The sequence below is a fragment of the Callospermophilus lateralis genome, chromosome 3 (assembly GCF_048772815.1).
Source record: "Callospermophilus lateralis isolate mCalLat2 chromosome 3, mCalLat2.hap1, whole genome shotgun sequence".
Lineage (NCBI taxonomy): Eukaryota > Metazoa > Chordata > Mammalia > Rodentia > Sciuridae > Callospermophilus > Callospermophilus lateralis.
This window is the reverse complement of record NC_135307.1, coordinates 139,282,244-139,570,601: the sequence shown is the minus strand read 5'-3', so window position 1 is coordinate 139,570,601 and position 288,358 is coordinate 139,282,244. Positions and strand designations below refer to the sequence as shown.

Below are 288,358 nucleotides of genomic sequence, written 5' to 3'. Positions count from 1 at the left end.
CTATAAATTTACCTTAAATTGTTAAAAAAATATTAGTAGCACATAAATATGTTCACAATATACGTAGCATAAGCATGGCATGTTATAAACATAAATGTACAGTAGGATTTCATTCTTTCATATTCCTTAAAAACTGGAAGGATAAACAAGAAAATTTTAATATTATCTTTAGTACGGTTTAGGGATCAGTGGTATTGTTTATTTTTTGTTGCTCATATGTCTTTTAATCTTCCAAAATTTCTACAAAGAACATGAATTTTGGAACCTATGAAAAAATAAAAGTTACCTTTAAATCATCTTTGGGAGTGAAAAAAAATAGACAAGTGATGGAATTAGGATGATAGCTTCAGACATGTTACCAATTATAATCTTATTCATATAACTTATAAGGATAAAGAAGTTTTATTGTTTGGTTGTTGTTTCTTTCTTTTTTTTTTTAGTACAAATTCATAAAAGCTACTATAAGGCAGCTTTTATCTTACTATAAGATAGGATAAGAAATGTCTGGCACATAGAAAGCAAATGGGATCCCTAGATATTTAGGGAAAATCAATAATATGAAGGCTGAGGATTAAAATACAATTAGTAGGTAGGAAAAAAAAAAGATAAGAAATTTAATATATTGGAAGAATCTATCCAAGAAGTCTAATTTCTATTCCATGAGAGGAGAAAAGAAAGAAAATGGATAAAAGGGGGAAATCTCCAAGACCTAATAGAAGGGGGGAAATGCTCAATAAAAGTAAGAACATTCAGAGTAAAATAGCTCACTAAATACAGAGCAAAGCAAATAATTTTAAAATTTCACTCTTTCAGAGAGTCACTCAGCTAAATTAGTTACATATAGCATATATTTTATCTTCATGACAACCCCGTGAGTTCCTTAACTAGTTATTTTCCCCATGTTACATATGAGACAGCTGAACAGAGAAACCAAAATTACTTAACCAAGTCTACACAACTAGCCATGAATGGAGCCAAGTCCTTGATGAAATCTTAAGACACCTAAGAAACAAAATTTATAAGAATAGCTAAAAAGGTGTGGGGGGGAGCAGCTCCTTGTTAAAGAAATAAGAAATAGACATGAAATGTCTTTTCAACAACATTGGATTTTAGAAAACAAGTACACCAAAGTCATAGAGAAAATTATCTTGAATCTAGAATCCTGTTTGTAGCAACAAAATTATCTTGAATCTAGAATCCTATTTGCAGTTGGAAGAAGCAGGTCACTAGGGTCATGCTCTGGAAGGGTATATCTTGTCCCCAGTGCCTTCCTCTCTCTGTCTCTTTGCTTCCTGGCTGCCATCCTGTGAGCAGCCATCTCCACTGCATGTTCCCACCACCATGATGGGAAACACCACTCCAGGCTCAAAGCAATGGAGGCAGCTGACCTTGTACTGAAACCTCTGAAACAGTGAGCCAAAGTAAATATTTTCTCCTTTAATTTGATTTTCTCAGGTATTTTATCACAGCAATGGACAACTAACTAATACAAATAGCTGGCAATTAGAATAGGAAAGAGGGGGAAAGCGATGGCTTTTTAAAGTCAAAAAGAAAAACAGTAAGAAAACTGGAACATGTTTATAAACAAATGATATGAGAACATAACATATCAAAACTTGTGAGAGTACAGCTAAGGCAGTTCTTAGAGGAATATTCATGTGTGTATACATGTATGTGTATCTATGTCACTCATTCATATATACACACACAATAACAACTTATTAAGAAAGAGTGACATCAGGGGAGATAGTGGAGTAAGAGCTTCTGAAGTTTCTCCCTCTCATTAAAGAAATGAAAACACTGGAAGAAGTTGTATAATCAATTTTTTTTTTTTCAGAACTGTAGAAGTGAACCAAAGGCTTGTAACAAACTATGAAACATTTACTCAAGAAAAAAGGATCTCAATAAGAACATTTTTTGTTCTTATGGCATTTTGACTTGCCCTATTCCCAAACCCACCTCTCTAGATCTGCTACTAGCCTTGGAAATCCAGAGCCATGGAATCATGGGGAAACCAGCAGGCTAGCTGCCACCAGAAGGAATACAATGAGATCAGGGCTCCTCCTCCAAAGCCCCATTCCTACAGAATTACCCTAATCTGTATTATCTAGCATTGCTTTGGAAAATTCCATTCAGAGATTGTCTTTATGTCCCCTGACTCTAAACTTGCCCAATACAAACTGCATTTCCCCGAACTTTTGTCCAAAATAATCAGCAGCAGTTGTTCAACGAGGATTAGAACTACAACATATGAACACAAACTTTCAGTCCATAACAAAAAGTTCATAAATTATGAAAGTGATTTTATTATTATTAATTATAGTCGTCATACTGAATATTAGGTTTCCAGAATGTACCCATCAAATAGCTGAAAGTCTGCACCCTTTGACCAACCTCTCCCAATATCTCAAACCTGCTTGCCCCTGGGAACCAATTTTCACTGTATGCTTCTATGAATTCAACATTTTTAGATTTTACATACAAATGAATCACACAGTATTTGTCTTTGTCTTTCTGTGTCTGACTTATTTTGCTTAGCATAATATCTTCCACAAATTTTCTAAAATAGTAGATATTAAGTATTTTCATTTCATGCATACACACACAATAAAAGGTAATTATATGAGATGATGGATATGTTAGCTGGATTGTAATCAAGAAGGTAATCATGTAACAATGTGTATATCAAAATATCACATTGTAGATCTTAAATACATACAATTTTTGTCAATTATACCTTGATAAGGCTAAAAAATGATTATTATGTATAATGCTGGTGGGCACATAGTGTAGACATTTTGTGATAATAACAGCATAAAGAGAGGAGGAATAGAGATATCTGAAAGCAAAGTTTTTATACACTGTTGAGTTAGTATTAATCTGAGCTAGATTTTTATAAATTAAGTGTTAGTTAGGGCATGGTGTGCACACCTGTAATCCCAGCTACTCTGAAGGCTGGGGCAGGAGGATTGCCAAGTTCTTAGCCAGCTGAACAACCTAGTGAGACCCTATCTGAATTTAAAATTCAAAAAAAAAAAAAAATTGAAAGGGCTGGGGATGTAGCTCATTGGTAGAGCACCTCTGAGTTCAATCCACAGCACCAAAAAAGAAAAAGAAAAAAGGTTTCATTAAAATGATACACCAGGGGGACTGGGGTTGTGGCTCAGTGGTGGAGCACTCGCCTAACATGTGTAGGCCCTGGGTTCAATTCTCAGCACCGCATATAAATAAATTTTAAAAAAGATCCGTGGACAAAGAAAAAAAATATTTAAAAAATATATACCAAGATATGTCAACTTTACACATCAATAGAAAATTAACCAGTTATTAAAAATAATATTCAACAAATAAATATATGAGAAAATGATCAATCACACTACTAAATGGGGAAATGTTTTAGAAGGAGAGATAGTTTTATTCACCATATTAGTCCAAATTAAAGATCATTGCCAAAGTATGAGAAAATGAGGCCCATCCTATGCTAGACGTGGGAGTCAAAATTGGTGCAACTTTGAGCAAAGGATTTTGTCTGAGTCCACCAAAATTTAAAATATATAGGCATTCTTTGACCCAGCAGGTCCATTTTCAGAGTCATACCCGTACGTGTAAACTCAGGGGCAAGTGTGAGAACATGACTTTGAGCAGCTAGGTATAGTGTAGGGTGTTTTTTTGTCATAAAAAAATAATCTGGGAGCTGGATGAGATGACACATGCCTGTAATCCCTCAGGAGGCTGAGGCAGGAGGATCACAAGTTCAAAGCCAGCCTCAGCAAGAGCGAGGTGCTAAGCAACTCAGCAAGACCTTTCTCTAAAGAAAATACAAAATAGGGCTGGGGATGTGGCTCAGTGGTCAAGTGTCCCAGAGTTCAATCCCCAGTATCCCCTGTCCCTCGCCCGCACACACACACACACACACACACACTAAAGAGAGATCAGTATAAAGGAGGAAAGGGAGCAGGGGAGGGAGGAGGGGAGTGACATTGTGTCATGTTGTTATGTTGTGTACACGTACAAATATGAAACAACAAACCCCACCATATGTACAACTACAATGCACCAATAAAAGAGGAAGAAAAAAGGATGAATGTAAAAAGGCTTTATATATTCCTAAGCCTCACAAAAATTACACCAATAACAATGTGTCCTTTTTTGTCTTCTTGTCACAGCAGCTGGCAGAAGAATTTTGCAGAAAGAGACACACTTAGAGAAAACCGTGAAAATGTTTTGCTAAGACCTCTGAAGGGTAGGAGCTGAGCTTCTGGCACGTGCATGTGGGCAGAAGCCAATGTTACTCAGCACAGAGAGCAAAGAGGAAGAAAGGAAGGGGAGACCATGGAGGCTGTGGTTTTAGGATGCGTCTTTTCCAAGACTCTTCACCTCCTAGCCAAAAAACTTATCAACAACATTACTAAATTCATCTGCAACTATGGGTCCAACACATTTAATCCCCATGTCCCAAATCAGTCCTTGGATATGTCTAGGATATAAAACCTGGAAAGAAAAATTCAAGCCCAGGGAATAACAATGCAATGAATTTTTCATTGTCCCTTCGGAGAGCTTGGCACAGCTCTAAATGCCTCGTGTATCTAACCTCATTTAATCTTCACACTAATTCTCTGAGGTACAGACTCTTACTGTGTCCATTTCACAGATTGGTAAATGGAGGTATAGAGAAGTAACCTAGCCAAGATGCACTCAGAGCCAGAGCCTAATCCCTTCCCTCTAGCTTCAAAGTCCAGGCTCTTCACCAATCCACCGTCTTGCCTCTAAGAAAATAGAACATGGAGAAAATTCCCAATACTCTTTTAATTCTATTAAGAGATGGGCTGAGCCGCCAACAGAGCTTCTCTGTCCTGTGCCTACTCACTCATGGCTCTGACCTTACTTTACTGGAAGTCTCACCTCACTCCCACCACCTCCCACTAACTCTTTCCTGAGGGCAGAAACGCCCCTTTCATCTGTGAGTCAGGATTCGCCTGGGGGAAACTCTTGCCTGCATCCTACACCTGTCATTCATTAGGCATTGGCGCTGTCCTGGGATCCTGAGGTCTTTAGATCACCTATGCCACATTTCTAGGAGACTGCTATGCCTGGAATTGTCCTGTCGGTCTGATGGAACCCTCAGCTCTCCCAGCTGCTCTGCAGAGTCGCCTTTCAACAATGCAACACGCCCTGTAACTTCTTCCTTCTATAGGGTGGCTCCAGTTCACCCAGACCTGACTTCTCCATCAAAGCAATTTGCAACGAGTTCAAGCATCCTGTGATTTGTTACATTGATATGAGGCTTTTTGTGTCGATAAATTTACAAGATAAACAAGATCCTTTATTAGCTCACAGTTCTTTTCTTAACTACTTCTGTTAACAATCTTAAAGAAACCAAGTTTCCCCAGAAACCAGGACATCAGTAAAGAACATATACAGAGAGCAGGGGAGAGAGTAATGCAGAAAATGTTCTAAATCTTTTCAATTTTTAAATTAAGTGTTTTAATAGAAGAAGATGGATATGCTCACAGGCAACAAGAGGAGAAAAAAAAATCACCCTGTCTAGAAATAACTACCTTAGTGTTTCAATGTACGCCCCTCCGGACATTTTTCTTTACATATGTATTTGTGCAAAAGTGAGATTATATGTACTGCTTTTAACTTGCCTTTCCCCCTTCCAGTTTTTCCTGTTATAAACAATTCTCTAATTTTTCAACATTTTGGGGGAAAAAATGCCACTCATCTGAAAGAATGAAAGTCAAGAAATACAACTACCAGTCACATAGTCAGAAATCACGTGGAACCCTTTCTTTCTGGACTTCTTGTTTTTAAATCCTTCTTGCCTGTCACCAAACCATTTTGGTCATCCACCTAATCCCTCCCCTTGATCTTCCACTCCCTCACTGTCTGCCCATCTCAGTTTTCCCGAAACAGCTTCTTCTTTCCCTTTTATTCAGTCCACTTCTGCTATCTCCTCTCTTGCTTTCATCCATTGCCCGCCCCCATCCCTTGACTCAGACCGTCCTTTGAAGCCTACTGTACAAAAGACCCTTGCAAGGCCCTGCAGGGATCAGAGGGTGAATGCAGCACATCCTGGAGTCCTAAAGGAATTTGTAGTCTGATTGGAAATGCAAGATACATATACACAGTGGTGTGCTGGTAAATTGGCTCCCTGAGGGGGGGAAAAGTCCTTGATGTAAAGGTTTGCCAATTTCCATGCTATAAAATATTCCCACCATGGCCAAGCACCAATATGATGTAGCTGGGGCCAAGAGCTGGGAGGAGACACACACAAACTGGATCCAGGACACAAACATATGAAGGTGGAAAGCTAAAAGGTGTACGCATATGCATGTGTGTGTGTGTACACACATATAAACATAGAAGTGTACATTGCATGTACCTATGTATACATATATACCTATGAATATGTATTATTTTAGCTTTTTGTAAACATTCAGTCCTATATACAGATATTTAGGAAAACAAAGTCATGTCCTCTTCATCGTCAGTAATGATCATTTACCATTTACCATGTGCTCGGCATTGCGTCTCATGTTTTACATACATGGCTTTACAACACACTCCTAAGAGGTATCATTAGTGCCCTCCATTTCACACCTCCACCTTTGCAAAATCGGAGTCTGGAAGAGGAAGGTAATTGATGCTAAATGATGAAACCAGGATCGATTCAAGATCCATCTGACTCCAGAGTCCAGGATGAGCACCCTTTTCTATTGTTTTCTGCCAGGAAGCCAAGCCAGGACCCAAACTATGGATTCCAAGGGGCAGATTAGCCACCAAGTTCAAAGAAATAGACTGGCAGCCTAAGGAGCCATGTGACCAAACTGCTTCATCATACATCACTTTTTTTCTCCAATGCCTAAAGGCCAATTGTTAGCTTTCAAAGTTGCCCTTCAAGTTACCACAGAACTCTCCATTTCTCCTTTTTCCTGATAAAAGTCCCCCTGGGTCTTTTTTTGGGGGGCGGGGGGTACTGGAGATTGAACCTCCGCCTTTTTCTTTCTTTTTTTTTTTTTTCACTTCGAGACAGAGTCTCATTAAGTTGCTTAGGGCCTCACTAAGCTGCTGAGGCTACCCTTGAACTTGCGATCCTCCTGCCTCAGCCTCCCAAGTCACTGGAATTACAGGCGTGTGTAACCACGCCTGGCTGTTTTATTTTATTTTTAACCATGGCTTTCTTGACCTATTTGTTTATGGTTTGTCTCCTGAGTGTTTTATTTCTATTTCCTTGTTAATTGCCATTGATGACTCCTCTATGAAACTGGGAGACAGACGAAGAACTTGTATAACCAGAAGGAAGGCACCCACCTAGGGAGGGCAGGAGAAAGGTCCCCGGGGCTGGCCAGAGGTCGCAGTGTGGGCAGGATAAATTTGCCATTCTGAAGGCGCAACGTACTTAACGGGAGTGTAGGTGAAGGCATTTTGCAATTCTTCTCCCATTCCTTGGCTCTGAGGAATCTGAATCGAGTTCCACAACAAAAGGATTTGGAAAATGGAACAGAATTCATCAGAATACCACAAAAATGGTTAAAGAATTGAAAAATGAGACCAACTATGGAAAGTCAAACACACCACGACTGAGAGGGAAATGAAAAAAAATAGTGTTCATCAAAGGCAGGAAGGCGCCATTAATCCTTTTGAGCGCTTTCCATGTGCATGGCGCTGTATTGCATCTTCTGTCCCTTATCTTAAATAGCTCGAAGTAGCCCTTCTCAGGCTGCCCTACAGTCTCCTCACTTCCAAACAGCAGCCCGTGTCCACAGGGCGTTGGTAGCTTGTCGCATGACACAGAACTGACATGCGAGGGGTTGGAAAGCAAACCTTGTCTCATGGAGCTTGGAACCCACGCCTTTTCCACGGTTGAAACCGCCTCCCGGTGAGAAACGGGGTTCGCTACTGTGGCACCAGTGACACAGGTGACTCTTGGTTGTGGGCAGCTGTCCTGGCACCATAAGATATTTAAAAGCATCCTTGGCCTCTACCCTCTAAATGCCGGTCACATCCACAACAACATGCCAGCTGTGACATGGCCAAGTGTCCCCAGAGACAAAAATCCCCTCGGGTGGAGAACCACTGAAGCAGATCAGATGTTCATAGCAAATCTAGTGCCAAATTGTTCTCCATTTCTCCAAAGGGACTTTTTTAGGCAGTTGTTTTGGTCAAAAGTGAATTAAAATGCACTGACCACATGTGCTATTAACTTTGGCCCACGCGGCCGTGCCGTAGGCTCCCTGTACGTTGGAGAACAGACAAGACAATCTGTGAAGGTTTTTTTCTTACCTAAGACGATGAAACAAAAGCAAAAGCATTTATTGAGCCAGCAGTTCAGGTGGGTACTACTCTACATGCTTTCTGCATGTTAACTCATTTCGTCTTCACAGTGGTCTCCCAGGTGAGTACTATGATCATTCCCATTTTACAGATGAGGACACTAAGGCAGAAAGACGAAGGAAATCTCCCAAGGCTGCACTTCCAGGGAGTGGCAAGGTAGAGATCTTATGCTGGGCAGAGGGCCGTCTCTTCCTTGGGTCACTCCTGGCCAGAGCTTTGTCCCCAACACTGTCTGGGTTTACTGCAGCCCCTACCTTGAGGCCTTGCATCTGGCCCAGAAATACCACGACTGGGCCACTGGGCAGTTCTGAAAGGCCCCCCCCTGTTCTCTGAGCTCAGAAGCCTGGCTCTTGGGGTCCTGCTACACACACGGCAAACCCTCCCTCCTCTACCCGGTCCAGCCTGGCTCCTTCCAGAAAGTCATGCTTTTGTGCCTCTGTGTTTACCCTCGACCTGTGGCCCGGGCCTATTTTCTCTCCCTGAGCTGTGACCCTGCCACCCACATGCTGCCATGTGTCTGTTGATTTTTCTCCTTCCTGTCTTCTCATAATTTTCTGCCCCTTTGCCATCTGTAAAGGCCCTTCTTGGGCTCTGAGAGAGGTGCTGGACCACAGGTATGTTTTCTGTCTCTGCCGAGCTATGGCCTGTTCCTACCAGAGGCCTGAGGTGAGCCTGTCCCAGCAGGAGAGAGGATCCAGCCCCTGCGGTGTGGCCAGAGGGGAACTGTGGGCTCCTTCAAGGCCATGCGCCTGGGGTGAGAGCATGCTCTCCACGTCACTGGGTTCACTTGGGAAAGACAACCTCTGCTCTCTGGGGGCGCCTGTCCTGCTAGAGCAGCAAGGTAGTGAGGAACCAGAGAGTCCTGGGTTCAAATCCTGCAGGGATTCATTAGTTGCTCCTACCTTTTCTCCTTGGGAAGGGGGACACTGCCCGAGGGAGGGGAGAGAGTGCAGTACCTGCCCCAGCACAGTTGTTGTGGGGATGAGATGGCAGAGTTTATGGAAAGGTCTGGCGCCTGGTGGGCACTCCCCCACGCCTGACACCTCCCTGTTCCTCCCCACAAGCCCCAAATCTGCAGGCTGTGCTGGATCCACCAGGAGAAGCGCCAGGGACCCTGCCACTGGTGTTCGTGGACGGCTTGCTACTCCCAGAACTGACCTACGTCCCAGGGAAGCTGCTGGGGACAGGAAGCCCCATGTTGGCCCACATCAGACTTTTATGCCCTGAGTTTCTATCATTTGACACAATTACTGTCATATTTCAGGTAGAGAAAACAATGTCTTCTTCATTGCAAGAAATACATTATTTTTTAAGTGAAAGTGAAATTTTTACCCAGATTGTAAGAAATTTCTGCTGCTGAGATTAGAGTCTGCGGGATCCACAAAGCACCCAGCTGCTCCTGCTCTTGAGGAAAACGGGGCTAACTCCCTTCTGACGTCACCAGAAGGAGGACGTTTTTTACTACTGACATAAGATCAAGGTGGGAGTGGTATAAATATTTTGACCTCATACGCATTCCTCCCTCCCTCTCCCCTTGAACCCTTTCTTTCCCAACATCCCCCCACTCAGTGCCATCTCCCACTGTATTCCCTGATGGCTGCTGCCAAGGGGAAAGTACAAAGTCAAACACTTTATTTTTATTTATGTATGTATGTATTTATTTATTTATTTGATACTGAGGATTGAACCTAACGGTGCTCGACCACTGAGCTACGTCCCCAGCCCTGTTTGTTTGTTTGTTTTGAGACAGGGTCTTACTAAGTTAATGAGCCTGGCCTCAAACTTGCAATCCTCCTGACTTGGCCTCATGAGTTGTTGGAATTTCAGATGTATGCCACCACATCCGACAGCCAAACACATTTTTAAAAGCTTATGATCATTCCTGCACTGAGAGTAGTGACTGTGGATGATGGATCCTTTCCTCCATCTACCACCTGTGTCTTCTGTTCACTGGTTGATGATATTCTATGTATACTCTGCTTTCCATCCTGACTTTGGAGCCTAATGTTATATGCTCATGAGTACAAAAAAAAAATGGTATTAATATTTCCTAATTTTATTGATGAAGGTATTCTGGCTCCAAATAACTTGTCCTAGGTCATAGAGGTCAAGGTCATACCAAAGAGTCACTTGCATTACATTCACCTGCAGCTAATGGTTCACATTCACCTCTGAAAAACATCCGCAAGTAACAAACATAGAAATATTAATCCTTGACCTTCAAACCCTACTCTATTCTTTTGTGGTGGGGGGGTAATTTTTTATTTGTTTTAATTAGTTATACATGACAGTAGAATGCATTTATTCACTTTGATATATCATACATAGATGGGATATAATTTCTCATTTTTCTGAGTGTACCTGATACAGAATCATATTGATCATGTAGTCACGTATATACATACAGTAATAATGTCTGTTTCATTCTACCATCTTTCCTATTCCCACATCCCCTCCCCACCCATCCCATCACTTCCCTCTACCTAATCTAAGGTAACACTAATCTTCCCTAGTGCCCCTCCAGTTTATTGTGAATTAACATTGGTTTTTGTGGATTTAGCTTATTCCACTTAGCATCATATTCTCCAATTCTAACCATTTACTGACAAATGCCATAATTTCACTCCTCTTTAAAGCTGAGTAATATTCCATTGAATGAATGAATACACACACACACACACACACACACACACACACACACCACATTTCCAGATTTTCCATAATGGGCAACCTAAAATTTTCACGAAGCATTACCTTTAAAAGTTGAAAGTTTCACATCTGTAGCTTATCTCCCCATCTCTTGCTGCTTCCCCTGGGTAGCTGTCCCTAGAGCCAGCCTGGCAGCTCTGCCTTGAGCTTACTAGACAGGGGTATTCTTGGGAGAACCCAGAGGGCCATGCTGACCTTTTACCCAGTGCAGTGGGCTGGGATACCGTTGTCAATTAGGCCTGGGAAGGGACGACAGCTTTCATCCTCTCCCCTGGTGGAAGACCATTAAGCTGGAGCCTCTTGCAGGGGCTGCGATCATGGACACCACCCTTGGTGAGTTCCCACCCTGCACCACTAACTTCATCAGCAACATCTTTCAATGTTCCACCAACCTCATAGGGAAGATATGGCCACCAGCCCTATTGATGGTGCAGATGAATATCCCAAGGCTCAGAGAGGTTAAGTAACTTCCCTAAATCACACAGGCAGTTAGAAACTAAGCTAGATGTGAACCCCAGAGTTTTGACCTCTAAAGGGTTCGCTACTGTGGCACCAGTGACACAGGTGACTCTTGGTTGTGGGCAGCTGTCCTGGCACCATAAGATATTTAAAAGCATCCTTGGCCTCTACCCTCTAAATGCCGGTCACATCCACAACAACATGCCAGCTGTGACATGGCCAAGTGTCCCCAGAGACAAAAATCCCCTCGGGTGGAGAACCACTGAAGCAGATCAGATGTTCATAGCAAATCTAGTGCCAAATTGTTCTCCATTTCTCCAAAGGGACTTTTTTAGGCAGTTGTTTTGGTCAAAAGTGAATTAAAATGCACTGACCACATGTGCTATTAACTTTGGCCCACGCGGCCGTGCCGTAGGCTCCCTGTACGTTGGAGAACAGACAAGACAATCTGTGAAGGTTTTTTTCTTACCTAAGACGATGAAACAAAAGCAAAAGCATTTATTGAGCCAGCAGTTCAGGTGGGTACTACTCTACATGCTTTCTGCATGTTAACTCATTTCGTCTTCACAGTGGTCTCCCAGGTGAGTACTATGATCATTCCCATTTTACAGCTGAGTAATATTCCATTGAATGAATGAATACACACACACACACACACACACACCACATTTTCTTAAAACTGGGAATGGACCCACCATTTGACTCAGCTATCCCACTCCTTGGTTCACACCCAAAGGACTTAAAATCAGCATACAAAGTGACACAGCCACATCAATGTTTATAGCAGCTCAATTCACAATAGCTAGCACCAACCTTGGTGTCCTTGCTCTATCTTTGTGAATTGTTTTTATGATTGTATTTCTTGTCCTTGGAACACCCATGCAAAATAAGCAAGAAGGCTACCAATATCCCCATTTCACAAATGAGGCCACAAGTAATTAATGACGGGGCTAACATCACATAGATGAAAAGTGGCAGTAAAAGCAAAGGCGGGCTCCCGCCTCTGAGCTCCACCACCACCGTGTTGGGTGGCCCTGGTGTCCCTGGGCTGCCCAAGAGCTTCAGCAGGGTAAAGAAGGAGAGATGAAAGGAAGAGGGAGCAAACAGGAGCCGGGAGAACAGGGCTAAAGGAAAATCGAGAGCCAGGGCTGCAGAAGATGTCTTTCCCTGCAGCTCCTCCCCGGCAGCGCACCAGCATGAGGTCCCCAGCCCTGCATTCCCTACACGTCCTGAGCTACGTCCTGAGCTACGTGCATCCTGAATATAAGGCAGCTGAGTGCCTCACACCCCTCAGGCCAAATGTGCTGCTGAGCTGTTTCCCAGGTGATTCATTATGGGTCAGGACCCTAATCAATTCCAATTCAATTTAACTGTTGCTGACTTCAGGATGGTGCACTGAGCTTCCATTTAAATGCAGGGGGGAATAGAGTTTCAAAATAACAGTTTCCCATATGCTTTCCACCCATATCTAGGTGTAGCCAAAGTTCACATTGTGCACCTGAAATGAACGGTGGCTCCTTGTGGACACACCTGACTCTGGCCTGGAGCCAGGACCCTGCCAGAGGGGAGATGCATCCCACAGCAAGAAGGCAGCTCCCTCCTTCTCAGCTCACTCTCATATCTGAACATGCAGGGTCACCCAAAGGCCCAAGGGGCCCTGACACAACTAGACAGCAATGCAAACAGGGAACAGCGTCACCAGGCACGCACTCTCACTCTTTCTGTATCTCTTTCTGTCTCGGCTTCTCTCTCTCTCTCTCTCTCTCTCTCTCTCTCTCTCTCTCTCTGTCTCCCTCTCTCTCTCTCTCTTTCTCTGTCTCCATCTGTCTCTCGTATATTCTCAGATATTTATGCAATGTGAGTGTTTTCACCAAACTCTCAAGTCTGAATTATCATCTGGGATTTCTATCGGGCTCCATCTGCTTCCAGAACTGTGTGCAAACAGTAACATCCAAAGCTCAGAAAAGGAGGGGACAGAAAACATTTTTATTTGTTCTGACCAGAAAAGCCATATGATCCAGAATGTGTGGAAGAAAAATCAGAAAAAGAAAGTGGAAACAGATTGTCGGTCCTGGTCATAGTCCACAAAGAGCGTCTCAGATCCAAACAGCGTGGCCCAGTTGGACATAAAACAAGCCCCCTGCTCGTGCCTTACACCCAGCAATGCAGCTTCTGAACCCTCTTGCCTTCACAGACACGGGTTGACATCCTGGCTTTCCAGCTCTCCACTGTGTGAGCTTGAGGAAACTGTTGGACCTCTCTGAGCTTCAGTCCCCATCCCCACTTCCACTCTAAAACAGGACTGATCATTTCTACTATGGAAGCGTGTTGTAAGAATAAAATGCATTTAAAACGTTTAGCATGGCGCCCGCCATACAAATGTCCAGTAAACGGTAATGGTGGAGACCATGGTGGGGCTGGTGCTGGTAGAGGAGGATGCTGGAGGTGTTGACAGTAGAGGCAGTGGTAACGGTGGCGGAGGTGGTGGTGGTGTTACCTGTGCTGTTGTAGGTGGATGTGGTGGTCATGGTAGTGCTGGTGGTGGGGACAGTGGAAGGGGTGGTTAAGATGGTGCTGGTGGAAATGGTAGAGGTGTAGAGCGGGCAGCCTGTTCATTCCCGTACTTTCTACAATGTACTTGCACTTACCAGGGGTTTGGGGGGTTTTTGTTTTGTTTTGTTTTGTTTTTGCTCATAGTCCACAAAGAGCCACTCTTTGCAGGGCTGATTTTTACATGGAGATGAGCTCCGAAAAGATGAGCTTCTTTCATTCCTGTAATTCATTTGAACATCTTTCTAGAACAACCAAACTCTCATCCTTCAAGCTAGGCGATGGCTCCCAGCTGTCCCTGTGCATTGTCCATGAGCCTAGCTCAGTCAATATTCAAGCCCCTTCCTAAACACCCAAGTTACAATAAGGTCTGTGAAAAACCCTGGGAGGTCTGGGTAGGCCTGAATGCCAGTCTATGACTGGTGCCATCAACGGAAGCCCCTGATGCGTCAAGGTTGGGCCACAGCAAACCTTTTGCAGAGCAATTTGCATGTCTATGTCTCTTCCTGGGCTTATGAAACTTCTTGGGGGAACTTTCCAGCACGTTAGGGAATGGACTGATTTTTCTTAATCTACTCTGCCTGTTTCCAGTAATTCCATTCTTACCAGACTGGGTGTTTTTATAGGGCAGGACAAAGAAAGAAAAACTGTGAGATACCAAAAATCCCACCTGAGACTCAGTAGAGAAGACTGCTGTGACACACATTGGAGGATGATGCCTAGTGTGACATAACAATTCAAGAAGTATTGGGCGAGCTGATGGCTGGGATTGAGGCTGCACCTGCTCCTCCCGCTGCCTGCAATGCTTTCTACCTGTCTTCCTGCCTTGGCCAATTGTTTTCCTCCACTTCAAAATTCAACTCCATTTCCCTATTCTGTAAAGCCTTCTCCTGCCCCTATCTTCTACTTTCATCCCTCTACATGGTCCATGTCCCTAGACACCTCCTGCCCTGTTCTGGAACCATCAGTTGAGTCTGACCCTTCCACTGATCCATGAGCCACTTGGAATCAAAGACTGTGGTTTCTTATTGTATCTCCTCATCTCAAGTCCAAGGACATGGGAACGAACCTACTAATTGCCATCAAGAGCTCACTTAGGATCTATCCTCTCCGAGTTCTAGCATTGCATGACAATGGAGAAATAGCCCAAACTAAATATGGATGTTCTGTAATCCCGTGAAACAGTGGTGACAAGGATACAGGTCAGAAAAGGCCTTTTCCATTCACCCATGGCTTTAAACCCCAGTAACATCAAAAAGAATGACCACAGATCACCTGAGGATTGGGGCTTACCTAGGAGCCTCTTCAGAGGCCATGGCTTTGCCAGGAGCAGACTGGTTCTGCTGCTGTTGAGCCAACCTGGAGACACTTGGCTTCCTTCTTCAACTTACTAATGATCCCTGACCCAAGAGAGAGCTTCAGAGTCCTGAACAACACGGTGGGAACACTCGTCCCTCACCCTCATCCCTAGCTCATCACCTTTGAGAATGTTGGTATCATTTCATTTTTAACCATAGGACAGTAGCCTAAGTGGCTCATAGCCAGGTGGTGCTCCCAGGCAGACCCTGGGTCTGCCTCTGTCACTGTCAGAAGCTGAGTCTGACCATTGTAACTCCACATCATGCACAACCACGAGAATGGAAAGTTACACTCCATGACTGTAGAACATGTCAAAATAAATTCTACTGTCATGAATAACTAAAAAGAACAAATTTAAAAAATCTTCACTTACAAAAAATGGAAGAAAGAAAGAAATTCATAGGAGTTGGGCAGTGGCATACACTTGTTATCTCAGCAGTTTGGAAAGTTGAAGCAGGAGAATCTCGAGTTCAAAGCCACCTTCAGTAACTCAGCAAGACCCTGTTTCTAAATAAAATATTTTTTAAAAGGGGCTGGGGTTATGGATCAGTGGTTAAGTACCCCTGGGCTCTATCCCAGGGAAGAAGAAGAAGAAGGAGGAGGAGGAGGGGGAGGGGGAGGGGGAGGGGGAGGGGAGGGGATGGGGAGGGGGAGGGAGAGGGAGGGGAGGGGGAGGGGAGGGGAGGGGGAGGGGAGGGGAGGGGGAGGGGAGGAGGAGGGGAGGGGGAGGGAGGGGAGGGGGAGGGGAGGGGGAGGGAGAGGGAGGGGAGGGGAGGGGAGGGGGAGGGAGGAGGGAGGGGAGGGGGAGGGGAGGGGGAGGAGGAGGAGAAATTCACGTGATTCCCAAGCCAAAAGACCTGTTTTCAACGTCTCTTCCAGTATCTTTGGTGTGGTGTTTTCAAAAGCCAGGGCTTGGCTGCTTAGGCAAATGGAACTGTGCCTTTGTGCTAAGCAGCACCTCACCCACTGACTACAGGGGAAAGCTTTTAAAATCAGTGTATAGTAACAACACAGCACAATGACTAAGTTAGCCTTCAGAGTCTGTGATCAAGTGTCCCCTGAAACGTATCTGGGCTAGGTTTAATTCAGCACTGCAGAAAACTTCCAGCCACTTGACTGAGTACTTCTGAGTGCCAAATAAAGAATAAAAAGGTATCCCACTGAAATCATACAAAGGACTTGAAGAAGCCACTTGCAAAGGAAGAGATGCAAATGGCTTATGTGCTTATAAAATTAAGTCTTGTTGCACTGATCATTTTTAAAATGATGGTAAGGAGACATTTTATCCCCAGTCAAATCAATACTGATATTATAGAATTATTTCCACCAAGTGGAGGTACTGGGGAATGAAAGTAGCCAAATTATATTTTTATATTGCATGCACGAAAAAATATGTAGCAATAAAACTCTATGGTGTATGATTATAATGTACCATAAAATTCTTAAATAATAATAAATAAATATATCCATCAGTTTTGGGGAATGTAGAAATAAATAAACTCATTTATTTACAGTAGGTAAGAATATAAAATACTATCTTTCTGACAGATTACTAGAAAGACAGGCAAAACCTGCAAAATGTGCTGACCTTTAATCAAATGGTCCCACTTCTAGAAATTGATTCTAAGGAAATAATTATCTTGGGATATATATATGGAGATATTATATATATATATATATTGCTATATATATATTGCTACATTGTTTACACAGGAAACATCTGGAAACAATATAGAAGAACAATAAAGAACAAGATTATAATAACATGTACTTATGATTAAAATTTATAGAATATACTTACAGTTTTAAGAAAGCATTCTACATAATAGGGCTTAGCAAATATTTTCTATCAAGTGTCAGAGGGTAAATATTTTAGGCTTTGTGGACCAAGAGACAAAATCAAGGATATTATGTGGTATTTATCATAATGAAAGAAAACAAATTTCCACCAATATTTTGGATGAGCTTACTAAAATGTAAGAGCCATTGAGTATAATTTTTTTTAGTGCAGGTCACTAGGGAGAAGAATCTAATTCTTTTGGGAATAATAATGTTTGATAAACCGGGGTTCAAAGTCAATTTTTCTTATCTTCAAATTGATTTCAAATGTTCATCTGTTAAAAAAAAAAAAGCTTACAGGATCAAAGATAAGCAAATGACAGGCTGGTTAGACCTATAATCTGCTGATCCCTGCAATAAAGAAATGCTTGCTGACATGGAAGAACATACACCAAATACTGCTACGCAGATCCTGAAATAGAGTGAGTGGCATACACAGTGAGCCTTGATGCTCTTCACCAGGTATCTCCAGATCTCTGCCTTTTCCAGCTACAGAGCAGAACGGCACTTCCAAGCTTTTTCATGGTCGTATGTGATCCTGTCACTAGTCCTGGCCAATGGGACTCAAGTGGAAATAATGTCTGTCACTCCAAGGCCACAGATTGTGAGAAAATAATTGCAAATCACATATCTGACATCTATCCAGGGTATATTCTTTAACATTCTCAAAGCTCAGCAATAAGAAAACAACCCAGCCAGGCTCAGTGAAGCCCACCTGTATTCCCACTGGCTCAGAGTTCAAAGCCAGCCTCAGCAACTCAGTGAGACCCTGTCTCTAAATAAAATATGAAAAAAGATCTGGGGACATGGCTCAGTGGTAAAGCACTCCTGGGTTTAATCTCCAGTACCCAAAAAAAAAAAAAAAAAAAAAGGAAAGAAAAAGAAAACCCAATTTTTTTTTTTTTTTTTTTTTAATGGGCAAAAGACTCAGACACTTCACCAAAGATCTATGGATGGCAAACAAGCTCATGAAAAGAGCTCAACATCATTAGTCATTAGATATATGCAAATTAAAGTTACCAATTCACACCTATTAGAATAGCCTCAATTTAAGGAAAAACTGACAATACCAAGTTGTGGGACACTGTGTTAGTCAACTTCCCATCACTATAACAAATACTCTAGATAATCAGTCCATAAAGAAAAAAGGTTTATTCTGGCTCATAATGTTGGAGGTTTCAGTCCATGGTCTATTTGCCAGGGTGCAAAAGAGAGGAACATGGAGCTGGGGTTCTATCCTTTCCTCCAATGGCATGTTCCCAGTGACCTGAGGACCTCCACTTGGCCCTAACCTTAAAGGTTCCACAACCTCCCAAAGGCACTTCAACACCTTTAATACATGGGCTTTTGGGAGACACTTCAGATCCAATTGATAGCAGTGGAATGTGAAATGTTACAGCCATTTTGGAGAACTTTGGCAGATTCTTAGAAAACTAAATATGCCATATGGCCCAACAGTTCTGCTCTTATGTATTTACCTAATTAATATAAAAACTTTTCTTTTTATTGTCTTAGTCCATTTCCTACTGCTATAATAAAATCCCTGAGGCTGTGCAAGTTTAGAAGAACTGAGATTTCTTTGTTCACAGTTCTGGAGGCTAGGAAGTTCCAAAGCATCGTGCCCACATCTGCCCAGTACTTGGTGAGAGCCTTCTTGCTCTGTCTCCCGTGGCGGAAGTCACAAGGATAAGAGAGGATGAGAGCCAGAGAAGAAGGAACTTGCTTTTGTAACAAATCTACCCTCTTGGTAACTAATCCACTCCCACCTCCACAATATCTGTTCATGAGCCTCCATACCTAATCCCTTCTAAGCAGACCCTACCCCAACACTGCCACCTTAGGGATTAAGCTTCCAACTCAGAAACTTTGGCAGGGGGCGGGGAGAGGGGGAGACCACATTCAAACTAGAGCATCTGTGCTCACACAAAAGCCTAATGTGAATGTTTATGGCAGTTTCATTCATAATCATCAAAACCTGGAAACAACCCAAATGTTCTTTAACTGGGAATAGATAAACAAACTGTGCTATTTCCATATAAGAATACTACTCAGCAATGAAAAAGAGTGGAACTATTGATCTATAACAGCATTATGGATCAACCCCCAGTGCAATTTGTAAGTGAAAATGGTCAGACCCAAGTGGTTAGATAGCATATGATTCCAAACATATTACATGGCAGAAAGGGCAAAAATTATAGGGACAGAGAACAGATGGCTTCAGGCCCTGGGTATGAGGGTAGTGGTGACCACAAGGGCCCACATGATAAATGTTTCAGGGGAGTTGTACAGCTACTTTTTATCTTGATTATGGTGTAGTTCTGACTCTACACACTTGTCGAATCTCATAAAACTATATACCAAAAAAAAAAAAAATGAATTTCATTGACTGTAAATAAGCCAGGTGCAGTGGTGCATGCCTGCGATCCTAGTTACTCGGGAGGCTGAGGCTGGAGGCCAGCCTGGGCAACTTAGTGAGACCCTGCCTCAAAATTTTTAAAAAGTCTGGGGATGTAGCTCAGTGGTAGGCAGCCCCTGGGTCCAATTCCCAGGACCCCAGCAAAATGATGATGATGATGATGATAATTTTTCAAAGTATTTATGGACCTTATAGAAAAGAACAAAGAGAAAAAGAGAGTGATACAGGTTTGGGGTTGGAGAGGAAAGGAGGGAGGGAGGGAAGAAGGAAGGGGAAGTGGTGGTTCCAGGGGTGGGCAGCTCCACCCTGTCAGTGCAGAGAGCCATCGGGCTGCTGCCCACTCTGTGGTCCAGCATGGGCATCCATGGAGGCGGAGGCCGCAGTGGAAGCAGATGGAGAATCACCACCTCATGCGAGGCCCGTGGGCAGGGGGAGCCTGGAGTCACCCCAGGAACACTTTCAGGGAAGGCTTGAAGACCTCTTCGGGCACCTGACTCTGACTGCCCCTTGCACCAGGTCGAGCAGCCCCCTGGGTCTGTAGACAAAGGTTCCACTACACCCCTGTGCTGGCCCCTTAAACTCCTTCAGACCCAGTTCTCCTGAACAGAGCGAGTGGAAGATGGGAAGAGAAGTCGATGCTCAGGGCAGATCAGCAGCCTGAGCTGAGGTCTTGCTGAATCCAGGTGGAGTGTACAGAGGTGACCACCGGTACTCCCACCACCCTGTCCTTTCTCCCAGGGGTCTTCCTCCTAAGCCCCACGACCATCTGCATCAGTCTGAAGATCAAATGAGATGAAGCACCGTGTCTGCCACCAATGAGTCCCAGGCGAATGGCCGCAGACAGGTGGCTTTTGTTCTTCCCTGGGTCCTAAGGTCAGCATCCTGGCCTGGGAGCCCTGGTTGGAGGTGGAAGGTAAAACAATCAGTGGGAGTTTTATGAAGCCACCAGGTAGCCAATCACCCTGCCCCTCACATACACATCAGGATCCCAAGGCTGTGTGCCCCCAAGAACAAGCCTTCAGTGGAAGCTCGGGTCTGCAGAGAACCAGCCCCTCAGCTGCCTGAGGGAGGGTGTGCCCTCACTCCCCCAGGTTCCCAGGGAATGTGGCAGCAAGCACAGGTGTGGGTCACATCCATGAGGAATGAATGAACTTACGAATCAAGGTATGAATACATCTGATTGCACACATACCTGCTCAAACCAGGAGGGAACGAATAAAGCACAGAGCACACAGTGAGCACTAGGGAGAGCTCAGAGGCCAGGCTGAGGGTGGATGAGCCCAGATCAAATCCTGCCACATCATTGGCCAGCTGGGTGGGGCTGGACTTAATCTGGGTTTTTCACCAGGACCACAGGGGTGTTTGTAATACCACCCTCCCAGGGTTGCCGTGGGATTAAATGATGTGATTCATACAGAGCACTTAGGATAATGTCAGGAACAAAGCAAGTATCCACAAAAGATAGCCATGATTATCACTGTCATAATCGTTATCACTGTTCAGCTGTATCCAAGGAACAGAGTGAGATAGGTTGATGCAGCCAAGCGGGCCTGGAAGTGTCTGCCTGGAAGCCCCAAACTCTACCGACAGGCTTAATGAAAAGGACCAAATTAACAGTGTTTCCATTATTTATAAGAAGAAAGTTCCATGGATAGTCCATTATAATGCTCTCTTATTTCCTCAGGTGCCTCCCAGAATGGAAGACAGTTAACAATACCAAACAGCCCATACCGGCCAGGCCTCGCACAATGTCCCTGGCATCCTGTGGATGTCATTGCTCTCTGTGTTCTGTGTGCTTATTTCTCCATCACTCTCCTGGGCAAAATTGATCCCCTCATCAGCAGCTGGGAGACAACCAGATGTGACCTCAAGCCTTTGGAAGGTCAGCTCAAGAGGCAGCATCTTCCTAGCAACAGTTGCCAGGGAAGATTATGAGGGTGGACTCAACTCCCAGGGGAGATAAAGACCTGGAGGGCTAAATAATTGGCATTTGTTTGAATGGGGCAGGAGGTGGGGACTTGCCACTAGGAGGGACAGATGCAACCTCTTTGATTAGTGTGTTGCTCATTTTCTTTGTCAGAGTTCTGGCTGGCCTTTGTGCTTTATTTAATGTCATTTCATTTTCCTAAAATAAAGAGCTGAAAAATATTCAGTCTAAAGTTTCTTAGTTGCTAGGACTAACAGACCCAAGATTCCATTTTCAGAGGAAATATTTTGCAACCTCTCCTTTGCTATTTTCAAGTGAAACTATAGACATGCAACCTAAGTCCATAATTATATAACTAAATATGATATTCTATAGTACATTGAAACAAAGTAATTGTAGTAAAATAAGGTAAATTTCCAATATGTGAAGGCTTGTGAACAAATAAACACAGAAACATACTAAATAAGCCAGATGCTTGCACCTGTTTATGATATATTATCCACACTTGTCCTCTCTAGTTGACATTTTGAAATAAGGGCTAAATAAATACATTAGTGACTGTTGTAGAATCACCAAGAATGGAGGGTCTCTGAGGACAGAATAAGAGAATACCACATTGACACCTCAATCCCCAAGAATGGCAATGTCATCAGTGACATGTTTATGAAAAAGTAGTTCACTCCTGGTAAAACTAAAAGCAAAACAAAGTACACTCCCATTCCAGTTCCGTGGCACTTTCCTTCCCAGACAATTCAGTACACATTAAAAGCAGGAGGGAAACGTTAGCTCAGGATGCTTGTAGCTACAAGACACCAGGACTCTGTGGTCCCCGCTCACTGAATGCCAGCAGAACCCTGCCCCAATCCTGGGGACAATTAAAAATATCCCCCAAAGAATTCCAAAATGTTATTTAGGAATGTCAGCAATCTAGTCCAATCCCCCCATTATAAAGGTGCATAAATGGAGTTGAGGGGAGAAAAGTGACCTTGTCTAAGGGAAGCCAAAGTGCAAACCAAAGTCTTCCAACACCTGGATCAGGGATAAGAATAGGTCGCTGAAATTTTGTGAATCTCCCCACTTCCTGGATGCATAAGCCATGGCTTATTTATCGTCTCTTCTTTGGTCCATTTTCAGGATCAACCTTGCTCTCTGATTGTCAGTACTTTCTAGTCATGGACTAAGGCATGCTATTTTGAATCTCTACTGTTGGCAGAAAGATAGTACCCTACAGAGAAACCTGACATATCTCCACCTTTGTGCTTATTTCACTTGGAAGGACTTAATAATAGAGTCTATTGACACCTGGTCAACGGGGAGAGAGAGAACAAAAACACTGTGAAATGCTTTTAATTTCATTGTACTACATGCAAAGGAAAGGTTTTATGGATAAGAGTTTCATCATCTGGTTTCCTTTTTTAAAAAAAAATTAATATATTATCATTATTATAAAGATACATTAATTGATTGACACTTGTTCAAAGGTAGGATGTGAAGAAAATATACCCAAAGAGACACCCAGGGAGGATGAGACAGGAGACTCTGTGCAACTGGAGAGAGAGGTCTGTAATAAGAAAATGAGTTCAAAGAGGAGGCAATGAGACATCCCTGTGGAAAAGCCCAGCAGCCTTTGGCCAGGGAGTCTGAACTCTGCAATGAAGGGACTGGTCTAGAAGCCCAGATTTGGGCCTCATAAAAAAAAAGGGTGGACACCACAGGGTTAAGTCACCCCCAAAATGTGTAATAAGAAGGGGAGGAAAAAATAGGTTCAAGATAGAACTTTCTGGAAAACCCATGTCTGAGTGTCAGTCAGAGGCATAATCCATGAAAGGACAATGAGAAGCAATAGGAGGCAAAGTAAGAGAGCATTGTCAAAAAGCAGAATAGCCACTAAGGGTAAGGTGCTGTGCGAAGAGCTTCAGGACATTCACAATCTCCGTCAGTCCTCACAACCACGCTAATGGAGAGGTGTTTTTGTCAGCTTTTTGCCACGCTCATCAAAACACCTGACAAGAAAAATTGGGGAGGAGAAAACATTTATTTGGGGCTCACAGTTTCAGAGGTCTCAGTCCATAGACAGCCAGCTCCATTGCTCTGGACCCAAGATGAGGCAGAACATCATGGCGGAAAAGTGTGGTGGAGGAGAGCAGCTCAACAGGACACCAGGAAGCAGAGAACACTCCCCCTACCCCAGCAAAATATATACTGCAAAAGCACACCCCTCAGTGACCCACCTTCTCCAGCCACACTCTGTCTGCCTACCACTACCACCCAGTGGATTAACACACTGACTAGGTTAGAGCTCTCATAACCCAAACATCTCACCTCTACACTTTCTTGCATTTTTCTCGCACATGAGTTTTTCAATGGACACTTCATAACTAAACAATAACAAGAGGTCATATTATGATGCCCCAGTTTATACTTGGAGAAACCCCAGCAAAAAAAAAAAAAAAAATTAAAGTAACTTGTCCAAGAAAACAGCAAGGAAGAGGCATAACTAGAATTTATGACCACATAATCTGACAGTGCAGACGGCACTTTAACCTTCTGCAGAACCAAAGACAAATAAGGGCTGAAAAAATGTGCCTTGCATCTAACAGTCATAAGAGAATGCTAAGAAAAACCTCATGTTTCGGCTCATGCAGTCAAATTGGGGGCTGTGACTCCTGCCCTGGAGAGCCCTTCAAGCAAGGGGAAGTGATGACAGCCACCTCCCAGTCTCCCTCAGCCATCCTCACCCTCCTGCGGCACAAGCGTGAAGATGGAAAATTTCTCATTATGTATTACATTGTCTCTCAATGAAGTAAAAATTATGCCCCCAAATCAAGCTTTGCAGACAACAGAGCAAATGGGTGTGAACAAAGAAAACATGTGTCCAGTCTATTATATGGAGCAAATGAATTCAATGTTAATATGTGGAAAGGGAAAAGTTGATTATATCACTGATGTTGGTAATTTCTTGCTCTTATCCTTAGGAGTCTGGTTATTCACATGAAACAGCAATTCCAACAAGCTCAGGGAGAATGTTCTAGAAGGCAGTAAGAGATGAGCTCCAATTCTACCTCACAAAAGAAAAATCAAGCCTGGGCTAAGGGGTCCAAGCCATCCCACAAGAATGGTTTTCTACCATTATTGAAGGAAAAGTTTATTACAGAAAAGATGTGAAATGCGTTGTTTATCCTGGACTCTGTCTGAACACTTGTCTTTGCCAATCTCCGCCAGTGGAGAAAAAAAATGAGGTGATGCTTAAAACCAAACTAATAATCACAGGCCTGCTGGGCTTATGGAGAAAGCAGTTAAGAAAAGTGGCCAGCTATGGGAGGAAGGATTGGGACCTGGACTCCCAATCGCTCTGCTCTACCCTGTGGCACTTGCCTCACTCTGCAGCAAGCTGGGGAGAGGTGACAGAGAGCTGGCAGCAAGCCAGCCTCCACAGAGCTTGAGACAGCTGACTCCTAGGGACTCTTGCTCTGGAGGACACAGCCCTGCACTGCCCATAAGCAGAACTCTGCATCTAAGGTGCCAGGGAAGATTTGCCAGAAGTCTCTGTGGGTATGAGCATTAGGACAAAGGGACCGAACACTGGAAGGAAGGGAGCCGCCAACCCTGCTGGAGGGGAGGGGATGAAAAGGAAAAGCCCCGAGGTTGTGATACAGAGCTGAGCCCCAACAGATGGAAGTCCCCGACCTGATCAAGAGGACCAAGGGCACATCCAGGCAGAGGGAAGCTTCAGGAAAAGACAGGGCAAACGCTACGGAGTGGAGACTTGCCTAACTTAGCATGCAGCAAAGTCAGCCAGGGAACAAGATTATAATTTAAAAAGCTAATTCTCCAGTCCAACCAAGAAAAATTCCAATTCATAGAGGTGGGGAGGGCCCAGGAAATACACATGTTGAGCTATCATCCTAGATCATTTCTATGCCGGTGGTCCCCAGAAGGAACTGTGAAGAACACCAGTAAGTGGGCATGCTTGACTGACCCCCTAGCGAGGAAGGAGGAAGATACAGAAGATGGAGATGGGGAGAGATAAGGGGACAGATCACTTTGGGGAAAGACTACATTAAGCAATAGCTGCCACTCACACAGGGAAAGAAACCCCGGGGAGGGGGGAGGACTATTTTTACTGTCACTGTTTTGCTACCTGAGTGTATTAAGCACACAGTACTTCATGAATGAATGAGGAAGCAGATAGTGGCAGAATAGGGGAGGTGTTTGAAGGAGATTGGGACCTGGAAGTCTTTTCCCGTGATCTGAGCCTGGGATAAGGGCCAAATCTACAGCACACTACTCAGGGCTGTAAAGAAGTGCAGAACCTGTCGTCATCCTGGCATGTTCGAAGCCAGGGAGGCCTCACAGTGCTTCTTGGAGGCATTTCTTTATTTCTGTAGTACTCAGGAATGCCTTCAAAACTAAAAACTTCATGAGCTATAATCAGAATTGAAAGGCACTCCAAATCTCGTCCCCCACCTCACCCCAAGTCTGGGAAAAAGCATTCTTCCAGCACAGACAGCTGGACAGTGGGACAGGGATCCACACTCAAAACTCGTGCCAACCAGAGGTTTCTTTCTGGGCTTGGCAGTCGTTTTGGGGTTTTTGTGTCCTAGAGTCATTTAATTTTGTACTTAATTTAGGTTTAATAGGCAGCTATTATGTTAAATAGAGACCAGCTGAACTGATTATTTAAGACATAGTTATGGTGGTTTAACAACTATGTGGTTTGACTGCTACATCTCAATAAAGGTTTTCCAGTACCCAGCTATTATTACAATTTTGCATTTTGTAACTGTCCTTACCTACTGTCGCCCTCCCTAACTATTAGCCTGAGGGGCCAGGAGCTCCCAGCTGCGGCTCTTCTCTTGGTTCCTACTCTGATTTCTTTGTGGGTGACTGGGTATCCATGAGTATTCACAGGTATCACAGAGATCGGGAAAATAAAGCTGAGAAGGACTGCGTGTGGCCCGGCAGGAGGGCTGGCGCTGCAGACAAGGAACTGGCTCCTGGCTGCAGGCCAACCACCTGTCAGCAGGGTTCTGGATGAGTCTACCAATGGCAGAGTGGTTTCGCTGGGAAATTCAGAAGCCACAGCCGGGTCCAGGAAGTGACTAAGGCTTTGGGATTCCTATAGAAGAAAGTGTCTGCATGTAAGAGAATCCAGAAGAAAACCAAAGGGGTACTAATTTTCTAGAAGTGCTCTCTAACATACTATTACTTATGGTATGATTCCTGGACCCCTGCAAGTTTGCCACCTGTTCTAACTGGTTTGCAAATTGAGAATGAGCATCTAGGAGCTTATGGGTCCATGTGAAATTGCTACAGTATCCAAGCATGGAGATGGATAGACCTCTCTCATGGAACAGGATAGACCAATTAGGGCATCGTGGAACTCAAGAATGGAGGCACACCTGGCCGGAGTCATAGCCAGTCAAATGCTATAGGACCACTTAGGTCACCAAGGATTGCAAGCTTAAAAAAAAAAAAAAAAAAAGCTGGTCTTTCAGCTCACTTTGAGGACCACCACTTTAGTGCTTTTACTTCTCCTCTGTACGCATACTTTGTAGGACTTTTAAATTAAATCTTCCTTATGTATATTTAGAAATGATAAAAATGGTAGCTCTTATGTTATATATATTTTATCACAATTAAAAACATGAACATCTTCCACAAACTGACTCCTTCTGTCTCCAGGATCAAATGGGACTTATCTGTTGTTTTATCTAGAAATCATAAAAGGCTGAGTCTATACTAATAATCACTGAATTAGACATATTTAAGGGGTGAATTTTATGGTGTATGAATTATATTGCAATAAAGCTATATGTAAAAGATTGAATGGATGGATGAATAGATAGACAGATAGACCATAAATGTCCTCTGTCAAAACAAAACTCAGGAGGTTAGGAACGAATGTATTTTGCACCACCTGTGCTGGATCCTCTCCATTTGCCCCTCAGGACATTCTCCCCACAGCTCCGTTCTGCCCCAGGGGCAGTCCTCTGTAGCCCCCATCATTTTGAAGGATGCCCTAGAATAGAGATCAGAAGTCAGAGAGGGTCTGGCATTTACTCCCCAGCTCTCTCCTTGCTGGCCTACTGCATGGTCCAAAAATATTAAAAGGTCATGATTGGTTTTTCCCCAAAGCTCCATTAGTTCTGGCTGCTAATAGCTCCCTGCTGTCTCTAGCCCAGGGTGCTTCCCCACCTCCCCATGGTGCCCTCAACACTACTCACATTCAAATAGTCAGTAGACTACACCTTTCCCACTACTCTTCCTGCATATGCCACCTGTCCCCTGCTAGGACCCTAATTAATACACAACTGAATTTTTATCTCATGAATCTTCCCTATCTCCAAGTCAGACGTACTTTTTCCTGCCCTATTAGAAATAAAACCTGCTGTCAGTAAGACACAAAATTCTAGTTTACAGAACTACAGGCAGATATGAAACAGAAAATGTGAGCTGTTGTATTGTTAGATAGTTTATTCTGAGTCATACGTAAATTGAGATAGATGGCTTAAGTCTGCTTTTGTGCCACCTTACCAATGAAGGATGTGCCCTTACCCAAAAACTACCAAGCCTGGAACCTTAATACCATCCTGTTGGAAACTCCGTGAGAAAAAAGAATCAATCCTAGAAAGATTCCAAAAGCAAGTCTATCACATTCAACGCTGAGCTCATGATTCATCCTTTCCAAAATGCCCAACTAAACTTTTTTATCTTGATGTCCCCTGTGGAGTTGTGACTCAACTCCACAGACCCAAAGCTGAGGCAAGGAACTGGGATTCTCCGATTTCCAAGGGCAGTCGGTTGCCTGACTTTCCTGAATATCTTAAATTACATCAAAGCCAAGGATCAAGATTTCATTTAGGATTTGAGTATTCCATATATGCTTAAAAGTGGGCCACCAAAGAGAAGGTGGATTGGATGGAGATTTAAATATTTGACAATGTTTTGTCTTATGTCTTCACTACCAAATGTTTTCCTTTAAAATGTTATTTTCATTTGTTTTGTTTTAAAGCTTGATACTGTGTAACAAACCACGTTAACACCAGTCCCATCCTTAGCAATGCATTCAGTTATCGGCAATTAATCATGGTCCAAAAATATTAAAAGGAATATTCTAAAAATAAATTATTGATAAGTTTTAAATTGCATATTCTTCTGAGAAAAGTGATGAATCTCCCACTATTCACCACCATCCTTCCCTGGATGTGAGTCATCCTTTATCCTGCATAGACCTTCTGTTGACACTACCCACCTGTCAGTCACTTAGTAGCCATCTCAGTTATCAAATCAACTGTCACAGTATTGCAATGCTTATATTCAGATAACCCTTATTTTACTTAATAATGACCCCAAAGTATAAGTGCAGTGATGCTGGCAACTCAGATGTACCAAAGAAAAGTCAGAAAGTGCTTCCCTAAGTGGCATTCACATTGTCACAAAAAGGGTGAGGATAGTACAATTGAAACACCTTGAGAGAGAGAGAGACGGAGACCACATTCAAATATTTTTTATTATGCTTACTGTATATTGTGACAATTGCTTTATTTAATTATTAGTTATTATTGTTAATCTCATGTTTGCCTAGTTTAATTAAACTTTATCATAAGTATCTACGTATAGGAAAAAGCATAGTTGAGCTGGGGTTGTAGCTCAGCAGTAGAGCGCTGGCCTCGCATGTGGAAGGCACTGGGTTCATCCTTAGCACCACATAAAAATAAAATAAAGGTATTGAGTCCATCTACAACTAAAAAAATAAAAATTAAAAAAGCATAGTTTACACAGGGTTCAGTCCTATCAGAGGATTCAGGCATCCACTGAGGGTCTTGGAACATATCTCCTGGGGATAAAAGACTACTGCATCCTGGATCTCCCAAGTTTCTCTTTTATGTACTGCAGTGCATTTCCTTATTGGTTAAACTAGCTCTAAATGAACCTTCTTTACTTGCAGCCCAAAGCATTCTAGTTGATACAAGAGGTATCACTAAAAATATCCATAATTTGTCTTCTTGTCCCTGTTATCCTTTTTACCTCCTTTTCTTCAGTAAGTCATTGTTTCCCTTTCCAAATGAGTCTGAACACATAATCAGTCCTGTGGAGGAGTTGTGTGTATCTGTCCGGAACAATTGTTCTCCACAAGGAGAGACAGGGGTTATGCTAGAAATGTGGGAGTCAACACTGTCATAGTGATGGCAGTGGCCTTCAGTGGTCAGGAGACAAAGACGTCAGCTCTCTCAATGTACAGACGGTTCTGCACAATGAAGAGGTGTCCTGAGTCCCATATGACCTCCAAATGTACTTACAGACATCCTACAGGTGAAAATGCTGCTTCTCATATCTGAGTTGAAAACCTAAGATCAGTTATATAAAACCAAGGTAATCATCTTACATGACTGAGTTTTCCAGGACTGCACCTACTATAAAGAATCATTCTTTGTTTTGTTCAGAAATTTTTCAAGAGTCACTCACCATTTGGGAAAACCCTATCCCCACCAGTAATATCTCCCACAGGATCTCTGTTGCTTGTGAACACACCTGAATAGGTCCATATCTAAAGTGACTGCATTCCAAATAATCACTTGCTCATATTTCAAAGGGTCCTATATGGTTGAAGTTTGGAAATTATTCAATTGAATATTACCTTACCTCTTATGAATCCAAATCCATTCACCAAAACTTCATTATTAGGTGCAAAATATTTACTTATAAAATTACTTCCTGGTATGTCTTCTTTAGATGATGGCAAAAGCCATATTATTTTGTTGTTATTGTTTATTGACTTGCTTGTTTGCTTTTTTGTTTTGTTTTGAGATGGATCTCACTAGGCTTGCCCGGGCTGGTCTCAAACGCCTAGACTCATGGACCACCATGCCCAGCTCCTATTTTCATTCTATAGGTAGGTAGGTTCTGTGAACTCTGAATTTCATTTCAGGAGCATGGATGGAGAAGTTCAATATGATTCCATGGAAAGAGGAGGCGGACCTGGCAAGGTTGGTGCCACTGGCTGGGGTTACCAGCTGTCACTACCACCCTCACCTCATAGACATCCTCGACAGGACACAGATGGATCATTTCCTTTCTCCGTGTGTGTTTTACGGGAATATTATAAAAAGCCATGAGATGGCCAGTGAGTTGTTTAAAGGACTCACTGTACCCAGATTCTTGGAAACCATCTTCTTCTCCTATTAGGTCTTTTAACAAACGAGAGGACAGAGGTGCTGGGAAGCCAGACTGGAATGGCCGGCTCTGTTCCCCCTTTCCCTAAGAGCCTGGCCCAGATGCTGACAGCCAGCCCAGAACCTCCTAGTTTTGGATATGCCCCCAAGTGAGGTAGTCAGCATGGCAATGACCTTGTCCCCAAGGGCAGGGTTAGATCACTCAGTCAGTCAACAACCATCTGTGGACACCAACTACTCTCTGTTCACTGTCCCAGGCCCAAAACACAGACCCTGTCCTCGGCATCTAATGGTGACTCGGTGATGGCTTAGTAGACTGTCTGAACAAAGAGCACTGAGAAGGAAGTGACCATGTGTTTCTGTTCACTTTCAACTTTACATTTTAAAAAGGAATAAAGAAAAGTTGTTGTTGTTTTTTAATTTTTAAAAAGAATCCTACATTCTTGATGACAAAAATCTACCATCACAGCTGACACAGATACATTTTGTCACAGTTTTTTGGCTGCAGTATTCTGATCTCCAGTTTAACCACCTTCCTGATCTACCCACGACCCACAGATGGTCTGAAGTGCAGGGCTCCTTAGGCCAATAAGTGAACCGGAGGCTTTGGGCTCTGTGACTTTGACTACAACAAGCTCTGACATGCTGAAGCCTGAGACAAATTTGGAGGAGGAAGACCTCCCCTCAGCCTTCGCGGAGGCCAAGATACCAAGCATCAGAAACACATGTTTTAATCCCCACAAAGTAAAAAATGGGATCAGCAGAAATCTCAAAATCAGCAATAAGAGAGAGAGAGAGAGGAAAAACAAAATCCCAGGAGATCAGATGTAAAGATGATCACAGAGGATCTTTTCATTCAAGGAAAAAAAAAAAAAAAATCATGACCCAAACTTAAAATGATAGAATTGAGGACAAAAATAGTTAAAAAGAGAATCTTCTCCAGCAGCTTTTGGAATGAGGAAAATCAGACATTTTGGAGGTAAGTTCCAGGATAGTGTCTGTTTGGGGCCTTGAGTGGGTAAAGGCCTTTGGTGGGCACAACTTTCTGAATTCCCGGGAACAAATCGGAGGTCAACTTGGAATTATGCACGCTTAGCAGGGTGGGCGTAGCGTGAATGATTTAAAACTAAACCCCATGGGCCATCCATCTCCACCTCCACTAACCTCCTCCACAGCACATTTCTCACCAGAGCCATTTGCACGCCATTAAATGACTCTACTTATGTCGTATCCTCTATCAGGAAAACACTCTTTGCCCAAAACCCTTATTTAAATTTTGCCTCAAATATTCTACGTGGTGTTTTTTTTTTTTTTTTTTTTTTTAAAGTTCCCTTAAACAGAAGCAATTTGTAACTGAAGCCATGGTCTCTAATTTTTGCTAGAGAGTTATTGACTAATTTGTGAGTCAAAAAAGCTGGTTTGAGCCAGTTCCTGCCTAAGTGGAATGTGCTGTCCCCATCTTTCTGCAAATTACAAACACAAACTCCTGGCTCACGAAATCTAATTTTTCATCATAAATTCTGAGAGAAAAGCCTCGCCTGGGTGTCTCCATCGCCCCAGCCCGTGTTCCCAGACAACTCGCAAGCATCCCAGTCTCTGTATGTCTCCCCAAAGGCCAGCCCTGCAGACCTGCCAATGGCTCAAAGTTATAAATAGGACAGTTTGGGACAGTGGGGCCGGGTGGGGGAGGATCAAGAAGCAAAATCTACTAAGTATTCAGATGCAACGGCCAAGAAAACTCTTTGGAGGGATAAAAGAAGGAAAATACTGGTGGAGTATTTCTAAAACCAAAAGCAACCATCTACAGGAACTTCATCGATGAAGTTGCTTGGTCAGAGGGACTCTGCCCAGCCAAGGGAGACTGAGGGATATTTTTTTTAAAAAGCAGTGACATTTGCAAATGTTCCTTCCTTGATTAGGTTCTACACCTCCTATTGGGACTTTGAAACAACAAGCTCAGTCATCCAGATCAGCCAGCTGGTTTGTGGGGGGGCAGGCACCTGGGCTTTTGCCATTCTGTGCCACCCTGCCCAGCCTTGCATGTACTCTCTCCCTCCTGTCTCTTATTCATCAAGCTGCAAATGCACTTCCCTGTGTGTTTCAGGAAGCTGAAACAAAACTCCATCCACTGAGTAACTTCATTTGTTTTTAAGAAAAATGTCACTCTATTTTTTAAATTAGTTTCTTGTGGATGTACATGAGGGTGAGGTTCACTGTGGTGTATTCATATATGAACATAGAAAAGTTATGTTGGATGGATTCCACGGTCTTTCCTTTTCCTATCCCCTTCCCTTCCCTTCATTTCCCTTTATCTAATCCAATGAACTTCTATTCTCCCCACCCCCTTAATCGTGGGTTAGCTTCCACATATCAGAGAGTACATTCAACCTTTGATTTTTTTGGAATTGGCTTATTTCACTAGCATAATAATGTCCAGATCCATCCATTTACTAGCAAATGTCATAAAGTCATTCTTCTTTATGGCTAAGTGATATTCCATTGTGTATATACATACCACATTTTCTTTATCCATTCACCTGTTGAAGGGTGCTAAGTTGATTCCATAGTTCAGTTATTGTGCATCCAGCTGCTATAAACATTGATGTGACTACATCACTCCTTTAATCCAAAGGAGTTAAAAATCAGTATACTACAGTATATATATATATATATAAAACAAGGAGTGGAATAACTGGGTCAAATGGTTGTTCCATTCTTAGTTTTTTGAGGAATCAATGGAGTGGCTTATAAGCAACAGAAATATATCACTCACTGTCCTAGAAGCCGGAATCCAGAATCAGCATTCATGCAGACTGGGTGCCTGGTGAGAGCTTCCCTGTTCACAGGAGGTTGGTTTTTGCTGCGTCCTCATGTGTGGAAGGGGAACGGTGACTCTCTGGGGCATCCTTTACAATGGCACTGATCCCATTCATGGTGGCTTTGCCCTGCTCCACCCATGCAAAGTCCCCACCTCTCAATGCAATCCTTGGGGAGCTGGTTGAACATACGACTTTGGGGACAACACAAACATTCAAGCCACAGCACTGTCTGAAAAGCTCCTCACAGCCCGTTTACTCACTCACCACAGTGAACTTATCCCCAGCAGCTCCAATGTTGCCCGGTTGGCCGGGGTTTATGGAGGGATGACTTTTCTCCCTGGGGAAGACACAGTTTAAAGAAGCGCCACTCAGGAGGCTTCCCTATTCTGTACATTAGCAGTTTAAGGCTTCTTTGTTTATCCATGATGTCCTATATTCCTCCCTAGAAGCACCTTCAACTTGGGAATTATGAGTAAGCTCTTCCTTTATAAAACACTTGGCAAAGCTGGGCGGTCACAGAGGACAAACTGCAGAAGGGAAACAACTGTTCGTATTCACATCAAACTGGTTTTTAAGTTTTCTGACACATCAGGATCAGAAAGTTGTGGGTGAGTCTGGGCTTTCCTGCTCACAAGGACTGTCCACCACTATGTGTCTTTGGACCTCCATTCTTGCAACATTAGGATCCACCCTGAACACACAGGAACAACTGACCACAATTAGACTCCTTCTTGGAGCCAGGCTGCGAGCACCCACTCATCTCCTGTTTGCCCCAATGTGTGTCAGGTGCTACCATCCACGGCTCACTCTGTGTCCTTGGTCAACACAAAACATCCATAAAAATTGAAATAAACATCAGCCTGCTTACTCCTCTCCCCAGTCCTGAATAGTCTGCAGTGAGAGGCAGAGAGAAGGAGCAAGTCTGAATGCATCTGCCCCCAAACAGTGAGGATGAGCAGGCAGTGATGTCCCTCTGAGTTCTTCAAATGATATTTCAGAAATGAATTCATTTCTAGTCACAATCCAGTTTATACACATGCAGGCTTCCATTCCTGGTGATTCAACCAAACGTGAAGTTAGGTGTTGCTTTGAAGATATTATGGAGCTCTGATTAAAGTCTAGAATCTGTTGACTTGGAGCAAGGAAGGTTATCTTAGACACCTGGGTAGGCCTGGTTTAATCAATTGCAAGGTCTTAAGAGCAGAATTGGGGCTTTCCCGAAGAAGACATTCTCCTCAGGGATAGTAACATCAATGTGTGCTTGAAAGTTTCATCCATCCTTCCTGCAGCCTGCCCAACAGATTTCAGACTTGCTTCCCACCCCTCCACATCACATAAACCAACTCTTTGCAATAAATAAATGTGTCCTACTAGTTCTGTTTCTCTGGTGGAACCCTGACTCATACACATAGGCACATGCCTACGACTAGCAAAAAGATGCTCAGGACGATTCCTACTCTTTCTATTCACAAGAAACTTCCTTATACTCAGTGCTGGACAACCCTCTAAGTCGATTTGACGCTCTACCAAAAGGTCATAAACTACAGTTTGAAAACTAAACAATGACAGTCAAACTTCTCATTTGCATGCCACTGGGAGATTCCAGTATTAAAGAAGTCTTGTGGAGAATCTTCTAAGAGGAATTTGTGAAGGTAAACACCCCACAAACTGTACCCAGTGGTCCTGCCCATCTAGCACTGAGCAAGGCCTCAGGCCAGCCCCTGAAGCAATGTGAACACCTGTTCTCCATGCATGGGAGAGGAGGGTGCCAGCCAGTGACCCTGGGTCCCCTAAGAGTCACAGAGAGGAAGGTGGAGGTGTTGATGGACTCCCTGGAGAACAGAGCAAGGGAGGACAGGCTATTCCTTCCCAGGAGCTGAGAACTAGCCAAGAAAATCCTTGGCAGAAACCCAGCTGGAGACAGCAGTGCAGATCCATGGGACCAGATTTTGGCAGTGGGAACAATGTGATACTCCGTGGCAGGGCTTCCTGTGAAGACAGGACTTCACCTGCTGGGTTGATGGGAAACACACAGGTAACTTCAGGTGATGGCATGCACCCAGAAAGGATGGTGCCTGTCCTAAGTACATTTATGGAAAAGAAGGCTGAGGGCTCTTGCTTACCATGAGCTCAACTTGAATCATTTGTGTTTCAATAGACAGAGGTGCAGGCCTGTAATACCAGCAGTTGGGAGGCTGAGGCAGGAGGATCACAAGTTCAAAGCCAGCCTCAGCAATGGTGAAGTGCTAACCGAATCAGTGAGACCCTGTCTCTAAATAAAATATTTTTTTAAAAAAAGGGGGTGAGGATGGAATGTGGTTGAGCATTCCTGAGTTCAATCCCTGGTACCAAAAAAAAAAAAAAAGTGTGTGTGTGTGTGTGTGTGTGTGTGTGTGGTGGGTGAGGGGAGAATAAAAGCTCATTATAGTAGACAAAGGGGAATGAAGGAAAGGGAGGGGAGGGGGGATGGGAATAGGAAAGACAATAGATGAATCCAACATAATTATCCTATGTTCACATGTGACCAGTGAAACTCCACATCATGTACAACCACAGAATGGGAAGTTACACTCCATGTATGTATGATATGTCAAAATACTCTCTAGTATCATATATATTTAAAAAGAACAAATTTTAAAAGCCTATTGTATGAACCTATCGTATCCAGGCAGATGAAGTTAAAGTACCATGAAACATTCCACCTAGTTCACAAGGAAGGAATTAACACAAGGAATGGTGCCTCCGTGAAGCTGGAGGAGAAGGCTCAGAGCTGAGATGCCTCAAATGACAAGCTTCTGCCTTGGCCATGATGGAGAAGCCGGGTAATGAGGAGGCCGCTGTCTCAGCCGGGCCACCCTGCAGCCCGCTCTGATTCTCTTGCCTTCCCAAGAGTGAGTGGGTCCTCTGCTCTAACGGTTCCAGGAAAATCCAACACTGCCACAATCCTGCAGACCCAGTGGAAACAGAGCCCCGCCTCGCGCTGTTCATCTACTCATTCCCGATCCCATGGGGTGCATCTGCCTTGGGGGATCCAGGCCACAGGCCCTAGCTGAGCTGCAAGGCAGCATGAGAAACAGAGCCTGCAGCCTGGCAGCCTCCAAGGCTGATGTGGCAGATCCCCCGCAGAGCCCCTCTCATCCCACGTCACAGTGGTATGTCTAGGCCCATACGCAAAAAGCAAAGAACACACACACACACACACACACTCACACTCACACCAGAAACTCCTAGGATCACTGGAAGTTTAAGACTCAGAGCTGATCTGCTAAAATCTTGGGAGAAATATAGCAGATACGAACCCTACAGAGTGTACTCTGGGGACATGTCAGTGACTGGCAGAGGACTTTGTTCTGGATGTGGATTAAGGGAAGATAAGCACATGGGGGTAGGAAAGATAGTAGAATGAATCAGACATTATCAGCCTACGTGCATGATTCCCCCACCTGTGTGACTCTACATCACATACAACCAGACAAGGGAGAAGTTATACTCCACTTACGTCTGATGCGTCAAAATGCATTCTACTGTCATGTATAACTAATTAGAACAAGTAAATATATATATTAAAAAAGAGAGAGAAAATAAGGAGATGTTTCCTCCCTCTCTGGCTGCCCGCATCCAAACTCATAAACACAGGGTCTGAACATAGGGTGGCCATCTTGGGCTGTGGAGTATTGACTTTCAAAATGACCAAAATACTTTCTTTACCTGTGAACCTTCCTTCCACCCATCTGCAGATCATCAGCACAGACTGCCTAGCTTTTAATCCTGATCTCACCATTGACATCCTCTGAACTCTCATTGTCCCCAGCTTAGGCTGAGCTGGACCGCACGCCCACGGCAGGAGTCCCAGGAGAGAAGAATGCACGTCCGTGAAGTTCCACATCAGCTGTTGGGTCATGAGGCAGTTACAGGTATGCAACCATGTACTAGGGAAGCTCTTGCTCTGGAGAGGGGCAGTCCAAAAATTCAGAGACTGGCACCAGCCAGTTCAGCCACAGATGTAGCTCGGACCTGGCCAGCCGGTTCTCTGTGATGCTGATGAAGAGAAGCAGAGAGGAGACTTTATTCAGGCAGATCTCTCTGCTCTCAGTCCACCACCTGGCTTGTAGAGGTCATGAACTCCAAGTTCCTCCATCGGTTCCAACTGAAATGAGGATTTGTGTTTTTCATCGCATTTCACCATATCTGGGAGTGAAGTGTGAGAAAGGTCCCCTCCTTTTGTCAGATGGGGGTGGACACATTCCACACCGGGAGTGGTTTTCAGTTGACTTCCTGCCTGGGGCGACCCAGGACCATCATGTCAGGCCACGCGTACCCATAACTGGAAAGAGTCCTCAGTATATCCCCTCTGGCCCTTCACCACACCCCCAGGGACAGACTCCTTCACTTCCTTCCCATGGAGGTCTCTCTGTTCTTTGTCAATGAGCCAGAGAGTCGATCCTTACTCCAGAGTGATGACTTCCACGGGGATCAAGGTGCCACTGTTTGTCACCATAAGTGATCCTGAGGGCAAAGGAAGGGGCTGGACAACCTCCGAAGGCAAAGTCAAGGTCAAGTGTCCATCTGTCCAGGTATGTCCACTCAGCAATACGAGCCATCAGAGGACTCATGAATCTCCCTCATGGACTGCCACACCAGGCTCCCCAGAGCCAGAGATAGAAAGCAACAGAGTCCACCAGAGGAAAACAGAAAAGTGGCTGCTTTTCTCCCTGCACTGAAGGGGCTGCCTTGATTGGGAAGGGGAAGGTGAGGAGGGGGTAAGAGCCGGAGGCTCCCAGTCAAGCCTGAGTAGGGGAAGGCAAGTGGGTGCGGTTTGTTTGATTGGATTTGAGACTGAAGCGTTAAACTGGCTAGATTTTAATAGAGGACACTGAGCACTACAGAACCCGGCCCCTTCTCAAATTCAGCCCCTGTGGGGAGGCCAACAGAGTGTGGCTAACGTGAGTGCCCCATGAAGGGGGTGGGCTTTTCTTCTTTTAATTTTCTAATTTTCTACAAGTGTAGATGGCTTTCACAATGCGGGGGGATGGATTAAAATTGAAACCCCCAGTCTGGATTGTACAGAAAGGAAAAGGTTGCCGTTTAAGGAATGTTGAAAGCCGGCGATAGTTATCTCACCTAGAGAAGATTTACATGAGGTTTATCATCACACATCAGAAGGACTAGCCTTTGTATTTGCCAACTCCATAAACATGTGAACTATAAGCCATAATGCTAATAATGGAAGAAAGAATTGGCTTATTATGTGATCTTGCAGATGCTGGAACAAGGGTCATGATTACTGGTCCCACAGAGACAGATTTCTATTCTCACAGAATGGAAGAGAATCTGCCCACATCCACACAGCTGCATTCCTGACTTCTCAAGAGGGACTACAGTGGCCCATCTAACCCATGTTCTCGTGTTTCCTACCTGCCAGGGCTGGCCCAGCACTTGCTGTTTGGATTAGTCAGCTTTCCCCTGCTGTGACAAAATACCTGATAAAATCATCTAGTAAGGAGAAAGGGTGTTTGGGCTTATGATTTCAGAGGTCCTGGTGAGCCAGCTCCACTGCTTTGATGCTTGTGTGAAGTAGCACATGATGGCAGAGCAAATCTGTTCATTTCATGGAAGCTTGGGAGCAAAGAAAGAGAGAATGAAGGACCAGGATCCCACTATCCCCTTCAAGGGCATGACCAAATGACCTAACTTCCTCTCACTAGGCTCCACCTCTTAAAGGACCAACCTGTTAGCATGTGGGCCCTTAGGGGACATTTAAGATCCAAACCATAACACTGCTAGTCTAGGTACAGCCAAGAAGGAATTGCCCATAACTGATATTATCCTCAAATAGTAAAAATTTGAGGTTGTCTCAAATTCATATACACAAGTTCATGTATTCAAGATGGCTCACTATGGATATGCAGTGGAAAATGAGGGTCAGGACATTGAGATCTGGAAGCAACACTTTATTAAGCTACCTGTATTAGTCAGCTTTTCATTACTGTACCCAAAATACCTGATAAGAACAACTCAGAGAAAGAAATGTTTATTTTGGCTCACGATTTCAGAGGTCTCAGTCCATCGTTGGATAACTCCATTGCTCTGAGCCTGAGATGAGGCAAGAGGTCATGGTGGAAGGCCATGACAAAAGAAAGCTTCTCAGCTCCTAGCAGGCAGGAAGCAGACAGAAAGTGAGAACAGCCAAGGTTAAGATACAGTCCCCAAGGGCACACCCCAATGACCTTCTTTCTGTAGCCACACCCCAACTACCTACAATTACCACCCAGTAGTCCATTCAAATTATTGATCCATCAAATGGATTAATCCACTGATAAGCTTAGCCTTCTCATAATCCAATCACTGTATAAAAGCCCCACCTCTCAGTCTTGCATTAGGGACCATGTTTTCAACACAAGCTTTTGCAGAAAATTCCAGATACAAACTGTAACACTCTCCTAAAAGCTCAGGTGGGTTTGGGGTGGGGTGGGGATGAAGGATAGGAAGGAGACAGGGGAACCAGTCTTTAGAAAGGAAACTTTCCCTTCTCCCTGTGGAGGGACAGCAAAGCCAGTCGGTGTACCCACAACTGGAGGCAGCCCATGCCCAGTGGCCCTGGGAGCAACCCTCTCTCAATTAAGAGACTTCAGAGTGGCCGCTTGGCAGGGTCAGAAGCTCGGGTGGAAGAAGCCCAGGAATCTTTTTTTGTCAGCACTTAGGAGACAAGAACCCTGAGCCAAGCATCCAAGCCCTGGACAAAGAGCTCTTGGTCAAAGCCAAGCCACCCTCCAATGCAAGGGCAAGGGGCAGGTGGCCATAAGTACAGCTCAGTACCCAGCACCTCAGGTGTCTGGTCTCATAGGCCCCTCACCCGAGGCCACTCTGGCGCAAGTGACACTTGCAGAGGACACAGGAAGGCAATGGTACAATTTTTTTCTCCCTCTGTTCTTTATAATAAGATGATGAGATCCTTTGGGGAAGCCCTAGGGACTGGGAGGGAGTGGACTTTACCTTGGTCATAAAATGATGGATCTGTGTGAAGCAATTTCAGAGCCTGACATTGCTAGAAGCCTTTCTATGTGTTTCCACACAGAGAGTCACACGGACTGCCCTAAAGTCATGAAATATTATGTAAGTGTTAGGAGGAACAGAGTCACCAAATTCTCCACTGGATAGAGGAACTGCCCTACAAGGCAGTGGTTAGGATAGTATGCGGCTCCTGGACAGGTACAAGAAACCCTGGCACCCCAGCTCCTGCCACCCAGCCCACAACCATCCCTCTAGCACCCACATTCTAGTCCTCCAGCAAGCCTGTGGAGGCCCTCACCCTGCTCTTCACAGCACCCCCTCATCCTCCCAAATTTTCCTTCTTCCTCCAGATTATATTTTACAGGTCTCTTCTGTCTCTCTTCTAATGGCCTCCACATACCTCTCCCACAGCACCTGTAACACTCCGATGTCTTTGCCTGCCTGCCATTAGGCTGTGTGCACCTTGGGGTGGGACTTCTGTCTCTTGACTCTGAATCCCCAGCACCAGTCCAGCTCAAGCAGCTGGTCAGCAAGCACTGGCTGGACGATGGAATAAAGGGACCAAACCATGGCAAATATGTTCTCTTCTTTAATACAATTAATACACCACCGTCTGAAGCCAAACTGACCATGTTTGGACACTGCTTAAAATCCTGGTCTCTTCTAGTCCTTCTGTAACTCTCTAAACACTCTGCATCCCAGACATCCACCAGAGCAGACATGATTGTTGTGCACTTTAGTTAATTGCAAACCCGATCGGTTCCAATAAACAGCAGGTTATTTTACATAAAGTCAAAACAGGCCACAGTTTTAAAAGTGCACAAGATGCGTTTCCTGATGGGCAAAGGAACATCAGGGAAATATTTACTGCACTCACAGATGACATTCTAGCTATTGTCCATGTTCCTTTTTATGGGGTCATAAAGATTACGTTTTACGGTCAGGCTGGCTGACATCTTCATCCAATCCCCTCACGTGTGCATTCATTGTATAAATGAGTAACATTCAGCAACATGCAACAAAGGTTTATTGAGTGCCTGCTCTGGGCGCTGCACTGAGTAATGGGATTTGTCTCCAAAGCTTTCGAATTTGCTGAAAAAATATATTCTCAATTTCACAATCAAGACAATTTTTTTTTTTTTTTTTTTTTTGCTCCAGTCTCCCCTCCAGAGGCTATTGGGTGAAAATGTACCTAGAGCTGCCCAGGAAATAAAACCTTCCTTCATGGACTGTCCAGATCTCCTGAAAGGTTTGTCTCCAGCTGGCTCCAGAGGGCTTGCTCATTAAATTCAGTACACAAGCTCCGTCTCTAGGCAGCTCAGCTTTGGGGCACGCTGCAATCCATCACCCTAGGAACTTGCCCAAGCTGCGTTCCAGAGCCTGGAGAAAGCAGAGATGACCACTGAATCCTGATACTCTCTGAGCCCAAGTCCTAAGGAGCCTTCCAAACAGAGGGAACCCCACAATTCCTTAACCCCTCTGAGATCCAGTTTCTCATCTGCAAATGGAATAATACTGTCATACCACTCAGAAATGTTATAAAAATTAAAGATAATCTAGTTAAGCTGCCCAGATGCCAAGCATCTAGCAGATATCCAAGAAAGGCTCAGCTACTTACATTTTTTCTGGCCAAGCAATAGCCGGATAAGACATCTGGCTGCCATGCAGATGTGGGAGAAAAGATGAAGAAGAGGAGACCAACAGGTGAGGAGCATGCCGGGAGACTCAACCAGCCTCCACAGCAAGCCAGGGTGGTAAGCAACAAGGAAGGGTTGGTGATGGTGCCAAGGCTTCAAGCTCAGTGAGCACGTGGAGGTGATGCATGGGCGCAGCCAGACCTTTAAGAACACCCTGTTCCAACTCCTGCTATAACCTCTGCCTTCTCCATTCTCCAGACTGCTCCCTGCATAGCCCGTGTGTCCTCCTCCCGGAAGCCTTCCCTGATGAGTGGGGGGAACAGTTCCTCTCTCTTGTCATGTGTTTGTCACCTTTTTCCATAGTCCTGGGTTCCTTCTCTTAGGGAGGGGGGATGAGCCTGGGTACTGAGACCAGAGGGCAGAAGACCCATGGGGCTGAAAATACTGGGAAAGAACAAATCACACCCATCAACACCACCTGGGGAAACAGAACCCAGTTCAGGTGGTTGAAATGGGCACACTCTGATGAAGGGAACATTTCAGAAGTATGGGAAGGATTAAGGGAAAACACAAAGGAAATTGAGGCATCCAGAGACAGATCCCAGGGAGGGAGGGGATGGTCCACAAAGGAGCTGGGCGAGACACGTGCTGTCTCTGTCCATCAGAGTGCTCTGTCCATCAGAGGTGGGGAGGACGCCCTGACCTCTGCACCCTCTGGGCTCCAGCACCTGGCCACTGTTGTGGGCTAGACTGTGGACCTCCAGTTCATAAGTTAAAGTCCTAATCTCCAGCACCTCACAATAGGGCCCTTAAAGAGGTAATTAAGTTAAAATGGAGTCAGTAGGGTGGGTCTGATTCAGTTCTTATTATAAAAGGAGACAAGAACACAGACACACCGAGAATAAACCATGGGAGGACACCAGAAGATGTCCATCCTCAAATCAAGAGGAGCCCACCCTACTGGCTCCTTCATGTTAGACTTCATACCTCCAGAACTGTTGGAGCCATTCAATCTGTGGGACTTTGTTATAGCAGCTCCAGCAGACTAATACAGCCACCCACCAGAATCTAACAGAAAAAACAACCTGACCAGAGGAAGGCAGAATGTAGACAGGGCCTGGAGAGGAAAGAAAGGGAAAATACCCAGAACACATTAATCATTAGTTCAAAAATGGATGTTAAGTAGGGAGCTGAGAGTAGTCCATCTGTGCTCAGAATGTAGCATGTCCTAGGATAGTTGGAGCTGTGTCAGTGGAGTGCCTATATCATGTGAGCCCATGACCCCCAAGGAGAATGAAGACCATGGGATTCGACAGCATTGCTAGAAGAGAATCCAGAGATCATAATGAGTTACAAGTATTCATAGAATCAACACATAGGTGTGGTTTACCCTGAAAGCCCAGAATGGATATAATACAGTGGGTCACATTTGCAGGAACTTTAGTCTTGTACTTACAGAAACCATGCAAAATGGAAGCATCTTAGAATAGGCTTCTCACTGCAGAGCTCTCAGGAGACCCAGTCAGCATCTAGCCCTGCACTAAAATGAGAATCCAAGAGCCTGAGGAGAACTCAGGAGAGATGGAGGTGCTGATGCTGTTTAGTAACTTCTGGGCCATGAACCATGTTTCATGTTATGTTATCTTATCTCACAAGTCCATTTATACCCAGGTACTGAGTTTGTTCAGGTAAAGAAACTGAAGCTCCAAAAAAGATCTCAGACATGGCGGGAAAAAAAAAAAAACAACCTTGACCTTGTTCCATAGCACCGACCCCAAACTAGTAAACCTTACAGATCTCCTGAGGAGCATATTGAGAATGCAGATTCCTGGGCCCAGGACAGGAATCCTGAGCCAGTGGGTTAATGGTGGGGCCTGGTCATGTGCATTTTATATAAAAGCCCTGGGCTGCAGGCAGGCGGTCCCCCTGATTGCACTGCTGCAGGGAGGGTTGAAGCATCACAGGGCTAGAGCAATGCCCTGCCCCAACGGGGCTTGCTAGCAAGTCTATATCCCCAGCCATCATGTGGCCACAGGGTGGGTAAGGTCACAGCTGGTGAAGGTGACCAGAGCCCTGCCTGAGGAGAGTAGAAGAACAGTGACTGTGACAAAGCTGCATACCTAGATCAGCATCAACACACCTGGATGCTCTCCCCAAACATGGCCCAGAGGCAGTGCAGTGGCCTGGCACATGGTGACACAATTACCTCCTTGGCAGGCCCAGAAGAGGAGCACCTGTGGAGTGGGACCCGGGTGAGGAGTCTGCCACCTTTAGATGGCCTGTCAGGAGGCAGGTGGCTTCTATACTGAGGCCAGCAGAGGACCTGACTGGGAGACCATCCCAGAGGCCTCAGGATCCCCGGGGACCATCCAGGGACCATCTAGGCAGGAATGAGCAAGAAAAAATGAGGAGAATCCCTGAGGACACCTTTTAAAGAAGGGAAGGAGTCACCATAAGGTAACTCCACCATGGAATCATTTGTAAATTAATGGAACAATTTCTAGAAGTTGACAACAATGCAGTAGGTCTGTTTATGCTGATATGGAAAGGGCCAGGGGACGTCAGTGAAAAAGACAAACTACAGGACAAATATGTATAACATTTAGATATGACCCATATACAAATGATCCCTGACTTATGAATTCAATTTTGCAACTTTACAATGATGCCAAAGCAATATGCTTTTCAGTAGAAACCATACTTGGAATTTTGAAATTGACTTTTTCCTGACCTAGCAACATGCTGTACAGCACTTACCCATGATGCTGGCCGGAAGCAGCAAGCCGCAGTGCCCATCAACCACCCTATCAGGAAGGATGGCAGCCAGGACTCAGGGTGCGCCATACTGCTGAGCTATGGCACTCAGTAGGTTAGGTGTGTTCAACGCCTTTTCAACTTCAGATATTTTAACTGAACAATAAGTTTGTGAGGATGTTATCCCATCTTAAATCTGGGAGCATCTGTATGTTAAAAAAAATAATAGAGATTGGAGAGTTGCACCAATATAGATTCAGACACATGTGGAAAAGTCAAGATTTTTTTTTAAAAAATGAACAATATGCTGGGCATGGTGGCACACCCGTAATCTCAGCTACTTCAGAGGCAAAGGCAGGAGGATACCAAGTTTGAGGTCAGCCTGAACAACTTAACAACTCTGAGTCAAAATTAAAAAAATAAAAAGGGGTGGGGATATAGCTCAGTAGTAGAATACGCTGGGTTCAACCCCTGTACCAAAATTTAAAATTTTTATTTTTAATAACTTAGTAGTAAAATTATTAAAATTTGCTATTCTGTATTATAGGTAAAGCATTGTTGATATATGTATATTTGTGTATAAAATATCTATATACGCACACACTAAAACTAGGAGGAGGGCAAGTTAATTTTTGTCTAATTCTCTTCGTGGTGAAATGAACACCAAGTCATTAAGTCTCCTTTCTTCTCTAGAAGTAACTGTCCACAGAAAAAATAGATCTCTGCCTCTGCAGCTGTGATAGATGATATCATATTCCCTCCTTCCTGCCCTCACCCTTTGCCCTATGACTTTATGGGAACTCCCTCTAGACTGCCCACTTCCTGCAATGAACCGATCATGGGACCTGCTTTAGCAGGTGGTGTGTTGGCAGAGAGAAGATGAGAAGTTTCCACTTGATCTCAGCCAAAAGACTGAGAAGCAGTCAGATGAGCAGAAGTTTAAATGTGACTGAGTGATTTGGCTTGACCTAACATGGGCAGTCAGGACAACTTCTATCATTAGCTTTATTTCACATATGACAGTTAATTGTTAACATGTCAGCCTCCTGCTCTGGGCTGTGGACATTGAGACACAGACTATGCCAACTTTGTATGTATATGACCAAGCGTAGTACTTCATGATAAATATATTTTAAGTGGAAGGGTAGCTGGACAGATGAATCGGTATACAAAGAGATGGATTTTTCTTCATAATCACTTACATTATTTTCACAAGAAAATACAAATAAATAAAAGATAACAAAACAGTGATGATAATAAACCAACTACTGGATAAGTGTCCTCTGTGTCTTAGGGAGTCCCAATTCCCTACCTCCCTTCCCTTTCCAGCACAAAATCATGGCTATTGTCCAATTCCTCTAACTGGCAGGTCACCTAGGGAGTGTGCTTACATTCATTCATCCCTGGTAGCACAGCAAACACTGGCCCATGCACAAAACCACTCACCTCTCCTCCCTACCCCTAGGGAACACAGTCCCTGGCCCTTCTTTTTCTCCAATGATCACCCCTACAGGGGGTACCCCAGGGCTAGGCTTGTCATGGCAACAGCAGTAGAAATCCCAGGTGGTGCCTTAGATGCCACCATCTTCCCTGGAGGTGACTCACATTGTCCACTTGAGTAGGCCAAGATCTGCCTTCTAACGTGCAGAGCTCCCGTCACCCTTGTCCAGAGGGTGTTTTGAGGCTTTGAAGACAGCTAAATCCTTTCTTCAAATAGAAACTGATGGTGCAAAATAGATACAAGATGTAACTAGAGTTAAAACTGGGTTGAACTGCCCAGATGCCCCTGCTCAGTGGCCACCTCCATCCTGAGATTGCTCCACCAGGCCACATGACTCTGTGTCCAGTGGTCTAAAATCTACTACCCTTATCTCCAGCTTTGGAATTGGGCCTTGACACCCCCTACCCACTGGAAACGTTCAGACACCCTTCCTGTTATTTCCTACCCCTTCCAAAACAGAGACCTCACCTGGCCTAAGTAGATCACTGTCTTCATGACACTAGGGCCCTATTGTGAACAGAGAGATCACAACAGAATGACAATGCAACTTGAAGCCACCTGCACCAAGTCCTTCCCCACCTCATTGCGAGACCCCATAGTCTGGCTTTTGTAGATTTCACTCAGAACCCTGATATTCCTTGGGAGGACACCCTTCTCTTAACTTTATCCCATGTCATGGGTTGAGGTCGACCCCATCTCTCCCATCTCAGCAGGTTGATACCCAGCCTAAGCCAGGTCCCTCAGAGAGCCATCTCCATGACCATCGTGATGGACTCAGTGATGGACAGGGGGTCCAGCAAACACAAATGAGATTCAGTTCTAGGATTTTTGCTGGAACTTTCTTTCAAACTGCTGTTGCTAAGCTGAATGAAAGAAGCTACAGCTGCTGGTAGCCATTGCACCACTGTGTGGGGAAAGTCTGTCCTAAAAATGGATCCACAAAGAGGAAAGAGACGGAGAGAGACACATCCCGGTACATCTGAGCATCCATATCTGACCATGCTTAATATTGACCTACCCTGGGGCTTCTCAGTAATATGAGGCATAATATTATTGTCCTTTATTTGAACCAGTTTGAGTTGGGTTTAAATATAATCATTCCAGCAGTTGAGCTATTCCCGACCTTGCTTTGCACCTTAGAATGTACGTTGGACAAAACAGGTTAGAATATATGTTGCCCATCCCCTCTTAGGCAGCGTCAGCACTGGCTGCCTCCAGCACCCCACCTCCTGGGCCCATGCCTGTAGTGACATCCAGGTTCTCCTCTGTCCTTTCATCTTCCAGGGGCTACTGTCACATGGGTCTGAGACCCTCCTGTATTCACGCTCCTCTTACAATCAACAATGCCACTTCTTCCAGCTCTTATCCCTGTACTATTCACCTAGGATGACTTAAGAAAAAAATCAAACACTCCACTCAAATGCTAAGGCCAACATTCTTTCTGCTTATTTCTTTTCAGCCCAGGCCTGCCTGTAAGCACTATCTGAGCCAATGGTGGGAAAAAGTGATTGCTTATGGACGTGCTGCAGTCTCCCTGTTTTAAGATATCAGCAGCTCATCAATATCTCCTCCTGTGTGCTTAAATACCTGCCTCCTTCCCTGCTCCGGACAGAACAAGCATAGTTCCAGCCATGAGAAAGAAAGAGCTCAATTGTGGACACATGCAGCAGAATTTTACATAAATATACTTTTCTCAGGCATTTCTTTCTTTCAAATGATCTGAGTTCCAGTGGCCCACCACTTAGTCACCATGTTCTATCTTGGTATCCATTCGCCTCACAAATATTCACTAGGATTCTAAGTACACTAAATTCAAGCCCTTGCCCTCTACCAAGAAGCTATGTCCCTCCCTGCTTACACACAATGCTCAAAAGAAGATTCTCAGGCAGGTCCAGGGATTGACCCTTAGAGTAAAATGTGTCGGTTACAACAGATTCGGCTTCTTTCAACATGATCAGAGAGTTGAATGTGAGAACTTTTAATGCATACTATTGGCTAATCAGGAACAGTGTTCATTTATCTTCCTGGGAAATCCATCCACTTTGAAATCCATTTCTACTCTAAAGCTGATGTTTCCAAAGTCTGAATATTTGTCTGATGTGGCAATGTCTTTGAGCTCATCCCTGCCTCTTTAGGTCGTTCTCAGATGGCCTGTAGATACCTCCAAGTCATTATGTCCAAAACTGAACAAGGTATCTTCCCTCAAAACCTAATCACCTAACTCCATCCCCTGTTGGAGGTCTATTAACCACCCATGCACTCAAGCCTATCTATGACATTATTCTTAGGTTCCCCAATAATCTATTGATACTGTATGCATGATCTCTCTTTGCACCCCACCTGCTCCTCTCCATCCCCGAAACAGCTTTAGCTGGCCTAGAACAATAACCTTCTACCTTATTTCCCTCTTTCCCCACAATCCACCTTGTCACCCCATAGCCCTGATGTTTTCTACAATGCACATCGGATTTGCCCAGTGCTGAGCTTCTAGAGGTAACTCTGCTTCCAAATCCAATGCTCCAGTCAAATAGATCTGCATTTGCTTACCCAAGAAATTTCTGCTACCTCCAGGACTTTGTAGAGTTCATCTGCTCCCCACAAGGCCCACCTTACCTAACTCTTTTCTCTACCATCAGTGGTGATCATCCCATGTTCCATGTCCCCTATAACGTGAATATTCCTCTAGTAATGATAATAATATTAATACTGCAATCATCATTTGCCTTAGAGACCTTCAATTCTGGGTCAGTCTCACTTCTTCAGAGAAAGAGCTCCATGTTTTTACCCATCAGCTGAATCTCCACCAAGTAATCAGCATTCAGAAAATTCTTTAAAATTAAAGATCAGAAGCAAAAGAGTTTCTGTCTTGTCAATAATGCTTCCCTTATTCCTAGATGATTCTCAGGCTGATTGGTCTTGGTACACAGACCCCATGCACAAAAATCTATGGGGCCATTCTGATTCCTGAGCTAAAGGAGGTGCTACAAATGTTTGAGCAGGGAAGCCTGCCCTTTAAGGAGGAAGAGAGGGCAGTAAGCTCCCTCCCCACCCCAGCAAGCCCAGCATGCCCCCAGAATACTCCCTGTGCTCCTTTGCATTATCTGTGGTCACCTAGGAGCCCTGCTTGGTATTTATGAGTGTAGGGACTATTGCTATCAAGGCCATTTAACCTCCAAAGACAGCATTCTGCTTTTGAAGAGAGTGCCTTTTTTCTTCTTTTTCATTAGCCAGGACTATTTTATGGTTTAATGCTGGCTCTTCTTCTCAGATGCAGAAATGTTAGTGGCTCCTTACTGTGAAGGTCTTTCTTATTCCCAGAAAGTCTTTTCACCCGGAAGTAATCTACAGGATGATGCTTGAAGAGCCTCAGCTTGACCTCTGGAAAAAACACCAGGAGGTGGCTCTCAAACCCCAGGGTCCCCAGCTCAGATGACAGCTTTGCTTCCAGATGAAAGGACAGAAGGGGTAAAGGAGAAGAATCAACCCTTCTGACAAATTCCAATCCACAGTGTAATACTTTGTCATGAGGCTTCATGTTGCATTTACTATGTGTGATAATATCGATATTTTCAAATGAGTTCATTTATCACAAAATCTCTGCATTGCCATCAGTCTTCACTACTGCCCTGAAATCTATCGTTAGCACGTCCAGCCTGTCCAGAGTCAAACAGTCAGACATAACAGCAGAGAGGCTACAGCAAGAGAAGAACCACCAGCCAACCAACTCAATTAAACAAAAGTTCCTACTATGTGTCTGCTCCTACTGTGTGCCAGGAACTGCAGGCTCGATGGTGCACAAGAAAGGAGTACTCCTGCCCAAGACGCTTTTATTTCACAGTGAGGTGACACACAGTGGCAATGTGTGGAGTGCCTCAAAACAAAAGGTGTCTGGATTTGATTCTAGGAGCAATCGGAGGCCATTGAGGGCTTTTAAGTTAGAAAGCAACGTGGGCTCTTGGCTTAGGGGCAGGAAGACTTGTTCAGGGTGATTGTTGTAGCCCCTGAGGGGAAGCATTCCAGTGGGTGGTTCTGCAGATGCCAGGTTGAAATAAATTCCAGATGCACCTTGGGTACACCAGTGAATGCAATGTGAGAGGTGAGAGATGGAAAATCATCTGAGATTCTCCTCAATTCTTTACTTGAGCAGGTACCAGGACAGTGATGCTATGGATGAAATGGAAAAGGTTGAAAGCAGGAACAGCTGTTTTTAGGGAAGAGACAATCAGAGGTTTGTGCTGGACATTTTAGACTTGAAACATCATGTTCCAACACCCAGGAAGCATTTGAACACACAATTCTAAAGTTCAGGGTTGGGAACAAGGAGTCTGAGCTAGAACCAAAAAGAAACTTAAAAGACTACAGAACAAAAATATGCTGTTACATTCCAGGAGGGAACACAAAGAATGGGAGGGACCCAGAGTTTCCATTTAAAAGACAGGCTTGTTTCAGGGTAAAAATAAAAAAGAGGGCCTATGGGGAGGACGGCTCAGAGGTACAACTTTTGCCTAGAATGCCCATGGCCCTGGGTTCGCTCCTCAGCACCACAGATGATGATGATGATAATAATAATAATAATAATAATAATAATTTTTTAAAAATTTCAAAATGGTTCTGAAGGGAAGAAACCAGTTTCTGCAAAATATGCTATATTTCCTGTGCTTTCAGAGTGGTACAAACCATCCAGCAATGAAACCCAACCCTGCTTCAGCTTATGCCAACATTCTTCTCAAGTGCTGGTTTAAGCCTCAGGGTCCTCACCTATGAAATGTCTGTGTTGGACTTGGTGACATAACTGTGGTTTCTTTAGCCTTTACCTCAGATCCCATGTCACTTTTGAGGTCACATCCTTAGGTTGGTACAGAGTTAAGTATGGCGCAGGAGTGCTCGAGAGTCTTTAGAAGGTCCCCACATCAAGAAAGTCTTAGATAAAGAGTTGGAGAAGCCAGCCATGAGTGAGGGGTACCCATGAAGTCACATTGGATATGTCACAAATTATGCCTTCTGAGTGAGCTAGCCCCTTCCCAACCCTGCCTTGGAGAGCTGCAGACCTAGGTTGCCATGGTGATGGGCAAACTCTTCTCTTTGTGATGGGGCAGTTGAGAGCCTCTACTCACTGTCCCATGTGTTGTGGGCAAAGCCACCAGGGAGTTTACAAGGGAAAGAGATTAATACAATTGTCTGCTAGGTTCTGGTTCCTTAAGCTCTGAGCCTGGCAATAAGATTCAGACGGCTCAACAATGGCTCAACCCCAGAGCCAGGTGCCCACATTGCAGCATGAGGGAAAAGGGACAGAAGGAGAAAAGAGGCTGCTGCTGATAAATCTAATCATAAATGACTATCAATATTAAAATTACATGCACACAGGTTCTGGAACTAAATCCCAACTTAAGAAGTGCGGCATTACTGAAGAGAGAAAGAAGGGCTAGGATTCAATCATAACAAAGAATGAAATGCTCATACCTGTTATGGCAGATGAACCTTGAAAACATCATGAAAAAAACAGTTTGCAGAAGACCACATATTTTGTAATTCTATTCATATGAAATATATTTCATATCAAAAACAGGAAAATCCATAGAAACAGAAAGTAGATGCAGGATTGCCTAAAGCTGTAGGGGAGAGGGGAAATGGGAGGAGATGGCTAAAGGGTCCAGGGTTTCTTTATAGGGTAATGAAAACATTTTAAAATTAATTATATGAATGGTTGCACAATGCTGAAAAATCACTGAATTGTCTACTTTATCTAGGTGAATTATATAGTATGTGAATTATAGCTCATTATAGCTGATATATATATATATGTGTGTTTTATATGTGTGTTTTTTATATATTATATATATGTACACATAAGGTATATATACACATAAGATATATATCTTATATTTATATTACATATTACATATAATATATGATAGTATATTTATATATTATATTTATACATAAGATATATAACACATAATATAATAATATGATTACATATTATATTTTTATTTATATATATTATATATAATGTAATTATAAGATATATAGCTTATGTGTACATGATATATGTCTTGTGTGTACAAAAGTATTTGCTCTTATTGTGTATGTTGGGTAGGGGTGGATATAGATACTACTTTATTCTAAATGATGATAAATGAAATGCTGGCTGTTAATTCAATTATTGAACTAAGAGCCACTCCTCTGTCACAAGAGAACAGAGACTAATCAAAAAAATGTTGTCCTCAAAAACAAATTGCCAAATTTATTCTATTCCTAGATTTGTTTGGGGGTTGGAAGGAATGTCATAGTGGATGTTTAGAAGACACGATAAAATGAAATACATGTTTTATAATAAATGTCATTCCTGTCAATTCTGGCTGTTGCAATATGTGCAAAAACAGAACTCTCCCTATAGGGTGTGAAAGAGGGAGCTAAGTTTGCAAAAGCCATGGAGCAGAGCCAGAGCATGGAGCATGTCACAAGGAGAAAATACTGGAAGCCATGAGGATGTAACCCAGGCATGGGATCAAGAAGAGCATAATTTGCTACTCATAATTCTTATAGGCCACAGTAAAGCTGATTGTGTATTAGAATTGAAATCCACTTCTACTTCTTTTACTTTCAGTTATTTTCTTTACATTTGGTTCTGCCCTAATTCAATCCTCGTTCAAAACTTCAGTGTGCATCAGAATCACCTGGAAGGCTTGTTAACTCATGGCTTTCTCGGCCCACCCCAGAGTCTCCGATCCAGTAGGTATGAGAAGTTACATTTCTAACAAAGTTTAAATGATGCCAATGCTGAAGCTGATGCCAATGTTGAACCAGCCAGAACATGGACCACACTTTGAGTAGGAACCTACCACATGCATTCCGGCACTGGTTAATATTACACTGAGGACTCTTCAACAGGCATTTCTTCAGATCACTCTTGGGATGCCCCAGGGGCAGAAAGGGTTAAGGAAGGAAGGGTTGGTGTCTGCCCAGGAAGGCCTGCTGGGGCCCTCATGAGGTTTAGATTGGATTCTCAGCTTCTTGCTTATTGATTGCAATCAGTCAAGTTATCCCTGTAACAAATTGCTTTAAATTATTGAAATAGTAATAGGCGCAGCTGGGTAAATAATGCACAGAACAGTGCAAGTCTATATTCATTAAGAGGTTGCCCATACTGCACAGCTCCCACTGGGTCTGACTCAAAATGATTTGTTCCCACCAGTCTGATATTTCTCCGTGCCTGCCCATCTGCAAACGCTCCAGTTCGGGAGATTGAAAACCCTCGTGCATTTTGCTCAGGTCTCTGAACCTAGTCTTCAGGGTTTTGTTGCACATATCCATGAATTGGCCACACAGACATGAATCCTAAGTATCTTTAAGCAGCTTAACAGCATGTATGCTGAGTTTGTTTAATATCTCCTGATGATAATGAAACTCATGATGAGAAACAAGTTACTCTCAATTACAGGCTGCATTAGAGGCAAATTAATGAATCTGAACCCAAGAAGCCTTTGTTTTCAAAGTGCAATTTATTTTTTAAGTTGAGACTTTGAGGTTGTGATTTTTATCTTTGTGAAATGAGCATTAGGAAATATACTTTTTCTTAAGGAAACTTTCCCTGTAATGAGATATGGCAGAAACTAGCCATGGTACAGCTGAGGGGGATTAAGATAGGCTCCTTGGAAAGCATCATGAGACAGAACATGCAAATCACCATGGAAACCAAAGCATCTAGTTATTGCATAATAGGTTTGCTAATTATCCTAAAAGGTACGAAAGTCCACCGCTTAACAGGAGTTCAGGGTAGATATTAATGATTAATACAGCAAGAAAATGGAAGGATGGGACAGATTGGAATGGGCATCTCTCTGACCTGCCAGGTAGCTGTATTTGTAGGGCATCACAATAGTGAATCTTCTGTCTCTGTTGGAGGCAGGGACATGAAAGAGCAACTATGAGCTAATGCCCAGCTTCCTCAGCTCCTGAGGTCCCCTGGGGCCTGTGATCTTTCCAGTGCTCTTGAGGCCCCTCAGATTCTTGAGTTGTAGGGAATTGTGCAGCTTCTGTCACAACCTAGAAGTCAGCCTAACTCTCTTATATGTGTTCTCCAGTGAGGGCTGGACCCGGACCTGCAGAGAGGGGAAAGAGGGTAAAAACCCACCCTGAGCACCTGTACTAGGCAGGTCCTGTCCTAGGAACTTCCACCTACTAATGCTCATCCTGGCCTGATGGCCAGGACAAAACATTTCCTTTGCGGTCCAATATTGAGCCCTTTTCTTTTCAACTCTGACAATCTCAAGCCTGAAGGATCATGAGGTAAAGGATTTGAGAAACTCCAGGTAAACACAACTAGGCTTAACAGACATATAAATTGCCATACTTGGGGCTAGGGTTGTGGCTCTGTGATGGAGCACTTGCCTTGCATGTGTGAGTGAGGCACTAGGTTCCATTCTCAGCACAGCATATAAATAAATAAATAAATAAAGTCCATCAACAACTAAAAAAATTTTCAAAACAATGCCACATTAATTTCTGACTTTTCTATTTTTTAAGCATGAATTTTCTGATATAATTAAAGCAACTTCTGAAACCTTCATCTATAGTTGCATAAATCCTAACTTCTATGTGTTTATCTTCTTACCAAGTATTTATCATAAGCAGACAAATAATATTGTGTCCTAAATTTTACATAATTGATATACATTGTATAATATATATATATATATATATATATATATATATATATATATATATATTCTGCAACATAATATTTTCACTTGACATAAAGTATTCAAGAATTGTAGGTACTGCCACATATAGATCAATATGTAAATTCAGTACATTGTGAGTTTTACCCCATCAACAGAGGGCTGTTGCAAGAAATGGAGTCCAAATGATATATTCCCAAAGGACCTGAGACCTTAAGATCTACAATGTGACCAATTTTATGTAAATGTTCTATGTTGGCCCAAGAAGTATGCACATGTCACTGTTTATTGGGATATGTGTGCATATTATGATCATATGTATATTATATGCCATGAAGATATAGATAAAATAAAGTTTGGGAATGGCATATGTATACTAAATTGTGTCTGCTTGGTCTGGTTTCTAAAGAATTGTGTTAAATATTGTAGTTTTACAACATTACCTATATCAATTATTTTGATCATCACAACTTTTCAAAAACATGTGTGAGTCCTATGCATGAAGAAATATGAGGCTCAAAGCTAGGAAGAGACAGACAGACAGTCAGAAGTATGTACTTCCAAAGGCAGTCAATGCTCTTTCTCCTAGAAGTCTACGGTATTTGCACTAAAGGAATGATGTAGGCACAGGATAAATAGAAGCAATTTAGCTTGTGTTTAAATTCAGATCTGTGGGAATCTCTCTCTATATAAGGCTATAATATATAAGACTCTAAAATGAAAACTCAGCTCCTATCATACTAAATCTAACAACTAAAAATCTGCCCATTCTACCATAAAGCCAATCTGAAATGGTGGTACAGTGAGCAGCTCACGCTATATGAGGCCACCACATGACATTACCCAGTGGCATCCCAAAACCACTCCCCCACTTATTCCTGACCACCTTCCTCCTTTGTCAGATCTGATCCAGTTCTTGGGTCTCAGTGGCCTCTCTGAATTCCATCCTGCTATTCTGCACTTGGCATTTTAACTGGCCTGATCATGTCTGCTGACTTTTAAATGGTCCCACTGACTTTCCCAAATGTGTGCTAGCCCCCAAGGGACATCCCTTCACACATCAGGCCCTCCAGGTCTCAGACTCTGTTACCCTGTCCCTCCTGTTACTTCTCCCCCAGTCCTCTAATGACCAGCAATGGTAGGTTTACAAAGTACCCACCAAAGTCCAGCTGATGTCTTCCCTCTGTATGTTTGGCTTTTCTGCCTGTTAACTGTGGAGTCTGGAATGGCAGGTTCACCGTGACACTAGCATAGCTTAGGCTTCAGGGTTCCTCCCTCTCTTGTGAGGTCTCCCTCAAAGGCCCCATACTTTATTTTGTCTTTGTAATTTACTACCCAAAATCTAGGTCCACCCTTTGGGAATGATTTCTTTATCTTGGAAATGTCCTAGTCCAGTAGTGAGGGGCTGGGGGAATTCAGAGGTTGAGTCCTGGGGATGAGCTGTGAATCAGACACCCCCTTGCCTCTGCTATTCAGGCTTGGCACCCCTTCCCCTTGCACCTGGGGCTCACTGACCTTGGCCTGCCCTGCTCTACTGTGGCCTTCAGCTGGAGGGAGGGCCCCAGATCCCAGTTCAATGACCTGCCTGGGCCCCACCCTGCTCCAGCTGTGTCCACTGGGCTCTTGGGGAAGGGCCAGGCCTAAGCCAGATGATCTGACATGCTGGAACGGGAAATTCTCAGCATTCCTTCTCCAGAAGACATTTGCCAAATTCAGTGCAATGAGGAACAGCCTGGGTTTTCTTGAACAGCCAAATGCATCTTCCACCCTAACAGAGTCCAGTGGGGAAAAGGTCACCTCTAATTACACCCAGTTTTGCAGCAATGGGCATCTACTTTGGAGCAGGGGGCTGGTATAGGCGGAGAATATGAGGAAGCCAAGGGAGGATGTAAGACCAAGGTTTCAAATACTCTCTCAATGCACAGACTTCCAGTTTTGGAAAAAATATCTTCATATTCCCAGAAATGACCCAATAGAACAATCAGATTGCATGATTTTCTCCAGTCATCAATGCACAGCGATGGTTCCAGACGACAGGACCAAAACCCTGTTTTTAACACTATCTTGACTCACACAAACTGATGACTGGAAACCTTCTCATAAAGATCCTGTTACTCAGTTGCTCGTTTTCCTTTCTCACCATCAACAAAGGAGGTTTGCTGGGAAATCCTCAGCCTGCCAGTGTGAACTCCCCAAGCCAGCCTCACTGGCAGCCTCACTGGAGGGGTGTCCAGAAGGCTGACCAGGACTCTCTTCCCTCCGCCCATGAACAATCTATAGCACTGGAGTAGCTTCTAACAGACCCTCACAGAAGCCTGTGCATTTTAATCAGCCCTCTGGGGCTCGATTAAATATCTCTTATGGTTTTGTGACCTCTTGGTAAAACTAAATTAATCAAGTCTCAGCTTCTCAACTCCTCCCTGAAGCCCTGTCTGACCACCCCCCACCATGAGGCTGAACCAAGCACCTGCCACCCCCTCAGCACCTCTATATACAGCCAGCCCTCTGTATCCAGAAGTTCCAGATCCAAGAACTCAGCCAACCACAGATCAAAAAAACAGGACTCAGGGGGGAAAAAAAATGGAACTTGTACTAAACATGAACAGGCTTTTTTTCTTATCGTTATTTCTTTATCAATATCTGTTTTAGTCAGTTTTTTCATTGCTCTAACTAAAATATCTGACCAGAACAACTGTAGAGAAGGGAAGGTTTATTTAGGGGCTCATGGATTTAGGGGTCTCAGTCCATAAAAGGCTTACTCCATTCCTCGGGGCTCAAGGTGAGGCAGGACATCATGAAGGAAGAGTGTGATAGAGGGAAGCAGCTCACGTGAGGATCAGGAAGCAGAGAAGATACAAAATGTGTGCCCCATAGCCCCGCCCTCAAGGAACCACTTCCTCCAGCCACACCACCTGCCTCCAGTTACCACTCGGTTAATCCCATCAGGGATTAACTCACTGATTAGTTTAAGGCTATAACCCGATCATTTCTCCTCCAAACCTTCTTGCATTGTCTCACATGTGAGCTTTTGGGGGATACCTCACATCCAAACCATAACAATATAGTATAACAATTATTTACCTAACATTGGCGTTGCATTAGGAATTACAAATCATCTGGAGATGATTTAAAATATATGCAAGGATGTAGCATATGCTGTGCCATTTTCTATAAGGGACTTGAGCATGCTTGGATTTGGAGGACCTAGGAGGGTTCTATGGATGCTGAGAGACAACTATAATAGCACTTATGATTTCTGTATAATTGCTTTTTGTCAATTCTACCTTCTCAGAAGACTCTTGCTGGCCTGAAAGTGTAACACTTTCTCCCTCATCTCCTGTGGTCCCCTCCATCTCTACCACCCTTTCCAGCCCACAGAGACCTCTCCCTGATTGTTCACTCAATTGTTATAATAATGAGGTAGCATTTTACAAATAGGGAAACTGTGACTTGGAAAGATGAAGGGTTTGCCCAAGGTCTCAAGACATCCAGAAAACATCCAGATCTGATTTTGACTTTGGTGTTTCTTTGGCTGACCACTAGTAACCAGGCCTTAAGGATGTGAAGGTGTTATGGGGGAGGGGGACCAAAAATCTAAAGCATAGCTTCTCTGCTCCCCAACAAAAGACTAGATGATAGGAATCATGAACAGAGGTGCCGAAAATCTAACCTAGTCACAAACAAAAATGCCTGCAGAGATAAGGCAAAAACTGGATGGCCCAAGCAGCAGGATGGGGACAACGACCCAGTGAGAAGAGAGGCCCACCTTTATTCAGAGCCAGCAGACGGCTATCACACAGGAACCGAGAACTGGAAGTACTCCTTTTATTTTTGTAGCTGCAATCAGGACTTGAATGTATTATTTTCAATGTTTTACTGAAGGCAGGTGATCCACATGTCTAAGCTACCTTCAGAGCTGAAGAAATGTGACGGTCAAACACGACCTCTTGACTCCCAGTTTGCAAGTCCCAGAAATGGCATCCTCCTCCACCAGGCCATCTGCTAACTGCTTATTCATCCAGAGTACTTTTATCTTACAACTCACAGAATAAATTCATGATAATGATTGACCAACCTGCCATTCTATTCAGTCCACCCCCCCTTCTTTTGGGGGTGTTGGGGGAGGGGGTTGGTCCTGGGGATTGGACTTGGGGAAGCTTCACCACTGAGGTACATCCCCAGTCCTTTTGGTTTGGTTTGGTTCAAGACAGGGTCTGGCTAAGGTGCAGATCCCTGACCTCTCAAATTTGAAATCCTCCAGCCTCAGGCCACAAATCCTCACACAGTATTTGCACATAGTGAGCTAGGCTGTGATGGAATAACTCAGATATTGCATTGAGTTGGGTTCAAATCTCAGCTTTGCTACTCAGGTTTTTGGGTTTTTTCCCCTGGGTCTCAGGCTGCTCATATTGTTATGGTGTGAACTGATCAATAAAATCAATAAATCATAGACATAGGTTATAGATTATAGGAATAAGGTAAGATAACAAGGCTAAGCAACAGTAAGACATAAGTTCATAGATAAGTTCATCAGGAATAAACCTAAGTAATAGTAATAAAATCATGTAACTGTAAGATATAGGATTTAAGCCATAGGAAAAAAGACATGAAACAGTGAAAGGTGATAAGTCAGTATGGCAGTCTAGTTATACATAAATATAGGCTGATAGGTTAATATAGATATAGACAAGGTTAATCAATATAGTTGTGAACAATTATATTAGCTTGATCATGTAGACATAAAGCTTAGAGATATCAGTAGTAAAATGATGAGTAAATGAGATAAATGCAAGCATCAAATAAGTCACTAATACTGGGATAGCAGGAATGGAGTCACTGTGGCTATGCGAACAAAAAGTGTGGCCATAGGGACTCCACCTTAGCTGTTCTAGACTCTATCCTAGTTTTTCTGTGAAAAAGGAACTTCATAACCCATTTCTGAGAAACAGAAACGAAAGCTGTCTTCTTTGAAAAATTTTTGTTTTCTGTACTTTGTACCCCATAGAATGTACCCAACTCAGGACATAGTCGTGGTGTGCTACATCTTGGGTTTGAGTACATTTATGGGTCTACATGACTACATGACTGCTCACTGAAATTCAGGATACGGTTGTCTAACACTTGTTGGGACCCGAGATGCAATTAAGCTAACTGCTTTTTCTTAGCTTCTGTAACTTGCTTGCTTACATGACACTGAGAAAAGCCCCTGAGTTATGATTTTTTTGTCCTTAAATTCCCAAGACACAGGCTAGGAAATAGCTGTTCTCGCACAGAGCATCAGTCTCTATGGCTGAGAGACAATCTCTGGCCAGGTAAATAAAGTTCTCTTTGATTTGAATTCAGACTCCCCATAACAATATGTAACATGGGTCCAAGCCAGGAGCTGTCTTAGAGGGTGTTTTGCAGAATTGCTGAGAAATACTGCCTGGTAATGCAGGTGCTCAGTGATGGTAGGTGAAAGGCTTTAAAGCCTGGGTGTCCATACACTGCGTTGCCTCTGCTACTCCTGCCACTACTAAGCACCTGTCATGTGTCAGGCACTATTCCTCAGTGAATCCTCAAAACACTTCTCTAAGACAAGTCCTGGCTTGGCTTGTTTCCTTCCATATTATAGATGAACAGGCCAAGGCCCAAAAACAGAGGGGAAAAAAGCCCCAGTAGCAAAGCTGAGACTTGAACCCCAGGCAATACAGTTCTAGAGTCCACATCCAAGGATGCCAGCCGCCATTTTACATTCATTTTATAGGTAGAGGCTCAGAGAGATTAGAAAACTTCCTAAAAGTCACATACCCACTGTCAAAAAAATTTCACAATTATATCAGGTCAGCAATAGGCTCTGATCCAAGAAGCAGATCTAGATTCATTTCTAAATTTTAACATAGGCCTTGTTGAAATGAAAAAATTGATCCCAAGAACAAAGTTTAATGCTACCTTTGCTCTGCTCTCTGCCAATCATACTTTTAATTAAAACCTAAAACAGTGCAGAAATGCCTAGCATGTTGTAACTCCCATCCATCTGTGAGTCTGACTTCTCCTTGTTTACTGGTATAGCCTGGTCTCCCAGCCTCTCCATACCATGAATCAGCAGCAACAGCATCAGCTGTGAGTCACTCTAGAATCAGAGAGTGCATGCCTTCAAAATGGCTAAGAGATTGGTGTGCATAGGAAAGGTGAACAGGCACAAGGCCCCAAGAAATCTCAGCTACCAGCGATTTCAGGAACCATTCTCTTGGGCCTATCTAAAGACAACACTGACTAGTAAATGCTGGGGTTTTGTTTTGTTTTGTTTTGTTTTCTGTACAAAGACAGAGACACTGCCCTCCAGACAAGATCCACCTGGGTGACCCACAGGGCACTGTCTTAGGAACTTCATTTTCCAGGGGAATGAGCTAGCTCTTCAGCAGCCATCTTATACCTGAGCCCCCAGTTTCCACAGCACCCACCCTGGAGTGTTGCCCACCTCTTCACCCAATACACCCACCACCCTTCCTATAAGTGATCTGATCCTCTTATTCCCAGAGCTACAAGGAGGATATCATGGGTTTACCCAAAATTTTGAAAAAAAAAAAAAGAGGGGGGGAGTGGCTTTTTGAACTCCTGGTTAAATGACTAGAGAATAAAACTGATGTTTAGCCTCATGGAAAAACGTACCCAAAAAATGAGGCAATAGGGGAATAGTAATGAACCTCAGGGGCCGTCCATTAACCAAACCTAGGATGGGGTTGAAAATGTCCTTATAAAGCCATATTGGACATGCCACGGGCGATTCCTTGGTGGCCGAGCTGTGTGTGGTATGGAGCTGAGACTAGAACCGTGGAATCCTGGGTTACAGGAAGGTCACAGTGTTTTCCATCACCAGCCAAATCTGCAATTAGTCCTGGGGGGAGGCGCTCAGAATGGGACCCCTGGCTGAAAGAAGGACCCAAGCCAGAAAAAGGAGACAAATTCTCCAAAAGTGGGGCTCAGCTTCTCTCGGGGGCCTTCTGGAATTTTATTAGCTTGTTCACACTATACAGATGGGAATTTAATAATTAATTAGGGAGTAGCTTACCCCAGAGCCCATGCAGGGGGATTATGCAAATCAGCCAAGACTGTGACAGGGGGCTGAATATTTTATAGTGTGTTTAATTTGCAAATATTACCCACAGAGAAGGCTTAGGCAGGAAACTATCATAATAATTATTATTACTCATGCAAAACTACTTGAGTTACCCCAGCAAACCTCCTTTCTTTCAACTGCTTTCACCAAACACTTTCCCCAAGAAATGCAATTTTTTAAAATAAAAAAACAGTAAGTGAAATGCAAAAGCATATTAAGAATGAAATGAACATGTCTGAATAAAATAAGATCTAAGTTGCCCTCTACCTTTTGCCCAGCCTACAACTCTCTTAATGCTCAAATGTTTTGCATGCAGATAATTTTCTCTCACACACTCTGAGCACCAACTGAGCTAGGAAGCAGGACACCAAAAGAATGCAACGCGAGTCCTCCTGTGCTTTCACACACAACTTAATTCATTAATTAAGCCACCCATCGACTCTGTGAGCACCCCCATGTCCTTTCAGTAAATTCTCCTTTGCTTAAATAAACTGCACAGTTTTCTCTTTTCTCTGTGGTACTGGGGATTGAACCCAGGGTCTCACACATGCTAGGTAAGCACTCTACCACTTCATAAGATAAATGGTTTTCTATTGCTTCCCAAAGAGAACCATAATGGCGCTAATGTGTGTGGGTAATAGGGAATAGAGAATCACATACCACAGAGGCTTCTAGATAATTCCACACACTCCACTACCACCACAGGATGAAAACTTGATCATTCAGAACAGGGTTGGCAAACTTTGCTGTAATGGGCCAGACAGTAAATATTTTAGGTATTCTGGGCCATACAGTCTCTGCTGCAACTTCTCAGCTCTGCTGTTGTGGCACAAGAACAGCTCCAGTCAATATATCAACAAATGAACATGGCTGTGTTCCAATAAAGCTTTATTTACAAAAACAGGTGGTGGGCCAGATTTGGCTGCCAGCCAGACCTTCTGTCAGTTGATATTCTGTATTTTTTTAAGCTCTCATATAATTTTATTCTTTAAAAAAAAAAAAAACATTCTGATTTGGAGCATATGTATTTGAAGACTAGAATGTATTAGATTAAACTGGATGGGGGTCAATTTGGTAATGTTGGTAATGTCTGGAGACCTGGGCCTTCTCTGTGGATATATTCATTTTGCAGTCAAATGGGATTCTGAGCTGAGAAGAGCCCAAACCCCATATTTGATTTGCTGCTCTGCTGTTGCCATCTGAAATTCTTTTTTTATTTTTTTTTTTCCTCCTGCTATTCTAGTGCTGGGGATTGAACCCACAGCCTTGCTTATGATAGGCAAGCACTCTGCTCTACCACTGAGCTGTAGCCCCAGCCCTTGAAATTCTGAATAAATTTTTGTACGAACAGCCCTGCGTTTTTATTTTGCATTGGGGCCCACAAACTATGTTGCTAGACCTGCTGAAGACATAAACACATCAAAGACTGTCACAACTGAGCATGTGCTACTGGCATCTACACAGAGGCCAGGATGCTGCTAACCATCCTACCCAGGGGACGGTCCCACAACACAGCAAAGAATCACCAAGATGTCAATAGCACCTAGGTTGAGAGACCTTGGGTTAAACCAGGTAGAACTGCTAATAGTCTACTACTGTCCATCTATAAATATAGGACTTTCAAATGAAACAAAGTTACATTTTTTATCTTTATAAGACATATAAAAATATTTACACTCCAAGAAAATCTTCAACTGGGCAGAGTGGTGGACACCATGTAATTCCAGCGAGGCGGGAGGCTGAGGCAGGAGGATTGTAATTGGAGACCAGTCTGGGCAACTCAGGAAGACTTTGTCTCAAAATAAAATAAAAAGGGCAAGGAGTATAACTCAGTGGTAGAGCACTTGCCTACCTTCTGCAAGGCCCTGCATTCAATCCCTGGCACTGCAAAATAATAATAATAATAATAATAATAATAATAATAATAATAATAATAATAAACAAAAATAATAATAATCTTCTCTTGACATAAATATTCTAATTTTTGATCACCACAATAAACCTCTCTTTATCTTCCCCAACTTCTTACTCTTGGATTTATCTGCTTATCTGTTTATTGATTTTTTCTGATAACTAACATATGCCAATGGCTCAAGTTTCTAAGGTTTGGAGACATAGTAAAAGTGACTCTCCCACCTGTCCCATCCCCCATCGCTGGTCACCTTCTCAGCACAATTCCATTGATCATTTTCCCATTGGTCTTCCACAAATATTTTGCAAATGGGGGCACTCTATACCTTCCCTCCTGTTGACTTCAGTCCTTCTATTATCTGCCCACTTGAAATGCTCACGAAAGATAGATCCCCTGCACCTGGCCGCCTTTCTCTGCTTCACTTCCTTTTTCTCCTGGGGCCATCTACTTCCCTAACAAGGACCCTGATCAGTCCAGCGTCTTCTGCTTCAGCCTCCTGGAATTAACAGATGTCATCACTCCCCCTCTTGGCAGGTTCTGACTGATTTAAAAGCCCCATTCCACTTTCTATTTCCTAATTTTTTCTTTCTCAGTACTCTTTGTCACAAAATGTATTATTGTTCTATTTAAATTACATTGTTACATTGTCTTCATGTACCAATATGTAACAATGAATCCCACCATTTTTTACAATTATAATGTATCAATGAAAAATATGGAAAAAAATTCTATTGACACTGTCAAAATTATTGTACAAAATAAAAAGCTCTTGCACTTGATTTGGCCAAACCTCTATACACAGGCTTGCCACTCATTTCTGCTCCAAGAAGAGACAGTTGGTTATTGAAGACCATCAGTGCTGCACCGATGTTGAAGAGCAAAGGCCACCCCCACCCCACCCTGAGCCTGAGCATGGGTATATGTGGCCACATGTGTGCTCATACAGTATTAATATCATCTGCAAATGAAAACAAGAAATTAAGAAAAAGACAAGCAGAAGCAGGCAGAGAACACCAAGTCAAGAGAATGACTAATTATTCCGAGGCATTTAACCACTATCTTGATTCAAGGGCAGCATCTCCAGTTGGTAGTAGAAGCTTGCAGGAAAACATGGCTGAGAACCAGCTCACAGCAGATGGCGGCTGGGAGAGCAGCAGGTCCCTGAAGAGGTTTGCATTTCTTTTCCTTCTTGACCTTTCAACTCCACCATGGCCATGCTTGGTCTCCCAGGAGGAAATCTGCAGGCTCAGACAGCCCCTGACCTTCCAAGAAGATGAGAATGAGCTGCACCACGCAGGTTGCCCTGGCTACTTGATGTTGAGGTGGCAGCTCATGCTGGAGACAATCTGGGTCACTTTGCTGATGGGGAAGAATGGTCTCAACGACCCGAGTGGATGTGGCCATTACCTTCCCCAAGCACAGCTGTCATCACTCTCCAAGGTGACATGGATGGTGGAGAGTGTGGACAGGAAGGAGGAAGTTGAACTGTCCTGCCTCCTTGTGCTGCTACTATGAAGTTCTTTGGGGAATGTTGGGTCCTCCCCAGCTCTAGCCACACAGCTGTCTAAATGGGCACTTTGAGATGTTGGGTGCTGGGAGGCAGGCTGCAGGATAAGCATGCAGTAAAAGAACAGAAAATAGGCATTTGTAATAGAGGAATAATCTCAAGTCCAGGTTCCCAGACTCACTGTGTTACAATAGATGTTAAATTATATATTTATAATATATATATATATATATATATATATATATAAATTATATATTTATAATATATATATTTACATAGTAGCAAAATATGCATAGCATAAAATTGACCATTTAAACTTATGTAAATGTTTGTGACATTAAGTACTTCTACATTGTTGCACAACTATCACCACCATCCATCTTTAGAAGTTTCTCATCATCCCAAATTGAAACTCTATGCCTATTAAACAATAACTCTCCATTCCCTTTCCCCCTCCGCCCAGCCCCTGACAACCACTGTTCTGCTTTCTATCTCTATGTATTTGACAGCTCAATGTCCCTCATGTAAGTGGGATTATACAGTATTTGTTATTTTGTGACTTATTTTGCTTGCCATAATGTCTTCAAAATTCATCCATGTTGCAGCATGTCAGAATTTTCTTCCTTTTCATTGCTGAATAATTTTCCATGGCATGCATATACCACATTGTTTTTATCCATTCCTCAGTTGATGGACACTTAGGTTGCTTTCAAATTTTAGCCACTGTGAATAATGCTCCTATAAATATAGGAGTACTAAATTTACTTGAGTTATGTAACTTCTTTAAAAAATACACATTTCCAAGTCCTACTTTGGGAGATGCTATTCCAGCGCTCTGCAGTCAACCTGGGAACCTATATTTTTAACAAGACCATCAGCTGACTCTAAAACCAGATTAAGTACGATCAAGATTTCTGAACTATGTGTGCTTATCCCAGAAGCTGGTCATCTTCGCAGGCCTTTTGCAATCACATAATCATCAGTGTCATCTGGGCAAAGAGGGGTTGGGCTCAAGCCCCACTTCATTTACTCAATTCATCTTCCCCCAAACCCCACCCCTGATGATAAAAGTAAGAACCACTTCCATTTTGTAAATGTCAGCTCCATCAGTGTGAACTAGGCAAGTCTGATCTTCCTGTGTACGATAAGGAAACCAAGACTCACACTGCTCATGCGCCAGGATTAGAGAGCCTCTCTCCAAGCCCTAAGACTGCTGTGTCCCTCACGGAGTGTACTGCTCTGACTCTGCCCAGCCCATGACAGCTCTCCTGAATGGCTCTGGCACAATGGATATAAGATATGGCAAGAGACGAGAGTTGGGCTGTAACACATGGGGGCTGCTGGCAAAGGGGGGGCTCCAGAGTGGGAGATGCAGCCTCTCTCAGAGTGGGCCATTACTTCATTTCTGGAAAAGTACCATCCTTGGTTCAGGAACAGTCAGTGTGACTTTATGCATTGATTTTAAAATGGCAGGTCACTTTCTATGGTCTTTAAAGGAAGGACTGGTGCAAGAAAGACAAGGGGATGCTCTCCGAGACTTACTGCAGCCCACTAAGTGATCTCAACCAAGAGAATACCGTTCTTGTTATTTTCTAGGCAGGGATTTTCAACGTATTCTCCCAGCAACCCTTCAAGGAAAGATCCTCTCCACTTTACAGAGAAGAAATGTGAACTCAGCGAAGTTCAGTGACCTGTCCATGGTCATCAGACCAGAGACAAGTTTTACAACCAGATCTTCCAGATGTGGCAGAGCATGCTCTGCTGTCCTTATGGCTCTCATTCCCTCTCCTTTCCACCTTCTACCTCCAACGTAGTCCCAAGGCCTTTTCCTCCCATCACCACGTATCACAAGTTAAAAAGACTTAAAACCTACAGACTTCAAGATTTCTGCCACTGAGAACCCAGAAGAAGGTTGAATGTTTATGCTTGCTTTTTTTTTTTTTTTTTAACTAGGGCTCTAACCTAGGGGAACTTAATTGCTGAGCTACATCCTCAGATTTTTTTTTTTTTTTTTTTTTGAGACTAAAGTTCACTAAGTTGCTGAGGAACTTGCTAAAGTGGCTGAGGTTGGCCTCTAACTTGCAATCCTCCTGTCTCAGCCTCCAGAGTCACTGGGATTACAGGCATGCGCCACTGGGCCCGGGGCATTTTGCTCTCTTTCTTTCTCATCATGGTCTAACCATTGCAGTTTAGGCTCTGGAGTTCCCAGAAAAGGAGTCTCTGTGTACCAAAACTTCACAGCTCCTAAAACACTTACTACCTGGTGCTTACTAAGATCCTACTAGGCATTTCCAGGGAACCACAAGAGGAGTCCATCGTGTTTCCCATGATAGTTTACAGACCATGGCCGAGCTCCTTCCTGGTGCTATATTCATGTTAACCTCAGTAAGTGATGACTGACTCGGTGAAGCTCTTGAGAGGACCTGTTTGAATGCCGTGTTTATCAGGATTTTCCTGAGAAAATAACGTCTATGTAGTCCACTCCCTGTACCCATGGAGTCCACATCTGCAGATTCAACCAACCACAGATTAGAACTATTCAGAAAAACGTGTGTCTGCATTGAACATGTAAAGACGTTTTTCCTGTCATTATTTCCTTATCGATCCTCTAAAACAACTATTTACATAGCATTTACATCACATGAGTATTATAAGTCATCAAGAAATTATTTAAAGCATACAGGAGAATGTGCATAGCTATATGCAAATACTGTGCTCCTTCATGGGACAGACTTGAGCATCCTCAGGCTTGATATTCTCAGGAGCTCTAGAGCCAATCCCTCACCAATACTGAGGGATGACTGTGTATTTAAAGAACATGAAAATGGAAGGGAGATTAATAGAGTGGAGAAAAGGTGGGGGACGAGGAGAGAAAAAAAGGACATGATATGGGTCAAATTATATTGTTATATTGTTACACGGTGTGCATGTACAAAAAATATGGGAACAAAAAGAAATTGACTCAGAAGATGGTGGGGCTGGCAAGACCAAAGCTCGTTAGGCTGGAAACTCAGGCAGGGTTCCTTCCTCCTCTGGAACACTGAGTCTTTGAAAGGCCTTTGGTTGATTGGATGAGACGCATCCGTGTTATAAGGGGCTCCATGTTATCTGTTTAAAGTCAACGGATTATAAATGTCAATGACACCTGAAACATGCCTTTCCACTAGGGTTTAGCCACCCTGGGCACCATAGACTAGCCAAGTGGACCCATAAAATTAATCATCATCAGAACATAACTCCCAAATCTAGAGATTTATAAAAATACAAACCTATGGATACTTCCACAGAGGAGAAAAATTAAGATGTTAAAGACTGACAACTGTGAATCATGACTATGAACTTGTCAGCACAAGGTCCTAGAGTTCTGATTGTGTTACTATTTATATTCTGCTGGCTTACAAAAAATATTTGAAGAATCAAAGAGTCAAAAGCAAAAATTCAGAAATTACCAAGAGAACTACAATTATAGAGCTTCTCTGAATGCTCACTTTACTGGGCAATAAAAATTTAATGTTATTTTGTCTCTATTAAATCACAGAATTTGGGAACTATGAAGGATCTCAATTGGGAAGCCACTATTGTAAGCACAAGGAACCTAAGACCAGAGAGATACATTTGTTTACTTAAGGTTGAATCCTATAAAGCCATGTGTCTAGCCCTTCTTTCCAACCCAGTCAGGAACTTGAGTTAACTCCACTTTTATTGGATCCTGTTATGGTCTGGTTGTGAGGTGTCTCCCAAAAGCTCCCGTGTGAGACAGTGCAGGAAGTTCAGAGGAGAAATGATTGGATTGTGAGAGTCTTAACTTCATCAGTGAATTCATCCCTGATAGGACCAACTGAGTGGTGAATAAAGGCAGGTGGGTGTGGCTGGAGGAAGTGGTTCATTGGGGGCGTGGCTCTGTGGTGTATATTTTATACCTGGAGCTAGAGTCTCTCTCTCTCTGCTTCTTGAGCTGTTTCCCTCTGTCACACACTCTGCCATGATGTTCAGCCTCATCTCCAGCCCCAACACATGGAGCTGGCCTTCTATGACTAAGACCCCTGAAACTGTGAGCCCTCCGATAAACTATTCCTTCCCTATAGTTGTGCTGGTCAGAGCTTTTAGTCACAGCAGCAAAAAAAGCTAACTAAAACAGACACCTGCGATTTGGTAGTCTCCCTGTTTGTTGCTAGGGGTACTGTCAGTCATTCTCTAAGCATGGAAAATCACCTAATCCTTACCATGACACCATGGATTGTTACTATCCCTAGTCTACATAAGAAAATGTTGCGACACAGAGAGCATGAGTAATTTGCCTGAGATCACAAAGCTATGAGACCTGGTTGCTAGAATTCAAATCCCGTCTGCCAGGCTCTCAAATTTGTGTACTTTTTCAGCATACCAGACTCTTTCTGGGGAAGACAGAAGCAGGAACAAAGCATTTTGGTTTTTCTCTTTAATGTGTCAGGAGGGGTGGTGTTCATCCTAGAGCATGCAGCTAACACAAGTGAAGAGTAGAGCAGGGCATGTCTAGAATCAGGTTTTTGTAGGACCTGAGGCTAATACACTTTGAGGGCCCTTCATTAAAACACAACATTTTGTTATGAAAATGAATATTTATTTATAATAAAAACTCAATAAATTTCAAAGTTTTAAAGGGCCAGAAAAAATTATCTAATCTTTTTGTTAATTAACTGGCTGATCCTCCTCTACGATACTTTTATCCCCACATAATCACCCTGAGTACTTTTGATTGCCTCTTCTCATGACAAGGTAATATTTTCCACACAGAAACAGATAATTCAGTCCTTCCTCTGAGATAGTGGATAGATATTTCATTTAAGAAAAAACTAATTCTACTTTTCAACTAAGCTCATTTTTCAACTAATGTCATTTGAAACTTGGGATTATTGTCAAAACTGGAAAAACTTCCCAAAAATTTACAGGAGCTCTGAATTTTCAGGGGACTTCTAATTTTCTTATGCAGGGACTGACCTTAATAGTCTTTGAAATCTTTGAATCAATAATTAACTCTTGCGTATAATTTTAAATTATCTTTCTCCACTATTTAGAGGAAAATCAGAAAGATTTTTTCCCATCTTTTCCCAATGTGTTCATATGATTTACTCCTCTTAATTGAACTACCAAAATATACAAGTGCTTAGTCATTGCTTTTATTAGAAGTCAAATATTTTTCTCTTGAGGAATTTCTTTCTTTTAATAGATCTTTAAAATATGATTTACAATTTTTAGTGTCAACAACTTCTGTCGATTTCATTGTTTGTTTTCAGCGCATTTTATTTATAGTCCACCAAGTTTACCTGAACTTCCACAGCTCTTTCTCCCCCCACCTGCTGGAAGTTGCCCAGGCTGGGGTCAGACTGCTGGGTTCAAGTGATCCTCCTGCTTGTTTCCAGAGTAGCTGAGGGTATAGGTACAGATCCCCAGTCCTGCACTTAGTTTTTTCATAAACAAATTTAACCATAACAAAATAAGTTCACTTTCATCTACATCCAAATGAAACTCTGTAATTTCTCACATCTTTTATTGATATATTCCAAGACATATTTCCAAATTCCAAGAAAATGCATATTCAAGCTTCATCAACTTTTTGAATATGTTTTTCGCCTCTCATCTATGTTCAAGATTTCTCTTCCAAGTCTTTGAAAATAGCTTTCATAGTTCTTGACACATCGTCCCATGTCATAAGCCTTGAACAACTTCATGATAGGCCGACAGTCTCCCAACAAGTTCATTAAAGAAAAATCCAAGATTTGCAAACCCCAAAAGAAAATATGTCATGTAGACAAAGTATCAAAAATCAACAACTTTGGGCATCATGGAAAGAGCAGGAGAAAAAGGAGAGAAAACACCCTTGGTGACTCCTGATTGCAGTCAAAATATCTTATTTTCACAAAATCTAATGCCATATGAATGCTTCCAGGCCCTACATGTGAATCTGCAAGATGGAGAGAAGCTGGGTGACCAGATGAGGAAATAGCGTAAACATAGACCCAGAGTCTTTTTGGAGGGGGCAGGAGAATACCAGGTATTGAACTCAAGGGCACTCGACCACTGAGCCCCATATTGTATTTTATTTAGAGACAGGATCTCGTTGAGTTGCTAAGTGTCTTGCTAAGTTACTGAAGCTGGCTTTGAACTTGCAATCCTCCTACCTCAGCCTCCCAAGCTGCTAGAATTACAGGCATGAGCCACCATCCGCAACCGGCCAGACCCAGAGTCTTGATGAGACAAAGCCAGGTTCCCAGGAGTACCAACAGATAGACAATGCCAGAGCAAGGGCAGCTCAAGGGCACTGAGAAAGTTTCCCTCTGGGTAATGAGGAATTCAGGAGAGGTTTTGGTTTTGAGGAGTTTTCCAGATAAACAAAAATCCTGAAGGCAGCAGAGACTGGGAAGGTAATATTGAGTAGGTGCAAGTTTCAATTGTGGAAGACAGAAACATTCTAGAGATGGATGACAGTGACGGCACAACAATGGGAATGTACTTGATGCCACAGAACTATAGAATTCAAAATGGTTTTGATGGCAAATTTTATGTTATGTGTATTTTATCACAAGAAAACATTGCTTAATAAAATAACTTTTTAAATTAAATACATTGAAATAATTGTAGATTCACCTATAGTGGTAAGAAATAAGAGAAATTTCTTGCACATTATTTCCCTGTTTGATAATACTTTGCAATTATAACAATTGCTATACTAACACACATATAATTCCCCCTTGTCTTATTGGGACTGCCCAGTTTGATATGTGCTCCTTGGTGTTTGTATATTAAATCTATACGATTTAATTTCTTTTGTATGCTCATGCATCTGCAATGACATCAAGTCACTCAACAGCTCCAACCCAAGGATCGCTCCCATTGCCCAATTATAACCACATCAACTTCCCTCCCACCCTGCCCCCCATCCAAACCCCTAGAAACCAATATTCTGTCCTCCATTTGTAAGATGCTATCATTTTGACAGTGCTATATAAATACAATTGTGCATTCACACATACCTATGGATAATTTTTTTTGCTCAATTTTATTTCTAGGATATTCATCCACTTTGTTAATCATATCAATAATTCATTCCTAATATTGAGTAATAATCCAGGGAATATGTGTACCACAGTGTGCCTAGCCATTCACCTATGGGAGGACATCTGGGCTCTCAAAGAACAGTTTTTGGCTACTACAAATAAAGAATCTCTGAACATCTGTGTACAGGTTTTCATGAGAACTGAGCTTTTTTCCCATTGGGGTAAATGCTCAGGACTGAAACTTTAAGGGCTGGATGGTAAATGCATGTCAAAATGTTTACCAGAGTATCTCTACCATTTTTACATTTCCAACAGCAATGTATGAATAATCCCATATCCTCACCAGCATTTGGTATTGACACTATTTTTCATTTGAGCCATTCTGACAGGTGTGGAGTGGTATCTCTGCGATACTTATTTGCATCTCCCTAATGACTACTGAGGTGGTCAAGCATCCTTCATGGGAGCAGTGGAAACCACAGGAGTGGTGTGGCCAATGGGAACTTCCTAAAGGTTATTATGTGGAGGTGATTTAAATAGTCCCTAAAGATGGCCACTGAGGGCCTGAGCTAAGACATAAAAATGAAGGGACAGAGAGGGGTCGGGACTAGGGATTCCCAATTTGGGAAATTGGTCAAATGTGGTGACCTGTGAGATCTGAAAAGAGGCACTGCTAAGGAGGAGGGGGAAATCCAGAATAAATTCTATGCTTCTAATTGAGTCGGGAATAATTCTCTAAGAATGTTGAGTTTTGCCTATAAGACATCTGCATCGCCCATAGTCATCAGGACTTGCGTGTCCAAAACCTACACTGCATGTGGGCTGAAGATCTGGATTTGGAAGCTCGGCTCCATCCCTGCAAGTAGAGGGAGGGGTCTGATTTTTAAACCTCTAGCCCATGGCTTCAAACTTGGAGGCCACAGACTGGAGTCTGGGCACCTGCTAAGCCACAGGCACACTGGACCCACCAAGCATTTTCCATAGCACACGACATACGTCACATCCAAGCACCATTTTTCATTGTATTCAGTTATAATTTCACACATCTAATTTTTAAAATTTGAATTTTTGAATTTTAGTTATTTTCCATCATGACATTTCCAGTCAGATAATAAAGTAGCAAAACTAATGTGAAAGTGTGAAAATGTTTGATTCTTTAGAAGTGGCCTTGGCTTCCAACTGCAAGTTGTCTCCCCAGGATCAGGGGTCTTGGTGGCTTCGCAGTACAAGCTTTCCTGTCCCCTGTGTATTATTTAGTAGAAGGATACCTGCCTGCTCTCCTCTGGAGAAGTCCTTGCCCTCTTGGCCGTGCCCCCAAGGCCTCCCCACCAATTCCTCCTCCAGCATCAGGTGGCAGCAAGTCTTCCCTTTGAACTGCAAGATCCCCCTCCTCAGCCCCACACTCGCAGAGACCCACCGGTCTGGAGGACCGAATCCTGGGCACTACCTCTAGGTGTTCATGCCTTGAGTTCTGGCCCTCACGGGTCGGCATTGCTGGCTGTACATGAGCTGCCTGTCACCTCTGGACCCTGGTGCCTCCAGGCAATTATGGGGCTTTGTTTGCAAACTTTATTTTAAAATTACATTTCCCCAAACCTTCTGATCTCCAAGTGTGCAACACCTGCCCTGCGTTACCAGTTCCCAGGTCTGGCAGACTAGGTGGGGATCTGGGCAGACTTCAAGTTGCAAAACTCACAACTCTGCCTTGTAGCATGTAAGAAGGCCCATGGAGGAGTCTGACCCACAGCACACAGTAAATATGGATTCCAACATTGTCTGTGGTATTTCATAAGGCTGCTGCTTAAATGTAATTCCAAAGAAATTGAGGTTATCTTTTGGAGGGAGGAAGAATCGAGGGAGAGGCAGCAAAAGCCAGCTTGGTCTATTCTGTTACCTGAATTGCACCGCTGATCCTTTGTGACATAGAAGCTGTAGGTCAAATCCTAGATCTTACTGCAAATCAGGGGAATTTTCTCCCAGGAATATGAGACTGGCCTCTTATCTCCTAATAATACCTCTAAATTCTCCTGCACTGAGAATTAGCAAGAAGGATAACACAGAGAAGCGGTATGGGGATCCTCGCCTGCCGCTGCTCTGCATCTATTTAATTGTGTCTGTTTTTTCAGTCTGCATTTCGAAAACCCCAGGTTGTGTTTTGGGGCTTTGTTTTGTTTTTGTTTTTGTTTTCACAACAGGAAACATAGTGAAGGTTCTTTTTTACTTATGTTTATCTTTTTTATTTTGAGTTTTCTAAAATTAAATTTCCAATGTTCAGCCCCTGATTATTTAAAAACAAGCAAGTTAACTTCCGTTCAATAAACTGACTCCTTAAGGAATTTCCCTGGAGACCCCCATGATTCCTAAAATGAATCAGATCTGAAGAAGCTGGGAGGGAGAGGAGAAGTAGTAATTGAGGAAATACTTACAGTTCTGACTTTTCCTCCTGGGTTTTCCCTGGGGAATCTTCTGGGGTCCCTGGGTCTCAGTCCCTGCTCTGTGCTGGGGCTGCAGCTCCTATGGGCTAAGCAGTACTCATGGTCCAATGTCATGGCCATCCAGGGCTCACCTGAACTTGATGGCCTGACTCTTCACCAGGGTGACAGCAGAGGAGACCTGGTTTCCACTACAGCTAAGAAAAGGGCTCCCCACAGAAAGTAGCTTTGGGGGCTCTGTAGATGGGATTTCCCACTAAGACAGACTGTCACAGCAGACATTGAGAGCCTGTCATTTAAAGCAGTAGATCTAATGATTGGGGATTTCAGATAAGGGGAAAAAAACTAGCCAAATGTGTATTTGCCAGCTTTTTACTTTGACAAGAAAGATATTTTAAACACTGGCTTTCTCCTACTGCCATCATTTCTTTATGCTTTAACTCATGCACCTACATGCATATGGACAAAGACCCAATAAACAGAAAGGTGAGCTGCAAAGCAAAGCAGTGTAAGGAGCCCTGCTTTCATGCATCAGTCCTCCTTTTGCTGTGCTGGGCCCCAGCCTGCATCTACATCTTCTCTTAGAAAAGATCAGTAGAATCAGGCTTCAGTTTCCTGCTGTGAATCAGCTCCACGCAAAGGCATGTTTTCCCTAGAAAAGAAGAGCAGAAAAATAACAGACTAACAACAGAAAATGTTGTTTCCAGTATTTAACCATTGCAAAAGCATCTCTGTTTAAGTCTGAAATCTGTGATTCCGTCTCAGGGGTGTAAGAGAGTAAGCCCCAAGTTTGGGGGGCACTGTCTAATATACAAGAAAATATTTTGCTTATATCTTACCATAAGGCCTCAACCACTGCTGATACTTCTAGAAGGTCTCCAGGAAGGCATCTCTAGATGCCCACTAGTCTGCCAAGCTTTGGTGTTCCATGAATAGTCATATAATAGGTTGGCTTTCGTCAGCTTTGAACATATCTGCAGAAAGGAGAAATGGAACACTTCCATTCTGATAAAGATGCTCATTCCTCGGTTTTGTGCTGAGTGAAGGATTCCTCATTGTCATTCACAAACACTTTGCTAGGTTTGGAAGCCTTTGGTAGGGAATTTGCCCAGCTTGTGTAACACTCCACCTGAGTCACAGGTAGATGACTTTTCTTTTCAAGCAATCCCAGTCATTGGTACTAACAATTTGTATTCTAATAGCGAGGAAGAAGAAGACCTCTCGAAGCTTAGAGTACATAGCAAGAGTCAATTTCCTTCCTTTCTATATATGTGTACCCTCACCTGAATGTGGGAAACCCAAAGCCAAGAAAAAACACATGGAGATGAAGTGCTAATTTCAAAAAGAGGCCAAGGAGGTGAACAGATGATTCAAAAAGACAAAAGTAAGTAAAATAATAGAAGAAAGGTGTTCAACAACCCTGGTAATTTTTTCAAATATGAATCAACACAATGAGATAATATTTTTTTAGTGCATCAAAGAGGCAAAAGTTAAAATTGTAGTGGTCCTTTTCCTAGGACCTGAGGAGCTTGACATTCTGTTACTCCACAGGAATGAGTAAAAGCAATTTCAATTTCCTTAAAAGCCAGTTTTGCTTTTCACATCAAGCCCCCAAAATATGAATATCTTTTGACTTATTTTATGTGTAAATGTATTCTAGGAAGTAATAAAGAATGTGCAAAATGTTCCTATTTTAGAATTTCTCTAAATGTCCAACAGTAGAAAATTGTTTGAATTAGTTATGGTATATCTAAATCATGGAATAATGTAGACATATGTTAACTGTATATTTGTTAAAGTGGAAAGTTTCAAAATAAATGGTTAAATTTGAAAGGATTAGAAACAATAAACATGCATATGTTTTTAATATGCACAACTCATTCAAAAACTGTTCTGAGGCAAAGAGATATATCAAAGAACAAGATAGACAGTTCTCTGCTTTTATAAAGATTTTATTTACTGGGGTGATGAGATCTGAGACCTTGGTAACAATAAATAGGCAAATTAGTGAAAAAAACTATGACATTGTGATAACTCCTATGTAAAAAATTAGAGAAACAGAATAGAGAGAGGTCATTCTGAGATTTTATACTGAGGTGTGAATTACTGACAGGAGATCCTAAAAGTTCTCCAGGCAGGGAAATAACCAGTAGAAAGGCCTGGAGGCCAAAGCAAGCTATAGAAGGCATGTTTTGATTCAGTGGGGCCACGCAGCTAATGCAACTACCAGCTAATGTGAGATGGGGGCAGAGTGATAGATACAGGAAGAGAGGGAGGGATCACATCACATGGGGCTTGGTAAGCTTGAGTAAGGCTCTGGGATTTTATCCTATATGCTGTAGAAAGACATTAGAGGTCTCAAACATAAGACATGATCTTGTTCATGGAAACATGATCTTGTTAATATTTCTAAACTCCACTCTGGTTGCCTGTGAAAGAATGAATTGGAGAACACAGAAATGGAGGCAGAGAGAGGCCAGTCACAGGGCTGCTGTGGTCCAGGCAAGGCTCAAAGGTGGCTTGGACTAGAGTAGCAGGTAGAGATGGAGAGAAAGGGATGCAGTCAGGATTGATTTGGGACTTAGTACCAATAGTATTTGCTACGGATTGATGACCTCTAGCATTCTCTCCTCTTTCCTCCTGTTCCTCTCAAATGCTTCTTGCTCCAATTCCAGTCCTTCCCTGCGAAACTTCATCTGCATGTTCTGCCTTTGGGTCCTATAAGATGACTTAGCCCTCAAACTAAATCTCCCTTTCTCAAGCCAGTTCACGTTGGCTTCATTTCTTACAACTCTGACTGACATAATCAAGTACCTACATTGTTAAACCCCTCCCAGGGGCTATTAAAGGAAGACAGCAGTTGAAGCAAGCAAAGGCCAGAGAAATAGAACTGATTTCCCAGTTATGAGTGATAGAACAAAGACTCAAACCCAGGTCTTCATGGTACAGAGCCAGCACTTCCCCCTCTATGCCATGCTAGATCAATGACATGCACCCAGCTATTAATTGTCCAAAATCTAGCTTCCTTCATTCCATAGTAATAAAACAATGTCTGCCCAATTATATCAATTTCTGAAACTCTCTTGCAGCTAGATATGGACATCAGACTTCTCTCAAATGGAATATGAGAGGAATATGCTACAAAAAAGGTCATGCTTCCTCCACACTCCTTCCCCTTCTTATAGGCTATTAACTCAGGTTTGGCAGCAACCCAGCTTCAATTATGTATGTCACAATAGGAAGGGGGATAGTGAAATGATGACTTATAAGAAACCTGAATCTCTGAATGACCACATGGAGCAGAGACTCCCACCAACCCTAAAAGTTCACCCTAGACAATTATGTAAGAGTTACATAAATGTGATATTACCCCGTGTTATAGTAATCCAGCCCTACCCTAACAGATACATCATCTCAACACTCATTGACATGTTTTTAAATAATTAATATTGTCTTTTGCTAAAAATATAATTGAACCTCTCAAGCAACACCTTGAACAAAGAACAGTTTCTTGAACCTCCCCGCTGCTGTCCATGGTCAAATTTGTCTAATCTGTGGTCTATGTTCAATGCTTAGTGATCTCCTAGGAGAACTTTAAATACCAGTTGGGGATGGAAAACAAAATCAACACAAACTCCCTATATGAGGTTGTAGAATTTATTTATGTCACTCAATAAGATCCCTTCAAAAGGCCCCAAAATTTTGTAAGCAGCCTCAGATCCCCAGAAGTAAGTATGACTCAGTCACTTCCTGGGAGCCTCATCTGAATACTTAGGGGAATCTAGTGTCACACTGAGCCTCACCATGGTTTGCAAGACTTAATAGAGTACTTCAGAGCCCACCAGAAAAATATTGCATCAGCAGAGCTCATCCATGGACCCTGGGTGCATCTGACTGGAGGGGACAGCCCTGCATTCATACTCCACTAGCTTTAGCAGTGCTGCAGAAAGTGGGACAAACTCATGCTCCCCAAAGAATAGGGTATAGGGGCTTCTGGCTTAAGCCTAAACAGGAAGTGCAAGAAAATTGCATTAAGGGAAAGAGACCCCAAACTTAGTGAAAAACACATTGGTTTTGGACTCAGTTGGACTAAGATTCAAATCCTGACTCTACCACTCGCTCATCAACTTGATTAACTTTTGCACTTCAGTTTCCTTCGAAACACGACTCCTCACACCTGCCTCATGGAGTACTCCTGAGGACAGAGGCAGCAAGAACTTAGGAAACAACTGCAAAAACAAAGCCAAATGGATGCTGCATCCAGATGAAAAGCTGAGCAGGCCTTGCCCTCCCCTCACATGCAGGGAATGCAGTATGCCAGCTGGCCCCAAGGTCTCTAAACTGTCAAGCACAGGCTTCTGTGGGTGCCGCTGTGGGAGCAGAGGATGTGTTTGCTGACCACATCCCAGCTGTTCTCCTGCAGCTGTGGTTGCCAAACCCTGCAACTATTCTCATGTCTAAACCAGCCAGCAAATCACACAGTCGAAGCTTCACGGTAAAACCCTCACTCCAGTCACCCTGTTCTATTATCCAAAATAATGAAACAAGAAGGAAGAAACGTGCTGTTTGCATTCTATTGCTGTGGCTAATTGTTGACTTATTTAACAAACAAAAAATACAAAACCAAAAGCATCTTTTTGTCTTGATTATGGTCCTCACCATGAGAAGCAAATGAGCGGCCTGTGGGAAAGAAGACTAAAAAGAAACATAATGAGTTAATCAGGTCTTCCTTTCTTCTCACAGACTTAAATACGTGCACATACTGTCAACTATGGACAATAATTTTCGCAGTAAGATTTTTAAGATTCCTTTCTGTGCTGAGTCCACGGTAGTTGTCCATTTGATGGTTGATCTGAACACCATTCACCCTCTCCCCCTCCAAGCTTTTCCTCCTGATTTTACAGTCTCTGTAACAAAAACTTAGCACTTCTAACACTTTGATACTCCTCTACCTCCCACTTCTGCAAAACTTTTAGGTCTTCCAACAGCCCTGTATTTCCCAATGTGGTCTTAGCAACCTGAGTCATGCTCTCAGTAACATTGTGCCAAGATTAATAGAATCATCTATCTGGTCTCCTATCTCTCCAAACCATTTCCATTAAAAGTGGAGCTCCAACTTTGAATTGTGCAGAGAGGAGAGAGAAGTGAGGAGTGGGTGTGGGGATGGAAAGGATGGTAGAATGAGATGGACATTATTACCCTATATACATGTATGATTATATTACCAGTGCGACTCTGCACCATGTACAGCCAGTGGGAGGAGAAGTTGTGCTCCATTTGTGTACTTGGTGTCCAAATGCATTCTACTGTCATGTATAACTAACTAGAACAAATTAAAAAAGAAAATACAGTGGAACTCCACGTACATTATTCCTTTAGTCAATAACCTCCAATGACTCCCTCTTGCTTGCTCCGCAGCCAAGGTGCTCCACAGTATAGTCCTAAGTCACAAAGTCATTGCATGTAGTTGGTGCCTCTGGCTTTCATTTTTAGACCTGACATAAATTGTTGAAAATCCAGTTATACCCAACCACCTTGGGCCTACTTAAAACTTCCCCTCCCCGTGTGGTTTTTGCCATTTGGACTACATGTTCCTCATTCCACTGACCCCAAACCCAACATATCCATAGCTGCTGGCCAAAGTAAAATCTAATGTCAGATCTGAGTAAATAATCTCGCCCCCCCCATGCACACATATTTATTTCTTTAAACTAGCCAATTCACAACCCCCCAAAAACTAAGGGATAATGCTATAGTCCCATTCATTCTCTATTTCTCTCCCCCCTCCCCACCCTACCATTTGTCTGTCTCTCTCCACATCACCATCCTCTGGCTGAGCTTTACCACCTCCAGACTTCCCTTTGGCCTCTCTCCTATCTTCTCTCTCTCTCTCTCTCTCTCTCTCTCTCTCTCTCTCTCTCTCTCTCTCTTTTTTAAATATATATATATATATTGCTGGTGGACTTTTATTTTATTCATTTATTTATATGTGGTGCTGAGAATCGAACCCAGTGCCTCACACATACTAGGCGAGCATTCTACCACTGAGCCACAATTCCAGCCCCTTAATTTCTCTTGGAACAAATTTCTTCTGCTTCATGCATTTTGAATTTACTCCTCATTGTGTCCCACCTGAATGGCATACTTGAACCTGACTTTCCCCATCAGGGCTCTCCAAGAGTGACTGTCTTGGTTTATGGCCACTCTTGACAGGGAGACCAGATTAGAAAAAACACATAACAATCACAATCATGATGACGGCTAACCTCCCTTCTCCACCACTTATCTCCTCTCCAGTGTACACACTTCAGCGAGATTTACTCCTCACTGGACTTGCCCACCTTTGCCAGCTCCAAGCCTTTACACAAGTGACTCCCTGCCTGGGTATTTTCCCTGATTCCCTCTCATCTACACACAAAATTAAATCTATCCTCTGAGACCATGAAGAGGTGGCACCTCTCCCATAAAGACTTTCTTAATCCTTCTGACTAGAAATAAACCTCCCCATCTCCTCAAGCCCCTGACACCGGAATCCTTCTGTTTCTTATTCCCTTCTACTTTGCATCTCTACTATGTCTATAGGGGCCTCGGAGCAGCAATCCAATCAGAAGGGAAGACCAAGAGATGGCCTTAAATCAGGATTTGCACAAGTGCTATATTTAACTAGAATGACATGGGAAGAGGAGTGATGCAGAGGGACAATGGAGCTCCTAAGGCACATGCCACCCCCAGCCACTGAGACCAATTTACTCTTTTCCAACTAGACTGCAGGTGCCTAAAGACAGATGCTATTTTGCAAACAGCACCCCACACAGGATGCAACCCAGGCCCTGACATGAAATAAGTGCTTGATGCAAAAATCTGAGAAGCATCCATCCTGGAGAGAAGCAGCTCCCTCCAAGCTGTGCCAAGCACAGAAACCCCAACACCTGTGGCCTCCCCTTGTCCCACTGGAGCCAAGGGTGGGACAGTCAGCCTCTACTTCATCCGCAGAGTCCTATAAGAGGTCCTGACCTGCAGCTCCATGCATTTTGAATTCACTCCTTGAGGTTGCCTTTTTACTTGTGAACATGAATTTACCCAGAAAAATATAAAGGGCAGGGCACCCAATCCAAAGGGACAGCCCCTGGCTCCATCAGCAGGGAAGAAATCCTTAATACTTCACCTTGAATCCACATCCCAAGGGTGCATTCTCACAGCACCATGTTCCTCTGAGCCACTGCTCATGGGAACAGCATATTACTCCACATTCCAATAGCACTAGGATGTTGGAGGCGGGGGGCACTGAGTGTGGTGCATCCCAGAAGAGACTCCTAACTCCAGCTTGAAGTTCAGTAAGAACCATCAAAGCAGCAGCCTGCTCTGCAGCACTGTGCTTTTCCCACAAACTAACAGTTTTCAGAAGTGGCATCCAGGGGGATCAGGCAGCTGGGCAGTGAGCACCCATCCTTCTCACAACAGGGAGGGAGAGGAAAGAGTTGCCAAGAAGAGGTAGAAATCTCTTTTCCTATTTCCTATTAAACCTATTTTCCTCTGTAAACATGGGATCTGATTTTTAACTTCTCCTTCTCTGCCCATCAAACAAGAGAGAAACGTATGTAGATATTATCCTTATGCTGCCTTAGACATTCACCTCCTTACCCTTGATTCTTAATGGCCTTATTTAGAAAAAAATAAAATCCTCCTCAACCCAGGTTGTCTATTTCCCATTCATCTTTTAAAGTAATGTAGGCTCTGTGCAGTTACGAAAGACACCGATCCCCTGAAGTTTTTATTAGAAATGTTTCCAGATTGTTGGTTGAAGGCACATACAGTGGTTAATTTGCACCCTAAACACACCCCATGGCCTCATTTAAATCTGAGTGCTCATGTGTGTATTCCAACTGCCTATGCATAGTTCCAACTTAATCAAGTACTTAATGAGTAGCATTAATATTCGGTGTCTTCTCCACAGGCATCTACACTGATCAAGGTAAATAGCTGTTGGACCCCTCCAAAGCCTCACAAATGAGCTAAGAATAGTCTGCACTCATCCAGAAAGAGAACTGTTGGTCCTGTAGGAGGAAAAAAAAAAAACCTGCAGGGTACTTTCCAAAATCTTCATTTGAAAAAAGAGATGTTTCCACTTATAGATCTTTTGAAAATACCAGGCAATTTGGTAGAACTGTAAGAAATCTATTATCTGAGCGATAGTCATTTTTGTAGAGTACCTAACACAGGCCAGGCAATGGACTAAAATACTAGGGATGCAAGGATGACCCCAGGGAGTCCTGGTTCCTATCTTCTGAAGAGGATAGTATGGTAGGAGAGGCAGACAGGGAAGGGTCATCCTAATAACTGGATAACTGCAGATTGAGATCACTGTTGGAAAAGCAAGGAGTGAGATTTAAGATTCCATATTGAGAGACTTCTCAACAGAGGACATGTTGGCTGAAGGTCCATACTTGATGAAGAAGGGGAAAAACTAGTTTTTCACCCAATGTTAGAACTGGAAGACACACACACACACACACACACACACACACACACACTCATTCAATGTCTGGTACTCTATTTATAAACAAGGAAACTGAGGCCCAGCAGAGCTAAAAGACTTGTCCAAGGTCAGAGCTAATCATAGAAACCAGCCATGGCAATACTCAATCCCTTCCTGCTGAATCACATGGATTTTATTTATATCTCAGCTATAGATTATCCACATACACTTGGCCAATAAAACATAGAATATTGGATTATAACCACATCCCTCAAGACCACAAGCATAAAAAAAAAATGATCCTGCTTTAATGTGGAGGGTACCTTTTCCTTTTTAAGCAAATCCAAAGAGTTCTCATAGGAGCAACATTCAAGACAGTTTGTTCAGTAAGAACGGGAAGGTCATAACCCTGTCTAAAATGTACTGGCAACTCTGCGCACTGCTAATTTGGGCGTGAGCTGTGTATGAGCTGACTTCACACCCCAGCTGAGGTTTCAAATCCACGAAGGGCGACTCTTTGCTGTTTCACAGCAAGGGTCCTTCACTGAGCCCCAGGAACCCTTGGGGAATTGCGGACCTGGCCCCTCATGCACCTGTGTGCATACGCTGCATAATGAAACATACTTTTTAAAAGCCCCTGAGATTCCATTTGCAATCTGTGTGTGTGCATGAAAAGCGCGACGACTGGAAAGAAGCAGAAGTTACCTCTGGGGATGGGCTGCAATGGGGAGGGCGTAGGATATGGCCTTTTTACTCTAAATACTCCTGATTTGTGTAAAATTGCCACCAAGAATGTATTTGTGCATCGCGCATGTAATATATATGCATTCTTGTGTGTGTGTGTGTGTGTGTTTAAGAAGATTCTTATATCTCAACAGAACACAAAGGTGCATCTCTGCAGAGCACAGCAGCATTTTTCTTGGATGTAACTGTCTTTTCCAGAAACCTCAGAATAACTTTCCCTTGACCACCATGGGCCTGAAGGTGGAAAATGTACACTCCACGGCAACCCTGAAGGGGATTCGAAAGTTGGAGGTGCGGGTTGGGGATCTGCACTTGCAGCTCACACCGCCCTCCCCCCATCCCGAGAGCCCAAGGAAAGTCTTGACTTTCCGGCAGGAGCACCCGATCCCACCCTACTCACCCACCCACCCCACTGGTGCTGATACGGAAGGGTGGGGCCGCGGCGGGGCGGGGCGGGGCATTCGGAGCCCGCGCCCCACCTCCTGGCCAGCCCCGCCCGCACTCGCCCCCCGCCAGCTCCCGGGGAGCCGGCCCGCCCCCTCCCCTCCGCGCGCAAACGATCCTCGCTACGCCGCGCTCGGCGGCGGCAGCGGGCGGGGGCCGGGTGAGGGAGGGGGCTGGCCCGGGCCGCTCCACTCTGCAGTTGCCTCCGAAGCGCGGGCTGTGCTGCCCGAGCCGCTGGGCCGGGGAAGCACTGGCCGTAGGCTTCCGGGCCGGCTTCTGCAGGCGCTCGCAGGCATGCAGCCCGGGAGCAGGCGGCGCGCCCCGGGCCGCTTCTGAGCCGGCAGGGGCTGCGGGACCAGCGCCAGCCGCGCCCCTCCCATCTTGCCCTTGGGCCGACGAGCGAAGTCCCGGCACCCGCTCTTAGCCCGCAGCCCCGCCAGCGCCACCCCCCGCGGGCTGCAGGGGCTCATGCAGCCGCCAAGGTAAGCGCGGGCCAGCAGCCGGGCAGGCTGGTTCTGACATCCCCAAGGCGCCGCCGACACTTGCTGGGGCCACCGCACTGATTTGGTCCTCCCCAACCCCGCGTCTCATCTTGCCCAGATTTGGAGCTTTGCCTCGCCTGGATCGCCTTAGCTCTTGGCAGCAGGAAAGTTTTTGTGGTTTGGTGTTGGTTCTCTTTTTTCCCCCTAAAATACTCTTCTCCGGGCGGCAGGCATTGCGCGTGGTTGGGCAGACCCGGAGCACGTCCAATCCGCCGTGTCCTGGATGGGGGAGTCTCTCTCTCCCGCGCGGTTATTTCTTTTTGGGACGGCCGCCCGGCCCGGCCCTGCCCACGGAGCCTAGGACGGAGCCTGCTACCCGGCTATCCCGACGTGAGCCCCCATTGGCCTGCGTCGCTAGGGCCCCCGCCTCCCGCTCAGTTCGAGGTTGAAGAGCCCCTAAACGGGGCGTCGGCGTTGTGTACCATCTGGGTTCAGGAATAAGCAGTCCCAGCACGGGAGCGTCCAAATACCCGAAGGTGCGGATCTTGGGTTGAGCTCTAAGAGGTGGGATTCCCGAGAGACTTCGGCGTTTCTAAGTGGAGTGTAGGACACGACGGCCAGGGCAACACGAGAACTCAGCGCCTGGCTTGAGCGGGGGCTTATCCCAGGTTATAAACTGGGGCAAGAGGACAGGTGTATTTAGGCGAAGAACCTATGTGAAGGACGCTCGGGTGCAACTCTTGATTGCATTTAAATGTAATTGCATTAGATTTGCTCGGAGGTAGAATCAATTTCCCTAGATCGGGATTTTAATGCGAGCTGGTGAGCTGCTATTATGTGGTGTGGTTTCAGAAGGCGTTGGATTGTATTTATTTTATAAATTGGGCACCTAGGGGACAGATGAGGGAGAAATAGCGCCACCTAGCGTAAATGGTGAACTGTGTCTTCCTTTTAGGCAGAAAAGTTGGGTGTTCTTAAAGTAGACTCCAGCACAGGTGGAGAGGCGGGAACTATCCGTTGCGTCCAGGAAAGATTTGTTCTTAGTGTTTCAACAGTCCTATGGAACGCAAGCGCCCCGACGCCCTGAGCTCAGCACACGTAGCTTAAGGGACAGAATTGTGGGTCGTACTGAGTGGCAGACTGTTACCTCAAGGACCTCAATCACCTTCTCCATCTGGTCTTAGGATCTTCCAGCAAAAACAAAAGGTAATATGTTACCTGTTTTAAGACGATGCCCCTTCCTCAGGCGTCTGTTGCAGATATCTAGAAAGCCAGTTCAGAGACCTTGCTCTTCTACCAGGCCATCATAGGTAATTTTTCAGATGGATCTTGAGCCATAGCCTCTAGAAAAGAGATTGGCTGTGGTCTGAAGGGCAGCAGGAGGAGAATTGGGAAAGGGCCTAATGCAAATTTAAACAGGAATGGTACAGTGTACCCCAAAATAGTATTTTTACATATATGAAAGGAGGTGGTCTTGCTGCTTCACTGTCATATCAGATGACAAGCAAGTCCCCTTTCCCTGAACCCGATCTCCAGTTAACAACTAGGGAAGACTAGGCTAGATGACAGAGAGGAGAGGACAAAGGCTCTGGGTGGGGCACCCACACATCCAGGCAGCCTGCATTCTCATGGCGGGTTTTTGCTGCCACCTTCCAGGGCAGATGATATTAGCAGTGAGCCGAGTTCTCCCTGTTCTGAAGGGAACAATGTGCTTTTCTGTTTATGGTGAAGACCCTCTGCCCTCCTGGGACCCTCTGAACTATGGTACTGGTGAGATATGATCCATGTTCCTTTTTCTAAGAACTCTGCTCCCATCCTTTCCCTCCAAGGTGATAAATTCCAAAGACACATGTGGGATGGCTGGTAGCTCATCTGCCCACCCCACCACAGTGTGCTGCCTCATACTGTCTCTCCATTTGCAGGTATTTGTTTAACAACAAGACTTGTGACAAAAGGGGTCCTATAGTAACTTGGAATCTTATTCAAAGAGGGCATCTCTGACTTTTGGCAAGAAACCTCTGTCTGCCTGTAAACCTCTTGCAGGGTACGACTGATGTCTGTCTAGTGTGTGTAATAACACAGAAGGAGGGTGCAGAAGCTCCTGTTTAATAAAGATCCCTTGGGTCTGCTCTTCAATAGTCACCCTCATGTGAAGACAAATGAAGGAATGGGGGTAGGTACTACAGAAGGAACCCAGGGCACTCCCCCACTGAGCTACACCCCCAACACTTTTTATTTTTTATTTTTGGGACAAGGTCTTGCTAAGTTGCCTAGGCTGTCCTGGAACTTGCTGTCCTGCTGCCTCAGCCTCGAGAGAACTGGGATTATAGGCATGTGCTACCTCGACCTGTCCAAATATAAAAATTCTTAAAAGAGTAAATGCAAAATGAAAGAAATAGGTACTGAAAGTCCCTAACATTGGGACAAGGAGTGTTCAAGCCACTCTTGTGATGATACTCACTGCTCCTCAGTAGCTGGCATTCACAGGTAGGGTCATTTCCATTTCTTGGAAAAAGAAACTGATGGCCATAGAGGTGAAGGGGCAGAACCAGAGTTCTTTGAGTCTAAAGTATTATTTTTTTCCTTGCTAAATGGATTAAGTTCAAGCACTTCTTTTACCAATATGGTTGCCAAATTTGGTCATGCCTTAAAGCATGCAGAGTAAGCAAGGAAGGAAGCATGGTCCCTATCCCTCAAGAAGTCTGCCACCCAGAAAAAGAGATGGGATGTTCCCAAGTGAGACTGAGCAGAAACAGACAAAGAAAATCAGAAAGCAATTCAGGCTAATTGTAATCTGTTAATTCAGTGAAATGAAATGGGCACTTCCCCTTAAAGGTAATTGTTTAAATAATTTTTGTCTGAGGTGTTCCTGGGGCTCTTTAGGAGAACAGCTTTGCTCTTCAAACTGCATTCATTGTTCAGTCATTCAACAAATATCTCTAAACATAAGTTTAGCCTAAGGGAGAGAGATTCCAGACTTTCCCCCTGTCTGATATCCAGCCCTAACCAAAGGAGAGCTCCTCTTTTACTTATTTTGACCAAATGACAGCTCAATTTCAACATCCTTTCTCTTAGCAACAAATATAAAGGAGCAGTGAATAGGAGTAATGGAAAAAAATCTAGGACTTGCCTCACCCAAGTGTGCTTGCAATGCCAGGCAGATGTCAAGTTTCCTTAGTGATGAATGAAGAAACATCTTTCAAAAGGAGACCCCATTTCTTAGTTAGGTCTTTTCTGTTGGTAAAAAATGCTATGTCATGTTACAACCCAGGGGTCAGAAAGCAAGAATGTAAAACTACAATTCTAAGGACAAGAAAAAGAAGAAGCTTTGAAATGTGGACAGAAAATGGTCAAATAAGTGCAAGTATCTTTTATGGTCACATTTAAAGCATGATTAAGTTATGGCTAATTGACGAACCCAAGTATGCACTATCTAAATACCCAGTTTATAAAATTACAATATCCAGATTGCAACAGTAAAGAATGGAAGTGGAACAATCAGTGAATTACTGATTGGATCTGTTTTTCCTTTTTAAGTTTTGTGTTTAAAGCAATGTTACCAGAACTTTCAGAAATCAAGATACTGGATTTTCCAGAGTCTGAAAATCAGCAAAAACTTGAAAGTGAAAGATTCTGTGAACTCTCTGGTAAAAAATAAGGCCAATTCCAATAGATTCTGTGCCCTCCATGGGCCAAAGCAGAGATAAGCAGATATGACTAAAAAAATGCCCCCCAAAATTTGTTGACTTCTACCTCATTAGCACATTTTAGTAGTTACCATCCATTGTGGTTTCTCATTATGTTTGTTCATCTTCATAGACTCTCAGACCTCAAGGTCTTTGCAGCAGCTTGCCCTTCCTAACAGCAACCATTTGTCCTATTACCTGATAATACACTACTCTTTGTATGTCCTTGCAAAAAGAGATATTCTGCCTAAGTCTTGAATGCAAGTGTCAGCATCATTACTTTGTTCTTAGCATGCTTGGACTCTTAAGGAGACATGCAAACCATTTTTCACCCTCTGTAGGCATTTTGAAGGATTTTTCTAGCTGATGAGGTCTTGAAACAAGATTAGGTGCACCCATACAAACTCACAGAGACTTACTACAAGGGCCTCCTAAACATATGTCATGGTATACCTGTCCTCAGCCATGATGCTATAGAATTCTGTTATAAAATTCACTTTGCAATTAGACCGATTGTGTAAAGTTTGATCCTATCAAAGTTTGATCCACTTGACTTTGTTGGTTAATTGCCCCTTGTATGGATACCATTTTATCTGTTTAAATGCAGGCTTTTGAAATCTGCTGGGTGAGTACTGAACTATCTTAGTGACTTAGAAATTGGCCTTTAGTGTGCATTTTTAGCTCCTGACAGTGCCACCCTGAGAACAGATACTCTTGCAAGAACATATCCACCCAATACTTGTGCCTTCCACCCATGGATTTTTCTGGTTGTCAGAAAAGCACACAGAAATGCATGTTGCATTCACAGATTCATAAAAATTACAGGGTTTCCTCAAAATAATTGCTACCTTGAAGAGAATAATAATATTTGCTTGGAAGTTTTGGTGGATAATATGCTTTCATTTGCATTTAATTCAGTGTCCTTTATGGGAGGAAGTTGAGTATAAATAATAAATAGATTTTTTAATGCAATTTCATTTTCTCAAATAGGCTTCCATTGATACAGGGAGGCAAAACAAAAAGAGATATGTTGCTTAGAGTCTGGCCCACCCATCAGTGTTACCAGATTCATGGTAATATCTGCTTATAGGTCCAGCTCTGCTAATAATCCTGTGCTGCTAAATTGGTACAGGTCATTTTTGTCTCAGAAAATGAGATTCATGAGATTGTAATTTATTTTGTTATACATCAGTCAGTACAGTTAAAATAATTTGTATTCAGATTTCAGAATAGTGATTTCAAAATGCTTCCCTTACTGCCCACCTCAAGATCATATGGCAATAAGCTAGATGCCACCCTCATCCGTTCTATTGCTTTTATTTTTCTCTGCTGGGAACATTTTGAGAAAGAAGCACCTTAAACTTCAGGTGTCTGATTTCTTCATAAGTAAGTGGATGCTATTGGCAAGGTCTACTGATTCAGGGTCTGATGGGTAACACATCCCCCAAACCCCAGCCTGAGTTAAGAATCCACGGGAACCGGGTGAGGTGGCACACACCTGTAATCCTAGCAGCATGGGAGGCTGAGGCAGGAAGATTGCATGCTCAAAGCCAGCCTCAGCAACTTAGTGAAGCGCTAAGCAACTTAGTGAGACCCTGTCTCTAAATAAAAAAAAATACAAAGTAGGAGCTGTAGCTTAGTGGTAGCGTACTTGACTGGCAAGTGTGAGACACTGGGTTTGATTCTCAACACCACATATAAATAAGTAAAATAAAGATCTACCAACAACTAAAAAAAATATTTAAAAAAAATACAAAATAGGGCTGGGGATGTGACTCAGTGGTTGAGTGCCCCTGAGTTCAATCCCCAGCACCACCCCCCCAAAAAAAAGAATCCACAAGAGCAAGGCAAACCCAAGCCAAGCTAGTACTCTGGCAATGCCTTATTGGGTCAATGACAAATGTCCAAGGGCAGAAGCCCTTCGGGCTTAAAATGAGATGTCTTCTGAATGCCTCATGGACTGAAAGGACTGAATGAACTGAAACTGTAGATAGATTTACTTAAACATTTTTCCACTGTGTAATATTTTGCTCTCATTCAGAGTGCTGCTAAGCCCAGGAAAGTACACGATGAATACTTTACCAAAAAAAAAAAAAAACACTTGCCATCTAAAAGACATACAAAGAATTCAATCATCTATCTTCACTTCCTAAGTTTTTTAGGGGGAATGGGGAAGATTGTTTTTTGTTAGTGTCTGGAAAATAGTATTTCTCTAAACACAGTCCCATTTCTAATGCGTGATCCATCATTATACATATGGGACATATTATTGGACTGACAGAAAAAGATAAACCTTGGGTGAAGATGAGAAACAGCTGTGGTTTGTCGAGAAAAACACTGAACTCGCCATCGCAAGGGCTGGATTTGAACCTCTGCCCTACCATTTATATTCATGGTAACCTTGGATAAGTCACTTAACTATTGTGAGTCTCAGGCTCATTTATGAACTGGAGATGGCTGTACCTGTTACCCAGTTAAGATGATTCTGCAGTTCCATGGGGGACTGTTTATCATAATGAGTACTCAGCAGGCCTTGAACATAACTGATAATGCACCTAGAACCCACCCAGAAGTCAAGGTTATCTAGAAGTCTTTGGGGAATTCTGCAGATTTCCACGCAGTTCCCACACATGCAAAAGCTCTGGAAGGTTCTGTGCATAATATTCTATTATAATCCAAACAATGGTTTTTAAGCATGCTATAAAGCAAATATTGGCAACTATGTTTCAACACTAACTCTGTGCCAGGCATGTATTCTAAGTGGGCTATTATTGGATGAACTCACCTAATCCTAACATCAACCTTCTAAGGAAGATGAAAGTAGTCTCTGCTGTATCAATGTCTTTGCTGAGGTCCAGGGAGCCTGTTCAGACTGCAGCATCCTGTATTACCTCTCTAATGTTCCTAAAGAAATTTTCTCCACCCCAGGCAAATGTAAGAAAGAAAACAGTGGTGTGGAAGAATGTTACATGGAGCAACACATTAGGTCTTCTTTCTGGGTTGGCCCCTTTCCCCACCTCCGGTCAGCTGGGGCTCTTCTCTATTTCAGCTCTGCATTAACCATTCTAAACAGTTTTGAATTTGATGAATAACTTGGTTATCTGTTCCTATTGCTGAAAGTCTATGGTATTTGTGCTTGGCACCAAACTGTTCATTAATCCAAATCCCCAAGTCTTCAGCTGGTTGAAGAAGACACAGATACACTGTCAGTTCACACAATTGCCATTTGGTGGGTAAATGGTTCCAAGACGGTTCTTCTCCCAAGAACTTACTGGAACAGGGAGAGGTAAACACTCTGTGGGCTATACTTCATTATAGGAACCTAGTGTGTTGTGGGTAGATACCAAAAGCTGCTTAGAAACAACAGAGGGCTACTAAATGTGTTTAAGGTATGGTTTCAGGTTCACCGTAGTATTGTTTCATGCTGATGCTAGAGCATAAAAATGTCACTCTTCAAATAAGATTTCCTGCTTGTTCAGTAACATTTTCACCTGGGGAATGCAGAAATGTTACAGATGAGGCCACAGAATGGATTTTCAGAGTCAGGCACAGGCAAGGCTAATTAGTTACAGAGCCAACAAGAGTTCAGTGAATCCCTAGATCTCAAGAGACCCAGGGGTAACCAGGCCATGATTGTGAAGGTGGAGAAGCTGAGAGGCCAGATATAGGACAGGACATAGTTGGACCACACACCTGGAAGTAGATCCATCCCAAATTCCAGATCTCTCTCTTTCCCTATATTTACTGCAATGGCTTGAAAGTTTCCATCTCAATACAGACAGTTAAGCAATTTGTAAATTCTTTTGCTTTCATACTAGGCTTTACAGAAAGGATTTGCAAGCTGTAGACCAGATGGTAGGTGTGATCTGTAGTCTAAGACAGAACTTCAAGAGGAAACTCTAATTCTAGTAAGAACTAACAGGAGAAATGTTGAAAAAAGAAACATGACTGATCCAGGAGTTTACTGAGAATCTTGAAAGTCAAGATGGACAGGTGCAGAAAGATGGAAGGAGAGGCCTAAATCCAAATACCCTGGAAACAGAGCCTCAGAAACTGCTAGCAGATCATCAGGAGGGAGCCTACCCAGTCTGGACTGAGGCTAGGGAACAGAGCAAAGGGAATACAAAGATAGTCCTGCTTCTGTTCAGAGTAAGAGTGAGAGCATGTACCATGGCTTAGGGTTAATAGAAGCAGAGCGATCACTGAGAAACTCCAGGCCTGGAAGCAACTGGTGAGCTCATCAGAGGTGGCATGGCAACCAGAGTCACCCAGACCTGCCAGAACCCTACTTGGTCACCAAGCCAGCTGGGTGACCTCAAGCAAGTTGCTTACATTATGCAATGTAAGTTTGGGTAAGTGTGAATTGTCTGATTTCTGAATGTGAAGAGAATAGGTGACTTCAAAGTGAGAATGGAAGTCCACAAAGAGGCGAGATGTAGCTGTTAGAAGACACTTTGCATCCCTCTTGTTGTCTATTTCGTATTTCATTCTGTCCGAGTAGACATGGGCACATAATGGTGGGTGAACTCAGTTCTTCTCTGATTGCTTAGTTCCTGGCACAATGAAAGGGTTTGTGGTACTGTTCAACCAAGAAAGAAATTAAAGTAGGAAACACTTACTGGAAAGGGAGCTTCCAAAATGTTGCTAATAGCTTTTGGCAAAATTATCAGTAGATTGCATTTGATTAGATTAGAGAGGCAGGCTGATAGGTAGATTTTATATGTGCACATAAAAGTATCTGGAAAGATGCACATGAAACTCTTGACAGTTATTACCTCTAGGGAGAGTCATTTAATAAGAAATTGATTTTTAACATGTACCTATATTACTTTTTCAATATTTTAAAATACATTTGATACTAGATTGAAAGAATCTGAATGCCCAAAAAATTTGTTCTCCTAGAATTTTCTTTCCTTAGAAATCTCTTTTTATCTATCTACCAAGCACATCCTTGCCTGTCAGCTGTGATGTGCTGGGGAGGTTCCAAGGAGAACACTCCATGAACTTGTCCCAGGCTGACTGAGCTGGACCTTCAGGCCCTGAAGGCTCCCAGATTCTGTTCCCAAAAGTAGACTGATGAGCATCAATGCTAATCCATGGAGCCGAGCCATCTGATCCAGATTGTCCAGGAGGTCAAATTTTGGTGGAAGTTGTTTCAGACAGTGTGAAGCTGGTACTAATAGAGAAAAGCACTGTGGGTAATGTAACAATCACCGAGCTGAACTCTGTATATCTGTGACTAGTGATGTCATGCTTTGCAATCAGTGACTGTGTTTGTTAAAAATATTCCCAACATCCATCTCCAAAAGCCTTGCCAACTTTACAAAGGCCTATGTTAATTTGCAATAATGGAGATGGGCTCTAAACGTGTACTTCTGGGACATAAATCCCTCAACGCACTTGCCACATTATGCTGAACCCATTGTTCCTCAAGTCTGGATCCTCCACTACATTGCCTGGAGAGGTCCAGCACTACTCCACTGTTCATCTCAAAATCCCCCAAACCCAGCTCAGAGCCTTCCCTGGAGCCTAGGACTCAATTCTTTTTAAATGAGTAAAACAGAGGGGGAAATATTACTGATTTGATAATACACACTTAAGACATGTTCAAGAGCAACTAAAATCTGCTAAGGTGTTTTAAATACATGTGAAAGAACTCAAATCAAGGATGAGATACTTCCTCAGTTTCTAAAGAGAGCTATCGGGAATATCAGGTTAATGAGTGTGTGTTTTAAACCATTCAAATGTTAAAATGAATTCTGTGTGTTTAATGAGTAGGGAGAAGGGTCTCTCCTAGTGAGTGAAGGAAATACCAAAGCAAACAAAATAATATGCACACAGAGAAAGAGAGCGCTTTCTTAGGGCAAAAGCTAAAAAAAAAAAAAAAAAAATAGGTGAAGAGGTTCTTAATTGTCTAAAGCAATGACAGTTAAAGTGACAGCAAGACTCACAAATGCTTTGGAAGCAGTAAAATAGGGAATAGAGAGAGGCCCTCTCCTAAATTGTCATGGAAACAAATATGGCCAGGAGGTTCAACAGCCATCTGTAGGGTCTCCTGCAGGTAAGAGGGTGGTGATCATGAAGGATGGTAATGACATCCTTCTGGCCAAACTATGTAATTGTCTTTCTATATGGTACATTGTGCCTCTTGTCCACAAAGGGAGCCTAACCACCTAAGGGTCATTTTTTCATGGCCATTTTGGTGGAATATATACTAAAAGAATAGTATTGGTCAGCATGCTTTAAAGTCCCAGTTAGCTGGGTGAACACAACACACTTTCTAACAAGAGGCTATGAAACTGGACTACTTGATAGAAATGGTAGACAGAGGTTTGGAGAGAGGACAGAGAAACCCAAGGATGAATTATGTTTAGACTTTGAAAGTTCCTGACAAAGTTCCACCCCCAAAGGTCACTTACAATAGTTAGTAGCTACAGAATGTGGGAGGGAAATGCCACAGATCAGAATTATCCTTAAAGACAGGAAACAAAAAATACAATAAACAGGTACTTTTCTGGGCATCCTGAGGATTGCTTGTGTATCCAGACTTAGTTTTAAATTTATTATATATTACATGAAGGAGAGAAAGCTCAAATAGTTCCAGTCCTACAGATGAAAAGTTCTGCAGAAATAGCCAGGACAAGCTTATGAATTAACAGGAAAACCCATATGAAACTTTTACAGGTGCAAGCCTAAATTAAATCATTTGCAAGACCATAATCCAAATTGCAAGAAAATGGGCTTTGTTCGGTCTGTGTTAATAGCCACAAAAGACAACTTTGGGGTCTTTGCAAAAATGTATGTTTGCTAGAGGTCACATAGGTCCAAGTGCTCAAAAAATGTTAAAATGCCATCAGAATTGGCATTGGAAACCAAGCCAAAAATAATGTTCTACGCAGGCTATATCCAGACCTGGCAGTTTTATTACATTTGCCTGCAGAAAAAAATATCTCAGAACTGTAGAAGGGTGAGCAATGTAATCAGCCAGAGAAAGTTTTTCATGAGAGCAGGGCGCTTTGTTCCTTGAGGGCTTTAGTGTGGAAAGATGAAGCCAGAAAGGTGATATGATCAGAGGCCATAAAATCTTGGAGGTTATGGAGAGCATGAACGGAGACTGGCTCATCAAATCTGAGATGACCAGACCCCAGGGTAGCTCTTGAAGTTTGAAAGAGAAACTTGAGAGATAAATTTAAAAAGATTGATTCCTGCTCAGAGTTGTACAGTGAAGCAACTCAGTTTCTCACAACATGGTGAAGGCAAATAGTTTTCAAAATGCTCAAGCAGTTTACCAAATGCATAGCCAAGAACTGGCTCTTAATGATGGATTGAGAGACATTAGCAGCACACCCATGTATTTCTGAGGTTGGCAAAAATACCAATATTGGACCATTAGCTTCCCCCATATTAGCCAGGGTTCTGTTACCATTAGTAAGAGAAATCTAAATCAAAACTGGTTTCAGCCAAACAAAGAACTTCAAGCCCCATAGCTGGAAAGGTACTGGGGGTAGCTCCAAACAGCCAAGGAAGACCTACAAGGAGTGTCACATACTGAAAAGTGGCTTAGGAAATACTGATGCAGGGCTGGAGATGCAGTTCAGTGGTAGAGTTCTAGCTTAGAACAGGCAAGGCCTTGGGTTCCATCTGCAACACCACACACACACACACACACACACACACACAAATGCTGATGCACAGGCTGTATCCCTGGAGACTCATATTTAGCTGCTTTGAAGTGGAGCCAAAACATCTGTGTTTTTAAATCCCCTACAGTGTCTCCCCAAAGAAGCAACCCTCCCTATTTCGAGGCCTTAGGTAAGGCCCCCAGTGCTTCTCCGTCTGCCACGTTTTGTTGCTCTCTCCTTCTCCAGCTTCACCTCTTTCTCCTACCCTCAGACCCCAGCCTTTGCAGATCCTCAAATGAGCCACGTTTTCATTCAAGTTGAATTTGTTCCTTCTACCCTGAATCCTTTCCCTGTTCCCCCTCCCTGCACCCTAGGCTGGGCTGGAGGCCTGGGCACCTATGTTCTGTGTCTCCTCTGTCGGTCTGCCTTGACTTTAAGCCCACTGCAGACACTATCGTTGAACAGAATGGCCCTTTCAGCACACCTAACGTGAGGGTTGAAGAACTCAGCTTTGCATTTATTAGTAATTCGGTGAGTACTTCAGCTCACTCAGCCTCAGTTTCCTAATCTGTACAGTGAGGATGATTGATCATCAAACATCCCTTAGCCAAAAGTGTCTAGAAATGGAAACCAGCACCTGACACAATGTGAGAGTGTATCCAAATGTTAGTCATTATTACTAAAAAACAAATCCTTTGAGACATCTAGAAATAGACCACCATCTTTTTGGTAAAGATTATTCAACTTCTCAACTCACCTTTTCTGGTCATCCTTGGTCTCTTATCTATTTCTACCAACTGCTCAAACATAGGAGCTATATTAGAATCAGCTTTCCATTACTATAACAAAAGACCTGAAATAATTAACTTATAAAAACAAAAGATTTATTGTGGCTCACAATTTTGAAGTTTCCAGTCCCAAACTGGGTGAACCCATGGCTTTGGCCCTCTGCTGGACATGCTGGATGGCACTTGCAGAGCCAACTATTCACCCTAGAGCCAGGAAGCAAATGAGGAAGAAGAAGGGGCCAGGGTCCTACAATCAACTTCAAGGGCATGTCCCCAGGAACCCTCAGAACTTCCAATAAGACACTGTCTCCTAAAGTTTCCACTCCCTCCCAATTGTGCCACCCTGGGAACCAGGCTTTTAATACATGAACCTGTAGCAGACACTTAACCTCACACTACAGTGGGGTATTTCTTCATCCCTCAGAGACTAGCATGCAGTAGGTCCTGAATGTAACTGATGGCTCAGGCCCTGGTTTTGGAAACACTCATACTTAGAATCAGGCAAAGCTGGAGTCCCTGTCCACCACCACCCCAGGGAGGGCTTCAGCCTCCTGTCAAACCCCACCCTTCTTTTAGAAGCCTGTTTCCCAAGTTGCCACCCCCAGGTGGGGAGTAAGAGGAGTGGGGGAGGGCTCAGCAGTGGAGCCTCCACAGCCAAGATTGGGGAAGGGGAACTGGAACCATGCATAAAAAGATCTCAGCCCGAGGCCTAGACCACAGCATAGACAGTCTCTGCCCATAAGTGGGCAAACTTGATGGGACTATTTGTTCAATGAGTTAAGTGAGTTTTAAAGGTACATGGAGTGCAGAGTTCCAAAATCCAATCCTTCAAGAATTTCTTATTTCTATATGGAGTTAGAGGAGTCATCAATAATTAGATAAATTACTGTACTGCCCCATTTGAGGCTAGATTTCTCTTGACAGTTTAAATTGTGTAATGGACAAATACCCATTTTGGGCATGTCCAAATTCATCCTTTTTTCCTCATGAGGAAAAAAGCCCTTTCCCAGTTTATTCACTCATGCCATAAGATTTAGGTCTCCTCCTCAAATGGCAGCCAGTTCCCTAGCAGGGATGCTGAGGAAGTCCCAAGTCCCCCGTGTTCCGTCCCAAGTTAAATTCAGTTACAGTCTTGAGGTGCCTAACCTTTTCAGATGAAGAAACTGAGGTAGAGATTAAAAGTTCTGCTGCCAAAGTCCACTCTTGGGCAAGGGCAGCACAACAGGGATCTGCTTCAGGATTTTCAGAAGGCTGTATCGCCTCTTAAGGACCCTAAGCCATGGTCTCTGACCTGAAGGTGCCACCCGAAGATGTCAAGGCAGTGATGGTGGTTCATTACTGTCTGGGCTCCTGGGAATGCTAATGGATCTCTTCTCTCATTCAAAGGCTAAGGCTGTAGAACTAGCTCAGGAAAGGCAGATTCCAGCAAATGGTGTTAATTGCTGGACCTCAGGGGTGGAAAGGTCACCCAATGCCTCTGGCTGTCTGGCTGTATGCCTGCCTCAGTGTGCAGGGTGTTGCTACTGGAATGTACTGGGTGCTGTGATTATGCACAATAAGCTGCTGGGTCTAGCCTCAAGGGCTGGCCATGATTGAAAGGAATACCATTTGAGACCTGGATTTTGAGATGATGAGCTCTCCCTGGACAAATTTATAACATTTTACAAACAACATTTTGTAAAGGGTCCCTAAAATTGAATCCTGGTTTGGAAAAATGATAATTAGATTCTGTTGGTCTAAGACTAAAATAGTTGGTCTAAGAATAAAATAGGGAAACTACAGGAGCATCCCAACTATCAGGGACCACAGTTGCCTCCATGAAGTTTTAGACCTGTGGATACTGCATCTTCCTGCTGCCCCATTGCAGAGTGGGCATATGTCTTCTTTCTTCCCTGTTTGGGGAAGCCAGATTCAATGCTGCTGGGGTTGTGTCTTTGAGGACACAGGTCCTCCTCCCCAGGATTCCCTCCTGGCAGCAGAGTGCTAAGTTGCAGACATAGCCCTGCAGCTTGTGTGGCCCACAGCAAGTGAGGGCTGTGATAGTGCTTAAGAGAAACATCTAAATTGGATAAAAACCCAGAATTTTTTTTTTCCCCCAAAGAACCAGATGGGCAGGCTTGGGAGTAAGGTAAGGGGGTTAGAGGGAGGAACTGGTTTGACTAAAAACACTTGTTCTGGCCTTTTTGTGTTTCATCCAAAAGATTTTCTCAGGGAAGTTGCAAGTCCCTTAAATATCACAACAGAAGAGTTGCAGGAGGAGACATTTTGCTCCCGGAAAAATAAGCAACCGAGTTAAAGGGAGGTCACCACCCTGAAGCCCTCCCAAGATCGGCCTTGGGAGCCTTTCTGTCACTGCCAGTCGTTCCTGCCCTGTGCTCTCCGGGGATGAGCGCATCCACATGTCCCCTGGGGTGGCAGCTGTGCCCTGGAAGGCACAGCAGGCCCGCAGGCCCCTGTTCCGGAGATGCAAGCAGGCCAAGTTCTCAGAAAGCAAGGAGGTGCTTGCAGGAGATGCTTGAGGGGACCCGAGCCCAGTCCAGATGGGTGGCCTGGGGCCCCAGCGGGCTGTATAGCCTCGAGGTGCGTCAGTGGCTGAGGTCCTGCCGACCGACCATCCCCACCTAGACCCGAACGACTGGGAAGCAGATTTTCCAGCCTGCTGCTCTGGGGACACATCAGAGAGAGCAATAAACCAAGGGGTGTCAGTGGCGTCTTTGGGATGGCAGTCTCCTTGGAAAGAAGGGCTGGGGCTTGTCTCTAAACTGTTTCTACTTGGACTGGATATTTATGTGAAGGTTTAAGGGGGCGCGCTGCCCTCCTTGTGTCCTACCGGGTCTGGTCGCCCCAGGAGGGGTGCTGGGCGTTTCCTGCTTGGGCAGCAGTGGGTATGGAAACCACGCAAAGGTCCCAGAGCTCCGCACGCCCTGAGCTCACCGACGCGAGTTTCCGAGGTTCCAGCCGCGAGCGCAGCCATCGGGCCGCCCCCGCCGCCTCCCCGGGCCTCTGGGCTCGCGCGGGCGGTACTGAAATTCGAGCGCGGGAGGGCGGAGCGGGCGGCGGCGGGGCGCGGGGCCGCGGCGGCATTGGAGGGGAACCGAGTGATGGATGGCGAGGGAGGGGCGCAGGGGAGCGGCGAAGGGGGGCGCCGGGCCCCGCGGGCCGAAGTGGACCGAGCCTCCCGGCTCGCTGCTCCCGCCGGCGGAGCGAGGCTGCCTTTTTTCCGCAGCGTGATTTATTTTCTTCTTTTCTTCTAAACTCTTCTTCCAGGGAGAGGCTAGTGGTAACAGGCCGAGCTGGATGGATGGGTATGGGGAGAGGGGCAGGACGCTCAGCCCTGGGATTCTGGCCGACCCTCGCCTTCCTTCTCTGCAGCTTCCCCGCAGGTAAGGCACTGCCCCCTGGCCGGAGAACCCGCTTCCCGGGCCTCCCCTCAACACAGGGCCACTTGTCCTACCGGGTTTGAGCGAGTCGGGGCTCAAGTTCGCCAGCCCTCCTTGGGCCCCCGCCTCCCATTTCCACGGGTCTTTGTTTCTCCCGTGCCCCACGAAGGGCACGGTGGATGCCAGTGGATATCGGGGGGGTCGCCGCCCGAGCTGCGAAGGCAAGAATCGGGCGAGGAGATCTCGGGGTGCCTGCGGGCCTCTCGCACACTCTCCTTCCGAGGAAGAGGGTGCCCGGGACGCGCCTCTTAGAGGCTCCAGAAGAGACGGAGAAGAGGGGGCACCAACAGGGCGTTATGGGCACTTTCTCCAGCTCCTCGTCTGCCAGTTTGCAAACCTGCCTGGTGCTCAGAGATGCAGCCCAGGGCGCCCCGGAGGTTGCACCCCAGTCCCCGACCGGCCCCTCCCCTGGGACCCCCGTCCAGCCCGCAAGTGCTTGCCCTCGCGGGGAAGCCCACCGACCCGGTTCAGATGAGCTCGTATTCCTGTTTGATAACATTCCGCGTCGCCCCCTGTTTGTTTTTATTGTGTCAGAAAGGGAGAGAATTTTAGAATTAAAGCTGAAAAAGCCCATCTGTTTCCAATGAATCCCCCATAGTTTTTCACAATGTTTTTGGCAGATCGTTGCTTTCAAATTCCTCGGAGCCCGGACCTCTTGTTTTTGTTGGGGGAAGGGAGACCAACTCCACAGAGAAGCATTTGTTCCTTCCCAAACGCTCCGGTTTCTTTACTTTTTTTTCCTTTTGTGGGGGGAGGGGGAAGGCACGAAACTTAAATCCCCGGTCTGTTTTCTTTGTAATGTTTCGTAAAACTTTATTTCATTTTTGCCATATGTTGCTCACAGCCTGGAAACGCCAGTTAAACCCTTCATACCCATTTTTCTCCTGCTAAAAATACAAATAAACACAGTGTCACGGGCCAAATGGTCCTTCTTGCAAGGCGGGATCTCCCCGTCATTTCCATTGTGTTGCGGGGGTTCAGAGGTGTCTTTTTGCAAAAAAATCCCATCCTGTTTCTCACCCCAGTCAGATGGAGATCTGCAGCCCCTGCGCACAGCTGAGATCTGCATGATCAGACTTGAGTTAGAGTATTGGGTTGTTTTGATTTGCTCCTCAGCCAGCTGGGTTTCAAGGAATGGACAGAACTGGGCAGTCTTGGCTTGGCCTGGCTGCGAGTTGGGGCTCCCGGTGGGCGGACCACGTAGGCAGCGAGTAGTACTGGTGGGGGCGATCAGTTTACCCTTGTGTCGCAGTCCTGCTACAAGGACCCCCAGCGCCTGCCCAGCCAAGTTGGCCCAAGTACTCAGCAGCTGTGAGTCCAGGAGCCTCCCAGGGATCCGGGACCTGCTCCAGAGCTTCGACCTGCTCCAGGGGACGTTCCTGGCCACGGACAAGATGAGGGAGGTGCCGGTGTACCCTAGACAGCTCTCAGCCCCATTGCACCCGCTGAATATCAAAACCTCCATTGAGGGTCATCCCCAGATCCCCATTCCTTGAAAATGCAGTTTCTCCATCCATTTAAAAGAATCCAATTGAAATGTTGATTTCCTTCCCAAGGATTAAAGAAATGAAGTGAAAATCACCCTCTTTTAAAAAAGAATACCCACACACACCCCTTCCTGAGGAGTTGGCAGTTTGTGTTCTTCTTGGTTTGGTCTAGATAAAGATTCAGTCCCCTGGAAGTTTTATCAGATGGGTTGATAAATGGCTTTTGTCCCTTGGCTGCCATGGGGGATGTGATCTCAGCTCAGTGCTGAAATTGAGAAGGGGGGCTCAAGGGCCCTTAAAACAACACCTTCCTGCTCTTAAAGCTGCAGCACTTTTTTAACTTCTTAGGAGAGAAGAAGAGTTAAGGAGGGACTGGCAGAAGATCTCGAGGTAGGAAAAGCAGCAAGGGCTGAGTAGTAGTGTTTATGTTGTTTCTCAATTCATTTCTTTGTCTTAAAAACTTTTATTTGAAAGTATTCCGGCATAGTCTGAGGAATGATGGTGGGTTATATAATTCACAGCCTGAATTCCATCACTTTTGTTTCCAAGAAACCCATTTCTTTCTGGCTTCAAAACTGGTAATCAAAACCCGTCAGATGGAACAGATAGCTGCTCTACTACCATGCCAACTGGCTAACCTTTCTTGACAGTTGCATGTGGTCAAGATTGCCCACCGTAATGAAAACTGAGCTTCCCATACCCCATAACTAAATCAACCGAAGGCTCCAGAACTTGTGTGTTCAAGAAACCTGGGTCTAAAGACAGTTTCCTAAGTAAGGGATGAAATGGGTACTTTCCACAACAAAGAGACGAACTGTCACATCCTTTGATAGGTTGGTCCAGGAAAGGGCTTTGGCATAATGTCAGAAAACCTGCACTTCTGGTGGAGAGTGGGGAGTTAAATAAATAAAAAGCCCTGGCAAGTGCAAGGGGAGGCCCAGAGACACATTCTGGGACCCTGTATGCCACGGTTTCTCCCACTGAAGACAGGTGGAAACTGGCTGAGCAGCCTTGTGAAAGCATAGGTTTGTTCAAAGCTGGCCAGCTTGAATGGCTGCCAGGAGTAAGCCCACAGGAGTGCAAATTAAATTGGACATAGTTCTGTGCAGAAAGATGCCTATGCTCTGCTAGACTGAGAGTGTTTGTTTTGAGTGTTTACATTTACTTACTCATGTGTATGGCCAGCCTCCTGTGGCCCTGCCTCAGTGACAGCCTCTGACCAAGGCCTTCAGGCAGACATAGCCTAGTGAAGATAAAGGGGCTCTGCCATGTCACACGAAATGGAAGACCATCAGCTTGGATGATGCTGTGGGACAGAGCAAAGTGGCCACATCTACCCAAGAGGGGGAGGCCAGAAAAAAATTCAGAAGAGCCTTCCACAAATAGCCTCTTCCAGACACGGTTAATAGATAGTTTTTAAGCTTTGAGGCCATCATGACTTATCAAGCAAGAGAAATCCATTCTTCTAAGAGAATCCACCCAAGGCATGTTTTGGACAAGTTTCTTGTTAACTACACGTGGATGCTGTACTCTAGCTGTGTTTTTCAAAGTATGGTCCCTGGACCAAAAGCATCCATCTCCCCTGGGAACCTGTTAGAAATGCAAGTTCAGGGCCCACCCAAACCTTCTGAAGCAGATACTCTGGGGTAAAGGACAACAATCTGCACTCCCAGGAAATATGGTACATATTCACGTTTAAAGACCACTGGTTCTAAGAATTATTGCATTGTAGCTTTTCTTTATTCCTTATTTTTTTTCCCTTACACTTTTATACAGCAGCTATTTTTAAAATGTTTAAATGTTAAATGTTATTCAGTGGGTAAACTGATTCTTGGGAGACCAAAGCCCTCTGTAATGTCCAAGCACATCTGTGTTGCTCTAGAGATGAGAATATTTCTGTTAAAACTGCAGTTTAAAATGTGCAAGCAAGGTAGCCTCCTGTGGCCCTGCCTAATTACCACATTATTACTCTCTCACAGTTGGACTTTGTGTAGCAAAAGGAGAGTGTCTTAGTCCAACTGAGCTGCTGTAACAAAATATCATTGACTAAGAGTCTTGTGACAACAGAAATTTATTGCTCACAGTTCAACAGACTGGAATGTTCAAAATTAAGGTGCCAAGTGTTGTCTGGTAAGAGCCCACCTCCTGACTCATAGATGCCTCCCTTCCCTCTGTTATCCCAGGGTGAAAGGGGTAGAAGACTCTCTAGGGTCCCTTTTATAAGACTACCAGTCCCATTTATGAGGGCTTTATTCCCATGACTTAATTACCTCTGAAACCCCCTTACTCCTAATACCAGTACATTTGGAGTTAGGTTTTAACATATGAATGGGGGGTACAATCACTTAGTCTATAGAGGAGAGAACAAGGGACATTCAGTTACAAAAGCCAGATGGCAGCAGAGCCAGCTCATAGCCATTATGTCAAGGGGTGGCCAGGGCAGTGCCTTGACTCCTAAGGAGAGGTAAATTTAAACTCCTATAGATGATTGGTCCTGTGGGCCCTGAGGGTGAGTTGGTGAGTAGAGGAAAGGATCTCTGGTCTTCTGGTTTGGAAAAGGGAGACCTTTCTGCAAGTTAGAGAAATTTCTGGTAGTTGCACCAGCACTCAAAGGAGGGGAGTGAAGGAGGGTTGGGAACACAAGATGGGGGGATCCAGGGGCACAGATAAGGTCTTTCTATGAGATGGGGAAAGGGGGGTTACAAGAATAAGTGGGTAGGCGTGGGGACCAGTTTACATGTTGCCAGGGGGACTATGATTCCTGCTAAGATCCTGTTCCTTGGTGAAATGTGTAAGGCCTCGTACTAGACAGAGTACCCTAGAATTGGGTTGAGTACCAATTAGGGGCCATGCAGTTTTGCTGCTGGCCTGAAATACACCCTGCATGACTTCAAAGATCTGTTTCTTCCTGAGTGACCAACTCATCCCAGTTTGCCCAAGACTTTCCTAGTTTTAACTGGAAGCTAAGAATCCTGAGATACATCCCCAGTCCATTATCCCCAGGTGAATCAGGATGGTTGGTCAACCTACTTTCCATCCCTCTTCCACTGTGTGTCAGTACACCACTGTGAAGTCCCCAGTATGCAGGGGCCACCATGCAGTCCAGTCACCTGGTGCTGGGGCTCTTCCTGCCTTTGCCCCTTGTCACCTTGCTGTAACTGCTGCCACCATCTCTCTCCACCTCATTTGGCCAGGTGAATTAGTTTGGAGAGGAATGCCCACTACCCTGCCCACAGATCAGTGCCTTGGGCTCCTGTCACCTTGGTTGTTGATGGCTCAGCTGCTCCTTGGCTTCATTGACTCATGGGTCTTGGGATTTTGTGTTCTTCTCAGTCATCAGTTCTGTTTATAAGGGCAAGAACCTCATTTTATGCTTCTCTCTATCACTCTCCTCCCCTCCCAGGCATACCCAGCACAGTCTTGGGAACTACAGAGCTCTTGGATTTTTCATGCTCAGGCTGATTTTATGTGATTGTTTATTTGTTTGTTTTTGCTCAAAGGACAAAGACAATAATATTATTGTTTTTCCAGAATACTCTCACTTTTAAATCTAAATACCAAAAAGCACAAATAAAAAAAAAATAACCCACAGTCCAACATCTTACAACCATCATTAATTAACATTTCACAAACTTTCTTTAAGACATAATACCTTTCACGTTGTTCTCTGCAAAGTATGATCATTTGAAGGAGAATACTAATTTTAAAAGCTCTTCTATTGAGTGTCACAATGTGCCAGGTACTCTGCTAGATGTTTTAAGCACATCCCCATAAAGATCATCATTCTCATTTTACGAATGAGGAAACAGAGGGTCAGAGAGTGCCTGATGTTACACACACAACTTGTTACCGAGCTGAGCCAGAAGTAGAATCTGTACTCCTGTTTTTTCCTCATATACCAGATTAAATTTTCTATCTAGTGTATTAGACTATACTGTGTAGCATATGGGGCTTTAAAAGTCAGGGGTGAGAAATAAACTTTGGGAATATAATTGAATAGTGGAATGAAAGGTGTCCACATTTCCCATGGACCAAGTGCTTTTGCCTCTTCCCAGAAGCCCTCTCTGCTTTCTGTCCATCTGGCTAAGCATTCCAAAGAAGAACATGGCAGCCAGTCATCAGGAAGACAAACTGGCAGGGCCATCATTGTGTGCATTTTCCCAAGTCAGATTTATGCCCACTGGGTTTTGCTTCTGAATTCATTTCATGCCACAGTTCAGCCGAGCAGTCAGGATACTCAGACACCTATTATGGCTGTCTGCTGAGGAATGTCCCACGAACAAAGGCTTACTAGCCCCGGCGTGTGTGCCAGCTGGTATTGGGCCCAGCCAAGTGCCTTTGCCCTTCCAGTGCATGAGGAAGGCTAAGGAGGAGGACCTCCCGGAGGATGGCAGGGAGAGGGGAGAGCCACTTTAAATGCATTTTGTCCTGTGGCTAAGCAAATGAACCCAGGGTTGCTGGAGGCAGGGCCGGGTTCATCATCTCTGGTACCAGCCCTAGAGGCAAGAAAAGGGGTTATGCCTCAAAATAGGAAGACCAAGTCACTCACCTGCAAGCTTTATTGACATTTGGGAAGTTACATTATTGCCTATAACTACCCTCCTTGTAGCACCTGGGGTAGCTTGAGCCTATGTTTTAAGGCAAGATGCTGCTGGCATGGATGCTGGCCCTGGCCCACCATGGGTCCCTCTTGCCCAGTGAAGTGCTCAGCCTCTTGACTGACAGACTGCCTGTGGCCTCGAGCCTGAGAGCAAGCAAAAAGACTTTGAAACCATTCTCCTGCTGACAAACTGGCCCATTTAGAAAACTGAGGTGTACCATTGCCCTTGGCATTTGGCATGGTTTCTCGTGGCATCTGGGTGTGTGTGGAGTCTGAGGCAGAGCCGCACTGGCTGGGGTGTCAAGGGGGCAGCACCTCCCGCCTGAGCTCCAAGAGCAGCCCTCAGCCATTTCTACCCAGAGTTGCCCCACAATGCATTAGCCCTGACCCCTGCCCTCCTTCCTTCCCTCCCTAGGTCAAGCTTCCTTCTCCGGAAGCTTTCTCTTGCCTCCACCTTTCTCCAGTAGGCCAGACCCTGGAGGTAACCCTTAGGAAATTCTCAGTGGATTGAAGGGGTGGGAGACACTGAGGTGGAGCTGCAGGCCAGGTCAGTTCCCTGCGGCCTTCTAAGGCAGGCCTGGGGGAGGAATGTCTTTGAGGTAAGAGGACCCTGTGGCTGTCATAGGTTAAGTAAGGTAGCTCTGCTGAACCTGGTGAAAAAATGCAGTCAGTCCTGGGCGTGTTCCTCTCGGTATCTGATGCCAAACACCTGGATGTTTACAGCAGCCGGGATGATGCCCCATCCAGGATGATGGAATGCGGTTCCTCCGGAGGGACACCAGCAGGCAGCCTCAGGCGGCCCTCAACTGAAGGAGACTCCAGAGCACAGCTCAGGCCAGAGTTCACCAGATGGTGACAGTAGGGCCTTTCCTGTCCCCCACCCAGATGCAGTGCTGTGGGACAAAGAAGGAGAGGGTGGAGAGTGATCACAGCATGGGGCTCAGGCTAGGTGTGGGCGAGTTGGCCTCTGGCTTCATGCTAGCTCCCTCACCCCCTTTCAGGATTTTGATATGACATGCTGCCAAGTGGGCAGCTGGGGTCCGCTGCCACTCCAAGTGGGCAGTGAGGCGAGGAGGTGGGAGGCCTCGAGGCCGGTGTCCCCACTGGCTGACAGTGACTTTCTGGGAAGTTGCTGCCCTCCCTTCATCTGCCTGCCTCTCTCCTAACTGAAGCCTTGGCCTCTTCAGTGACAAGACTTCCTCAAATTGTGCTGTGATCACACCGCATTCCCGCCTGCCACCAATTCACCAGGGGCTCCTTCTGATCATTGGCAAAGGCCAAAGTCCCTGGGCAGGCAGGTCCGTCAGGAAAAGAACCACCCCCCAGGGTTTCAGAGGGAAGCTAGGGCAGGAAATTGTTGGATGAGTCTGAAAAGCAAAGAGAGACCACTGAGGCACACGGAGTTGCAGGAAGCAGCTTCTACCTCTGGGGCCAGAGGGACCAAGAGAAGAGGAACTTGAAGGAGGGGCTGCCCGGCCTGTCTTGGTGCTTGGGGAGTGGCACATTGTGCAAAAATGCCAGAGGCTGATGGGGAGAAGGACCATTGCTAAAGGAGCAGGAACAGCCTTGGGCAGAAGTGCACTTCTCTCCACCTCCAGCTTTTCTTTCTCTGTCTTGGGCTGGGTACTAGGATCTAACAGGGAACTAGGTGACAAAAGAAAAGTGGGGTTTGCAGAGTCCCTGCCCCTCCAGCAGAGGAAGGCAGTTTGAGGCTGAGTGACATTTGCTTTATGTCTGACCCCTAAACCCCTGGCTGCACTCTGACCAAGCAGCATTCGCCTCTTGGCTATCTCAGTTATTCTGGAGGCTCCTGTTTCCAGAGTCCTCCTTTCCTGTATCACCTGTCACTGAAATGCTACTTCCCCCATACACAGCAACCTCCATTTTTAAATCATGAAGTCAGAGGAAACACGTTTGCTTTGCATTCCACAAGTTGGTATGGCTTAGTCTGCTTAAGCACAGAGACTAACAGGCTTGTTCCAGGAACAGCATTAATCACAGTTCCCAGCACATGGTACGGTCCAGAGCTTTCAGCTGGCAAATGAATTCAGACAGTTACTATGCAAGCCACAGAGTTGGATAAAGACAACTTGACCGTGGGACTATTTGAAATGAGCCTTACCGCTTTAAGAGAGAGCAGGTTTTCTTCCCTCCCGGCTTACCCCACCCCTCCTGCACTGCAACTGAAACCTGATCTAATCCCTTTGCACGCGGGTAATTTATTGGTCTATTGGGCTTTTCTTGGTGGCAAATTGCATTGTCTTTATTCCTGGGCTCAGGCTCTGGAGCGACTCACCACATTCCTAAGACTCCTTTCTCAGGGTTGATCCTTCACACCCCCTCCGTGAACAGCAAAATAAGTTTTATTGGGCTTCTTTGTTATGCAAACAGCGTGGTAATAATCAGGCTATTATTCTGAAAGATTGGGCTTGATTAACAGTTCAAAGGAGGACTCTGAAAGCAGCTAATGCCGCACTGGTGCATAAATATTTTCATCCTGCCTGGGTCTGTACAGCTGGTGTTCCAAGAGCCCTGCTCTGCCTTTCTGCTTCCCAGAGGCACTGGGCTGCTATTAAAAAGAAAAAAAAAAAAAAAATGAAATCCAACAAGCTGTGCGCTGTGAATTCTCTTTCTGCTGTGGCTCAGCCCACAAGGAAGGTGGTCTGGAGCCCAGCTCCCCAAAGTGTTACCTACGCACACTTACTTAGGTGGGCTGTGAGCAAGCCCGTGCTCCATCCCCTGACTCAGGGAACTAGTTGGGGAACAGAGTAAAAAGAGGCATCAAATCATCTCAGGGGTGCTTTTGAGTGTGCTGTGTGGGAGCCACCAGATGCCAGGACGAAGATGGGGGCCGCATTCTTGGGAGATTCCCAGGCAAATAGGGAGGATGCATCTTGGTGGCCAGAGGAAGCCCAGTTAGGTGTTGGGATGGCACAGATGGCCCAGTGAGGTCCATAGGAAGAGCAGCTGAAGGACTAGGCCTGAGAAGGTGATGCGGGCAAGCCCAGTGGCAGTCTGATAAATATTAAATAACAAATGTAGGACAATTATATTTTAGCCTTTTCTGTATGGCTCTAGAAAAGAATGGAGACCCTAGGGAAGTCCCCGAGAAGGAACTGGAGCTGTCCAGAGCAGGAGGGGCCCGCCTTTCCCTGGCAAGGGTGCTGTAGGTCGTGTCCTGCCTCTGGGACGGTGGCAACTGGTAAGCTCTGGCATCCTCCCCAGCTCCCAAGACGTAGATTTCTGTGGTGCACCTTAAAAACTGAACATTGCATTTGGTCCCATGATCCTTTGTGCTGTTGGTACATTAGATTACACAGAGGAGAAGCAGCTCTGGCTCCATTGCACAAGTCAAGAACTAATGGGTCATAGGATTGCCTGGGGTCCCAAGCTGAGCACTAAGGGTTCATTGCACCCTGCAAGGTCTGGGGGGAGCCCACCCTGTCCTCTAAGCATGCCTGGGCCTCACTCTGATCCACATCCCCTGCCTGGCAGGGCAGGGCAATGGATCAAATTCAAGGGCTTCCTGTTGGTGAGTCTGGGCAGGGCCAGACCACTGTCTCTGTGGGTCTCCCATCTAGGGTCTCAGGGCTCTCCTGTTTGTCCAACAGCTGGTCCTAAAAGTTCCAGATGTCCGAAGGCCTGGGTCAAATGAAAATATGCAAAGTGCACAATGCCTCACCGTGTGTTTTTGAAGGGCATAAGCTCTACGAGGCACTTTTGCCTTTTTCTGGGGTGTCTGTGAGGCACCGCTGCTGTCCAAGAACAAGTCAAGTAGAAATGAAAGCTTGGGAAAACTTCTAATCAGGTCCACTCCATGCATAGAGGCTATCTTGGATCCACCCAGAGGATACAGGACTAGAAGGGGCCACTCTCCCCTTTGCAGTGCCCAGGTGGGACTGGTCAGCTGCCACTCTCCAGGGCTGCAAGCTCCCTTCTGCCTTGCTGAAAGCACTGAGGGTGACTTGTGCTGAAAAGCTGGCTTCCTTGTGCTGCTTCCTGAGTTGCTGTAAGATCTGTTTCAAACTTACCCCCCCTCCCCTTTCCTTGGACACTTGCTTCAGAATTCCAAGGTTTACTGCTTGAAATTAAGGTCTTGTGCTTTTTTTTTTTTTTTTTAAGATACACATAAAAATCAGCCCCTCTGGAATCTCTTTGGCAGGTGACACCACAGCTTTTGCTTTTGATGCTGGACCAGATTACATTCAGGTCCCTGACCTCTGGCGGACTTGCAGTTGGTGATTTAGGACGCTGGACATGGGCCAGTGGGATAGCTCTGCGAGGGTCAAGGGCCTCTCAGCTCACCACCCACGGGGACAGTCCAGCCCTGGTAACCCCAAAGACCCTCTCTGAAGTTCCTGGGAAATGACATCCCAACATGTCTACTTTAGGCCAACAAGCCCCGGAGAGCAGTGTTACCACCTGAAGAGAAGGCACAGGGCAACAGGGACCCTCCGTTCTGGTACCAGCTTACCACCGTCAGTAGCAGCTCAGTAACCCCTTCCCCTTCCCATTGCTCTGAGCTCCAGTTTCCCCGTTTGGGATGGAAGCCCTTGGGTTTCCTCTGAAGCACCAAAGAAGGTTTGCAAGGCTGGCTCATGGTCCCCTGGACACTTTGGGCAGCCAGGGAGCCGCATGAGTCAGAGATGGGCCATTTCACAGCAGCATCTGCCCCTGGTGGGCTCCCTGCAGGCCTTTCTTCAGGAAGCACTCAGAATGGATTTGACACGTGGCTGCATCAGAACCAGGCTTGGGAAGAGAAGCCACGTTGTGCTTTTGGACCTTTGGGGAGCTGGGTCATTCTCCGCTGGTATCTCCGGGAGGGTCTCTTATGGCAATTGCACTTTGAAAAACATAGAAACCACTCAGCACCACAGCACTTGTGGCTGTGTGAACCTGGCTAGCTCCAGTCCCCAAGTCCTGTGCACTTACATCCATCAAATAAAAATAATAGAAATTCCCGTCCTCTGCTTAGGGTAAGTAGTGAAGATGCAATATGAAAGCCACTTGTCACTTGCACACAGCCAAGAGAGTTCAGGGCCTTATTGTCCTGATGGTTATTTCTTCTGAGGTGAGACCCAACCTGTGTGTCTGCCCCACTGCTGTATCACCCCACTTCAGTCCCAGGCTCTCTCCCAGTGGAGTCATGGGTGCATGGCCCCTTCCCCAGTAAGCCCTCTCAAGGGCAGGAAGCAGAACTTGGGTCTTTGTTCATCCTGTGGTCCCCTCAGGACCTGGTGCTGCTTGGAAAGGCTGGGAGGGAAAGCAACTTAGATCCTGAGAGCTGGATTGGCATCCACCCTCCATCCAGAAAGCTGGGAGAAGAGCTATTTAAAGCCCATAAGCCTCAGTGTACTTGTCTGCTGAATGGGGATACTAAGTCCCAGGGCTGCCATAGGGTTAAAAGAGACACATGTACAGCATCCTGCACATAGCACATGCTCAATACACATTATCTGTGATTTCTGTCAGCCTCCCCCATAAATTTAACAGAACAGAATTAACAACACAAAACCATCTTTTTTTGTGGAGCTTCTTTCCTGAGTTCTCCAGGCTCTGCTTTCATCAGTAACCCTAGTCCCCCTCAGTGCACCTGTGGAGAGATTCCAGTGCTTCTCCCTAGTTCAGAGAGGTCAGTAAGTTTGCCTGTAGTCATACAGCAATGGCATGGCAGAGCTGGATTGACCCTGGCTGTTTGCCCCACTGCTGCCTCCCCAAATAGGTCCCCACGTTGGTGAGATTCTCCTATTGGGCACTGCCTCATGACATAAATCTGTCCCCTCCTACTTGGTGACACTGAATTTCCTGAGTGCAAGAGTGACCTCTGTCACCACTGTGAGCAGTAGGTGGGCAGGTGGCCATGCTCACTTAGCCAGGACGCTGCTCCTAGGATGGTGGACTCTGGGAAGGGAGGGGAGCAGGCAAAGGGCTCGTGGATGAGCGCAGTGGCAGGGCCTCATTCTGTGGCCTCCAGTGGCTCTAAGTTGGTGATAAGGCGGCTGCACATGCTTCTGCTGTTTGCTTCTGGGGAGAGCTGACTCTTGATTCTTCACCACCCGCCCCTGTCCCACCCCAGAGGAAGTGTCCCTAATGGGACACACCCCAGACAAACCATTTCTAAATTGGCCCTTTGTGACTATTGCAAAAGATGCGCCCTTACTCTGAAGCCTGGCCAATCCAAAGTGACCCCAGGGACTGACTTGAGCCAAGTGCAGATCCCCATGATCTTACCTGCCTGGGCTCCTCTGCAGAGAGGGCTCCACCTAACTGCTGTTGGGCCAATCTACTTCTTCAACTTGAAGGAAAAGCTACAGCTTTCCCATCAAAATTATTTTCCTGGTGCTCATTTAAATAATTAATTTAAATAATTAATGGTGCTCATTTAAATAATTAAAAGAAAAAACATTCACCCAGATACCACCTGAAACAACCTTGTTTATCAACAATGATGCAAGCACAGATCCCATGACAAGGCCCAGGACAAGGAAGCACTGGCCTCGGGCTCCGGTGTGTGTTCTGGACAGGCGATTTCCACTTTGGAAGGGTGAGTGGGAGAAGCTCCAGGAGAGGGGTCAGCCAGGTAGAGGGTGGACACCTGGTGCAGACGGCATCACATGGGGCACCTCTGGGATGGCCGCATGCTCCTGGATTCTTTCATTAGCCTGCTCGTGAATATTTTTGTCCCTGCTTTTATGTCCAACTCAATTTTATAAGTAAATCCAGCATCAGAAAAGCAAACTGGTGTTTTCAAGGTCACAGACTAAGTTAGGGTCCCAACTTGGAAGGATGGGGGCAATGACTGAAGGCCACCCCACCCAGCACTGGGCTGTGACCTCAGAGACTGATCCACCAGCCCCTTTGTCACCTCAACTGATCCACCAGCCCCTTTGTCCTGGGACCTGTATGGAAGCCTCGAACCTACTGCAGGTCTGCCTGCCTGGCTACTTGTGGTCACTATGGACTGTGCAGAAGAACACAGAAGGCCAGAAAAGGGCAAGTTCTACAAATCCAGGTTCAAGATTCAGGTGTGTTAAAGTCTCAGTTCTTAGGCATGGTCATCTTGGCTAATCATTAATAAGGTCTCAAAGCTTGTGAGTCTCTCTCACACACACACGCACACACACAAATTAGGGCAGATCCAAGGTTACCACTCTCAGACTCCCAACTTGCAAGATGGAGATGGGAGCTACAGTAACCATGACAGAAGCCAGGTGCTAATGATCAGGCCTATTAGAATCATAGCAGCCAGTGGTCTTTGAGCTTGGCTATATATGCCAGTGGCATCCAAAGTCCTATGCATGAGACAAATCATTTAACACTCTCAATGACCTCACACTGTAAATCCTATTTCCCATTTTCTAGATGAATATAAAGAGGCACAGAGAAGTTAATTAATTTGCACAAGGTCAACAGTGGCAGAACTAGGGACACATTTAAGAGTGGAGCCTAAATTCCCGCCAAATTTCTCTTGCTTCATGCCAAAATTCTTGAGGCTAGCCATGAAAGTCTACACAAGTGTCAGAAGCCCAAGAATGGCCTGTTGGTTCCCACAGTCCTGCTGCATGGAATTGCTGACCACTCCTCTGCTATCTAAGCTGGGAGGTGCCCCACTGGCTCTTTCAACATGCAGGTCTGCATGTCTGGCCTTTCCAGCTCAGGACCGGCTGTGCAAGAGAATCCAGAAGGCCAGATAGGGCAGGTGCCACCTTTTACAAGCACCTGCGGAAAATTCTCACCATCTGCAAACATGCGGTATGGGTGTGTGTTCCCTGCATCCCGGCCACAGGGGAGAAGGGGCCTGGAGTCCCTGGGCCCTGCCCTGATGGTATGTCCGTTCCCTTCCACAGCCATCTCCCCGTGCAAGATCCTCAAGTGCAACTCTGAGTTCTGGAGCGCCACATCTGGCAGCCACAGCCCGGCCTCTGACGACGCTCCTGAGTTCTGTGCTGCCCTGCGCACCTACGCCCTGTGCACGCGGCGGACTGCCCGCACCTGCCGGGGTGACCTGGCCTACCACTCCGCAGTCCATGGCATAGAGGACCTCATGAGCCAGCACAACTGCTCCAAGGATGGCCCCACCTCGCAGCCTCGCCTGCGCACACTTCCGCCAGCCGGGGACAGCCAGGAGCGCTCGGACAGCCCCGAGATCTGCCACTACGAGAAGAGCTTCCACAAGCACTCAGCCGCCCCCAACTACACGCACTGTGGTCTGTTCGGGGACCCGCACCTCAGGACTTTCACAGACCGCTTCCAGACCTGCAAGGTGCAGGGCGCCTGGCCACTCATCGACAATAATTACCTGAACGTGCAGGTCACCAACACACCTGTGCTGCCTGGCTCCCCGGCCACTGCCACCAGCAAGGTAAGGAATGGGGAGGTAGCCCCGCTGGTACCAGGATCCAGACACTTGGCCCCCAGACCCTCCCGCACCACTGTGCTCTTACTGTCGGTGCATGGGAAGTGATTTAGAACTGTTCTAAAGATTCTTTGTCGTGAGGTAAATCAGCCTAGAACCATATCTGCATTTTGCCCAGAGTGTAGTATTTCTCAAACTTCTGGTCACTAGAGATTTGAGAAATCTGTATTTGGGGGTCATAAACCTGCATTCATATGTATATATAGTTTTGGGGTTGGTGAGGGCCTGTTTGGTTTTTTGTTGTTTTTTAGTTGGTTTTTCCAGCACTGGAGATTGAACCCCGCGACATTCTACCACTGAGCTACATCCCCATCCCTCATTTTATTTTTATTTTGAGACAGGGTCCAAGTGGCCCAGGCTGACCTCAGCTGGGAGCTAAAGGTGGGCCCAGGTTTTCTGAGTCCCACAGTCTCTTTCCTCCTCCTGGGGCTAGCGCCACTGGCTGCTAGAGCTCCATTTTACAGATCAGTAGCCTGAGGCTCTGGGAGACAGTGACCTCCGTACCTAAAACGCAGTTGGCAGGAACCACTGAGCTAGTCTTACTCATATGGCCACTGCCAGAGGCAGCCCTGGACATGGCCCGTGGCCCAGGTAAGGGGACAGACACCCCGTCTACCAGATTCCTTCTCTACCCACGTTTGTAGGGCCTCCAGTAACATCATATTCACACTTGTCAGGACGTGAGGTCTCCAGAGTGAGCCTGCAGAGTCCAGGTGGTGAGGGCACTGCTGCCCTCCTCAGTGCCCAGCTTCTGTGCACTCCTGGCCTGGTCCGCCAGAGCCCCCTGGGGCTTCCGGGTTGGCCACATGGCAGCGGGTCTGTTTTCCCAGGAAGAGTTTGTTGGAAGACAGCGTGTCAGGCAGCGCCAGCCTGGCCCACAAGGGCATTTCTGTTTCTTCCCACCCCGCCACACCCAGAAAAGGACAGTGAGGTGACCTGGCAGCCAGGGAAATGCTCCATCCCTGCCACTTCCCTCTGCTCTGGTGGCCCTGGCCTGCCTAGGGGAGGTCTCTCTCTGAGCCCTCCCACTGGGTAGGAAACAAGCAGTAGATGCCCAGAAAGGCCCTGGGCACCGGGTTGTAGGTGCCAGGCCAGCACACTCTCTCCTCGGCAAGCTCAGGGGTGCCCATGTCAAGGACCCATCCACCTTCCCAGTCGCCCCTTCACCTACCCACCACCCTCCCTCTCTAGAGCCAAGATAAATGAACACTGGGAGCCTGAAGCAGCAGCTTCTAAATCTAGCAACAAACATACTGTGGGAGGCAAGTTGGCCTCCCTGTTCCAACCTGCGGGCTCCTGAGGTCTGGTGGGGGCATCTGAGGAGGTTTGAGAGGGATGTGGACCCCCAAGCAGCTGTCCCTCCTGACCCAGGGTGGTGTGACCACCAAATGTGGCAGCAGAGCCAACCACAGAGCTGGGAGCGGCTGTGGTGTGTGATCGGGGAGGCTGGGGGTGACAAGGTGGAGCAGGAGACTTGGCTGAGTACTGCTGGGGCATGTGCCTTGGCTCAGAAAACCTAGGCCCACCTTTAGCGCTCAGCTGCGGTGCTGTCCATGAACCAAATGGATTGCTCATTGGTTCCTTCGCTCATTCTTGTGTATCACTTATTTTCTTAACCCACGTGTCTCAAATGCCTGTTCTAATCCAGGCTTCTGCCGAGCACTGTAGAACTACCCAAGCAGGGATGGGAGAATCTCCCTCCTGGTGCCAGCCCCGAGGTTTCCAGAAGGGCCTGGAGCTGTGTGGCAGAGCTGGACAACCCTGCCCTTCTGCTATGCCTGGGTCACCTTTGATCTCAGCAAGCTGAGCACTCTGAGGCCCCATCATCCAGCCTCTGCTGGAGGCCACACAGTGACAGCGTCAGTGTCTGTGGCCAAGCCAGCCTCAGAACTCCGGCCAGACCCGGGGCCTGCGGTGCCCAGGCGAGAAACATCAGTGGCAGGCTTCCAGCGCGCTGGCCTGTCCCTGCCTGTTCTCCTAGGCCTCCCCCTCGCAGGTGTGTGTGTGCTTGCTCACTCATTGATTCAGGAAGCAGTCACCCTTCTCCTGGGCCAGCCCGTAAGCTCAGTGCTGTCCTCCCTCCCCACAGCCCCCAGGAGAGGTATGTGGGACAGTGGGAGGCTGAGGGCCTCAGAGCCCTAGGTAGAGCCCTGGAAAGACAGTCCACTGAACTGGCCCTGAAGGGCTAGCGAGCCTCCGGGCGAAGAGACTGAAGAGTCAGCGTTGAAGGCAGACAGGGTAACCTGGTACCTTGAAAAAAGGAATGGAGGCCAAGGTCTGTTGGCCTTTTGTGACCCACGGCCACCCAGAGTCCTGATCCTCAAGCTCAGAGAAACCTACTTCCCCCTCTGTCCCTCCCTCGGCCATTTGCCACCTGCCCACCCTGCATACCAGCGGCCCCTCCCCTGGCCTGTTCAGCCCCCTGCCTGGCCCTTACTCTGACCCCACAGCCTTGCAGTTGTGAACCCTTCCTTCTGTGCAAAAAGCCTGACCCCAAACACACTGTCCCTTGCCCAGGACTTTGTGCTCCTTTCCCATGATAACTGCCATTATCCACCTGGCCCCTCCCTCTGTTCTCATGGACAATCGAGATCTTGTGTTCTCCATCCCGGGAAGACATGTCAGCAGCTTCCCACCCTTCTGTGCCCAGCCCCTGACTCTGTGTCTCTCTTCCCAGCTGGGCTAGTCATGCCCATTTTACAGGTGGAGAAACTGAGGCTCAGGGAGGACCTTGGTTCCTCTGCCTCCCCCTTCTCCCCAGCACTTACCAATCTGCCACATGGCATAATTCCTCTCCTTGGTCAGTGACTTGCCCCCGCCCCCGGGGCAGGGGGTAGGGGGGCAGTCTTGAATGTTTTCGCTCCCTGGCTTCATGCATGGTGTTGATGAAGCCCAGGTTTTGCCCTGTGCAGCTCTGAGCAGCTCAGCAGAGAGCCCGGGGCCCCTCTGGGAAGGGGGCAGCCAAGGCAGAGCAGCAGTCGCGCCCGTGGCTGTGTTGGCAGCATGCCGCCAGCTTTCGACAGGCCCCCTTCATGCTGTTACTTGTGGTTGAGTCCCTGGCACGGGTGCCAAGGAGAGTCAGGCAGCCTGTCAGCCTTCCAGCAGACTGTCTCCGCCAGAGATGGTGGGGAGAGAGAAACCAGCCTTTCCTGTTCCAGGGAGACTGATGGCACTTGGAAAGCAGGGTGCCCCCCCACCGGTGTCTGTGTGGCCCTGCACACCGGGCAGGGACACCAGAGCCCCTTTCCCCCCCTAGTAGCAAGACCACCCACTGCCAGACCACCCTGCCGGCCCACTCCGCCCCTGAAGGCGGCCTCTGCACCACAGTGGGTGAGCTGCTGAGCTGGCTGGAGAGAGGGAAGAAGCAGGAGGTTGAACCATATGAAGTTGCCATCTTCACAGATCAGAGAGTGGAGAGTAGCAGCAGTTTCATGTAGTGCAAAGCTGAGACTCCACACAGCATGCAGAGAGGCTGTGTCCACCTGTGGCCTCCCACCCAGAGTAAATCAGAAGTGCACCGCTGCCTCAGGATCAGGCCGAGACCTCCAGAGAGGGAGATGGGGCAATGAGTCCCGTGGGTAAGGAGCTATGTAGTCAGGGTCTCTGGATGTAATGCTCTGGACTCCCTCAGGGACCCATGGAGAGCCTTTCAGTTCTTTTAAACTATGATCCAGCCCAAACTGATGAGTCTTTACATCATGCATTCAGAAAATGCCATTTTTAATATATTTTTACGGAGGAAGGGATCCAGGAAGGCCCAAGTGTCCGACATCCTAAAAGTCAACACTGTAGCCTGCAGCTTATAGAGCACCTCCTGCCCTGTCTTTTTAAGTAATAGGGGAGAATATAAGGTGGTCCTTCTGCAGACACCCTGGCCCAGGCTCTTCTGTGTCCTCCTCAAGACCCTGTGGCTGCCACCACTTCCTGCGTCATCCTTAACTTTACACCAGTGTGGGGGCATGCAAAGCACAGATGGCATAGAGCCAGGAATACCTCCAGAGGCTCTCACCACCTTGTGGGCTTCCTCAGCCTAGAACATTCTGCAGCAATAGGCACTCTCTGCAGGCCTCAGACCTCTGCCCCAGGCTGAGACCACTGTCTGCTTTCCCTTGGCCTCCAGGACCTTGGACAACAGGGCTCTTCCTGTTCATGCCTCAGGCCATCTAAAGTTGCAGCCAGAGGCTTCCTGGTCTGTGACTTTGCCCCAGGCCCTAGGAGGCCCCATCTGGCTTTGACTCTCCTGCCCAAGCTGAGGTCTTTCTGCTGGACACCCCAACTTCCCTCCCTGATTAGGGTTACTTTTGGTTTGCTCTGGTTTCCAGGTCCCTCTAGTCCCTCTGTTTCCAGGTCCTCAGCATATACCTGCTATTAGGCCAGAAACTCCCTTAGCACTTTTGAGCATTGCCCTCCACCCCGAGAGCCATCCTAGGCTGTCATCATGCCCCTTCAATGACCACTCCCTGCCCCAGAGTGTCCAGGTAGAGAGGCCAGCCACAGCCAGACCATATTTGCCATCAGCAACCTCTTTCCATTTGCCTGGGTCTCTTCTCCCTGCAAACCCTTTCCCAGTAGAAGGGTGAGGAATTGGGGCTTGGCATTGAGGGTGAGAGGATAGGTCTTGGGAGCCTTGAAAGGGCAGGATGCCACCTTGCCCTCCATACCCTACTGGCTCCAAGCTGGGATTCCGAGTTCCCACTCTCTTGGTTCAGGAGAGCAGTGCCTTTAGGGGCAGCCAGAGCTCCCCATGGCACAACAGCTGATCCCTGACAGCAGCCATGGGAAGAAAGGAGTTATTTCTCTCTCAGTTTCACTCATGTCTCCAATCCATATAGTCTACCTGTTCCTGGAAAGAGCAACTAGACACCTTACCAGGGGGTGACAGAAGGAAACCCACTCTCAGCAACCCCCTCCCCAGCTGCTTATCTTGGACCCTTCTCCCTGGCCTCATACTCTGTGTACAAAAGAGCCCAGAAGCTTCAAATCCAGAAACTAATTCCAGCTCTGCCTCTTGCTGACAGTGTGGCTTCCGGCAAGTCACTGTACCTCTCTGAGCCTGTTTCCTCATCTGTAATGGAAGGTAATGTCATTGCCCTTGCAGTGCCACAGGGGACTCACACACCAGACCCAGTGAGTGCACCTGTACAGGTGGTTCTCAAGTTACTAACAGGGTCACTGGACCATCCACCTCTGCTCCAGCAGCTCACCCCAGCTGTAGGCTCCACTGGAAATGGGTCTCCCTGCTCTGGCTGGCTGTGCCTGCAGCCTGAAGCCTTGGTCTCATTTTGTTGATCAATATCTTCCATCTTTGCCTCTTGTTTCTGCTCCCCTTCTCCAAGGCCCAGCTTGATGTGACCCCTTACAGCAGACTTGGGACAATGGCCTTTGTCCTCCTCTACTTGCTTCTGTGGATTTTGCCTACTCGTTCTTTCTCTGATCATCGGTTTCCTCCATCCATCTGCTGTTCAGCTTAGCCACTCTCAGTCTTTCAGGAATTGTGCTGCAAGTGCCACAGGTTCCATGCAAGATGATGTTTGTTTGTGGGCCATATCAGTTTCCTATTGCTAATATAACAAATTACCATACATTAAGTGACTTCAACCAACAGAAATTTATCCTTATAGTGCTGGAGGGCAGAAGTCCAAAATGAGCCTTACGAGGCTGAATCAAGCTGTCAGCAGGGCTGGTCCCTCTGGAGGCTCCAAGGGGAAATCCATTTACTGCATCTTGGCATTAGGGGTGAGAGGTCAGGGCCTGGGAGCCCTGAAAGGCCTGAGTACCACCTTGCATTCAGCACGGCCCTGCCTCTCTGGCTCCAGACTGGGATTCTAAGTTCCAGCTCCCTTGGTCCAGGAGGGCAGTGCCTTTAGAGGCAGCCAGAGCTCCCTGTGGCATAACAGCTGGGCCCCGAGAGCTGCTGTGGGAGAAGGTGGTTCTTTCTCTTCCAGTTTCATTCATGCCAGCAATCCTTGTAGTCTACTTGGTGGCTTCTGGCATTGCTTGGCTTATCTAACCTACATCATTCCGGTATCTTCTTCCAAGCTAACACATCCTTCCTGTCCTCCTTCCCCATCACCTCTGCTCACTTGTGTGTGAATGCTTGTGATTGCATTTAGGACTCAGCCAGATCATTCTCCATCTCTGTGTCCTTAACTGAATCACACCTGCCAAGTATCTCTTGCCGTAAAATGTAAGACTGGCAGGTTACAGGGAATAGGGGCCTACAGCTTTGGGGGCCACTTGTCAGCCTGCCACAGTGGACTCATGACTTCTTGTTTTGAGTGAGTTTTCTCTCAAATGAGCTTTTATACTTATTAGTTCACATCTCTATATGGTCAATGAGCTGATTTTCTGTCTAAGGCAGTGACCTACTTTTTTTTTTTTTTTAAGTGAAAAAAGGTCCGTTGTTTTAAAGAAAAGTATCACAGTGCCGGTGGAGCTGAGCTGTGGCCATCCTGGGAAAGGGAGGGTCAGTGAAACCCTGGGGCACTCGGGACCCTCCTCTCAGGCCAGAGCACCTTAAGCCAAGCCTTCCCCGGCCACGCCTGATGGCTCTCCTCTGCCTGCTTCCCCGCAGCTCACCATCATCTTCAAGAACTTCCAAGAGTGTGTGGACCAGAAGGTGTACCAGGCCGAGATGGATGAGCTCCCAGCAGCCTTCGCCGACGGTTCCAAGAACGGCGGGGACAGGCACGGGGCCAACAGCTTGAAGATCACCGAGAAGGTGTCGGGCCAGCACGTGGAGATCCAGGCCAAGTACATCGGCACCACCATCGTGGTGCGCCAGGTGGGCCGCTACCTGACCTTTGCGGTCCGCATGCCCGAGGAGGTGGTCAACGCCGTGGAGGACCGGGACAGCCAGGGCCTCTACCTCTGCCTGCGGGGCTGCCCGCTCAACCAGCAGATCGACTTCCAGGCCTTCCGGGCCAGCGCCGAGGGCCCCGACGCCCGCAGGCCAGTGGCCGCCAGCCCCGCCCCTGCGGCCCCTGAAACGTTCCCCTACGAGACGGCCGTGGCCAAGTGCAAGGAGAAGCTGCCCGTGGAGGACCTGTACTACCAGGCCTGCGTCTTCGACCTCCTCACCACAGGCGACGTGAACTTCACGCTGGCCGCCTACTACGCCCTGGAGGACGTCAAGATGCTCCACTCCAACAAGGACAAACTGCACCTGTATGAAAGGACTCGGGAGCTGCCAGGCGGGGTGGCCGCTGCGGGGCAGCCCCTGGCCCCCCGTCCTCTCCTCAGCACCCTGGCCCTCCTCGCCCTGCTGCCTGTATTGTGGTAGGTAGGCAGCTGTCATGAGGACGCGGAGGGATGCACAGACTCCACCCCCAGCCTTGGGGCTCCTACTCCTCAGTTCGAGGGCTGGGGACACCAACAGGGTGCAGACTGGCAGGCACACTGTCTGTGGGCCAGTGGGCTGGCAACTCTCAGGAGCAGAGGCAGCCGCTGGCCGGGTGACCCATGGGACGGTTTCCTCAGAGCTGTCTCTGGCAAGGGCTTGGGGGTGTGGGGCCCCGGCCCCTCTCTCTAGTGCACGTGACAAGATTGTGGTGATAGGTGCTGTGATGTTTGTGACAGTAGAGCTGTGTGAGAGGGAGAGCAGCTCCCCTCCTCCCCACCCCTGCAGTGTGAATGTGCAAAACCCAGCCCCTTAGGCTGAAGCCCCACCCCACCCCACCCCACCCCTCCAGAGAGACACTGGGAACAGAGTCGGCTCCTTCTGCCCCTTGCAATGCACTGAAACAGGCCCGGCTGACTGCTGCACGCTGATTCATGGGGCCACCTGCGCCCACCGCACGCGCACACACACACTCTTATATGAGCACACTCGCACACACTAAGCCTGCGGGGACACCCCAGCCAAGCTGCACAAGGCTCCTTCCCCAGACAGGGCCCCCTTAAGGTCAGGATACCCCCAGAGGGTGCTGTTCAACATCTTTAGCAAATTGACGTAACCTTGTGGCCAATAAGCTGTGCCCTCCTGGTGCCTTTCCATCTGTAGCCTCCCTGGGAGCTGGAGGGAGACCACTGTGTGCATTGGGCTGCCATGGGCATGGGTTCAGGCTCAGGTTCCCAGGCGCCTGCCCAGACAGCCGTGCAATTGAACCATCAATGCATGTCAGCACGTGGTCTGAGCAACGCCACTCACAGGCTCCAGTGCCCTTCTCTGGCTCTGCCCCTGGCCCTTTCGCTACTGTGCTTAGGAAATTGAAGTGCTTGGTTCTAAACGTCTACACAGAGGAGAGATCTCTTGACTTTGGTTCCTTCCCCTGCAGCAGATGCAAGAGCTCCTTGGCAGGGGAGTTCCAGCCCAGGGCATGGGCAGGAGACGCAGTGGATCGGGCCAGCTGGCCTGCCCCGTCCTCTGCTTTCTCCTCACCAGCCTCCTGGCTGCTGGTCAGAAGCCCTACTTTCCACCCTGCCCACCCATGTCTGGATTCTGAGGGGAGTAACAGAGTCTTAGAGGCCTCACAACCCTGAACTTCCCGGGCAGGGTCTCCTTCCCAAGCCCTGTGGCCACAGAAGAAACCTGCCACGGGGAACCCTGAGTCCCCCTTTGTTTCAACCCAGGGTAACCATCCACAAAAACCCAGAACAATTCCCACCTCTGCTGCTATTCCAGAGGCTTCCAGGGACCAGCAAAGGGCTGGCCTTCACTCCCAAAGGTGCAGCCAGCCCCAGTGGGCAGTCCTGCCAGTGGCCCTGCAGCCCTACTCCCCTCCCATCAGCATCTGCAGTAGCCCCTCTGCTGCTCCCCAGGGACCTCTCATACACTGGCCAGGAGGCTGCGAAACCTGCGTCTCCCCCCTTCCTCCGAGAGGTCCTCCTCCCTCTGCCAAAACCACATGGGCTGGTAGGAGGGGCTCACCCAGCCCCTTCCTCTCCCTGCTGGGTTTTCAGATGATCCCTATGTTGGAAGTCAAAAGTTGAAGCACTTTATTTTGGTTGTGTTTGATCACATTCTGCTTGGAAGTGGGGACCCCTCACTGCGTCCATGTGTCTGCGACCTGTGTGGAGTGTCACCGCATGTACATACTGTAAATTATTTATTAATGGCTAAATGCAAGTAAAGTTTGAGGTTTTTTTGTTTTGTTATTTTCTTTTAATTGGAGTTTGTTTCTGAACAGACTTTGGTTCCTTTTGGGGAGTGGAGGGTTGACTTGGTGGCAGATGTCCCCTTAACGGTTAATGTGTGAAATAGGAATGTGTATGTTCGAGTGTCATGACGACGTGTGGAAGATACAGAAACATAACAACCAGAGTCATCTGCCTCTCTTAAAATTACTTTTTTTCCTTATCACAAGTCATTTGGGGCACCTAGCAGGTCCAGATTCCCTTGCTCAGTGGACGCTGGAACATAATCCTGCAGACAGACAGCCAAATGGCGGAGGGACATAAAGTGCCTCCTAGGATAAGGTTGGAGGCTGGCCTCAGTTCCAGGATGACTCCTCAGACGGCAACATCATCTAGGAGACTGGAGACTATGGCTGCCACCCTCCCTCCAGTCCCCTGATCACATAGCACAGGAGCAGAGTGGTAGCCCTGCAGAGGGGACCACCATGTACATCTCTGGGGCCAGGTTTACTGCTTGCTGTGATCACATCTCCTCCCTAAAATCTACCCGGTGACTCTGGAATGAGTGTAGATCCACTTCATAGAAGAAACAGTTCCTGTGAGATGAATTGACTTGCCCAGGGTCCCTTGGTAAAGGTAGATGCAAGATGTTCAACTATAAGATTAGTTTTGCCCAAAGTTCCTGCTCTTAGCCCTAAATGCCATGAAGCAGAAGAGCAACGTAATTAAGCCAAGCTATACATCCTGCCGTCTCCACCTTCCCAGTTGTGTGACCTTGGGCAAATCATTTAATGTCTCTAAGCCCCAGTTCCCTCTGTCAAATACAGGGTGCCTATCACATAGGGTTTCTTGGAGATCACTGCAAAGTGCCTACCATGAGTGTTCACTGTGGGTAGTGATGTTACTCCAAAGCAAGAGAGATCGGATGGAGTGGGGCAGAGTGGGAGCAGGGCCACCCAAGCCCTGGGAGCCTGGTCTGGGGATTGAACTGAAAGGCTAGTATGAAGAGGAGTACAAAGAATGATCATTTATGCATATCCAGGCAGAAGAAGAAGTCCAGAAGTAGGAGAAAATTCTAGAGCCCTGTTCTTCCTTAGGCTCCCAGAGAAAACATGGCAATTGGGTTTGTAAAGAAGAAACCAGACTGGAAGTCAAAGCGTACCTGCACATTTTAGCCAGCACCCACTCTGGCTGCAGGACGGGTCTCCCACACTCAATGGTAAGCAAGAGGTAACACCCGGAGCAGCACGGAGAGAGCAGAGCCATTGGCAATGATGGGCACAGATCACGGGGAAGCCAGGGCACACAGAAGGTGGGGAAAAAAGATAAAAGTTTCTTGTTCAGCATCAGAAGAAAAGGCTGCATGGCACTTGCCAGAAAATATTCTTGGTTTGGAATATTTTCAGGACCCTAAATTTAATGGGCAGAAATTCTTTCCCAAGTACTGTGCTACTACCAGTTGTCCTTATGAACATGAAAATTTTCATTTCATTGTGAATATGGAACACAGTGTCTTGAGCTAAATGACTCCCGAGAAGGTCTTCCTCTTCCTCTGCAGGATGAGTTGAGCAGACTCCTCACCACCAGACAAATGGAGGCCAGTGAGCTTGGAGGTAAGTGCATTAGCACCGCGAGGTGGGACACCTCTCCCACTCCATCCAGACTTACTGATGTGGCAAGAATTCCTGGATGGATGCTGGGGCTACAGCTCAATGCAGCTCAGGGAGCATTTACCTAGCCTGCGTAAGGCCCTGGCCTTCAACCCCAGCGTGGCAAAACTAAGTAAATAAATAAAAGAACTCTTGGAGTTCTTGTTTGGTAAACCAGAATTTGTAAGGATAAACGACAGAAAGGGCCCTTAAAACAAATGAATGACAGTCATTTATAATGAGGGAGCAAACTATGGGGTGAAATAATTCCCAGAACACTTGGGCAGAGGCCCATCGGAGCCGGGCACCAGTCATGCCTGAGACTGGCGCAGAGCAGGGGGGGTGGCCCTCGGCGCAGGCTGACTTGGCATCAGAACTGGCTCTGTCTGTCACTGGCTGTGTGGTCTCTCTTGGATCTTTTTGAGCCTTGCATTTCTTATTTGTAAAATGGAATTACAAGCACCTGCCTCCCAAGATCCTTATGGAAACCCAGTGAGCTAATGCTCGTAAATTCCCTTGCACGTGGGCCCCGGTACAGTGAAAATGGAGGACCCGTCTCTTGGCAATGGTATGTACTCATTTGTCCATTTAACAACTTCTTGTATGTGCCCAGCATTGTGCTGGGGGGACACAGTAGGGACCCAAAATAGGCCACCTTGCATTCTCACTGGGGAGAAAGTCAATAAACAATAGTTAACCAGATCTAACATCCCGGATGAAAAGCACCCAGAAGAAAGGGAAGCAAGTTAGTTCTGAGAGGGGATGAGAAGTTCCTCGTTGGTGGGGCCAAAGGTACCTCGGAGTCACTCACCTGTGTGAATTTCCAGGGCAAGCTATACAAACAGCTAGAGAGAATGTTCTACTCAGGGAATAATGAGTACAGCAGACCTGGTGCACTCAGCTCAGAGGGAGAGTTTAAGGGGCAGCAGAAAGCCATGTGACTTCTTGGCAATGAGTAGACAGAGGTCGGTCCCCAGTGAGGCCACAGAGTGACAGGAGCCAGGGGAGGACTTGATGTTTATCCCAGTTGCCAGAGGAAGCCACTGAGACCTCTGCACAGGGCAACGGTGTGTCTGCCCTGGGTCTCAAAGGAGTCCAGATGCTACATAAAGGAGGCACTGTCAGGAGGAACGCGAGTGACAGGCTATCGTAGAAGTCCCAGGCGGATGCGGTGTGGGAGAAGATGCAAACTGATGGGCTTTGGGGTTAGTGTGAAGGTGGAGCTGACAGAGCCAGGGAGCTAGATGTTAGAGAATAGACCATCATGCCATCCCCAAGTGTGGGCTCTGAGTACCAGGGTGAAGGTGGTGCCCCTTACTCCAGCTAGGAAGATCTCAGGAGGTACAGGTTTGGGGCAGGTTAGAAAGCATAGGTAGCTGGGCACAGTGGCACATGCCTGTAATCCTAGGGAGGCGGAGGCAGGAGGATCACAGATTTGAGGCTAGCCTCAACAATTTAGCAAAACCCTGTCTCAAAAAATAAGAAGTACTGGGGTTGTAGCTCAGTAGTAGAGTGCTGGAGAAGGAGAGGGGAAAGGAGGGAAGGAAGGAGGAAGGAAGGGAGGGAGGGAGGGAAAGAGAAAGGGAGAGAGAAAAAAGCATGGGTACTTCAGTTTGAAGTTTTAAATTTAAATGATGTAAATTTCTTTCTAAGCAAGGCAGTGCTCACCTGATAAACTTTCCAGATAAAGGGAAGTTGGTTGCTCTCAGCTGTGGCTGACAGGAAGACTGGCAGGGCCATTCCTGACTGTGACAGGGGGTTAAAAACTATCGCAAGCCACCTTCTAGCACAGACTCTCGGGAACCCATGGCTTGGGCAGCTCAGACCCCGAGTTTGGAAAAGGATGGCTGGGTTCACTAGGGTTGGAATTTACAGCAAATGCTACATTTTTTATGGATCATGCCCCTCTCAGGTGTCCCTGGTGGTCTTTTACATTCAGAAAAGAAAGTTAAAAGACCATCAGGGACACCTGGTGGGGGCGGCCATGATTCAGTCCCTAGAATACTAGTGGAGTCTCTGTGGGCTACAAAGATCCCCGGCCTTGTCCATGTACTTGTGGGGGTGACTGGAACCTCAGTTTTCTTGCCTGCACAGTGAAGGAGGTGGTTGCCCTGCCAGGGTACTTGGAAGATGGATGTAGGAGATGATAAGAGAGCATGTGGGAAGGAAGCACCATGCAAACCTTAGATGGCCACCAAGTGCTGGCTCCTCCCCTTCTCGTGCATCCACATTGGTGGAGCCAACCTCCGTGTGGCAGCTCTCACCTGACCCCTGGCCCAGCTTACCCCCAGAATGACTGATGAGCATGGAGAGAGGACATCTTGAGGGTCCCCCTCGAGACTCACCTGCCTGTGTCTCCCACCAGACACACAGGGCGGGCGCCATGTCTTATCCATCTTTTCCAGTGCTCATCTCTTAGGTTTGATCCAGGGGCTACATCTCTTTGGTCTGATTAATTGTTGAACTCTTAAAACAGTGGGAAGAAGCCCGTGAGAAGACTCCCCCCATAATATAATCAGAAGTGTAAGGACCTCTAGCTTCACAGAGGTTCCAACAGTCTCCTGAATCTACGGAGTCAAGGCCTCTCCACCTGTTTCCTCAGTATCTTGGCCATTTGATTTTTTCCTGCTTCAGACATGATGTTAGTACCAGGACCCTGAAGGCAGGGGAACAGAGAGCAACACTCTTAAAAGTCCCGGCAGGATGGACTTACCAGATCTCTGCAGGCAGCCCAAGCCCTCAGGCCAAGGTGGGCATATGGCCCAGCATCATCCTGTCCTTGCCCAGGGTGACCCTGGGATGGCACATGGACTCTCTCCCCTGCAAGGATTGGAGCCCTTGCCAGGCCCTTGCCATAGCAAAAATGGACCAAACCAAACAGACCTGCCAGCGGAAGAACAAAGATGTGTTCAGAAACTGTCAGGGCATCCGTCTTGAGCTCACTCTATCTGTTCCTCCTCCTCAAGGACACAGTGCTAAAGCTTGGGCCATTAAACCAACCCCCAGTCCCCTGCCTGAGGCCAAGCAGTGGCCTGGGGAAGTGACCTTGTGTTTGGTGGCCTAAATGCCCAGGGATGCGCAGTGGCAGAGAAACCCCTGGCAGAGGGAAAAGCCCAGCTTGACCCAGGGTCCCAGTGCTGTCCCCTACTGGCTGCATGTCAGAGGGGGAGTTGTCATTGTTCTCAGCCTCCTGTCTCAGCCATTAAGGCACAGTGACCGCACCCCCCTCACAAGTCACCTGCACAGTGAATACCATGCGTGTGGCACACATGCTCTCGGGAATTACAGCCACTGCTGTCCTTCAGCAGCCCACGGACCTGGAGGTGCCTTCCTCTGGGATGGCCTTCCCTGCCCATCATTCACTGCCCAGGTCCACCTGGCCACAGGGCAAACTATGGTCACACACATTTTATGAGCTGCCACCTTCGCTGTCCTCCTGCAGCCACACCTACCTCCTTGAGAAATAGAAATGAGGCCCTACATTTGAATCTTGCCCTTGAGTCCACAACAATCCTAGAAGGCAGAAGATCTTGCCCTAGTGAGCAGGTGAGCAGGCGAGGTTTAAAAGAAGCCAAATGGCCTGCTTAAGAGTTCAGTGACATTCTGGGAGAAGAGTCAGCCCACCCTCCTGTCACTCCACCTGCACCCACCCAACCACCTGCTCTTGGCTTGAGGGCAGAGAGGGAGCCTCAGGAACCCCCAAATAACAATGGAGTCAGTCTAGATATGGTTCTGGGGAGAGCAGGGAGAGGAGGGAGACCCCCAGCTAGAGGCTCAGTGGACCCCAAACCTGGAGAAGAGAGAAAGTTGACAAAGAAGATCATGGCCAGGAAAATGTCCCCAAGATCTGAAGCCTAAGAGGCTCAGGGTCTGAGGGTAGCTCAGGGCACCAGGGGTCTTCAGCCAGGTCACCGTGGGGCACAGCCATGTGTTCAGCAAATAATTAATGAGGCCCAATGATCTTAGGTGCCAATGGTGGGGACACACACTGCTGTGAACGGGGCAGATGATGCCCCCCTCCTCATGGGGATGACCTCTAGTGGTGAGAGACAATAAGCAAGTCACAGATGTGCAGGAGCCCACCTGGTCCTCACAGAGCTCGGTTACGGGTTCTCTGATCTTGACCTTGAGTCACATCCTGAATCTGAGCCTAATTGTTCTCTGCAACAAATGAGGGGCAGCTGGGAGAGCTGTATGAGAGAACACCAATGAAAAACCAGCTGGGACCTCAGGAAATGGGCCATCGAATGAGATGGTGACAAGAAGTGGGCTGGAATCTAGGTTCCGACCAACATTCTCTGCTTGGCCAGATTTACTCATCCTCCCCTGACTTTTCAACTAGGCCTTGAAACTTGGGCTCCTGTGTTTGTCCAAGAATCCCACACATCTGATGGCCCTCCACATCCTGTCTCTACCACCTCCAGGTGATATCTGATCACCCTGGCCTGCCTTTAGCAAGAATCCTGGTAGATCGGCTTAGCCAGAATTCCATTCTTACCAGAAATTTCCTCTTAGAAACTTCCATCTACTGACCTCATTCAGCACCTTGGACAAATTCCCACTTGCTGTGTTTTGTGCAGAGTTGAACACAATCCCCTTCCCCCCTTTGCAAAATTCATTAGAGGGGTCCCTACACCTATGAGATGATCCCCACCTTAAATAAAGTTCCTTATCATCTTTATTACATGTCATGAATAACTTTTCTCTAACTGTCCTACCATTTCCTAGCTGTGTGATCTCAAACGAGTTATCTTACTAACCTCTCTGGGCCTCAAGAGCTTCAAGTGAAAATGGGGGATAAGTCCTACCTCATGGATTATCATGAGGACTAAATGAAAAAAATACAATAAAGCAACAGGCCCTGGGCCTAGCACCCAGTATCCCTTGGTAGATGGCAGCTTCTGCTCACATGTCCATCACATAAGCTGCTTTGTTTACTACAAGTGTAGGTCATTACCACCCGCTCAAGGTTCCCAAACAGCCGTAGTGTACAGACCATGCCTAGGCCAGTATTTCTTCAGGCCCTCCAGGGCTGATTTGTGTTAATTTTATTATTTATGAGTCTAGCTATAAACTATTGCTCCTTTCAACTATAAAAGCAAGACACATTTACTAATGAAGACTAAACAAAACCATAAAACTCAAATGAACAACATTTATTTAAAGTGATAGATGACGATGTTTTGAGGACATCAAGTAGGCCCTTCCACATGAGGAGGGTGCGAGTGCCAGGGCCCAGGCTCTGGAATTCTTGTCATAGATGCCAAGCAGTGACAGCGTTCCTGTCTGCTTTCCACTCTCAGATCCTCTGAAAACTGTCAGCGTGTCTCTCCCAGGTCACCCAGGATAGCTCTGACCTTTGACATCAACACAGCCCTAAAGTACTTGGGTCCTTCCCTCCCTTCCAAATTCTCTAGAATTTGCTTAGGTTGATCCCATTGACCCCAGTACTGGGATCAAACTAGTATACCATTGAACTACAACCCCGCCATTTTTATTTTTGAGGCAGGGGGGCCTGCTAAGTTGCTCAGACTGACCCTTGAACTTGCATTCTTTCTTAGCCTCCCAAATTATGACAGAAGTATGCCCCTGTACCTGGCTTACATTGATTTTTTAAAAGATGAGGATGTAGCTCAGTGATAAAGTCCCTGGTTTCTATCCCTAGCACCACACCAAAAAAAGGTCTCTTCCCATCAAACACCTGAAACCTTACATCTGGAAAGTACACATGGTAGAATCAGTTTACTTGGTTATTATCTGCACCCACCATCAGGATGGAGCCCAGGAGGAAGTGCAGGAAGCTTCAGCAATCTAGGTTAGGGGTCTGGATTAATACATACTGGAGTTTAAAGAAGGAGGCAAAGAAGTTGTGGCTTGGGGGCAGTGGAAGCCCAGAGCAATGGAGGGAGATCTTGCCCCAGTTGGAGCCAGGAGGTCAAAGAGTTTTTATATCTGGTGTCTCCAGGGCAGGGAGGGAAGAGATGTGGGCTGAACCTCAGAACAGGCCACTGGGTATCAGCTTGGCCTCCCTGAGGGCGGGAAGCCTCTAAGTGTCAATCATACAATGACCATTCACCCTATGTGGTATCAGGCATGTGCCAGGCTCTCTTCTCCCATCAGAGAGCTGACATCATCTCCCCGGGTTCTCAGGCATATACACCAACGACCTGGGAGGGTTATCATCTGAGTCAGGGCCAGGGGGTCAGAGATGCTGCCGAATTTCAAGGTAAGTGGTTTTCCTAGAGCCCAAACCATCAGCCCCACTGCTGCAAGGGCCCCAGATCCCTCTTTTGCAAGTTGGTTGAGCTTTCTACCCTGCTACCACCCCAGCTCTTTCTACTCCTTACCCACCAACCCCACATATACAGCCCTGCACCTGAGCGGGACAGCAAAGACCATGAGCCATGTGCCCAGCAGAGCTATCCCAGCCCAGCACAGCTGTCCCAGGTGCTGGAATACTGAGATAACACCAGAAGGGTTCACAAATTGCCTCTATTATAGGCCTACAGCAAGCTTGCCTCCCTAACATTCCCCTAGTCCTTCCCACAATCCAGCAGATAAAGGATTATCATCCAGCTCAGTGGGAGTTCTTAGGAAACTACTTTTCAGCCCCAGAACCAGCTACTAACAGCTTCAAATATCAAGACCTTGGGCTGGGGATGTGGCTCAAGCGGTAGCGCGCTCACCTGGCGTGCGTGCGGCCCGGGTTCGATCCTCAGCACCACATACAAAGATGTTGTGTCTGTCGAGAACTAAAAAATAAATATTAAAAAATTCTCTCTCCCTCTCTCTTTAAAAAAAAAAAAATATCAAGACCTCCCCCTTCTTAGTCTAGGAGGCTGAGTAGAGACCTGAGCTCTGGCCCAGCCCCCAGCCTGCTGAACCCCCAGAGAAGATAGCACTGTGCCCTCCATTTCAACATGCTCCCCTCTCTGGACACCACCCAAAAGAAGGCCCCATGCCCAGCAGCTGCCTACAAGGCCACTGTCAGCCAAGGACTAGGATACCCAAAGTTGGCAAGGAGCAAGCCTAGTGAACTGGTACTGCATTCACCTGCAAACACCTTCCCAGCATCCCACACCTGTGGAGCAGGAGTCAGAGATGCGTATGAGCTGGTCCATGGGGAAGCCCTCATCAGGTGAAGGCACCAGAGTGGGCCAGAGGCTCTGAAAAGACCAACAGGAATGGGCATGGGAACAGCAGAACCAGAGGAGGCTGATCAGAAGAAACCAGCAGGAACAGCAGAGTAGTGCCCTATGGCTCCGATGAGGATGTAGCTCAGTGATAAAGTCCCTCGTTTCTATTCCTAGCACCACATGGTCCCTCGGACTGCCACAGGGAGGAAGGAGTAGGGACAGGTTGGAGCACGGGGAGCAGGACCCTGTACAGACCTGAAAAATGGTAGGATTGAGAGTGTGAGGCAGAGCTATGCCAGGCAGCACTGCCTCTCAGGATTTTGTCCCAAGAGGTGGTGAGGCTCTCTTTCCCTGAGGCCTCAACACTCTTTCTCTTCTTGGTCCCCTCTGGCACTTCCTTCAGGGATAAGGTGACTATGTATCTTGGGCTCTGCAGCCAAGAACAGAATTACGGCCTGGCCTTCCCTGGGGCTGCCTTCAGGTGTCGGCTGACAGGCAGGCTGTTTGTGAACCTCTGCTGCCCTCTGAAGGACTGTTCTAGAATTGCATCTACTCAAGGGTTTCAGAAAAATACAGTGCATGCCCCAGCCAGGGATGGCAAGAGGTCTCTGAGCTCCAGCACCTCAAGATGCTCCAATATCCATCCCCCTCTGATAAATAATGACATGTGCCGAGCTCAGTTGGAACAGAGGCAGGTATTCCAGGTATTCCACCCACAGACCCACATCCCCCACCTAAATGGGTCCAAGTTCCCTCTGAACCCCTCTGCCAGAGCTCAGCCCCCAGGCACCCTGTCCCTTAACTTTGGCAATTCTCTCTGGTGCTTATGTGACATTTCATGTTCTTGCCATTTACTTGCCTCCCCCACACCTCACCACACTAGACTATCAGCTCCAAGAGGACAGGGGCCCCGCCCTCCTGATGCTCAGTAGAAGAGCTTATTGGACTACGATCTCCTCCAGATGAAGCAGCTCCTGCTGTACCCTCCTGCTGGGGTTGGTTCAGTCTCTTGCAGAACAAGCTGCAGCTTTGCAGGGGCCTCTCCCTCAGGTTGAGCTGGGCCTGCCCTCCAGGTCAATGAGTTCCCTCCTGGGTCTCCCCTGACCTTTTAAACTGTCCTCTGGCTCTCTAACATTACCACTTTTTCCTTTTCCACTGTGCATACATTCCTGTAAAAACCATATCAACCCAGGAAAATGCCTCCTTCATCTGCAAATGAAGATGCAAAGGCAATCTACTTCACTGTACCCAAGGAAGGACCAGATAGGGACAATGTCCTGGCCCCTTTATGACATCAGGGCCTTGAAGGCCTCCACTGTGACTGCACTTAGACAATTGCTTAATTGCATGAAAGCGGTTAAGATGAAAATAGCATGTTTAAAACTTCTATGGGGCAGCTGGCCCTGAGAAAGGGTATTATTCTGCACATCTTGAGGTAAGAAGCCTGCAGGCTTTAGACTCATCCATGTCACAAAAAAAAAAAAAAAAAACAGAGAGCAGTTTGGTCAGAGTGGAATCAGGTGGCCTGATCACACTTGTCATCTCCACATATCACATGGCCACAAAGCTAACTAGAAAATCCTAAAGACATGTACCCTGGGGGAAAGTCTTCCCAGCAACAGAGGACCGGGCTCCACCAGCACTGGGGGCTCTGCAATAAGGCCAGTTGCATCTCTGCCCCACTTCACAGAACAGAACAAGGCAAGCTGGGAGGTGTCATGGACCTCAACAGGGGTTCCCACCTGAAGAGGTGAAGGAAGGAGCTGGTGCAGAGGCTTTCCTGAGGGCACAATCTCCAGTGCAGAGCTGGTCCTGTTGCTTTAAGAGCCACAGGTTGGAATCTGGAGTCCAGACTGTCCTGGCAAACTGCAGGGCCTTAGGTTTCAATAAGTGACCTTTCTGTTGGAGCTAATTGAGGAGGGCTTGCCATGATACCAGACATGAGACGCCCGCCAGGGAGGAAAGAGGGAGGAAGGAGGGAGAAGGCGGGGCTCTATGCCTGCTGCTTCCAGTAAAAGGCAGGCGTTTTGGCAGTAGGCTTCAGTCTTGTTGCTATTGTAAATCATAATAAGCGGATTTTTGCAGCACTTGTTCTTAAAGTTTCCCCAAATTGTTCCAACTGAGTTGTGAATCGCAGCAGGATTATGGGTAGAGTTTATTTATAGGCAGGAAGAGCCCTCAGCTCTTTATCTTCCACTCAAAAGACTCCATGAACTGTAAACCCATCTCCCCTTCCTGCCCAGCCCAGGTTGAGCAAGGCCCCTGTACCCAAGTCCCCTGGGGCTGGCAGGGTGGAGTTGCAGCAGTTGACCCCTCAGCTGCTCACATGAGCTTATTTGGAATGAAAAATAAAGAGCTTCAAAAAGACTTGAGTTGGGTTTCCAAGTCAACTAAGTATTAGCAAAAACCTTTGGGTATGGGCAAAATTTCTCCAACTCTCCTTCCAACGGGGATCTCCACCCGCAGGCTGGGTCACCCTTCCTCTGTCTGGGCTGCACCAGGGCTGGGCCTTCCCCTGTGCCAAATTGCCAGAGTTGACATTTATGTCAGTGTTTCCATTATAAAATGCTTTTTTTCCTCCTTCAAGAATATATAATCCAACTGTTAAATTAACTCTCAAAGCTGCAGCTGGCAAAGTATTTTTATTTCCTTTCGGATAGAAGGTGCACCTGGCCAGGTCTCCCCAAGATCCTCCCTGGAAAGACTACCACTGGGAAAAATAAAGAGTTTCAGCAGCTCTAGGTCATCCTCATGAATGCAGGGCTATGGGCCATGGCCTGGGGTTGCTTGACCAGGGAACTGTTAAAACAACAGCTACTCAGGAATAGAAAATCTTAGAAACCTGTGGTGTCATGGCCTGGAACCAATAACAAAGGGCTCCACTGAGACTCCAAGCTTGCCAAAATCTGTACCTGACCCAGCACCCAACAAGGGAAGCACCCAGCACACAACTCACATCAAAATGCAATGCAACGTGTTAGCCCAGTTCTAAAAATCCTTATTAACGCCTTTTAATATACAAGAATCAAAAGTACAGCAGTTTTACAATGTAGGAAAATTTAATACATACTATATAAACAACATTATTTACATCAGAAATCACTAGGACAGTGGCATTTTTCACAAATATAAATTAATTACTGTTTAGTCAACAGATTTAAAAGTCCACAATTTTACAATAAAGAAAAAAACCACCTGTCCCCAGGCGGGTGGGGCACAGATGGACTAAAGCAGCCTGGACCCCTACCGTGGCTCTCCTTGCCCAACTTGGCTGCCCCTAGGTGAGCCAGAAGACTACTGGTGCTGGGCTAGGCCACTGCTCCTGCTGACAAGTGGATTTTGGTCTGTAGGATTTCAGTATTGACAAGTGAACTCCCAAATAAATTGCCTTTGCACCTCAGGCCTGATGCAATTTTTAGACTCAGGGCCAGAATGTCTGCAGCGTGTTGGGGGAAAGTGTGGGGTTCCCTTGGAAGGGCTTAGGGAATGCCTAATGTGAGAGCAAGCCTAGGACCATCAGGTTAGTCTCCCCAGAGGGCCTGGCTGTGTCCCTCCAGTCCCCCTGAGAGACTACAGTGAGCAGCACGGGAGCTCACCTTATCCTTTTCTAGGGCTATGGCACATCCTGTCCATCCCTGTTTACTTGAGATATTGATGATGCAGACTCCCTCCTTCCTCACCTCCTGCTATTCATTCAAAGCCAGGCTCCATGTAATACCATCCTCAGATTCCTGGGGCAGTTTCTCCCATTTCCAAAAGTGAGAGAATTTTTACCTGTGCAAACTTCTGTTGTGATTTAAACATATACTTGTACTGATTAAAATCAGTGAGGAAATGCCTCCTTTCTCCCAACCCACTTTTCAAATAAACTTCAACACCTAAAACAGATGTTTAATGGGGGATACTGTAATTTTAGAATCAATATAACACTGATCTGGCCCATATTGCCTTTTGCTACATCATATGGCACTAAAAGTCCTGAATGTGAACAAAAGGAAGTTCCTTTTTTTCCTCATGATGAGACATCTTTGGGAATAACTCACAACTCCTATCGACAACTTGAGAGAAAAACCTGGGTAAGTATGGATGGTGCCTCCAACCCTGCAGCTTCCCATGGGGGCTCATCCCCTTTTCACCCCCACATCCCAACATTCAAGGTCCAGCAAATCAACCCAATCTTCCTCTTTGGCTTGGGCAGAACACAGGATAGTGTTGATATTATCAGCAAGAAGCTCCATCTGTGGTTTCCTTTTCCATGTGTGGTCAAAGTGGAGATTTGATTTCCTGCCTTCACGGAGCAGTCATGGCAGGCCTCCCCGTGGGAGGATGGAGGCCAGATGCTCCGGGCTCTGTTGTAGGGTGTGCATGTACAAGGCCAGGGTGAGCCACCCCAAGTACAATAGAGGCTAAGAAGGTAGTGAGCCTTCCCAACACAACCTGCAGGAACCCTGACCTGGAAACTCAGCACCAGCCCTATAATGCTCTGTACAGCAGGAGAAATGGCTCACCATGGCTATATCTGTTTCCCTCAGGGGAGGCAATGCAGGCATGTTTTGGTAAAGCCAATAACGGTGCTGCCTAGGATATCAGCAAGTATGTGACAAATGATCTTACAGAGGTCCCCACAAGTTAGTTCAGGGAGTTCAACCCTGCACATACCCATTAGCTTAGAACCTGGATACTTGTATGTTCAAGTCAAGTTTTTCTGTCTCCATCTAGAAAAGCTTTGGATACAATACTGGCAAGCTATACTGAAATCAATAAAACAAAAGGCCTGAGCATCAGTACAGTGAAAGGAGCTTGCCTTATGATACAACCAACCTGTCCCCCAAACCTGCCTCCATTCAACTCCAGTACAACTCTTACCACTTACAACTCAGGCACCCTGGCTGTAGACAGTTTCTATTTGGGAAAAAAAATTAACTTAGGTTTATACTTTACAGATCTTATACTAAAGGAAACCAAGTACAATTCTACTGATCTCTAACAAGCAATGGAAACTTCTTCACCACAGGTTACTTATTTTCATCTGACCACCCCATGAATTCTGGGAGATCTGTGTAATCTACTTTGTCAAGCTGTGCAAAGGAAACTAAAATGTAGCTGCAGATGTTGACCTATTCCAATACTGAAAGCTCCCCCATTTGCTGGCACTACTAAAGCCCCCTTTCAAGAAACCTGCCAACCACCTACACAAGTGTTCCCACCTCTGTGCTTGCCCACTGGTCAGCAGGCCTGCCTCTGCTTCCTGTCCAGGACCTGTGGTTTTCCTCTCACCACAAGAATCAGAAATCCACCAGGGATTCTGTCCTGGTCACACTACACCCCTCCCTACCTCCATCCCAGACCCACTCAGCCCAATCCCCAATCAAGGAATAACCACGCTGACATCCATGTTGCCTAACTCACAGTACTTGAAAATCAGTCAGAAGGACACTACTTTCCCTGGCACAGGGAAGAGCAGGCCCACCCAGGAGACCAAACCCTTGAAATGTACAAAGACAGTGTGGGAAAAATTAGTGTTGGTAGGAAGGAGGACATGGTAGAAGTAATTTCCTCTCTTGTTGTCCTCTACCTACTCCCACCCTGTAGTTTTCACATAATGAAGCCAAGTGTATAATCTCTCCCAAGGACACGTTTGAGGAGTACACCTGCTCCCCTTTAAGTCCTATATATGAGATCCACCCACTCACCCCACTCCCCAACAGCAGCATCCATCATGTCATAGTGAACCAAATCCCACACTGTCCAGCAGGTCCTGGTAGCCTTCATGCACCAATTCCTTCCCCTGACCACTGCACCAAAGTCCAGGAACACTGAACCTGGCAGTTAAACATTCATGACTTTTTAAGATCCCAGATTCCTTTGCTGGGGAAACAGCCCAATAAAGCTGGTGCACAAAAAGTCACCTCTTCCTCCTAGCACCCATCAGGTGGGAGGCCAAAACCAGGCTGGAGTGGGATGGGGTGCCAAAGTGCAGGAGTGGTGACCCAAATCAAAGCCCGCCCGACGAAAGGCCTCCCACTCCTTCAAGTGCTCCTTCAGCCGGTGAGTTGATGGCAGCAGCATGTCCAGAAACTCCACTCACCGGTCTAGATACCTGGCCACTGTTGGACCAGACCAAAAACGTCCACATGATGACTCCTGCTCTCCCCTTTCTGAGCTGTCCTTTATGTTTTCCGAACATTCCAGTTATAATCTGGGTTGTTTTTCTGTTCTAGTGATCTCTCCAAAGGAGACCTGTGATCCAGGGGTGACTTGGAATCGTGAGGAGATTTCTGAGAAGGGGGTGAACGAGGATCTGAGACTGCAGGGTGCAATGGGGGCAGGGGCTGTTTATATTCCCCCAATTTGTCTGTGTGGAAAGACCGGTAATGGTCTGAGGGTCCCTGGCCATGGTAGCCCATAGGGGGGCGGTGATCAGACATTCGACGGAAATCCTGCTGGTGGTAATTTTGAGGCCTAAAATCATCAGATCTCCTCCTCTTGGAGTCATGATGGTGTCTGAAACAGAGATGTGAAGATTAGCTGAAAGACCAAAACCAGACTCCCGTCCACTGGGATTTTCTAATACACTCATACTCAATAGACTCGGGGACAAATGCTTACATTACCAGGAAGCAAAAACAAACAAACAAATAACAACAACCACAAAATTAAAGCAATTACAAAAGATCATTTTTCACTTATTGGCAAAATGCATCCTATAAAATGACACAGAACTTGCTGATACAGTATACATACACTTGAACAATCACTGATGGCTTTGTAAACCATACTCATCAGGAAAATATACCAACTATAAACATTTTCATGTATCTTGACCAAGTTCAGGAGGAAAAAACTCACTGAAATTTCTTTGTAAGTTATTAGTAACTCAGATATCAACCTAGATAGTCAAAAACATGTGAAAGGTTGATAAAATTATTTTTAAAATTGACTCTGTTAAGAGTACTGAAACTTTAGTTTGGGCCCTGACACACTATTCATTATATCATTAAAAGACTACTCAAAAGGTAAAACAACCCAATTTTAAAACAAAGAACTTGAATAGACATTTTTCCAAAGATAAACAAACCACCAATAAGCACAATGAAAAGATGCTCAATCTCAGTAATAGTAGGGAAGGGCATATCAAACCCACAATGAGACCATTTTACATACACTAGGATTGGCTATATTTTTTTAAAATATAGAAAAGTAATTAATGATGAAGATGCTGATAAATTACACTGTCAGACATTGCTGATAGAAATATAAAATGGTTCAGCCACTGTGGAAAACACTCTGGTGGTTCCTAAAACATTAAAAAATTATAATATGACTTAGTAATTCCACTCCTAGGTAAGTATACACACAAGAACTAAAAACAGGTATGTGAACAAATATCTATATACCAGTATTCACTGCAGCATTATTCACAGTAACCAAAAGATAGAAACAAACTCAATGGCCACCAACAGATGAATGAATAAACAAAATGTGACATTTATCCATATACTAAAGTACTATTCAGCCACATAATAATGATAAATACTACAATGTACACAAACTGCAAAAACATGTTAAGTCAAGAAGCCAAAAAAAAAGGTCTCATATTATATAAATCCCCCCTGCAAGAAATGTCCAGAATAGGTAAATACATAAAGAATGCAGACTGTCAGTTCCCAGCCTGGGCTGGGGAGAGGGAAGAATGGGAAATAATTGCTTAATGGTTATGACATTTTCTTTGCAAGTGTTTTGGAACTAGATGGAAGAGACTGCATAACACTGTAAACGTACTAATGTAACTGAACTCTTCACTTTAAAATGGTTCATTTATGCAGTGTGAAGTTCACCTCAATGAAAGGAGTATGGGGAGAATTAGATATTCAGGTTCAAAGAAAAAAAAGTACAGAACTATGGTTTTCAAGATACCACACGAACAACAGTGCTCCTCGAGGGATAAAAACTAATGAAATTAGTCTTCTAATTCCCGCTGCTCACTACTGTATCTCAGAGAAAGATATGACACAGGGAGAGGAAAACCCAGGAAGAGGCTTTCAGACTGCTGATGGACCAAGGCGGCAGAGTTCACATGACATGGCATAATCGAAGAGAATCCTGCATAAACAGAAGATCTGAAGATCTGCACAGGGTTCCTTCCCCTCTTCAAGTTCATAACACTGCTCGGGATATGAATGTGAGGAAAGGACCCATGGCTAGGGAAAAAACCACCTAGAAGGATTAGAGGTTATTACCTTGTATTCACACAAAGCCCAGCAGCGGATCTTGCCAGCCAGACCCACAACCTTACTAAATTTAAGGGGCATTATTGAGTACAGTGTAACAGGGATTCTTACCTAGGGGTGGGCAATAATTAGCCCCTGACCAGGCACTACTCCAGTTCTGCCTAATAAATCTTATCAGTAAGACCTGGAAGAATCAAACTATTTCCAAATAATCTGCATCTTATAATAAAACTTCAGAATATTTATAGAACTTATAAAAAGCACACAAAAAGGTAAATTTTACCTTGCATCAAATAAAAAATCATGAGGCAGTGAAACTAAGACCCATAATAAAGAAGTAAATCAATTGAAACTGACCCAAATGATATAACTAGCAGAGAAGGGCACTAAAATTACTCTGATAACCTATATTCCACTTCTGAGAGTTTAAACTGAGACATAGAATATGAAGGAAGGAAAAAAAACACCCACCCTAATACAATTTTTAGAGATAAAAACTACAAGGTATGAAAAGTATATTTTATATAATGAATAGGCCTCATGGGCAGATTAGACAATGAAAAATAAAATATTAATACACCTGAAAGACATAGAAATAGAAACTATCCATAATTAAAAAGAAAAAAAGAAAGTCCTTCAGGAGAAGAAAAATGGTACCAAATAGAAATATAGATCTATCTATATAAAGGAAGACAGAGAAGGCATCCACTGAAGCCAGATGAGAAAGGTACAGTGAGGGCTGAAGGCTCCTTCTACGGAGATGTCTGATACTAGGCTACCACTGCTCAGCTAACGTAGTCTGCCTTTCCAGATCTTTCACAACAGAAGACACTGAGGGATATGAACAAAATTTTCCCACTTTAAATTCAAGCTATAATCCAGAGCTAAGGTGTAGCTCTCAGTGGTACAGCACTTGGGTAGCACATATAAGGTCTTGGGTTCCATTTCTAGCACCACAGCTAGCAAACAAACAAAGCATCAGCAGCTGAGGAAAAAAACAAATGCTATGAAGCTAAATAAATATATAGCAAATTCCTAAATTCAGAAAATTTAGGGAAAACTTTGTCAGCATTCCCATACTTGCTAATTCTCATAATTTAAAAGTACTGGCTCATCATATCACTGGTAGTTTTATATAGCTATACAGCAGACACAATTTCAAAGCCCTTGACTCTTAAATTATGGAATTCTGGCAAACCAAGGACCATTGGCTTATTTCATCTCAGAATCCCTACTACCTAATGTGCCACTGAGACTATAACTAAGAGCTTAATAATTCTTTTTTTCTTCTTTTTTTGGAGGGTAGGGTGGGAGTGGGGGGTTGTAGAATTGAAAATTAAACCCAGGTCCTTAAGCATACTAAAATACTGGGCAAGCACTTTACCACTGAGTTTACCCCACCCTCACCCCACCAACCCTTTATTTTTAATTTTAAGGCAGGGTCTCACTAATTTGCAGAGGCTGACCTCAAACTTGCAATACTCCTTCTTCAGCCTGCCCAGTAGATGGAATTACAGGCATGTGTGGGATTACTATCATGCCCGACATAAAAATCCCTACTCTTAACCATTTCCTCGTATAAGTAGTTCTTGGTGAGGTCAGTGCCCGGTGTCTCAGAACTTTTTACATACCTGTCATAATAATCTCTGTGTCCCCGGTGGTCTCGGTCACTGCTGTACTGATCATATGGTCTTTTTCTGGACAGATTGTTGGGTCGATAACTTCCAGAACGGTGGGCATCCATATGTCGCCGGTCCCCATAGTGGTGGTCCTTGTACCAGTGCTGCTCATACTGATGATGCCGGTCACTGCCCCATGGTGGGTTATTGTTGCCACCACCATAGTTGAACTTTCTTTCCCTCTGCCAGTCTCCTCGATCTGCAGAAAAAGAATCTCATGACTATAAGAAATGACTGAATCTCAAAAGGTTTGAACTGAAAGGCTGACACATGTTACAAGCAAACATTAAATCTCCTGATGGTTAACGTATCAGTAATGAGTGTTAACATTCTCCCTTCCTCCTAAAATCTAAGAACTGCTACTTTTCATTTTCTAGATCTGTTTACCTTCAAATCTGTGACAGATGGTCAAAAAACCAAAACCAAACAGTAATTTGGAAAACAATACATTGAATTTCACAGCTGCAAGATAATACCATCCCCCCTCGATTTATACATCTAAAGTTTATTTCACCTAATACAGTTAGGCTGTGTCATTTCTGAAAATATCTTGATTATATTAACTGATTCTCCGATTCTTTTTCCCTAGCCCACAACTAGGCCTCTTCCTCTGACAAAAAGTAATTCTTCTAATTATGAACTTGGATCAGCACTCGAACTCTTAAAAGATAAGGCCAAACTAAGATCCATTTAACTTCTGTAGCTTTCCTTTTACCTAAGGGAAGAACTCATACTTACTTGGCTCAGAAAAGGTAGTGAAAACACAGAAGCCCAGGGATGGAGGCTGTTGTGATTTGAATTATAACCCCCCAAAATTTATGTCTACCCAGAACTTTTGAGTGTGACTACTTGAAAATTGGGTCTTGTAGATATAATTAAGTTAAGGATCTTGTATTTAGCTTAAATCCAATGACAGATATCATTTTAAAATGGAGGCAGAGGGAGGTATAAGACCCAAAAGCAACTCATGTAAAAATGCAGGCAGAGATCAGCATGATGCCACTACAGGTCAAGAACACCATGGAGTGTTGGTAGCAGGCAGAAGGCAAGGGAAAGGCATGGAACAGGTTCCCCCCTCAGAACCCCAGAAGGAACCAACCCTGCTGACACATTTAATTTCAGGCTCCTGGCCTTCAAAACTGTGAGAAGATACATTTCTGATGTTTTAAGCCACCTAATTTGTGGAACTTCATTACAGATAGCCCTAAGAAACTAATACAAAGGATTAACCAGAAGGAACTACAGAAACTCATCTTTAATCTACATCTGACAAAGACATGCCACCAAATAAGTGTCTCTCCAACTAAATGTCTCTCAATAAATTTTGCTGGCCTTCTAGCATTCTTCCACAGAGTCAAATAACATCATCATTAAGGAAGGTGTATAGCTTAGAAATATTACCATTATTGTAATAGTCAACCTGAAGCTTAATGTCATTGTTGATCCAGGTGGATCAGACCAGAGGTAAAACTTGACTATTCAACTAAAGAATTAACAAAAAGCAACAAAGATATCACATCATGAAAGGGTCATTTGAAGATGGATTCAAATCAAAGTATCAATATCTGTGGTATAGCAGAGATGCTTGGAACTCAAGCTAAGTCATTTATTTCCAGAATAAATCAGTACTTTTCTTGAACCCTCCATGATACAGATCACTAGTTAGGAAATATTGAGCTAGTAAGAAATCCAAGAATGTAGTTAGCTTAATACGAAATTCTTTAAAAGGATTCAGAATATAAGTGACACCATATGAATAACACGAAACCAACCTAATACCCAAAAGGTTCAGTATAAACAGGAGGGCACAGGACAGGGAAATACTGGGGAATGATATTGGCCAGGTTATATATTGTTATATTGTGTGCATGTACAAATATATAACAACAAATCCCACCAGTATGTACAACTATAATTCACCAATAAAAAATATGAAAAAAAGTCACACAACCTAAGAACATAGTAATATTTCTCAATTATCCTATATAGTCATTAACTTTCTTCTCTTCAATAAAATGATGATCCATTAATTTTGAACTTATTTATTTTGATTTTTAAGATTAGGAGGGGCTGGGGATGTGGCTCAAGCGGTAGCGCGCTCACCTGGCACGCGCGCAGTGCTGGGTTTGATCCTCAGCACCACATACAAATAAAATAAAGATGTTGTGTCCACCAAAAACTGAAAAATAAATATAAAAAAATTCTGTTTTTTTTAAAAAAAAAAAAAACAGAGGATGTGGAACTTCTGCTTTCAGTTAAAGTAGCTTGCAGCAGAACTATACTCTGACAAGGACAATGAGAAAGGCCAAATAAAAATAATTCTTTTAAAGGCATCAAAGAGCCACTAAAGCAATCAGGTCTAGATGTACTAAGATTCCAAGGAGCAGATAACCTCAAAAAGTTAAGAGCTGACTTCTGCAGCCACCTAAAAGTTTGTGGTTCTGAGAATAGGAAAGAGGCTGAAAAGGATCTAGAACCACTGCTGAGGAAAGGGGAAATTAGCACAGCTCTGAGCAGGGGCGTCTTTCTAGGTTACAGTGATACTGGAGATTTGAGGGACTTCAAACATATGCCCAGCTTTTCCAAGGGTATTTACTGAATCTACAAGAGCAGGAGGCTAAAAGGATTAGCTGAAAACCATCTGAAAAGCACTGCAGTTTGGGGGCAGTCTCATGATTCTAGAGAAACAAAAAGCAGAGTTGAAGGCCTTCTAGAGAAGACTTCACACAACTAGCTCTCAGCTGAGTACTAGGAAAAGCTAAGTCCCTGGAGAGAGGTGAGCCAGAAGGTGAAATACACTGAGATAAGCACCTCCCATTTTTGTGCTCACTGGAGAAGCTGAGTCTCCTTGGGAGGTAGATTACAGAATCTAGAGCTTCTACCAGTTTTAAAACACCATGTTCCCAATTCAAACAGAAGTAACTAGGCATCTCAAAAGAATTACCTACATGACTGAAAACCAAGGGGGGTGGGCACAGTAGGAAATAATTCAGGTATTCAAGGAATTTGGGGCAAAAATTTTCAAATAGCTATTTTTTAATACAAAAAGATAAGAAAATAAAACAGATATATATTATATATAATATATATAAATACTTATAATATAAACTAAAATTTTATCAGAAGACATGAGAAATTCTAGAAATTTAAAATGTACTCCATTTTGATTACTTTGAAATATTTAAATCTTTATAAAATAAATCTTATACTACACTTCTATACCTACTACATGCTTTTTAAATCTTATTCTATATTTTCCCTTTTCTTATTTTTAAAGTAAGGCCAGATGTGGTAAGTGCACACCTGTAATCCCAGTGACTCAGGAGCCTGAATCAAGGGGATTCTAAGTTCAAGGTCAGCCTCAGCCAAGTGAGATCCTGTCTCAAAATAAAAAAATTTAAAAACATTTTTAAAAGGGGTAGAGATGGAACTCAGTGATAAAGTATCCCTGAATCCAATGCCCAGTACTAAAAAAGGGGGGGGGGGGCGTTTCATGCTCATTGTAATCAGGAAACAATAGACAATGGATAAGACTTCTTTGAAATCTTATCCCCTCCATTCTTACCATGTCAACATAATTGTTATTAATGCCACAGAAATGCTTTCAAATCTTTCTCTATCCTTATACAATATGCTATTTGTATACTACAGAAAATAGTTTTGAGGTTTCCCATAGAAAGCAAAACAGAGAATTACCATTATGAACCAGCAATTCCACTCTGAGGTATATACCTAAAATAATTAAAAGTAGACACTCAGGGCTGGGGTTGTAGCTAAGTGGTACAGCGTATAGCACTTGTCAGCATGCATGAGACCCTGGTCAATCCCCAGACACCATCCCCCCCCAACACACACACACAAGTACTCAAATATCTGTTTATATTGGTGTTATTCCCAATAGCCAAAAGTAGTAACAAATCCAAATGTCCATCAATAAATGGATGGATAAACAAAATACTGTACATTTACTCAATGGAATATTCTCTTGCCATAAAATGAACTAAGCACTGACACATGCCACTATGTAGACGAAACTTGAAAACATGATGTAAAAGAAGCCAACCACAAGAAATCACAAGTTGTAATTATTCCTTTTATATATTAAATATTCAGAAGAGGTTAATCCAGAGAGACAGAATACAGACTGGCACTTGCAGGCGTGGAGAGAATAGGGAAATGGGGATTAACCCAGTGGGATTTCATTTGGGATGATAGTAGGAACTAGATAAAGATGACTGGCAACACTGTGAGTGAACTAAATACAACTAAATCATTCACTTAAACTTTTTTTTTTTTTTTGGTACCGGGGATTGAACCCAGGGGCACACGACCACCAAGCTACATCCCTAGCCCAATTCTGTATTTTTATTAGAGACAGGGTCTGAGCTACTTAGTGACTTGCTTTTGCTCAGGCTGGCTTTGACCTCGTGATCCTGCTGCCTCAGCCTCCCAAGCTACTGGGATTACATGCATGCACCACCAAGGCCCATTCACTTACAAACTTTTGAATTCACACTATGTGAATTCACCTTGATAAATTCAAAAGCATACACATAAACACATGTACACACATGGCTGCTGCTACTGCTTATTTTTTCTTTCAACTTTTTTGGTCATCTTTAAATATAAAAACCCAGCTTATTCTTTGAATAATTAATAATGGATACAAATGTTCCATTACTCATCTAATCCACTACTAATTATCTAATCATTTCACTAATTAGTGAACATTGAAGTTATTTCCAGTCTTTTATTTATTTATTTTTTAGTCATACATGACAACAGAATGAATTTTGACATATAATATATACATGGAATGTACATACATCAATCATATTATCAATTCTATTCTGCTGTCCTTCCTATCCTCCTTACTCCTCCCCTCCTCTCCCATCCTTTCTATCTAATCTAATGTGACACACTTTTTTTTTTCTTATTTCCAGTCTTTTGATATTGTAAGGCTGGAACAGAATCCTCATCAGCTATGAGTTTTCATTTCTACAGGACAAACTGCCAGAAAAGGGATTACAGCTGTCAAAAACCTATGTATTCAGATATTTCAAATTATTTTCTAAGTAGAATGGTAGCAATTCTCACTCTTACCAACTGGCATTTCTCCTTTTAATTTCTGTTGATCTGAATGGTTTAAATATATTGGTTAACTCACTGTGCATTTAATATACTTCCCAAATGCAAGATTGGTCATCTTCTTAGTTTGACTCTATCCTCATCCCTAATCACTGCCCAAGTTTTTTTCTTTTTAAACAACACATAAGCTGCTCTAGAAAGACTTTTTTTTGTTGTTTAATACTGAGGATTGAACCTGGAGCTTCACACATGCTGGGACACATTCTACCCCTGAGCTTTACCCACAGCCCCTATAAACTTTTATTTATTTTTGCTTTTTTTATAATCATATCCATAAAACTTTAATTTATATTCCTTTTATGAACTTTGTCTCAAGAATGCAATTTAAGAACTTTTTATTTAACAAAAATTATGTATATTTATCCCATATACGTTCAAAATATGTTAATTATGGAATGGCTAGACAAAGTTGATTAACATATACACTGCTTCACACACTTTTATCTTCTGGAGAGAACACTTAAAGTGATTTTTGCCGCAGTCTGGCTGGGCATAAAATCACGAGCCACTCACAGCCTTGTAGATTCAAACAGCAATTCTTTATTCCCGAACTCACACCAGCACTCTACAAACACGTTCTGGGCAAAATTCACACCTCCACTGGGCTCTGTATCCCAAAATACTCTCTGAATCCCGCGAGGGAACTCAGCGGGCACGCCTGAGGCAGCAGGATACCCCCTATTCCCAGCAGGGTACACCTTAAACCTGGAACCACCCTAAACCCAAGGAGCCGGATACTCCCTAATCCCAGCAGGATACACCCTAAACCTGGATCCGCCCTGGTCCTTGAGCAAGGTCACCTTTCATGCAATGTCACTGCAAATGACCTGGGTCATGCCATGCGTCATACCTACTTGGCAATGGCTCTCAGCAGATTTTGAACTCTTTGTCATTTTGAAGAATACAAGAACATTGTTATCTATGGTCACATTGTACAACTGACTCCTCCTATCCAACTGAAATTTTGTATTCTTTGACTAATATTTTCCTCAATTCCACTCCCAGCCCTCTAATCTCTGGTACCACTGTTTCACACTCTGCTTCTATAAATTCAAACATTTTCAGGCTCCACATATGAGATTATGCCATATTTGTCTTTCTGTGCCTGATTTATGTCACTTAAATGTCCTCCAGGTTCACCCATGTCATCACAAATGGCAAAATTTCATTTTCCTTGATGGCTGAATAGTATTCCATTAAGTATATGTGCATTTTCTTTACCCACTCATCTGCTGACGGACACTAAAGTTGATTCTATATCTTGGCTACTGTGGATAATGCTGCAATAAACATGGGGGTAAATATCTCTTCAATATACAGATTTCATTTTCCTTTGGATATATACTTACAGTAGTAGAATTGCTGGGTCATATCATGGTTCTACTTTGGTTAGTAACCTCCACATACTTCTATAATTGCTGTACTAATTTACATCCCCACTAATCCTGCACAAGGATTATTTCTTCTTGTCCTTGTCAACACATTATTATTTTTTGGAAGGAGGCGGGGTATTGGGGATTGAACTCAGGGGTACTCAGCCACTGAGCCACATCCCCAGCCCTATTTTGTATTTTATTTAGAGACAGGTTGCTTAGCACCTTGCCATTGCTGAGGCTGGCTTTGAACTCAAGATTCTCCTATCTCAAGTCACTGGCATTATTATAATACATTATTTTTTGTTGTTTTGATAAATGCCATTCTAACATGTGTGAGGTGATTTATCACTGTGATTTTAATTCATATTTTCTGATGATTAGTGATGAGCATTTTTAAATATACCTATTGACCATTTGTATGCCATTATTCAATCACACTTTTGAGACTAAAAGATCTCTGAAAAAAAAGTTTATTGAGCTATACAGATGCTAGTCAAAATTTCCCACTGGACCTAAAGGGCTTGGGTGTTTTATGATAAAATTTACGGAGAAGAAATGTAAATCATTGACATTGAACCTACATTAGTTACAGACAAGAAGGGCAGGACAATGCAAAGTGGGCAGAGTCCTGGGATAGGAGGATAGTCCATAAAGTGAACTTTTGCTACTTCTTGATTGGTTGGTTCCAAAAGCAGAATGTGACATAGCCTTGATGAGTAATCTTCAGCATACAGGAAAAGAATGTGGAGCAGCTCTTTTTCTAGTTGGTTTAGCTTGAAGCTGTGAGTTAAAATTACTTTCTCTTATCTTTTTCCTCCCTCCATTCTATGGCCTGTAACTTAATTTAGGACACCTCAGAATTCTTCTCTTATCACCCTCTTCTGAGAAATGTCTATTCAGGTCCTTCTGGCCACTTTTTAATCTGGGCATTTTCTTGCTATTGAGTTGAATTCTTTATATATATTGGATATTAACCTCTCATTGGATGTACAGTTTGGGAGTTATTTCCTCTCATTACGTAAGTTGTCTCTTCACTCTCTTAGACTGTCCTTTGCCCATTTCTCTATTTGGTTACTTTATTGTTACAATTGGCAAGGATCTTTTCTTTATTAGCAATCTTAGCCATTTATCTGTCACAGAGAATAGTAAATCTTTCCCCTAAGTCTGCTACTTGGCTTTTGTTTGTTTATTGTAGCTATGTTCTTCTTAATTTAAAGTTGGAATAATAGTCTTTTGGATCTTTATTTCATGCTTTATCTCACCAAGAAAAAAGAGGACAATAAAGTCTTGGAGAAGAATAAAGCACCAATGTCCGGATGCAGTCTTTGGAAAATGAAATTACTGAGGTTTTTGGCACATCTTTGAAAACTCCACTTAATGGCCTACCTGCATTACTAAAATGTCTCTTGTTGGGGTGATTGTAGTTATCTCTTGGGTGTCCATGCATCTGTGGGCCATGGGAAGCAGGCAAATGAGGCTTCTGAGGGTGAAGGTTGTGTGAGGTGTGGGACTGAGATATCAGAGAATCCCGGCTTGAGCCCGAGGCCTCTGGTCGAAATGGTTTCTTACCACCAATCATGTCATCTTTCTTCTTTTGCTCCTGTAGATTAAAAGGAAACCAAAATAGCTCAAGACCCTTAATTTCTCAGAGCAGAATAAAGATGATCACCTCTGAATATTTTCCCCTTGTCCTTCTTGATTTTCAACCTACCATTTACTGCTTTCTTATCAAAAATGCTCATAAATTCCAGAGATCCAACAGTATTGACAGGGATCTATCTGTTGAGTCTGACCTTGTAGGTCAGTACAAGAAAAAGAATCTCCACTAACAAGTGCCTGTGAGAACATATGCAGGAATACCTAGATGCCACTATGTATGTTCTGAAACAAATAACCAGGCTATCAACACTCAGAAGAGCATCCTGAATGATGCAAAACCAAGATTACCAAATTTCTAGAGCTAACTAGAACAAACAACCCACAACTGTTCAGTGTAATCTAGTTCCTACACTAAAATCATCAAGCTAAACATCTGAATGTTGAAGTAACATCGTTCTTTTACCTCGTAAGTAAAATGTTCAATATTAAAACATAAAAAATGAAAAAGAAATGTTATGAGCCCTAACATCTAACCAACAAGGGAGTAACTGTTAATAATTTGGTCCAAATCTTCCTGAACCTTTTTGTGTGTTTTTAAAGGTTATATATATATATATAAAAAAAATTCCTATTCTTTTTTAACTAAATGTTATGAAAATCTTTTTCAGTAAATGTTTACTTCTATAGTATTACGTTTAGTGGTTGAACAGTACACCCCAATTATCTGTAATCACGATCTATGTATTCTTATTGTTGGGACTTCAAAGTCATTTCCATTAACATGCTTAAATCCCTAATTATATTATCTCCTTAAGCTAAGTCCTTTAGAAGCAGAATGGTGTGGTCTAGTTTTTTGATAAATCCTGCTGCATTATCCTCTAGAAAAGCTGTGACAGTGTATACCTCCACTAGTAGGATATCCCTTTTTTTTTCTCAACATATATTAACTTCTAATAGTTAAATTAATGAAGCCCTTTACCACTGTGCCCATCTTCAGACCCTTATTTTAATTTTCACTCTAGCCTAAAGGCCTTTCCTAACTACTTTAATCCGTTTCATGGGACCTTTTACAAAGTCAGACTTTGTGTAAAATTTGGATTATCACTCAGCAATATTAGTATATGCAAATACATTAGTATACTACAGCTATATCATACTCTTCCATATAAAATTAAATACAAAGTAATTGAGGTTATTACTTTATAGGCCAATGGAGTGCTGGACAGAGTTCAACAAATAGTTCTGAATACCTACCCTGTGCCAGCCACAATTTCATGCACTGAGAGACATAACAGCGAATGAAAGAGAGAAAATAACTTCTGCTTTCACAGAGCTCACACATGAGTGGATGTATTTTAAATGTTCACAGACTGGAAGATTTGGGTAGGAGGGTCCACATGGCAAATCAGTAGATTTGCAAACAGGAATATCTATACAAGAAGTACTAACACTGCAGCAAGAACCAAAACACTTTTGCATCTGTCCTGCTACTCCATACAAAGGGAGGCAACTTTTGGGGCACGTTCTCACATCCATGTCTTGAAAGTGACCAGTTGGGATGTGTCTACATATAAAAGCTGGAAGGACACAACTACATAGTCCAGAAAAGAAAAAGAAAGTTATTTTCTGCTCACAATCTTGCTACCTATTAGAAGACAGCTTTACAAGCCACCATAAGTCATGTGCATGTGGAAGAAGAAAAGGCCTGGTGAATAAATTATTCCAGGATATGAAAACACAGGGTAAAGAATCCCTGTCACAATTTTAAAAGATGGTTTGGATTCAGTGCATTGGCTATTTTACCCAATAAACAGCAGTGTTACTGTTTGACTACTAGAGGAGTAAATTGAGAAACTAACCAGCTAATACAGTTAAAGAGCATACTGTTTGAAAAAGAAGGGGCTATAGGCTACACACTTTGTGACCTGTGGTAGATTTCCTCACCATCCTTGGACCTGTGCCTTCAAGTATAAAGCAAGGGCAAAAAAACTAACAATTTACAGGTACCACAACAATCCACAAGTCTATGACCACCCCCCAGGTAAAAACAATCATTAGGAATTTTTCTATGGAACTTATTTTTATTTGTTTGAATAAATTAGGATGAAATTTGCATTTTACCTCCTCCTCTTGAGATCTTTTCTTATGAGCCATCTTGTATAACTTGTGTAACTTTCGAGCATCAAATTCTGTAAACTTGGAAACAAAAATCCATAGATTCCTAAAAAAACAACAGTCCTGGTAAACTATAGAATTAAATAAATAGAATTTAAACTCATTAGAATACTCTGCAAATGTAAAAAAGTTACAAAAATATTCTCTCAGTCTTTGTATCAATAATGTATCTTTATATGCTTCTACCAAAAGATTTTGACTGAGGGATCCTAGACCAAGGAGTCTATCAATAGTTTATAAACCCTGTAATTTATATCCATGGCATCTATGACTGCAGCCCTTTAAGTTTTCCTCCATCTTCCCCACTTTCTGAACTCTGTCAATCATGCATCTTCACTACCATCGCCTATGAGGACCTACATTCAGTTGGTTGTCTCTGTGTTGCCTTTCTTTTCTCCTAATCATCATCACTAAGGCCTATCATTTCTTCCTTAAAACTATCAGTGACTCCTTCCCTCCAATCCCATTACACTCACCTTAGCATGGCGTTACTACACATGCTAAGGTAATATGATAAAATCTGTGTTTAGGAAGAGAGATACAGGTAATAACAGTGAATGGGGAAAAGACACAGGCTTTTAATCTTTGTAATGGGCAAAACACTCATAAAGGTTCCTAATTAGTAGACTTCCTGCATGGGGTAGAAAGCCATTCACCTTAATTTCTAAGGTCCCTTATAAAGAGTATCAGTCTTAACAAGTTACCTATAAACTCTATAAAACATCTCCCAGTCACCTCACTGCCCTACTTTCAAGCTTTTCCTGAAGCCAAAGAATTCTGTTCATTTAAACAATTCCATTTGGCTTGCATATTAGCAGCTCAAATGTATGTAACTACCTGTCTCTCAGAAGACCTCCCTACTCAACTTCCCACCTTCTTTAGGCACTTCCTTCTCATAACTTCTATACTTTAGTTTTTATCACTTTATGTTAAAGACTCTTAGAAGTCTTACCTTGTACTACTTTGAACTCTTTAACAAAAATGACTTTCCTATGAACTACAGCTAGCAAAGATCACAGTGTCTGAGATATTTAACACAGCAGATCCAAGTGCACAGTATGAAGCCTAACTTCAGGGATCCATGCACTAGGATAATTCTTGCTATTCTAGTTAGGTTTAAAAAAAAAAAAAAGTTACTAACAGTGTTAAGGGCATAGAAATAATAATTCAGATATCAAACATGCTGAGCATCCCTAATCTGAAAATCCCAAACTCTGAGTGCTGAGCTGATGTCACAAGTAGAAAATTCTTACATCGGACCTCATGTGATGGGTCATAGTCAAAACACAGGTGTACTAAAAATATTATATAAAATTACCTTCGGGCAATGTGCAAGGTATATATGAAACATAAATGAATTTTGTTTAGACTTGATTCCCATGCCCAAATCAAGTAATTATGTATGTAGGAATACTAAAAAATCTGAAACCTCTCTGGCTCCAAACATCTCAGATGAGACACTTCAACCTATTTGTAAAGCGCTAGATCAACTATATCAACCCAAGCTACTACTAGAGTTCTTTAATTATTAAAAAAAAGGAGTTAAGAACAGAGAATTGACATTTCTTGTGGTTTTAACCTTTGTTTTGTCTCATGTGTTAGCACAGAACCAGCCAATTAGTTGTAGTAGATATAATATTATCTGAATGTTTGAGTATCAACCTGAGATGAGTAGAACACTTACACTAGATGGTCTTTCTATCCCTTATAGGTTTTTGTACTATCGACTAAACTCAGGGGTGCTCTACCACTGAACCACATCCCCAACCCTTTTTATTTATTTATTTATTTATTTTATTTTGAGGCAGAATCTCACTAAACTGCTACAATCCTCCTGTCTCAGCCTCTCAGGTTGCTGGGATTACAGGCATGCTCCCACCACACTATATTTCCTTACAGGTTTAAAGAGAATCTTTATTATGAGACTAGGCCAGCAAATCTAATGTGATTGTTTTTTTCTTATAAATTACATTAACATCTTGCCCCTTTCTAAAGGTTGATCTTAGTGAAAAGGCCTATTTGATGAAAAAGAAGTTGTTGAAGTCTTAAGGCATGTTGCCAACAGATGAATTCTGTTAGGAAAACATTATTCAGAGTTGACATCCAACTCTATTAAACAAAAACAGAACCCCCACACACTCATCAAATCAAACTGGGCAGATGCCAAGGCAAGGTTGGTTACCTCCTCCACAGTTTGATGTGCTCCTGGTCTGAGTAGGCTTTAAGGCACTCGGCTATCCGGTCTCCAATTTTGAGCAGGCAATTTCGGGTGTGTTCTAACTGTTCTTGAACGTTGAGCCCCTTGTCCGGTTTGTCCAGCTGCTTCAGTGCCTTTTTCACTGGCCTCATCCTCTCTTTACACTGGAATAGGCCAGAAGAGTAGAAACATAAGCTATCTGAAAAAAGTCTTGCCCTTTGCTTACTGTGCCCTAACTTCCCACATCAGAGAAAACACAGCCCACCATCATGCCCTATAATCACTAAAGAAGGAGTAAATAACTATGTCAATAGAATGAAACAAGCATAAACATAGAGATGGAAACCCTGAGGTGCAAATGCCAGCACCATCACTTATGTGGTAACATTTTACACCCTGCTGTTTTCTTATCTGCAAAAGTGTCAGTATAATGCTTCACAAGACCATTATGAAAATCAAACGAGAATACTACAGACCTAACTTGGAAAATCTCCTACCACAAACTATCCAAAAAAGCAGGATAAAATATATATAAATCCTTTAGGTTTAAAATATAGTAATTAGATGGGCTTCCAGATAAAGATGATAAACTAAACACAAAAAATATTTTTTCTCCCTTTCTTATCTCACATAAAGATTTTAAGTTGTCTTAATTTAAAAGAGATAAGCACATAAAGAAAGGGGAAATAAGAAGGAAAACAATAGCAACAAAATAATGGCAGTATGGAAAATGATGTAATAGGCCTGAGAAAGTGAAATCCTAAGCTAGCAATGCAGTCAGTATAGAAACAACCTGCTCTGGACTGTAAAATTCCCCCCAAAGGCCAGTGTCTCTGGGGTAGTGATGAGGGATAAAATAAGGACTGGTTTAAAAAACTGCATATGAAATAACAAATACCCAGATCCATAATTAAAATCACCCAGCTCTTACTGCCTACTCAATATCAGACATAGAAGGATTATTTTCTAAAGAGAACAAAAGAAAGGCCTTTATGCTAGCTATGCAGGCATACTTGAGGAGCGAGGGCACCACAGTGACAACTGGATTAAATGAACACATGTATACGACAAGAGCCACCAGCCAGTATTCTGATTTTGGACCTTTCAGTCAGATCAGGATTTTTTTTAACTAAATTTAACTACCCCCAGGAAGTACCAGAAAATGCTGACTCTGGTTCACCGACGCTTCCCAGTGGAAACAGCCCAGCTGGATTACCCTACAGCAAAAGCTCTCAAAGTCCTACCCACAGATCCAGAGTTTCCAATCAGATGTTTAGTTCCCTACTCTTGCCAATACATTTGAAAAATGTTTCTACCATAAAGAATAAAAAACAAAGTATGAAAACATTCAGAGAACCATAAGAGGGGAAAAGATCTTGGAAATGAAATATGAAAAGATAAATGAGAAACTCAATAGAAAAAAGGAGAGATAAAGTTGAGAAAATATACCAAAAAAGTAAAAACCAGAAATAAAAAATTTAAAAGGACAAAATTAGACTTTAATCTCCAGAGTCTGATATCCCAAAAATAAGGATCTCAATAAATCTAAAACTAAAAACAGAGAGAAACCAAAGTTGTCACAAAACAATTGAAGAAAATTTCTCAGAATTGTAGGACGCTGAGTATCTAGCACAATGAACTAGGCACTATTATAAAATAGTTTCATAATGAGGAAAATCCTACAAATTTCCATCACTTTTCAAGATAGAGCAGGTTGTTTCAAAATAGAGCAGGTTGCTTTCCAGGTCATAAAACCAAGAAGTAGATAGGAAGCTTCTACAGCAAAGTGGGTCAACAAAAGTGGGGCGGTGGGGTCGGAGGCCGCTTTACTGGAGTTTAATATGGACCTTCAAAGCAGACTGGGAACTAAGAAAGTTAGATATAATAAAATAAGGAAGAAATCCCCAGTGCCACAGCTCATAAGATAGCCATAGGCACCACCAAGAGCAGTCCCCCCGACAAGCAAATTGGAGGGATAAGGGAATTAAAGGAACGTGTATTTTTAGAAGGCCTGTGGCATGTTTGGGTACCGAGAGTTTACAGATGAAACACACTGCCTCATGCTGCACAATATCCTTGTGTGAGAAAGAAAAGCCAAATTTCTCTCAACTGTGTGAGATGGACAGAGGAAGAAACCATTCTGCAGCCACTGGGTGGTGGGGCCAGCAGCTGAGAGAGCAGATTCCTGGCAAACCCAAGTTTGTGCCGAAATACAGGCCTCACAAACCCATACAGCAAGACATAGGGTATGCCTAAGTGACCAGGAAAAAAAATCAAACTTGGAGACAGGTTTATGCAGGGGACAACTGGTCATTTAAACTCACCCGGCATTTCCATTCCCCTCCAATCCAGCTGCTTGCAGGACCAGCTGGGACAGCCCCATCTGGCCCAGAATTAGAAAGGGCAGAGACGGAAGAGATTGGATTTGGAGATTGAACCCAGGAAACATGGTATTCCTAGAGTCCACAGGTAACCTAGTGGACTAAGAATTGGCTTCACTACCACGTGAGTGGAACCCAGGGGAGATCCCTGGGGTGCATTCTTCCAACATTGACTGTCAATTGCTGGGCCCAGGAGGTGCTCCAGATCAACTGGCCTGGAACCTGACTAAACCTAAACCCTACCTCTAGGAGTTCTGCCCATAGGATTACCTCTCACTCTCGAGCAACGAAACCCTGAGGGCGCAGCAAGCATCATACTGCAGATGACCCCACTTATCACTACTGAGAAGGGAAGCTAAAAATCTTTTTAATTCTAAAGGAAACAATTCTTAACTTTTCATTGAGATTTTTTTTCTTCTTATTTTCTTTCTCTGTCTATTGTGACCTTAATGGTTCACAGACATTTATACACATCCATATTTGTTTGTTTGATTTTTCTCATTTTTAGCATTTTTGAAGCCACTTATTTTCCATGGATCAGATTTTTTAGTACTAAGATGTTTGATTAGTATATTTCACAGTTTTGTATTCATTTATTTTTAAATTTTTAAATTTTTTACATTTATCTGTTTCCCTTTTTCTCTCTTTTCTTCTACTAATATCTAATCTGTTGTTCTTTCCCTCTTCCTTGATTTTTTACTTCTATCTTCTCTCCTCCTCCCTTATAATCATCACATCCTACATCACTTCTGTTCTCAACCCTATCCATCATCCAAAACTATAAACCCTTTTGTAAACTTAGTGTTTTTATTGTAGGCAATAACTAATCATATCATTTCCATTTGTTGTGATAATTAACACTGTAAATGTCATAGCAGGAACTACTTGGTTTAATGCTGTATATTGTTTGCATTGGTGGTTGTTATTATTTGTCTTCCCCTAACCAGTCACATACTGGAAACCTTCAGAGACACTATAAATCTACATGGTAGAAACTCTACTGCCTCAAATTAATACTGTTAGATGGGGAGACAACACAAACAACATGGAAACTCAAGGGAACAAATCACCCCAAACCAACCAAGACACTTCAACAGAATCTATTGATACCACAGTGAAAAAAATGTCAGAGAAGGGAGTGTAGGATGTTCACAGTAAACCTGATCTGTATGGTAAAGATTGACATAAGGAATGAAATCAGAGATAAAATACAGGAAGTGAAAGATACTTCAATAAAGCGATATTCTGAAAATAAAATCAAGCAGAAATCCTCAAAATGAACAAATCAATAAACCAAATTGAAAACGCTGGCAAGGATAGGGGGAAGAAGGTAGATTCATACATTGCTAGTGGGACTGCAAATTGGCACAATCACTATGGAAAGCAGTATGGAGATTCCTCAGAAAATTTGGAATGGAAATATCATTTTACCCAGTTATCCTACTCCTCTGCATATACCCAAAATCAACATACTGTAGTGACACGGCCACATCAATGTTTATAGCAGCTCAATTCACAATAGCTAAACTATGGAAACAACCTAGGTGCCCTTCAAAGATTAATGGGTAAAGAAAATGTGGTATATATACACAATGGAATATTACTCAGCATTAAAGAATGAAATCTTGGCAACTGCCAGTAAATGGATGTAACTGGAGAGTATCATGCTAAGTGAAATAAGCCAATACAGAAGAACAAAAGGCCCAATGTTCTTTCTGATATGTGGATACTAACACACAATAAGAGTGGGAGGAATAGAATTCATTGGATTAGACAAAAAGGAATTAAGGGAAGAGAGGGGGGATGGGAGTAGGAAAGATAGAATGAATTGGACATAACTTTCCTATGTTCATATATGAATAAATTCACAACCAGTGTAACTTCACATTACATACAATCACGAGAACAGGAAGTTATACTCCATGCATGTATAATATGTCAAAATATATGCTATTGTCATGTACAAACTAAGAGAATGAGAAAAAGTTTTAAATAAAATAGTTTGGGGGCCTAAGGAGTGTGTCTCAATGGTAAAGCACTTGCCTAGCATGTATGAGGCCCTGGATTTGATCCCCCAGCACCACAAAGAAAAAGAAAAGGTTAAAAAAAGGAAGAGAGGGGGAAGACACCAAAAACTGGGAGACACTTGTAAATAACTGCAATATTCAAGACTATATAAAGGATTCTCACAGAATAAAATCAGACAAATTACCCACAAGAGGCAAAGGATATAAACAGGCAATTCACACAAATGTGAATGCCAAATAAATATAAAAATATAAATATTAAAATACACCCCCAATCAATATTTCACAGCTCTCAGAATGGCAAAAATTATAATCAGAAATTGTCAACTATTTCTGAGAGCAGGGAAGCAATTGCAACTTAAATTCACCATAAGAAACCTCTACAATTGTTTTGAAGAATAATTCAATCATATTGAATAAAGTAGCAGACATACATGCCCAATGAGTGACCTAACATTTCTACTCCAGTCACACAGCCCAGAGAAGCTTCATATCTGTGTACAAAAAAATTTGTAATAATTTCACTGCAGCCTTGTTTGTGATAGTTAACATCTGGAAAAACCCCAATGTTCATCAACAGCAGAAGAAATGAACTTTGGAAGTCATAAAATACAGTAACATGAAGCACTTAAATCAAAACCATAATGATCAACATGGTTAAATCTCAAAAGTATGAGACAGTAAAAGCAAATTACATGATACAAAGTGCATCATAAGCTTTAAAACATGGAAAGCAATATTATATTTTGTTTAGTGGTATACAGGAGGCTGAATGGTACAGTTGTTAAGGACCCAAGCTCTCCTGCCAAACTGCCTGGGTCAAAACTCTATTTTCCTGTCTTGGCTGCATGGCATAGGATATATTACTCAACTCCATTCATCTAATTCTTTAATATGTAAAATGGAGATGGAACCTACCTTACAGACTTTTGTGGAAAATTTACAAATAAAGTACTCTAATAGTACCTGGCTGTTGATGTGTTACAGTCTTTACAGACATTAAGTTGTAAAATTCTAAAACCACACATAAACCTAATTATCAAATTCAAGAACCATGCACACTTCTAGGAGGGAGGAAAGGAAAAGCATGGGTTTCGAGTGAGGAATACCAAGGGATTCCACTTTGAGTCTTAAAATGTATCTGACAACACTTCACTGAAGCTATAACAATGTCTACACTCCTGAAATTTTTCAGTATTTTTTAAATATTTCATAATATAAAACCAAGATTAAATGAGACTATGTATAAGAACATTTTAAATTTCATTTATTTCTCCTTTAGAGATAGGATCTCGCTATGTTAACCAGGCTGATCTTGAACTCCTGGGCTAAAGCAAGTCATCTACCTCAGTCTGCCAGGTAGCTGGGACCATGGTTACATATTACTATGCCTGGCTTATAAAAACATTTTCGAAAATGGTACTATATAAGCATGATATTATTTTTATTTATAAACAATGGACTAAAGAAAAACTAGGAAACAGATCAGAGAGCTGGGTATATAATGAATTCATTAATTTACTTATTTTTAATTGATATACTTCTAGCATCTAAGTGGATTTTAAATAATACATATGCTTGCCCCCAGAGAGCTCAGAGGCAGAAAAGAGAATTAAGAAAACTGAGATAACTACAAAAATCATATGCACGTAGCAGGTAGGTTTTAGAGAATACAGAGAAGAGGTCAAAACACAGAGAAGACTACCTCACAGGATGGAGTCAACATTCCATTCTTTGCTGCTACAGAATTTGGAGTATTTCCAAATTCAGAAAAAGACTACCTTTTCTTTTAGCCTAAATAAGCTGTTAAGTGAACTGTGACTTGTGGAAGTTTGGACAGAGGAGACCACAGATGGGGAAGTGGTAACTGAGGATTTGCAGCAGGATGAAATCTACACATGCAACTCTACCAACAGTTGAAGGGCCCCTGAAGACACACTGATCTTATCCCAATCCCATGCCAGCCTGATCTGTGTACTCTCTGCCCATCACCTTCCTCACCTATTATGAGGAAATGGAGCCTGATTTCCTAGGTAATGTGTTAGCTCTTAGTACCACAACATGAAAACAAGTAAAGACAGCACATTCACCACTGCTTTAATATACTAAACAGGACCCTCCCTCCAGCATCAGCTGGACTTGCTCTTACAACTGTGGCTGCAGAGGCCTCTGTCACCCCCTCAATGCATCCTATGGAATCCTGCTACATGACCTTGAGCATGCCATTGCCTAGAATTGGCATGTCCTTCTTTCCCCTCCTCTCCAATCACACTTCTTTCAGAACCTAATTCGAACCTAACTTCCTTAAGCCTTCTGACATCTCTTGACTAGTTAAGTCTTCTTCTCACAGAATCTTCACATTATCTAATCTCTCTCATTCCGGGCCCCATTTCAGTAATGCTAGCATCATTCATGTAGTTATCTATTGCCCTGACTCAAATACAAAGTCTACAAGGACAGAAACAATTACCTATTCAATATTGTAACCTATAGTTGTTTCAGGAGAACATTCATTAAATGTTAAATTCATTAAATTCACTAGTTTAGTGAAAATTTCTATTTCCCAGATGCCTGAGGGTCCTCAAAGACTTTCCAACTGGGAGCACAAGACATGAAATCTTAGACTTATTCCTCAGTAGAGAACAAGAACAAGTTTAAAAAAAAAACAACTAATCTCTTCATACCAACCTGGTTCAGAACACACAGTCTTCAGACATCAAAAGCAATGTGTTTCCAAAATAACACATCAATGTTTATATCAACTGAAGCTCTGTGGCTGCGCCTATAAAAGGCAGAGCCACAGCAAGCACTGTGGTCACACACCAGCATCCCTCAATTTCAGCACTTACAATACTGAAGGTCTCCTGGTCCAGATCATCATCCTCATCCTCTCCAATGGGGACAGGTTCACTTCCTGCTGTAATATGAACAGGACCCTGAGATCGCTTTGATTTACTTGAAGATTTGGCTTCACCACCTTTAGGCTTAAAAAAAAAAAAAAAAAAGAGTTACAAGGAATCATTGTCATTTGTAGAATCCTGCCTTGCAATGTGGACTTCTTATCTGTAGTGGGTGACTACAACAGAGTCACTTTATACCAACTTATAAGATTAATAGCTCAATCACACATTATTTCCATGCCTGACTCTAAAAGCACTTAATTGTAACTTCAATTTCATCAATGCTATATTTGGTGCTCTATTCCCTCATCCAGAAAATGCACAAAAATGTCATCAAGAGATTAAGACTATAAACTGATAGAACTCTTCCTGAGTATCATATAGCAATTTTTATTAACAGCTTACCCTTTGATGTAGGAATGTGTATTCTGAAATCTACATGAATCAACATGGATAAATCTCAAAATTACATACAATAAAATATTACAGAAGGACATATATATTATATACCCCCACTTCAGAATAAAGATTATAAGGAAAATAGGAAAGGAAAAGTAAAACAATCAGGAGAAGCTATAAGGACAGCAGCTTTAGTAGTAAACTAATAAGTTCAGTAAGTGAACTAATGAATACAAAACATTAACCAAAAACAAAGCCACTTCAAATAAACATGAAAAAATTGTCAACAATAGTTATGAGAGCAGTAGACAATAGATGTTTGCTAAACTATTCTTGTATTTCTTTTTATTTAATATATATATTTTTCAGTTGTAGTTGGACATAATATCTTTATTTTATTTATTTTTATATGGTGCTGAGGATCAAACCCAGGCCCTCGAACATGCTAGGCGAACGCTCTACTGCTTAGCCACAATCCCAGCCCCCTGTTCTTGTATTTCTATTGTTGAAATATTTCATTTTTTATAAAAAAAGAATGACTTAGCCAGGCACCTGCCTTGTAATTTAGCAAGACCCTTAGGAACTTAGCGATACACTGTCTCAAAAAGGACTGGGATGTAGCTCATTCTGGAAATATACCTGGAATAAATCTCCAAAATAAATAAATTTTGGACTGGGATGTAGCTCATTCTGGAAATATACCTGGAATAAATCTCCAAAATAAATAAATTAGAATGTCTTTCTGTGGACAAATGCGGACATATTTGTCAGAGTATGATTTATACTGTTTAAATTGGAAAGCAGCCAGGCATGGAGAACAATGCCGGTAATCCCAGATACTTAGAAGGCTGAGATTGGAGTATCACAAATTCAAGGCCAGCCTGGACAAATTATAAAATAAAAAGGACTGGGGTCGTAGCTCAATGGTAAAGGTCCCCAGTTCAATTCCCAGTACTGCCAAAAGGAGGAAAAAAAAAAAGCAATTTCAACATGGGAGATTTGAATTGCTTCCAATAAGTTATAGCTAAACAAAATTCTCTCTACCTATTAAACATTCTTTTTAACATTGTTTATTCAATGAAAAGCTGTTTACTGCTAAGCAGAAAGAAAAGGCTACTCAAATGGTCTGAACTAATTTTTATTTTATTTTTGTACTTATGTGCATAAGAGAAAAGTTTCAAAGGTACCACTGGGTGGTAGAATAGAGGTGTTAATTTTGTGTTTTAGCAATGATAAGTGAGTAATTACAATTGTTCTTTAAGAAGTCAGCAAGCATACATCCAATACTGTACTAATCCTGTGGTTTGGAATGAACTTCAAAAAGGTCCCAACATAAAGATTCTATAGCAAAGCTTTATATCCATGTCTACTGCAAAAATTCTTGCTATTTGTTCTGAATCCTAAACTCTCCAAATTTCCAAATCCATTTGTGGACTGTGCTCTTCTAATATGAATCTAAGAACATGTTTCAAGCAGTTACCTGTTCATGCAAATTCTCTCACTTGTCCTATCTCACCTCAAACATCCCCCCCCAAAAAACATGTATAAAAGATCAAGTAAAGGCCTTGTATATTAAAGAATATCCTGAACTTGTGCATGTACACATGCACACACATACACGCACAAACACCCCTCTGCAAGGATTGGTGCAAGCATACCTCTGACAGCCCCATCTTTTTTCTTGAATATACTCATAAAAAGAGAGTCTAGTGCCCTCAAACTCCATTCCATTTCTAGATCTAAAAAGAAATTTCCAAGGCTCTGAGTATCTCCAATAAGCAGAATGGCATCATTACCTTCTCTTTCTTATCTTTTGACTTCTTCCTTTCTTTGTCCCCTTCTTTGTCTTTCCTAGAACTCATTTGCTTCTCCTTGTTCTCTTTGTTCTCTTTCTTCTTCTGTTTTTTCTTCATTGGACTTTTTTCTAAGCCATCATCCTAGGAAACAAATAGGGCTATGAACTTTTGCCTTCAACTTTATACCTACTTGTTTACTTCCTCGAGAAAGCAGCACTGCTCTCAGTGATTCATCAGTGTGCTTAAACCTAAAAGCTTGTTTTCAATCATAGAGCTTTAAAGCACTCATTTGCACAATTTCAATTCTCTAGTAATGACCAGTGCAGGCAGATCCTCTTTATTTAAATCATCTCATGTAATTCTCATAAAAACTCTTTGAATACGTATTATCAGCTGCAGGTGTAGCTCAGTGGTCAAGCATGTTCCTAGCACACATGAGGTGCTGAGTTCGAATCCCAGCAGTGTTTTGGAGTCATTATCATTCCCATTCCATAGACAGAAAAAAACTGAGAATTAAAGAAATTAAAGAGATTGTATACCTGTCTAGTCAGCTAGTAATTGATAAAGTTCTAATATCTGAATTCACATATGCAGACTCAAATCCATGCTAGTTCCTATAATCTCAAAGTATTACACTCTAAGAGCAACCAAATAAAATCCGATAAAGTTGTCACTCATGGAAATAATACTGAATAATTCTAATTTACTAACTGGCAGACTTTGGGCCAAACCAGACTCACAAGGTTTTGTCTGTACATACAATTGACTTTATAGTACATGCCCCTTTATATAAGCCTGGGCTTTCTTTCAATATTAGTATTGGAATATTGCCTAATTACTCAAATGAGGCTAAGTACCAATTGCCATTTATTTATTATTAAAATATTCATGATTCCACACATTAGTTCTATCAGTTATGAATTTGCAATTACATTCTTCTCCAATAAATTAAGCAAAATATATATACATAAATCTACATGTAAACGATTTTATACCAGTTGGCACAATATAGACCTAAAAGAATAATAATAACCCTCAAATAAAATCTACCCTTATACCTTTACTTCTCCTTCCTCTGATGGATTATCTGAGTGTCTAGGAGATGAAAACTCAAGTCCATGCTCATCTTTCAACCTCGGTGCTTTGTTTTCCTTTTTTACTCGAGGCTTCCGCTTTTTTAATTTGGCCTGGGGAAAAAAAAAGAAAATAATGATAAAATTACAAATCAAGTCCTTCAAATGCATGACAAATAACATTTGATCCTTTGAAGCAGTAGTAGCTACATAATTTAAACAAGAAAATGCAAAGTAGTCAAGAGTCCAACTAATTTTACCTCGAAACAAAATATAAAACCTTGTAGGGGGTATACATATCCCATACTATATAAAGACATCCATATTCCTTGAACCTATTGACTCAACTTTTTTGGAATTTGTCCTAAAGATAGAATTTTTGCCAAAAAGGGCAGGCAGTACCTTATATACAAAAATAGAAATAGGGTCAGGGATGGGGTTCAGTGCTACGACATTTGTCTAACATGTATAAGGCTCTGGGTTCAAACTCCAGTACCACTAATAATAATAATGATAATAATAAAAATAAAAATATTAAAGATAACAATATTAACAATAAAAATCCTAGAAACAAAGTACTTTATTAGCAGGGTGCAATGGTGCAAAATCGTAATCCCTGTGACCCAGGAGGCTGAGGCAAGAGAATCACAAATTCAAAGCCAGCCTCATCAACTTGGCAAGGCCTAAGTAACTTAACAAGACCCTGTCTCAAAAAATAAAAAGAGTTGAAGATGTAGATCAGAGGTAAATACCCATGGATTCAATCCCCAATCCCAAAATAATAACAACCAAAAAAAATACACTAAAGTATTTTATCTAAAAACAAGAAAAAGGTTAAAATATTTATCCACTCAAATATGATACAGAAATCTAAAACAGCTCTATCTAAAATCTAAAACATAATAATATTACACATTCACTATATTACATAGTATCTGAAGAATGATATGCTATATTATTATACTATTGCCTGAAAAGGGTAATTTTGGCGGGGATGAGGTGGTGCTAGGGACTGAACTCAGGGGCACTCAACCACTGAGCCACAACCCCAGCCCTATTTTGTTTTTTAATTAGAGACAAGGTCTCACTGAGTTGCTTAGTGCCTCGCTTTTGCTTAGGCTAGCTTTGAACTCACAATCCTCCTGCCTCACCTCCCAAGCTGCTGGGATTACAGGCATGCACCACCATGCCCAGCAAGAACAAGGTATAATTTTTTCTACAATTTGTTTTATTTATAATACAAGGAAACTAATACAAGTGGCAAATCTATAAAAGAGCACTTAAGAAACATGCACACACACAGACTGTAGTAGAGGATGTAACTTATATAATCTCATAACTGTGATTCCCCATCTTTCTAGGCCTGAACTGAAATGGTAAACTGGGAAAATAAAGGAAGATAAAGTTCAGATAAATTCATTAGCAGCTCAATTGGTATTTTTCAATTAGCTAGTAAGATACTCATAACTGAAGTTCAGTTTTTTATATTAACTGTGGATTCCAACTGTCCATTTTACTCCTGGGATCCATTATTACAAGTAGCCCAATTAGATACAATAAACAATCCTTATGTTCCCAAACTGAGGAAGCAGAAAAAGGGAATAGTTAACAGTACATCTGAACTAGTGGCACTGAGGACTGTGAGGATTTATGATTCAGTATTTGAAGAGAATGGGTTTGTAAGAAAATTGCCAAGATGTTACAGTCAATTATTAAATGCATATTTCTATTATTACCAACCAAACCATAATCATGGAACCTCAAAAGCAGTATTTGATCATGGAAAGGTAATGTTCTGTGCAGGGCCCGGAAAGGATATTTCTTTTCCTACCTAAATCTGTGGGGTTGGAGCCTTGGAACCCTGAAAAACACCCAGCTGACAATGCACTCACTCACCTCTTCCCCGCCTGTCACAGCCCCCTTCTTCTCCAGACCCTTCCTGAGCAGCTTCAGCAAGTAATCCGCTCGAGTCTGTAGCTGCTTCCCCTGAGGCTTTTTATCTGTCTCCACAGGCAGAATCTTCAACAGGAAAGGAAGAGAAGCACCCGCCACCACCCATAACCGGTTAGTAAATGAGGATAAACAGGTAACAAAGAACTCAGCACAGTTCTTTCCCTCCCCAACCACCCAAAACATAGATAAAGCCTCAGATCCTATCTCATGTCCATGGCTCCCAGTCACTGAAAATCCCTTATGAGCCGTTCTCATTTTACAAAATGGGATGGAGAAATCCAGCTCTCCCACTGGCTCCTACCTGTGCTGTTAACAGGGTAGAACAACTCAGGTAGGAGGGGCTTGTGGCTTCATCTGCTAGAGCATCCCAGCCGTCGTGGATTTCCTCCTTCCAGGAGCAGGGAATCCCTGGAGCTAGGTTAAAGCTTTGTTTTAGATTGAAAATGCTTCTTAGAGCATTGCCGGAGAGCATTGAGCTATGCCAGGACATGATCTGCTCCCTGCTACCACAGTTGGACCTCTCAGGCCAGACTGGATTTGGTCTCAGTGCTTATGACAGGGTGCTGTCACCCTCCTAAAACCCAGATGGGATGAGCATTGTTTGATGTGCCAGGAAAAGCCCTGCTAGGAGCATCACCTGGAGCAAATCCTACAAAAATTTAAGCCAGTTTTCCTTGTGTTCAACTCTAACTATGGCCTTTTTACTTGCAACAGACAGGGTGGGAGGCTCAATTTTGTGGGAGAAATACTGTCAAAATTTAATTCCACTACAAGAAATACCAAGGCGACACTCATTCTTTGTGTAAAGAAATATGGTTGTTTCAAACATACTCTGAAAGAAAGGGCCAACAACGAGGGCCTAGAAGTGCTTTTATTATTAATAAACTTACCCTGGTATTTGTTGTAATGAGATCTGACCTCTAGTAAATATCAATATTTTAAGATTTCTCCTAAAATTTCATTTGGCTATTTTTTATCTTTCCCTTTATCATTATCTGTGAGAAAGAGCCACAGTCCATTAAAGATGGCAACATTTCCAAGGATAAAGAAATCCCAGGAAATTACTATTCTGTTAGCATTCAATTTGATCTCCCCTTCTTGAAAATAGATAAAAATAAGTAATCAATAGAAAAAAGTATACAATAAATGTAGCAATCTCTAGCATCACAGAGTTACTTACTTTATCTGTCAGTTTCAACTCTGGGTCCGTCTTAATTAACTCCCAGTTTCCATAGCCATGTTCATAAATTCCTAGCAGCAAGCGAGAGTCATCTTCCACTCCCCACTCTACATCAAAGTGTGCAGCTTTCACCCGACAGGTTAAGCAGTATCTAAATGGGGTTTAAAAACAGGAGGACATTACAAAAGAGAATTTTCTGAAATATTAAAGAAGAGAGAATGAACAAACTACATAACTACGTGTAACTAATATCAAACCTATGTTCAACAATCCCACATGTACCACAAAATATACTCACTTTTTTTTTTCTTCAGGGTCCACAGGGATGGATTTATGCAGCATCTCAAACTCTTCTTCATGTTGGATAATGGATTTCACATTAACCTGAACTCCAGATATCTTGATTGTTGGACCTCTCCTTTTCCCTGGCCCTTTCCCTAATAAACACAAATTTTACAATTCTTAAATGAGAACTATTAAAGTTTCAGACACAACATTATCACCATTTATCACTAAGAGTCCTGAACTCTTAGTCCCTTCTCTTCTCTATAATCCCTGGTTTATCATTAATTCAAAGATACAACTATAAAACAAACTTTTTTTTTCAATTAATATTTATATTCAATTAATATTTACAAAACAGAATTGTGCAAAACACTTAAGAGTTTCTTTAATATACTGATGCTTGCAATTGTAATTTAACTCTCCTATTTTTATATGACTTTATTCAAAAACTAACATAAGAAGATTCTGAAGGTATCATATTATGAAGTTTCTTCCTTGTTTTCCTACCAATCCAATTAGCAGATTTTTTACAAATTCAAATGTTTTAAAGATGATTCATACTTGACCTTCATAATATTGAAACTGAAAAAGTATAGGATCACAGTAACATCTAAACCATTTGAAATGATAAAGATGAAAAGGTTGCCCTAATCTATATGATTATAATGATCCACGTCAGGTGCAGCAGTGCACATCTACAATTCCAGCCTCATGGGAAGCTGAGGCAGGAGGACATTAACTTGGAGATCGGCCTCAACAACTTATGGAGACCTGTCACAAAATGAAAAAATTTTAAAGGGGCTAGGGATATAGCTTAGTGGTAAAGAGTCCCTGGGTGAAAGGAAGGAAGGAACGGATGAACAAAAGAATGAAGAAACGAAGAAATGAATTTCAATGATCCAAGAAGTAAAAATAAAACCCAGTTACTCTAACCAAAGAGACCAAGTTGAAATCTGCAAGATAATGCCACTTGTTAAGTGAGAATAAAGACAGTTCTCGATTGAAAATGAGCTAAATATATGAAGAACCAGTTTATGAACAATAAAATGTTAGTACTCTTGGAGGAGATGTACAGCCTTGCTCACTACAAAAAAAAAAAAAAAATGAAATGCATTTCTCATTTATGAGCAAAATATCCAAGCAATTAAAATATATTCTGTTTGTGAGGCTTGTTAATAGGTATTAACAAATATTTCTGTTGGTAATGTAAAAGGCACTAGATTTATAAAGGAGGATATGCAATCTCAAAGCAAAGCATCCTCCAGGCTCCAGCAGGACCCACTTCTAGAAATCTATCCCAAAGACGTACTGGCTAAGATATATATATTTTAAAAAAAAAATTTCATTAGACCATATTTATTCTTTGTGAATTTATTTGTAACAGCAAAAGAGGAAAAGAAACCCATCAATAGGGAACAAAAAAGATGAGTTGTCACACATCTACATGGAAGAATTCTGGGAAATTGTAAAAGAAAGGAAGAAGATCTCTACATAACATGGAGTGCTTTCAGATATGAAGCTAAATTAAATGTACAGCAGAGCATGTATTATGTTTTCATCTGTAGAACTAAACTACACAGAAGCTTAGATTCTTTTAAAAAAAATAGAATAACAAACTCAAAACCTTAGATTAGGTAGAGGGAAGTGATGGGAGGGAAGCAGAGGGAATGTGGGAAAGACAGTGGAATGAAACAGACATTATTACTGTATGTATATACGTGACTATATGACCAATATGATTCTGCATCAAATACACTCAGAAAAATGAGAAATTATATCCCATCTATTATGATACATCAAAGTGCATAAATGTATTCTACTGTCACGTACAACTAATTAAAACAAATTTTAAAATTATTAGGGATGGTAACCAAAGAATTAGAGGAGAACAGGAATGGAAAATAGGGATGAAAGTAAGACTCTCCAAATATACCTTATTTTACTCTCTTGACTTTGGACCATGTTAAGTGTTTTAGCAATTAAAAAAAAAAAAAAGTTAAATCAGAATAATGCTTCCTAAAAATTAAAAATAAATATAAACAAGAGTCTATAAATTAAGTTGATGGTATAACCATATACAGAAAAGAACAATTTCAAATAGTTTTTAAATACTGTACATTGTTAGTGGGAATATACTAAGAACATAAAAACATACCAAAAAAAATCAAACTTTGTGTGAGAGTCTTATTATAACAGGAAGATTAGCATTGACATTTGGAAATGTATGTATATAATTGCAAGATAAATAAAATACCTAATTATGTTAATATTTTCAGAAACAATATCAATAATCTTACATTGAAAATGGAAATGTCAACCTGGACTAAAAATATGTTAAATACAAGTGTATAGGAAATACAGGTTTAGGGGAATCAAATTATACAATGCCAAGAAGAAGCAATTAACCAGATCCAGAATGTAAACATGCAGAAAAAGAGGGATATGCAAGAATAAAATTACAGCATTTGCCAATAAATATACAGAATGCAGAGCATCAGGCTAAGTGAAATAAGCTAGATTCAGAAAATCAAGGATCTATTTTCTCTCATGTGCAGAAGCTAGAGCAAACTGAAGGAAAAAGAGGGGCTGTGGATAGGACACCATAAGGATAGAGGAAAGATCAGTAGAATACAAGAAGAAAACTGAGGAAGAGGCAGGAGAAAAGAAAAGGAAACAGGCAATGGATTTAATAAAATTATACTATTTGCATATATAAATACACCACAGTATATTATCTATAAAGTACCAACTAAAAATAAATATATAAATAAATAGAAAGAACAACAGTATAGTACAGGTAGGGAAATGGAGGGAGGAGGGGAAGAAAAGGAGAGACTCTGGGGACAAAAGTGGAGCAAATTCCATACATGCATGATTTATGTCAAAATAAGCCCAACTTGCTGAGCATGGAGGCGCATGCCTGTCAGCCTAGTAACTCAGGAGACTGAGGCAGAAGGATCACAAGTTCGAAGCCAGCCTCAGCCACTTAGTAAGACCCTGTTTCAAAATAAAAAATAAAAAAGTCTGGAAATGTGGCTCAGAGGTTAAACGCTCCTGGGTTCATTACCTCCCCTCCCCCACACACACAAAAAAAAAACCCTATTATTTATAACTATAATGTACTGACGAAAGAAAAAATTTTTAAAAAGGGATGTGGAGAGGAAGGAACTATTAGACGGAAATATCTCCAAAATATACTGAGATGAGCTGAGCACAATGATGCACGCCTATAGTTCCAGTGGCTCAGAAGGCTAAGATTTGCAATATCAAAGCAAAGCATGTATATATCCCCCTCAGCAACTTTAGCAAGGTCCTGAGCAACTTGACAAGACACTGTCTCAAAATATGTGCCTCAGTGGTTAAGTGCCCTTGGGTTCAATCGCTGGTATCAAAAAAAAAAAAAACTGAGATGGAAAAAAATCAATGAATAGAGCAGTATGCATACCACACTACCTTTAATTTGTGTTTAAGAGGGAAAACACACAATCTATATAAAACACACACACACACGTTTTTCTTAATTTCTTAAAAAGAGACAAACACTGGGGCTATGTGTTTTTCATTTTTGAGCCATGTTTATTAATTTGAAGTAATTACAAAGAAAAACACATAATAAACCTAAAGTTACTTTTGGATGTATTTTAAATGCTGTAAAAACACATTCAAAATCTCAGGCTTTTATTTGTTTTTTGAAAACAAATTTACTTGAAACAATGGCCCCAGGAATGTTAAGCAAAAGCTATCCTTCTGAGTTACACCCCCATCCCTAAAAGTACATATTCAGATTATTATCCAAATCACTCAAGCTATTTTCTTTTACCAAAAAATATTTTTAATATATATCTAAATTATTTTTAATTTCTTTTCATTAAAGTATAGCAAAGTTTATTAAAAGGGAAAGGAGGAGGAAAGCACCCTCAAGGAAGACAGTGGATCCTCTCAGAGAGAAGAGCAATCAAATTCTACTAATTTCAAAAAGAAGCCCTAAAAATGGAGGAAGGATAGCATCTTCAACAAATGGTGCTGGGAAAACTGGAAATCCATATGCAACAAAATGAAACTGAATCCCTTTCTCTCGCCATGCACAAAAGTTAACTCAAAATGGATCAAAGAGCTTGATATCAAATCAGAGACTCTGCGCCTGACAGAAGAAAAAGTTGGGTCCGATCTACATACTGTGGGGTCGGGCTCCAAATTCCTTAATAGGATGCCCATAGCACAAGAGTTAATAATTACAATCAACAAATGGGACTTACTCAAACTAAAAAGTTTTTTCTCAGCAAGAGAAACAATAAGAGAGGAAACAGGGAGCCTACATCCTGGGAACAAATTTATACTCCTCACACTTCAGATAGAGCCCTAATATCCAGAGTATTGGATATATTTGTTAACTTATTGTCAAAAAATTAGACAATAAGTTAACAAATAACCCAATCAACAAATGGGCCAAGGACCTGAACAGACACTTCTCAGAGGAGGACATACAATCAATCAACAAGTACATGAAAAAATGCTCACCATCTCTAGCAGTCAGAGAAATGCAAATCAAAACCACCCTAAGATACCATCTCACTCCAGTAAGATTGGCAGCCATTATGAAGTCAAACAACAAGAAGTGCTGGCGAGGATGTGGGGAAAAGGGTACTCTTGTACATTGCTGGTGGGACTGCAAATTGGTGCGGCCAATTTGGAAAGCAGTATGGAGATTCCTGGGAAAGCTGGGAATGGAACCACCATTTGACCCAACTATTGCCCTTCTCGGACTATTCCCTTAAGACCTTAAAAGAGCGTACTACAGGGATACTGCCACATCAATGTTCATAGCAGCACAATTCACAATAGCTAGACTGTGGAACCAACCCAGATGCCCTTCAATAGATGAATGGATAAAAAAAAATGTGGCATTTATACACAATGGAGTATTACACCACACTAAAAAATGACAAAATCATGGAATTTGCAGGGAAATGGATGGCATTAGAGCAGATTATGCTAAGTGAAGCTAGCCAAGCCCTAAAAAACAAATGCCAAATGTCTTCTTTGAAATAATGAGAGCAACTAAGAACAGAGTAGGGAGGAAGAGCATGAGGAAAAGATTACATTAAACAGAGACATGAGGTGGGAGGGAAAGGGAGAGAGAAGGGAAATTGCATGGAAATGGAAGGAGACCCTCATTGTTATACAAAATTACATAAGAGGTTGTGAGGGGAAAGGGAAAAAAAAGGGAGAGAATTAAATTACAGCAGATGGGGTAGAGAGAGAAGATGGGAGGGGAGGGGAGGGGGGATAGTAGAGGATAGGAAAGGTAGCAGAATACAACAGTTACTAATATGGCATTATGTTAAAATGTGGATGTGTAACCGATGTGATTCTGCAATCTGATTTTGGGGTAAAAATGGGAGTTCATAACCCACTTGAATCTAATGTATGAAATATGATATGTCAAGAGCTTTGTAATATTTTGAACAACCAATAAAAAAAAAGAAGCCCTAAAAAAAGACAATTCCAAAATATAAATAATTAATAGACAACACTGAAAGCCAGTACTACATTAACAAGCAGTTACTAGTTCAGTAAGAACTATTCAATTAATTACCCAAACCTTCTGATTATTATTATTCCATTTTGCAAATGAAAGAGTTGAGGTAATTTAACTCAGAGAAGTCTTAACCAAACTTTTAGGTAACTGGTTGCCTCTGGCATCTGAACCACAGCTCAACAAAACCTCCAAAGAGTAGGTAGCTTAACAATACCTTCATTTCTATGAGGTGTCCTTAAACAATGACTACTTTAGAGCTCTCGTAAACATGCCTGTACCTCTAAAAAATAAAAAAAAATTCTGATATCTAAGAGAAAAACTACTTACTAGATGTTCGATCCAATTTTTAAAAATTCTACTTGTATGACATTTCAATGTAACAAATGTTTACAACTGTCATTCAATATTTTATCTATTCCAATTAATTTTCTAAGTTCTTTACATTTGCAGCAACCGAAGAATACATATATGTATATCCAAATAATTAATGATGTTTGTGGTCTGTAACACCCCCTCATTTGCAACCAAAATACAGAGGCATCCATTCAGCTTTGTCCCTCAGGTCTTTGTATCATTCAAACCAATTTAAACTTTCTATAGCAACATAACAGAAATCATTTCATCTTGTTAATTATTCTACACCTTTACAAATCACCTTCATTTGTGTGTAGATCTATGGGATCTTAGAACACTGAGCTCAGGAAAAGGCAGCTCAGAATGCACACCATAAAGCAGGAGGCAAGCCCTTCAGCAACAGAAATAGACCAGACCTTTAGCACCAGAGTGCTACAGATGATCTGTTAACTTACCCTCACTGGCATTTTCTTTCAGCTGTTCTTCATATTCCTGCATAGCTGACACACAGCTATTGTGAATTAGTTCACCCAGGCGTTTCAAGTCTGCCACAGATTTATCCACAAGCTCAGCATCTCGTGCTATGCACTCCAATCTAAGGAAGGACAAACATGGACACTTTTCTCAACATCACAAGATAATACTACGTCTCATATAAGTTTGCTCCTACAAAGACACTTTTCTCTGCCTTCATTCATGGGTCATTAACAATAACAACTGCTTCACATTAACTAAGAGCTAACTCACTCATTTTCCATCTTAAAGAATTGTGCCTTGGGATATTTCACAAAACCAAAGTAATCTCAAAAATTTAAAATGAGAGGTTTCAAAACTTAGTTTATTAAACAAATGGGCTATCTGCTACTGTCAGTATGTGACATGCTTAAAGACTATTGCATCTTTCTATTCACTTTCCTTTCTCCACTCTACCTTCACTCATTGCAATGTTCGTAGAAGCACAGTATAGCTAACTTCTCCAATGTATTCAGATCATCTCTAAGTTGTAGGGAGCACCTACACACAATGGCTAAAAATCATGATGTCAAAAGGAACCAAACCTACTTCATCCACATGTTGGTAGTTGTTAAGGTAACTGGTTCAAAGATAAATATGGAGGTCAGCCAAGTCCAGGAAAGATGTGCCTGACTTTTGCAATTTTGCTGTCTCACTGCAATACATCATTGCTTCCTCTCCAAATGGAAAGCATAAAACCAAAAACACAAGCTTGGAATTTTCACCAGAATAGTATCAGAAATAAGAGAGGGGAAACTGGCATATGCTTTGCTTTAAATTGGTGCTATTATTTACAGGATATATTGTTGATTTTGAGAAAACAAAATACTTAACTACTTGAAATAAAGTCTTATGTTAAAATCCAACTTCTGAAATCATATTTTGAATGCTTGTAGAGTAGTACCAATTGCTAACCATTTTGTAAGTCACTACAGGCAAGGTGATATAAGTTCTATTTTTAATCTTCACAATACCTTGTAAAAATGTACAAGATTACTAAGTCAAAAAGACATTACTAAATCTAAGAATCAGAACATAAATAACCCAGTCTCTTCAGCTATAGTTACCTAAACATCTCTTTGGGAAACATATTGTTTTGAATTTTGATTTACCTCCCCCTAAGGTATAAATCTCTGATTGGTCTGTCTGTATCATCTTCATACCCTTCCAGAAAGGGACATGCACCTGATATATCAATGTTTATGAAAGAATATTGTTTCCAGGGGGGAAAAAAGTTCCCAGAATTAATATTAAAAGAAAAATATTACCAGAGAGAGAGAGAGAGAGAGAACCTGCTATACAATAAAGCTGAAAAAGAGGATCAAGAATTATCACTGAGCTTACCGTTCAAGAGGGAGACCAAACTTCTTATAAGCCTTGATGAACCTAAGAATATGATCAATAAAACAAATTAAAACCCAGGAACCAGTTATAATACATCCTGTAATGAAATATGAGCCATTCAAATTGTCAAAAATAGACTGGCAACACCCAATCTTTGCAACAATCACTAAATAAATAAACATTGAGCATCTTTGAAAAGAGATAACTTAAAATAATAAACATTAAAGATTTAACTTTATTTTCAGTGACTGATCAAGAAATTTCATGGAGCTGAAACAGAGAATTGTGAGTTTAGAAGATGTGAGTTTATGAAGTTCACTATGTAATAAATGACTCAATCACCACAAGTCTATTGTGATAAAAACCCAGTATCATTCATTGGCCTACTTAAGTCTACATAATATAATATTTTTAATTATTTTCTGTTCAATGATACAGCCATAAGATTTATAAGACTTTCTCCAATATTTTTTAAAATTAGGCAGAATAAAATAATTGACTTGAAACTTCTTAGGCCAAACTATTTTGAAATTCTAGTCACTCCTGCCCAACCTTGTCTCCAACCATATATCCAGTCTCCTTCCATAGTCAGTACCTTAAACTATGCTATATACAGGCTGTGCTAACACCTTCTCCCCATCTGCAATGCTTACCACATAGCACTTTCACTAAAAAGCAAGATGTCACAATAATGTCAAGGACATCATTGTAATATGCCAAATTACTATGACAATATGGTATGTAATAGTGTAAGGAGAGTGCTAAAAAAATGGAAACAGAGGTTATGGCAACTGAAGAAAACAGGAGGGAATATAACAGCTATGAAATACTAAAGGAAGAACAAGGACTAGGAAAGTGTTAAATATGAAAGCAAACCTGAAGATTATTCCTCAACTCTACACTTTTCCTTCCTGAAATATACTGAAATGTTTCATTTCTAAAATAATGGTTTGAGATTTACCGGAAAATTATATGGGAGCTGGGTATGCATGTAGCTCAGTGATAATGTCCTTACCTAGCATGCTCAAAGCCCTGAGTTTAATCCCTGGCAGCAAAAAAAAAAAAAATGATGATGATGAAAAAGATGATGATGTTGTTGATAAATAATAATACCAGGGGAAAAAAGGTTCCCGGTATTAGTATTAAAAAGAAAATATTACCAAAGAAAAGAACCAATACCAAGGGGGAGAAGCACTTCCAATATAATAGAGTAAGGAACTCAAAAAATCTGCTCCTCCATAAAAATAATAAGAACACCAGCAAAAACTAACAAAACTCAATTACAAGAACTCTGTCAATTAAGAAAATGTTCACTGTCAACTAAGAGGCATCTGTTTAAGAAAATGGCTGCATCTGTTAAGAACATCAAGTTGCCAGGTGCAGTGGCACACACCTGTGATCCCAGTGCTTTGGGAGGCTGAGGCAGGAGAACTGTGATTTCAAAGCCAGCCTCAGCAACTCAGTGAGGCCCTAAGCAACTCAGCAAGACCCTATCTCTAAATAAACTATTAAAAAGGTCTGAGGGGGCTGGAGTTGTGGCTCAATGCTAGAGCATTTGCCTAGCATGTGTGAGGCACTGGATTAGATTTTCAGCATTGCATATAAATAAATGAATAAAATAAGGGTCCATCAACATCTAAAAAATATACTTTAAAAAAAAGGGTCTGGGGATGTGGGTCAGTGGTTAAGCACCCCTGGGTTCAATCCCAGATTCCAAAAGAAAGACAGCAAGCTTTCTATCAACTTGCTTTATTCCCATCTCCTTCTACTTGTTCCAGCAGAGCCTTAAAAACCAACATTTTTGCAACTACAATGATTATGCTAACCTGTGACAGAGCAGCCACTGGAGGAGGAAGAACAGGTTTGGAATGTCATAAGAGCCCTATCCCTTGCAAACAGAGCTACTTGACCTGACTTGAAAGGCACCTTGAAAAGCTTCATTCAAAGAAAGAAGTCAAAGATGACTTAGGACTCTTTCTGCACAGCCCTGTTCACAGTTCATTGGTCAAAAACAATCAGATGCAGATGTTCAACATCACACTGATCAGGGCAACATAATCAGTTGGAATAAAAAGAAATTGATCAAAAACTGGAAAACTGCCCATACAGCACCCTGAAAAGCTATGATATTCTCAAGATTCAAGAAGACCACACATTTGTACGTCTGTATGCATGTCAGGAAAGATCTTAGAAGGTCCTATCCTCTCAATTCTAGCTGACCTTGATGATATGCACATGCAGGAATTGAAAATTAAGGCAGAGTTGTAAACTGCCTCTGATGGAACTGAAACGTGCCCCCTAAGATACACACTAAGTCCCTCAACAAAGGTAGGCAGATCTTAACTCAAAGAAAAGCTCTGCCCAACCATTAATTAATTTCTCAGCCAAAAGAACAGACTTCAAAAAACATGACCAAAGAATACAGACTTCACAGAACTAGCCTAGGAAAGTCAGTGAACAAGCAAACAATAGCAAACACAGTAAACTCTGGCTAGTGAGGCAAATCTGATTCCGAATTTAATACATTACATTTAAAAATTACAGAACACCAAAATTCGGGGAGTGGGGAGGGGTTAAAAATACTACACCTGAAGAAGCCCAGAAGTTACATTCATAAAACAAAGATGTTAATCTGCTATGACAAATATGTACTAGAACAAAAGTAATCCACACCTAAAGAATTAAAAAGAAAGCTAGGTGCAAGTGCACACCTATAATGTCAGAGACTCATGAGACCGAGTTAGGAGGATCACAAGTTTATAGTCAGCCTCAGCAACTCAGCAAGATCCTATCCCAAAATAAAAAAGACTGAGGATGTAGTTTAGTGGTAAAATGCCCTTGGGTTCAATCTTCATTCTTTCTCCCACATACCCAAAAAAAAAAAAAAAAAAAATTAAAACAAATGTATCAAACAGAGATAGACAACAGGAAAAAAAAAGTCAAATATACATCTTGGAGTTGAAAAGTATAGTAATTAAAATTTAAAAAAAAAAAAAAATCACTAGAGAGGCTCAAGAGCAGAAAAAATATTAAGCAACAGTGCAAGTCCACATGAAGAAATGAGCACCTCTAATAACTTGAGTACATAAAAATAGTATAAATGTAGTTTTGTTTGTAACATTTTTCTTATCCGATCAGATATATTCAGGAAATTGTGTTGAGCTGGGTATGATGGTGCATACCTGTAATTCCAGCTACTTGAAAGACTGAGGCAGAAGGATTGCAAATTGGAGACCAGCCTAGATCAACGTGTTTTATAAGCCACTGAGATTAATTTTTTAAGTCAACGTTATTTTTAATCTCCAGTGCAACCACAAAGAAAATAACTAAAAAAAAAAAAATGTTTAAGAAAAAAAGGGGTAATTAAAATGGTATACTAAAATACATCTATCACAGAACAAACTACTAATGGGGAAAAAATGTGACATAGAGAAAATGAAGAGCAAGATGCAGATGTAAATCCTACCTTATCGGTAACTGTCCTGAATGTAAATGAGTCAGACTCCAATCAAAAGAGATTGGCAGAAGTAGAATAAAAATTAAAAAAAAAAAAAAAAAAGAGAGAGAGAGAGAGAGAGATAGAGAGAGACTGGCAAAAAAAAGACTTTTTAAAATAATACACCAATATGCAGCCTACAAGAAACAGGAAATTAGATTCAAAGACACAGGTTGGAAAAAAAAAAAAGAAATAGTACCATCTTTTTGTATTTCAAATACCCAAAAAGAGAGATTGAGTGGCTATACAATATCAGGCTAAAAAAACAGATGATGAAAAGGCCAATCTAATATATAAATTGTATAAATTGATATATTCGATTGGTATATTAGCTATATCTATACATACCAATTTTAAAAGTGTATGCATCTAACCACAGGGTCCCAAAACACATGAAGCAAAAACTGATAGAACTGAAGGGTCAAACAGGCAATATAAGAATAATGGAAAACTCAACACTGTTTTCAATAACAGAAAAACTGGTCAAAAAAATCACTAAGGAATCGGAGCCTTAAACAATAAACCAGATAAAGCTAACAAACAACTATGTAACATTCCATCCGAGAGCACAAAGCACATTTTTCTCAAAAATAATACTGAATGTAAGGAATAAAAAGGAGGTAGAATATACACACAAGATTTGCTTCAAAGTCAAAATTGTTAAAAAGATAACATATGGAGATGTTATGTTCTAATTTGCCTAGATTTACATATTTTTACAATTTTTCCTAATAAATTTAATAAAGAAAGAATAGGGGAATTTAGGTAGAAACAAAGACTGCACAGTTTCAAATATTATGACATTAAAAGACTATTTAATATGGTTACAATGCAGATTGGGCCATAAAGCTAACTATAACTATCATCATACTTTCTATTTCCTTTAGGCTTTAAAATTAGTATGAAAACTGAGGATGGGGGAGGGGGGAGGGTGGGATGATTTAGAAGCAGCAATTATGATCAGTTTTTTTGGAGGGCAGACAGGTATAAATGTGGAATAAGTATTGGCATATAGAAAGATGTTTAAACTGATTTGAAGGTGGGTGGGGGAGAAGCTATAGAACAATGCTGTATATACCAATAAACCAAACAAACCAAATCACCACCAATCCTGATAATCATACTGATTAGATTGGTACTGGAGATGGGGGTAACAGAGGGGAGACTTAATAAAGTAGCCTTAATTGTATCATTTTTATTTCTTACATTTATACTACTTCTGTTATATATGTAGATACATATATCTGTGACTGTGTGTGTGTGTATATACAAGCTCCTGGTTGAACCTTCTTCATAAAAATGCTCTAAATAACCAGAGAACAGAAGGGAAACAGAAAGAGATGAGCAACAAACCTAAAAGATCTCAAGTGAGAAAAACTTCATAGCAGAAAGAATCATGGCGAAAATTTGGGGAAGCTTCTCTGCTATTTTTGTAGTTATTAGCCTCTGCCTATCTGTCACAAATTCAGGAATCCTATCAGCCCAAAGCTTATAGCATACTCTTCCAGAAAAGCTCAAGTGAGAGCACAGGCTCTACCAACCTTCGGATCTCTGCATCAGTAAATCCCTCCACGAGGTCTTTCCTCACACTTCGGGGACGCCCTCTGCGCTTTGGCTTCTTGTCGTCATCAGAATCATCTGTCTCACTCTCTGAAGCAGAAGATCTCTGGGCCTGCCTCTTAGACTCTGTGTCAGAATCACTGTCATTTGTCTGAGCCTGAGAAAGAATAAGATCACACTTTAACAAGTGTCAGAGCCAAGAGATGAAAAGGACTAAGATCAGCCCATCTTAATTCTTTAATATTCAGAACTTCCCAACATATCAGACAAGTCAATTTTCCTTTAACAAATAACCATATCTCTAAATAAAATACAAAATAGGACTGGGGATGTGGCTCAGTCCCAAGTTCAATCCCTGGTACTGAACCCCCACCGCCAAAAAAATATTGCTTGGGGTAGACAGGTTCTGAGACACTGAAATATGAGATAAGTGAACTGGATTTAAAATATTTGGATATTTTTATAATATCTACTATATAAAATATCCAATATAATATGGGTTCATTTTTGTTTCTTTGTGCTTTTGTCTTCTCTTTTGTAAAATGGAAATAAAATTATAAAATGGACTTGTGAGATAGGGTTTTCAGATGAATTAAATGAATCAATAAGTGAAAATACATTAAGAACTATGCCTGGCACATAGTAAATGTTCAATGTTTAAACTATGGTGATGGACAAATCTAAGTTTGCTATCTCCAACAAAATAATTACTAAAATTATTTTTCTTTACTTCCATGTTGCTACAAAAAAATCAAATTAGATGTACTTGTAAGGATGTTTTATAAGCTATACAACCTGGAAATGTTCCTTGGTTTTAGTTAGAAGTATTGTATTTTTTTTTTTTTTTTTTTAAATGTGGTGCTAAGGATCAAACCCAATGCCTCATGCATGCCAGGCAAGCACTCCACCACTGGGCCCCAGCCCTTAGTTATGTAATCTTTTTATTTATTTATTTATTTGGGGGGGGGGGTGCTGTGGGTTGCATTCAGGGGTACTCAACCATTAAGCCACATCCCCAGCCCTTTTTTGAATTTTATTAGAGACAGGGTCTTACTGAGTTACTTAATACCTCACCATTGCTGAGGGTGGCTTTGAACTTGCCATTCTCCTGTCTCAACCTCCCCAGCCACTGAGATTACAGGCATGCATCACTGTGCCCAGCAATTATGTAATCTTTTACTAAGTATTTATACCACATGCTGTGAACATGTGGTGTAAATACTTAGTAAAGACAAAATATAAGATTTGGCTCTCTAAAAGTTGAAGGCAGAATTAGATCCAAACTGTTACAATTACTATTCTAATCTCTAAGGTAAAATGCAAACTACCGTCAAATTCAGATCCTGTAATGCCATTTCATACAAAGCTAAAATTGCAAAGACTTAACTCAAATGTTTCTGTGTGAGCTCTGTGAATTTTCCCATTTTCCTGTGCTAGTTTCCCACACTAGAATTGTGCTCTGCAGGTTTCTGTGTCAGGGCAACAGAGCAAGGCCTCCTCTTTGAATAACCTGCATTTACAGAGTCTAGATAGTACAAAAAGTACTTTCATATCTTTTATCTCACTTGATCACCTTTTTAGTGGAACTACGAATTCGGGGCAGCATATAAATTTCTTCTAATTCCTTCTGCCTCTCCTCTTCCTCTACTTTTTTCCTTTGCTCCTCTGGAATGATCTCATCCCAGTCCTTGTGAGGACGTTCTTCCAGCTCTTCTTCATCTTCCATTGTTGCAAAATTGGCAACCTGAAAACAAATGGACAACCCATTGTCTGACATTTCTCCACTTCCAAACACCATCTGTCAAGACATCAACTTACTCAGTGCTTTTAAATTTAAGTAAAACACTGTGAGAACTAGGATTCCTATGAGATTCCATAATCAGATTATTTATATTAATCTTATATTTCCCCCAAAATCAACTTGTCAAACCTAGGGTCATCATAAATGTTACTGAAAAATAGGGGAAAAGATAAAAGATATAAACTGTTTTAAAAATTTGATTGAAAGACTATTAAATTCTACACATTTTCTAATAAATGTAACACTAATCAGATAATTAGGGTTTATTTAAACTATAAATGCTGAATACCTAATACTAATCCATGATGAACTTTACATTACTATAAATTGCCATTCAATGGAGTTCATCTGAAACAAAGCATTATAATCAAAGCACTGATTACCTAGTCAACTAGTTTTCTTACTGATTTTTATAAATAAAAATTTTATATTTTATGAAATATAAACTGTAAACATAGATAATGATTATATATGCCCAAAAGAATACTGTGGTCTAAGGAGTAAAGGTGAAAATGTAAAATGGAACAACTCCAAATAAACCTAGAAGAATATCTCATATGAAATATTATTTAATATCCAATGCCTATGTGTACCGAAACTGTACGTACCCCAAGAAGAAAAACAACCTGAATGTATGCTTGAATTTCACAGAACCAGACTGGGACTACAGAGAAACATCAATCAACTCTGGGCAGTGGTGTGCAGGCCTTAGGCCTTGGCTCCACTTTTTTTTTTTTTTTTTTTTTTTTTTTTTTAACGTGGTACTATGTGATCGAACCCAGTGCCTCCCGTGTGCTAGGCAAGCACTATACTCTGCTACAACCTCAGCCCTCTACATTCTTTTAATAACTTCTTCCTAGCCCTTAAGACTATCATGAAGTTACAAGAGCTTCTGGAAGTTCCACGGAATATTATGACTTTTTGCCAAAATTAATTCTTTATTTTTCAATAAGGACAATAAATTTAATTTAAGATTTTCAAAACTTCAAGTCAAAACAGGTATAAGGTGAGATTATTCAAAACAAATACTCTGGGCTGAGTTTGTGGCTCAAGTGGTAGTGCACGTGCCTAGCATGTGTGAGGCACTGGGTTCGATTCTCAGCACCACATTAAAAAAATAAAAATGTTGTGTCCACCTAAAAAACTAAAAAATAAATATTAAAAAAAAAATCTTTGACCATTCTTTCAAATTAAGGATCCAGCTGAAAAACAAATGCAATGGACTTAGAGACTGGAGAGCTTTCTAGGATACCTCTCTCTCTCTCTCTCTGCCAGGTAAGGACACGATATGAGCATTCTGCAACCCAAAAGACAGCTCTCTCCAGAAACCAATATGTTGACACCCTCATCTCAGAAGGCTTCAGAACTGTGAGACAAATTTCTGTTGTTTAACTGCTCAGTCTATGGGTATTTTGTTATAGTAATCAAGATGACTTAAGACAAATAACAATAACCCATCTCTGTCCTTTTCCATAACATCCTCTGCATCCTCAGATGCATGAATTCTAATCTTGAGCTTTTGCCCCAAAATTCTTCCCTTGTTACTCCACTGAGACAACTTCCGCTGCTGGCCAACCGTGGAGTCCATTACACTGAAGTGATTGTTTCCAAACCCTCTCTATTCCTCCCATGAGCCTATGGGCCTACTGCACTTAACCATCACTATAACCTCCAGGTCGGTCTCTCTTGCTACTCTATCCTATGTTGAATCAACCCATGCCTAATCCTTCCAACCATGTTCTCATTTCTATCTAGGAAACCCTTGCTATTTTTATTTTCTATGCTTCCCAAGCCAATCTCCAACTTAGGATAGCCAGCTGATCCAATTTCTCTGATCACAAGTACTAATGAAGAGAGTCATAAGAGGGGTTGGGGTTGAGATTGTGGCTCAGTGGTAGAGTGCTCGCTCACCTAGCCCATGTGAGGCACTGGGTTTGAACCTCAGCACCACATTAAAATGAAATAAAAACATTGTTTCCACCTCTTAAAAAAAAAAAAAGAAAGTCATATGATTCTGCTAACCAACTCCACAGAAAAGCCATCACATTTAGATTCAGCTGATTCTCTATCAAGTTCCTCCCTAAAATTCACCCACAGCTGTCCCAAATCTTTTCTATCTCTCAGCAAATAACCCACTTACTTTATTGGTACTTAAGGTCACAAACTAAATTCCCACATCTCTTCTCTTCCCAAAGATGAACTTTTTCTTTTACTTTCCAAGGCCAAATCCTCTACCTGGGCTTTTGATTATGTCCTTTTCTGTCTACTCTGGAATGTGTCAAAAGGTCATGTTTTCTTAGAACCTTCAATACTTTCCTAATTTCAAGTTCTTTTGTCAATCTAGTAACATGGTAACATCTTTTTAAAATCTTAACTCCCTTAATCTTATTTTCTTTGGGGGGTGGGGGAGATATTGGGAATTGAATTTAGGGGTACCTGACCACTAAGCCACATCCCCAGCCCTATTTTGTATTTTACTTAGAGACAGTCTCACTGAGATGCTTACAGCCTCCCAATTGTTGAGGCTGACTTTGAACTCGTGATCCTCCTGTCTCAACCTCTGGAGGTGCTGGGATTATAGGCATGGGCAACCATGTCCAGCTTCCTTCTATCTTCATAAATTACTGTCCCTAAGATTTTTGGTAAATACCAATGCTCAGTGGTGCCACCCTGTTCATCTGGTGCCCAGCGTCCACATTTAGCCCTCATCTCATTTAATTTTGTGTCAACAAACATTACTAATCCCCTTTACAAAAGGAAGAAATAAAAAAATAAGCACTACCAAGCCTCTCAAATGCACAGCATTTAATTCCACTTGTGTTCCTCAGATCTTCCTAACTCTGGTCTACATCCATCCCACTGACAACACATTCTTAGCCTCTTCGCCAGCTTATTCTCCTCTGCATGCTGACTCTGGGCTGACAGTCCACTTCAGTGGTTACCTTCATGAGGAAGACTGGAGATTACGTTTACAACACACTTGTAACTAATAATGATAGTGAGGATAAACAGAGTGCCTAGTACAAAGAAAGTACCAAAGACATGAGTAAATACTACATAATGAATCAATGTGCAAGAACTCTTTCCCAATAAGATCTTCATACCTTAAACTGTGATAAAAGCTCATCTGTCGCACTTGTTGACACTTCATTCTCTCTGGTTTCAGCCAACCGTAGAATTTCATCTATATCCATTTCCTGAAGGAACAGAAACAGATATAGTATTTTAAAAAATTTAAAGAAAAGCAAGAGTCTTCAACATTTAATGAAAATGTTAAATGCAATAAACCAAATTTTTTCCTGAAATCCTATTTATTCTTATAACTCAATCCTATAATCTTTGTATCTAATTTTTTGTGTAGTTTATGTGCATATTTTGTATGCAATGCTAAGGATTGAATTCAGTGCCTCACACATGCGAGGCAAGTGCTCTGCCACTGAACCAGAGGCCCAGCCCTATATCTAATGTTTTAAATTATTATTTATGCAAATGATAAGGTGAAACTCAAAAAATATTAGGGGAAAACATAAAGACAGAATCCAAAAAGGATTTATTCATTCTTGCCTATTTGATTTAGTAAGAGCACTAGGTTTTGGAAAGAAAAAAGGAAAGGAAGTAAAGAAAAGAAAGGAAGAAAAAGAAACTATGTCCCTTCAAATACTTAATAAGCCTCTGACACACTCAGAATCTGCTTCCCAAAATATTTAGATCCTCATAGATGATCCTTCTCAACAAGTTTTCCTCATTGTTAATTACCTGAGGCTCTGACTCTTCCCCTTCAAGTTCTTTGAAGAGATCCTCTGCTCCAAATTTCAAAATCGCTGTCAGTTCTTCTTTATTAAAAGGATTTGAGCTGCAGAAGTAAAATGCAGTTGCAATCTCTTAGGAATGTCAAATAAGCACTAAGGAGATATACTCAGAATACCTATCATTTATACAGAGGAAAAGGTAAATTTTGTCCCAAGAAAAAATGAGCCACAAATACTTCATTTTTTATCCACAGGATTAGTCTATGATTAGTAAATCAGAAGCCTAGAAAATCAATTCCTGTCCAGTTGGCTCAAATTTATATGATTAAGCAAGAAAAATGAATAACAATATGAAAGAGCGTTCACTCTGCCTTTTATAAAAAGTTTTCACTCACTGAGAATTTTCAACCTTTTCAACTATGATCCAAAATAGAATGCATAAAGCTCTTCTTACTTAGGTTTCTCTTAGATGGAAAATTATATGAAAGCATTCTATTTAGGAAAGACTAATTTGATTTCACCTTAAACACAACTACAGCAGTCTAATCTGATCAAAGTGTCAACTCACAATTTTCCATCTAAACATTTCTGTCATCATTAGCAAAAAGCACAATAATCTCCACACAAATATTTTTATACACAGTGAAGTAACAGCTGCCAATTCAGTCTGGTGTCATTGTTGAAAAGTCAAAGGTAACACACAGTTTCATTGCGGCTGCTGTTGTATGTCACATGAGGAGCCAAAAGCAAGGGACAGGCAAGAAAAAAAGAGGACCAGCACATAAGCAGAAGGTGGGAGAGTGTAAGGCAAGGAAAGCAAAAATAAATGACCTGGCTTCTTTCTTGCAGTTATGATCTTTTCTTAGTTAGATAATGAATGGACTCACAATAGCCAGTAGGTAATCCTATTAGAATTATATCAAATGTGGGTATAAAATCAACTGAATTCTGCCTACCTCTCCATTCTTTCTAACACTTACTTAGATCTTCCAGAGTTGTTTTCCAGAACTGTCCGGCCAGTGGTATCCATGCGCTGAATCACCAGATGGTCCAATACCATCTTCTTTTTGGCCCGTTCTATGATTTCCTCTTCCACAGTCCCCTTTGTAACTAAGCGGTAAATATTTACCTATAGGAAAACAAAATGTTATCCTTATGTCTGACCAAACAAACACCAAGGGAGGAAAAAAATTATGCTCTCTACTACCATAAATGACCACTATCATAAATGACCATTCATCAAAGTAGGCAGCTTAAGTAGGCTGCATTCTTTAAAAATATAGTAGGCTGTACTCTTATTAAATAAAATTGCTTCAAACGATGTTATTACAGCCTTATTCTAATAACAAAAAACCTTACTAAAGATCAACCAGTTTCACTGATGGAAATTTTACAAAAACTGAATCATTGGCCATGACTGAAACCTATGAGTTAGCTATTACTAGAACAGACTTTGAAATTCATATACAAAAGAAACTAGCATGTAGTTTTCCAATATAGTACAAAGCTAACATGAATAAGAACACATTTTTTCAGCAATGCTAGAATATTTAGCAACTACCTGATATTAAAACAGGGAAAAGGTTTGGCTCTAACCTTTTCATACATATCAGTCTATATCATACATCTTTTTTTGGTTAATTCACAGAAAGTGAGAACTGATATACTTTCAACAAAGGTTAAGAGGCCTTATTAGGTTCATCTTAGCCCAAAGTTATCTTCTCTTATTTGTACTACTTATTAAACCTAAATTGACACTTAGGGACAATGAAAGATAAATGGGAGAAAATAAGTATTTTACAAACATCCTGAAAGATCTGAAAAAAACCACTTACTCCGATCCCAAAGCTACATCCAGAAGCCTCTCCCCACTGACCTGCTTCTTCTGACCAATTCTGTGGGCTCGGGCTTGTGCCTGCAAGTCATTCTGGGGATTCCAGTCAGAGTCAAAGATGACCACTGTGTCCGCTGAAGCCAAATTGATTCCCAGGCCACCAGCCCTTGTCGAGAGCAGGAAACAGAAGTCCTGTACACAATGCAATATACTACTTTATGCAGTGGCCTTCTCAGAAACAGTTTCATACTCCAATAAGCCCTTATACCTGGAAACCCCTGCAGGTATGAAGAAAAGTGAGATATGATGGACAAACTTTATGGAAGCTAAAAGAAGGTCGGGGGCTTGATGGCAGAGGGAATTTTCATTTGATTAAAAGGAAGAGTCAATGCAGTGAACAAAGGAGTAAAGTAGAATCTAATAAGGCAACAGGGGCTAGAGAATAAGTGTTATCTCCTGGATAAAACTACTATATAAGAAACTAACTGAAAAGTCAAACAAACTTAATTATTGTAGGAATTGTTCCACCAAGTTACCCAGATACATATTTTCTGGGGAAAGAGATTATGTTTATACTAATGCAAGGCAATTAATATAAACAAAGATAGTTAACTCTGTACATATTGATTCATTTGTTAGGCTGGTGAGGAACATAGAAACTGCATTAAATAGATCATATATTGGAACTGGTAAAGAGCACAGGGTCCTCCACCACTGCAAAAACATGCAAAAAGAAAACCCCAAGGCTTGGCTGAAGAGAGTTCTGTACTAAACACTTAGACACAGTTTTCACAGCAATAATAGTAAAAGATTAGGCAGGCATGGTGGAACTGCCTTCACCTGAAAGCTCAGAGGAAAAGAATCAATTGTATAAGTCACAGAGGAAAAAAGCCAAAAGGGTTTCTATTTTCAGGGAATTTGATCACGTATATCAAAAGCAATGCCTTTTTGGCTCAGAAGTGGGACATAAAAACTTGTAGTGTAGGGTTACATCTTGATAAATGGGCATATTTAATATACATATGTAGACACAACAAAAAGGTCTCCAATAGTCTAACAGTAAGATTCAAAAGCAAACAGGGCACCGTGGTACATGCCTGTAATCCCAGCAACTCAGGAGGCTGAGATAGGAGGATTGTGAATTCAAAGCCAGCCTTAGCAAAAGCAAGGCACTAAGCAACTCAGATTAAAATACCAGATAGGGCTGGGGATGAGGCTCAATGACTGAGTGGCCCTGAATTCCATCCTCAGTAAAACAACAACAAAAAAGATTCAACAGCAACAGGAAATAGAAATAAAAAGAGAGAGAGCTGTCTTGAAAGAATTTTAAACAATTACAATAAGGAATTATCAACAGGTGTGACAATGTATGGTAGAAGGTGATCCTTGTTGAGAAATACTTCTCTGAAGAGAAGCCTAAGGATAAATAGCGGATAGATTAGGATGAGTTACCAGAAAACTCAACAAAACATTAGCAAAACTCTTTTTTAAATGCTCATACCCTCTTAATTATATCCAACAATAATAAAATCATTAAATCAATAATGTTATAGGCACAAAGAAATATTAGAAATTAAATTCTGTAATACTTTAATAACATGGAGAAAATGCTCCAAGCATAATTTTGAATCAAAGGTGACAACAAAGCCATATATGGCATGATCCCAATTTGGTAAATATATACAGTAATAAATAGTTTTATCCAATATTCATTTAAGTTTACATTCAAATGTTGTGAAAAGCAAGTTGTCTCTGGGATGAGGGTTTTATACAATTTTTCTTCTTGATGCTTTTTACCATCAAATTTGTTAAATGGCATGTCTTTCCAAAATAGTATTTCATTTTTTTAAATTAATTTTAAGACTATAGAGAATGGTGCAGAACCTATATTTATATAAAACAATGAGGGAGAGCAGAAATCAATTGAGAATTACACAGAAAGAAATGTCAGAATTTGACTTTTCTCTGAAAAAGGACAATAAGAAACTTTCAACTTACACTTTTTGTGTTGGGCTGATGGATATAGGTGTAGGGATTGAACCTAGGACCTTGAACTTGCTAGGCATATGATCTGCCACTGCAACTCAAACTATCTCATACTATCTTTTAAACTAAGAGAATACAAAACCAATTTCAATTTATAGCATAATAAAAAGAGCTGACATTTATTGAGTGTGTACTAGTGTCAGGCAATGTAAACCAGTATCAAACTTAATCATTATAATAATATTATGAACTATGTTTTGGAATCATTGTACTTTGGCAGTTGAGGAAACAGAAGGGAAAAGAGGGATGAGAATTAGGTGATAACCAATGCTTTTGGTAATTCAATTCCTCATTCCTAATGACTCAATCTTGATCCTAAACAGATTAATAACCAAAGCTCTAAAAGAGAAGTAAAATTTTAGGCTACAGAACAGCCAGAATACCAGTCTAATAGGATTGTCTGTGACTCTAGAGGCAGAAGACATATCCATATCATTCTGTAATAATAAAATGGACAATTAAAGCTTTTCGGAAAGTAGAACACTAAATCTATTCTATTTAAAAACAAAAACAAAACAAAACAAACGTAACCTAGGCTTTTCCTCTTCGCTATTTCTAGACCTTCTACATTGCTTCCTTTACCTCTCCTCTGTACATTATTCTTTTTTTTCACACTAAAGCTTTTTTCTCTCACTTCTCTCAAATTCCATGTTAGTTGATCATTTGAATACGATATGCAATATAATCAGCATTTCTAAATCTATTTTAAGTAGTTCTTATAAAGACATATCCTAAACTACATACTTAACAATGCCAACTCAACTGAGATACTTGGTAATTTAAAAATGTTCCTGCTAACCAGAGTAGAAACATTAAGTAAGCCACATCATAATGGCAAATTTGAGAGAGGCAAACATACTATTCAACCTTTAATTACCAAAGCAATACAGATCAGAGCCTTCTGATATATTGTACGTGTCAAAACTAATCCTTCTGGCCAGCCCTTTTCCACCCTTTCTTTGCTATTCTTCCAAGCCCATGAACTCATAGCTCAAGGTCACTGGAGAACTGTCATTAACCCAGACCACAAAGCTAAACAAACATATGTATGCTTTAATGACATATAAACAACAAAAGAGGCATCTTTTATATTAGAGATTTCTCATTCTCAAGACAAGGGAACTGTACTACAAAATGTTTGTTTCTGAAACAAAATACATTAAGCTGAAAAGACTCTCCTCTTGATAGAGAGCCCAAGTTGCCCAAATAATAAAGCCATGCATCCAGTACCTCAGACCCATCTGCATTGAAGTGATCCAGTGCCTGTTTTCGGATTTCTCCCTTGATGGAACCATCCAGACGCTGTAAAAATAAACCACAAGAAAATCATAACATCAGAAGATCAGCTACACTCAGAATAGAACACCAGACTTGCAACCTTTATTATCACCCAGTGTAAATATAACCAGAATGATCTGGCAAAGTACTATGAAGGGGCTGTGCGTAAGCAGCATACACTATGTAACTTGAGCTCTCCAGTTACAAACTCAAGGTCAGAAGCTTCTGATTCAAAGGGCTATCTGGGTTTATCCAAGGATCAGAATGACTACCAGGACCTATAAGGAGAAAGATGAAAACGCAGCCTGTGCTTAGAGGCTTGGTTTACTTCTATATTTGCCGGTATTGGGGAAATAAGCAAATAGTACCACTGGTCACATAGCAATTAGCTCCTGCAGAAAAATGCTGTTTCTTAAGTGATGTGGTTAAAAATATCACTATTAAGTGCTATGTAAACCAAAAAATTACTTACATAATTTTTTTAAAAAACTATTTTATGGAATCACTGAAAAATGTTTAAAAAATCGATCACATTATACACTCTTGAAATCAGAGTAAAATGTATAAGCAGCCAAATTACAACATCAATTAAGGAGAACCTTTGGCATTGACTAGGACATACAATTTTTTTGTTAGAGCACACTGTCAATTTTAGATACAAAACAACTTTGTCACTGTAAAACTACCTAATATATAAAATAGAAATATTATCTGTATACTATATGTATAAAGCATTTCTTGCTATTTAAAGTCATTTTAACATTTTGTCTCCTTACCATCATTATTTGGGAGAGAGTACTATGATACTTCATTTTACAAAAGGTAAAGCTGACCTAAAGAGTGGCTGGCTACAGGCAGAGAACCTACATCTCTCCAGAGCTCTGCGACTGGATCAAAAGCCACCTAACTCAAGTCCACTCACATTTAGAAAGCTCCTTTTTTCTTTCTCATTGACTACAATTCTACTCAGAACCTTGAACCAAACATATGTTTAAATGAATCAGGATCACAGCCTATATTTGAAATCAGAATACTTTAAAGGGCCTCCCTTTAATATTCCCATTAATAGAAGACATTAGACACTACCTAAGTCACTGATTACTGATTAGCTATGATAGACCTGAAGAATCCCAGATGAGTTATTCACTAGAGAGAAGAGTTACACATTCATTGTGAGTGTGTGTGTGTGTGTGTGTGTGTGTTTGAGTGTGTAGATGGAACCCAGTGTCCAAGGCAACCCTACCACTAAGCCACCTTGCTAAGAGTAATGCATTATTGATTTAGAAGATATCAAATGATTACCTAGAAACGAAAGCTCACAGCACTCTGACACACTAACTGATCCTTTTGCATTGTGCTGTTTTTTGATAACAGTCACAGATATATTAAGCTATAACAGCTGTTAAAAGACCAAAGGAACTGGGCACAGTCATACATGTCTATAATGCCAGTTAAGGGGGAGATTACGGCAGAATGATTCCAAGTTCAAGGCCATAAGAACCTGTCTCAAAACAAAAACTATAAAGAAGTTCAGGGACGAAGCTCAGTGGTGTGGTAGAGAATTTTCCTAGCACACACAAGTCTCTGGGTTAAATCCCTAGTACCACCAAAAAAAAAAAAAAAATAGTAATAATAACATGATATAAAATAAACAAAGACCACATAAGATATTTTGAATGGAACAATGAATTTCAAGGTATTCTGACAGCCAATTTGTTCATAATTCTTAAAGCTAGGCCTTCTTAAAAGATAATCACTGACTCCAAGTTCCTTCAATACCAGTATCATTATATGAGTTGGTAAAACAGTACAAAGTTGAAAAATAAAAATAATTTAAAAAATAAACCTAAAGAGTTTGGAGTACAGCTCAGTGGGAAGGACATGTATTTATTTATCATGCATGTTGCCCTGGGCTCAACCCCCAGAACAAAAAAATTAAAATATAACATATTAAAATATAAGGTTTACAAAAGTAAACCTAACAGCCAACACTCAATAAAAATACTATATTGAGTCAAAATTGCACACATCTGCATCTCTATAAACATGTCACAGATAAGCTTCTCATACACTGAATACCCCTAAAAATATTATGGTGAACAAACTCTTTTCCCATAGAACATTACAGAGTGAAAAAGAAAATCTGTACTAACAATTCCATGGAGGGAAGACCATCACTACTTGCTTTGGGATACAGTAAGGTTTCAATTTACCATGTTGTTCTTTGTTTCCAAACTCACTCCAATGTCTACTTCATTTGGGGTGAAGTATAATGCTTCTCTTTCATTTTCTCCCCGCCCCACCCTACCCCCCAATCTCTCTTGAATTTGAGCTTCTGAAATTGTGCTCACATCCTTCCTACTTTTAGCACAAACTTGGAGATGTATGATACTTTCCTCATGCCTAATTCCCCTTTCTCTGATCCTCTCCACCCCCAAAAAAGAATGATATTCACACATCATTTACATTATAGATTTAACCTAAATTGGACAATGAAGTAAAAACTGAGACCTCAAGCTAAATATGTTTTAGCAGGAAATTTTTTGTTTGCTACCTTAATAAGCTACCAAGTACTCCTTGTGTGTGTGTGGGGGGGGGGGGAGTGCATCAACAAAGCTAATAAACTACCTTACCTGGAAAGGATAATGCTTAATAGTCAGGTACTCAGCCAGGATATCCAACATTCTCACCATCTGAGAGAAGATAAGGACTCTGTTCCCCCTTTCTCGAAGTCTTGTCAACAGTTTGTCTAAGAGAATCAGTTTCCCACTGCTCCTGATCAGGGACTGAAGATTAAAAACACATTCTAATCATCATGTTCAAATACATAACTACGGAAATGTTTTCTTTTTAATCTGGTACATGTGATACTATATTTATTAGATTTTTTTCCCCCACTTATTTTTCTCATGTGTTTAAGCTTCTTTTGATGCTTTCCTTGAAAATATTATCAAGGAAGAAAATGAATATGTTTATAAAAGCACCTTTAGAAACTAAACTCTTTTGAGAAAGTAATTGTGAACAATAGGAACTACATACCAGAAGAATCTCCTGTCCATTTTCCCTTTCATTTTCTTCTGGAGGTTTAATTAGATAACAATGGTTGCAGCATTTTTTCAGTTCCATCACAATATTAAGAAAACCAGACGTACTGCCTCTTGTTCCTTTGGCAAGAGCCTTATAATTCCTGGTCAGTATCCATCTGTAAATTAAAATGATAATGATACTATTAGACTCAAGGAAAACAGAGTGTTATGGTACCTGAAGATACATGATATTATTAAAAAACCAAAAAAGGACTAAGAGAAGTTTAAAAAGCAGGGAGGGGTTTTTACCTTACATCTCCAGTCACTGAACTACAATCTCTCAAATCTTCACAACTGAAATGTTACTTACTCTATTTGATATTTCAACCGCACTGAACACAGGGATAATAAAAGGAGATATCTCTCTCTCTCTCTCTCTCTCTCTCTCTCTCTACACACACACACACACACACACACACACACACAGAAAACAGATTATCACTGAAATGCTTTATTGCAATATGAAACTAGAAACAGGTCATGTAAGAAAAAGACACTGGTTAAATAAATTAAGATAGACCATAAGTTTAGAAGCTATGTACCCATTATATCTGTTGTAAAAAAGTATTTTTTATACAATAAATTCTAAATGACTTAAGTATGACTCATTCAAAATGGGAATGAGGGGAGCAGAAATACACATATGTAGGCATACTCATGTGTAATTAGTAACCACAAACTCCCAAGTATTTAAAATACTTTTCCCTTGGGACTGGGGTTGTAGATCAGTAGTAGATAACTTGCCTTGCATGTGTGAGGCACTGGGTTTGAAATCTCAACACCACATAAAAATAAATAAATATTGTGTCCACCTACAACTAAAAAAATATTTAAGAAAATACTTTTTCTGAGTAGTGAAATTTCCTTTCATGTCTCTCAGCCACACTTTTAGAAATCTATCTCAAGATTTTCACTGCAGCATTATTTATACAAGTGATGTATTTAAAGCAACTCAAATGCCACCACTAGGGAACTGACTAAATAAACTATATTACAGATCCACAATGGAATACTATGCAACTGAAAACAAGTATCTTTATTATCTACAACAGAGTGTTTCAAGTGGAAAAAAAAAAAGGTAGAGAAACATACATGTATGCTATCATACAGCTAAGGAGGAAATTAAAAGGTTAAAATGCACATGGGTGTATTTTTAAATGAAGACATTAAAAAAAAAAAAGATACACATTAAAATGTTAAAATAACAATATTATGTGAAAAAAGAGAAACCAGGATGGAGGGAACAGGGATGGAAGGTAGATTTCTTTGAACATTCCAGATTTTGTATCTTTGTCTTTGGAATTCCAAATATTATATATAAATAATTAAAAAACAATATGATCCCTGAAAATGAAAACTAAAATAAAATAAGTAAATCTATGTATTCCATTGGTGGCCTAAACACACAGAAGAAAAACCATCTCAAGTGTTCAACACGAATCCATTTCTCATGAGATATATTTTAAAATAAACAAATAAACTTAAACCTACTTTTATTATTCATATTTTAAGTGGTAGTACTGGCACAGTTATGGATAGTATATACTGGGTTGATGTAGTTGAGAACTGGGATTTTCAGTATGGGTATAAAAGCCATAAGATTCAATACAACCTCTATAGTACAATATAAGTACCTTTGGTATCTACAGATGCTCAAGTCTCTGATATAAAATGTAGTATTTGCATATAATGATCCATATCCTCTTATATACTTTAAATCATATCTAGATTACTTTTAATACCTAATATAATGTAAGTACTATACAATTAGTTCTTATACCATATTGTTTAATTAGTGATGACAAGAAAGTTTGTACATGTTCAATACAGATGGAATTTTTTCCTGAATATTTTGATTCATAGCTGATTGAATCCCCAGATGCTAAGCCCACAGATAGACGGCCAAGCGTAGTATTTTAACTGTAAACAATTTGTAATGGTAGTTTTATCTTCAAAAACAAACTTCCTAATTCTCATTAATGAAAATGCTTGTCCAGCACAGATGTGGAAGCACATGCCTATAATCCCAGCTACTAAGGAGACTGAGTCATGAAGATTTTAAGTTCAAGGCCAGCCTGGGCTACTAAGTGAAATCCTGTCTCAAAATGAAAATAATAAAGGGCTAGGGTATAGCACCCCTGGGTTCAATCCCCAGTACTAAATACAAAAGTATCCAGCACACTGTAAATAACACCTCTAGACTCCAGTCTGTGATATCCAAGTACCATGCCCCATAAAACAGTATGCAGATTTTCTTAGATAAAAGGCCAAACTTGTTCCAAGGGAGGAAATATACATAATCAATCTAGAACATTTTATCATTCCAGAAGTGACCAAGCTAGCAACTAGTACAGGGTGAGCATTACTAATTAAACATCCAAAATGCTCCAAAATCTAAACATTTTTATATGCCACTATGACACCACAAAAGGAAAACTTCACACCTGACTTCTTGTGACAAAACAGTTAAAATACAAGCTCACTGAAAATAGCATATAATATTACCTTCAGGCTACATGTAAACGGTATGCATAAGTATAAAACAAAAAAATTTCATTTTTGTACTTAGGACCCATTCTCAAGATTTCTCATTATGTATACACAAATATTGCAAAATATTAAAAAATTAAAATATGAAACACTTCTGGTCCTAAGCATTTTAGATAGGAATAAGCCTATATTCGTGTTATGTCAATTTGAGTCAGATAGCCAACTCATATCTTTTGAAAATGGCAAAAATCCAAAGTATTTACTCTGCCTTTTGAATTTTTCCTCAGTTTACATGGGGAACTTTATTTTTTTTAACAGATGTATTCAACCTTTAATGAAAAGCATGATAAAATCTGAATAACACTGTTTTGTAATCTCTAAGTGAATTAATGTATATAGGCAATGCTCTTCTGCTGATATCACAAGCAGAAAGACATCTCCCATGAAAGAAAATACCTTTGCATTCTAAGAAAGAGTTATGCTGAATCTGAATCTAATCAAGCCTCTATATTTATATATGAGTGTATAAAACACACAAGTTCAGAGGAAAATGTTAATGATGCAATGGAGCTAAAATTGACAAAATCCAGATGTGAGAAAAATCTATAGAACATACAGTCAGCTTCTTCACACAAAAATTGATAAAACAAGGGAAGAAAAGAATTAAAATAAATGTAAGAGATATACAAACCAATCATAATGTATGGAGCAATGCAAATACCAAGACAAACAAACAAGTGTGTGTGTGTGTGTGTGTGTGAACCAGCAAAAGTAAAATTTACTGGACAATAACTGTTATGGAATTATTGACTTATCTTACAGTACTGTAACAACTAGCAGCAACAACAACAAAAAAGTCCTTATCTTTTAGAGGTTCACACTGAAACATTCATGGCATGTTTATAGAATATATTTTAATACAATGGGGAGGTGCAAGAAAAGATAGCTAAACTAATATTGGGAGTGAGTTAATAATTTTTAAAGCTGGATTATGGGGTACATGAGTATGTACTATTCTACTTACATGTCTTTGAAATGTTCCACAATAATGATTTTTTTTAAAAAAATCACAATGAGGGGCTGGGAATATAGCACAAGTATAGAACATCTGCCTGGCATTTAGGAGGCCCTTGGTTCAATCCCCAGAACCACCACCAAAAAAAAAAAAAAAGAAAAAGAAAAAGAAAACAAAAAGAAAAAAGTCAGATAATAATTTTAAAAAATTAAAATCTTAAAGCCTATTACAAGCACATTATATATTGACCTCTGTCCCAAGATCCATTATTTTGGTTTTAAGGTATTATAGACTAAACCAAATATATAACTTGCTTGTGTCATTTGGAATGCTAGAATGATCAAATATTCACCCTATAGCAAAATGGTCAGAGCTTTTTATGAACCTTCACAAGCCCCAACTTACACCTCCATTGGTGAACAATGGTGTGCTCTAAATATCTGTCTCTTGTCTACATTCCCTATCACAACAAGGATTCTGGCAGGCACATATTCCATTTATTTTCATGTTCCCTGTAACTAGTAGCCAAGCACTTTGTAGAAGGTTAATAAATAATTTAATAAGTGACAGAGAAAAGAAATAATTACAAATAAATATTTACTTGTGTCTATTGGTAAGGGGGGGGGTAATATGAAGAATGAACATATACTTCAGACCACTTACATGATAAAAACTGCAAATTCTCACATACAAAATGCTGCGCCCCTCCCGACTCAGGCAATGGCAAGGCCCTACTGAGGTGGATGGCGCAAGGTGTCCATCCTCTGGAGGAGCGCAGTATGTTTCTGGGAATGGGCTGATTTGTTTTTGTATTCCTTTAATAAGTATAGTTGTGATTTCTCATATGACCATTAAGTATGAAGGAAAAAACATGACTTTCCCAATTAATGCAACTACTTCTAAAGAATAGATCTGTTTGCTCTAAATGCAATGATTCAGCTGTGGAGTGTAAATTGTTAATGTCTAATGAAAAACTCACTGTATTCCTGTCAAGGAAGTTTTTGAGAAATTAAATTAAAATCTAGAGAAGAAAAATTAATGTTAAGAAGACAGATTAGTGCTTAGTACTGGGCAACTTGTTCTTGTTCCTGTGCACAATGGTTTGTGCTCTTACTCTTGTTTGATTAAAATTAATAACAAGTCAACCACTTGCCATAACCATGGCACCAGTTCCAGTCAGTAAGTCAAGAAAGAATAGTCAAGGTATAGGCCAATAGTTTGGGACATTTGTAACTATTATTAAAAGTTAACTAAGCAGAAACAGCTCAAAGCAAAACTCCAACTGAAAGTACAAATGTTTGCTTATGCATAAGCCAAGATACATTCTTCTATTCTGATTGTAGCTAGGTAATATTTTGTTTCTTTGAATAATGATTCCTGTTTTGTAAGCACAAAGTACTGTGAGCCTGCCAAAATAAAAAGTATATATGATCAACTTCACAAGTAAAGATTGGGATCAACACCTGCACTTTGGTGTCTGTGTTGTTTCTCCACCCCTCTTTCGCCGACTCCTCACCATCCGTTCGTCTCCTGAGACCCCCTGTTGGAGCTGGTCTCCGACAAGAAAAAAAAGCAAGAATACCTCTTTTCTGACCAAATATAAATTTCGACTTAATCTATAATGTGGCTTCAGGGGTTAAAAAAACACAAATTATTTGTCAAATATCTATCTAATGGCTTCACAGTCCTGATCTCCATCACTTACGGCCTAATCCAGAAAAAAAACTTGCTTACTTGTAATACTGTTTCTGAAGGGCCGACATCTCTACTCTGAGAATCTGTTCCACTTTGGCAGGAAGGGATTTCTCCACATCTTTTTTGACTCTCCGGAGAAGGAAAGGCTCTAGCACCTTATGAAGACTCTGGTAGCCATTTTCTCTTCCCTTTCCATGGTCTTCTTCAAAATCTTCCCAGAATTCAAACCTATGGACATAATGATCATATTTTTGCTTAGTTACAGAAAGATAAGAGATAATTTTTACAACTAAAATTTCTTCTACAAGAAATCAAATGGAAAAAGAAAAAAAAAAACTGTTAAAACAAAATGAATCTTTCCCACAAAGAAAGACAAATTCTACCCATCAACTATCTCTTGAACAAAAAAGGACAAGGAAAATCAACTGATTTGATTCTATCAGTCTACACTGGATAATAGCAGATTTCTAATTCCTCAGATTCAATCAACAGTTTATAAAATATTGTGGTAGATCGTTCACTTACAATGTTAGTAAACATAAGTTATTCTCATGAAATGTTACACAAAACAATTAATCAATAACTATCTTTTGATAAGCTACAACTTCTTGGGGAAATAAATGCAGAGATAAAAAACAATTAATGGCAATACTATTATAGTAAGTTACTGCTCAAAGGTAAAAGTTACATAACTTTTATCAATAATCTTCACAATACAGGTTAAAAAGTTAATGCATTATAATGATAATAAGCAAGAATATAAAAAAGACATGAAAATCAGTAAGTAATCCACCTTTAATACTAACAGAACTTGGGGACATATTTCATTAGTGAATTCAGATAGTGCACTCATCCTACCTAAATGCTACAAATAAAAGTTTCTCATATATAAATCTTAATCTACTAAAGGATCTGTTGCAGAAATCCAGAATGGGACATTATCACTACTTTCAAAAATAAAAAATGAGGGAAATTTATTTCATGAAGATTATGTGCTTTATCTCTCCACTACAGAACCATTGAAGCTCTTGAAAAAAATCAGCTTGGTTCTGTATAGACTGAATTGCACAGGTAAAGGCACAATGTTCATTTACTGAAGCTAGACTTGGAAGCTGAACCACTGTCCTAACACCTGTTGTATGACACCAGTGGGCTGTTCTGCTGAGACCAGTCAAATGTCAGACAGCCCAAACCAGGTAACCAACATTAAACAGAACTCAAAAGCATATGCCATCTGGGAGGACAGAAGTCAGAGACACTGCACACCAACACGACAACCGACATGACAGTCTCAATAGTCCATTGTCATTTCTGAACTCTTAAATAGCCAAGCACTTCTTCAGGTACTGCTAGGTAGACCAATTATCAGCCTTAACTACATTTGGCAAAGACTGAAATATCTTCAGGGAAGTAAACAAAATATTCTCTTGTAGCATAAATCCAAAACACTTATTAGACGAACAAGAGTATAAACCTAAGTTAAATGTTTCAAGAACAAAATAAAATAAATGAGGAATTAAAACTAATAAAACTCAATTATTAATATCAATGTTATAAATTTTTAAAACTAATAAGAACATTTAACATAAAATGAATATCATAGTGGTGGACATGATATATCACATACAAAATGTGCCAAGTGACTGAAAATCAGTAGAATAGTTACTATCAGGTCATTTTCTAAATACCTGGGAGATCATTTCAAAAAGCTAATTTCATTAAATGATTATTATTTTAATTATGGTAGTCTAAAAAATTAAGCATAACCATTATAAGATTTACTTCCTACTATTTTAGGCAACAAATATTTTTATATGGCTACTGTATTCTTATTGTAGTAAAGGGGTTGTTATGAGATACAATTTTTTTAGCTACACATACTGAGGATATATACATATCATCCATAAATTTGTGAAATGTCCATGGTTGCTTTCCCTCTAAACAACAGAGATGAATAATTATGACATAAACTGTATGGCCCACAGGCAAAAATTTATTTACTATCAGAACCTTTAAGGGGGGAAAAAAAAAAGAAACTTTAAGAAAGTTTGCTGCTTTGCAATGATAATTATCATATGTTCCAAAATATAAGATCATAACTGTGAATGCATGGCTCTATATCATATCTAGAGATTATTTTAGAGACATCCCTGCTATCAACTTCTGTGCTTAACTTTTCTCTCACAGAAGTAGAAATGATTTTTGTTTAATTATCAAGACCTTGAACACTTTTTAAAAATTGGTTACTGTAGTGTTTTGAGAACAAAATTTTCAAAGAACAAAGATCTATTCCACAGGGAAAAAAAAATAACTGTATGCCTAACTCCAATGCATTACTTCATAAATGATTCAGCTCAAAACTCTAAACATATTACCTGAATGATAATAAATATCTAGCAGAAAAATCAACTCAAAATTCCTCTTTAATTACAAAAGCAGGACATATGATTTTTCCCCAAAAAACATAGCCAATAATGGGTGGAATATGATGGACACGCAACAAAAGAAGCCCAAATCCTTATGATCCACGTCAGCAGTCAGGTATACAAAAGCAAACCCTAGTAAGTATTCCTTGCTAGAAACTACATACCACATTCTACTCCTAAAAAGCAAGCATGGGGTGCTGGGGTTGTGGCTCAGTGGTACAGTGCTCACCTAGTATTATGCATGAAGCACTGGGTTCAATCCGCAACACCACAAAAATATAAAAATAAAGATATTGTGTCTACCTAAAACTAAAAAAAAATAAATATTTAAAAACAAAAACACCAAGCAGGGATGTTACCACTGTGCCTCATAATTCCTACTATGTAGGCGGCCTTAATGGTATTGTGAAGAAAGTACTTTTTCCTCTTAGAGTCTGAAGTTCAAAGGGAGTTGGCCTTGTTCCATCCACTTATTAGTTATATAGTATAAGACATATTTTTATAATCTAAAGATCATATTCTTATTAGTAATAAGAGACTAAATATGTATCATGTATCAAAAAGATCAATATGAAAGAATGATAAAAAATTGGTTTAATATGCATAAAATTTCTTACCCATTTTAGAAAGATTAAAAACTAATAATTGATAAACTCTCCTATTTCTAATTTTTTTAAACCTTCATCTTATATAAAAACAAACTTTTATTAAAAAAAATTTATATGTGAAGGATAGGGTACCTGTTAAAGAATATATAGCAAATTAAAAAAAAAAAATTTTTTGTAGTTGTAGATGGGACAGAATGGTTTTATTTTATTTGTTTGTTATTTTTATGTGGTGCTAAGGATTGAACCCAGTGCCTCATGCATGGCAGGCAAGTACTCTGCCACTGAGCTACAGCCCTAGCCCCAGAATACTTTAAAAAGAGACTGAAGCAACTGTCTGTCTTCAAGAGAGTGACTACTGGGCTGGGTTGTGGCTCAGTGGTAGAGCGCTCACCTAGCACGTGTGAATCACTGGGTTCGATCCTCAGCACCACATAAAATAAAAATAAAAATTATTGTGTCCACCTATGGCTAAAACAAATATTTAAAAAAAGAGAGAGAGAGAGTGACCACTACTGACTCTCAGAGCTCTAGGGAGGGAAAAAAAGCATCCCGGTGGTGCATGCTAGGCACGGTGGTGTGCACCTATAATCCGAAGAGCTCAAGAGGCTGAGCTTGAGACTGAGGCAGAGGATCGGAAATTCAAAGCTTGCCTCAGCAACTTAGCAAGGTCCTAAATAACTCAGCAACATCCTGTCTCAAAATAAAAAAATAAAAAGGATGTGGGATGTGGCTCAGTGATTAAGTGCCCCTGGTTTCAATCCTTAGTTCATGCAACCCCCACCCCCCAAAAAAGAAGGGGTAGGTAGGACACAATATGATAGGACAGCCTGGAAGACATCATCAGGAACCCTTCAACCATAGCAGTTCTCAACTGGTGGCAAGTACCCCCTCCACCCCCAGGTCTGGAGATGTTTTTGGCTATCATTATACCAAGGAGGAATTACTACTGGCATATAGTGTGTAGAGGCCAGGGGTACTGCTTAACATCATACAATGCAAATGACAACCCTCATGAAAAAAATTATCCTGCCCAAAACATTCAAAGATTCACTATTTGGAAAGTCCGTAACTAAATATTTGGAAACAACAATCTTTTAAAAAGAACTTTTTTAAAAAATACATCAAAGAAATCACAAATAGGGCTGGGATTGTGGCTTGGTGGTAGACCACTTGCATAGCACATGTGAGTTACTGGGTTCGAGTCTCAGTACCACATAAATATGTAAATAAAGGTTTTGTGTCCATTTACAACTAAAAATATATTTTTTTTAAATCACAAATAGATGACACTGAATAAAAACTAAAAACAAGATAACATTTATTGGGATGCAGCTAAAGCACTGAAGAGAGTACACTTAAACTTTCAAACAACTAACTGTGGAAAAGATCTTAAATCAATATCAAGCTGCACCTTAAGAGAAAAAAAATAAAGTAAAAAAACAAGCAAAGGAAGGGAATAATCAGATAAAATAGGAAAAAAATAATAATTTTTTAAAATACAAATGAAGCCAAAGATTGGTTTTTTGAAAACATCAACAAAATTATTCAATCCTCAGCTAAAAATGACTAAGAAATTCCAGAAATTAACAAAATTAAAAATTTTGCTCACTGATCTTCAAAAATTAAAAGTATAATAACAGAATACTATAACTTTATGCCAACAAATTTTATTTGTTGGCATAAACATATTTATTTATAAATATGCCAACAAAATAGGAAGTTAAATAAAAAGATCAAACTCCTAGAAAGAAAAATTGAATCAAGAAGATACAGAATTGAATCAAAGTGTGAAATATGATATATCAAGAACTATGTAATGTTTTGAACAACCTACAATAAAAATTAATTTAAAAAAAAAAAAGAAGATACAGAAAACATAAGAAAGAATATAGCTAGAATATAAGTCATTAAAGATTTTTTCACAAAGAAGTCCAAATGGCTAAACTGGTAAATTCTACCAAATATTTAAAGAATAACACCAAACTTAAAAAATTCTCTTTAGAAAACAGAGAAGAATGTAACACTTCCAATTCATTCTATGATCCTGATACTAAAAGATTTCTCTCTCACACACAAACACACACACACACAAAAAAAAAAAACTATACACAATTCAAAATCAGATAAAATCTTTAACAATGTATTAATACACTGAATACTGGAACACATATTAAATATCAAATCAGATTTATGCTAGAAAGTCAGTATAATATATGAAGAGTAACTAACATATTCTGCCATATAGGAAGAATAGAGAAAAAATTAGATCACATTGGTATCTCAGTAGACAAACACATACACAAGGGCATTTGACAAAACCCAACATACAATATCAAAATTCTCAAAAACTCTGAATACTTACTCAACCTGATAAAAGGTACCTGCAAAATATCTATAGCTAACCTCCTGCTAGAGATAAACACCAATTCTACTCAAAATGGAGGGTTTTTAGACAGTACATTAAGGTAAAACAAGATTTTAAAAGCAGCCAAATAGTGGCCATGGTGATGCACCTCTAATCCCAGTGACTTGGAAGGCTGAGGCAGGAGGATCTCAGGTTCAAAGCCAGCCTTACCATCTCAGTGAAGCTCAAATTACTGAGATCCTGTCTCAAAAGTTTTTTGAAAAGGGGCTGATGATGTGACCCAGTGGTTAAGCGCCCCCGGATTTTAAGTAAGTAAGAAAGACTGGGAGTGTAGCTCAGTGGTAAAGCACCATTAGGTTCAATTCCCAGTATCAAAAAAAAAGAAACATCCACATTGGAAAAGTGTAACAATGAAGATATCCTGAAAATACACATAAAAATAACCAAAGACTAAATGAATAAATAAACAAAATCTAATGGAAATAGTTACAAAGTTTAAAAAATCCAAGATCAATATACAAACTTTTAACTATAATTCTATCCTCAAATAGAATCAGGATAACATTAAGAAAACAATTACACCTAAAATGCAATCAACATTAAGAAGGAATAAATTTAACAAAAGCATAAGACTTGTACACTGAAAAGTACTAAATGCTATCAAGAAAAATTATAGAAGATCTAAGTAAATTAAAAGCTTCCCTTCCTGTGATCATGGATTAGAAGACTCAATATTATAAATAATTCTACTCAACTGATATAAGATTCAACATAATGCACACTAAAATTCCAGCAGGTTATTAACAAACAGATCCTAAAAAGTTGAATGCCAAAGTAATTTTGGAAAAAAAAAAAAATGAAACTCAAACTCATATTTCTCCATTTTAAGAAGTAGCATAAAGCTAAACTAATCAATATGATATTGGCCAAGAGCAGAAATATGTATTAATTAAACAGCAGAAATAAATTATTACTATAGTCTCAACTAATTTTCAACAAAAACAAAGAAACTTAGAGAGAAAAAAATATTCTTTACAACAACCAATATTAGAACATTTTTCCAGATTCCTCTGCCAAAAAAAAAAAAAAAAAAAAAAAAGAACTTCACACTGTAAACAAAAAGTAACCCAAAATGGGACATAACATGAGAATTAAAATGTCTAGAAAGAGACTGTGATCTTTCATCAGACAAATCTGTCTTAGATGCAAATCATGCATTGATAAGTTACACAGAATTTTAAAAGAAACACTTTAATTCATAATAAAATAATCCAATTGTTCAGAAATAGCAAATAATTTGATTAGACTTTTCTCTAAAGATACATGAATAGCTAACAACAACAAAAAAATGTCCAACATTATTAGTCATTTTGAAATTTAAGTCAAAACAACAAGATGCAAAACCACCAGAATGTCTAGAATAAAAGACTGAAAAAAACCTAAGCATTGGTGAAAATAGAGAGAAACTAAAACATTCAAACATATCTGGTAGAAATTAGAATAGTATGGTCAATGGAAAATAACATGGTACCTTCTAAAAAGTTAATGGAGGGGCTGGGGTTGTGGCTCAGTGATAGAGTGCTTGCCTAGCATATGTGAGGCACTGGGTTCAATCCTCAGTACCATATAAAAATAATAAAAAGGTTTAAGAAATAAAAAGTTAATGGAAACTTTTCAAGCAACCCAGCAATTCCACTCAAAAGTATCTTAACAAAGGGGGGAAAAAACACAAGTCCACACAAAGAAAAAAATATCCAAAATATCCCACCAACTGGTGATTGAATATGCCTATGATGAAAAATTATTACCCAATTAAAGAGAAAAACTAGGACATGGATGAATTTCAAAATGACATGCCAAATGACAGAAGTCCAAAAACAAAAAGACTACATATTAGTAGCATTTTCCAGTAAATGGATGGAACTGGAGACTCTCATGTCAAATGAAATAAGTCAACCCCCCAAAAAAAGGCTGAATATTTTCTCTGATATACAGATGCTGACTCAGAATAGGCAGGTAGGGTGGAGTGGAGTTTCACCGAATTGGACAGGGGAGAATAAGAATGGGAAAGACAGGGGTAGAATGAATCAGACATAACTTTCCTATGTTCATACAGTAAATACATGACCAGTATAACTACACACCATGTAAAACCACAAGAATGGATAATTATACTCCACATATGTATGATGACAAAATACAAGTCTATTGTCATGTTTAAATAAAAAAGGAAGAGAGAGAAAGAAAGACTACATGATAGGATTCCACATACATGAAACCTCAATAAAAGGGTTATCTTTAGAGATAAAAGTTTATCTGTAAGATAAACTTAGGAAAGAAGGAACTTTTATGAACTTTAATGAATGCTCTAACCCTCAATTAAGCTGAGAGACAACTCTAAATATTGAATACAACACTATACTCACTATATGGTATTAAAATTATATCTCAATAAAATTTCTGATTTAAAATTAAAGTAAATGACACGTAGGAAAAGGGACCATTTTGATGGTTTTCATTAGATAGTTCAAATGCCTTGCTCAGTGTATGGCACACAGTAGACATTCAAATCTTTTCTGAGTTAAAATATATATGTGGAGCATTTACTTTCCAAAAGCACATGTATTAACTGTTGACTGGCTTCTGGTACTATTCTGGACAGTTTACACCAGCAATGAATATAGGCAAACAGGATCCCTAGTATTTTTGCATGCATATTTTAATGACAGGAGACAAAGAGATGCTATATAGAAAATAAAACAGGATAGGGAAGACAAGATGCCTTATAGGGTACTTGAAGTCAGGTAGTTGAAGAAGAGCTCTGAAAGAAGGCAGTTATAAAAAATGAAGCAAAAATATTAAGGTAGCTGCATGTAAAGGAAAAACATCACTCCAAACAAGACAAAAGAATAATGGCTTCGCATGTTTAAGGGACAGAAGATGGCTATACTAGCTGAAGCATAATGAGGAATGGAACAAGTATTATGAGTCAGAGTGGCCAAATTGAGTAGAAGTCTCCAAAATTAGAGTAATAAGTTTAGATTTCATTCTAAGTATCACTTAATACCACCATTAGTTAAGTTTTATGAAATGTGCATACCTCTCCTATAAAAAATTTTCCAATAGGGACATTCCACAATTCTTTAATAAGTTAATAATTGAATATGACCTAAAGCTTATGTCTATTATCAATAATTTAGATTTAAGCAGGAATGAAAGTGTATACACCTGTAATTTCAGCTACACAGGAGCCTGACATAGAAGGAACATAAGCTGGAGGCCAGTCTAGGAAACTTAAAACACGCTCAGAATAAAAAAATTAAAAGGCCTGGGGATGAAGCTCAGTGGTAGACTGCTTGCTTTGCATAAGCAAGGCCCTGGATTCAATCCCCAGTACCACAAGAAAAATAAAGAGATTTAAATTCAAAATCTGTTGTAATGCTTGTCAGATTCTGTACATTATATACTTGATTTCTATTCTACTATCTTATAACAATATTAAGAAGGTCTGATTGTTTCCTATCTAACAATTATTTCCCAAATGCTTTAATTTGACCTTTTAGTAGATAATATGCTTTCTTCTTTGACAAGCTAATTTCTATATCCTCTACTGCTTTGGGGCAGGGTTGGGATTAAATCCAGAGGCACTCTACCAATGAGATACATTCCCAGTCTGATTGATTACTTGTTTACTTTTTTATCTACTTATTTTAGCAACAGGGTCTAAGTTGCAGAGGCTGGACTTGAATTTGCAATTCTCCTGCCTCAGCCTCAATCCCTGGGATTACAGGCATGCACCACCATGCTTCAGCCTTCTATCACTTATAAAGATTTTTATAATAAAAACTCCTGCCTCAGTTTAATGCTTTGCTTTCCCCAAAACTATACCCCTAAGGCCTTTAAGAATGTTAAAAAGCATTAGCATTTCAGACATTCTAGCATCTTTTGAAATACACAGGAAGGAGCTTACTTCTCCGGCATAATAAAGTGCAGCAAGGACCAGAGCTCCTTGAGGGAATTCTGAAGAGGGGTTCCCGTAATCAGGAGCCTATGGTTGGACTTGAAATCAATCAGAGTTTTATATAATAAAGAGTCATCATTCTTCAACCGATGGGCTTCATCCACTCCCAGAAAGGCCCAGTTAATACTGCCCAGCACAGTCTAAAGTAGAAACAAAACACAACGAGCCACCAAGTCAGAAAGGAACCCAAAAATGCTTTCAAAGTGTTAATCATCTCTGTACAAATACCATCACAAAGGTGTAGCTAGACACATTTATTCTTCAGTCTTAATATATAATAGGACTCTCAGACACATTTATTCTTCACTGATTTAGGCCTCTTCCATTTATTCTCTTAGTTTCCAGATTGGTATCTACTCAAAAGAGTATATCAGCTAAAAAGTAAAGGTAGATCTCTTACAGCAGGTACTCTTACTGCATGTCCCCCCTCACCCCCCCCAAAAAAAAAAAAATTGGTATGCTGAGCAAAAATAAAATAAAAACCATGATTTTGCATTTTTTTAATTAAGATTGTTTTCTTGCCTAATTAATTACCTTCCCAATTTTGAAGCACAGAAGTCACCAGATTGAATTTATTTGTACTTACTATTAACATATAAACCTCTCAGTAATATACACAGGAGATATTTTAAGAGCTTAATTTTCCTCAGACATTTCTAGAAAAATACTTCCAACAATGATATGATGGGAAATGCTCAAAATAGCAACCTAAATTCCCCTTCAACTTAAAAGTTCTGCTTTCTACTTATAACCTTAATATTCTTTGAGAAAGTTTTTTTCATTTGGCAGCACAAAAAATAATATGACAAGTGGGAGTTTAAAGGCACTAATATTTGGACAAGTCAAACTAAACAAGATTTAGCCTCTTAAGTATCAATTACACACCTTATCTTTTAAAAGGATCTCATATGTTGTTATAAGTGCATTGAACTTGAGCCTTTTGGTTTGAGAATGAATCCATTCATATTCCCGTATCTATAAGAGAAAATGGCAATTAAGACACAATTTCTGCTTCTACCTTTTTAAATCATACAAGTCATATGACAGATGCAATAGAAACATGTCAAATAAAAAAAACAAATCTGATCAGAATTTAGTAAATAGCCAATACATTCTGATATAAGAAACCAAAGTATAAACAGTAAGAAAATTAAAACATGGATCACTAAGCAGTAAAAACTTTATTGTCAGAATTTAAATAAACTGACTAAGACATATTTGTCAAAGAAAATTCATTTAATTCATCAGCAATAGAGAGTTCCCAGATCCCTAAAATTTTTTAAAAGAAGAGCCATTTAGTTATTCTTTGTGTAGGGCAATACTTTAAAAAGTAAAACAAATTCTAACTTCTAGCTCTATAAAAATTTCATTTTATCATAAAATAGAGATATGTGTACCCCAAGAAAAAGAAAAGGGAGTCTTACAGGATGAAAATATAATTTACCATGAATAGGAAATAATGTCAATGTAAAGGAACACAAAAACTAACATATCTGCATAGAAGTATGACCATTCAGCAAACACAATGACTAAAGATAAAGTTCCTGCAGTTTGTCAAGTTGGAAACCAGCAATCTGAACAATGAGTGCTTGCAGGAGGATCACCACCAAACAGAAAAAAAGACCAAAGAACACTTCACTAACTCATCAATCTTTCAGTTCACTTTCTTTGTTTACCTTCATCCTTAGAAACAGTGTTTAAAGCTGTTTTGCACAACGTTCTTTTTCTCTTTTAATAGTTAACAAATAAATTAACAAAGCTAACAACTACTATATTTTTAGTCAAAATCAACCCAATGAAATCTGCTAGGGTTTATAAGTTAGGCAATTTTAATGAAAGTATTTAATAAATATAAATTTGAAAGCATGACTATGTGATTATAGCACACATCTAAAATGTTTGAGGATTCCTAATGGCTTGCTCTTACTATAAGGGATCTCCCCCAAAACAAGTTTACATATAGTAGTAAAAGACGAAAGCTCTGGGACCAGATACATCTGTGTCCCATCTCCAATTCTGCCATATTCTAGCTAGTCTAAGAACAAGTCTTCTCTGGGTTAATGTTTCTTGAGTCAGTTGGAAAGACTATCACAAAGGTTACAGGTAATATACATAAAACCCACACAAGGCCTTGCACATGCTTTTTTAAAAGTTAGCTATTATGAAGGAAAGATCTGCTGAGCAAAAACAAATCTGCCACTGTGTTCTAAATTCATGACACTCAATATCAAATTTGCTAGCAAAATATTCTCATTTCTGCAACCCTAAAATATCCTTTGAATTTACTTCTTCTTTGTAAGTTATATAACCTCACCATTTGAAAAGGTCAGGAAACAAATTCTAAGAACATGACTATTTTCAGGAATGTATCTCTACTCAAACAATATTAACTTTATCTATAACATATCAACTCTATTTTGTAATCTTGTATCTTAAAGGTATAAAAAAGAACAGAGAAGAAAAATAACACTCAAATACAGATAAGTTCTCATTCATGTATTTACTGTTTCACTTCCTTAAACACAAATCATATGTTTCAAAGAATATCTGAGCTGCCTTTATTGTTGTACACAAAACTCCTAATATTAGGAATATAGCACAGTGTCACAATAATAATTTTCCCTAAGTCCTGACCTACAATGGGTTTAGATCAATGTCCAATATACATTTATAACACAGATTCTATCCCAACGCTTTTTGTTTACACACCGTATTTCTGCTCATCAGGTCACCTATGTAAACCACTACGTTAATCTCTGGTGCCCAGATTTCAAACTCCCTCTGCCATGAGGTGAGGGTGGATAAAGGGACGACTATAAGAAAGGGTCCATACAGCTGGTGTTGGTGGAACAGGTAGGACAGGAATGATATGGTCTGGATGGTCTTTCCTAGGCCCATTTCATCAGCAAGAATTACACTGTTATTTCTGCAGAAAAGAAAAAAGTAAAAACAAGGCAACCATTAGTTCAAATAATTTATAGTACATTCAAGATGTGAACTACTATGAATGCCTGGTCAGACTACGTTCTTTATTTTGCAGTTAGGATTATGAATTACATTACCTTCCTTAAATAATATAATTATTTTCCCGTTAATAGAGAAGGCGGAACTTATACACACATATAAGTTTATATTTGCATCCCATAAACAGAAAATACAAGCAGACCAGTTATAGCCACTACTGGTGAATCCTACAGTCTGCCACTCACATGTCTTAGCTCAAATTACCCACACTATTCTTCTACATGCTCCTGGGTTAACAAAACATATACTATTCCCTAATCCAACATGCTGCAAGTGCACAGGTCTTATTTTAAATACACCACAGTCTAAGTAAGGGGTAAGCTGTAGATCAGATTTCTGAACCTCACCTACCCCTACTAAGTGACTTTATCCAAGAAAGGAATCAGAATTCTCTCTTTTGAACAAGCACCTTTGGAAATTCTAATGCAGGTGTTCCTTAGACCATAGTTTAAGAAATACTGCTCTAAGAAATTGCCTGGATTTTAATAGGGTATTAAAAGGGGGGGGGGGGGAATTGAAGAAATGGCTACAGTTAGGAAAGTATGTTTGGCAAATAGAAAGTAGCCCATCTGGCAGGAAATCTGTGTATGATAAAAAGGTTGCAAATATTATTAAAAGGTTCTTTACAATAAGGCCACCTATGGTTTGTACATATATATGCTTAACCAATGAACCAGAGAGGATTAAAAGTAATAAACAGGTTCAAGGCAACTTCACTGAATAGAAAACAAGACATTTAATTGACCAAGAAAAAAAAAATTTAATACACTGTCCTCCGCTACAGAGTAGCTAGTTTTAGAAGGAAAGTACAGAAAAGAACAAAGTAGACCACACTGAGACAAAGAATGAAGAAGCATACCTCTGAAATCTCAGATACACCAATTTTCTATATAGTTTAGACAGAGTATATTCCTTGATTTAATTTCCCTCTCACTTTCCTCACCTTTCCACAATATTGAATAGGAAGCAGGGTTAAGCTTCTCCACTATTTCTTTTCCTAACAAACTGCCACTGTCGACATACACAGACTAAAGTATATTTGAACTGATTCACCTGTTTTTCTGAAATCAGACCAAAATATGACATTACTTAAATACTCCTAGAACCAGGGCCTAACAGCTGCTTGGGTCCTTTGCAGTTGGTTTTTAATTCTTCGGTTTGAAGTTTTTAAAAAGGCTGTCCAAAGACTGTACAAAAAACATTTTGGGACTTTGGACAAAGTACACGACACATTTGCTCCTAAGAGCCCTCAACTGAAAAATAAAAATGTCAGACATAAAATTTCTTAAGGCTCCATCTAAGTTTTTACCGATGCTGTAGAAAGATCAGGAAGCACTCTCCTCTGAAAGGAAAATCATTTTCAAGCCATTAGAATGTTTTTATCAGACCCACATTCTCAGACATATGAACTGAAATTCCTTGAGATATCTGATTTTTTTAACTGAATATTAAATATTGTATTATATTTTACAGAACAAAGTGTAGAAAGTGGCTCACTCAGGAAACAGTCACTGTAAAAGTATCTCTATAACTAAAAATCATCTTTTCAGCACTGAGAAAAAATTTACAAGTATTTATTTTTCAATTGTAGTTTAACTCTGAAATAAGGATTTCTGCCTTAGTATAAAATAATTAAGAAAATCTGAGTTGGCATATAGGGGATGGGATGTACATCAGAATTAAAGATACTTTCACACTGTACATTCCACAAGGACAGAGAAGCCATGTCTGTCTTTGTTCATTGTTAAATTCTTAAGGATACATGGGTCCCCAGCTCTTAGTAATTAGGGTAACAATAAAGAAATGAAAAACAGTAAACAAAACGTCAAACATATTTTCAACCTACTTGCACCAGGAATGAGCAAGCCAGTTGAGACCTTCTAGCTGATAATCTCGGAGCTCCAGATTTTCCCCTCCTAAATATGCTGGCTGTTTCTTTAAAGCTACAAATCGTGGTCTTTGCTTCAGGGCCTGAAAAACAAAAATTAACAAGGCCCAGCTCTGAGAAAATTTTCTCCTTGCTCCTAAGTTAAAATGCTAGCCACAAATGTATTCTATACCAAAACACAAAAATTCAAATCTCACCTATGAATCACCACTCCTATACTCCACCACCCCTTTCTTGATACTCTATTTCCCAGAATTCATCCTGAAATAAAATATTTCTTAATGAAATTAGCTTCTTTCCTAAAAGGAGTATGTGAACATTAAAGAGCTCTTCAACTTGACATCATCTCTACTTTATGGCATTGTCTCCTATTTTCCCAGTTATCTTTATGTTATCTTATTCTAAACAGTATAAAACAACGGGAAAGTCTATTATCTAAACGCAGCTAAACATGTAATCCTGTAATTACCATAATAGGATTTGTAAATTCTGAAATGTAGCCCAACTATGGGAATTTAATTCTCTGAAGGAAAAGTTGCCGATTTCACTACCAAAGGTTTGAAGAAAAAATAGCATTCTAATAAGGCCAACAAGTCACTGGTTTGCACAAAATGCAGATTCTGTGGCCAAATCAATGTAGAAAACAATGGATCAAAAGTTATACAAATTTCTAGCCAGTTGGTGCATGCCTGTAATCCCAGTGGCTTAGGAGGCTGAGGCAGGAGGATATTACTTTTATTCAAAGCCAGCCTCAGCAACTTTGCGAGGATCTAAGCAACTTGGCAAGACCCTGTCTCTAAATAAAACATAAAAAAGAGCTGGTGATGTAATTCACTGTTTAAATCCCCCTCGGTTCAAACCCTGGTAACAAAAATAAGTAAATAAATAAGTTATGCAAATTTCTTTACTTATTACTTTTCAACATTTAACCATGTGTGCTTTTGGTATGGATTTACAGGAGAAATTTATTTAGAAATGCATCACAAAGTTATTTGGCCACGAAAGTCCTCTTTCTAAGGACATTTGTCTATATGTAGAGCCTATTCTGAGAAACATCAAGTGGTGGCGCACACCTATAATCCTACTCAGAAGCTGAGGCAGGAAGATCACAAGGTGAAGACCAGCCTGGGCAACTTATCAAGACCCTGTATCAAAATAAAAATAAAAATAAAAAAATAAAAGAGCTGGAATGTAGCTTCAGTGGAACAGGACTCCTGGGTTCAATCCCCAATACCAAAATATAGATAGATGATAGAGAGACATAGATAGATAGATAGACAGATATGAAATCCTAACCAGTTTTTGATAAGGTATCAATGATTTTGGCTCTCCAAAGGGCAGGTACCTGGCAATGAATGGAATCTGACACCTTACTCTCACCCTCCAAACAACATCCATCCACTCCTGCCAAACTCACTCCATGATTCTCACATCCAATCCTTCATGTCACCACTAGGTCCCTTGCCTTCGTGCCAATTCTTCATTCATGGATTTCTATATCTAACTAGCTGGGTCTTTTGGCTCCAGAACATCCTATACGCTGCCAGTAGGTGAGCTTTCTAAATAAAATAGTACTTTTATTCTGTTGCTCTCCTTAGCCAGTCACCAATACCAACAGAAAAAAGTCAAAATTCCTTTTCTTCAAGATAGTTAAGACACACATACTTAAACCTAAATGTACTCAAATTTATCTCCCTTTCCAACACAGGGGTCTGGTAGTTCCTTATCATGGTGCAAATATCTTTCTCTTGGTACCTTTCATGGGAAAGCAATACCCTGGGTCCCAATAATATATCCATCACAAACGAATCTATTCTTCAAGAAAAATAGGCAGTTCAGGCACCATGATTTCCTCTTAAAACTCCTTCAATGAACACTGAAGCTCAGCAAATTCTACCTCTGTACTTCTCTGACCACAGCCTATCTCACACTTACCTGACTTGCAATAACATGCTGACATTCACAGGCAGAAATGTGGTGCTATTTACATGACTCTCAATTTCTCAGAGACAAAGCCCATGTCTGATAACTACATTTATTACTCTAAGAACCCAAGTATATCACTTTTCCAGATGGAATAAATTCCAAAGAAGAGAATAAGAAAGGTTATATGTGTTTTAATTGTCGATAGGTCTTTATTTTGTTTATTTTTATGTAGTGCTAAGGATCGAACCTACTGCCTCACACATGCTAGGCAAGCACTCTACCAATGAGCCACAACTCCAGCCCAGAAAGGTTACATATTTAATTTCTAACTTAAAACAGAGATACCCCCTTCCTATTCCTTCTAAGTACCTATATCTTCTAAGTATTACTTACTAAAGCAAACACGTTAGGCAACTCATCCTCTGCTTTTTCTGTAATTATTTTTTTTATGTCACACCTAAATCCTCTTTCAATTCAAAATGGGAATCATCATTTACTCTTGTGATACTATTACCTTTTAGTATCTAGTCACTAAGCCATTATATCAGTACATTTTTCCCCTGGGGGGAAAAAAAAAAAAAAAAAAAAACAACCCCATACCTTGCATTCTCTTGTTGGGATAGTTTTTGAGTTGTTCCTACTATGGAAGCTGTCGATGCAGCTCTGGAATTTCTTTCCAATCAGGGCCTCATCTTCCCAGCTACACTCTGAATAGGGAAGTCCCATCCATTTGCAGAGATACTCAGGTTCATTCGAAGGTGCTGGCTTCCGTGTATGAGCTATTTTATATGTAAACATTGATAAATCAACAACTGTCAATTAAAGGTGGAGAAAAACATTCCTTTTTATGCATAACAAATGAAACACCGTGCAGCAAAACTATACTCTGCAAAACATAAAGTGCTTTTAAATACTGAACAATGTTTATAAATAAGATCTCTTGCTCACCTGGAAAATCTGTTTGACCCAATGTAGATTTACTTGTCTTCACAGCTAAAACAAATGCAAAATAAGAAAAGTTATACTCATACCAAAAGAGAGACAGGTTCTAGGAATAAGAATACATATATACTCTACTATCTCACATCTTAAAAAAGTCTTGTTCTTATCTCCTTCTCAAGCTATTGCCCCATTCTCCCTTAAAATAAAACTGCCCAGGAGTTGTCCATAACTTTTTTCCATCTCTCATTCTCTCTTGAACACACCAAAGCAGACATGCATCTCACCATTTCATGGCTCCTTTTCACACATGCCATACCTATTACTGAATTTAGGATTAAGTCTCAATCCTCACCATCTTTCACCAACAACATTTACTCCACTGAAGCCATATGTAACCTAGCTTCCTATATAGCAATCTCTCTCAGCTCTCCTATCACACTGGCTGTCCTTCCTCTCATTTGAATGTTTATTTCAGACTTCTACACAGCAGAATGATCTCAGACTTCCCCCTCTCACCATGTATACTCCAGTCCTAATAATCTCATTAAAATCATTTTTAAAATTTAGGCTTTAAAATACTACTTATAGCTGAGCACAGTGGCTCACGCCTATAATCCCAGCAACTTTCGACACAGAAGCAGGAGTTTCACAGGTTCAAACCCAGGCTCAGCAACTTAGCAAGGCCCTAAGCAACTTAGAAAGACCTGGTCTCAAAATAAAAAAATATAAATGGCTGGGAATGTGGCTCAGTGATTAAGTGGCCCTGGGTTCAATCTCTAGTACAAAAAAAAACCAAACAAACAAACTACCTATATACTGATAAATGCCCAAATTTAAATCTTTGGCCTAAACTAAAAGAGCTACATCCCAAGCTTATACATACTCCTGCCTTCAAAATACTCTCCTCTAAAAAGTATATCAAACTTTATATCAAGCTCTTTATTTCTGCTCCAAAAATTAATTCTTCCTTTGATCTTTACATTCAATCCAAAGAACTTGACATCTATCTCCTTGATACCTCTTTCACTCCCATACCCAAATCTATGAGCAAATTTTATTAGCTTTTCCTTAAAGATAACCCTAAGAATGTGTCTACTCTCAAGAAGTAAAACTAGAGAATGCAATTTTTAATGTACATTATGCTAAAAGCAAAAGCCATTATTCTTTGAGTTCAAACTCAGCTAAAGTAAGTTTCTATGTATTTACCTATTACTCTTTCTACTATCTGATATTGTTTATTCAACTCTGAAGCCAGCTCCTGTTGGCAATTGAAATATTCCACATCTTCAGGAGAAACTTTTCCTAACCTGGACAGAAGACAGAAATAGCACATACCAATTAGGCTTAGGGGATCTATGCACATGTATCACACCAAAAATCCAGATTCGAAAAGCTAATAAGTTACTTCTATCTGTCCCTTTAGTAAATGTTTACTAGTAATTAGGCATGAGATTTTTTTTTAAAACACCTTCACATCATTTCTGAAAATTATGTAAAACTACTATTAGTTTTAAGTGTTTCATAACCTAGAGAGTTCTAGAATATTAGACATGATGTCTAAGCCACTACAGTCTAACCATAGTCAGCTAAGTGTTGTAAAGAATAGGCTCTGGACTCAGGTGCCAAAATTCAAGTATTGGGTCCACTTGTGGAGTTGCTTTGTACCTTATCCTTCCTGTCTAGAATTCAGGGGTTACTTTATAAATCTCATACCTTTCTTGTGAAGATGAAAGACATAATGTATGAACAATGCTTAATGTGCTGCTATCACTAACATTAAAGACTGAGTAGCCACATGCAAAAACATATAGTATTTTTGGGTCACAATTTTACAAAACAGAACTATAGTTAGCTCTGTATTCACATGATGAAGACAAGAGTGAGATCCTAAATAGCTGTGCTCTCAGTACATTATTTAAAAATCTTCCTTTCTCTCAGGCTGCAAATATCTATTTAATCCATGGTAAGAAACATACCATTGTTTGATTTCATCTTCTTTCTTCTTGAAATTCTCTAGTTTTTTTAAGCCTTTCACTTTCTGTTGCTGTAAAGATTCTTCACTCTCCCAGGTACTGTGGATATAAGACCAACCCTTCCATTTGATGAGGTACTGAATTTCACCTTCATCCTTTTCAGTGTCAAAGTCACCACTAGGATCTCCATTAGCTTCAATAGCATATACAGTAGTAGAAGCTCCAGTGGCTGCAAAAGGATTCAGTTAAATTTTAAAAAGTATAGCTCAGTGGTAGCATGTTCAAGGCCCTGGGTCTGATTCCCAGCACCTCAGTAAAAAACAGAGAGCATAAAACCAGACACTAAAAAGCTTCCCAAGTTAGTAACTGTCTAATCTCTTAAAAGGAACCACCAAGATACTTGGACTTCAAATAAGCATAACTTACAACACAGGGTGGAACTGACCAATAATTTCAAATATTTTCAAAATGCTAACCCAGGGCTGCTGATGTAGCTCAGTGGCAGAGTGCTTCCTAGCATCCACCAAACCCTGGGTTTAAGTTCTAGTACCGCAAAAACAAAATCAAAACAAAAAGAGCTAACCTGACTTTTGTGCATTAAAACATATTCTAGTCAGGTAAGAGAACACACACCTGTAATTAATTCCAGCTACTTGGGGACTAAAAAGGGAAGATGACAAGTTTCAGCTTAAGTCTATGCAACTTAACCAGAATCTGTCTCAAAATACAATTTTTAAAAAGGACTACAGGTATAGCTCAGTGGCAGACTGTTTACCCGGCATGCACAAGATCCTGGGTTCAATCCCCAGAATTAAAAAAAAAAAAAAAGGTATTCCAAAGTTTGCCAGTGAAATAAATCAAACGTCCAAATGTAATAAAAAGGTTTTTTGTTTTTTTTTGGAGGGGGGAGTCCAATAATTCAAACTAAACAAAAAATACCTATTGCCAGGAATAAGAACAGAAAATCAAAATCCTCTCCTGCGTTCCCACCCTCCCAAATCTTTCCATTAATTCTCCTATTTCTCTACTTCAAGTACAGCCAGAATAAGGGACCAAAAACAAAAAGATTAAAAAGTTATGAGATATCTCAAATAGATATTTTAAAACATTTTTGCTATTATTCAAATATATATTTGATTAGTTTGATATTTTTACAGATTCAAGAACAATTAACTAAATAGATTTGCTGAAGGTTAATAGGCGATATCAAAAAAAAAAAGCAGTATTTCTACTATATCACTGCTTCAAAGAGAATTAACTTATCTTTACTAGCTTAATTTAAAATATCAAAGACATATAGGATGCGTTCCTTTGTCCTCAGCTTGAAAAATTATTAGTTCAACAGACTTCCACATCTCACAACAGTTGCCTGAAATTTATCACATCCAGGTTAAAATATATAAAATCTGGGCCTTACTAAGCAGATTTCAAAATACTTTGCTTTCCAAATATACATACCTCCTTTCTTTCCCAATCTTGAATCTAAGACCTTTTCAATAGTTTCACTATTATCTTGCTGTTCATCAACTCCTTCCCCAGTCATTTCAATGAGATCATCTGAATCAGTCTCAAAGTCATCATCTTCTTTATAACTGCATGAAAAATAATACTGAATAACTGAGAAAATTATAGTTTAAGGATTAAACACCTCCATATACAACATCACCAGAAAAAGGAACCATATTCCTTTGATTCCAACATAGTATTTTACAGATTTGCCATTCATTGGACTCAATGCAAGTATCAATTCATGATCACTGATTAACTGCAAGAAGGCTAACCCACGTTTCAAATGAAAACAGTGTACCTCCACGTTTCAAATGAAAACAGTGTACCTATACTAATTTATGTAACAAAATTACAATAATACAAAACTACAAGGATATGCCTTTTTTCATTTTTTAATGAGATTATCATCACATAAATGAAGAAGCTATCGCAAAGAAAATGCATAATGAAAGAAAAAACTGTTATTAAATCATTGGATTAAAAAGGGACAGGGGATATAGTTCATTTGGTACAGCACTTGCCTTGCCTGCACAAGGACCTGTGTTCAAGCCCCAGCACCACAAAAAAAAAAAAAAAAAAAAAAAATACACTGGATAAAAAGGAAGTAACATTTAAATTTAAATGCTTTAACCAGAAAAATTGCTAAGCTGAGTCCTAGTTTATAATTATTAATTGGATATACTGGACAAATAATTAGTATCTTCAGATCTCTGGGCAGACTATAAAAAAATCTGCATATGTTCTAAAAATTAAATGTCTTTCAAACTCTACAAATTAAAATATTAATGTTTGAATCTATTTCACTTTCTATGACTAAGTTGGATTAAAATGATAACTATCAATATATAAACCAAACCTCAGAATAATTTGCATCATTCAAAAGAGTAATAAAAGGAATGGGGATACAGCTCAGTGATAGAGTGCTTGCCTAGCATGAATGAAGCCCTGGGTTCAATCCCTAGAACTGCCACCCCCCCGCCCCCGCAAAAAAAGAGTAATGTTATAAAATGCTGACAATGCCACTAAGGAAATAAATTGAAGGAATTTAAAATGATCTACTGTTGTTCTTTCTCATTCCTCTTGGTTTAATTATCACCATTCCTTTGCCAAGAAAACTAAACGGATTTCTAAAAACAACATAGATCTATCAAATGCAAAATCTTAGACTATAAAAACCAAGATCTAGCCAATTACACCAATGGGGCACAACTTACCTAACATTCTTAGCAGCTCTTCTACGAGTCTGCCTTTTAGGAGCTTCATCATCTTCGTCATCATCATCAGAAGAATCTTGCTTTTTTTTCTTTCCACGCTGAGCCTTAGGTTGCTTTTTAACCCGAGGTTTGGGAACTGTCCTAAAATGAGAAGGAAAAACAATGGCAAAGCTTTTATTCTAACATGTGAAAACTACTTCAAATCTATATAATGATATTACCCAAAACAATGGTACATATATAAGCCACTTGGCAAATGTTAAAAATATATTCCTGGGCTGGGGCGTAGCTCAATGGTAGAGTGCTCATCTAGCACATATCCACAAAGCCCTGGGTACGATCCCCAGTGTGACCAAAAAAAAAAAAAAGCATATTCTTGAATCCTAAGCCCTGAGATTCTAATTTACATGAAAGTGATTCTAATGCTGATAATCCTAAATCATTTATGTGAGAGATAATGGTTCTCAACTGTTCATCAGTATCACCTAACAGATGTATACTTGGGAAGACACAGACATTCACAGTAGCATCACTTGTAATTACAAAGTATTAGAAAAATTCTAATAAATGTTCATCATCTGGTAACTGAGTACTACGCAATCACAAAAAAAAAGAAAAAGGCAGTTTCCTGGGTACTAATATGATATCCAAGAAACATGCATAACAAGATGCATAGAACACTCCTGGTCTGTATAAAAGTGAGTAAAGGACAAGAAAAAACTACACATGATTTTAAATCTTTTTGTTTGTTTTACTTTTTTTAATTTATATATGTGGTGTTGAAGATTGAAACCGGTGCCTAACAGGTGCTGGGCAAGCGCTCTACCCCTGAGCTTCAACCCCCACATAATCTCTTCATGTGCACAGACTATAAAATGATTGTATCCTGCCATAGTTCTAGTACAACAAAGCAAGGCCCCCTCTCCTAAGTCCCATGCACAGCCAGGACTGAATGTCAGAGTCTAAGATCATGAAAGAAAAAGGAAAAGAAGAAAAAAGGAGAAGTAAACTCACAATAACAATTATCTGTTTCTTACACTACCCCTAAAAACCTAGAAGACAAGACTCAGGAGGCTGAGGCAGGAGTTCAAAGCCAGCCTAAGCATCTAAGCAAGACCATAAGCAACTTAGTGAGACCCTGTCTCAAAATAAAATGAATAAAAGATCTAGGGATGTGACTTAGTGGTTGGATTCAGTACCTAGTACCAAAAAACAACCGGAGAAGACAGAATTAAGAGTTAACAGTCCTGTGAGCTTCAATTAAGGTGAAACACAATATTCTTATAAATTTTCCTCAGAGTATTGAAATACAAGTTATATCCTAGGCCAAGGGTGGGCAAACTTTTTCCGTACATAGACAGAGAGTAAATATTATAGGCTTTGCCAGCCAAAGGGCAAAACTGAGATCATTATATTGATACTTATATAAAGAAAAAAATTTAAAATTTTCACAAGCTTTTTATTGACAAAATTCAAAATAAACTTAACCATTGAGTATACTATTTGTGATTATCTATCTTCTAAAGAAAAGACTGGTACTCCTTTTGAGAGGACAACATTTCATTTAACCTATTATGTCCCATCTTTCCATTTAAGGTAACACCTAAAAAAGTTAAAACTGAACACCAAATATACCACTTATTCAAACATTTGAAATAGTTATATTTTTAGAGTCCTATTATTTTTAAATATTTTTTAGTTGTTGATGGCCCTTTATTTATGTGTATGTGGTGCTGAGAATAGAACCCTCAGAGCCACAACCCTGGCCCTAGAGTTCTATTCTTTTGAGAAAATAGGTGTATAAGCAGTGATAACAGTCACTGCTATTATATGTTATAATAAACTCTAGATTATGATTTCCAACATTTAAATGCACCTGTGTCAAAATCTTGAAATATTCCCAGAATTGAAAATATAAAACTTAATGGGTTAAATGGGATTCAAACCTAAAAATAATAAATATTCATCTACAAAAGAAGTATTATCCTTCAGGCCATAAAAAATAGGTGGTAGGTGGGATTTGTTCTAAAGACCACAGTTTGCTGACTCCATCCCTTAGCAATACAGCAAAAAACGTAAATTTTCCTGGGGACTGTCTACCTCCTGCCTTCCTTTTCCTATCAACTTTACCTGAAATTGCCACCATCTTTCTGACAAAATGTTACTAAAATTTACTGCCATCTCAGGCTATCCTTATCTTCAAACAATTAGATTTTCTGCTTAGTATTATATACAAATTATATGAACAGGACATTAACAATCAAGTATGTTGTAAGTCAGTTAAACAGTATTTCAAACTTAAGAGTTAATTGTCCCACAAAGAACTTGTACCTTGGCCAGACAAGCAGGAAATTTTTTGTAATTGGAAGATACCCTCATAAGTAGGCTATCAGAGAGAAACAATAAAATCCACTGTTGGAACTATAAACCACAAAAACACCCACAATTAATATAAGTAACCCAGTCATTTAAGCACTTGCTGAGGATACAAGCTAGCACAAAGTGAACAACAGACATTTAGAATTCAGAACTGCAACTTGTCCTATCTGCTTAAGGCTCTCATTCCTGCAAGACATCATCCTTCCCGATGTATTGCAAACTGAGCTCGTCCAGAAGCAGAGGTCTAAAACCAACAGTATACCTTCTGGGGACAGGTCTTCTGGCTTTCACTTTTTTTTGTTCTTGTTCACTCTCTGCACTGGTGCCTTGATCCTGTTCATCTTCTGAGGGCTCCCGTTTCCATTTTTCTCTGCAATAAAAGCAAAACAAAATAATTTTTTTCTAAAATAATTATTCAACAATCTGACAAAATAAATTCAATACAATTATCTAAAAGGCAGAACATGCATATTTGAGATATCATGCTAAAAGAGATTTATTTTAGCTCTATTTAAATTTTGGTTGTGATCCTTCCTAGCTACATATCTATTCCTATTTCATCTCAAATAAACAAACAATGGAAACTATGAGTGTATTTTTCAATTTGTTTTGGGAGAAAATGTTTTTTCTCATTTTTTTATTTACTACTATATTATGAAAAGAATTAAAACATAATACATACTAGAACAATGGTTCCCAAATTTTAGCATGCATCAGGAACACCTAAAAGGATTGTTAAAAAAGATTTCTGGGCCCTGGAAAGTTTCTTATTCAGGAGGTCTCAAGTAAGGCCTAAAATTTTGAATTTTAACAAATTCACATATAATGCTAATACTGGGTATAAATTTGAGAACCTTTATATTAAATATTTAAAGAAGGTCCCTGAAATTATTTTCCAATGATAAACCTACTTAACTAATCTGTCAGCTCAAGATATAGTTTTTAATTATTATTAGATAAGGTAAATATTCTTTTGCCCCTTTAGAACTTAGAAGGCTTGAGAGCCATAACCTATTGGTATCCTTGGACCCAAAACAGTTTTAATTACTTAAGGACCAAACTAGATACTACAAAGACCTTGCTCATTTTCTCACCTGTAAGGAGTAAAGAACACGTAACAACTACTGGGTGTTAAATAACCTAGAAAAAAAAAAAAAACTTAAAGGCAACGCTTCTCTATAAACAAAACAATTACCACTGTTCCTCTAGGTCCTTTTATAGATAGTGTGGTCACAATAAAGTTATCTGTTACAAAATTGAAAAGTCGGGGGATAGGATTCTGGCTCAGAGGGAGACTGCTCACCCTGCATGCATGAGGCACTGGGTTCGATCCTCAGCACCACATAAAGATAAAATAAAGATTTTGTGTCTACCTATAACTAAAAAAATAAATATTAAAAAAAAAAAAACCCTGAAAAGTCAAAAATATTCTTCACAGGAGAATAGGTCAAAGTAATAGTGAAAGCTTGTTCCAAGGGGGTTAATCTGCAGATTCTTGAGACCCTTTCTAAAAGCTGCACAAGTTAACCTATACCTGAATCAGGTGAAGCCTAAGGGGGCAAGGGGAATTCAAGCCTTCCATGAAAAGGCAATGGAGCTCTTTTATGTATATTATTCAAATTCTACTAGCACTGTGTGCTTCCATATCTATTTCCCTAGAGTTGTTGACTCTTTGTACAGCACATATTTTTGTCCACCTTTGTACCAGAGCTTAGTACAAAGCCTGGCAAATGGAAGATGTTCTTCTGTGAAGTAAAAAAAATTAATTAATGAATGAGCCATATCAATCTATCATTCATATTTTTGGGAACAGGCTGATAAGACAGTAAGGTTTTTAGTTATTGGCTAATACTCAATATCTAAATATCCTATATCTAAAACAAAGACTTCCTTCTATCTAACCACACTCAGATTACCTGTCTTATCCTGCTGCCCTAGAGCCAAGTAAAATAAATATCTGCATAAGAATCCAAGGATAGAAAGTGATTGCCAGAAAGAAAGGAAGGAAGATGTCCCCTACAACTGGGAGAATAGCACATGGGTGTGTAGTTTCCTTTGAATCAGTTCACCCCTCAGAATCTCACACAAAGTGAAAAGAGTGGTTTCACAGGAACATGTTTGAAAAGACATGAACAATTACAACCTAAGATGAGAAAAATCCAAAATTGTTGTGGTTTGGATGTGAAGTATATCCCAAAAGCTCATGTGTAAGACAATGAAAGAAGGTTTAGAGGAAAAATGATTGGGTTTATGAGAATCTTAATCCAATCAGTGAGTTAATCCCATGATGGGATTAACTGGATGGAAACTGAAGACAGGAAGGGTGTGGCTGGAGGAGGTAGATGGGGCATGCCTTTGGGGTATATATTTCATATCTGGTGAGTGGAGTCTCTCTGCTTTCTGATCATCATGTGGGCCACATCTCTCTGCCACACTAGTCCACCATGATTATTCTGCCTCACCTCAAGCCCCAAGGAATGAAGCCTACTGTCTATGGACTGCAAATTCTAAAACCATGAGCGCTTAAATAAACTTTTCCTCCTATACAATTGTTCTGGTTGGGTCTTTTTGTCAAAACTGAAAAAAAGCTGACTGAAAAAAAAACAAAAAGTCTAGTATTATTTTGAATTTACATGTCTCCTCCAGGAATTGGCAACCTAAACCAGGGCCATCAGTGAAGTCCACCACTTCCATAAGTATAGGAAACTAAAATGGCAGCAAGTCCTGAGCAAATATATGCTGAAGCTAGAGTTTTCCAATTAATTATAAATTTATTAATAACCAAGAGAATTTGGAAGTTTTTAATAAGAAAATTTTTAAAAAAGAAAAAAAAATAGTAAATCAACTATTCTAAAGCATTCCTCTCAGAGAAGGAAACTGAAGCCCAGAGAAAACAAATTGCTTGGCCACAAAGCAAACCCCTAGCTCCACTACTCTCAATCATAACCCAGAGAAGACCAAAAAATAAGGAAAAATTAAAGTCAGTCTTACACATTTCAGGAGGATCTGGACCACTGGAGGTTTAAAAGGCCTGAATGAATGTGTACGTGTATTTGAAACTGGATGAATTATCTCAAGTTTTAATATTCAAAACCAAGAAAGAAAGTATCAGCAACATCACATCACTCTGTAGAAGAAGTGAGGTGAAAAAGTGTGATTATCACTTATTGAAAGATTACTCTATAACCTACAGTCTATAGGGCTCTCCAGCACATGAACTGCTGTCCACTTACCTACACTGTTGGCTTCCTATAAAATGAAATTTTATAAAGAAATCCCACTAAGCCATATGCTGTAAGTCCACCTACAGTAAAGAGAAATCTAAGATATGATCTCATGAGTGCAAAATGTTTAATATATCAAAAGAAACTAGAATTATCATATCCAGTTTAAGAGGGAATCAATGCAATTTTTCCCAAAATCTTAGGAATTGATGAGGAAAAACACAAAGATTTAGCCAAATGAGACCCTCAAGATAATAAAAACAAATAAGAAGTCTAAATGTAAGTTAATGAGTAAAGTTAACTCTCCTTTTCTGGGAAAAAGTGTTTAGGAGGGCACAATCCTGAGACAGGCGAATCAAATCTAAGCAACTGTGAAATAAGTAATGAGCAAAAGCCACTTTCAATAGTACTGGCCCGAACTGTAGACAAGAGTTGCAAAAGCTCACCCCATTAAACATTTGTAAGAGCCTAGAGAAGAGAATTCCCTTCTCCTTTACTTTATGAGGCAGATCTGAAAAGAAGAAAGTAAATGATTTAACTTATTTAATTTTTAGTAATTTCCCCAAGAAAGAATACCTTTCATAAACAATTCCAATCTGGAGTTAACAAGAATTCTCTTCCATTGTGTCACAGGTTTGTGACAGATTCCCAATTCAACACACTGGAAAGGAATACAAAACTATGATCCCATGAGAAAAACTTTTCATAGTTATGACTAAAATTTTCACATTCTACTTGGGTTTTGGAATCACTGCAGAATATCATTAAACACTATTAGACCATAATGTCAGCAGAAATGGTATATAACACTGCTCAAATGTTGACAATATTTACAGGTATTGCATTAAAAAAAGAATTTAAAGATTTAAATTAGCATGAGTGGGTTAAATAAAATCCAAAGTTTAGTTTATGTATATGACTCTAAGACAGCAGTTAAATACCTTACTGGAACCAGGTAAGGACTGCAAGAAGGGTAAAGTAGAGAACTCATGGCCACTCACTAATATATGCATCAGCTTTGAAAGATATTTCTCAAAAGAAGCCAAAAATACATATTCCTATTCACAGTACCCCCAATAGTCAACATTGCTGATTCAAAAAATGTTTTTTAAATATTGTGCAGGCCCATAGTGCTAAGTAAACTCAAGTAAGATTAAAAATTGCTTATACATTATACTATGGGAGTTAGTCTCTTCTTAGTTCCCAAAAGAACATATACTCATTTAAGACTGCATTCTTCAAAAATATCAATGCCATAAAAGCAGAGAGAGGCTATAAAATGCTCCAGATAAAAGAAACCTGACATCTAAATATATAGCATCTGATGCTAGATGAATCATGTAGTGGTAGCAGAAAAATGGATTGACTGACAAAACTGGAAAATAAATTAGACAAAAGTATTTCAATAATGTTTAAATCTATTTAAGTTGAAACTATTTTTTCCTGAAGAAATACTTAGGGGTGGGGGCTGAGGATTTAGCTCAGTTCGTAGAGTGAGTGCTTGCCTCACATGCACAGGCCCTGGTTCAATCCCAGTACCACCAAAAAAACAAAAAGAAAGAAAAGAAATACTTAGGGGTAAAAGGCCATGAAGTATTAAACTTTAGTCTCAAATGGTTCAGAAAAAAAACTATGTATGTCCACATAAATACATATAAAAAGAACACCTACAACAAAAAAGCAAATGAGTAGATGATCACTTGCTTAGATCATCAGAGGGTGCCTGCTAATACAAGTTGCATACCTTCCCCACAATTTGGTCAAAGTGCACATTTCAGGGAAAAAAAAAAAAAAAAAAAAATCACGAAAAAACCATATATCAGTCAACAGAAAACATAATCTCCCAAGTAGATTGTAGGACAGAGGTAGGAAAAAAGCCTTCTAAATAAAATGTCAAAAACTCTTAAGTCTGCTTACAATTACTATTTCTCCAACTTAAGTAGATACTTAAAACAAAAATGGATATTGGATGTACTCTAGCAGGACAATATTAAACACTTGACTTTTCTGCAAAATACTATAATAATCTATATTAAATGTCACAAAATCTTAGCACAGTTCTAATAACTCTTGGGTAAGGCCAAATTAGTATAACTCTATTTTAGAAGGACATAAGGAAATAGTTTTAAAACACTCAAATTATTTGCCTTATACAACTTTTTTAATTAATATTAATAATAATACATTTATTATAATCTTTAATAATAATACATTTTAAAGTAATTAAAAATTACTAATACTTTAGAATCAGATATTATGTAACTGGAACTCCTATAAGAAGCCATAGATAATTAACACAAGAATCCCGAAACTGGGAGCTGGGGTTGCGTCTCAGGGGTAGAGCACTCACCTACCACATGCAAGGCGCTGGGCTCGATCCCCAGCACCACATAAAAATAAATAAATGAAGTAAAAGTATTGTGTGCAACTACAACCCCAAAACTGGTCTACAAAGTTTTGAATATCTAGATCTTTCTGAGTTGATATACAGAATTCATGTAATTGAAGAAACTGTACCTTCTCCAAAAAAAGATTTTAAAAATTATTTCTCAAAAATCAAATAATTTTCATCATGTAAGCAGAGAAATCTTTTAAATTAAAAAATAATGAGTCACGCACGGTGGCACATGCCTGTAATCACAGTGGATCAAGAGACTGAGGCAGGAGGATCACAAGTTCAAAGCCAGCCTCAGAAAAAGCAATTCAGTGAGACCCTGTCTGTAAATAAAATACAAAATAGAGCTGGGATGTGCCTTAGTGGTTGAGTGCTCCTGAGTTCAATCCCCAGTACTCAGAAAAAAAAAAAGTAGTAGTAATAATAATAATAATAATAATAATAAACACATAACCTGTATTACAAAGTAATTTTCATGGAGCCCAAGAATTAAAATTTTCTGGTCTATAAACTTCAATGTTAAAAATTATATGGGGCTGGGATTGTGGCTCAGTGGTAGAGTGGTTGCCTCACATGAGTGAGAGACTGGGTTCAATTCTCAGCACCACATATAAATAAATAAAATAAAGATCCATCAACACTAAAAAATATTTTTTAAAAAATGATATGAGAACAATAGTATATAATTTCATACCAAAATGAGTGCCCAAACAATACAATTCTGCCATGCCAACATAAAGGACAAATGATTAAAAAAAAAAAAAAAAATGGCAAATTTAGATTTGTTCCTTGTTTAATTAACTATAATGTACATTTTTTTTTTAAATTTAAGTTGAGCTACACCAGAGGGAAGAAGTTGGAATTTGCCCCCAAGAAACAGCCCAAGCACATGTGGAACCCTTCCATGTGTTAAACTAAGAAGTCCTAGCTTCAAATGCTTCTACTGCTGCAAAAAAGCAGGACAATAGTATCCCAAGCTCATAAGAGAAACAAAGGAAGATTCAGACCTGGGACAGACGGAAGACACGATGAACGCCTCCTAGAAATGCTGACATGTTTATAACTACCAGATTTAGTAATTTCCCCCATGAAAGACTTACTGTTTTTTCAGCTGCCTCTGGCCTCTTCTTTTTGGGCTCCCACTCTCAGACCCGCTACTTGCCTTCAGTGTGTGAGGGGGGAAAAACGATTACAGACTTTAATGCACAATTCGTTGGGATAATGCTACCTCCTGGTTCTACAATCTATTCAATATAGCATTATTAAATATGAGATTTTAGACAGAAGGAAATCTATGCACTTGTTTGATGAATCCCCCTCTTCTTTTGCTTTGAAAATTAATGTCTCTCTGTTAATTACTGAGTTATGTCTAAAGCCAAAAAGTATTTCTCAGCTTGACTTCCAGAATAACAATATCTAATAAAATTTTCCGCAGTGCAATGATGTAAATATTCTATATCTATAATGTCAATATGGTAGTCAACCACATGTAACTACTGGGCACTTGAAATGAGGCTAGTGTAACTAACAAAAAAAATTTAAATTTATTTATTTCTAATTAATATAGATTTAAAAACCACATGTCAACCCTATCGGATACGGCAGATCTGAAATATCAATGAAAATACCACATTTAGTCAGTGTGCCTTAAAGCCTCTGACTGCTGATCTATTCATTTTTGACTTATTATAAAAGCAAGTTAAATCATGAGCCAAAAGTGCTTTGCTAATAGGCCAAGACAAGTTTATAGTCATAGACATTTGAACAGCTTTTTTCCCCAAACATTAAGCAAAATGGCTAAGTATTCCTGTTAATCTTATGTGCTACTGAGATGAAGAAAAATATTTACCAAACTATGTGATTGGTTTAAATGTGGCTCAGTAACCTAGTGATAGACACTATGAAAAAGGAAAGCAAAAGCAAACCAGTTCAGAGGTCACTCAAAATCAAACATCACAAATATAATGTAGATATGTTAGGGTGAATTAGATTTTTAAAGTACATTTGCAAAAAAATCCACACTCAACTCACTAACCTTTGACTATCAATATTATAACTTTCAGAAGAATGTTAAATAGCTAAGAATATCAAAGACCTCCTAAGAAGGCAGAAAGGGGACATTTTATTGAGTCAAGAGTATCTCTTCAGAATCTAGTCTATCAATCTAATATAAAGATAAGAATCCACAAAAATAGCACACAATCTGAGAACGGTAAAAGAAGTCTGATTCTATACACAAACAACTCCAGTACATAATACCAGTTTCAAAAAGCACCAATCTATTCAATCTCTCATAATTAGAGAGTGAATATATTGGAAATGGAAACTAGTTTTATCTCACACTAAAAACGATCAAGAAAACTAAATTTACAGAAATTAGATAAAATACATTACTTAAGAACTCTCTCCTTTCCTTTCTCAGCAATAAGTCCAAAACACTTTCCATTGTTCTTTGTTCATCAGTTCAACCAAATCTACATCTAGAAGCAAGAGGTTTAAAAAAAAAAAAATCTTGCTACAATCAATTTCACTATGAGAAAATTAACTTAAAAAATTTTGAGGTCTGTTTTCTGTTTCTACTGAAACATTAACTATTATATTTTTGGTAAGTTTCTTGTATTTAACTTCTTGCCTTATTATTTCTGGTCACAGAAACCTCACATTAAAGTCAATTAACTCCCATGCCTGAAGTTCAGTCTTATTAATGGTAACACATTCCACAGTCACAAAGGATAAAATAAGAAATTTAAATGTATGTATCCCCTTAAAACAATTTTTGTTCTTACCTCTTCCTTAATATTAAATCGTGATGGTTCTTGTCTGCTTCGGTTTGATCGCCTAACCCCATAAACATCAGGATATTCTTCCCACATCTGTAAAATTAATAGGCCATGGATGAATTTTTTTTTCTTCATCTCCATTTACTATTTAAATCACAGGAACATTTATTTATATTCAAAAGAATTCACATAATTAAATACCAAAAGAGTTGTGTGGCTAATTTTGTTTATGATACAACAAAGCTCCATCTTTAAAAAGAAGAGGCATAATAATGCTAGGACACAAAGTTTAATAATTCCCTTCATTACTTAATAATGGCTAGTAAGTTATAGGACACACTGTTTACTCACTGTTAAAATACAAACTTAAAAAAAAAAGAGTTAAATAATATGGTTAGGCAAAATAGCAATTTCACGAAAGACAAAGTATGTACTGATGAATTTTAAATTCCCCAATTCTTTTTTTTTTTTTTTTTTGGTACTGGGATTAAACCCAGGGGCACTTACCACTAGGCAACATCCCCAGCCCTTTTTTGTGTTTTATCTTGAGACAGGGCCTCATTAAGTTGCTAAAGGTCTCATTAAGTTGCCAAGGCTAGCTTTTAACTTTCAATCCTCCTTGCCTCAGCCTCCTGAGCCTCTAAGATATTACAGGCATGTGACACCAAGTTCAACTTAATTCCCTAATTCCTGAGATTCAACTTTTACTACAAAACTACAACTCAGAAATTCAAATCTAATTAAGTAAGAATTAGGGTATTTGCATATTTTTTAAGTTCCTCAGGTTGTGTATTTCCTAGACACATTTTAGAAATTCTAAGGACACTGCTATCCTTTTATTCTAGGAACACCTATTTTTATTCTCAAACCATAATTAGCCCTTTGCTTTTATGACTTGGACTTAGTAAAATCCTCACCAGTGCTTTAGAAAACTTAAGGAACTAATTAGGAGCTGGAATTGTGGCTCAGTGGTAGAGCCTAGCATGTGTGAGGCACTGGGTTCAATTCTCAGCACCACATATAAATAAATACAATAAAGGTCCATTGACAACTAAAAGATATTTTTTTTAAAAAAAATAAGGGACCAATTAAAGAGATACTAAAATTTTACTCTCCGTCCCCAGAGATAACTAATATATTCTGTTATTTTAAAACAAAATCTCATAAGCAAAAGGGATTCCCATGGACTGTGGAATGCTGACACACACAAAAAAAGTCTAATAGTAGCTAAACATGTAAAAAAAATGCTTAAAAGCGAAAATTAGAAATGTAGGTTTGTTATCAAAACACAAATGACAGGCAATGTCAAGAAAACATTTGGAAATGAGAGCCACTGTCTTGAGGCTGGTAAAATATTTTCACTTGAAAGCATGGAAACTGGATCCTAAAACAGAAAACTGATGAAAGATGATCTAAAAAAATACAATACTACCATGCCAAAGAAAGACATTATTAACAATGACTTAAAAAAAAATAGGAAAATAAAGAAAACAAAGCCTAAAAGAATTAATTAATTTTAAAAAATAAGGCCAAAAATAGGCATCTTAGAACTATAATCTAACATAATCATGCAATTTAGTATTCTTAGATTCTCTAATTATCTTAGAATAACCATCTTTGGAGTTAAAAGACAAAAAGCCCAACCAGAATGAATTAGGAATAATCAAGTGGTTGGAAAAACAGGTGCAAGAGGCAAGTAAACGCAAAACAAGCCAGACAAATATGACAGAGAAAGGAAAAAAGAAAGTGCTTCACTGTATTGTGTCTGCAACCCCAACTCCTTTTGGGACCTCTACTAGAACTTCGAAATTATTTACGTGAATCAACACAAATTTTTATGGAACTATTAACGAGGATGGCTAAATCGTATTTAAATTTAACTACCTCAATCAGTTTTATTACTTTAGTAAATTAGCCATGTATTCTGTTCAACTACTGCAACTTTATCACGGAATATACCATAATGCTTATATCCTAAAATCATCCTGTGATCATATTTGTCCTTTTGAGGACCAATGATATCTAATTCAACTCTTCCACAAAAAAGCTACCCTCGGAGTTATCACTACTGAATAATCCTACATAAATAACAGAACTTTTTTTCCTGTTGGGAGAAGGTGAGGGATGTCACCTTATGAAAAGGACGTAGACAAAAAGCAAGACTTCTATTAAGTTCTCATTTTAGAATTACCATTATTAAAGGCACAATACAGTCATTCTGACTGCTACTAGGTCCCCTTACAACCACTACCACCACCCACCACTGTGCTCAGGATTGAACCCAGGGCCTTGCACATGCTAAGTATATGAATGCAATCTTGGCAATGCCTTCTCTCATTTCTTAATTATTAAAGAAAGTAAATAAGATCTTAGAAATAGCAGTTGTGAATCCCAGAGAGTCAACCAAGATTTCAGTAAAACTTTAAACTTACAAGTCATGATTTCTACAGTTTCCTTTTACTTCTACATGTAAAGAGCTTCTAATATAAGAAAGATAATTATACCTAGACTTCTGTGATCATATTTCATTCAACAATGTATTGGAACAAATACATAATAACAAACCCCATCAATATTACAACTGTAATGCACCAATAAAAAATGTGGAAAAAAAAAATCATTGGAGTTTTCTGAAAAGAACACCTGGTGTAGATGTACAGGGTAAACCAGGCTCAGAAATTAGGCTCTAAGCATCCACTGAGCAAGACCTTCTGACACATGCCGGATGGCAAATTTCTGATGATATTCAGTAAAAAATTTCTAAGTAACACTTCTATTTGACCTTTTTGAAAAAAAAAAAAAAAAGGCCACTTAAACTGTATTTTTAAAAAGTATACCACACACAGAGCAAGCAACTCTTGAGTGTCTGAAAGGGGCTTCGCTGACTATTCCTATTAGACTGCCATCAGGATTCTCCAACCTAACAAGCTCCTAAAGGTCGCATACCATTAAGCAACAATTATGCTGGGAAGAGAAAATCTGAAATAACACAGTTGATTCTAAATCTGGCTTAAGAGTTAAAAGTGGTTTTGTTTTTTAAGTTGTTTGTTGAACTTGCAGGTAATATAAATCTACTTGTAATTATTATGAAAATCTGAGTGTGCAAAACATAGATTTATATCTTCGAGTATAGCTTAAATAAAAAATGATTTGGCATAAAACCTTTGATTTCATTAAGGTTCTTTTTCTCCCATTACTGAGAATTGAACCCGAGGCCTTGCACAAGCTGTATTTCTAAATTTTTAAAAGCAATAGTCTGGAAGAGAGTAAGGAAAGGTACTAGGAAATGAGATTAATCAAATTATATATGAACATGACATAATGAATCCCATTACTATGGATAATTGTAATGTGAAAAATTTTAAAAAGGCAATAGTCTGGGAGCTGCCAGTGTTGAATTACACTGGTGGATTGCTTGCCTAGCACGTGTAAGGCCCTGGGTTCAATCCCCAATACCATGGGTGGAGTAGGAGGTGGAGAGTGATTTTTTTTTTTTTTCCAACTTTCAGTGACCAAATCAAGATTCTCTCAAAATTATATTTTAAAAATTACATTCTGAGTTTGGGGTTGTGTCTCAGAGGTAGAGCGCTCACCTAGCATTTGTGAGGCACTGGGTTCAATCCTCAGCACCACACAAAAATAAAATAAAGGTACAACTAAAAAAAAAAAAAGTTACAATCTGATGATTAAACCAAGTAATTAGTTTTTTCCACCAAAAGAAATGCATTCTAAAAAGTTTGACCATCAATAAGAAAACATTACATGACTCAAATTTTTTGCCCTTTTGCATTCTTTACTAGAAGATTCTTTTCTGTTTTTTGTTTTTTTTTTTTTTCCTATAATAAGTATTTCTCTTCCATTGCTCAGCTAGCAAAAACTGTCTTTATTCTTGGATCATGATTATCTATCATTGAGCTTTACAATTGCACTCCACAATCAAAAGGAGAGTTACTATTAAGTATTAGTGGTGTTCTCTGATACTAGCACAGCATAACATTTTTTAACTATTTTTTTAAAGTTAAAGACCAAAACTACAAAAATTTTACTTTTGCCCTATAGTTGGATAGTTTATATTACTAAATATTTTTCTTAAAGCTCTGTTAACTGAATCAGTTGGTAAATCAGAAAGGCATTGCAAATATAGAAAAGGTGGCTAAAACTCATAGGTCTGGGGGCTGGTCCTATCTAGCAGCACATCAACACTGTACAACAAAGAATATACCTTCTTAACATCAGCTATCCGTTCCTTCTTGGACGCTGGCTTCTCTTTGGCTTCTGGAAGAACTGGTTGGGATTTGGAACCTGCAGATTCACTCTCAGATTCTGACTGACTCTCAGAAGATTCAGAACTGCTGTTCGACTCGCTCCCATGTCCACCTCCTGGATCACTGCCCTGCTCACTTTCCGACTGGCTGCCTGAATCTGAACCTGAAGCTTCTTCAGAGGCTGAATGACTTGATTCAAAAAGGGAGAGAAGAGAGGCAGACACAGAGATTTAAGAACTGCCACATAAATCTATATTTTTAAAAATTCACATGATAAAATATCAGCAGATAGTAAGTTTAGTAACATAAGAGCAAAATCCTCAAATTCATTTTTAAATGTTTATAACACAAACAATGTTATTGATATTATTCAACAATCCCAACAGCTACCTCAAGTGCTTCTATGATGCTGTGTATCAGCTAATCTTAGATAGACTAGTTCTTTAACAAAGGCCCAAAGGTGACCCAAGCACAATGACACATACTCATAATACTAGATGCTCAGAAGGCGGAGGGAGGAAGATACAAATTTGAGATCAGCCTGGGCAACTTAGTGAGACCCTGTCTCAAAATAAAAATACAGAAAGGGCTGAGGATGTAGCTCAGTAGTAGAACAAAGTGGTCTTGGGTTTAATCCCTAGTATCAAAAAAATAAAAATAAGAAGGGCCTGAAGATTGATACTGCTCCCTTTATTTTTTTTTAAATTATTATTAGTTGTTCAAAACATTACATAGCTCTTGACATAGCATATTTCATACATTTGATTCAAGTGGGTTATGAACTCCCATTTTTACCCCGTATACAGACTGCAGAATCACATGGGTTATACATCCACGTTTTTACATACTGCCATACTAGTGTCTGTTGCATTCTGCTGCCTTTCCTATCCTCTACTATCCCCCCTCCTCCCCTCCCATCCCCTCCCATCTTCTCTCTCTACCCCCATCTACTGTAGTTCATTTCTCTCTCTTGTTTTTTCCCCTTTCCCCTCACTTCCTCTTGTATGCAATTTTGTATAACAATGAGGGTTCTCCTTCCATTTCCATGCAATTTCCCTCTCTCTCCCTTTTCCTCCCACCTCTCATCCCTGTTTAATGTTAATCTTCTTCTCATGTTCTTCTTCCCTGCTCTGTTTTTAGTTGCTCTCCTTATATCAAAGAAGACGTTTTGCATTTGTTTTTTAGGGATTGGCTAGCTTCACTTAGCATAATCTGCTCTAATGCCATCCATTTCCCGGCAAATTCCATGATTTTGTCATTTTTTAGTGCTGAGTAATACTCCATTGTGTATAAATGCCACTTTTTTTTATCCATATTGAAGGGCATCTATGTTGGTTCCACAGTCTAGCTATTGTGAATTGTGCTGCTATGAACATCGATATAGCAGTATCCCTATAGTACGCTCTTTTAAGGTCTTTAAGGAATAGTCAATAAGGGCAATAGCTGGGTCAAATGGTGGTTCCTTTAAGGAAGGGCAATAGCTGGGTCAAATGGTGGTTCCATTCCCAGCTTTCCAAGGAATCTCTATACTGCTTTCCAAATTGGCCACACCAATTTGCAGTCCCACCAGCAATGTACAAGGGTACCCTTTTCCACACATCCTCGCCAGCACTTGTTGTTGTTTGACTTCAAAATGGCTGCCAATCTTACTGGAGTGAGATGGAATCTTAGAGTAGTTTTGATTTGCATTTCTCTGACTGCTAGAGATGGTGAGCATTTTTTCATGTACTTGTTGATTGTATGTCCTCAGAAGTGTCTGTTAGGTCCTTGGCCCATTTATTGATTGGGTTATTTGTTTTCTTATTGTTTAATTTTTTGAGTTCTTTGTATAATCTGGATATTGGGGCTCTATCTGAAGTGTGAGGAGTAAAAATTTGTTCCCAGGATATAGGCTCCCTATTTACCTCTCTTATTGTTTCTCTTGCTGAGAAAAAACTTTTTACTTTGAGTAAGTCCCATTTGTTGATTCTTGCTTTTAACTCTTGTGCTATGGGTGTCCTATTAAGGAATTTGGAGCCCGACCCCACAGTATGTAGACTTGAGCCAACTTTTTCTTCTATCAGACGCAGAGTCTCTGTTTTGATATGAAGCTCCTTGATCCATTTTGAGTTAACTTTTGTGCATGGCGAGAGACAGGGATTCAGATTCATTTTGTTGCATATGAATTTCCAGTTTTCCCAGCACCATTTGTTGAAGATGCTATCCTTCCTTCATTGCATGCTTTTAGCCCCTTTGTCAAATATGTATATCAGCCACAAATCTTCTGAAATGGAAATGAGGAAAACCACCCCATTCACAATATCCTCAAAAAAAATAAAATACTTGGGAATCAACCTAACAAAAGAGGTGAAAGATTTATACAATGAAAACTACAGAACCCTAAAGAGAGAAATAGAAGAAGGTCTTAGAAGATGGAAAAATATACCCTGTTCATGGATAGGCAGAACTATCATCATCAAAATGGCGATATTACCAAAAGTTCGCTATAGGTTTAATGCAATGCCAATCAAAATCCCAAGGGCATTTCTTGTAGAAATAGATAAAGCAATCATGAAATTCATATGGAAAAATAAAAGACCCAGAAGAGCAAAAGCAATTCTAATCAGTAAGAGTGAATCAGGCGGTATAGCGATACCAGACTTCAAACTATACTACAGAACAATAGTAACAAAAACAGCATGGTACTGGTACCAAAATAGGCGGGTGGACCAATGGTACAGAATAGAGGACACAGAGACCAATCCACAAAAAAAAAGATACTGCTCCCTTTAAATGATGTAAAACTGAAACTCAGAAGTATTTGTCATTTTCACACCTCCCTGACACAGAAAGTCCAAAAATCTGACCAATCTGAATCCACTGTCTTATCTGTAAGAAAACCAAAGTGTGTACTACAAAGAGTAAGAATGCAATCTGGTTGCCATTATACTAATCAGTGGTTCTCCATAGGTGTAAACTAGACTCCTCTGAGGAGCTTTATAAAAATATATACACATTAATCCCAATCCAGAGGGGTCCTGCTTGCAAAAGGGGTACTGATTCTAATGTGACTGCCCAATACTGGCCTCTATACATTCCCCTCCCCTTCCTCACTCCAAACATCCCTCAAGGAAGAGGGAATTGACAAATGTAGGTAACAGCTGAAAAACAAGGTTCACAAACAAACAGAACATTCAGAGATGACAGAGTATCAACCTCAAGCTCAAAGACAATACATGTATATACTCAAGAATATAACTAATGTGATTCTGTAACCTGTACACTTGGAAAAATGAGAAATTATACCCCAAATTAAAAAAAAAGAAAAAAAGAAAAAGAAGAAGCATTTAGGTACTCTGGTAGAACTGAAAATACTTTAAAGTGATAAGAACTAAATTGGAGGAATTCAATGGCTAAAGAGATAAGATAGTTCTCTTTTGCTTGAAAACTATCTTTTCACAAGAGGGGCAGGGCTCAGCAAAGAAAGGCAGGCAAAACAAAACCCAGAACCTAGAGTAACATTAACTTCTCAGAAAGGTCCTTGACTTTAGCAATTAGGAGGTAAGTCCTATGGCATGAAGCCTAAAAGAATAAAGAAGGGAAGCTTCATATTTACCAGCAAAGCAACTTCCAAACTAGAAATAAGATTATACCACTTGACAAATATGTATACAAAATTAATAGATTAGAACACTGGAAACTGGGATGGACCCAAATAACCCTGTGTGATCTATTATAAGCACAATTGAGTGCAGGAACCTTGCAATTATGAAGAAGCAATGAAAAATAATGGGTAGGGGCTGTCTCTACCTAAAGAAGGAAAGAAAGGTGGGGAAAAATATAAGTTGCCTGATTGCCTCATAGTTATAAGGCATAATTCTTTGCATGTATTTTATATGGACTTTATATGTATTATTTTGCTTATTCCTCAGAACAATACTATTGAGAGTTAGTATTAAGGAATGAAAAAACTGAGTTGTTTTAAAATTTGACCAATGACAAAACTAGAAAATCTGAAGGTTGTGGGGAGAGCAGACAATTCAAGACTAACTCAAAACCCACATATTATTTTGCCATAAGGAATAAAAACCTTAAAGACTCAAAGTAAATCTTATCCCTATTATAAAACGTCCCCAAAGTCAAGACATCCCTGCTATGAGACTCACAACTTTTAAATTCTCATTATAATTATTGACTACTTAGCCCTTTTCAAATCAAGCTGACTAGACCAGCTAATTAAGACACATGAGTCCCTAACTCTATACCTGTGTACAATCAGAAGGCTATCACTAGGCAAGAGGGGAAAAAAATAAAAAGAAAGAAAGCTGGACAATAAGAGTTAAAAAGTACAGCCTCTGCAGGAGGATCACAAGTTCAAAGGCAGCCTCAGCAATTTATCTAGGCCCTCATCAACATCGTAAGACCTTACCTCAAAATAAAAAGTAAAAAGGACTAGGGATGTGGCTCAATGGTTAAGTGCCCCTGAGTTCAATCCCCCATACCAAAAAAAAAAAAAAAAATGCAGCTTCTGGCCAGACCCAGTGACACACACCTGAAAACCCAGCAACTCAGGAGGCTGAAGCAGATGGATGGAAAGTTCAAGGCCAGCCTGGGCAACCTGGCAAGACCCTGTCTCAAAAGAATGGGAGGGGGAGTACTATGTAGACCAATGCTGGAACAACCCTGGGTTCAATCCCCAGGGGGGTAAAAGAGGGTGCAATCTGAGTCTCTAGCACCTAGTTTTCATTCTAGTACTAGTGGTAGATTGCTCAGGCCTGCACTATCCTGTCATCAACCTGTAGAGTCATGAGACCATCAAATGACAGCTATAAAATCAATATTCTATAAATGCCAAAGCCTTATCCCAAAAGGCATATATTTAAGAATCTCACATCCAAGCTCAGATTTCATTCTCCACAGGTGTGGTATAGGTGAGCCTATACCACAAAAATCCATGACTCACTGGAATTTGTTAGTTTTGTTTTTACCATTTGCTCGCTAAAAGGTACAGAAGCTCCAGAGTTTTCTTATAAATTAAGGGATTCAGAAAGGGGAGTGTCCCTGAAAAGCATGTGAGGAGAACAACCTGAAAACTGCGCATATACAGCAAAGCAGCACAGTGCCTCAACAAAGTCAGATCAGAGAGCAGCTACCCTTGGCCTGGTCATTGTAACAGCAATCTCAGCATGCCCTGTAAAATCTGGCCTCTGACAATTCCTCAGACCCATCACATAACCACTCCTCCCCACTGCTCCAGCCACCAACCACCCACAGAATATCAAGTAAGCTAAGCTCTAATATTTCTCATCTCCAACCCCTACATCCACTGCTTATGTAGCAAGCTAATTTTGAGGTAACAGGCACTGAACTTATGATAGGAGAGCACCTAAGTTCAGTGCCTATTAGATACTTCTGAATGCTGATGTCTAACATATCAATTACTACCACTGAAAACCCCAAGAATGCAACCTCATTTTGAAGTCAGCTTCAACCCTCATACTCTGCTGGCTCTCCTCACTTTTAGCAATGACACACATCCTGAACTAGAAAATTGACCCCAAAACCTAGCTGTTACCATCTACACTACCTTGCCTCCCATTTTTCCCAATATATAACAACAGACTTGAGAGGGAAGCTCAACTTCAATGTTCCTTGAACCTAGTATGTTAGAGAAGGGGAATTTATTGACTTCACTAGAAAATGAAATCTGCCTCTTTTTGAAATGACTGGCTTAGTTTTTCAGTTACTATATTGCTTAACTCCAGGTAAGACGTGGAATCATATTCTGGCAATCACACCAACTAAAATTATCACAGGATCACAGTATGTTCTCCCACAAAATAGAAAACATTCCAAGACTGAAAATCTTCAAGTACAACTAAAAAGACCCAGCAAGACACAATTACACTAAAGACCCAGCATTTAGTCTACAAAAGAGTACTAGAACAGTAGCTATCTAGTAACGTTTTCAGTCTTTTATGCTAAAAAGTAGGAATCAAACAGATATAATGTAATGCCCATGTCAGGATATGTACATATATCTCATTCCCTTTGAACTGCCTCACAGTATACATAAGCTCTATTTTACTTAAAGCTAAATATGGAGCTGGGATTGTAGCTCAGTGGTAGAGCACTTGCCTAGCATGTGGGAGGCACTGGGTTCAATTCTCAGCACCACATACAAATAAATGAACAAAATAAAGGCCATCAACATCTAAAAAACATTTTTAAAAAAAGCTAAATATCTGATACACTTCCATATTTCCAAATTATTCACTATACCAAATAAAACTATAAATATTCTTGTATATAACTTCTTGTGCAATTGTGTATTTTCTGTGCTTATATGGAAAATGACAAGTAGAAACATAACAATGCACACAATAGCAGCTGGTAGGTAGAAAACATCCATATTCCTATCAGTACACACTTGTTTGAAATGCATTTTAATCTATAAATTTGCAACAGTGCTTAACTCTGTTGGATGAGTTATCAAACACACACACACACACACAGACTTATGAAAATCACACCCAAGAAAGGACAAATACCAAATACCCAGTTCCATGTACTTCTGAGGACTGAGGAAGATATTATCAGAAAATTATATTTCTCACATTTTATGATTGAAGCTTAGTGGTGAATTCACAGCTGTTCATTATATGTCTTAAACAATTTTAATGACTAAATGTGTTCGCTTTTCAAAATAAATCCATCCAAAAAGAGTCAAATGCCAGGTAGGGAAGCAAGACACTCAGTCCCATATAAAATGAGTTAAAAATTTAAATAAGTTTTTTTTTTAAGATATACATGACAGTAGAGTGTATTTTGGCATATTATACATACATTAAGTACAATTTAATTCTATATAGACCTCTGAGAATTCCTCAGACCTCATCACTTAACCATTCCTGCCCACTGCTCCAGCCACCATGAACCCACATTCTTTTGGTTGTACATGATATGGAGTTTCACTGGTGGTATATTCATATTTGAAGATAGGAAAACGTTACATCAAATCCATTCTACTGTCTTTCCAACAATAAGTATTTTTTTAAACCATCATGTTAGATCAAACATTCAATAAAAAACACATATTTGAGGTGGGGATGCTTCTTTAAATACAATTAAAAGGCACTGCTTAGCTTTCATACTTACAGAGGGACATATTCCTAAATGTTGAAATGGAAAATGGCTTTTTAAAAAAGTAACAATGGCCAGTAGTGGCTCACACTTGAAATCCCAGTGGCTCAGGAGGCAGAGGCAGGAGGATCAAGAGTTCAAGCCAGGCTCAGAGAGGCCCTAAGCAACTCAGTGAGACCCTGAGGGTTGAGGATGTGGCTCAGTGATTAAGTGTCCCTGTTAAATCCTCAGTACCAAAAAAAAAAAAAAAAATTAAAAGTAACAATGAAAATATATTCACATTTAGGGGACTGAAAGTCTATTCCTTCAAGGTATGGGAAGTTTCCTGAAAGACTATGTAGATTTGCCATTAATACCTAATTATAGTATTAAATACCATTAGTACCAAAGTGTAGTTTTATGCCAACTAATAGCAAAGGAGGTATAAAGCCCACAAGATTAATAAAAAGGGTTAAATTTAGTACTTGGGTGAGGAGTTCTTTAGTAAAGCATTCACTAAATAAAAAAGTAATAAAACTCCCTTGTTTCCAATGGTTTCACAGTTTTATAGCAATTAAAAATGAAATGTTCAACAATGATTATCTACGATGTACACAGAATCTTCATCAAAAGAAAAAAAGTCTATCTGAAAATTACTCAAAATACACTTGCAAGCAAGTTTTATATATTTTGACTGAACTACTCCTCCAAGAGAAATATGACATAAAAATAAGGGAACAAACTTAAGTGAAAACTTGGATTTTAGAGTCCAATAGAAAATGTTCATGAGAAAAATTTAAACACTTCCTTTCACTTATGGATAAAAGAACTTTGTATGCTGTCAAAATCTTTCTGAAGTAGGTAAAAATAGAGTAAATATTTCTTAAACCAGATAGTGAAAGCAAACAGCATTGTTATTGCTCCATTTCCTAATTTTTAATTGCTATTTCCTGAATGGCCACAAGAGGGCAGCACAGCAACATTCCACTTAATGCAAATCTCTGGGTTCTCTGCCCCAAGAATCACCATTTTCAGCACTTAAATAGTGTTTATTTTCCTAACACACAAAATGGCTGAACTGCTTTGTAGACCTCAGCTATTTTGTTGGTGAAAGCAAAATATGGAAAAATACAAAGCTATCTACTATGGAACTCCATTAAACTTAGTTCCAGAATGAGTTTCTATCAATGATAGAATGAATTGCTAATATTTGTGGAGCACTTATTTGTCAAGCATAAGTAAAAAGTCTCCTAATTAAAATTAATTAATTAGAATTACTCCAGGAAGAAGACTATAAGATCAAGCATAGCTGTAAGTCACTCCATAGTCTGACCCCATCCTCTATGTGGTTGGTGCCCTTCCTTCTCATTCTTCAGTTGAACAGATTGTTAAACCAACCAAAGCTGGTGCATAAATTAGTCCTTTCCATTCACTTTTAAGTGTCTTAGGAAGATGGAAAGGTAAACATTACTAAATCATAAATTTCTTTCTGGCAAAGAACACAATGTAGTTCCTTTAAAAAAAAACCTGCATTTTTAAGATCCCCTTAAACTTCTAGTTCAAGTTCTATGATTCTAAAGAACAAACAACATTACAAAGAAATATTGGGAAAAGAAATTTATATGTATGACAAAAGATATATATACAACATATGAGGAATCCCAACGACTCTAGTGGCTGAGGCAGGTCTTTGAGGCCAGTCTTAGCAACTTGAGTGAAGCCCTAAGACCCTGTCTCCAAATAAAAAGTACTGGGGATGTGGCTCAGTAGTAAAGAGGATTCAGTTACCACCAACAAACCCCCACCAAAATTACATATCAAAAATCCAATAGAGATGGGTGCAGTGGTGCATGCCTGTAATCCCAGGGGCTCAGGGAGCTGAGACAGGACAGCCTCAACAACAGCAAGGCACAAAGCAACTCAGTGAGACCCTGTCTCTAAATAAAATACAAAACAGGCTGGGGATGTAGCTCAGCAGCCCAGTACCCCTGAGATCCCTGGTACCAAAAAAAAAAAAAAAAAAAACACAAATCTCATAGAAAACTAGGCTAAGAAAATGGACATGCAATTATGAAAAAGTAACTGAAACAGCACATAAATTTAAGGAAAAATAATTAAGCCTCACTGGAAAATGAGAGATGTATATTCAGACAGATTATTTCACACATCTATTTTGCAAATAATTTAAAAAGTATAATATTAAAAGATGCTGGAGGGCTGGGGTTGTAGCTCAGTGGTAGAATGCTTGCCTAGCATGCATGAGGCACTAGGTTCAATTCTCAGAACCACATATAAATAAATGAATAAAATAAAGGCCCACCAACATCTAAAAAAATATTTTAAAAAATAAAATAAAATAGGGGGGCTGGGGATGTGGCTCAAGTGGTAGCGCGCTCACCTGGCATGCATGTGGCCCAGGTTCGATCCTCAGCACCACATACAAACAAAGATGTTGTGTCCACCGAAAACTAAAAAATAAATATTAAAAAAATTCTCTCTAATAAATAAATAAATTGATTAATTAATTAGTTAATTAATTAGGGGTCGGGGTTGTGGCTCAGTGGTAGAGCGCTCACCTGTCACATGCAAGGCCCTGCGTTTGATACTCAGCACCAAATAAAAATAAACAAATAAATGGCTGAGTAAATAAATAAATAAGATAAAGATGTTGTGTCTAACTACAACTAAAAAATAAATATTTCAATAAAATAGGCATATGAATCCTGGAATTCATTTGTGAGTATCTAGCCCAGATAAATTAAACTGGTGCAACAGACAAGTACAAAAGTATTCAGAACTCTTCTCATAAAACCCAAATTATAATAATCATCATCATCTACATATCCATGTATGAACATGTGAGCTATTCATCCCATGCAATTAAATGGTGATTAGGGCTGAAGCATAACCACAAGACAACTTCAAAACTATTTCTGAAACTTAAAATTACACGAAATATGTACATTTTTAAACGGCAAATTTTTATATGGCAAGGGATAAAAGGGATACTAGTGAGGAGGGATAAACAAGATTATAGCTATGTCTAACATCTGCATTAAAACTTCAATTGTATTATTTGAACTTTTCTAAGTTCTTTATGATTTTACAAAATACTATGCTTTTAACATCGCAAAACTGATCCCTTCCTAGGATTCAAAAGTTCTTCTAGAAGTTACTTTAACAGTAGATAAAACTAGACTTTCTTCGAAGTGCTAATTTATAGAAGGCCATTGATATGGACTGCAGTCCCTGAGAAACAATATGGTTTGGTTTCTTATGCTACACAAAATTGTTCATGCTACCTTCAGGAAAGAAATGATAGCCATATTACCAAACAGGTCAATTCTAGCTAGCATGGTAACAAAATTCCCTGTGCTTTGACCTTTACAAGGAAAGAAATCTTGAGTGACTGGATATTTACCCATCTGCTTTTTTGTACTGTTGTTTCTTCTTCCTGTTTAAGCTATCTTATAAAAATTGACTGTTATGGACTGGGGTTGTAGTTCAATGGTAGAGTACTCACCTTGGTTGTGTGAGGCACTGAGTTCAATCCTCAGCACCACATAAAAATAAAAAAATAAAGGTATCATGTCCTTCTACAACTAAAAAAAAAATTTATTATTGACTGTTATGTTCATAGAGTGCCTTCTTATTTTTTAAGATGAGGTACTGGTCTAATTCATAAATCACTAATAAAATCCAATTAGATCTTTAAACTCTTTAAACAATTAGATCTTTAAACAAATTTGTTAAAATTTGTCTTCTGTCAGAAAAAAAATAGCACATGTATAAAAGAGTGTCACAATACAGAGTATGTTGGTACATGTCTACAATCCCAGCAACTTGGGAGGCTAAGACAGGGTCACAAGTTCAAGGCCAACCCTGGGCAACTTGGTGAAACTCTCAAAATAAAGCAATAACAAGAGCTGGGAATGGGAATGTAGCTCAGTGGTGCAGTGTCCCTAGGCTCAATCCCCAGTACCAAAAAACAAAAAAAGAAAGTGTGCACAAAATGTTTACAATTTTCAGAGTAAAAAGGCTAAATCCAGGACCCCCCCCCCCCATTAAAGACCAGTGGTAAAAAGGAATACACCTACCTTTGATAAGCACATATTTAAAATTCTCAAGTACAGCCAGACAGAAGTCACCTTATGTTTTATCAAAATACTTCTGCTTCCCTGCAGCCCAGTAACATTTGCGTCATTCTAAATGGTTTATGAAGTACCAAATAATTGGCATCTGGGCATATATATCATCAAGGAAAAACTAATTCTATCAAGGAGTTTGGATAAGGTACAAACTGGATAAACTATTTTGCAAGTAAATATCTAATCAGGATTTAGAGACACATTATATAATAAAGACTACTCAAGTTTTTTACTTAGGTAATAACACAAGACTAAATAAATGAACAAGCTGTGCAAAGGAGAAGTTCTCCCCAAAATTCACTAACAAAGTATTTACATTGAGAATGCTAAGAATAAATGAATTGGTTTGACCAGGAGTTGCCTTTCAGCCTCATGGGTCTTTTACTTCCTAATTACTAGCACTAGCATATAGGCTACAATTTTCAGACTTCTATAGGGTAAATGATATTTACAGCAACTTCAAAGTTCTAAGGAGATTAAAAGTGCTGCCTATCAACTCGAACAGTAAATGTGAAACTTATGCCTACAATGTCCAAGAAAGGCAGAGAGGTCCCTGGATCTAACCACAGTAAAGAAAGCAAAGATGAAGGGTCTCCACTTTAATAAAAACCAACATTCACTGTGGCAGGCAGTTCACTAAATATTTTAGATATGGTTTCTAAATTTGGCATTATGATGTTTGGGGCTGGATAAGTTTTGCGGGGGTTGGAGAACTGTCCTACCAGATGTCAAGCAGCATCTCTATCCTCTAGTGGTGACAAACAAAAATAACTAAAACAATGCAGAAACTTCAGAGGAGGGGATATATAAAACTGCCAATAATTGAAAACCACTACTTAAGAAGCATTATTTAATTCTAACTTCCCTAAGGGACAACAGTACTACCCATACCCTTATTTTAAAAGATGATAAAAGGGGCTCAGAGGCTCCTGCCCAATATTCTACTGCTAAAAAGAGACAGAACAAAGATCCAAACCTTATCCCACTGGCCCACACTCCCAAACTTGCCTCAGTACAATCAACTAAGGTTGTAACAAAGATTCCTGGCCTATGGCTAGGATTATATCCCAGAACAAGTGAATTTCAGATCTTCCAAGCAAGAAGATGGGGTACTGGTCTAATTCATAAATCACTAATAAAATCCAATTAGATCTTTAAACTCAATTTGTTAAAATTTGTCTTCTGACAGAAAAAAATAGCACATGTATAAAAGAGTGTGCACAATACAGAGTATGTTGGCACATGTCTACAATCCCAGCAACTTGGGAGGCTAAGACAGGGTCACAAGTTCAAGGCCAACCTGGGCAACTTGTTGAAACTTTCAAAATAAAGCAATAAACAATGATTAAACAAGCAAACCAGGTGATGATTCTTAGCAAGTAAATTTGAGGAATTAAATGCCTACATAAAGCTGAGAAAATAACACTGCAAGAATTTGACCTATCACTACCTTCCTTCAAAATTATAACTGATCAGCCACACATTATTGCCTGTATTTCAATGTCAAACGACTTTATCTGAATTGAAAACACAGTAACCATTTAAGATTTTCAACATCCACCACACTGAAAAACTCCTTCCTTAGAAGGCATTTCTACAGGGCTGGGGATGTAGCTCGAGCAGTAGCACGCTCACCTGGCATGTGTGCGGCCCGGGTTCGATCCTCAGCACCACATACAAACATAGATGTTGTGTCGGCCGAAAACTAAAAAATAAATATTAAAAAATTCCCTCTCTCACTCTCTCTCTCTCTCTAACAAAAAAAAAAAAAAAAAGCCATCATACTGTCTTAGACATTTAAAAAAAATAAAAAAGAAGGCATTATCTACGAAGCAAACGTTCCCAGTCCAGGCTAATAAACAGACCCACACAGCGCTTATAACATTTCCTCTAACCTACTATAAAACCTGTAAAAATGCAATCAGGTACAAGACTTGCATTTTTATTTTTCATTTGGTACTGGGGATTGAACCCATAAGCACTTTACCACTGAGGTACATCCCCAAGCCCTTATAATCTTCTGAGATAGTGAGAACCTATCTAAAATTTGCTGAGGCCAGCTTCAAATTTGTGATCATGTTGCCTCAAGTTTCCCAAGTTGTTGGAGTTACAGGAGTGAGCTGTCACACCCAGCTGTTTGTTTGTTGCAGGGGGGCGGGGAGATACTGAGAATTGAACTCAGGGGTGCTTAACCACTGAGCCACATCCCCAACCCTTTTTGTGTTTTATTTAAAGACAGGGTCTGAGTTGCTTAGCGCCTTGCTTTTGCTGAGGCTGGCTTTGAACTTTCGATCCTCCTGCTGCTGGGATAACAGGTGTACGCCACCACACCTGACCACCCACCTATTTTTTAAAATCCAAGTGGTTGTTACGAAAAAAACTATGTGGCACAATTCCCACATAGCTTGAACAAAAATTAGAGGCAAAGCACAAATATTCATAAACTAAGGTCAAGTCCAAAGTGTATGTGTGGCAATGGAGTCAAAATGGTTGAGGGAAAAGTTTTGAAGTCTCTAGTACTTCACTATCCACCTACCTTCCTCGGTTATTAAGGTGTCCCCATGGGAATCACATCAGGGACACATTTTTACTTAAACATTGTGATGTAAAATCATGGCCTTTTGAACAGTATTTTAATTCTGGCATCAATTACATTCACAATGCATCGTGCTTTTGTTTTTGTTGTTGCTGTTTCTTTGTATAAAATTATATTGAGTACAAAAGGATTCAAGACTTTTTACTCTTTTCCCCAATATGCTATATAGTTTCTTCTTACCCAACAAACTGTTCACAGGATGCATAAACAATCCTAAGGCCAAACTGCCAGTATGTGAACTGCATTCTTCCATTTACTCCCTCCTTGTGCTTCTATTTTCTCATTTATAAAATAAGGATGATAATTATACCTACTTATGCATAAAGTTGTTAGCATTATACAAATAAACATACATAAAGGACTTAGATAAGTTGAAGGCTTATACCAGACACTAAAATGCTGGAAAATATTGAGTCTTGCCAAAGCATTCAACTTATTTTCATTTAAAAGATCTATCACAATCATTGTTTCCAGTGACTTGACAGTTAAAAAATACAAGGAGCACAAGCTAATTACTGATAAGCATATAACTCAATTGAAGAACAGAACGACATGGGTACAAAAGAGCTCAGTGGGACCTAAGACTACACACAGGTCTTCAAGGAAAACTCTGTGGATAGTTAATTTAGGGCATTGTTAACCAACCTTGAAAGGAACCACAAACATTTCTGTTATATTTAACCCAACATGAAATAAAACATTAAAAAATAATACACACACACCCTTAAAACAATGCCTGACAGAGTAAACATTTAGTAAACATAAAACTAGTTTGGTATTTTCCTATAAAATGTTTAGAGCATAAATTTTTCCCTCATGATTTTAAAATCCAAAATGAAAAGATTACAAACTATCAGGCACTACTAGGCTTACAAATAATACATTTAAATGAGGTATTCTTACGTTTATTATCATCTTCTGTCTTAAAATGGTTCAATTTACAATCCACTACTAGGTAATAAACACCAGCTTCTAAACAACTCTCCCACAGAACAGACCATGTCCACTGCTGCAATCTTTGGTTTTAGGATACATTCCTCTGTAAACTAGAAGGAATGTGGGGTTCAGAATGGAATGTAACTGCACTGATTCTAGAATCTAAACTTTTCGAGGTATCTGAAGGGTGTTAAGTAGAGAATGACCCTAAGGAAGAGAATCACTGGAGCTTAACAAGACACAAGGAATTCAGAAATTAGAAACCTTTAGTGAAAACATTCCACCAGTATACATATGATAAAAGTATGCCTAGCTGGGCACAAGGGTGCAGGTCTATAATCCCAGCAGCTTAGGAGGCTGAGGCAGGAGGATCTCAAGTTCAAAGCCAGCTTCAGCAAAAATTGATGTGCAAAGCAACTGAGACCAACAAAATAGGACTAGGGATGTGGCTCAGTGGTTGGGTGATCCTGAATTCAATCCCCAGTTCCAAAAAAAAGTACTCCTAGAACTGGAACTGGTAGACATTTAATTCAGAAACTCTTCCTCTTTTCATCAAGACTATAAACTCCCCCACCTTAATAAAGCCCTACCCTCACCTTATTTCCAAAGTTCCAAATTCAAACTATTAAAACTGAGATGGAAAGGGGAATAAAGAAGATGGGACAGACAACAGAAAGACCAATGGTTATTTTTTAAAAAGAAAAGAAAAGAACAAAAAGTGTTCCATGAAAAGTTTCAGAATAAGCCAAAATATCTTTGTACAAAGATGACACCATGGCCCATGTGAAAAACCCAAACAATTACACAAAATAAACTACTAAGACTATAAAAAGTTTCAAAACACATGGAGACACTACAAACACATGGAAACACAAGGAAATTTGAACCATATGGAGAACTTTAAAAATTAAATCTTGAGGGCTAGGCTGGACATTGGTGTATTTTTAAATGTTCTCCAAAATCTGAAATAAAAACAAAAAAGAGATTTCAACTAATCCATAAACCAAAAAAAAAAAAACTGAGAAGTAGCACAAACCAAAAACACAAATATTAACACTATAATTTCAGAAAAATAAACGGTATATTAAGCAATTATGCTAAATCAAATACATAGTGCCATGATGAAGACTTGATTACTACAAGCAAGCTACATCCATTTACGTGACAGTAGCTATAAATACTATTGCTATTAAATTTATATCCAAATAGCACTCCACAGTAATATTCACTGTTCACTCTTGTACTGCAATAGCCTGAGAGGGGAAATGAGGCAGAGGATAAACATAGGCAGTAACTACCAGCTTGGGGTTGGAGGGTAACTAACTACTCAGGCTGACGGCCAAAGAGTCCAGAATTAACTATAAAACACATTGTAAGGCTTTAACTAAAAGGGGACTTGCCTCCTAAAATTGTTACAAAAATCATTTCCAACTGGACTAAAATGACTCTAGATAAGCCAGGACAACCACAACATCCCTCAGAAACAAACTGGCTCTAAAGAGGCACTGGCTCTAAAGAAACAAACTGGCTCTAAAGAGGCACTGGCTCTAGAAAGAGGACAAGAGAGTAAACAAAACAACTGAGAATGAAAATATTACTAATAGCTTAATGCTTGTTGAGTACTTTCAATGTGACAGGCTCTTTGCTAAATACTTCCAGTCATTATAATATTTTAATCCTCATTGCCCAATGATGTCTACCTATGTTTTAAAATGAGGAAATTGCCAAGTCCAAAAATGAACACTTAACTGACCTAAACTGGGAATAAAAAATTCTAGTACCACAGTAAAATCTACACACAGCTCTTACCATGGAGAGAAATCAGAATTAAATCTAACATATAAAATGTGGGCTATCCTTAGAATGTTACCTTAGGCCTCTTCTGAAGCATTCTCACCCTTAAAATCAGAGTAATCATATTTTGCCCTACTATAAGGATCCCAGTAAAGCAAATTTTAGTATTTTTCATGGTGCACACCTATAATCCCAGATACTTAGAAAGCTGAGGCAGGTGGATGGCAAGTTCGGGGAATGCTCAGTCAACTTAAGAAGAATCTATTTCAAAATAAAAAGTAAAGGACAGGAATACAAATAAATGACAAGAGTGCTTGCCTAACATGCACAGAGGTTCAGTCACCACTATGGAAGGAGGGAGAACACCTTTTGGTATGAAATACAGTCCAGGAAGATGTCTGAAAGACTAAATTGACCTACAATCCAACATGTTAACAATAAAATGATAAATTGAAACTGTATCAAAAAATGTAGCATGAATGACTTTCATACACTCAGGTTTTACATAATTTACTTGATAAGGAAAGGCCTGTACTCCACTTTAGTCTGGGTTTAAATGTATCCAAATACAGGGGTTTTGAAGAAACACCACTGTCCCCAGTCACCTAATCAAATAAAGTTTAGATTAATTAGTGGGGGAGGTCATAATAACTACACATAAACAATGTTTCTAGTACTATGCTAAAATTACTGATTAAAAAAATAGAGGGCCGGTGTTGGGCTCAGTGGTAGAACGCTTGCCTGGCATGTGAGAGGCCCTGGGTTCGATCCTCAGCACCACATATATATAAATAATTAACTAATTAATTTAAAAAATAAAAGATCAATCGACAACAAAAAAAAGTTTTTAAAAGTAAATAAATAAATAAACCCTGGACATTTGATAATTGGGCCAACTTGTGTTAATCTGGCTTTATACTAATAACCCTAAAATTACAAACAATAATTGACAATCTAGTGGAAACTGACCAGTCAAGATGAAATCTGAGAGGGAATAAGTTATCCAAAATAATTCACTCAAAGAATAGTAACAAATTTATTTTCATTTATATACAAAATAACTCAGAGCTGCGGATATAGCTCAACTGGTAGAATGCTTGACTGGCATGCACAAGGACCTAAATTCAATCCCCGGCACCATAAAAATAAATAAAATAAATAATTCTTAGATGACTTTTTCTTTTGAGACAAGATCTACACTGCTAAGGGTCTTGCTAAGTGACTAAGGTTAGCCTTAAATTTCCAGTCCTCCTGTCTCAGCCTCCCAAATCACTGGGATTACAGGTGTATGCCACCATGCCAGGATTAGAAGATAACTTTTTAAAAACACCTGTTTCTTGTTAAAGCAAAACCCTCTTCAAGGAATTGGGAGGAGGGACTAATAAAATCTTTTTTTTTTCAGTTAATGATTTTATTAATTTTTTTTCCATAAAAAATTTATTTTTTTTAATATTTTTTTAGTTGTTCAAAACATTACAAAGACAAAATCTTAATAAATGGGGGGAGGGGATTTACCGGAAGTCATGAAGAGTAGTTGCTCAGTTTTCACATTAGGAATTAAGTTTACTATACAAATGTGTGGAAATCCCAAGTGGTATCAAAAAGTTATGAAAGTCACAACTGTCAGGAATGCTATATGAGGGGGAAGGGTACAACAATAAACTAATTATAAAATCTGTTTCAGATAAAATTCAACTGAACTCCCATATTCACTCCTAAAGCAATAACTTGCTACAACTTTTACAATTAAAACTCAAGGAGCCGGGGTTATGGCTCAGTGATACACCACTTGCCTAACATATGTGAGGCACTGGGTTCAATCCCCAGCACCACATAAAAGTAAACAAATAAAATAAAGGTATTGTATCCATCTTCAACAACAAAAAAAAAAATAAAAATAAAAATAAATTAAAAATAAAAAACAATTTTATCAAATATTGTTTGCCTACTCCCTATCCTGACTTGATCTTCACAAAAGATATTAATCAAAGAGCTAAGTAAATAAAAATTACAAAGCACCAAGTTTTAAACAAGAAGTATACACATACAAAAAGATTAATCACAACATTCTTTCCTTGGTACTTTACATCATTCTCCTTAAAAAGGTAAAAAAGAGATCAATGGGGGCTGGGGCTGGGTCTCAGTGGTAGAGCTGCTCACCTAGCACCTGCAAGGCCTTGGGTTCGATCCTCAGCACCAAATAAAGAAAAATAAACAAAATAAAGGTATGGTGTACAACTAAAAAGTAAATATTAAAAAAAAAAAGAAAGAACAGACCTAAGAAAGAACTTTCCATAAACAAACACTAATTGGCTATACATTCAAAATATTTCACTCATAGAATAGTAAATTTGTGATGTACACTTTAATTCATGTGGTCCTGAAACCTACTTCAGCTAAAACATCTCATAAAGAATATTATTCTTCTAAATAATAACTGCAATGTTTACTACTTAATCCTACGCTAAACTTAGAAATTTGAAAGTGTTTAGCAAATACTAAATGTTGTTGTTGGTTTTTTTCAGTTGAACATGGACACAACACTTTTTTTTACTTATTTATTTTATGTGGTGCTAAGGATCGAACTCGGTGCCTCATGTGTGCAAGGCAAGTGTTCTATCACTGACCCACAACTCCAAGCCCCTGTTAAGTGTAATACAACTAGAAATCAATTTCAATACACAGAGTGGGAGTTGGGATTATTATCTTTGTTCTTGTGGTGGAAGAAATATTTTTAAATGTTGGAAAACAACAGTCATCGAAGTTTTAAGTATTGAAGTCACTATGAGTGTTAAATATTTTATATGAAATATACATATCATTTTTAAACCACTTAAAACATCTCTGGTAAACTTCTATAACTGAAAATTCCATTTTTCAACTAGTTCCCAATAAACCTTTCAAAAAATTCTTCCCAAAAATCCAGACTGTGATAATCTACAAAATCCACTACTATAGTGGTGTTCTCCCCTCACAAACTTTTTCAAAAACTTGAGATAGGCTAAAGAAAGCATCTCTTACCTACCTCCAAGAAGTCCACATCTTTTACTTTTTTTTTTTTACTTAACTAAAACAACTCAGAACTGGGGACTACTCCAGAACAGCTTATTCATTTATTACAGATAAAATACAGTGAAATAAGGCAGGAAAAGCAAAAAGCATGTCAGTGAACAGGAAAAAAATCCACTAACATGGCCTTTCCTTTGTGCTTACATTCATTGTTTGTGATTCAGTTGTGAACGTAACGTTTTTAAAAAAAGAAAAAAAAAACTATGATTTTTGTAAAAACCACAATTCCTTTCAAGAGGCTCAAACAAGATAGCCATGAGCTGTCTTAATTATTTACCAGGAAGGTATATATTAACTGGAGGTTCTGAGAAGACATTTCCCAAGATTTTAACAAGGGTTTGACCAATTTTTGAGAGCTACTATCTTTTAGCAAGTGCTGGTAACACTCAGGAGTTGTTGCTGATATTAGTTGGCATAGTAATGGACACCTAATGCTGTATTCTTCCACTATTTAATTCTTACTAGAAAACCAATAACTCTCGAAACTATTTTCTACTTAACCATTTGTAAATCTTATATATATAAGTCACAATACATACTGACCTGAGTTTTTCTCCATCAAATGCCAATTGAGAAAATGTATGGTACCAACTAAAAATGCAAGGGGTCAAGTTCAAACAATCGTCCCTTGGTTTGTGAGCCATGTACTAAACAGCAGCTTTAGCACTCATTAACTATTCAATTAAAATAAGAAGTTCCAGTTTGGGTCAATGGTAACAAATTTAAACTCACTAATCTCTTCACTGAACAAGGAAATAAACAGGGATAAAGAAAAATCCACTGGGGTATGAAAAGGGAAAGCAAAAACTTTAGAAAACACTGGAAGATTTTCTATTTGAAGATTTCCGATTAGTGTCTTTTCTCTCCCAAAGTAAAAGCCGCTTCCAAGAGAGAACAACTATGCCCAGGAACCAGCAAAGAAAAACACTCGGTGGGGTGTGGACCGGTATAGATAAGGGCAGACAGGGCGGCCTTGAGCCAAATCAGTCAGGAAACCAGCTGCCCACCGGAAAGTCCCTCCGGGTTCTTTCCCCCCCTCCCAGAGGCAGACGACTGGCTAAAGCGAGAAGGGAAGCGCCCAACACGCGCATGCGGATAGACGTCACGGCGTTCTCTCCTCCCTGCGGCGAGCCTGCTGTCGTCATGGGGCGGGGCCTGCCTGAAGGCGCCGCCGTTGACCCCGCTGTTACTAAGCGCGCGTATAGCCAATCAGCACCCGGCGCCAGCGCCGGCCGGCCTTTGAACTCGGCACGGCAACTTCCTGCTGTTTGGCGAGTACACAGTGCAATGCAGTATGTCTGTCAGCGCTGCGGCACAAAGGAACAGCCATTTTGTGACTGAGCTGGACCTGCACCAAGATGCCAGGGGCTCAGAGCTGTTGCCTGCGTTAACTATCGAGCTGTCTATTATTTCAGCATCGGAGCACCAAACACGAAGAGAATGGGGGGAAAAAAATGTTTGTGTAGTTCAGGTTTCGTTTATTTTCAGCCCTCTCAAAAAAAAATCCCAATTTTTAAAGTATTATCAGCGTCATAAAATGGCTGCCACTTAAACTGCCTGTTCCAAACCACAAGCACTGCATTATGCCATTTCTAATCATCCCCAACCTTTTAGACTAAGGGCGAAAAGGCTTATGAAAGCATAAGATTTTACTCGCACCTTGGGTTATCAAAACAAACCTGAATCAAAGGCAGACGATTTGGCCATAAATTTAATAAACTGTTAAGTTAAAACTGCAAACGTAGCATCTTAGAATACAGAACTGTGTGCACACAGTTCCATCCACATTTTCTTCTCCCCAGTTTTCTATTCTTTGATATTGCTGAAGTTATCCCAAGACAAGTGTACAGTACACTTTTTATGTCCATTGCCAACACTTTTAAATATTTAGAAATTTTTACAAATATCAAATGTTTTTAAAATCACATTTGTGAAAGAAAACTTTTTAATCTTCAAATAGTAATATACAACGTATAACATATTAGAATTGAGCATTAACGTCCAAATAATACAGGCTTACATAATCACTATTAAGTATACAGGAGTTACAAATACAGAAAATACCAGGTTTACTTAAACTCACACACATTCCTTCGAGTTCCTAAATTAGTTCAGACCAAAGTTTACTTGACCTGCAAACTCCTTTACTGTCTTGTGACTAGGGCTACAAAGGTGATTCTCACAATATTCCCTAATACCATGCTTTGTGCCATAAAAACATGGGCCCTTACAGATTAGTGACACAGGATCCAAGTACTAGTTAGAGGAAAAATTCAATAATCTGCTCACTAGAAGTAACAATGTACTACACTGAAGCAACACTAACATCCTTTAAACTTTACAATTTTAAAAGGAAGTGATGTCATAATTATGTACATGTATTAATAATGTATGCAATTTAGAGTAACAGTAATTTAAAAGTAACTCCATCTTCTTGTCAAGGAGTCTCTAATATTTTTGGACATTCATCAGGTGTATGATTTACAGAATACTTGGCAAAAGGCTTTAAATACATGGCTTCTTATTCAGCTGTTAACTCCAAGTAGTCAAATTCATAACAACTTCCAAGTAGTTTTCTAAATGAGAGTAAAAATATTAAAAGAATGGCAGCACTGCTCAGTTTTCTACATTAGAAAGCATTGATCAATGAAGTTAACCACAAACCTTACATAAGAAAGCCAAAACCCATGTGAGACTATGCAAATCATACACTCAAGGGAGCAACATTTTAGAACTGAACTTTTAATAATCTGTCAAATATATCTGGGGAAACTATTTCTTCAAATTGTCATAACTTTCCAGAAAAATCAGTGTACGATTAGTAGTTTTTGTCCTACATATAACCTAGTAATTACATGAACAATTCAATTTGAAAGACATCCAAAAATTATCTCAATATGCAAAAGTAGTTTGCAAATATATTTTTAAAAGAAAGGCTCAAGATATTTTAGTCTAAAGCAAAAGTCAACATTTGGAATAAACCATATTCAAAACTTCCAAATTTACTAGCCTAATAATTAGAAAAATAGTTACAGAAAAATAAAATCAAAATTGTGAAGAAAAAAAAAAACACATAACCCATCACATTCTTGTTAACTGCATGATTTAAAATTTATAACATGACAATTCTTAAAAACACATCCCAAAATGCATTCATGTACTTTTAGAAATTAAGATACAGAGATCATTTAACAAAAACATCTTAAAGAGTTTATTACTTAAATCACTAATAAGCTACTCCAAGGAATGTTAAACAAATTATGATTTGAACAAACAGTACATTTATAAGCTTCAGAAGATAAAGCATTCCAGGCGATTCTGTCGAAATAAATCAATAAATTTAAAGCAGCAACAACTAAGATATGAGGAAAAAATACTACATCTACCAAATTGAAAGCACAATCTTTGTAAGTATATAAATGTAAACCTTAAGTTATTTTAAATGTAAAATATACAATTATAAATAAAATCACAGTACAAACACAAAGCAGAAGTATATTAACAGCATTCCAGGATTTCTGTGATTACAGGTTTGATTTCATAAATTCAGGAACTGCTACCAAGTAAAGGTTTTGATAAATCATCAAAAATTCCTAAATTGTCAAGTGTATCAAAAGAAATGTAGAGTCAAATAAAAATATAAACTGAAAGGCATCAGTCAAAGTGTCCTTTTTGCAATTTCATTTTTAAATGTACATTTTTTCATTCATATAACTTTCTCAAATGTCTATTTACTATAATTTACTACTACAAGGCTCCTCTATGGCCCTCAGTTACAAGTTTGGATATCCGAGATTCTTCAAAGAAAAAATTTGCCTTGTATGTAAAATGGTGCAATGCAGCAATGGCTAAACCGACAAGGTCATTTTTCTGCAGCACAAAAACCTAAAAACTGAAATTTACTAACAGAAAAACTGTAGTTTACAGGAAAGGCCCCTTTGAATAAAGGTACCTTACCTTTTGACTGCTCTAAGAGGCCTTAAGTCACAACTCAACTTTCGCAAAATGCGACCAAAAAATTAGGGTGTGGCATATAAGCAATCTCAAGGTCACGCTTTAAAAAACTAATCCAAATCAGAAAAATACTTATAACACAGACAGCATTACATGTCTGTCAAGGTAAACAATTGTAAGCTGAGGTTCCCCCCCAAAAAAAGACAAAAAGGAAGAAAGTTGATAGCTCATACCTCGATGCATTGCTGTGTAGCGAACTGTCCTCCTCTTGGCTTTTGTCCTTATTTCTCATCATCTTTTTAATTCTTAAATATTAAGGGGGAGGGGGAATCTGTTTGCTTTGAAGTCCTGTGCCCAGGTATTTACTGTCAAAAGTTGAAAGAAAGGTAAGGTCCCGGCTCCTATGGATGGTTTTTATTATCAGGAACAAAGTCCTGACGATGTTAATGATATTGTTATAATGCACAACAAATAAGCACCAAAATACAGAAATATTCCCATTTTTTCCTTAAAAAAAAGAAACAGGATAAACCAAACACTGAAAGCATCACTATCAATAAGGAAAGTTTCTCAAAGTAACACACTGGATACAAATAACAATCTCTGTATCTTATTGCGTCATCCAGGAATTTCTCTTATTTACAGAAAATAAAGCAAACTTTAACACATAAATCTTTGAAATTATCACTAATGATAGTGAACTTACCTGATCCATGTAGTAATGTCCAAAGCAAGAGTCCTATCTACTAGTAGAAAAATATCAGATCCAAAATAATTAAAAATAAAGGCAAAATCCTCCTTTAAAAACGAAAAATAAATAAAATAATCCTCAAATATGTTAACTGTTCAAAAAATAAAGCAATAATTAATACTAAAACAGGTCCGGAAGAAAAAAAACCTCATTAGGAGAGCGCACAAAAATGGAGGTGCGCCATGGCTTCTAAGCTGGAAAAAACAACGACCTGGGCTCTCAGTACGGCTGCTTCTTTCCAACAAGGCACGAAAAGAAAGCTCCTAAAAGCTGCTTTTCTCCCTAAAAAAGGTTCAAATCGACCCCAGTAAGTCACTAGGAGAGGCAGGGGGCTGCGGGGGCCCCCTGAGGCTGCCCGAAAGTTAGGGAAAGTTGCGTAAAGTGAGGCAAAGGCAGGGAGCAGAGCGCGCTCTCTCTAAGGCACAGCCGCCATCTAGAGCCTCCTTCCCAGCTCTGAGAGCTCTGCCTTTGATTGACACTCTCTACATTTACCCCACAACTCAGGTGATGTACCATAGACCCACCCCTTCATCTCCACCAAAAAAAAAAAAAAGAAAAAAAAAAGATCCTCCATCCCAGGGAGCCTGAAGACCCCCACCCCCACACCTCCCTGCCCCTCCAGACCACCCCAACAGGGGGAGGGGGAAGGGCTTCTTAACCCCCTCTGGCTCAAGCACCCTTTTTAAGCCAGAGAGAAATGTAATTTGTTCCTTTTGTCTAAAGATCTGCTAAATATTTCAATCCTTGAGCTAAAATAACTTCCTCCCTGGACAGGAAGTGGTGTTTTATCAAGCCATTTTGAAATAGGGATAATTCTTGGAGAATCTAAAGCTCAGCTTAAGTACTCATCTTTTTAAAAAATTAACCCCCCATGGGCAAAATGTTTTCTAAATAAAAGTAAAACCTCAATTTTATAAATTAAATTCAAGCCTTGCATTCTTCATGATGCTTTAAAATCATTTAAAGACGAAGTTTAAGGGGGAATTTTCAATCCCAACTGGAAGAAAGGGGTAATTTTTACAACTCAAGAGCGCCTCCCTAGTGTTCACTTGCAGTAGAGCAAAAGTTAACAATCTTTTTTTCCCAAAAATCTCAGTATTTCTTTGTACACAAAAATCATTAACCCATTATATAACCCTGGATCTTCACCCAACAAAACATTCTCAGTATTATATTTTCTTCCCACACTAATTTAGGCAAAACAAAGTACTTCAAGAATAAGGACCAACCATGGTCACCTTTAAATCAGAAACCCAAGAAACTCCATTTCCAAACATCAACAGAACATACACATCTCCCAACCATTTCCTTATTACTTCAAATTAAATTTTAAGTGTATACCCATTTCAACAATGATAGGTTATTAACAATAGATCAGATCTGATGGCAAGTTATCAAGGTAATGTCACAGAGCAGTCTCCTAAAGATCAAAACCATAAGATCTAAAGAAACAAAATTATTACTGTTGTCAAAAACTATTAGTCAATGATCTCATCAAGCATCCATGCAGACAACACATTCATGTCTCCTTAAAAAAAAAAAAAATCCACTCAACTTTCCTTACTCAAAATTATATTTTTGTCAGAACCAGGTCCTTCCCTCACTACAGAAATCCATTTTAGAATTACAACCAACAAAAACAACAATGTTGAATCTAGGTAAACATAAAATCCACAATTAAAACTCCTTCAATTCTACAAAAACTTTAGTATCAAAATCAAAATCCACAATTGCACTTTGGAACATACACAAAGATCAAACAGCCCCTCATATCAATCAATCAGAACAAATACTACATGATTGACCATAGATTTGTCCACTATTATATTTGACATTAATCATAAACCCTTTATGATTATTTCTTACAAAAAAATTAACCTGAACTATTCTTCATTCTGCTATGAGAAAATATGATCAATGATTCATTTGTTCTATCAAAATAAAGCATATCAACTTAATAATATTATAGTAACTAAAACTATTATTAGTTATCAGCAACAAATGAGAACCTGGTACTTGAAATTCAAACACAGGTAATAATATGGCATGGTGATTCATTTTAAATAACCAATTGTAACAATAAGGCACAAGATACCAATCCTGTTTGAAATGTACATAAACTGTATTATACACATTACCACAAACTATTTACGTCTTTTTGTATAGACCCTAAAGACACTTCCCTATAAATCCAACACATCTTCCCCCAATATTAAGACAATGAGACATCAGTTTAACTTAAATATTTAGATGAATATTCTACTGCAAGATGTTTTATTTGTAAAATTAAAAAGCGAAGGTAAAGGGACCATTTCAATCAACAAAGGATAATTCAGAGAGAAACAACTGAGTTTGAGGGCAACAAACACTGTTTCAAAAGCTTACTAAAATATGATGGCACAATGAATATTCTCTGATTATCCATTGATTAACTTGTTTTGCAAGGTGTTTAAAAAAATAAAAATTCAAGGAATTCACCCAAAACTTATAAACACAAAATCACATTTTAATCAAATGACCATCCCAAAGAACAAATAAATTTGTAAAGCTTGGTCAAAAATATTAAATCTTAATCAGCCAAATAAAACACTTTCCAGCACACCATTTTCATTTTACCAGCTTTATTCACTATACTTTACTGCTGGGCAACTCTAAAAGTCAAAGTGTTAATAAGGCGGTAACTGAACATATAAGACTTCTACTTAAAAAAAAAAAAAAAAGGCCCAAACTGAGAAATTTTTAAGTGTTAGAAATTTTATTAAAGTTAACATTCCATGAGGTCATGCTCAAAACAAATCAAAAGGCAAAAAATTCCAAGCATACAAACTACCGTGCTGTCTTCTCCAAGGTCAAAAATGCACTGGTTTTAATGATACAAGTTTTTTGAAAGTCAAATCCACTGTCCATTTGTGTTGGGTAAGAAACCTATATCTTCATTCATTCATTTCATGGAATCCATGTTAAAAGAACCCTGTCTTGGTTGTGTATTATCACAGCACTCTTGTATTAATCCATTTTCCTCATGTCCCCATAGTGGACTGCCATCTTGATTTCCCAGTGGTAAGGTCCATTTGAGACTCTTCAAGCTGACTGGGTGCTTGATAAAAAAAAAAAAAATTTAAAGAAAAAAATGCTGTTGGAATACCAATAATCTTATTCCTTCAAACAGAAAACATCCGCCCACCATGAAGATATCCTACCATACCCCAAACTTTTAATTCCATTAACAGTTTACATTTATGAAACTATTATACTGAAGTTATATGCAAGGACTTCTAAAACAGAATCAATGAAAAACTTACACAAATAACTAAGTTCTTCTGTAAGCTACATTTGTATCTAATAAAAAGGGGCACTAGAGAGTCAAATTTTTAATATTTAATACTAGTATCATACTGGGTACACAAAAAGAAAGAACAAAAATTCAAATTCAAAATTCCTGGAAAGCTAAAATTACAGAAACACTGTGGATTCTAAATCTCAATGCAGAAAAGTTTCCAAGTGCCTTCAAAGAAAACTAATTATAGAAAAGAATCTTAAGGGATTAAAAAAAAAAGCAGAAGATCATAGCATACTTTTCTAGTCTAACATGTTGATTTTGTTTAGATAAATACAAATGGCCTATATAAATGGCACCATTTTTACTTACACATCTGAAAATGCAGAAAATATGAAGCCACCAGGAAAAAAAAAATGAAAAACATAAAATGTTAACCTTGCTTATTGGGTATTTGCTGTAAAATGATATCAATTTCCAAATTATATACAACTAAATACTTTCAATGCCAAAATATCAAATGTTCCTCAAAGAAAAATAAAACTATAATGTAAATAATTTGGACTAATGGAACAGTGAGAAGCCAGGTGATTTTACCACTAAGAAAATTATCTGGATTCATCTTGATAAAACATAAATGAAAAAACAAGTTTCTACCCTTTCTTCTCTATAAATCTTACAACTCTCAATCTCAATTTACAGAGACAGAACTAACTTGTAGAAAAATATAAAGTCATTTTTTGCTCATTGAATGTAAATTTCCATTTCTATTATTAGGATATGTTGTCTATTACATAACAAAACCAAAAAGATCCTGACACTCTATTAAAAGAGAAATGAGTGATTAATTGTTACCTTCAAAAGCAAGATATTTCTTAATAGACTTTGGAGTTTTCTCCTGTCTTTAAATGAGAAATAACTCATTCATTCCCGTAATAAAGTATCTTCAATTTGTCTTATATATTTCTTAGAAATTAAGAAATGATGGCTATTTTTAATACAAACATACCATTTCCCTTTGAGGGGGAAGGGCAATATCGAGATTGAACCACTATAGGGGCTCTCTACCATTTAGCCACATCCCCAACCCTTTTTATTTTTTGAGATAAGGTCTCACTAAATTGAGGAGGGTGGCCTCAAAATTTTGATCCTCCTGCATTAGCCTCCCAAGCAGCTGGGATTACAGGCATGCACCACTACCCCAGCTCCATCATTAATTACTCACCATTAATTATAAACCAAATTCTCCTCGATCTCTATTGTTACAATGAAGGATAAAGCTCTAAATTATATTGGTGATATAAATAATGATGATGCATAATGACACTAATTCACTAATAGCATGTTACAATCACTAACAGCTACAGGTGCTATTTATTCATTTTGGTACATTAAATGAGAAACTCACTGGTTTATATCCTGCCAAGGAACAAGAGGTAAAACTTGGATGATAATATGAAATTTCTTTTCAAGACTATTATTTAAAAAACAAAAATAGTAAAAATATCAAAAGGCAATCAAATGACTTCAAAATTATTCAAAAAATGTACTAGTTTATATGACAATATTAGATTAGAAAATAGTAGCATTATTTGTCATACCATCACAAAAGCATATATTTAAGACAGAAAAAGAAAATTGTAAAGAAAAAATGCTATTAGAAAAAGCAGACAACTCTTATGACATTGTAAAGCCAAAATCAATCTAAACTCCTGCATATCAATACAAAGCCAAAAGTGAGAATTTTGCTAATAAGCAAAAGCACTAATACAAGAATCAGAACTAATAAAACGTCAATGAGGGATTCAGAGGTAATACATTTATATTCATGGAGTTTCAAATTCTTATAAAAACTAAATTTGTAAATAAGCAAAGTTTCGTTAAAAAATGAGAAGGGAATTAGCCATAAGTTCTGTGAGGCTGGAAATTTTCTTGCTAACAAAATCCATAGATCATCTGTGAAACAGAAATAATTGTATTATCTACCTCTTCTGGCAATAGTAAGGATTAAATGAATTAGTGTTTGTAACACATTATTTGGCATATAGAAAGATCTCAACAAATGTTGGCTATCGTCCCAATGTACCACACTAAGCAGATTACTTAAGCACCTCAAATACCAAATGAAAATAATTTATATTCAAAAGTAAGGCTATCTCAGAAGAACACATAGGATCGTAGGACCAATTATTTAAAAACAAAACACATTCCAATTTAATGACGGAGTATTGTATTAAAATATAATCAGTATCCTTCAAAAAAAACCTTGGATAGGTTTCACTTATCAAAGCCCTACTCCACTTCCCTCTCCAGTAACTCATGAATTACTACAGACATACTTACTAGATGATGCTTTAGTCTAGAATTCCATAATTAAAAAGACTTACATCTTTTCTATGCTTCACACATAAGGCTCAAGCTCATAATATGAATAGTTAGAATTTTCCCACTTCAGTTTTCACTAGGTTTATATTTCAAGGAATATATTCTTGTTCCAAGAACAAGTCCCACAGCAAAGGGGAAAGTTTCAATGGCAACAGGATAATGATTAACTACTAGCCCTTCAAATCCTCCACTTATGGAAAATAAGAACATGAAATGAGCATATAAGTCTTTTCTTGCATTTGTACTTCACTAAATTTCTTGCAAAAACACTGGGCCAGTAGAAACTACACTGTAAACTGAGATGCAAGAAATGGCTTTATCTGGATCAGAGGACTCCCCAAAGAGTCTACCACTACTTCTCAGCAAACTATGCCATTTTTCATAGCAAATAAAAATATGGGGGAAAGAAAGGAGTACATGAAAATGATTGATGATTCTTAAATTTTAAAAAAAAGGTGGCTCTGCTGGGAATGGTGATGCACATCTGTTAATTCCAGCAGCTTAGGAGACTGAGGTAGGAGGATTGAAACTTCAAAGCCAGCCTTAGCAATTTAGCAAGGTCCTAACCAACTTAGTGAGACCCCCCCCATCTCAAAATAAAAAGGACTAGGGATGTAGCTCAGTGGTTGTGCACCTCTGGGTTCAATCCCTATACCAAAAAATAAAAATAAAATAGGTGGCTCTAATAAAACTGTCATTAAATTAATGTAATTTATATATATTATTTTAAAATTTAAACACATTTCAAAATCAAAGAATCAAACAGATGCAAAATTACAAATCAGAGCAAAAATTCATCCATCCCACCATGTAACTGAGAATCTTGGTGCTTACAATATGATTTCAATCTCATCTGTACTTGATCTTTAAATGGTAAAAATTTACGTAAGAAAACCCTAAAAGATGAACTCACATTATACTGCACTATTTTAAAAAATTGCTTAAATTCTCAATAGAATATATAAACAATTCCAGGTCTTATAAAAGATAGGCATAAAAACTAACTACAAAAAAGATCAGCTTATTAGAAGAAAAAGGTCACTTATAATAACCAAGAAAAGGAACCCAGAACGTTTTACAACTCAATCAAATATTTCCAATTGTACCTATTAGTTTTAAACTTGACTACGTATTAACCAAGTTAAGAATTAGGGGAGGTAGGGAAATATCAAGATAATCAGTTTTAATTTTAACTGAGTCAAAATTTTGTTTTTCTAAAAATTAATATTTAACATTTGTTTTAATAATGAATTTCATTTTCATTTTTTAAATTCTAAATACAAGTTGATGTTTAACAAAAACTATATAATAAATCAACAAGTATTTATTGAGCATCTACTATGTACAATGCAACTAACTTCTTTAAAACACGATCAGAAATGAGCCTAGTAACTGTACATTAAGAAAGTTTCCAGCTTTATGCTTCCTCTCCCTCATCAAAATACAAAAAAAAAAAAGGAACAAACATTTTGCAGTCCTTGGTAGCCATTTATACAATGGGAAGCCATGGTAGAAATTAAGAGAAAAATTTCTAGAACTAGACTCCCAAATATTTCAAAAGAATTACTCTTATGAAGTAGCTAGTATACAATTACCTAAAAAGCCCTATTGATGACAAATAAATCCATTTGAGGATTCATCCAAATCCATTTAAATAAAACCACCCACCATAATCTTTCTCACTACTTCTCAGTATTGGGCTTTCAAATTTAAGGAAGTTCAGAATTCCCTAATTTATTCAAAACAATTACAATACTGAAAATCATTTAAAAGGTATGTTGTATTACCCAAAGAGAACCCAAGGACTCCTGAATTATACATAGGCAAGATTAAGTTAACAAGTAAAGACAGATCTAGAACAAATGTCAGCAAGCTTTCCGTAGAGGACCAGTAGTAAATTATTTTAGGTTATGTGGCTATTTGGTACAACTGCTCAACTTTTAATACTATAGCATGAAAGCAACCACAAAGCATATCAATGAAAAAGTACAGGTATACTGCAAAGAAAAACTTTATTTACAAAAGCAAGGGTAAGTTTCCAACATCCAAATCTAAGACAGAATGTCAGAAACAGGTTCAACTGTGAGTTTGTTCACATTTTAATTTTATCTAAGTTTAAGTAATGAAACAGAAAATAGGTAAAATTAATAAGTAAAAATGTGATTATCAAACTTTACACACATTACCATATTGGTATTCTTGTACTATTTTTTAGCTTTGATAAATTCCAGTATATTTTTATGATTCTGACTCAAAAAAGGGTTCATTCACAAATTAAAACTACAAGCAGATTAAACATGTAAATTAAATAATACTTACTAAATGTTTCCACCAATGATTACTATGTTGTATGGGCCCTTTAGATTGTTCCGTCTGGGGAGTCATACTTCTGTAGAAGACACAAAGAATACAATTTTATACATAGGAAACTACAAAATGAATTTGGGGGTAGGGGCCTTACTGGTGACTGAAACCAAGGAACACTCCACCACTGAGCTACATCCCAGGATTTTTTTGAAACAGGGTCTCACTAAATTGCCCAGGCTGGCCTGAATTTGTAATCCTCCTGCCTCAGCTCCCTGAATCACTGGGATTACAGGCATGCACCACCACACTCAGCAAAAATAAGATTGTTTATACCAAAATGTATACCATAATTCATACTGAAATTTTAACATCTTATAAGGATCACTCACCAACAAACCAAGGTAAACATGTATTTGTGAACAATATGGTCATGCACAAGACAGAAATACTCTGAAGAATCTTAAATTTGGTTCACTTTTAGAATAAATCACACTAAAATTATAAGCCTAAATCTCAGCCCCCATGAACTCCAACAGATTAAGAAAATATTTGAGTTTTCTAGGTAGATCTGATAGGCAGCCAGAATTGAAAATAAAGCCAACATCACTCCCAAAGATGCACAATTATTTCATCTTCTGGTCTTTCATCTAATTTACTTTCAAGCCTTCTCAAAAATGATGCACTGATATTGCCATATTATTTCACATTATCATGTATTATATTCAACATAAGGTACATAAGCATGTACATAACCAACACTAAGATAAAGTGTTAGAAAACTGAAAGCATGGTTTCAAACTACTAATTGACTGATCTAGTGGAACTAAACAACACTAACCCTCTATAAAATATGTACTTGGTAATAAACTACTATGCTTTTCACTAGTTAGACTTAAATGTCTGATAAGTTAACATGAAAAATAGTGTTTCCCATATCTCAAATACCTTTGGGGCAGGGGGCATTGCTTTTCTAAGGCTGGCTTTGAACTCACAATCCTCCTATTCTCAGCCTCCACTGGAATTACAGGTGTGTGCCACCTCGCCTAGCCCATATCTCAAATACCTTCTTGTGGGGAGCCATTCTCCCATGTGACTGGGCAACTCCTGGTTTGGGTCTGAGGCGCTCTGGCTAAACTGTGTTGGAGCTTTCCTGACCCTCTCCTGGTGTGAGAGCCTGTCCGTGTGGGGGTGTGACTGACCGCTGACCCCGGGGGTCAATCACTGACCCTGACCTTGGAGTGTAGCCCCCCTCAACCTTCATTGGATGGAATTCTCCCCTGAATTTCTTGTTCCCCAATAAAAGGCTACTCCCTGGCGTGCTCCCTCTCTCTCTCTCCTGCTAGCCCTGAGTAATCCTTGCTGCCCTACCCGGTGGTTCGAGATGGGAACTAGAGGGGGAGCCGTCTCAGACCTGGTCATAGAAAAAGGTAACTAAGTCTGTGTGTTTATTTCGATCTCACTAGTTAACTTTTATGCCAAGAACCTGGGCACCAAATTCCACCATGCGACCAGCGCAGAAAGTTCCACATTTGAGACCAGCCTCAGCAACTTATCGAGACCCTATCTCAAAATAGAAAAAAAGGCTGGGGATGTAGCTCAGGGATACAGCACTCCTGGGTCCTATCTCCAGTTCCACATTAAAAAAAAAAAGAAGTAGCGATACAATAATACTTAAAATATGTAACAATTTAAAGTTTTTAGACAGCAAAAGGCAGAGCTTACCTTTAAGATTTAAGTTAAAACTAAGGTACCAAAATGCTGTTGAAGGACTAGCTTTCAAGTTAAAGGGTATATATCCTGGTTTATCTTACCAAATCTAAATTTCATTTTGACAAATCATTATCAAGGAATATAGCAAAGAGCTGACTTAAAATTACTATAAAGCACTCCTGGGTTTAATTCCCAGTACCAAAAATTTTTTTTAAAAGTATGTATACTAAAACATCTTCCCAAAATGTTGAAGCAATTCAAAAGAAATACGCTTTAAAGCTTCTAAATTTAATCTGATCCTATAAGGAAAAGAAGATTTTGTGAAGACAAACCTTAAATCAACCATCTAAAATAACTGATTTAATCCTTTAGAGAAGGGTAGAGCTGACTTAGTCTTGTCTTTTCTTGTACCAGGGATGGTTAACCATCCAGGGAGCCACTATGTTGCTGAAGCTGACTCTGAACTCAGGATCCTACTGCCTCAGCTTCCCAAGCTGCTGGGATGACAGGTGTGCGCCACTGTACCAGGCTTGACTTAAAAAAGAATTTCAGTGAAAGAAATTTCTAAGGGAAATCCCTAATGCTGATCAGATAATCTACTTAACAAATAGATTAGCTAGTAGTACCACAAATATGTGCTTTTGGGTTCCCCCACACCAAAACGAAAAAAAGAACTTGTATCTTTACTTTGTACCCTCAGGAAAAACGACTGATATCAGTGTCTCCTTTCTCAAAATTGACAAAGTCTGTACTTTGCCATCCTTTGAAACTGGGAATGGAAGAGCCACGTTCATCTTAAACAGACTATTAAAGTTGATGTTTTGCTTGTATTTCTGTCCTACATATTTCCCAACATTATAATTTATGATTTAATAACAAATTATATAAATTACCATTAGTTACTGGATATTTTAGAATAAAAGGTTTTAGTTACTTAAAATTCCTTTAAAAACTTTGAAAATTTAAATTAAGTCTAAAATCTAGAGCCATGTGAAACACAGGAATCTTAAAAATATGGTAATGATAGTTATAAACTATCATTACAACTATAATGATAGTTATACTATAAAGTCATTAGGAATCCTAAGAAAACTTAATTCTTTAAGAAAACTCAAAAACCCATTACAGTTAAAAAAAAAAAAAAGTAGCTTGATAACCTAAATTAAAATTATTATGATCATCACATAGTACACTTTAAAGACTTAATTGCTTGCTTAGGAAATACTCAATTTCAAACAAATGACTTAGTTTCAAATATAAAAGGATTGTTTTCTGAAACATGGACCTATCAAGTATTGCATAATACGTAAATCAAATTTTTTGCCAGATTGTTATACAGAATATAACACATAATTGGTACATAAATGTCAAGTAACATATTACTTATGACATTATGCTTCAATTTAAATTATAAGGACCTTTTTGAATATAATTATATTTAATAGCCAATTTGAAAAGTTTGCATCCATCTGAAAGGGGAAGGTAGCAGGTAAAAATGAGAACATTTATCTTTGAAATGCATAAAATTCTTAAAGGAAGTTATACAGATTATACCAGGCATGCAAACTACAAGCATCTTGTTTATAATGTTGTACACTACAAAGATTTTATGAAAATATATTCAACAGATTAAATATCTTTATTAAAGTAATAAATAGAAAAAACAAAAAATAGGGGCTGAGGTTGTGGCTCCGTGGCAGAGCACTTGCCTCACAAATGTGAGGCACTGGGTTTGATCCTCACTTGCCTCACAAATGTGAGGCATTGGATTCAATCCTCAGCACCACATAAAAATAAATAAAATAAAGATATTGTGCCCATGTATAACTAAAAATTTTTTTAAAAAAAAGAAAAACAAAAAAATAATTTTATTGCAGCATTCTAAATCCTTATTGTTTAAAGACAATTTTGCACCTTAATTAATTTTCCAGTGTATCTATTTCTACTACTAATATTTGGAAATGACCAAAAATCAATGAGAAAGTCAAGTATACTATCACCCCAGGTATTATGTTATTCCAACAGCTTCAACACAGAAATAACACAACTTGTAATGCAAAAATGAGTCTGCATGAGAATTAAATATTCCTTACCATTATTTTCATCACAATTTAAGAGCTAAGAGGTATCTTAAGAGATTATAAACTCTAAAGCCTTCATATAAATTAAGAGGATGAAGGTCTATAGAATAAATGTCAAGACTGCAGAGCTTGCTACATTAGAAGCTGATCTCCTAATTTAGCTGAATTTTGATTATATTTTTCACCTTTGATTAAAGCAGAATTTAGAAATGCCCTCAAATTATCTTTCTTTTTCAATTATGCCTTTCCAGAAACAATAAAATCTCAGAGAAAAAAAAATTAACTTGTTGTTCATAGCCCAAATTTTTTAATAGTTAAGAAACTATAAATAGAAAACTAAACTTCAAGAAAATTACCTATTTCATATAGTCTAGACTCTAAATGTCAGGTCATTGTTTATAATACCTGTGATCTAGCTACAGCACAGCTTCTTTCATTCCTATGGAATGTCAAGAATTTTTTTAAACAGAAAATCAAATGCAGTCCAACCTAATCACATAATCACCAGATTTTTATAATACAAGCATTATTCCAAAATGCTAAAATGTTATCACTTGGTATGAGTGATACAAATATGTCACTTTGGTTCTTAAGCAGGAAACTTTAGTATATAACTTACCTTTCTTATTAAACAATTTCAAGCAATATAATACTATATACACCATCTACTATGCATCTTATAGATAATATAATTTTACCAATGTAGAATAATATCTACATTCACATTTGCCCTCGTATGCCGATCAAATATGTCCCCTATATAAGATTGGCTCAAGCAATAAATATTCAAACACAGAATATAAGCATTATTATTAAGGATCCAAGCACATGTAGATCTTTATAAAATGTAATTTATTCTAATCCTTTATACCTCGTGTGTTATAACAAAGTTATATCCCATTAGACTGGGGATTAATTTGGTTACTATATCACTTCGAAGTCTTGTTAAAAAATTACTGATACGAAGTTAAAGATAAAAAAGCCTCATTTAAAATTTCTCACCTTAAACTCATTTTTTCCTCCAACAGATCAAATTACACCTTTGATAGGCCATTATAAATATGTTACCTATTTGTACTTAAAACTTACGCTTTATAGAAAATATCTAATTCTCATTTTTCTAACAATGCCCAATTCATGAATGCCAATTTGATATTTTATCAAATTGCACAGAGTGAATCTAATCTTGGCATTTGTATTAAAGAACCCTGGAATGAAGAAAGTCAACTTTTTCAGTAGGTTCTACCTGTAAGACACTATATAGTTAAGTTATACATTTCTTTCTGCACAAAATAATAAACAAAAATTTAATCAAACTGTTGAAAGGCTTGAAAAGGAAAAGTTAAGCAAAAACAAAAACAATAAAAATTCCCCTTATCACCTATTCGGATCAATGGAATCAGCCAACACCAACCAATAAAAAGATTGTACTTTATTTTTCACGTAAATTCCAAAAACAAAGATAAACTTGCCCTTATTTTAATTATTCTTAAAAGTCCCCAAACTATTTCTCATTTTATTTCATATTTCCTCTGGCCAATCATTTACTAATAACAACTTGACATTAACTTCTAAATTCAATGTTATCTTTGTATGAATGAAAACATTTCCTTAAAAGTACCAGTGGGCATATTTTCTTCATTCACTTATCCAGTTTTAAGATGTTAATGTATTGGTTCCATGGTTTATGATTGAATACTATTTCTACCTATTATGGTTTAAAAACAATTACTAAGCTATAAATCAAAGGTTTCTTTATGTGCAATTCATCTAGTTTCCTGGAAAATAGCTAATTTTTATATCTGTTTAAAAATAAACTAATGAAGAAGGAAAATGATTATTTTAAATACACTTAATAAAAACCAGGATATGATGGTACATATTTAGATTTTGAAATTGTAGCTGTTTAAAGAATCTTTCAATCAGCAAATGCAAAAATCTAGGTCATCCCTAAAATTCGGCTGAAGCATTAAAAAAAAAAAAAAGGGTAAGGAATGTACCTCTACATTTTAATGATATATACTGATGACTCTACTACAAATTTAACCGTAACCCTAAAGAACCATTTTATAGGGAGGTATTAAATGTCTTAATGTACCATATAATTATATTCATCAATGTAAATCATATGCATTTTACCATGCATCAACTATTTTAATAGCAATACAAAAGTGTTCTGATGTAATTTAATGCATCTTTTTACATCCCCCCCCCCTTTTTTTTTTAACAGATAAGAATTCTAGTTCGGTTTATGTCTCATTGACAAACTTTAGTGACATTTTCCTACCCAAATTTCAGTAAACTACTCAAATACAGATGTTGGATAAAAACATTTACTTACTTACTAGATAAAATACAGACTTTCCCAAAGATCTCCTTAATCCTCAAGGATAAAAGTGCAATGTCAGTCTTCAAAATGACATACCTTTTGGGGGGGAAAAATAGCATTCTAAGTAACTTACTAATGAAGCAATCAACAATAAGTAAAAATTAAAAAACAACTAATTATATAAAAGAAACAAAAACTGAAATCTATGCTCAAAACTGATTTTTAAAATGTTCTTCCCTGAAGTTGATAAGTATAAACAGCAAACCAATTCAAATTTTCCAACGTATTTACTTTTTTCAAATATTTACAAAATTAAAACCATTTGCATGGTATATTAGAGAAGAAAAGAAAAGAATATCTCTTTGGTACATAGATTTCCCCAAAAATAAATCAGTCTTTCTTGCTTCCAAAATTAAACAAAGGCGTAACAGATTTTCAGCATTTTAAACTATTCATGGCAACATTACATTACAATGGCCATGCTCAGATTCTTTTAATTTTTCATTCAGTGAAAAGGTTTAAAGGCTTTTTTAATGATTTCAGATACCTACTCAAATTCATAATCACTATTTTAAAAAGTCATACATTAACGTTCACTGCTTATTTGAAATATAATCAATAAAAAACAAAAACAAATCATAATAAGCTAATTTTATGTCAAAGCAATAAAAATTTACTAGATCTTACCTGGGATAAAAGATGTATTTGTTCAAACCATCAGCAAATTAATTTTAAACTCTGTAAGTAACCTTAAAAAAAAGAAAAAGAAAAAAAAGATGATATCAATGTTTTGATTTTTAAACATTTCTTGGCCAAAAATTAAATGTGATGAAACAATAAGAAAATATTTTAAATGCAAGATCTATGGACAAATTAAAGAGATGATTCATAGACACACAACCTGTACATTTATGATTGCAGATATTTCTTATCTTTACTATGTATCAGTCTTTGTTTCCCACGTTTTGGTTGTATTGACAAATACTAAGGATTAAGGCACTGAAATTATTAAAAAGATATAGAGAAAATTTGACTCCTTAAACAGATTTGAGATTATGACCTTGTTTTTATTTTTCCTCTTTTGATGCCTGGCAATAAACAAAACAAAGGAAAAGTTTACCATTTTTAAATAATATAATCACCTCAAAATTTCCTTTACCATCTAGAAATACCTTTTACAGTTATGACTAATTAAAAATTGACTGCTTCTGGAGAAATTAATGAAGTTTAAAATGGCCACTGGTTACTTTAAATTTTAAACTACAAGTTATTTGATCTCATCAAGTGGGATATTAGCTTTGTCTTTTAAACAAGTCTAAAACTTGAAGTATGTTTACCATTACTTAATTTCAAACCAGGGTCTTGGATATTTTCAGTCTCTCTCCTCCTCCATTCCATTTACATGTAAAAAGATCTTATGATGTTAAAACTGCTAGCAGTTTTTTTGCATTTCCACTCTTCAAAAAAGGTTTCTTTCTAAAGAACTAGATTCTAAAAGACTAGATTAAAACCACAGTCAATGTTCAAAAACCTCAAATATGTTGATTTAAAGGACCAAACTCAGCTCTTAAAATTAGAATCTGAAACAACATTCTGTAAAATGAAGATATACGCAACTGATGTAACATGTACCACTATGCCAAAGCTATTCAAAAGCAATTTTACTGGTAAAAATACCTTTAAAAATGTGGTCAAATAAACCAAGATCTTTGGTTTCAGATGTACTACGTAAGACTTCCTAACACTATTTTTACGCAGATCTGTACCCTTTCAACACAAGAGCTCCGCAGAATGAAGACAAATATATTCTAAAATACACAAAGGTTTGTGCATTCCTGGTTTGTTCTTCAAACCATTAAACTTAAATTCCTCTTCAAAGATTTTCAAAATTAGAGACTATAGAGAACGTTACAATTTTTTGAAACCTGTATTTTCAAAATACTATGCCGTTTTTAAGCCATCTAGATTTTTATACATGCAACAAATGCAACAAATATGGCTCCTCTTCATCGCCCATTACCGACAGCAGTCCTACTTTAATATTTACACTACGAGAAAGTAACTTCACGAAGAGATTTTGTGTCAGAATACTCCTTTGTAAAAGTTTTTCGATCATGGTTTATAACAACATACAATTAAAAAAAAAAAAAAGGAAAAGATGATGAACTTCAACTTTTAAAGACTAGGAACTGACCCAACTACGTTTTAACATTCAGGTGTGATAAGTTACAGATAAGGGCTCCTTCCGACCTTTTCAAAAAGTACCAAACAGTATATTTAACCATATTCAGGTACCAGGATGTCAAGTGAATTTGAATAATTACTCCGTAAAATAAACTGTATTAATCAAACGTCATCATCTAGCACCGTAATTATCAAATCTATACCCATTAAACTGCCTGGACGATACACTAAACTTGTCTTCGTAATTTTTGAAACACTAGATGCACTCTTCCAACTTGCATTTTTAAAAGACAACCTTAACGTTATAAAAGATTTAATAAACAGCAACACTGTTCACATCTATAATACTGCAGCCGTTTTCAAAATCAGCTTTGAAAGAGTTAAAAGCCAACACCCAATGGGGGAAAAAAAAAAGACAAGTTTTATTTTTGTTTTAAATGTAGTCAGGGTTCCATTGTTCTTTTAAATTCGACCTCTAAGATGAGTTCCCACCTCATCACCGGAAAGAGATTAAAAAGCTCCACGGTGGAGAACCTGAAAAGGATTTTTTTTATCCTAAATAACAAAATAACTCACCGGGACATGCAGGGGCTCTCCTGGTGCGGTCCCCTTTGGGCTCCCGCCTGCGGTCCCCCGCCGCCGCCCCTCGGCCGCCAGGTCCGGTCCCGGCAGCAAAGCCGCCCCCCGCCCATCCGCGGGTCTGCGGTAGGGCCCCGCGTGCCCCCACCCCCGCCCGCGACCCCGGCCCGCGGCAGAGACGCATCCCGCCGGGGAGAGGCGGCCGCGACCTTACAGGGGTTTTGTGGGGAAAGCCGGCCGGCGAGGCCCGCCGCCCCCTCCCGCTGGCGCGCTCAAGGACATTTTGCTTTTCCTCCCAAGGACAAAGGACAATAAAAGGAGCCGGGGAGCCACTTACCGGGTATAACTCGGCCACGGGCACCTTCTGGTCTCCATCTTCGATACCGGGACTGACCACCCGCCCGAGCCTCCCGCCCACGCTCGGTCCAGACGGCCGAGAGCCGGCGCGCCTCCGCGGCCGCTGCCGCAGCCCAGCTTTCGGCGTCGTGGGCCGGGCAGCCCTGGACGCCTCGGCACGAGCTCCGGCACCCGTGCGAGGCCCGCCTCGCCTCAGCCACGGCCACCCAGCTCCTGCGGGCTTCCGGGCCGCCCGAGTACAGCTCCCCGCCAGCCAGCGGACACCTTGGCCGCGGCAAAACGTCTGACAGCTCTGGGTGCTGCTGCCTCTCCGGCCATCTTGTGCCGTGTGTGTGTGGTGTCTCTCCCGTCTCCTCTCTCGGCTTTACTCCCTCCTCCTCCTCCCCCCGCCCCACACACCACACAACATGGCCTCTTCGCTGCGGCGGCGGCGGCTGCCGCGGCTGCAGGAGCTCCACGGAGCTCCAGCACGCTCCCCTCCCCCACTTTGCCCGCCTCCCGCCTGCAGCCCCGGGCCCCAGAGCGCAAGCGCACCGCTGCCCGCTCGCCGCGGCCATTGGCCCTAAAAGCTTCCTGCCATTGCTTCCCGGGAGCGGCCTCACGCACGCTCGCTGGTCTTCCTCCCGCCCAACAGCAATTACTTTCATCCTATTGGCTAGTTATGACACCACCCCTTCCGCCACCTCCACGCGGATAGGCTTTCCTCAGTGCTTTTCACCGCCGGTAGGAGTTTCTGGTTGTCCCGAGAAGTCCCGGACCGCGATTGGCTGATATTGAAACCTTTGGGTTTGGAGATGAGGTGTTGGTTTTCGCCCCGCAGTGCGGACCCCTCCGGTCTAGTCAGAGGTTTCCTGGTTTCCGCAAGGCTAGGCAAGAATCATTAGTACAGAACTCTACAATGTGACGATTTCATCTCTGAAAAGAAGCTCACGTCTCGATGTTTCTGAATTCAGATTTTTGTGTTCTTTAGAGAAATAAGAGAGAGGAAAGAAAATGACTGACAGGATGATGAGCAAACAAGATGCAGGTCCATAGCCCGTTGGCAGGCAGCCATGTCCTCAAGATTTTTCTTCTAAGCAAGGAGATTTTTCTTCAGGGTCACTGTCAGGAGCAGTGGTTTTATATGGCCAGCACATCCGCTAGCCTACTGTCCCAATTAAGATACCATTTTTTTGAGGGTTTATAAACTTCCTGTGACTCATTTGTGTGACACGACCTATTTGTATGTCCAGTGTCCTGAGACCTTAACGAATCAGTCTCTCATATTTCTAGTTAGCTGGATTCCACACTCTAGTGCAGCGTTTGTTAAAATGGTTAATTTGAACCCTAACAATCCCAATCTATCTTTTCAACCTCCCAAAAAATTAGGCAAAAAAGCTTCATTTCTTTTCAGTGAATCTCACTTTTTGAAATTACTTCTTCCCATTTCAGTCTGGAAAAAACTAGGCAGATCACGGGAGAAAAATGAAAACATAGATTTTCCTGAAATAGGAAAAGTAAAAGATGCCTACCCCGCCCCCGCCTCTCTCTCTCTCACACACACACATATAATGCCAGTATTTGTAAATCTTTTCCCTATGGCAAGGTATCTAAGGGAAGAGAAATGAATGCCAGGTAGATGCTTTGATTTTTAATAGTTTTTTGTTTGGTTTCCAACCAACCCCTCCCCAAGGGAGGAGACTTAGGAGTGAGAAGAACAATTCAATTCTCTTGAGACCCTGCCCCTGATTAAGACCAAAGAAGTTACATAAACATGGAGCCTAGAAACTATTCTAGCCCCTTTTAAAAGTGACACAGTCATTGTGACAAATATGGTGGTACACTCTGTAGTCTCAGCTACTCTGCAGGCTGAGACGGGGAATCACATGAACCTAGGAGCTTAAGACCAGTCCAGCCACCAAGTAAGGTACCATCTCAAAAACAAATAAACAAAAAAAAGTCATTAGTCGACTTGACTCAACATCAGTCACTTGTGACAGAACTAAGACTAGATTACCACTTCTTTTTGTTTTGTTTTGTTTTTTGTTTTAATTAGTTACACATGACAGTACAATGATCTTGATAGATTACCACTTCATAAGGATCTTGAGTTCCATCTCCAACTTGGACATCCAAGGCAACATACTTTGAGCTCTAAGTGGGTACACACACACACACACACACACACACACATTCTTCTTCAATAGAAATTTAAGTTTTCCATTTAATTTTCATTTATACTATCTAGCTTTCAAAACAATGAACATGCAACAAGTTTTGTTTTGTTTTTGTCTTTGTTTTTCTCTGAATAGCTCAACAGAGAACGCTTTATCCTCCTAATTCTTGGTGTGTCCTTGCCATGCTTTTGTTTACTCTTTTTCTTTCCATTCTCCCCTTCTGTCATTACCTGAAATCTGTCTATGATTCTGCCTTTCCAGATCCATCACCAAGTATTTCTATGCCAGTAAAAACAGGTCTGCCCAATCTTTTATTCAAAATAATAATGGCTGAAAAGCATTGAGTTAGCTAACTAGGTGCCAGGCATTGTTGTAAACTCTCATTGTGGATTAACTCAGTTGATCACACAACACTCCACTGAGAGATGACTATGTCCTTATGTACTATCCTTATTAGAGAACTAAGGAAAAAGGAGTTTAAGTAACTCACCCAGATTCACATTGCTGAGAAGTACTAGAGCCAGGATTGATGCTGGGGATTGAACCCAGACCCTTATGCATGAAAGGTAAATGCTCTACCACTGAGATGCCGCTATAGCCCACCCCAGTTTTCTTTCAAAAGCTATCCCTTTGCTTAAAAGGTTCACTGGAATCTTCAGTATTATGAATCTTCCAATTTTGCTTGTTCCTCCCTCCTCTGCCTCATAGAGGTGTTCCACCTTCAGAATCAGGCATACCTCTAGTTAGGAGATGTCAGATCCAGTCTGACTTAATTCCCAGAACTGTACCCCCCACCCCTACCCCATTGCTGTCAATCTGTTGGCATACTTCCTACAAACAATCTGACTCTTATTTTTGCTCCCTATTCCATTGAAGAACCCTATAGCTCAGCAGGAGAATGACTTCCTTTTATAAAGATATAATTTGGTGGCTTATTAGAACAACTTTCTTTCCCCGAGTTTGTATCCCACACAACATCCTCTTTGAAGTAGACCCTTATCTACCATATTGAAACTGTGCTTCCTATCAAAAACGACAGCCGTGGTTTCTTTTGCCATATCTATACCATGTGTTTAGCCATCCCTACTTACAGTGAGAAGAGTGCACCTGACACCTGGCAGACCAAGTCCAAAACCCCCTCCACAGTTCCTTTTCACCTGTGACATCTGCCAAAGAACCCAGAGGAACCCCTCCTTCCCCAAATTACACTGGCTTCTGTTACTGGAGCTTCTTTACAGGTAAAATTGAGGAACCAACACTTTACCCTCAGCTCACCTAGAGGAAAGGTCCTGTGTATGCATGTGCCCTGAGTAATCGTATTCCTATTTAACAGTGTCCAAAAGAAATACTGGAATGGCAGGGAAATTTTCTAGAAGGACATAAGGACCTGTTTATACTGATGTTCTTAGAGACAAAGATATCAAAGTTACCTGAAAAAGGCACTTTTCACTCTATACCCTTTTATGATTTTCGAATTTTGAACCATGTGAATATATTACCAATTTTAACTGTTTTTAAAGAAAAGAAAAGAAAACTAACTGCAAATAATCTGTTGACCTAAAAGTCAATAGTATTGGAAAGGAAGTTAACTATTCTTTAAAAAGGTCTAAATTTGTTAGTAACACCTATAATTGTTTTTGTGTTGGTGATGGTGGTGTGGTTTTTGTTTTTTAATGAAATAAAGGTCACAAAAAACTCAGAACCTGCAGAGATGTGAAAGTCCATCTCCTCAAATGTCCTTGGTTGATAACTATAAGAATTCCTGGTACAACAGCTTTCGTCCTAAATGCAACATGACTGCACACAACTCTGTTACAGAACAGGGCTTGCCACCCACCATCCTCCCAGCTTCTCTGTCCCTTCCCAGGTTTATTTCCCCCTTCTGCCCTTCTCTCCTCCACTAGCAAATAAAGAAGAGGTGAAGGCACCAGCAGACACTGCTTTTCTCCCTGCTTCCAGTGTTTTATGTCCCCCTTTGCTCCAGAAGAGGGGGTGGATCCCTTCTAGATTTTCAGACCATCCATGGAAGATGTTGAGTGGAAATCCAGGATGAACTTGACTCAAATCAAGAACACAGTTTTCAACGTCAGACCCTTCCAGATTCTCATTCTGAGCCTCCTCTGCAGTGTCTCTTACTCTTCATATTCTGTGGGACTTGCAAGCATCTATCACATCATTTGCTCCTTTAAACATAGCAATCTATTGCTTTGTTCAGGATAGATTGCACACAGGGTTGAAGCTCATTTGATATTCAAAATGTTATTTCCAAACAAAACTATTGCTCTTTGTCCATGTGCTAGGTACCTTCCCCCACTTCCAACCCCCACCAGTTCTGGAGATTGAGCCCAGGGACACTTAATCACTGAGCTACATCCTCAGCCTTTTTTTTTCCCCCTTTGAGATAGGGTTTCGCTAAATTGTTTAGAGCTTTGCTAAATTGCTGAGGCTGTCCCTGAATCTGCAATCCTCCTGCCTCAGCCTCCTGAGTTGCTGGGATTACATACATGCACCCCTGTACCCAGCTCTAAAACTTATTTTTATTTACTTATTCATTCATTCATCCATTCATTTCTTTGGAGCTTATATTCTAAAGAAGAAGGCCATAAATAAATAATAAACTACCAAGTTGTGAGAGTGCTATGCTGATAAGGGCCTAATTCTAGTTGAGTGGTCAGGGAAGGCTAGTCTAAGGAGGCAGCATTTAAGTTGAAACAGGAAGGACACAAAGGAGGCAGCTATGTGTATACCTATGGGTGGGGTTCAGACTAAGGCAGCAGATATATGCATGGAGCTAATTTTGCTCCATCCCAAAACTGCACTGAACAGATTTTCTTTTCTATTTCTATTTTTCTTCCTCCCTCCGTTCCATCCTTTCTTTGTTTCTTTCTCTTTCTTTCTTGTGTCATAAAAATTATAAGAAAAGGAGAATAGGGGAGAAGAAAAGAGCAACACAGTTTTTTGAAGTTGGAAAATAGACAGATGAGTGGTGAATGATTTAACAGACCTGAGAAAGATGAGATCCAACCTGACTTACACTGGAAAGACCTCAAAAGCCTCGGAAACTGCCAGAATGAGGGGCCATTCAGACTGAAGATGAAGAAGGCTAAAATAAGGAGAAATGAGTGAAAGCAATTAGAAGCAAGTGAAGAAAATAAGAAGTTATATTCTTAGCTGCCCTCACTAAAACAGGGGACTCACAGAGGCCAGAAGACAGTGAATGCACAGACTACACCATCTATCTGCCCTATTTGACTCTCAGACCACTGGCAAATTGATCTTCACTTTCCAGGTAGAAGAATGGAGGACTGTTCTCTGAGGAATCTAATCAAGCTAATAGGAAAGATCCATAGGATCTGACACGGGAGGCTCTCCCCACAGAGGGTACAACAAGGTCACCTTTCAACGAAGCTCAGGATCAATAAAAACATCTTTTGTATGCTGCTTCAAATCCTCTCAGTCTCACCTCTTACTCTCCCACAACTACTGTCACCTGTCAAGTCCGATACAGGTTTGGAAGGGTAAAGCTTCACCTCAGTCCTGAATCTTCCTTACTCTCCCAAAACTTCTCTGACATTTGTGTAGGTCTGGAGAACCACTAAGAATCAGCACTTAGGTTTGTGCAACCCAGAAATTTAAGGGGAAAATGTCTATGGAGACAGTTATGTTGTACCATCTTTGGGGAGAGCCTCCCGTGTCAGATTCATAAAATTCAGACTATCCCATGGAAGGGAGCAACAGTCACCTATACTGGTGGCCAACTGGGTAACACATCATTGTATCTGTTGTCTGTCCTTTCTCATCTCCACAATCTCCCATTCCTGCTTCCTGGATCACTTCCCAAGTGAACTACCCTCATGGAACTTTGTCTTTTGTGAAAATTCTGGGTAATACATACAACGCCCAATCCAGAACTTCCAAATAGAATTCTAGTTTATACTTTTAATCATGAACAAATCATTAAAACCAAACACTTAACTCACCTATAGACCAATGGAACAGAATAAAGAGCCCAGAAATGAATTTCTAAAGCTTTTTAAATTATGCAGCTCTTTTCTCTTTCCCTGTTTTTTTAATTATTATTATTATTATTATTATTATTATTATTATTGCACTAGGAATTGAACCCAGGGGCCCTTAATGACTGAGCCACAACCCCAGACCTTTTTAGATTTTATTTAGAGACAGGGTCTCACCAAGTTGCTTAGGGCCTCACTGAATTGCTGAGGCTGGCTTTGAACACTCGATCCTGAACACGCGATCCTCCTGTCTCAGCTTTCCAAGCTGCTGGGATTACAGGCGCATGCCACCACACCTGACTCTTTTTTTTCTGGGATTAAACTCAGGAGCTCTCAACCACTGAGCCATGTCCCCAGCCCTATTTTGTATTTTATTTAGAGACAGGGTCTCACTGAGTTGCTTAGCACCTCACTGTTGCTAAGGCTAGCTTTGAACTCACGATCCTCCTGCCTTAGCCTCCCAAACTGCTGAGATTATAAACATGAGACACTGCGCCCAATAACTTTTTTTATTTTTGACACAAGAAAGAAAGAGGAAGGAATAAAGGAAGAGGGAGGGAGAAATAGAAAATCTACTTAGTGCTATTTTGGGATGGAGCAAAAGTAATTGCATACAGACCATCTGCTACCTTGGTGAGACCCCACCCATGGTATACCCATGGCTTTCTCCAAATACAGTCATGATATGTGATGAAGGAATTAAGAATATACAATAAGGAAAGAATAGTCTTTTCAACAAATAGTGGGAAAAACTCAGTATCCACATGAAGAAAAATGAAATTGCTAAGCACAGGCTAAGCAATTTAGCAAGACCCTGTCTCAAAATAAAAAAGATCATTGTGTGACTCAGTGTTAAAGTACCCCTGAGTTCAATCCCCAGTACCCACCCACACCATAAAAGAAAAAAAAAAGGAGAGGAACAAAGAACTTGAACAGACATTTCTCCAAAGAAACATAGAAATGATCAACAGGTATACAAAAGGTACTCTATGTCATTAATTATCAGAGAAAGGCAAATCAAAGCTACAGTTTAAGATCACCTCATACCTAAAAAACAAAACATTTTGTTTTCTAAAAAAGAAACACAAGGGCATGTTGGGAGGTGCTATATGTGTCTATTCACTTGACTGTGGTGATTGCATTACAGGGATTTGCATATGTCCAAACTCATCAAATTGTACACATTAAATATGTACAGTTCTTTGTGTATTGATTTATACCTCAATTTTTTTAAGTAAGTGAATAGTATATATTTTTAAGAATCTTTAAAAATGCTTATTGTATGAAAGATAAGGATCAAAGTGAGCAAGAAGGAAAAAAAGTAACTTGTAGGAAAAACAAGAGAAAAGACACCAAAAAAATAACTTCTAAAAAGTTTCATCAAGGACAAGGCACAGTGGTGCACCCTGTAATCCCAATGGCTTGGGAGGCTGAGGAAGGAGGATTGTGAGTTCAAAGCCAGCCTCAGCAATTTAGTAAAGCTCTAAAGAACTCAGTGAGACCCTGTCTCTAAATGAAGTACAAAAAGGGCTGAGATGTGGCTCAGTTGGTTAAGCACCCCTGGTTTTCATCCCTGGTACCAAAAAAAAAAAAAAAAAGAGAGAGAGAGAGAGAGATAGAAAGGAAGGAAGGAAGGAAGGAAGGGAGGGAGAGAAAGTATCATCAATCCAGGAGTAGTGCACACCTGTAATCTTAGCTACTCGGAAGGCTAAAGCAGGATGACCACAAGTTCAAGGCCAGCCTGGGAAACATAGTGACACACTATCTCAAAAACAATAAAAATGAAAGGGCTGGTGATGTAGTTCAGTGGTAGAGTACCTCTGAGTTCAATTCTCAGTGTCCACCCCCTCATTTTTTAAATCAGTATTTTCAAAAAGAGGCGATGTTGCACCCATACAACAAGAAAATGATGCCACAAAAACAAATACTTCATAAAACCAAAAAGAACTCTTAGAAATAAAAAACACTATGCCATGAATGGAAAACAATTTAAAGAATGGTAAAGTTGGAGAAAATTCACAGAAGACAAAAAAATACAGAGACAGACAAAAAGAGAGAAAATTAGAGGACCTGGTATAAAGGCTCAACATCTGAATAACAGGGTTCTAGAAAAAGGAAAAAAAAGAGATAATAAATGGAAACGAATCCTCAAATAAATCAGGAAAATGATCAAGAATTAGAAACAATTTCCAGATGGAAAAGTCTAGTCAGATAACAAGATCAGCAGATGAATATAGACATTACTGAGGCTCATTATTGTGAAATTCCAGAACACAGGGGACAAAC

At 40.5% G+C, this 288,358-nt stretch overlaps 3 protein-coding genes across 7 annotated transcripts; 1 reads left to right on the top strand and 2 right to left on the bottom strand.

Moving 5' to 3' along the window:
* Window positions 1-85,045: 85,045 nt before the first annotated feature.
* On the top strand, window positions 85,046-124,451 carry Rgma (repulsive guidance molecule BMP co-receptor a). Its single transcript, XM_076848830.2, has 4 exons — window positions 85,046-85,305; window positions 100,669-100,784; window positions 114,776-115,290; window positions 121,919-124,451. Exons 1-4 carry the CDS (start codon window positions 85,292-85,294, stop codon window positions 122,624-122,626), a joined length of 1,353 nt encoding a protein of 450 aa, XP_076704945.1. The 5' UTR covers window positions 85,046-85,291; the 3' UTR covers window positions 122,627-124,451.
* Window positions 124,452-136,187: 11,736 nt separating this feature from the next.
* Chd2 (chromodomain helicase DNA binding protein 2) lies at window positions 136,188-263,265 on the bottom strand. 2 transcript variants are annotated; one of them, XM_076851398.2, is made up of 39 exons: window positions 262,647-263,265; window positions 262,174-262,305; window positions 238,300-238,531; window positions 234,084-234,170; window positions 232,398-232,459; window positions 225,941-226,048; window positions 223,300-223,440; window positions 222,035-222,168; window positions 220,580-220,805; window positions 219,810-219,910; window positions 218,610-218,654; window positions 218,262-218,440; window positions 215,694-215,818; window positions 213,533-213,749; window positions 211,709-211,798; window positions 210,773-210,963; window positions 201,443-201,631; window positions 196,157-196,319; window positions 195,751-195,903; window positions 193,070-193,141; window positions 189,836-189,985; window positions 188,940-189,088; window positions 187,967-188,063; window positions 187,315-187,407; window positions 183,983-184,153; window positions 182,391-182,566; window positions 177,354-177,395; window positions 175,952-176,091; window positions 169,617-169,755; window positions 169,319-169,469; window positions 168,082-168,204; window positions 166,171-166,299; window positions 165,113-165,253; window positions 162,867-163,001; window positions 155,595-155,773; window positions 153,359-153,458; window positions 151,025-151,238; window positions 143,067-143,313; window positions 136,188-139,708 (listed from the first exon to the last, which is right to left on the bottom strand). In XM_076851398.2, exons 2-39 carry the CDS (start codon window positions 262,233-262,235, stop codon window positions 139,375-139,377), a joined length of 5,487 nt encoding a protein of 1,828 aa, XP_076707513.1. In that variant the 5' UTR covers window positions 262,236-262,305; window positions 262,647-263,265; the 3' UTR covers window positions 136,188-139,374. The 2 variants fall into 2 exon arrangements, with proteins under 2 accessions (XP_076707513.1, XP_076707514.1); XM_076851399.2 differs by lacking the exon at window positions 168,082-168,204.
* Window positions 263,266-265,424: 2,159 nt separating this feature from the next.
* Window positions 265,425-280,520, bottom strand: LOC143395643 (uncharacterized). Of its 4 annotated transcripts, none has more exons than XR_013090789.2 (5): window positions 279,881-280,358; window positions 277,468-277,529; window positions 276,793-276,876; window positions 270,673-270,742; window positions 265,425-265,788 (listed from the first exon to the last, which is right to left on the bottom strand). XR_013090789.2 is itself a non-coding variant. In XM_076851397.2 (4 exons), exons 1-4 carry the CDS (start codon window positions 280,455-280,457, stop codon window positions 265,633-265,635), a joined length of 333 nt encoding a protein of 110 aa, XP_076707512.1. In that variant the 5' UTR covers window positions 280,458-280,520; the 3' UTR covers window positions 265,425-265,632. The 4 variants fall into 4 exon arrangements, 1 of the variants encoding a protein (XP_076707512.1); XR_013090790.2 differs by having other exon boundaries at window positions 276,797-276,876; XR_013155376.1 differs by lacking the exon at window positions 279,881-280,358 and adding an exon at window positions 279,541-279,627.
* Window positions 280,521-288,358: the final 7,838 nt, after the last annotated feature.

Coding starts and splice junctions, on each gene's coding strand:
- Rgma (XM_076848830.2), top strand. Junction 100,785..114,775: donor TCTCTGCAGCTTCCCCGCAG/GTAAGGCACTGC, acceptor TCCCTTCCACAG/CCATCTCCCCGTGCAAGATC. Junction 115,291..121,918: donor CGGCCACTGCCACCAGCAAG/GTAAGGAATGGG, acceptor GCTTCCCCGCAG/CTCACCATCATCTTCAAGAA.
- Chd2 (XM_076851398.2), bottom strand. CDS start 262,235: ATGATGAGAAATAAGGACAAAAGCCAAGAGGAGGACAGTTCGCTACAC. Junction 176,092..177,353: donor TTTGGTCTCCCTCTTGAACG/GTAAGCTCAGTG, acceptor GTCCTTCCTTAG/ATTGGAGTGCATAGCACGAG. Junction 153,459..155,594: donor CACATCAAACTGTGGAGGAG/GTAACCAACCTT, acceptor TTGTTTTTTTAG/GAATCTATGGATTTTTGTTT.
- LOC143395643 (XM_076851397.2), bottom strand. CDS start 280,457: ATGGCCGCGGCGAGCGGGCAGCG. Junction 270,743..276,792: donor GTCTGTATTTTATCTAGTAA/GTAAGTAAATGT, acceptor TGTCTTCTACAG/AAGTATGACTCCCCAGACGG. Junction 265,789..270,672: donor ATCATTGGTGGAAACATTTA/GTAAGTATTATT, acceptor TTTTTTATCAAG/CACCCAGTCAGCTTGAAGAG.